The 250,334-nt window shown below is 47.3% G+C and overlaps 10 protein-coding genes, 1 long non-coding RNA gene and 1 other non-coding gene across 27 annotated transcripts; 6 read left to right on the forward strand and 6 right to left on the reverse strand.

Moving 5' to 3' along the window:
- Positions 1-9,395: 9,395 nt before the first annotated feature.
- On the forward strand, positions 9,396-33,306 carry Slc25a44 (solute carrier family 25 member 44). Of its 4 annotated transcripts, none has more exons than XM_069990157.1 (5): positions 9,396-9,411; positions 11,763-11,905; positions 16,890-17,527; positions 27,953-28,029; positions 30,078-33,306. In XM_069990157.1, exons 3-5 carry the CDS (start codon positions 16,903-16,905, stop codon positions 30,267-30,269), a joined length of 894 nt encoding a protein of 297 aa, XP_069846258.1. In that variant the 5' UTR covers positions 9,396-9,411; positions 11,763-11,905; positions 16,890-16,902; the 3' UTR covers positions 30,270-33,306. The 4 variants fall into 4 exon arrangements, with proteins under 4 accessions (XP_069846258.1, XP_069846259.1, XP_069846262.1 ...); XM_069990158.1 differs by having other exon boundaries at positions 9,397-9,411; positions 16,890-17,352; positions 27,907-28,029; XM_069990160.1 differs by lacking the exon at positions 9,396-9,411 and adding an exon at positions 15,850-15,915 and having other exon boundaries at positions 11,823-11,905; positions 27,902-28,029.
- Positions 33,307-33,404: 98 nt separating this feature from the next.
- On the forward strand, positions 33,405-51,437 carry Pmf1 (polyamine modulated factor 1). Its single transcript, XM_069990164.1, has 5 exons — positions 33,405-33,659; positions 43,822-43,927; positions 46,996-47,096; positions 48,845-49,040; positions 50,944-51,437. Exons 1-5 carry the CDS (start codon positions 33,511-33,513, stop codon positions 50,995-50,997), a joined length of 606 nt encoding a protein of 201 aa, XP_069846265.1. The 5' UTR covers positions 33,405-33,510; the 3' UTR covers positions 50,998-51,437.
- Positions 51,438-51,532: 95 nt separating this feature from the next.
- On the forward strand, positions 51,533-53,543 carry Bglap (bone gamma-carboxyglutamate protein). The gene is made up of 4 exons (XM_069990165.1): positions 51,533-52,740; positions 52,955-52,987; positions 53,124-53,193; positions 53,395-53,543. The coding sequence occupies exons 1-4, from the start codon at positions 52,677-52,679 to the stop codon at positions 53,522-53,524; spliced, it is 297 nt and encodes a 98-aa protein (XP_069846266.1). The 5' UTR covers positions 51,533-52,676; the 3' UTR covers positions 53,525-53,543.
- Positions 53,544-53,706: 163 nt separating this feature from the next.
- On the reverse strand, positions 53,707-58,025 carry Paqr6 (progestin and adipoQ receptor family member 6). 2 transcript variants are annotated; one of them, XM_069990163.1, is made up of 8 exons: positions 57,907-58,025; positions 56,722-56,806; positions 56,227-56,354; positions 55,922-56,127; positions 55,680-55,806; positions 55,289-55,385; positions 54,967-55,117; positions 53,707-54,639 (listed from the first exon to the last, which is right to left on the reverse strand). In XM_069990163.1, exons 2-8 carry the CDS (start codon positions 56,800-56,802, stop codon positions 54,365-54,367), a joined length of 1,065 nt encoding a protein of 354 aa, XP_069846264.1. In that variant the 5' UTR covers positions 56,803-56,806; positions 57,907-58,025; the 3' UTR covers positions 53,707-54,364. The 2 variants fall into 2 exon arrangements, with proteins under 2 accessions (XP_069846264.1, XP_069846263.1); XM_069990162.1 differs by lacking the exon at positions 57,907-58,025 and adding an exon at positions 57,282-57,587.
- A 3,805-nt stretch (positions 58,026-61,830) lies between these two features.
- On the reverse strand, positions 61,831-99,807 carry Smg5 (SMG5 nonsense mediated mRNA decay factor). 2 transcript variants are annotated; one of them, XM_069990167.1, is made up of 22 exons: positions 99,580-99,807; positions 93,036-93,134; positions 91,993-92,116; positions 91,460-91,616; positions 89,336-89,425; positions 87,310-87,399; positions 86,635-86,713; positions 81,526-81,651; positions 81,354-81,422; positions 80,504-80,712; positions 79,820-79,957; positions 79,065-79,667; positions 76,245-76,420; positions 74,900-74,975; positions 74,061-74,236; positions 72,184-72,342; positions 66,431-66,490; positions 65,844-66,003; positions 65,107-65,197; positions 64,156-64,230; positions 63,416-63,554; positions 61,831-63,249 (listed from the first exon to the last, which is right to left on the reverse strand). In XM_069990167.1, the coding sequence occupies exons 1-22, from the start codon at positions 99,651-99,653 to the stop codon at positions 63,166-63,168; spliced, it is 3,054 nt and encodes a 1,017-aa protein (XP_069846268.1). In that variant the 5' UTR covers positions 99,654-99,807; the 3' UTR covers positions 61,831-63,165. The 2 variants fall into 2 exon arrangements, with proteins under 2 accessions (XP_069846268.1, XP_069846267.1); XM_069990166.1 differs by having other exon boundaries at positions 76,245-76,444; positions 99,580-99,772.
- Positions 99,808-102,080: 2,273 nt separating this feature from the next.
- Tmem79 (transmembrane protein 79) lies at positions 102,081-108,327 on the forward strand. 5 transcript variants are annotated; one of them, XM_069990175.1, is made up of 5 exons: positions 102,086-102,175; positions 102,935-103,737; positions 103,987-104,200; positions 107,096-107,328; positions 107,737-108,327. In XM_069990175.1, the coding sequence occupies exons 2-4, from the start codon at positions 102,978-102,980 to the stop codon at positions 107,307-107,309; spliced, it is 1,188 nt and encodes a 395-aa protein (XP_069846276.1). In that variant the 5' UTR covers positions 102,086-102,175; positions 102,935-102,977; the 3' UTR covers positions 107,310-107,328; positions 107,737-108,327. The 5 variants fall into 5 exon arrangements, with proteins under 5 accessions (XP_069846273.1, XP_069846276.1, XP_069846271.1 ...); XM_069990172.1 differs by having other exon boundaries at positions 102,081-102,168; positions 107,096-108,327; XM_069990170.1 differs by having other exon boundaries at positions 107,096-108,327.
- Positions 108,328-108,582: 255 nt separating this feature from the next.
- Glmp (glycosylated lysosomal membrane protein) lies at positions 108,583-111,771 on the reverse strand. The gene is made up of 6 exons (XM_069990169.1): positions 111,633-111,771; positions 110,853-111,110; positions 110,221-110,421; positions 109,895-110,113; positions 109,198-109,457; positions 108,583-109,097 (listed from the first exon to the last, which is right to left on the reverse strand). Exons 1-6 carry the CDS (start codon positions 111,750-111,752, stop codon positions 108,932-108,934), a joined length of 1,224 nt encoding a protein of 407 aa, XP_069846270.1. The 5' UTR covers positions 111,753-111,771; the 3' UTR covers positions 108,583-108,931.
- Positions 111,772-117,975: 6,204 nt separating this feature from the next.
- Cct3 (chaperonin containing TCP1 subunit 3) lies at positions 117,976-137,997 on the reverse strand. The gene is made up of 14 exons (XM_069990176.1): positions 137,885-137,997; positions 135,775-135,836; positions 132,724-132,774; positions 132,552-132,614; positions 131,240-131,336; positions 128,783-128,900; positions 125,140-125,326; positions 124,293-124,442; positions 122,417-122,549; positions 122,176-122,257; positions 120,499-120,679; positions 119,427-119,672; positions 119,086-119,217; positions 117,976-118,310 (listed from the first exon to the last, which is right to left on the reverse strand). Exons 1-14 carry the CDS (start codon positions 137,913-137,915, stop codon positions 118,206-118,208), a joined length of 1,638 nt encoding a protein of 545 aa, XP_069846277.1. The 5' UTR covers positions 137,916-137,997; the 3' UTR covers positions 117,976-118,205.
- Positions 118,441-118,567, reverse strand: LOC138805442 (small nucleolar RNA SNORA40). The gene has a single exon (XR_011365538.1). It is a non-coding gene; the product is annotated as a small nucleolar RNA SNORA40 (small nucleolar RNA).
- Positions 137,998-138,245: 248 nt separating the features above from the next.
- On the forward strand, positions 138,246-150,761 carry Tsacc (TSSK6 activating cochaperone). 4 transcript variants are annotated; one of them, XM_069990181.1, is made up of 4 exons: positions 138,246-138,348; positions 140,489-140,547; positions 147,227-147,349; positions 150,044-150,761. In XM_069990181.1, the coding sequence occupies exons 2-4, from the start codon at positions 140,511-140,513 to the stop codon at positions 150,259-150,261; spliced, it is 378 nt and encodes a 125-aa protein (XP_069846282.1). In that variant the 5' UTR covers positions 138,246-138,348; positions 140,489-140,510; the 3' UTR covers positions 150,262-150,761. The 4 variants fall into 4 exon arrangements, with proteins under 4 accessions (XP_069846282.1, XP_069846281.1, XP_069846283.1 ...); XM_069990180.1 differs by lacking the exon at positions 138,246-138,348 and adding an exon at positions 138,363-138,510; XM_069990182.1 differs by lacking the exon at positions 138,246-138,348 and adding an exon at positions 138,490-138,563.
- A 13,758-nt stretch (positions 150,762-164,519) lies between these two features.
- On the forward strand, positions 164,520-177,373 carry Rhbg (Rh family B glycoprotein). Of its 2 annotated transcripts, none has more exons than XM_069990177.1 (10): positions 164,520-164,773; positions 169,680-169,866; positions 171,064-171,214; positions 171,333-171,480; positions 172,735-172,901; positions 173,179-173,316; positions 173,433-173,566; positions 174,105-174,226; positions 175,149-175,222; positions 175,410-177,373. In XM_069990177.1, exons 1-10 carry the CDS (start codon positions 164,587-164,589, stop codon positions 175,476-175,478), a joined length of 1,377 nt encoding a protein of 458 aa, XP_069846278.1. In that variant the 5' UTR covers positions 164,520-164,586; the 3' UTR covers positions 175,479-177,373. The 2 variants fall into 2 exon arrangements, with proteins under 2 accessions (XP_069846278.1, XP_069846280.1); XM_069990179.1 differs by having other exon boundaries at positions 164,659-164,783.
- A 13,646-nt stretch (positions 177,374-191,019) lies between these two features.
- On the reverse strand, positions 191,020-217,326 carry LOC138805413 (uncharacterized). Of its 3 annotated transcripts, XR_011365534.1 has the most exons (7): positions 217,199-217,326; positions 214,538-214,608; positions 202,159-202,266; positions 198,251-198,461; positions 195,175-195,365; positions 191,781-191,957; positions 191,020-191,459 (listed from the first exon to the last, which is right to left on the reverse strand). It is a non-coding gene; the product is annotated as an uncharacterized lncRNA (long non-coding RNA). The 3 variants fall into 3 exon arrangements; XR_011365532.1 differs by lacking the exon at positions 198,251-198,461 and having other exon boundaries at positions 191,032-191,459; positions 217,199-217,301; XR_011365533.1 differs by lacking the exons at positions 198,251-198,461; positions 214,538-214,608; positions 217,199-217,326 and adding an exon at positions 209,260-209,489 and having other exon boundaries at positions 191,037-191,459.
- Between the last annotated feature and the right edge of the window lie 33,008 nt (positions 217,327-250,334).

Raw genomic sequence — 250,334 nt, forward strand, 5'->3', positions numbered from 1 at the left:
AGTCTCTTAGTAATTGAAAGACAGTAACAGGAAGTTCTTTCTCCTAAGTAGTTATCTCAGCAATTGCCATACATTCTTTCTGTTCTAGCCGCACCTACAGCTTCTTGTAAATCTCTTACAAACAAGTCCTTCTGCTGAAGTGACGTCGTGAAACTCCCAATACTTTTATATTTACTTATGACTTTGAGAAACGTGAGATATATATAACCAGATAGACCTGTATTTGCCATTTTGTATTAGACCAGTATTTACCATTTTGTACTTTCTTAAACTTGCCTTTCTGCTTCTGTACACATGCTTGCTAAACCTTGAAGAGTACAGCTGCAATTCTACCCGCCCTTGAGCCCCTGACACTCCTGGATCTGGAGCTAAAATTAACGACCCTCTGGCAGGGAGTACCTGACAAAGTACCTGACACATACCAGACCACTTTCTCCGGGCCTAGGATCTGAGATAGTGGCTGCTTGACAACGACTTCACCCCCGGGTCAGGGTCAGAGATAGTGGCCATCTGGCAACCACTTCTCCTAAATTACCCTAGAAGTACTGTCTAATTAGTTAAGAGTACAATAGGTCGCTAAGCTGACCAATTATTTGCCCCAGAACTTTTCCCACTGTATACTGTGCCAATCATCAGCTAGAATTATGAATTAGATTTCCCGCGTGGTGTTGCCAATACATATTGAGGCCTTACCCCTACCAAAGTACATATAAAAAGAGCTGTAACCCTGTGCTGGGGGCCACTCTCTGCACTTGGACATCAGTGCACAGAGGGGTCCGTGCTCAAGCTCGTGAATAAACGACTCATTGCCCCTTGCATTGATCTTTAGTTTCTGGTGGTCTTTTTAGGTGCTTCAAGTCTCTGGGCATTACACGGGCCCATCTAGTGGGCAAGCAAGGAAACTTGTCCTGCCCATCATTTTCAGCCCATTCCCCAGAGGAGAAGGAATCAGGAGCCCAGAGGAAGTGCCCTTCAGTGGAGGCTGGTCCCCTGGCTGTGTTGGGCCAGCGGCCAATAGCGAGACAAGAAACATATCAAGCAGCTCCCGTGCAAAGCACCACAACTAACAAACACAGAAAAGCACCACACTCGAGTGCAGAGGGTGTGGGACAGAGATATTTGCCCACCTGCTGTAACACCGCAGTATCGTTCCTGGCCCATGTCCACCCCAAATGGACCCACTTCCCCCTCATAGTTCTTTCCTTCTGGGTGGTAGAGTTTGCTCTGCGCTTGGGGGGGCATCATGCTCTCTAGGTAGGAAATGAATACGCTCAGGTCAGCGTGGCTGGGTGTTGTGTAGGTCAGGGCTGTGTGGACGGTCGAGTGAGTTTCAGGTCAGCAGACTACCTCTACAGCCTGGTGGAGCTACCTCATGGGAGAAGAGGCCTGAAGAGCCAAGGGGAGGTTTGGTGTCCCTATGGCGGTAACACTTCACCGAGGTGCTGGCATCGCTCCACCGGTCACCCTAGCTGCTCAGGAGGCTGAGACTCGAGCATTGTGGATGGAAGCCGGCAGCCCGCGAGCAGGAAATTTCAGGCTGAAAGGGTCCGTGTTATATTAACCAGCAAAGCCCAGACTGGTGGCTTGGCTCAAGTGGTAGAGCACAAGTCCAGCAGGAGCTACCGAGGTCCTGAGTTGAAGCCCTGGCACCGGCGCAAAGGACAGAACACACAACCCACCCACAACACAACCACGGCAACAGCAAAGCTTTGCGTGCAGTGATATGGGCCCCTAAGGACCCCTACATATGTGGCAACATCAGGTAGCAGCTAGCTCAGCCCCGTGAAGCCCTCACCCCCACTTCCTTTGCCAGAGCCACCCTCACACCAGCTCCTGTCCCCACAGTTCCCAGCCCGCATGTCGGCTCTACCATACTCACAGGTTGGCACGGGACAGCCCCACAAATGGACAGTGCCATCTTTCCCGAAGGTCCGCGGAAGCGCTGCCAGGAAGCATGTGTTGGCCACTGGCTCCTCTTTTGCCCAGAACCTCCACGGATACCCGGCCTGGGAGGAATCCTGTTGTCTTCCCAAATCACTGTGACGTGCCTCCTGTCAGCTCCCTACGTCACTGGCTGGCAGCCCTTCTCTTTGCCTTTACTCACGTCTCTGTTTCTCATACCCTGTGATACAATGCAGGGCTGTACCAACACCACTGGCTTTATCCTGCAGGTGTGTCCAGAGGCTCCACGTGTGTCTTAGCTGGCACCCGGGCTCGGTCCCCTGGCTAGCGAGTGCCTTCCTTTGCTTGCCACAGTGGCCCAGGACCCAGGATGGATATCCCAGGCCTTGGATATGAAGCGTCCACCAGTAATGCAAAAGACATAGAGGCCTTTGAGAGCAAGGGGTCCCTGTTGGTTTCACCCGCAGGTCCTTTGGTTTCCTGGGTTTGGTTTGGTAAAGCAGCGTTTGCAGAGTAAAGGAGGATGAGCAACCAGATTGTTGTACCCTCGATTTCATGGCAGTGTGGCTCCCAACAAACAAGAGGCTGGAATCCCAAAACCTCTCTTCAGACATGAGATATGGCTGATGTTTGGCTGGTTGGCTGGCTGGCTGGGATGAATGGAAACATGGATGGCTGGCTGGCTGGCTGGCTGGCTGGGTGGATGGATGGATGGATGGATGGATGGATGGATGGATGGTTGGATGGATGGGTGGCTGGCTGCAAGCAAGGGAAAGCTTAGTATGTAGACAAGAATAACTTAAGGGGAGAGACGGGGGAGGGAGAGAGACAGAGACAGAGACAAATGGCACTGGCAGGACAGAGCAAGTGACGGGCAGATATATGGGTGTCTTTGTGGGTGGATGTTGGACCGGAGGAGGTGTGTAGCGCTTACAGGCTAAGCAGAGGGAACAAAGTCCCACAGAGTGTCCCATGTCAGGGCTGGAGCCGGGGTCGGGGCCTTGGGGAGAAGCAGAGGGAAAGGAAAGCTTTGGAAATCTAGGGGCAGCGCACCCCCTCCAGCCAGAGAGGTAAAGTGTGTCCCTGAAATGGCATGAGAAGCCCAGCTGGCCAGGCTAGGCCAGGCCCACAGAGAAGGGTGAGAACCCCCAACCAATCCCTGCCCAGGGGTCTGGAACCTGACAGGGGGAATGGAGGCCATCAATCCTAAAGCAAGAGCCTGGGCTGCGTGCGCGATGCAGCCCCCTGAGCCCTGTGGCTCTGGCTGCAGGGCAGGAGGTGTGGAGCGTGGACCAACCAAAAGGTCCGGAGCCAGGGATGAGGAGAAGTGGGGAGGGGGCAGCCGAACTAGTCCTCCAAAGCAGCCCTGTCGACACGACTCTGGAAGTCGTGTTCTTGTCTGTGGCGCCCTTGGAAGTGAGCGCCAATCAAGTGGAATTTGGCCCTTCCCATGCAGGGCTTGCATTCAGGAGCTGGCTGGCAGGTGTCTATTTGAGAAGCACCATGATGAGCGTTGGTTGGTTTTGTGCAAAAGTGTGTTGTGGCCCCGTGCACGGTCGGTGGAGGCAGGGCAGAGAAAGGAGGCAAAGGAGAGGCAGGAGTGTGGCAGCCAGGGTCTTTGTAGCCTTGGCCGGCGGGCCAGTCAGGAGGGTGAGGAAGGCAACTCCAGAGTCGGGAGGGAGGGGGTGGGGTGGGCTGGGGAGGGGTACAGGGATGGAAGGTGGAGGTCCCCGGGCCTGATGAGTTTGGGGGGGCCCCAGAGCCCAGGGGCTGGGCCAGGGCTGGGAAGAGCAGAGAATGGGTGAGCTAGGAGGCGGCTGCGGGCAGCAGGTAGGTGTCGGTGGCGGTGTGTGGCGTGAGGGGGCGGTGTGGCGCCGGGTGTGCGGGCAGCGCGGCGGGGTGGGCGGCCCGCTGTGCCGTCGGCCGCCAGGCCGGCAGTGCCCGCAAGGCCGCGGGCGGGTGGTGCGGCTGGAGGTGGTGCGGCTGGAGGCGGCTGTGGGTTTGCGTGTGAGCGGCGGGCGTGAGGGAGCGTGCGTGTGTGCGGGGTGGTGCGGCGTGGCGGGGGTGCGTGGCGGGGCGGGGCGTGGCGGGGCGGGGCGGCGGTGGCGGCTGGGGCGTGGGAGGGGTGTTGGGTCGGGCGTGCGAGTGTCGGGTGAGCGGCTGGCGCCTCCTGGCGGCGAGGGTCGGGTGGGCGCGGCCAGCGGAGGGTGTGAGTGTGTGTTGGTGGTGGGGAGGGGGCAAGAGTGGTGTGAGGGTGGGATTGGAGCGCGCGCAGGCGCAGTGGGAGGCGCAGGCGGGGCGGCGAGCGAGCGCCGGGCGGGCGGAGTGCGCGTCAGCAGGCTCAAGGAGGCGTTTGTCGGCGGCGGCAGTCGCCGGCCGTGGTGGCGCACGCCGGTAATCAACGAGGAGGATGAGGCAGGAGGATCACGAGTTCGAGACCAGCCTGGGCTACACCTTTTCGCACCTCACCTCACGCTTGCCCTTTCCAACCCTTGCTTTTGCCGCTACCTACCCTCCTCTCCCACCTCCTGCACCACAAACACAAACACAAACACACAACACACAACACACAACACGCGCCACGCACACAAACACCCTCTCCTCTCTGCTCCACACACCGCCACACTACCCGCCAGCCTGCCTGCCTACTTCTCTTCATGCTACACACACACACACACACACACACACACACCCCATCCCAATGATTTACTCCCTTTCTACTCACTTTCTTCACATGCCGGAGACTTTACCATTGCTTCATGAAAAACACAAGTCCACACCACCAGCTTGGACACTCACACAACAGTCTTTTGTCCCTGCAGTTTTCCTCACACACCTCTTCCTCCACTCCTCTTGCTTGACCTGTTGCTACTCTCAGTTATACAGACTCACTACCTTGCTGTCTGTCTGTCTGTCTGTCTGTCTGTCTGTCTGTCTGTGTCTGTCTGTCTGTCTGTCTTTCTGTGTCTGTCTTCCACGCCACCTGCCTGCCTGCCTGCCTGCCTGCCTGCCTGCCTATGGGTCCATCTGATTGTTCCCTCAGTGCATTGTTTCCTTAGGAGTTTCGTTTTCCTTCTTTTAGAGACAGTGTCTCTCTGGTGGAGGGGGTGCCAGAGTCTCCCCCGTGTACTTGAGGTACTTCTTTGCCCACTGTAGATCGCAGCACTGCTGTGTTGGGTTCCGAATGTCCCGGTGTCTCCTTCTGAAACCTTCTGAAGGCCCGTACGGCCGTCTGGTGCAACCCTAGGCTCATGCCACACGCCTAAGTTTCCCTGTTGTTCTGGCCGGCACTTGGCCTTGGCTGCTGTGTCCCCAGCAGGCATCCCGAGGGCTCATCCCACGGGTGACACTGCTTTTTGCCTTGTTGGCCTTGGCACGCTGCAAAACCCGACACCTTGCCTTACCACTGACACCTGACCCTGAGTCCCCTCCAAATTCCCGGCCTTCTTTCCTGATCTCCCCAACTCTCCTCCCACCCCCCTCGGTCCCCATGGCCGGTGACCATTTCACTTACCGTCTTGTCATCGAGGGACAACATCATGCTCCATTTGCCCTAAACATCTGGCTTAGCTACCTTGGCTCCTAGGATCAGGCGGCCCCCAGAAGCTCTGCAGGTGCCAAGACCTCTGGGACACCCATGTGCCCAGGTGCCCAGATCCCAGGCAAGAGATGGAAGTGAGGTACATTGCTTACAACTGCTTGTTTTGCCTCATCTGAAGCAGCTTTCTGGCTGTTGGTGACTGGCTGGTGCTCCAGGGTACCGCCCAGGACCTGGCTGCTTGCATTCAGCTGGGGTGCACCATGCCTCCCGGGGAAGGAGACAGGAGGCACTCAGCGCAAACCCTCACTGAACCCAAGGCTATGTGGTTTCTAGGTGCTAGCATCTGTCTGTCTGACCATCTGTCCTTCTGTCCATCCACCCCTTCGTCTTTCCTTCAGTCTGTCTGTCCATCCGTCTCTGTCTGTCTTGTGTGTGCCTCTCAGGAGAGAGTATGCTCCCTAGAAGCGATCGCAGAATCTATTTGGGTTCACCGATGTGGATGTGTCCTCAGCACTTACCTACCCACACCTGGCCCATGCAAGAGGCTCAGCAAAATCTGCTGAGCTAATGAGTGAAGTTCCCTATGGAGCTTGGTGCTGCCATCTTCCAGGAGCATGAAGGCAGTACCCAGTCTGCACTGGGTCCCAAGGGTGACGTGGAGGATTCCCGGGTGCTAGATGTGCATGGGACTTCAGAGAAGGAGCCACACAGAGCAAGATGTGCCACGCCCCTAAGAACCTCACAGTTACAGCCTGGTCAATCTCTAGTAGCGACCTCATGGACATGGCTGGGGTGTGTGTGTGTGTGTGTGTGTGTGTGTGTGTGTGTGTGTGTGTGTGTGTGTGAAGGAGAGAGAGACAGAAAGACAGAGAGAGAGGACTGACACTCTCTCCTAGAAGTGATGCCTTACTGGGTTTGGAGGCATGGAGGCTTCACCCAATGCAGAGCAGGTGGTGGGGATGGGGGAGGGGTTGGAGCAAGGGTCAATGGTCCTGGAGGATCAGGGCTTGACTTGGGGAAAAATATCCAGCTGTGCAGCTTGTGTCTGCCAGGGGAAGGACTGAAGGAAGCTGGGCTCTGGAGCCAGAGCGCAGGTAGGTAGCCAGGGGCCCGTCTTGTGGGCAAGCAAGGGAGCTTGTCCTGCCCATTCTTTTCAGCCCATTCCCCACAGGAGAAGGAATCAGGAGCCGAGAGGAAGTGCCCTTCAGTGGAGGCTGGTCCCCTGGCTGTGTTGGGCCAGCGGCCAATAGCGAGACAAGAAACACATCAAGCAGCTCCCGTGCAAAGCACCACAACTAACAAACACAGAAAAGCACCACACTCGAGTGCAGAGGGTGTGGGACAGAGATATTTGCCCACCTGCTGTAACACCGCAGTATCGTTCCTGGCCCATGTCCACCCCAAATGGACCCACTTCCCCCTCATAGTTCTTTCCTTCTGGGTGGTAGAGTTTGCTCTGCGCTTGGGGGGGCATCATGCTCTCTAGGTAGGAAATGAATACGCTCAGGTCAGCGTGGCTGGGTGTTGTGTAGGTCGGGGCTGTGTGGACGGTCGAGTGAGTTTCAGGTCAGCAGACTACCTCTACAGCCTGGTGGAGCTACCTCATGGGAGAAGAGGCCTGAAGAGCCAAGGGGAGGTTTGGTGTCCCTATGGCGGTAACACTTCACCGAGGTGCTGGCATCGCTCCACCGGTCACCCTAGCTGCTCAGGAGGCTGAGACTCGAGCATTGTGGATGGAAGCCGGCAGCCCGCGAGCAGGAAATTTCAGGCTGAAAGGGTCCGTGTTATATTAACCAGCAAAGCCCAGACTGGTGGCTTGGCTCAAGTGGTAGAGCACAAGTCCAGCAGGAGCTACCGAGGTCCTGAGTTGAAGCCCTGGCACCGGCGCAAAGGACAGAACACACAACCCACCCACAACACAACCACGGCAACAGCAAAGCTTTGCGTGCAGTGATATGGGCCCCTAAGGACCCCTACGTATGTGGCAACATCAGGTAGCAGCTAGCTCAGCCCCGTGAAGCCCTCGCCCCCACTTCCTTTGCCAGAGCCACCCTCACACCAGCTCCTGTCCCCACAGTTCCCAGCCCGCATGTCGGCTCTACCATACTCACAGGTTGGCACGGGACAGCCCCACAAATGGACAGTGCCATCTTTCCCGAAGGTCCGCGGAAGCGCTGCCAGGAAGCATGTGTTGGCCACTGGCTCCTCTTTTGCCCAGAACCTCCACGGATACCCGGCCTGGGAGGAATCCTGTTGTCTTCCCAAATCACTGTGACGTGCCTCCTGTCAGCTCCCTACGTCACTGGCTGGCAGCCCTTCTCTTTGCCTTTACTCACGTCTCTGTTTCTCATACCCTGTGATACAATGCAGGGCTGTACCAACACCACTGGCTTTATCCTGCAGGTGTGTCCAGAGGCTCCACGTGTGTCTTAGCTGGCACCCGGGCTCGGTCCCCTGGCTAGCGAGTGCCTTCCTTTGCTTGCCACAGTGGCCCAGGACCCAGGATGGATATCCCAGGCCTTGGATATGAAGCGTCCACCAGTAATGCAAAAGACATAGAGGCCTTTGAGAGCAAGGGGTCCCTGTTGGTTTCACCCGCAGGTCCTTTGGTTTCCTGGGTTTGGTTTGGTAAAGCAGCGTTTGCAGAGTAAAGGAGGATGAGCAACCAGATTGTTGTACCCTCGATTTCATGGCAGTGTGGCTCCCAACAAACAAGAGGCTGGAATCCCAAAACCTCTCTTCAGACATGAGATATGGCTGATGTTTGGCTGGTTGGCTGGCTGGCTGGGATGAATGGAAACATGGCTGGCTGGCTGGCTGGCTGGCTGGCTGGCTGGGTGGATGGATGGATGGATGGATGGATGGATGGATGGATGGTTGGATGGATGGGTGGCTGGCTGCAAGCAAGGGAAAGCTTAGTATGTAGACAAGAATAACTTAAGGGGAGAGACGGGGGAGGGAGAGAGACAGAGACAGAGACAAATGGCACTGGCAGGACAGAGCAAGTGACGGGCAGATATATGGGTGTCTTTGTGGGTGGATGTTGGACCGGAGGAGGTGTGTAGCGCTTACAGGCTAAGCAGAGGGAACAAAGTCCCACAGAGTGTCCCATGTCAGGGCTGGAGCCGGGGTCGGGGCCTTGGGGAGAAGCAGAGGGAAAGGAAAGCTTTGGAAATCTAGGGGCAGCGCACCCCCTCCAGCCAGAGAGGTAAAGTGTGTCCCTGAAATGGCATGAGAAGCCCAGCTGGCCAGGCTAGGCCAGGCCCACAGAGAAGGGTGAGAACCCCCAACCAATCCCTGCCCAGGGGTCTGGAACCTGACAGGGGGAATGGAGGCCATCAATCCTAAAGCAAGAGCCTGGGCTGCGTGCGCGATGCAGCCCCCTGAGCCCTGTGGCTCTGGCTGCAGGGCAGGAGGTGTGGAGCGTGGACCAACCAAAAGGTCCGGAGCCAGGGATGAGGAGAAGTGGGGAGGGGGCAGCCGAACTAGTCCTCCAAAGCAGCCCTGTCGACACGACTCTGGAAGTCGTGTTCTTGTCTGTGGCGCCCTTGGAAGTGAGCGCCAATCAAGTGGAATTTGGCCCTTCCCATGCAGGGCTTGCATTCAGGAGCTGGCTGGCAGGTGTCTATTTGAGAAGCACCATGATGAGCGTTGGTTGGTTTTGTGCAAAAGTGTGTTGTGGCCCCGTGCACGGTCGGTGGAGGCAGGGCAGAGAAAGGAGGCAAAGGAGAGGCAGGAGTGTGGCAGCCAGGGTCTTTGTAGCCTTGGCCGGCGGGCCAGTCAGGAGGGTGAGGAAGGCAACTCCAGAGTCGGGAGGGAGGGGGTGGGGTGGGCTGGGGAGGGGTACAGGGATGGAAGGTGGAGGTCCCCGGGCCTGATGAGTTTGGGGGGGCCCCAGAGCCCAGGGGCTGGGCCAGGGCTGGGAAGAGCAGAGAATGGGTGAGCTAGGAGGCGGCTGCGGGCAGCAGGTAGGTGTCGGTAGCGGTGTGTGGCGTGAGGGGGCGGTGTGGCGCCGGGTGTGCGGGCAGCGCGGCGGGGTGGGCGGCCCGCTGTGCCGTCGGCCGCCAGGCCGGCAGTGCCCGCAAGGCCGCGGGCGGGTGGTGCGGCTGGAGGTGGTGCGGCTGGAGGCGGCTGTGGGTTTGCGTGTGAGCGGCGGGCGTGAGGGAGCGTGCGTGTGTGCGGGGTGGTGCGGCGTGGCGGGGGTGCGGGGCGGGGCGGGGCGGCGGTGGCGGCTGGGGCGTGGGAGGGGTGTTGGGTCGGGCGTGCGAGTGTCGGGTGAGCGGCTGGCGCCTCCTGGCGGCGAGGGTCGGGTGGGCGCGGCCAGCGGAGGGTGTGAGTGTGTGTTGGTGGTGGGGAGGGGGCAAGAGTGGTGTGAGGGTGGGATTGGAGCGCGCGCAGGCGCAGTGGGAGGCGCAGGCGGGGCGGCGAGCGAGCGCCGGGCGGGCGGAGTGCGCGTCAGCAGGCTCAAGGAGGCGTTTGTCGGCGGCGGCAGTCGCCGGCCGTGGTGGCGCACGCCGGTAATCAACGAGGAGGATGAGGCAGGAGGATCACGAGTTCGAGACCAGCCTGGGCTACACCTTTTCGCACCTCACCTCACGCTTGCCCTTTCCAACCCTTGCTTTTGCCGCTACCTACCCTCCTCTCCCACCTCCTGCACCACAAACACAAACACAAACACACAACACACAACACACAACACACAACACGCGCCACGCACACAAACACCCTCTCCTCTCTGCTCCACACACCGCCACACTACCCGCCAGCCTGCCTGCCTACTTCTCTTCATGCTACACACACACACACACACACACACACACACCCCATCCCAATGATTTACTCCCTTTCTACTCACTTTCTTCACATTCCAGAGACTTTACCATTGCTTCATGAAAAAAAAATTATCACAAAGCCAACAAACTACTACTTTGACAGAAAAGATGCCTTTCTCGCAGTGTGCACGAAGTTGCTTTGGATACAATGTGGTTTATATTTCTTCAGAATGATAAATATGTGATAGGTTTCACTTTCTTTAAACTTTTGTCTTCAGTATCACATTGCATTGCACATCATTAATACGTAGAATTAGTATCTGTTAATAAAAATTTAAAACCATAATAAGTTACATACTGGTGTGGGCATGGTGACTCATACCTGTAATTCTGCACTGTTGTGGCTGAGGCAGATTTGTGAATTAGAGGTCAGCCTAGGGCACATAGTAAGGCCTGATTTCAGGAATCGCAATGTTAAATGTAAGGGGAATATGAGGAGAAGAGACTGGAAATATAAAGTAATAATTTAAATTCTTTATATAGGTAAGACCTGTTTCAGAGCTGGATGAGAACCTTTGATATCTTTTTTTCTCCACTTCCAGAATGTCTTATTCTAAAGCTGTTAAACTTAAGTCTTTACTGGTGTTCTTTGACCTCTGTTTGTCTTTATGCATTTTTTTTCCCCATCATGTGGCTTGAACTCAGGACATGGGTGCTGTCCCTTTCATCCTCATGGCTAGTGCTCTATCACTTTGAGTCACAGCTCCACTTCCGGTTTTTTGGTGGTTAATCCAAGATAAAAGTCTCAGGGGGACTTTTCAGCCCCAATTGGCTTTGAACTGTGATCCTCAAATCTCAGCCTTCTGTGTTGCTAGGATTACAGGTGTGAGTGTCCTGTGCCCAGTGCCTGGCTAATTGTGTGTTTTTACACATACAAACACAAATATTAAAGGTTTTCTTTCTTTTCTTGGGGCGAGGGGCGAGTATTCAGCCCTAATAATTAGATCTGAGGCTGCGCTCCGGTGACTTAAACCTGTAACTGAGGAGGCTCAGCTCTGAGGATCCTTTCTGAAAGCCAACTGAGGCAGGAAAATCTAGGAGATTCATTCTGGTCAACCACCAAAAAGCTGGCAGTGGAGCTTGGTCGTAGTGGTAGGACGCTATCCCTGAGCAAAGAAAAGGTCAAAGACAGTGCCCCGAGGTCAAAGACCACTACGAAAAATAAAGATTGGCTCTTAGCACAAATATTCAAACACAAGGTCACCTATTAAAAACCGGAGTTTCACGTTACTTCAAAAAGTGCTCAGTAAATCCGTGTCCACAAATTAGAAACAGCTCAGAAGCTCACGCATGCTCCCCAGAGAGTGAGGCTTAAGAAGGCGTGGCTACTGCCCCAATCCAAGATGGCCATCCGCTCCGCCTATCATCGCTTCAATAACGGGGAAGGCTGAACGACTCAGAACACCATTGGTTGAATTACTCCAAGCCAATTCTCACCCCTTGAGGGGCGGGAATGACAGCAGCGTCCTATTTTCCGGTTCCGGCAGCTCTGGCATCTCTGGCGAGATGGAGGAAGATGCGACCCGAAGCCGGCTGTCGCCTGGAATGGAGGGTGTACCAGGAGCTGCGGCCTAGAAGTTTCGGCTCGGAGTTCTCCTCGGACTCAGTGGAACCTCCTGGGTCTGAGAAGGTAAGGAAACTATAGCTGTGTCATATTAGCCAAGGGTATTTGAAGCTTGTAATGCTTCTCAACACTCGGACTTGTCAAGGAGGCAGCGGACGTCTGCGGGGTTGCAGTGCCTGTAGTTTTGGAAATGAAGGACAGGTCTGGCAAGACCATCTTTTCCTGGCAGAGGAGCATGAGATTTGCTGACAGCGACAGAAGCACAGTTAGGGGCTTCTTCGAGGACCCAGAGGAATCCTCGGGGTGCCAGATTGGAGCTACATAAAGGAGGGTGTCACGTGGAGAGGATTGTGATGTGTCTGTGATGAGAGATCACGTGGATACCTGTGGAAAACCAGGGAAAGCTGGGTGGGAATCTCACCATATTGGAGGGAGATTAAAGGAAGGGTCGGAGACATCACTGGGCCTAGCTTAGGGCACTGTATACACAGTAGGACAGTTGGGCAAACATGCATATATATTCCTGTTCATATGGATTAAGCTCCTAGGATGCAGAGCCTTGATCCGGATGAGGTAAGGAGGATAGAATAGAGGATACTGTTATTCCCTCTTCTATCTGAGAAGTAGGGACCCGTGAATGTCTCTTCAGGAGTTGGATATGGTGATTTGATTTGGTAGGAGTGTTTGAAGAGGGGGGCCGCGCGGAGAGAATGTTCATCATTGTGCCCAGTTCTAGTGACAAGAGAGTATGCAGTTAGGCAACTCCTGATCTAGTCAGAATGGTCCTGGAGTTCTAGAATAGTTATAAAGTTATAATACAGATAATCCTTATAATTAAAGCAGTGCTTTTTTCATATGCATATAAATCACCTAGAGATCTTGTTAAATTGTCAACTCTTATTAACAAGGTCTAAAGTGCAGCCTGAAATTCTATTTTCCTTCCTTCCTTCCTTCCTTCCTTCCTTCCTTCTTTCAGTAGTAGGCTCCACCTCTGACATTTCATTTGAAAAATTCAGGATAATATGCTTTTGGGGCCTCTGTTCAGTCTTCACAGGAAGCACTTAAGCATTTGTGCCTAAGCAGCATAAAAAGTGGGAGAAGCTGGGCGCCAGTGGCTCACGCCTGTAATCCTAGCTACTCAGGAGGCTGAGATCTGAGGATCACTCTTCAAAGCCAGCCCAGGCAGGAAAATTTGTGAGACTCTCATCCCCAATTAACCACCAGAAAACTGGAAGTGGTGCTGTGGCTCAAGTGGTAGAGTAAAAAGTGGGAGAAAATCTAGAATTGTAGCTGTGAATTGTAGCCTGAAAAAGGCCCCAGAAAGAGGGAGAAGTGAATGCTGAAGGAAGTTTGCACACACTTTTCTAGATAGAGGACTTTCTAGAGGGTTAAACAAGATGAACTGGTTTCAATATTTCAGGAGGAAGTTTGGAAGCTATATGACAACAAAACAGGTTGAGATCCCACTTTATGAAAGCAACCTCCCCCTTTCAAAGGAACAGAGGAGTAGGTTCTACAACCTTTTACCCTTCTCACTAGTGGCTTTTTTTTTCTTTTTGGTTGGTCGTGGGGCTTGAACTCTGGGCCTGGATACTGTCCCTGAGCTCTTCAGCTCAAGGCTAGTGCTCTACCACTTGAACCATAGCTCTACTTCCAGTTTTCTGGTGGTTAATTGGAGATAATAGTCTCATGGACTTTCCTGCCTGGGCTGGCTTTGAATCACGATCCTCAGAGTAGCTAGGATTACAGCCACTAGCACTCGGCTTAATGGCTTATTGTTTTTGTTTGTTTGTTTGGTGTTTTTATTTTTATTTTTGTCAATCCTGGGGCTGAACTCATGGCCTGGGCACTGTTCCTGAGCCTGTCTTTGCTCAAGGTTAGCTTGAACTACAGCGCCACCTCTAGCTCTTTCTGTTTATGTGGTACTTTGGAATTGAACCTAGGGCTTCATGCATGCTAGGCAAACACTCTACCACTAAGCCACATTCCCAGGCGAGTGACATATTTTTGGAGATGTGACCTTTAATGGTTTCTTCTGGTATCCTAACAAGAGGAGTTATCTATTTTACAGAATCCTTGCTACCTTTTGGTAATTTTAAATATAGACTGGCACATGTGAGAGATGGAGACAGGTGCAGAAAGAGACCAATGAGTTTTTCATTAGGAGATGCTGTTTCAGCCTGAAAAGCTGAGAAGATACCCATGAAAACCATGACCTAATTGGGCATTGGTAGCTCATGTCTGTAAATTATAGTTACTCAGGAAGCTGAGAGCTGAGGATTGTGGTTCAGAGCCAGTCCCAGCAGGAAAGTCTCCAGTTAACCATCAAAAAGGACAGAAATGAAGTTGTAGCTTGGTTGGTATAACACTATCCTTGAGCACAAAAGTTCAGGGACAGTGCCCAGGCCCTGAGTTCAAGCTGTAGGACTGGCACATGGACCCCTCCCCCACCCGCACATACACACAATGACCTACCTAGAACAGAATCCTATGTGGCTATGCCCTTCTGCCCTGAATTGCATGCAGTTCACACATGCCCAGCTGGAATCCTGCCTGCTTGAGCCTCACTGAATTTGTCCTGTGGTGACAACATGCCAACCCAGCCACTCAGAGTCACTCCACAAGCACATTGGTGTAGCATAGGCAACACTTTACTTTCTTTGAAATAAGGCTGAGGGAAGTCCAAGGGCATCTGCATGGCTAGCAGCTATGCTTAACCCCTGGGTGACATACAATTAGGAAAGTTATGAAAGCCTTCCACTGGTAGGAATGGCTTGGTTTCCAGTTTAACAAAATAATTTGTATTGGACTCTTCAACTCCCATAGGGCAGAAGGCATGACTGAGTGGAAAAGATTTGGCTTCGATCTGGCCTCTGCCACTGACCAGCTGCATGATTTTGGAGCTGTAACATTTAACCTATCTGGCCTCATTTATCAGAAGTGTTTATGCTCAGGTTAAGTTATAAGGATTGCATGAGGCAGTGGGTATTAGGTAAGCCTATATATCCTCACTTCTCAGTAGTGTTGGAAATATGACTTTGATACTCTGATTCTAAACACCTTGTGGGGAGGAGGGACAGTGACCACCTCCTTTTGAAGGGTTCAGAGAAGATTGCCCTACTGGTCTTTCTGGGTATCTCGTGCTGAGGCTGGGAGCCGCTTTTGCCCACAGCAATGACATATCCATGTTCCAGAAGTTCTCTTGCCTGTCAACTCTACCTCCTGCTCATTTTCCACAGTCTAGATTTTCCATTCTAGCAAACCCAGTTGACTGTTTTCTCATTTCTAAGCCACTTTTCTCTGCTTTTCATTGTTTGCATGTATTCCTCCTCCATTCAAATTGCTTTGTCCTCCAAGGTTGCATGTATAATTAATTCCATGTGCCTGCCCCATCCATAACTCAGCTGTTAAGTATTTAGTTTGTACTACGGGCAGTCTACCACTTCAGCCACACCTCTACTTCTGGCTTTTTTTGTTGTTATTGTTGGTGTGGGGCCTGAACTCTGGGCCTGGGCGCTGTCCCTCAGCTCTTCAGCTCAAGGCCAGTGCTCTACCACTTGAGCCACAGTACCACTTCCTGGGCAGTCTATACTTTAATGAAATTGATACAGACCAACTTAGGGATTCCTGTCCAAAAAGCCAACTTTCATTCCCTACTGACTTTCTCAGTAAACCAAGAACAGTTACCTTGTAACAAAGGCTATATGAACTTAAATTGGGACCTGGGGTTGAGGAAAGTAGTTGGGGATAGACTATAATCAGACATATGCTAAAAGATTTGCCACAGAAATTGCTTTTGTATAGAGTTGTCCCTGTGATGGGACCATGTCCTTTAAAAGCCCTAAGGCGTTTTTCTCAAAGCCTGGAACCCTGCCTTCCTTCTCTCTTTCCCTGTCGGTTAAAGTTTCCAATATCCCACAGAACAAGGGGAGGCTACACTGGAGCACACAGCATTACCACCAAGTGTATGTCTAACGTGATATCTTATCATTTCACATTTCTTAACTTAGGAGCTCCTGTGTTGTAGCTCAGCCTGACTTGAACTTGCCATCCTCCTGCCTCAGCTATGAATAAAGGTGTGTGCCAATTCTAGGCAATGGATAAACATAACATGTGTAATACATTAACATTAATTTTCCCTTTTTTCTTTCCCCCTGTATATTTCAAATCTGTTTCCCAGAGAGATCCCTTGTATCCTTGAACAGGGCAGGATGTGTCTTCTGTATCACTTTTCACCTTCATTCTCAAGGACTGAGCTCGTAGTTGTTTGCTTAGAGTTGAGAGCCTTGGGTCAGACATGTGATCCACCCTATAGCAAATTTTCCAGACTCTTCAGGGAAACTCTCAGGTGGATCTTTTCACTTTCTACAGTGAATTATCTAATAACCAAAGAGGACTCTGATCTTTGTCCTGTTCCTGACTTTACCACTGCTTTCACTGGAGGATGGTGGGGGTGGCGGTGGCAATTGGAGGAGTGCCTTGTACTCCTCCCCACGTCTCGAATGCAGATTGGAGAGAATGTACAGTGCAATGAGTGTGGGTTGGGAGCTCGGAGTAGCATTGGAAACCATACGTAAAATAAAATGCCTCGGGTAATAAATAATAGTAAAGGGGCCCTGCTGAAGACAAAAGCCCAAAAGTTGTGCCCCCTCTGGAACCTAAGAGCATCAGAACTACAGCCCTCCCTTTCAGCCCACTTATGGTGGTACATCCTTCTAGGTAGTTAATTTGCTTATAGTATCCTGAGCTCTGCCTTGATAAGCCAGATAAGGAGAGTGAACCCTTCTGGCCAAGCAGAGACAGAGTTCAGGATCCTGTAAGCTAGGGTTGGGAGCTCAGATGAACGGAGTCACCAAAGTTACTGTGTGAGGAATGATTTCTGGAGGAGTGGATCTGAATAGGCAAAGACACAGAATAGGGCAGAAGGGTTCTTGATCTGTGATGGACAGAGCCAGGCTAACTCAGAAAGGATCTTCAGGCCTAGTCAGGACACAAAGATACAAAGTTCTTACCTTCTTCCTCACATCCCTCCACTCTGCTCAAATCCCAGGTCTTCAGGCACAATGGAGGACAAGCGCAACATCCAAATCATTGAGTGGGAACATCTGGACAAGAAGAAGTTCTATGTGTTTGGTGTGGCAATGACAATGATGATCCGTGTTAGTGTGTACCCATTCACCCTCATTCGCACCCGGCTGCAGGTTCAGAAGGGCAAGAGCCTCTACCATGGGACCTTTGATGCCTTCATCAAGATCCTTCGTGCAGATGGCGTGACAGGCCTATATCGGGGGTTCCTGGTCAATACCTTCACACTTATCTCCGGCCAATGTTATGTTACTACCTATGAGCTCACTCGAAAATTTGTGTCTGACTATAGCCAGAGCAACACAGTCAAATCACTCGTGGCTGGTGGCTCAGCTTCCTTGGTGGCCCAGAGCATCACCGTGCCCATTGATGTAGTCTCCCAGCACCTGATGATGCAGCGCAAGGGTGAAAAACTAGGCCGCTTCCAGGTGCGTGGGAACCCAAAGGGACAAGGGGTTATTGCTTTTGGCCAAACTAAAGACATCATCAGGCAGATCCTGCGGGCTGATGGGCTTCGAGGCTTCTACCGAGGCTATGTGGCATCACTGCTTACCTATATCCCAAACAGTGCCGTCTGGTGGCCCTTTTATCACTTCTATGCAGGTAAGCAGGAGCATCAGCAGCAGTACTGAGGTTGCTGAAATACTGGTGCTCTGGGCATGTTGGAATGGAAGTGAGATTTAATGGGGGAATGGACCACTCAGTAAACATTGAATTCAAAGGAGAATAAGACATGGTTCTTGCCTTTGAGAAGCTTATTATATAGTGAGGAGGATCAGAACAGTGAGTAGGTAAATACAGGAAAAGGGTATACTATATATGCACTGGAATCAATGTGCTTTAGCAGGATATTGGTAGAGAATAAGAAAGTAAGGGAGACTCTAAGGAATGGAATATTTAGGGCTTTAAGATAAAATTGATGAATAATAGTGAACGTTTAAAAAGTTTTTATTGTTATTATAAAGGTAATATAGCCAGATGCTGGTGGCTTACACCTATAATCCTAGCTACTTAGCAAGCTGAGCTCTGAGTATCACTGTTTAAAGCCATCCTGGGCAGGAAAATCTGTGAGACTCTTATCTCCAATTAACCGCCAGAAAACTGGAAGTGGCACTGTGGCTTAAGTGGTAGAGCACTAGCCTTGAGCTGAAGAGCTGAGGGACAGCGCCCAGGCCCAGAGTTAAAGCACCACAACCAACCAAAAATTAAAATAAAAAATAAAGGTTATTTACAGCTGGGTTGCAGTTAGGTAAGTCAGCAAAAAAGTATATTTCTTTTTTGCCAGTCCTGGGGCTTGAACTCAGGGCCTAGGCGCTGTTCCCTGAGCTGCTTTAGCTCAAGGCTAGCACTCTACCACTTGAGCCATAGAGCCCCTTCCAGCTTTTTCTGCTGCTGTGGTACTAAGGAATTGAGCCCAGGGCTTCATTCATGCTAGGCAAGCCCTGTACCACTGAACCTAATTCCCAGTCCACTAAAGAATATATTTCTTTTTTTTTTTTCTTTTTTTTTTTTTGTCGGTCATGGGGCTTGAACTCTGGGCCTGGGCGCTGTCCCTCAGCTCTTCAGCTCAAGGCAAGCGCTCTACCACTTGAGCCACAGTGCCACTTCCGGCTTTTTTCATTTTGCTTATGTGGTGCTGAGGAATCGAACCCAGGGCCTCAGGCATGCAAGCCAAGCGCTCTACCACTGAGCCATCTTCCCAGCCCAAGAATATATTTCTTAAAAAAAAAAAAAAGAATATATTTCTTTTTGGACACTGTCACCTCTTCCCTCACTCTCTCACAGCTTTTCCAGTGATCTTTTTTTTTTTTTTTTTGTCAGTTATGGGACTTGAACTCTGGGCCTGAGTGCTGTCCCTGCACTCTTCAGCTCAAGGCGAGCGTTCTACCACTTGAGCTACAGCGCCACTTCTGGTTTTCTAGTGGTTTATTGGAGGTAAGAGTTTCATGGACTTTCCTGCCCAGGCTGGCTTTGAACCATGATCCTCAGATCTCAGCCTCCTGAGTAGCTAGGATTACAGGCGTGAGCCACCGGTGCCCAGCTTCTAGTGAGCTTTTTTGAGTTAGCTATTTTTCATTAGCATTGTTAAACTCAAATTGTGAATTAGTTGGGTGCTATTGGCTCACACCTGTAATCCAGGAGGCTTAAGATCTGAGGAATGTAGTTTGAAACCAGCCTGAGCAGGAAAGTCTGTAAGACTCTTACCTCCAATTAACTACTCAGAAAAAGGCAGAAGTGGTACTGTGGCTCAAGTGGTAGATTGTGAGACTTGAGCACAAATTGGCTCAGGGATAACACTCAGGCTTAGAGTTCAAGCCTCAAGACCAGTTTAAAAAAAAAAATGTGGGCCGAGTATGGGTGGCTCACACCTGTGATCCTCGCTACTCAGGAGGCTGAGATCTGAGGATCATGGTTCAAAGCCAGCCCAGCAGGAAAGTCCATGAGACTCTTATCTCCCATAAACCACTAGAAAACCAGAAGTGGCACTGTAGCTCAAGTGGTAGAGCACTAGCCTTGAGCTGAAGAGCTGAGGGACAGCGCCCAGGCCCAGAGTTCAAGGCCCATGACTGACCAAAAAAAAAATCTCAGGGACAGCACCACGGCCCTCAGTTCAGGCCCAAGGACTGGTAAAAAATAAGCTAGAACATCCTCATTCCTATAATGTAGCTTTGTTGATTAGATATTCTACTCCTTTAATATTTTCCAAAATGAGATCACTAGGTCAAAAGCAATCTTTTTTTTTCCCCCTTCTCTCCTTCCTTTCCTTCCTATCTCCCTCCCTCCCTTCCTTCAGTTTGAACTCAGAGTCTGGATGCTATCCCCCTCACTTTCACTCAGGGATAGCATTTGAACCACACCTTCACTTCTGACTTTTTGGTGGTTAATTTGAGATAAGAGTCTCATGGATATTCGTACCCCGGCTGGCTTGGAACACTGTCTCAGCTTCCTAAGTGGCTAGGATTATAGGCATGAGCTACTAGTACACAGCAAAAGATAATACTCTTTTTTTTGGGGGGGGTGAGGGGGCGGAGGTCAGTCATGGGCCTTGAACTCTAGGCCTGGGCGCTTTCCCTGATCTCTTCAGCTCAAGGCTACCACTTGAGCCACAGTGCCACTTCTGTTTTTCTGGTGGTTAATTGGAGGTAAGAGTCTCATGGCCTTTCCTGCATGGGCTGGCTTTAAACCTTGATCCTCAGATCTCAGCCTCCTGAATAGCTAGGATAATAGGTGTGAGCCACCGGCACTCAGCATATTTTTGATGAAATTCAATATGTAGCCCAGACCGGCATCAAATTAGGATTTTCTTGCTTCAGCCTCCCCAATGCTGGGATTATAGGTATGTACTTGCCATACCAAGCTTATATCTATATTTCTATGGTGTGTGTGTTGGTAGTGGAGCTTGCTTTTTTTTTTTTTTTTCTTTTTTGCCTGGGCACTGTCCTTCAGCTCTTCAGCTCAAGGCTAGCGCTCTACCACTTGAATCACAGCGCTACTTCCGGCTTTTTCTGTTTATATGGTGCTAAGAAATCGAACCCAGGGCCTCATGCATGCAAGGCAAGCACTCTACCACTGAGCCACCTTCCCAGCCCTGCTACTGGAGCTTGAACTCAGAGCCTTAAACTTTCTCTCAGCTTGTTTGCTTAACACTGGCATTCTACCACTTGAGTCACACTTTCAATATGGCATTTTGATGGTTAATTGGATATAGAGTCTTGAGGAGTTTTCTGCCCAGGCAGGCTTTGAACCATGGTCCTCTAGATTTCAGTCTTCTAAGTAATAAAAATTACATACATACTTGAGCCATCAGTACTTGGTTTGCATCTGAGATTTTATTTATTTATTTTGTCTTGTCGGTTGTGGGGCTTGAACTCTGGGCTTGGGCACTGTCCCTGCGCTCTTCAGCTCAAGGCGAGCACTTTACCACTGGAGCCACAGCACCACTTCCGGTTTTCTAATGGTTTATTGGAGATAAGAGTCTCACGAACTTTCCTGCTCAGACTGGATTTGAACCATGGTCCTCACATCTCAGCCTCCTGAGTAGCTAGGATTACAGGGGTGAGCCACCGGCACCCAGCTTTGCATCTGAGATTTTTATGCAGTTAAGTATTCATCCCAAGCTGGTTCCTCTGACTTACTTTCATCTGTCAGTGTAGTCTTATTTTTCTGCAGATTGCTAAGATTGAAGCTCTAGGAACTGTTCTTCCTTATCCCATAGCTAGTCCTAGGGATTAGCTTCTCCATTAGCTTCTCCATTCCTATTGCCTTTTCTGAAAATCATGTTTATATCACCATCCTCCTGACCTTTGCACCAGCTTTCTAGCTATCCTAAGTTCTCTTCTTCTCCATGTATTTCATATGTCCCTAGTAGATTGATCTTTTGTGTTTGTGCTGGTCCTAGGGCTTGAATTCAGGGTCTGGGCACTGTCTTTGAGTTTTTGTACTCAAGATAGTGCTCCACCACTTCAGCCACAGCTCCACTTCTGGCTTTTTTGGTGGTTAACTGGAGATGAGAGTCTCACAGACTTTACTGCCTGGCCTGGCTTTGGACCCTGATCCTCAGATCTTAGCCTCCTGAATAAACTAGAATTATAGACATGAGCTACCAGTGCCTGGCTGTATCACTCTTTTAAACCTGAATTTGTGTATATAGTTCAGTAGTAGAGCTCGTCCGGGATATCTTTTCTCCTATTCTTTTTTTTTTTTGGGGGGGGGGTCGGTCGTGGGGCCTGAACTCTGGGCCTGGGTACTGTCCCTCAGCTCTTCAGCTCAAGGCCAGTGCTCTATCACTTGAGCCACAGCGCGACTTCCGGCTTTTTTCTTATGTAGTGCTGAGGAATTGAACCCAGGGCCTCATGCATGCAAGGCAAGCGCTCTACCACTGAGCCACCTTCCCAGCCCCTCTCCTATTCTTTGTGTGGCTGGTTCCTTTCATGTCTCAAGCTTCTTCTATTCATTATCACCTTTATAAAAATAATTCCTTTGCCCTATTAGAAAGCATGTTTTCTCTGCTTTCTATTTTTGTACCTTGTCTTAATTTACAATTATTTTTACCTCCAACTCAGGGCTTGTGTGCTGTCCCTGAGCTCTTTTTTTTTCTGTCATGGGGCCTGAACTCTGGGCCTGGGCACCGTCTCTCAGCTCTTCAGCTCAAGGCTAAGGCTAGCATTCTACCACTTGAGCCACATCGCCACTTTCGGATTTTTCTGCTTATGTGGTGCTAAGGCATCAAACCCAGGGCCTCATGCATGCGAAGCAAGCACTGTACCACTGAGCCACCTTCCCATCCCCCCCCTCTTTTTTTTTTGCCAGTCCTGGGACTTGAACTCAGGGCCTAGGTGCTGTTCTTGAGCTTCTCTTGCTCATGGCTAGCACTCTACCACTTGAACACAACGCCACTTCTGGCCTTTTATGTTAATGTGGTACTGAGGAATCAAACCCAGGGCTTCATACATCAAGGCAAGCACTCTACCACTAAGCCACCTTCCCAGGCCCTTCCGGCTTTTTAGACTGCATGCCTAATGAAGCATTTCTGTTTTTTTAATTAATTAATTAAAAAAATTTTTGAAGCCCGGCGCTGGTGGCTCACGCCTGTAATCCTAGCTACTCAGGAGGCTGAGATCTGAGGATCGTGGTTCAAAGCCAGCCCAGGCAGGAGAGACCATGAGACTCCTATCTCCAATAAATCACCAGAAAACCGGAAGTGGCGCTGTAGCTCAAGTGGTAGAGCGCTCACCTTGAGCTGAAGAGCTGAGGGACAGCGCCCAGGCCCAGAGTTCAAGCCCCATGACCGACAAAAAAAAAAAAAAAAAAAATTTTTTTGAAGTGCTGGGGTTCAAACACAGTGTCTTGGATAGGCAAGCACTCTTCCAGTGAGCTATATCCCCAGATCATTTTTGTTGATTTTGAGACAGGATCTAAAAAATATACCCCATCTTGCCATAAACCTGGTGATCGATCTTCCTTCCTCCACCTCTGGAGTACTGGGATTATAGGTGTGTACCACCATGCCCTGCTTGTTTCTTAGTTTTGTTGTCTTTTTTCTTCTTTTTCTTTTTTTTTTCTTTCTTTCTTTTTTTTTTTTTTTTTTTGGTAGTGAGGCTTAGGACATGGAGTTCCATCCCTGAGTTTTTTTCCCCCTCCAAGTTAGTACTCTACCACTTTGAGCCACAGCACCATTCCCAGTTTTCTGAGAGTTAGTTGGAGAGAAGTCTCACAGATTTTTCTGCCCCAGCTGGCTTCAAACCATGATCTTCAGATCTCAGCATCCTGAATAGCTAGAATTACAGGCATGAGCCACCAGGCTCCCACTGTTTCTCAGGGTTTTTTGTTGTTGTTTTATTTTGTTTTTGTTTTTGTTTTGTTTTTTGGTTGTGGGGCTTGAACTCTAGGCCTGGGCTCTGTCCCTCAGCTCTTCAGCTCAACGCTAGCATTCTACCACTTCAGCCACAGTGCCATTTCCTGGTTTTCTGGTGGTTTCTTGGAGATTAGAGTTTCAGGGCTTTCCTGCCCCGGCTGGCTTTGAACCATGATCCTCAGATCTCAGCCTCTTGAGTAGCTAGGATTTCAGGCGTGAGCTTTGTTTCTCAGTTTTTTTTTTTTTTGGGGGGGGGTCCAGTTGTGGGGCCTGAACTCTGGGCCTGGGTGCTGTCCCTCAGCTCTTCAGCTCAAGGCTAGCGCTCTACCACTTGAGCCACAGCACCACTTCTGGCTTTTTTCTTTTTGCTTATGTGGTGCTGAGGAATCAAACCCAGGGCTTCATGCATGCAAGGCAAGCTCTCTACCACTGAGCCACCTTCCCAGCCCCCTTGTTTCTCAGTTTTATGAATAGTATTTATCACACTGCTTAGCATCTAGTAAATATTGTCAGTATTCGTACAAAGTCAGAAGGGACTTAAACTAAGTTGGCATGGGTTTATCTTTTGCCTTGTAGATAATAGGTACTCAGTAAACATTTGTTGAATGAGTAATAAAGGAAAGACATGGACTGTTTTTCCTACCATTTTGACAGTGCCTTACTATGTAGCCCAGACTGGGCTCAAATTGTCATCATGCCTAAAGCTCCCAAGTGCTAAGATTACAGATAATGAATTACCGTACCTGACAAGACTTACCCTTGCCTTTGTGTTTTCATCTTTTCTGTAAGCCAAAGAAAAGTGATGCTGTGTATAATTAGGATCTGAATAAGGCAAGTGCACACCAGTCCAAGGAGGCAGCAATGCTAGTCCTGATGTGCATTCTAATGATTATAAAATGTTTTCTTAGTAGGAGAAACAAGATACCAAGGAGCCCAGCCACTAGTTCACTTTGTTTCTGTTTGCACGCTGACTGAGGAGGAAAGCTGTTAGAAACTGGAGGAGAGGTGACTCTACTAGAGCTGAAGTAATTCTTCTTTGCCAGCTGGAACTTTGAAGCCTGATTTCTCCCTGCCAACCCACTCCCCTACTTCAAACAATCACCACAATTAGGCACATGAGACAAAAAATTGTTGAAGGAATGGTGACTGGTTATAGAGAAAACTGAGAGGGAATCTTTGAAATTATGAGTCTTTTTTTTGTTTTCTTCCAGTACTGGGGTTTGAAAAGCCTCTACCTTGCTGGTCAGGCATGGCTACCACTTAGGCCACTCTTCTAATCCCAAAATCAGTTTTATATCCCATTTTACTCAAAGTCAAGCCTAAATCCTTATAATGTTCTCAGGCCCTCAATGGCTTACCTTTTGGATCTCATTTAGCATTATTGTTCTGCTCCAAAGTACTGGATTTGCTGTGTCTAGAACACTTGAAGTATGCTCAAGTATCCTCAGGACCTTTGTATGGGACCCTGTACTTGGAAAGTTCTTTCCACAGATCTATAGGACTTAGACTTCTACCTTCAGGTCTTTGCCTAAACCTGACTTCCTTGGAAAGGACTTCCATGACTACCTTGTAGTCTCACTGTGGGATTACTTTCCATTTTACTTTTATTAGCATACATTAATTTATACAAGGCAAGTTTCGTTATTACATTTCCACACATGTATACAGTGTATTCTAATCAATCTTATCCCTTCTTACTCTCCCTTACCCCACTCCTCTTCTTAAAACAATTTCAACAGGTTTCATTGTTTCATTTTCTTTTCTTTTTTTCTTCCTTTTTTTTTTTTTTTGGTCAGTTGTGGGGCTTCTAGGCTTTGGCACAGTCCGTGAGCTTTGCAGCTCAAGGCGAGCGCTCTACCACTGAAGCCACAGTGCCACTTGAGGTTTTTTCTTGTGGTTAATTGAAGATGACTCTCATGGACTTTCTTTGCCTGGGCTGGCTTTGAACCATGGTCCCCAGGTCTCAGCCTCCTGAGTAGCTAGGATTATAGGCGTGAGCCACTGGCACCTGGCTCATTGTTTCATTTTCATACATGCAATAAACTACATCTGGCATATTCATCCTCATTCATCCTCTACATTAGCCACCCTGCTCCACCTACTCAATAGATCTGGTTTGCTTTTCTGTCATTTATTTAAGTGTGTAAAGCACCCAGTGATTTCACTGTGGTATTTCAGATGTGTATGTGCAGAATGATCCTTTTCTATTGCTTCATCACCAAGACTTTCAACCTTAAAACGAGTTTTTTTTTTTTATAACAACATTCACATATTGCCAGGCACTGGTAGCTCATGCCTATAATCCTAACTACTCAGTAGTCTGAGATCACTCAAGGCTGGTGCTCTACTACTTGACCCACACTTCTGCTTTTGGCTTTTGGCTTGTTAATTGGAGATGATTCTTGTCCAGGCTGGCTTCTAACTGAGATCTTCATCTCTTATAGACATGAGCTACTGGTACTTGACAATCTCAAGACTTTTTTTTTTTGGTCGGTCGTGGGGCCTGAACTTCTGGGCCTGGGCACTGTCCCTGAGCTCTTCAGCTCAAGGCTAGCGCCCTATCTCTTGAGCCACAGTGCCACTGCCAGCTTTTTCTGCTTATGTGGTGCTAAGGAATTGAACCAGGGCCTCATGCATACAAGGCAAGCACTCCTCCACTAAGCCATCTTCTCAGCCCCTCTCAAGACTTTTATCTCCAATTAGCCACCAAAATATCAGAAATAGAAGTGTGGCTCAAGGGGCTGGGAAGGTGGCTAAGTGGTAGAGCACTTGCCTTGCATGCTCGAGGCCCTGGGTTCAATTCCTTAGCACCACATAAGAAAAAAGCCAGAAGTGGCGCGGTGGCTCAAGTGGTAGAGTGCTAGCCTTGAGCTGAAGAGCTGAGGGACAGCGCCCAGGCCCAGAGTTCAGGCCCACGACCGGACTCCAAAAAAAAAAAAAAAAGTGTGGCTCAAATAATAAAACATTAGTCATTAGGGCATTGGTGGCTCTTACCTCCAATCCTAGCTAAGATCTGATGGTCATGGTTCAGAGTCAATCAGGCCAGGAAAGTCTGTGAGACTTTTTTTTTTTTTTTTTTGCCAGTCATGGGGCCTGAACTCTGGGCCTGGGCGCTGTCCCTCAGCTCTTCAGCTCAAGGCTAGCGCTCTACCACTTGAGCCACAGCGCCACTTCTGGCTTTTTCTGCTTATGTGGTGCTGAGGAATCGAACCCAGGGGCTCATGCATGCCAGGCAAGCACTCTACCACTGAGCCACCCTCCCAGCCCCCGTGAGACTCTTCTCCAATTACCCACTAGAAAACTGGAAGTGGAGCTATGGCTCAAAGTGGTACAGTACTAGCCTTGAACAAAATCTCAGAGACAACATTCATGCTGAGTTCAAGTCCTATGACTGACCAAAAAAAAAACAAAAACAAAAAACAGTATGTTCACAAATAAAATTAAATTAAATTAAAAAAAAAAAGAATAGGAAATCAAAAAAAAAATTAGCCATGATCAAAAACATCAAGTGAAAGCTGGGCACCAGTGGCTCATGTCTGTAATCCTAGCTGCTCAGGAGGCTGAGATCTGAGGATCACAGTTCAAAGCCAGCCCAGACAAGGTAAGTCCATGAGACTTATGGTAATGCACTTGCCTTGAGCTGAAGAGCTGAGGGACAGCGCCCAGGCCCAGAGTTCAGGCCCTATGACCAGACCCAAATAAATAAATAAATAAATAAACATATATATATATATATATATATATATATATATATATATATATATATATATATATATATATATATATATATATATATATATAAATTCACAAGATAGGCAAAAGTAGATAAAGGATCTTTATCCATCATAGTCACCCAGTTCTCTTACACAGAGACCATCAGTGTCATGGTTTTAATGGTCTTACCAGAATTATACAGCTTTGCTTTCTCTCTCTCTCTCTCTCTCTCTCTCTCTCTTTCTCTCTCTCTCTGCCCCTCTCTCCCTTTCTCTCCCCTTCTGTCCCCCTCCCTCCCTCCCTCCCTCTCTCTCTCTCTCTCTCTCTTTCTCCCTCTCTTTTCCTGTCAATCATGGGGCTTGAACTGAGGGCCTGGGTACTGTCCCTGAGCTTTTTTTTTGTCAGTTGTGGGGCTGGAACTTGGCCTGAGCTTTTACTTTGAGCCACAGCTCCACTTTCAGTTTTCTGGTGGTTAACTGGAGATAAGAGTCTCATGGACTTTACTGTGTTGGCTGGTTTTGAGCCTCAGTCCTCAAGAGCTCAACCTCCTTAGTAGCTGGTATTATACACTTGAGCTACCAGCTCCCAACAGGAATGATTTTCTATCTATTAGATCAAAGAAGTTTGCAAACAAAAAGGATTTAGAATTCCTTTCTCCAGAGGAATCTTGTCTTGTTTAAGTAACCAAGAAATCATCAAGATGACTTCTAAAAAGGGCCTGAGATGTATAATGTGAATTTTTGTTGGATGCAGGTGGAAGCAGAGAAGAGAAAGGTGTAAAGTTCCAAGGTAGTGAAGGACCAAGGGCTTGTCATGTTGCAAAGGCTGATGGGTAGAAGCAACCGGCATAGTGAGGGCAGATGGGTGATTCCTCATGTCTTGAGGCATTATCTTTCCCTGGATTCCAGAGCAGCTCTCGTACCTGTGTCCTAAGGAGTGCCCTCACATTGTCTTTCAAGCCGTCTCAGGGCCCATGGCTGCAGCCACTGCCTCCATCATCACCAATCCCATGGATGTCATCCGAACTCGTGTGCAGGTAATACTGGCCTCCTCCTCCACTAGATTTCATGATGTTTAGGCCCATATTCTGTGCTCTTTGGCCCAGCCTAATCATCCAAATCCTTCCTGTGTTTACCATTCATAGAAACTAGCTGAGCACTTAGAATCTCCTTAAGATTGCTTCTCTTACTCTGTCTGCTACCTTGCATGCCTATACCTATTGTATGCCCAGGCTCTAAGAATTCATACTAGTTTCCTCCAGCCTTTAGCTGGAATCCTGTTCTATAGTCTATTAACATAGGCTGGAAACCACCCTTTCCTCACTTTGCAGGTTTTTAATTATTAGTACTTTTTTTTTTTCAGGTACAAGTATGGCTACTGCTGCCTACTTTTTTTTTTAGTTGTTTAATTTTATTTATTATTATTATAAAGGTGATGTACAGAAGCATTATAATTACATGAGTCAGGTAATGAGTATATTCCTTTCATACAGTGTCTTCCCTTCCCTCATTCCCTCAATCCCTCTCTACTATCTCTACTCATGAGTTGTATAGTTCATTTTCATCACAGTGTTCAGTGTATTAGAAGTATTAATTGTAAGTAAGTTCATAAGCCTCTGGTTTTTCCACCAGGCTATGGGCTTTCTACAGAGAATAAGGATGAGTGTTCTTGATAGGTTTTACAGGTGGTACTGTGTGTACTCAACAGATGGGTTGATAAAACTCTTGGTGGTGCTGGCTTGAAATTATAGTCTGTCAGTCCATAGAATCTTTGTAATTGTGTATAGTAGACAAAGGGTATAAAGGTTTAGGTGGAGAGCAAGAGAGATTTTGATGTCTGACTTGGGTAACTTAGAAAAAGTAGATCAAGAAAGATGTCTGGACCCAGTGCAGGTGGCTCACACCTCTAATCCTAGCTACTCAGGCTGAGAGCTGAGGATATTGGTTTAAAGCCAACCTGAGCAGGAAAGTCTGTGAGTCTCTTGTTTCCAGTTAACCACCAGAAAACCAGAAGTGGCACTGTGGCTCAAGTGGTAGAGCGCTTGCCTTGCGCTTACCTGGGACAGTGCCCAGGCCCAGAGTTCAAGACCCAGGACTAGCAAAAAAGAAAAAGAATGATGTCTGGGAGGGTGGGGTCATTGCATTATGATGAAAAGAAGGGAGAAGACAAAAAACCTTTAACATAGGGCTGGAAAGGTGGCTCAGTGGTAAAGTGCTTGTCCGGCATGCATGAAGCCTTGGGTTTGATTCCTCAGCACCACATAAGCAGAAAAAGCAGGAAGTGGCACTGTGGCTCAAGTGGTAGAGCGCTACCCTTGAGCTGAAGAGCTCAGGGACAGCACCTAGACCCAGAGTTCAGACCAATAAATAAATAACATAGTCTAGGGCTGGGAATGTGGCTCAGTGGTCGAGTGTACCTAGCATGCATGAAATCCTGGGTTTGATATCTCAGTACCACATAAACAGAAAAGGCTGGAAGTGGCACTGTGGCTCTAGTGATAGCGTGTTAGCCTTGAGAAAAAGAAACTCAGGGACAGGGCCTAGGCCCTGAGTTCAAGTCCCCAGGATTGGCCAAAAAACAAAAAAACAAAAAAATCACAGTCTGATAGAACTGCAGAAGACTTTAGAGGGGATTGAATCTGGCCTTCCTGAGATCAGAGAGAAACACCAAAGTCCTGAGACTTACAACTTGTAATATGTCTAACAATATTAGCCGCTAGCAGTTAAAAACATCTACTGTCTGCCAGGTGCTGTTGTGGGCATTTCTAAGTATTATTTTCTTTGCTTAGAACAATCTCATGGCATAGCTTAGGTACTATTAGCACTGTTTTTTATTTGATGAAACTGAGGTGGAAAAAAGTAAATTACCTAGGGTTATGCTGTTAGCAAGCTGGGCAGCAGACTTTAAACCTAGCCGGTCTGGCAACAGAGAGAGTATTTACTGAGTCACTGTGCATCTCTTTGAAGTAGGTCTAACCCTTCTGATTCCCAAGTCTATTTCTCCCCCACTTGAGCCTAAAGTAGCAGACATTAAGCAGAAATGTTATAACTGAAAACTGGCCCTTCACTGTGTTGACTCTTACAGGTTGAAGGCAAAAGCTCTATCATCTTGACCTTCAGACAGCTGATGGCCGAAGAGGGGCCTTGGGGCCTCATGAAAGGTCTTTCAGCACGAATCATCTCAGCCACCCCCTCCACCATCGTCATTGTTGTGGGCTACGAGAGCCTCAAGAAACTCAGCCTCCGACCGGAGTTGGTGGACTCAAGACACTGGTAGCCAGTGGTGGGCAGAGAAGCCTGCTGTTTCCCACACTAATCTGGGCCAGGACAGAGCAGGAAAGATAGTGCCATCTCTTTAATGCTCCCACCACATGCCCAGCCCTGCCCTGGGATAGGTGGCCTGTCTGGAACAGGGCAGAGCTGTTGGACTGCTCTTGCTAGAAAGGAACCATGCCTGGCTCACTTGCCCTCACTATTTTTGTTTTTCCTGCTGAACTGCGCTTCTTCACTCACCCCTGTACTCAATTGTGGCCTGAAGACCCCACCCCATCCTTACCCCTACCCTGCAGGCCCATCTGGTTTCCTTTTCCATCTCTCCCTGAGGCTCCAGGAAGAGCTGTACATAGAGAGTTTGTTTCCCACCACTGACTCTTCCTAGTCAGCTTTCAGCCCCCACTAAGCTCTGCTTCATCAGGTATACTTGCTTATTTTAATTTGGAACTGAGCTGCCCTCTGGACTACTAGTACCACTTTTCCTTGCTTCTTGGGGGCAAGTTGCCTGGCACTTTTGTGCAGGGGATAGGAGCAGCAATGTTCCTGGCTCTGCAGAGCCCTCTTCCTTTCTTTGGAGGAATAACTAGGATAGGAAGAAATGTTAATACTTTGTTTTATGTGTGCATTTCTTCTGTGAACCAGGCTACTGTCTTAATCCTCCTAAACACCAATCCTGCTGTCAGAGCCCACCCCTTCCAGATAAGTGGGAAAATGTGTGTTGCTTCTTCCTCAATCCCAGTTCTTTATATGTTCAGCATCCCTTCAGTGCTCCACCAGTCCTGGAAACCTTCAGGCAATATGAACTATTGTCTTTCCTAGTCCCAGATGGCTACCATGGAAGGCACAGTTCTAAGATCAAGCTGTATGAGGTACACTGGACTTTGCACACCACCCTGAAAAGTGAGGTTGAGAGTATTTGGTTTGGAAAGTGACAAGGAGTTGTATGTTCCCTACCATCTCTCCTCAAGCCAGCTGAGCCAGGACCAGGAGAGGGCAGTAGAGGTTCCCAGCCCTAGGCAGCCATGACAAACATACATACCCCAGTCACTCAGACTCAACAGCAACAGATTTTTGTCTTACAATGTGAATCTCTGAGATACCAAATGTTTTTCTTCTCTCTGGATGTGAAGAGTCGTCTCAGTCATGGTACCTTATGCTCGCAAGACAATAAAGAACAGTTTGGGAAGTCACCCAATCCAGGACCACTGCATTTACCAGCCTGATACTGCCGAGATTACCTGTTGAAGCACTCTCCTTTGGAATTAAGAGATAGTGCTCCTTCTCTGTTTGGTTCTTCCCCACCTCAGACTCCATCAAGCCTGTGCTGTAGAGCTGCAGCTAATGCAATGAAAAGGGGGAAGTCAAACCCCACCTTTCTACTAGATGTAGCCTGGGTGGTACATTAAAACTTTTATGCTCTTTTTATTTTTTTTTTTTCCCCAGTCGTGGGGCCTGAACTCTGGGCCTGGGTGCTATCCCTCAGCTCTTCAGCTGAAGGCTAGTGCCCTACCACTTGAGCCACAGCACCACTTCCTACATTAAACCTTTTAAATGATCCTACCCCATAGGAAAAGTCATGGTGCCAATTTGAAAGGTGCTAGCTAGCTACCAGGCCATGAGGCCATGATATAATAGGCTGCTCCATATTTTTCCATCCTGGCCAGATCAGAATCTGGAGAGTATATTTCTCTACATGTAAGAATTCTTTAAGTATCTTTTTTTTTTTTTTTTTTTAATTTTCCATGTTCTTCCTACACTTTGTCAAGAGAGTCCTCCAATTGTGGCCCCAGAAGATTGAGTCCACTAGTCATTCTGAATTTTCCCTGTCCCTCATCTACCTCTTTACTATAAGAACCACCAATACAATGGAAGCAAGGGCTCCTCTCTCAAGTTTCTGTTAATGAGATTTTATTGCTCCACTGGAATTTGAACTAAGGACTTTGTGCTTGATAGGCTGGCACTCATTTGAACCGCACATCCAGCCCTACTTTCTACTGATTTGGACATAGAATCTAGTGAACATCTGTGCCCTAGCTGGCCTTGAACCTTGATTCTAGATCTAAGCCTCCTGAGTAGGATTACAGCTGAGAACCATGGGCATGAGCTACCAGCACCTGGCTAGACTTTTTTTTTTTTTTTGCATATGTGGCTATATTAGAGTTTGAACCTTGCATCTTACACTTGTTAGGTAAGTGCTTTATTACTAGGGCCAACCTGTAGCAAGAACATTGAAAATTGGTTTTCCCAGCTCCACGCCTACTCTCTCTAGAAACTTACCTTAAAATCTTTCCCTACTGTGACATGTAGAGTTTGAGCAGGAGTTAGTCATGCCCTTATATATCTCTCCCTCCTAGATCCTATCCTTCATTTTCTTTTTTTTTTTTTTTTTTTTTTTTTTTTTGTCGGTCGTGGGGCTTGAACTCTGGGCCTGAGCGCTGTCCCTCAGCTCTTCAGCTCAAGGCGAGCGCTCTACCACTTGAGCTACAACGCCACTTCCGGTTTTCTGGTGGTTTATTGGAGATAGGAGTCTCACGGTCTCTCCTGCCCGGGCTGGCTTTGAACCGCGATCCTCAGATCTCAGCCTCCTGAGTAGCTAGGATTACAGGCGTGAGCCACCAGCGCCCGGCTCTTCATTTTCTTTTAGAGGATTTCAATCTTTATTCTCTCTCACCCTCTTCCTCTCTTCTCCCTCCCCACTCTCTTCTCCCATCTCCAGTTTGTATGATGTAAATAGAAACTAAATTCCCTACTTTGTCTTGTTTAGGGACAGGGAATTGGTTTTAAACAGTTCTTGGTGAGAATGGGACGATGGGCCACTTATGTTTTCTCAAAACTGGAGACCAAAGCAGCTGAAAGTATTGGTGAATACATCACATCAGGTGACTGGGCCATACAGGAAATATGACTAGAGTATTGAGGGACAGGGGAATGGAAATCAAACTCAACATTTGGTCAAGTGATAAATGTGAATATTACCGAATATTCACTGTTGCACTGTATTAAGTCTGAAGTGTAATTAAAAGTTTTTATGGAGTCCCTGAGCTTCAGTTTGTGCACATTTTTCCAAGCGGCTAACGCGGAGCCTCTCATCTTCCCCGGACCCAGCCGCACTGCCTGCCTCCTTCCGGCACAGAGACAGACGTTCTACTGGCCCCAATCACGAGCGCGAAATTTAGGATCGGCCAATCAAGGGATCAGGTGGGCGGAACAGGCAGATCAGTTCGATTTGGCGGTTCGACTTCAACATGGCTGAAGCGAGCAACGCCGATCCGACAACGGGAGTGGAGGAAAGGTCTGAGGAATCACCTCCAGAATCCGGCACACCCATTTCGAGGGTAAAACTCCTCGATACCATGGTGGATACCTTTCTCCAAAAGCTGGTCGCCACCGGGAGGTAAGGTAGGGGACAACGAGGGTGAGAAAGAAGAGACGCTTTGTTCCCAGCGAAATCCAAGCGAGGCACTGGGGGCGGGCCTGTGGGGGCGGGGCGGGGCCGCCGCCCAGTTCCCGGCAGCCTCGGCGGGCGATCCCGAACCTACCTAAAGCCGGCAACGGGTTTACTGGCCGCGGGCCCTGGACGGCCAGTCACTCCTTCCGCCCGGAAGCCTCGCTTTCACCGTAACTTCTAGCCGTGGAAATACAGCCACTGCACTTCGAGAGAATTTGGAGGGGGGGAGGGCAGTTAGAGCTTTTAATTCTACTTTTATTTTGTTTTGTTATGAGACACTGGTATCACCACTGATACCATCCGGATTTAAAACTGTCTCTTTCTGCCGGGCGCTGGTGGCTCACGCCTGTAATCCTCGCTCTCCAGGAGGCTGAGATCGCGGTTCGAAGCCAGGCCAGGCAAAAAGCCCGTAAGGGTTCTTTACGTCCAATAAACTCACAAAAGTTGGCGGGAAATGGAGCGCTTATCTTTGAGCCAGAGAAGCTCAGGACAGCACCGAGGCCCCAGGCCCAGCAAAAAATATATATAATAAAGTAAAGGAATAAAACCATCTCCTCAGTTCTTCTTTAGCCAAATGGCAGCAATAGTACTTTTCCTATATGGCCATTTTGAGAATTAACTGAACTAAATATATAGTAAGGCCCCCAGCACAGTACTCATCCATAGAAAACTATATTAGCTATGATGGGAATAATACCAGCATTGGAAGACTCTGAAAACTAAATGTATTATCCTAAAAAACATTTTGCCACTCTTAACATATTCTTGTTTGTTTGTTTTGTCGGTCGTGGGGCTTGAACTCTGGGCCTGGGCTCTGTCTCTGCGGCTCTTCAGCTCAAGGCTAGCGCTCCACCACTTGAGCTACAGCGCCACTTCCGGTTTTCTGTTTCACAGAGTTTCCTGCCTGGGCTGGCTTTGAACCACGATCCTCAGATCTCAGCCTCCTGAATAGCTAGGATTACAGGAGTGAGTCACTGGCACCCAGTTTAACATATTCTTTATGAATGATATACTCGGACTTGAACTCAGGGCTAGGCATTATCAGCTTTTTTACTCAAGGCTGATGTTCCACCATTTGAGCCACAGCTCCACTCTGGCTTTTTGGTGGTTAATTGGAGATAAGGGTCTCACAGACTTACCTGACTGGGCTGGCTTTAAACTTCGGTCCTCAGATCTCAGCCTTCTGAATAGCTAATATTACAGATATGAGCCACTATGGCCTAGATAGTAATTATTTTTCTGGACCACTTATGACATATCATTACATGTCCAGGTATTGTCCTTCTTTGTTTATTTTTCCATACTTATTCTTGCCTTCCTCTCCTCTTAAAAAACTATATGTGCCGGGTGCTAGTGGCTCACACCTGTAATCCTAGCTACTCAGGAGGTTGAGATCTGAGGATCACGGTTCAAAGCCAACCCGGGCAGGAAAGTCATGAGACTCTTATCTCCAATAAACCACTAGAAAACCAGAAGTGGTGATATGGCTCAAGCGGTTGAATGCTCGCCTTGAGCTGAAATGCTGAGGGATAGTGCCCAAACCCATAGTTCAAGCCTCACGACCAAACAAACAAAAAAAACCCTATATGTCCTCCATTTATTGATGATATGTAGATTTATTGACCATTGACTGTCCCAGGCTCTCTTCTAATTGCTAGTTGTACACCCATGAAAAAGTTCTTGCCTTCATGGAGTTCTAGACATTCTAGTGCTATTAATAAAAATCATTAATAAAAAAAAACCCAGCACAAGGCCCTGGGTTCGGTCTTCAGCCCCGGAAAAAAAAAAAATGGGGCTGGGAAGGTGGCTCAGTGGTAGAGCGCTTGCCTTGCATACCTGAGGCCCTGGGTTCGATTCCTCAGCACCACATAAGCAAATAGAAAAAAGCCGGAAGTGGCGCTATGGCTCAAGTGGTAGAGCACTAGCCTTGAGCTGAAGAGCTGAGGGTCAGTGCCCAGGCCCAGAGTTCAGGCCCCACGACCAGACCCAAAAAAATAAAAAATAAAAAAAAATCAAAATCAGCTGAGAACCACTGGCTACTCAGGAATCTGAGACCTGAAGTATCTTGAGTCAAAGCCAGTCTGGGGAGAAAAATCCAGGCTCCATCTCTAAATAATCAGCAAAAAGTAGGGTTTGAAGTGTTGTTCAAGTGGTAGAACACCAGCCTAGCAAGCATGAGCCTCTTAAGTCAAACCCCAGTATCTCCAAAAGGAGGAAAAAAGGTTGAAAAACACTATAAAATTTCCTCCTTAATCTTCTAGTTGGCTTGCTTTTTCCCTTCTTCCCTTTCCTTCTTCCTTCCCTCCTTCCCTTCCTTCCTTTTCTTCCTTCTTTCCCATTAGGGTTTCACTAATAGTGTTCCCATTTTACCATTTATTTTTATTTTAAATCTTTGGATTAAGGTTTAAGGTAGTAGTCTAATGCCAGTCTTAATTTTTCTAGTTTTGTTCAGCTAGACCATCAACTAAATGCTTATTCCTTGCTTGATGTCACCTCTTTCCATAGGACAAGGGCCTTGGCTACTGCCTTTGGGTCTCTCTGTGCCTCTGCATATGGCTTCCTAAAACTAGGCTTGTAGGAAATCTTACATTTGTTTATTGTGAATCTTCCTTTTTGTCTTCTTTTTAAAATTGGGCCAGTTATTTCAGGGTCTTAACTTTTCCTCTTAAACCTTTTTATTTTTTGTTTCCTTAAAACATTCAGCTGTAGGGGCTGGGAAGGTGGCTTAGTTGTAGAGTGCTTGCCTTGCGTATATGAGGTCCTGGGTTCAATTCCTCAGCACCACATAAGCAGAAAAAGCTGGAAGTGGTGCTGTGGCTTAAGTGGTAGAGCGCTAGCCTTGAGCTGAAGAGCTGAGGGACAGTGCCCAGGCCCAGAGTTCAAACCCACAACTGACCAAAAAAAAAAAAAAAAAAGCTGTGATTTAGGCTAGGACAGTATATAGATCAATGGTGTCTTCTATAGTGACATCACCCACCCACAGAAGTGATAGGATCTCTCCACGTAGGTGGTCTTTATATTTTTCAGTCATCTTAAAGAGGTAGTCTTTGTAAGGGACAGTACCCAGGCCGAGTTCAAGCACCACGACCCAAAAAAAGAAAGCCTTCCTCAAAGGCTTTGAACCTAGAATCCAGGATCCAGCCAAATTGGTGTTCAGCTTTTTTGTTTGTTTTTGTTGGTAGTGGTGCTTGAACTCTGGGCCTAAGCACTGTCCCTCAGCCCTTCAGCTCAAGGCGAGAACTCTGCCACTTGAGCCACAGCGCCACTTCTGGTTTTCTAGTGGTAAATTGGGGATAAGTGTCTCATGGGCTTTCCTGCCCAGGCTGATTTTGAACCTCGATTCTCAGATCTCAGCCTGCCTCCTAAGGAGCTAGGATTACAGACACAGCCACCGGCACCCGGCTCCTATACATTATTAGGTCACTACCAGTTCTTCATAGCTTTAGCTGCTATTGTGAAATTTCTCTTTATTTTTTAAGTTAGTGACTGGTCATTTAGAAAAAACAAAGATTTTTGTAAAATAAGTTTGTATCCAGCCTTCTCAGCCCCTTCTCCTTATCAGGAAGGATGTGCTAGCTGCTTGTGCCCTCTGGTGGACAATTTGTGGAACAGATGTTGATTTAGGCATCAGTTACTGACCTTCAGTAAAGAAGGCAAACCAAGGGCTGGGAAGGTGGCTCAGTGGTAAAGTGCTTGCCTTGCATGCTTGAGGCTCTGGGTTCAACTCCTCAGCACCCATAAGCAAAAAAAAAAAAAAAAAAAAATGTCGGAAGTGGTGCTGTGGCTCAAGTGGTAGAGTGCTGAGGGGCAGCACCCAGGCTCAGAGTTCAGGCCCATGACTGGACCCAAAATAAAAAAAAAAGCAAACTGAGGTTCCCTTAGCACTCTACATGTCTAAACATGAATTTACTTGTGAGCATCTTTGTTTCCATGGTGTCCTGGACAGTTTATGGGCATATATAAACCAGGATATTGACAAATAACCAAATCTTGATATGTACTTAAAAGAATTTCAGTTAAATTTTGTTTGTTAGGTCAGTCAGTCGTGGGGCTTGAACTCTGGGCCTGGTTGCTGTCCCTCAGGTCTTCAGCTCAAGGTGAGCTCTCCAGCACTTGAGCCACAGCACCACTTCCAGTTTTCTGGTGGTTAATTGGAGGTAACAGTCTCATGGACTTTCCTTCCCCGGCTGGCTTTGAACCTCGATCCTCAGATCTTAGCCTCCTGAGTAGCTAAGATTACAGATGTAAACCACCAGCACCCTGCCTCAGTTAAATTTTTTTTTGGGGGGGCCCCCGGTCTTGGGCCTGAACTCTGGGCCTGGGCGCTGTCCCTCAGCTCTTCAGATCAAGGCTAGCGCTCTACCACTTGAGCCACTTCCGGCTTTTTTCTTTTTGCTTATGTGGTGCTGAGGAATCGAACCCAGGGCCTCAGGCATGCAAGGCAAGCGCTCTACCACTGAGCCACCTTCCCAGCCTGTCAGTTAAATTTTTTAAAGGTGAAACTTACAACTCAACTTATATATAAGTAGTTTTGTTGTTTTTGTTTTGGTGCTAGGGATTGACCCAGGACCTCCTGCATGCTAAAGCACATGTTCTAACACTGGACCCTATAGTAAGGGGTTTTGGGGATTTTTTTTTGTTCTTTGTTTTTTCTCAGTAGACAGATTCTGTTTTTTAATTGTTTTAAGGGTGATATACAGAGGGGGTTACAGTTACACAGGTCAAGTAAAGTGTACATTTCTTTCTTTTTTTATTTTTTAGCCAGTCTTAAGGCTTGAATTAAGGCATGGGCTCAGTCTCTGAGCCTCTTTGTGCTCAAGACTAGTGCTCTACCACTTGAGCCACAGCACTACTTCTGGCTTTTTCTGAGTAGGTTATTGGAGATAAGAGTCTCAGGAACTCCCCTATGACCCAGCAATCCCACTTTTGGTCATTTGCCTGAATGATCACAAACAAGACCATACTAAAGCTACCACCACAACTATGTTTATTGGAGCATTATTTATCATAGCTAAGATATGGAACCAACTCACATGCCTCTCAGTAGAAGAATGGATCAAGAAAATGTGGTATATCAGACCGGCACCCATGGCTCACGCCTGTAATACTAGCTACTCGAGAAGCTAAGATCTGAGGATCATGGTTCAAAGCCAGCCCAGGCAGGAAAGTCGTGAGACTCTTATCTCCAATAAATCACTAGAAAACTGGAAGTGGCGCTGTGGCTCAAGCAGTAGAATTCTCGCCTTGAGCTGAAGAGCTTAGGGACAGTGCCCATGCCCAGAGTTCAAGCCCCACAACCCACAAAAAAAAAAAAAAAATGTGGTATATAGTGGAATTCTGTGCCTCCATCAGAAAGAATGACATTGCCCATTTGTTAGGAAATGGAAAGACTTGGAAAAAATTATAGTAAGTGAAGTAAGCCAGGCCCAAAGAAACATAGGTTCCATGGTTTCCCTTATTTGTAATAACTAGTGTATGTCTGAGACAAGCAGAAATGGTCAGATAAGTTGATATTAGGCGAAATGAACCCCAAGATAAGATTCAAATGGTTTTTCTTTCTTGCTGTTGTTTCTAACATTTATAAGATGATTTCTTTGTTGCTTTGTATGTCCCTCCCCCTCGGTATAACCCCTGTTTTCACTGTATTTGGTGTTGGTATAATTTGGAGAGGGGAAGGGAAAAAACAAATTGTTTAAATAAGGATACAGGTGGATCCATTGCAACAATGAGATGTACAAGACGTTATGTTGAAAAACAAACATTACAACTTTAGTGGGGTGGGGGGATGGTAAAGGGAAACAAAGGAGGAGGCAACAATGCTTGATAAGAAATGTACTCATGGGCCAGGTGCTGGTGGCTCACGCCTGTAATCCTAGCTACTCAGGAGGCTGAGATCTGAGGATCACGGTTCAAAGCCAGCCCGGGCAGGAGAGACCGTGAGACTCCTATCTCCAATAAACACCAGAAAACCGGAAGTGGCGCTGTAGCTCAAGTGGTAGAGCGCTAGCCTTGAGCTGAAGAGCTGAGGGACAGCGCCCAGGCCCAGAGTTCAAGCCCCACGACCGACCAAAAAAAAAAAAAGAAAAGAAATGTACTCATAGGGCTGGGAAGGTGGCTCAGTGGTAGAGTGCTTGCCTTGCATGCATGAGGCCCTGGGTTCGATTCCTCAGTACCACATAAGCAAAAAGAAAAAAGCCGGAAGTGGCGCTGTGGCTCAAGTGGTAGAGCGCTAGCTTTGAGCTGAAGAGCTGAGGGACAGTGCCCAGGCCCAGAGTTCAGGCCCCATGACCGTACCCAAAACAAAAAAAAAAAGAAGAAGAAATGTACTCATTACCTTGCTCATGTAATTGTAACCCATCTGTACAGTATTTTCACAATTTAAAAAGAAAAGAAAAGAGTCTTTCCTGCCCAGGCTGGCTTTGAACTCTGATCCTCAGATATCAGCCCCTTGAGTTGCTAGGATTACAGGTGTGAGCCAAGAGTACCTACCTTCCTTCCTTCCTTTCCTTCCTTTCTTTCTTTGCCAGTCCTAGGCAGCTTTAACTCAGGGTCTGGGCACTGTCCCTGAGCTTTTGCTCAAGGCTAGCACTCTACCACCTGAGCCACAGTGCCACTTCTGGCTTCTTCTGTTTATGTAACACTGAGGAATTGAACCCAGGGCTTCATGCATGCTAGGCAAGCACTCTACCTCTAAGCTACATTCACAGTCCAAGAGTATATCTTTTTGGACCTTAATTGTCACCTTAATTTGTGTGTGTGTGTGGACCTTGAACATGTTATATAGCCCAAGCTGTCCTCCTGTCTTTATGCCTTAGCTTCTGAGGGTTGGCATTCCCATAGTGCATTTTTATTGCAGTGAGTGAAATGATTTTCCAGTGAGTTCAAAAACAATGAACGGTTCTGTGACTCACACCTATAATCCTAGCTATTCAGGAGGCTGAGATCTGAGGATCACATTTCAAATCTAGCCCAGGAAGGAAAATCTGTGAGACTCTTACCTCCAGTTAACCACCAGAAAACCAGAAGTGACACTGTGGCTCAAGTGAGCTCAAGAGCACTTACCTTAAGCTGAAGAGCTCAGGGACAGTGCCCAGGTTCAGAGTTCAAACCCCACAACCGTCAAAAAACAAAAAAAATCAAGGGTTGGGTGCCATCTGCTCACACTACTACTACTACTCAGAAGGCTGAGTTCTGAGGAGAAGCCAGCCTACATTCCAAATTAACTAGCAAAAAGTTAGAAGTGATGTCAAGTGCTGGTGGCTCACACCTGTAATCTAGCTACTCAGGAAACTGAAATCTAAGGATCATGGTTCAAAGCCAGCCCAGGCAGGAAAGACTGTGAGTCTCTTATCTCCAATTAACCACCAAAAAGTCAGAAATGGAGATTTGGCTCTAGTAGAAGAATGCTAGTTTTGAGCAAAAAAGCTCAGGGACAGCCCCAGGCCTGGGAGTTCAAGCCCTAGGACTGATACTCCCTCCCCCCCCAAAAAAATTGAAGGTTACTCAGATAATACATAATGTTTCAAAGAAACTTAAACTTGAGTGTGGTCACTCAAGCCTGTAATCTTAGTTGCTTAGGAAGTAGAGATGGAGAGAATATGGTTCAAAAACAGCCTAGGCATAAAAGTTCATGAAACTCTACCTCAACCAATGGCTGGGCAGGATGGCACTTGTTAGCCCAGCAACAAGGGAAAGTACAAATAATGAATCATAGTCCAGACTAACCTGGGCATAAAGTAAGACTCTGTCTTGAAAATAAACACCCTAAAAGGGACTGGAACTGTGGCTCAAGTGATTGGACACCAGTCATAAATGAAAATACTGAGTGAGAATGAGTTCAACTCCTGGTGCTGGCACAGAAAAAAAAGGAGGGGAAAAGTTTAAGAGAAAATAATGAAGCCAGGCACTGGTAGCTCCCACCTGGAATCTTAGCTACTCAGGAGGCTGAGATCCAAGGATCAAGGTTCAAAGCCTATACAAGCAGGAGAGTCCAGGAGACTCTTATCTCCAATTAACTACCAGAAAACAAAGTGAAGCTGTGGCTCAAAGTTGTGGAGTGTTACCTTTGAGCCAAAGAGCTCAGGAACAGTACCCAGGCCCTGAGTTCAAGCCTCACAACTGACCCAAAAAAAGGGACTACAATCAGTTAATATTGTTACATGGTGGTTTTAGTTTTAAAATTTGGTGATATGACCCTGTCTGTGTGTGTGTGCACGCATGCACACACACATTCTATAACAGTGGGGGCTTGAACTGAGGGTCTCGATCTCTCAACATTTTCACTCACTGCTAGTGCTCTGTCACTTGAGCCACATCTTCTCTTCTGGCTTTTTGCTAGTTAATTGGTGATAGGAATCCCAGATCTGTCTGCCTCAGCTGGCTTTAAACCATGATTCTCAGATCTCAGCCTACAGACATGAGCCACCAATGCCAGCTTTTTTTTTTTTTTTTAACTTAATACATAGCTGGCCACCTGTGTATTTCAGAAGGTCAAAGCCAAGAACCTGTTTCATCATGGGGTGAAGGAGAGCACAGGGAACAGAGGCCATAAGGGAATCCCTGGAGGAGGACTGTGCTGTCCAATCCTGGCCCTGGGGCCTAAGGTCTAGGGTGGGAGAAGTAGCTCATAGTGGGGCAGGCCTAGAGTCAGGTCTCACTTCAGTCTAAGGGGGTTCCCTGTCTAAGAGACAGTGTCTGTGTACTTTTACCACTACCCTGGGTGTCCCAGAGAGTCCAGTGACATTGCAGAAGTCCACAAGGATATTGCAGCTTTCATGGGAAAAAAGCATTTTGTACTTGGGGGATAAATGGTTATGAATGTTTTCGAAACATATTACTTTCCTGCTTCTCCCTGAATGTATTTTTCAGGAAGTCTACAGGACATTCAAACTATTCCCAAGTCTGCTTTGGCTGACAAGGAAGGAATCACTTTGGACCCCAGTCTAGCTGACTAACTTCTTTGCTTAAATCACATGGTCCTATTCAATATCTATTCCCATCTTATTTATTTGGATGAATGTGCCTGTTTCTGAGCCCTTCACTATCACTGAATTCTCAAATTAAGGGACAACCCACAAGAGTTCATAGATAACAGTGGTAGGGCAGTCAGTTTCTCCCCAGTAGGCTAGAAGAACAGGATTTCTGGTGTCTGAGCCACAATTATCCAGTTTCAATTTCGGCCAGGGCAGGCATCATATGTCCCTGCACATTCCTCCCTGTAGCCACAGACTGTGTGGCCTGTGGAACCAGCAGCAAAATAACATATCTGGGACTGCTAAAGGTTGAAATGATGCCCAGAACTGTCCTTTGTATTGGTCTTTGGTTACTTGGAACTTGCTTCATGATGGAGGTCATGAGAGGTCACCAAGGCTACCCCTGCTCCCCAACTTAAGATGAACCTTTTGCTACCCTTCATTAGCCCATAACACTGAGCCTTCAAACCACTGTACATTGGCTATTGCCATGTTCATGTGAACTTCGGTGTTTGCCACTTCGAGTTTTCTGAATGGTTTATTGGAGATAAAAGTCTCATGGACTTTCCTGCCTGGCTGACTTTGAACCACGATCCTCAGATCTCAGCCTCCTTAATAGCTACGATTATAGACATGAGCCATCAACACCTGGCTTCACTTTCCCACTTTTAAAGAAACCTCTGAACTTAAAAGGGCTCTGCTGCTGGACACCACTGATTCACTCCTGTAATCCTAGCTACTCAGGAGGCCGAGATCTGGGGACCATGGTTTGAAGCCAGCCCAGGCAGGAAAGTCCATGAGACTCTTATCTCAGAAGTGGTGCTGTGGTCAACGTGGTAGAGTGCTAGTCTTGAGCGAAAAACGTCAGGGACAAGTACCTAGGCCCTACACTCTAGCCCTATGATTAGAAAAAGAAAAGAAAAAGCTCTGCTGAGAGTAATGGAGAAGGTAATGGGCACTGGTGGTGAGGTGAACCATCCTGTGGCACTAGAGGTGGAAAATTTGCATCCATTTCATTAGCCAGGACCACAAAGTAGACAAAGCTTGAATCCTGTGCTAAGAAGCATAGGAGCCCAGTAGCCTGACAGCTGCTGTATGCTTGGCCCTCCCCACATCTGCCTCCTCCTTCCCTCCAGCTACCAGAGGTTCACTGACTGTTACAAACACTTCTACCAGTTGCAGCCTGAGATGACACAGCGAATCTATGACAAGTTTATAACTCAATTGCAGACATCTATCCGGGTGAGTTGCAAGAAGCCTTAAAGATACCATTGGCTTAGGTTTTATCCCTAGATTGTCAGTACCCTAAAGGTGGTGACTCAACTCTCTTGTCTTTTCAGCACCTAGGACTGTCCTGTATGCCCCGCAGGCTGCAGCATCAGTCACCCCTCCCTTCCAAGTAACATGGGTATCTTGAGTGACCCCTGCTCTCATCATTGTATATTGTAATTATATGTTAATATGTTGTCTGCCCAATAGACTGTATAAGGAAGAGCTCAGTAAGGGAAAGCTAAGGTCTTATTCATCTTTATATATCATACTCCTAGGACAATGCCTAGTATAGACAAGCCTTTTTTTTTTTTTTTTTTTTTTGTCAGTCCTGGGGCTTGAACTCTGGGTCTGTGCACTGTCCCTGAGTTCTTCAGCTGACGGTGAGCACTCTACCGCTTGAGCCACAGCGCCACTTCTGGTTTTCTGATGGCTAATTGGAGATAAGAGTCTTATGGACTTACCTGCCAGGGCTGGCTTTGAACTGTGATCCTCAGATCTCAGCCTCCTGAGTAGCTAGGATTATAGGCATTAGCCACTGGCACCCAGCTAGACTAGCCATTTAGTAAGTCGAATAAACTATGGATATAAAGGACATATGCTGGGCACTGATAGCTCATGTCTGTAATCCTAGATACTCAGTAAGCTAAGATCTGAAGATCAAGGTTCAAAGCCAGCCCAGGCAGGAAAGTCACTGAGACTCTTATTTCCAGTTAGCTACCAAAAAAGCCAGAAACAGAGCCATGGCTCAAATGGTGGAGCACTAGCCTTGAGCAAAAACTCTCAGGTACTATGCAACTTGTGGGCAGGGACAGGAGGGAGTAACTGGGAACACAAAGGAAGGGGTGACATTGTCCAAAAGAAATGTGCTCACTTACCTAACTTACAAAACACCTTAATAACAATCAAATTATATATATATATATATATATATATATATATATATATTTTTTTTTTTTTTTTTTTTTTTTTTTTTTTCGGGTCCGGTCGTGGGGCCTGAACTCTGGGCCTGGGCACTGTCCCTCAGCTCTTCAGCTCAAGGCTAGCACTCTACCACTTGAGCCACAGTGCCACTTCCAGCTTTTTTCTTTTTGCTTATGTGGTGCTGAGGAATCGAACCCAGGGCCTCATGCATGCAAGGCAAGTGCTCTACCACTGAGCCACCCTCCTAGCCCCTCAAATTATATTTTTAAAAAAGGCTAGGGGACAGTGCTGAGGCCCTGAATTCAGGCCCCAGGACTAGGACAAAAACAAAGAACATGAGGTTTAGGAATGTAGCTCAGTGGTACAGAGCTAGAGAGCAAGAAAAAAAAAAAAAAAAGCTAAATGCTAATGGCCTGTGTAATCCTAGCTACTCAGGAGGCTGAAAATCATGGTTTGAAGCTAACCCCAGACAGGAAAGTCTATAAGACTCATTACCCATCAAAAAGTTAGAAGTGGGGGCTGGGAAGGTGGCTCAGTGGTAGAGCCCTTGCCTTGTATGCCTGAGGCCTTGGGTTCGATTCCTCAGCACCACATAAGCAAAAAGAAAAAAGCCGGAAGTGGCACTGGCTCAAGTGGTAGAGTGCTAGCCTTGAGCTGAAGAGCTGAGGGACAGCGCCCAGGCCCAGAGTTCAGGCCCCACAACCAGACCCCCCCCCCAAAAAAAAAAAAAAAGTTAGAAGTGAAGTTGTGGCTCAAGTGGTATACTGTCAGCCGTTAGCAGAAGAGCTAAGGGATAGACCTTAACAACACCTTAATAATAACAATAAAATTATATATATTTTTAAAGACTCAGGGACAGAGCCTAGGCCCCAGGTTCAAAGCCCAAGACTGGCACAAAAAGAGAGTCAGACCCCTATGCTGTCAGTTCAGGATAGTCTTATCAATATGCAGAATTAGCAAAGGGTAATATAGTGCAGATAAGAAAATCAAGAGGTATGTTGAAAGTCAAGAGGAACAGCTTCTAGAATTAATGGGAGGGCTGGGAAGGTGGCTCAGTGGTAAAGTGCTTGCCTTGCATGCATGAGGCCCTGGGTTTGATTCCTCAGCACCACATAAGCAGAAAAGGCCAGAAGTGGTGCTGTGGCTCAAGTGGTAGAGCACTTGCCTTGAGCTGAAGAGCTGAGGGACAGTGCCCAGGCCCAGAGTCAGGCCCCATGACCGGCAAAAAAAAAAAAAAAGAAAAGAAAAAATAGATAATGGGCTGGCAGTGAAGCTGGCTCTTTTTAAATGTTTCCTGTTTTATATTTTCTTTTTTCTTCTAATTTATTTTTGTTTTAGAGGTGATATACAGCAGGGTTACCTTTACATAGGTCAGGTAATAAGTACATTTCCTTTCACATAGTGTCATCTGTTCCCTCATTCTCTCCCATTCCCTCCCTCCCATCTCTACCCACACGTTGCATGGTTCACTTTCATCAATGTCTGTTGCAGAACATGAGCTCCACTGCTGCACTTTTTCACCCATTTTCCCTTGAGTTCTGTACCCTCCTCCTCCAGCCCTCCAGAAGTACACTTTCATACATCAGACATAAAGAAGACAGAATCATCAAAAAATTAAAATTTAATAAAAGAGAGCTCTTTTGTTTCCATACCATAGTTATATATTTTTATATAAATATATATTTTATATAAATACATATTACTTGAATATAAGTTTTATATACTTACATATTATATAACTATATTTTATTTTAACATATTTATATATTTCTATTTTATCTAAACATGTATATTTTATATAAATATGAAGATGCACATAGGCATTATACCTCTGTTTCTCTCCTGAGTATCCTCTTTAGGTCTCACTGTATGTGAGTATTTAGAATCCTGTATTATAATTGATCATATCCCAGTGTATTTTAGATCTAATTTCTGTATATCAGAGTATTTTATTTTCTTAATTATAAAAGCTACACATTTCAGAAAAGTAGGGATGATTTGGAACGTATAAAGACAAAATAGAAGTTAGCCAAAATCTTACCAAATTGCTATTATCAGTTTAGCAAATTTCTACTGTGATCTAGTATTATTACAGCTCTTTCCTCCTTTCTCTTCAGGAGGAAATCTCAGAAATCAAAGAGGAAGGGAACCTAGAAGCTGTCTTGAATTCACTGGACAAAATTGTGGAAGAAGGCAAAGACCACAAGGGACCAGCCTGGTAAGATAGGGATGGGAAGTTGCAGGATAACAAAGAGACAGTGCCTCAGCTTCTTGGAGACTTAGTCTGATTGACTTAAGAGATACTAGCTTTTTGCTCCTGAAAAAGAATGCTTTGAGCCAGGTATGTGGTAGCGTACACCTGTAATCCCTCTACTTAAGAGGCTGAGGCAGACCTTCTTTCAGAGGAAAAGAGAAGCTGGTGCTGGTGGCTTATACCTGTAATCCTAGCTACTCAGGAGGCTAAGATCTGAGGATTGTGGTTCAAAGCCAGCCTAAGCAGGAAAGTCCATGAGACTCTTACCTCCAATTAATCATAGAAAAAGTTGGAAGTGTTGCTGTGGCTCAAAATTGTAGAGCGCTAGCCTTGAGCTAAAAAGCTCAGGGCAGGCCCTGAGTTCAAGCCCCAAAGCCAACAACAAAAAAAGGGTCCTGGGGCTTGAACTCAACTCCTGGGTGCCATACCTGCACTTCTTTGTGCTCAAGACTAGTACTCTGGCTGGGAAGGTAGCTCAGTGGTGCTTGCCTTACATGCATGAGGTCCTGGGTTTGATTCCTCAGCACCACATAAGCAGAAAAAGCCAGAAGTGGCGCTGTGGCTCAAGTGGTAGAGCGCTAGCCTTGAGCTGAAGAGCTGAGGGACAGTGCCCAGGCCCAGAGTTCAGGCCTCACGACCGACCAAAAAAAAAAAAATTTTTTACAACTGAAAAAGAATTTTTACAAAATGGTGGCATCGGTCTGGGAAGGTGGCTCCATGGAAGCATGCTTGCCTCACATGCATGAGACCCTGGGTTCAATTCCTCAGCACCACATAAGCAGAAAAAGCTGGAAGTGGTGCTATGGCTCAAGTGGTTGAACACTAGCCTTGAGCTGAAGAGCTGAGGGACAGCGCCCAAGCCCAGAGTTCAAGCCCCAAAACAACAAAAAAAAAAAAGAAAAGAAAACAGTGGCATCTACTCCCTGTATAAATCTTACCTTCTTGGACCCATCTTTCCTTACCTTCTCATATCTACCAACACTTCTTGGGGCCTCCCAGGGTCCAGGCTCTGTCAGGAGCTACCCCATCTTGGTAGGTTCATCCTGCCTCACCCCAACCTACTACCTGCTCAGATGGAGTTATGGGCTCAAATGGTAGAGATCTAGCTTTGAGCAAAAAAGCTCAGTGACAGGCCTTGAGTTGAAGCCCTAGGATCCACGTACACACACAAAAAAGATATTACTACCTCTATCCTGTGATCCTGTGAGGGAGAAATGGGTATAGAAGGCTAGAGCCTCGTCTGTTGTGTTAGCCTCCATGCTCCACTCATCCCTCTGGGGTCCAGTCTTCTATCCTGCGATCACTACCAGCCAGCTAGGCTTCCCACTGAAATGTCAGCTCTAGAGTGCATCTCATTCATCTCAGTACTTCAACAGTACTGAGCAGGCTTTGACAGCCCAAGATGAGACTGGAGGTAGTAATGATTGAGTTTGGAAGCAGAGTCCTCCACGTGTATCCCTCCTTTTCTTTCTTTCTTTTTTTTTTCCAGTCCCAGGGCTTGAACTCGGGGCCTGGCCACTGTCCCTGAGCCTCTCTGTGCTCAGGGCTAGCACTCTACTACTTGAGCCACAGTGCCACTTCTGGCTTTTTCTGTTTCTGTGGTACTGAGAATCGAATCCAGGGCTTCATGCATGCTAGGCAAGCATTCTACCACTAAGCCATATTCCCAGCCCTGTATCCCTTCCTTTCTGTCTCCATGTGCCCACCCCAAGGCGCCCCAGTGGGATCCCAGAGAAAGACTTGTGCAGTGTCATGGCACCCTACTTCCTGCAACAACGGGACACCCTTCAGCGCCAGGTGCAGAAGCAGAAAGCCAAGAACAAGGAGTTGGCAGACACTGTCCTGGCTGGTCGCAGGCAGGTAGAAGAGCTACAGCAGCTGGTTGAAGCCCGGCAACAGGCCTGGCAGGTGAGTATCAAGCCATGTTTACTTTCCTTTTGGTTTCTGATAAGCTCTAGAGATCCCCAAATTTGTAGCTCCTCCTCTGCCAACATAAGGGATTCTGAGAGGAGTAGGAGGGCGGCCCACAGTAACAGTCACGTATCACCTCTGTTGTAAGAAGCTCCTTGCCAGCCTTGACCTAAGCAGTCAGGCTGCCTGGATTCCCCCCACCAGCCTGCTCTTGCTGAAGTCCATGTAGCACATGTTCTCTGCTGCAGTCTCTGAGGTCCAGGGAGGACAAGGGGTTTTGTCCCAGGTAATGGCTTCTCCATCTCCTCTTCATCCAGTGGTGCTCCAAGTAAACATGGCCAGAACTTTTTTTTTTTTTTTTTTGGTCGGGGGGTCCGGTCATGGGGTCTGAACTCTGGGCCTGGGCACTGTCCCTCAGCTCTTCAGCTCAAGGCTCTACCACTTGAGCCACAGGACCACTTCCAGCTTTTTTCTTTTTGCTTATATGGTGCTGAGGAATCGAACCCAGAGCCTCAGGCATGCAAGGCAAGCGCTCTACCACTGAGCCACCTTCCGAGCCTGATGGCCAGGACTTTTAAAACTCACACATTAGAATGATTTCTGAAGCCTTCTGTACATCCAGAACATCCTCCAGCAGCAAATGTGTTTGGGGTTTTTTTGTTTTGTTTTGCCAGTCCTGGGCTTTGAACTCAGGGCCTGGGCACTGTCCCTGAGCCTCTCTATGCTCAAGGCTAGCTCTATTCTACTCTACTACTTGAGCCACAGCGCCACTTCCGGCTTTTTCTGTTTATGTGGTACTGAGGAACCTAACCCAGGGCTTCATGCATGCTAGGCAAGCGCTCTACCACTAAGCCACCTTCCCAGCCCAAGTGTGTTCTTTTTTTTTTTTTTTTTTTTGTCGGTCGTGGGGCTTGAACTCTGGGCCTGGGCGCTGTCCCTCAGCTCTTTAGCTCAAGGCAAGTGCTCTACCACTTGAGCTACAGCGCCACTTCCGGTTTTCTGGTGGTTTATTGGAGATAGGAGTCTCACGGTCTCTCCTGCCCGGGCTGGCTTTGAACCGCGATCCTCAGATCTCAGCCTCCTGTGTAGCTAGGATTACAGGCGTGAGCCACCAGCGCCCGGCCCAAGTGTGTTCTTTTAGGCCAACTTAATTTCTGAATATGACCTCAAGTGAGGGATGAAAAGCAAGGGTTTGATCGCATGAAGGACAGGTAGCACCTGTGGCTGGGGTGACAAGATGGCTTATTGACCCAAGTACAATTCCAAGAGGAGCTTCAGGAAGGATCCAGTGGTAACACTACTGCTGAATCCATCGAGATGGACTAACCTGCAGCCACTCTTTGGGGCAGACCTGCCTGTTCTCCCCAAATTCATGCTTTACAGATTCTTCCTGGTCTCTCTTCACAAGACCAGTTAGTAGTTCACACTCGTAATCCCAGCTACTCAGGAAGCTGAGAACTGAAGATTGCAGTTCCAAGCCAGCCCAGGGAGGAAATCCTAGAAACTCTGATCTCCAATTAACCACCACAAAGCTAGAAGTGGAGCTATGGCTCAAGTGATAGACCACTAACCTTGGTGGAAAAGGCTAAGGGACAGTGTCTAGGCCCTGAGTTCCAGGTTTATTACTGGCATATATACAAAAAAGCCCTGCTGAGGAATCTGGATGTGGGGCCACTTTGCAAGCTCTTGTTGAAAATGGTCTCTGCTCTGGAGAGCCCATCCCAGGTGACCATGGTACCCCAGCTGCTGTGTATATGTGCTAAATGGCAGAGAGTCCCCATGTGCCTCTGTCTTGACACCTACCCTGCTAAACCCGTGACATGAGCTTAGATGGAATTAGGCACTGAGGAGACAAAGTTAGTTTCCTCATGCTCTATCTATTCTCTCTCATTGGTTTCAGGCCCTACACAGAGAACAGAGGGAGCTGCTGGATATACTGAAGGAGCCTGAGTGAGGAGGAGACAGGCAAACCCCAGAGTAGAGGGCAGTCAAGGTCAAGGGCCTGTGGTCAGCATTCTGGGCCTGGGCAGGCTGCCTTTTGAGAACAGCTGAAATGGTGCCAGTCCCCAGGCAGCAATGGAGGACAAGGCTGGAGCAGGCCCCCCAACTGCCGCTAAACCTATGGGGCTCCCAGGAGTCACACACTCAACTACCTTAAGATTCCTCCTATTTTCTTCCACATGGAAGCCTGTAGCCAGCTCTCCCTGGGGATGGGGTGGGATACCAAGCCTCTTCTCTAGTTTGGCCAGCACTCCCCCCCCCACACACACACACACCATCCCTGGATCTGGCCTAGAGAATGTGTTTTCACTGATTGTCCCCTTACTGGCCAGCCCAAGGGCCATGCCATGTTCTCCCCACATCTGTAAATAAACTTCTTCCTCTACCCTATAATTTGTGAGGATGCTTCCTCGCCGGGCTTCCTGTGCCAAGACCACTCCTGGGCTCCCTAGCTCTTGGCCAAGGTCAAGGCCTTAGCTTCAGTGCCCTGGGAACCTCTAGGCTGGAGTAGGCTAGGGCCTAGGATTGTATCTGATCATGAGCCCAGCTTACCTTTTTCTCTGAGGAACAGCTGCATTTAGGCAGATACTTCCCTCCTGCCAGCCCTCCCCATCCAGTGCTTTATCTATCAGGTTGGGCAGACTGAGTCCTGATGGGTGGGTTGGTAGGTGAGCAAAGACACAGGCCAAACAAAGAGGGGCCAGGACCCTCTCTTCTCACTAGTCTGAGACAGTGGCAGCTCTTGAGTAGGATGGATGTTTTAGGTCACAATGTTCTGTCAGAAGACAGGCCTTCCTATCAACTTTGGAATGGGAATAGGGGGCCAATCCCTCCAACGGCTGTTAATGAGGGAGGCTGTACTGGCTAGCGGATTGCTGGATAACCTAAAAGTGACTCCATCTCCCTGCTCCCTGAAGGCCTTACCCCTGTACACTGACACTTGTCACCTAGCCTGCCCCAGAGATGGAGAGGTTGTCCTCATACACCCAGTCTCACATTTGTGGGCTTTGGTTCTTGGTCCTGTGCTGCCCTGACCTCTTCTCCAGTCCTGATGTATAGGACTTATACAGGAAGTGGCCCCACACCAGCCTGCCTTTTAACAGATTGCAGGGTGAATGAGGGCATTGCCTGCCTGGCCTGGTACTCCCTTCCTGGGGTTTGGCTCCTGCCCTGGGGCAGACAGTGCAAATCATAGGCTACGACAACTGGAGCCTAGCTCTGCTGAACCTATTTTAGACCTCTGAGCCCCCTTCCTCCCCCTTGGCTCCCCCTAGGGCCAAGCCAGTGCTTTATACTGAGATTGCTGGTCTTTAAGAAAAGAGTAGGGGCAAGAGGGTGTGGAGCAGTCCCCAGGGAAGGGATAGGAGTGACATCATAATCTGGCACCCTCTTTCTCACCCATCATCCATTAATCTCGAGGCCCTGCCCTGGCAGCCACAGCCCCCAACCACAACATCCTTTGGGTTTGGCCTATAGGGCCAAGACACATGACCCCCAATTAGCCCTGGCAGTGTCCCCTGCCCTGCCTGCACCACGGGGGCACAGCCCAGTGGGTATATAAAGTGCTGGTAGCTGCAAGGGGCAGTCAGCTGAATCCTGAGCACTAACGTTGCCGAAGTGCTGACAGACACCATGAGAACCCTCACTCTCCTCACCCTGCTGATCTTGGCTGCATTCTGTCTCACTGGCTGGGCAGGTGAGTATTGGCACCCTGATCCAGACTGCCCTTGGGCTATAAGGGAGAAGCACCATGGTCCTACTTCTCAGCCTTCTGTATTCTAGCTACCTTCTTATAAGCTCTGGCAATTTGTGTAGGGAAAGGAAGGCAGAGCAAATTTCCAGAAAAGTGGGGGCAGGAAGTTGAGGCCCTAGGAAAGGGCAGGTGCAAACCAGTTCCTTTTTCTTTGCAGATGGGAAGCCCAGTGGTGCAGAGTCTGGCAAAGGTACAGGTACAGGGGGCTAGGCCTGACCCGTGTCAACCTCCCTTATCCTCCTTTCCTCAACCCCATTTTCCACTTCTACTACCTTCTATCTGGCCATTAGAAAGAGCCAGCTGATCCCTGCCCCTCTGCTCCACAGCCTTCAAATCCAAGAAGGAAGGCAGCGAGCTGATGAAGAGACCCCGGCGCTACGTGGACCAGGGGCAGGGGTAAGCTGAAAGAAGGTCCTAGGCCCCAGCCCTCTGTTTCTAGAATGTCAGGGGAAAGTTGCAGTAGGGTGGCCTCCCTTGGCTGCTAGGGGTTATGGGGCAGGACAGTCCTCCCTAGTAGAGGCTCTGTAGCCCCAAGTGCAACGGGAAGAGGGGGAGGGCCCTTTGCATGGTGGTAATGCCACTTTGGGGTCTTTTCAGAGCCCCAGCCCCCTACCCAGATCCCCTGGAGCCCAAGAGGGAGGTATGTGAATTGAACCCCAACTGCGATGAACTGGCTGACCAAATCGGCTTCCAAGATGCCTATCAACGCTTCTATGGCCCGGTCTAGGGCATGGGCTGTAGGTGGTTAGTGCAGCCTGGCTCCTCTCTGGGACCCTTCCCTCCTCATTCCCAGTCTGCCCTGCACGTGTGAACATCCCAGCTGCTTCAAAATAAAGTCCAGAGGGTCTGAGTCTGTCCAGTTCGTGGAGTGTGAAGGGAGGGCTTGGCATTGGAAAGGATTCAGCTCCAGTTCCAGAAACTGCTTCCCAAAGTCAATTGACTTATTTATTGTATCTGTTTTGTTCCACCAAACATGGGTGATGGCCTTCTAAAGTGTAATCAGGGTTCCTCCTATCTTAGGACTCCCAACTTCAATCTACTCCCAAACAGACCAGCCCTCCAAAAGCCTGGACACCTGGCACACAGTTGTGACTAGGACAAACTCATCTCTAGCAAAGAGCACATTGGGTGGTGGGTAGGGGCAAGGGTGTGCTGTCCCCCAGTCCCTCCATCTCCCTTCCTGCCCCCTACCCCCCCACACCAGATTAAGAAGCATTCAGGGTGGCTTGGGTTAGTTGTGTCAGTTCTCCCTGGGCTGAACATACTTCAAGAGCACCAGAAGCAGGGCAAGAGGAAAAAGCCCCAGTACCTCCCTTCCTACAGCCCCAGCCTGAAAATAGTCTCCCCTCGCAGACCCTCAACACTTCCTCCACTCCATCAGAAGCCCCTTGGGTCCCTCTCCATCTCTACCAGTCCTTCGGCCTCCCTCTTCTCTGCCCTCTCTCCTTTGCCTCTCCTCATCGATTCTTGGCTCTGAGATGTCCCCAACTCAGGCCCAGCTCTGGATACCTTTACAGTACTGGGACCAGGCCTCTGCATCCCTCTAGGCTAGGGTCAGAGATGCACTTTACTGTTGTTTAGCTTGGGATCCCACATCCAGCGGGCTACCCTGCAGCAGGGGGCAGGTACTAGGGGCCTGAAGCAAGGTGGCTGTGAAGGCAGCAATGATGAGCAGGTTTCCAGTTACTGCCACACCCAGTGTGGCTACTGTGCCCTCCAGGCCTAGTGGAGGCTCCTGTGAGGCCAGCCAGGCTCGGCGAGATCCCATATCAGCAAGCACCGCCTCCAGCTGGAAGTGGGTGCCCAGTACTGCACAGATGTGGAAGAGCTGGTGGCTGTGGCCTAGAAGGAACATGGGACAGAGTAAGGTCCATTCTCAAGGCTGTCCTTACCCTGTGTCCCAGAGCAAGCCACCATCCTCTGCCTGCCACTCCACTATACCATGGGGAGGGAAAAACAAAAACAAAAAACAACCCTGATTCCCAAGCTGAATTGAATAAAGCATCTGCTGCTTGTTGAAGTCAGAGGCAGGCCCATCAGAGGAAAAATGTTAGGAAAGGGAGGGGATCCTTCCTCAGGCTGGAATACCCATTTACTACTCAGCCCCTTCTCTGTGCTCCTGGGTTACCACCTCACTTTTCCAGGCCAGGCTAGGCTCAGTGCACTCACCTATGTAGTCAAAGCGTCCAGGTGCCAGCCGCTCAGGCAGGCGTGAGGCAAAGAGGAAGCCAGTGAGCAGTGCGCAGAGGAGGTGGTAGCTGTGGCTGGTGCTCAGTGTCTCCTGCCCACAGCTGCGGGCCCTGCCCCAGCACAATCCGAGCTGCCAAGGGAAAGCAGGGCTGATAGTATGGAATATGGGACCAGAAATGCTACGTCAGGGATCTCGGGATTGGAAGTGAGATTAGGCTGAAGGCAGAGTACCAGTCTGAACGGGCACTGTGACAGTTTAAACAGGAGGCAGGGCTTCAATTGAGGTCCTGGGCACTCTTACCCTGTAGAAGAGTGGGAGGTTGTCAAACAGGAAGGGGTAGGCGAACGCGGCTGTGCGGAGGGCCTTACTAAGCCCAGGGCTCTCCATCTCCGGGAAACTGAGCAAGGAGAAAGGGCGATCTGGTCTCCACCCCTGCCAGGGTATGAGTCAAGAGAGGGGAGGGCATCTTGGACTGAAATGGGTGTGAATGAAACTTGGCGACTAAGCCCTTGGGTCACATGATTCCTCAATAAATGGTCACATCTTTGAAATGGGCGGACAGCTGCCTCTCGGGAGATAATGGTAATAGCAAGTTCTTCACTAGCATTGCTCAAGGGCAGTGGAGCTGTCCCCTTGGGTCCCTCTGCCTGGAGTTCCCCGCCCCGCGCACGCGCGCGTTTTGAACACCTACCGCGAGTAGCAGGAGAGGCTGGTGCAGAGGAAGGAGTTGAGCGCCGCGGCGGGCACAAAGAGCTGGTGCAGGCGGCTGTGCAGCCAGGAGGCCGGCATGGAGTAAGCGGCGTAGGGGAAGGCGCAGCCTGCGGTGAGGCGGGCAGCAGCTGAGGCCTGGGCGCACCCCGCCCTCCGGCACCGCCCCGCCCTCCGCCCGCCGCCCGCCGCCCGCGCCCGCCTCCCCGCCGCTGTCCGGCTCACCCAGGCTGTAGAGGCTGAGCGCGCCATAGTCCAGAAAGTAGCAGATGTGTCGCGCGCGGGGCGACATGGAGCTGAAGGTGTGCGCGCAGCATGACGCGAAGGGGTAGAGGCAGGCAGGCAGCAGGAAGACCAGCAGCGGCCAGTGGTACGGCTCCGCGCAGAAGCCCGGGATCCCTGCCAACGCCAGGAGCCGCCACAGGAAGTACCTGCCGCGGGCATGTGCTCAGGCCGCCACCCCGCACCCCGAGGGCAGGCAGGGCCGGGCCTGGCCGAACCCCTAGGCGCCGGAGGCCGCGGCTTCTCACCAGGTGGGCAGGAAGTGAGTCCAGATGTTGACTGTCTCGTTGGTCATCTGGAAGATGCTGAGGACACAGTCCAAGGCTGAGCTGGTAGGGCGACGGTAGCCAGACATTATGCCATCTTCCCAGAACACCTGGGAAAGTAGCAGTGGCAGGGAGAAACAGGGGGTGTTACTGGGCCCCTACAGGGCTGAAGGTACGATGAGGCGCACGCTGGCCCCAAGCCACACAAAACCCAATTTCTCTCTAACCACAGGTCCTAATGCCCACAGAGCATATAAGAAGAAGAAGAGTCAAGGGACAAGATAGGATTGAGGAGGGCACACAGGGAGGAGGACTCTGGTTGAAGGCAGAAATGACAGTTTGTGTCTCAGAGAACAGAGGAAGTCTCCCATGGAGGAAGAGTTATCTTGCAGGAGGGGCTCCCCAATAGTTAAAGGAGAAGAACTTCTGCCCCCATCTGTGCCCTGGGGGTAGGAGTTGGCCCCTTAAGGCCCTCACCCGGGGGACTTGGTGGACTTGAAGGAGTTGCGGCAGCTTGAGACTAAGCATGGCGGCCCAGACCCGGCAACACCTCCACATTGACCTGAAGGCAGAGTAGGGAAGGATAAAAGACTCCCCACCCCCACGACATAAACCCTTCCCTACCCAGGTTTAGACTGGCCTTGATCACTGAGCTCAAGAGGACTGCATTCAAACCAGGGGATGCTGATCCTGCTTCCCAGGCCAGCATATCAGCAACCCCCAACCCCATCCCATCCTCTGGTCGTTTGGTTCCCCACTGAGGAGGCTCTCAGCCTCAGTCTGGTTTGGGGCCAGGGGTCTCAGCCCCTAGAGCCAGTCTTCCTTCTTTGGCCTCAGGAAGAACCCTGACTCCTGTAGTTCCCTGTGCTGAGCACAGAAAACCCATGCCCTGGGGCAAGATTCCTGAAGAAGCAGGATGTCTGCCAGTAGGACAAGGAATTGGGGTGGGGCATCTGGTTTTTCTCAGGGAATCATACTTGTGCCCTTGGTGCGCTGAGTCCCTATCCCACCTGAGTCCCCTGACCCTCAGCCCAGACCTGTGCGTGCTGCCTCCGGGTGGCCTTCACTCGGCTGCCCCGCCCGCTTCTCTGGCTGCTTCTCCCAGCACATTCCTTGGCACCAGTAGAGGGGCTGGGCCATCAGGGACGGCACTGCCCAAGAGGAGGGACAACAGGACACTCCCCCGACCTTCCCTAGGCCAAAACTTTCCAGCAACTCCATGGTTGGCCCTGCCTCCTTCCTGTTGTCAGTCAGGCTTATGGTCCATGTGTCTGGGCAGCTCATACTCTGGACCTCACACTGCTTGTGGGTTCCTAGATTCTCCGCCACTGAGCTCAGTGCTCAGGACCCTGCTAGGAACAAGATAAACCTCGTCTCTACCTTGTATCCCTAGAGGACAGACAAGCTTCCCAGAGAATCCCTTAACCCTCCCACAATGGGTGGGTAGATCTGGCCTGAGCACTCTGCCAAATTGTGGGAGGGTTGGGAGGCAGCTAGAGGATGCTGGAGTTCATCTCCCCTCAGGATCCCTACACTCAACAGTAGGGTTTGGAAACTCCTAAAGTGCAATGAGATGTGTGCAGTTGTCATAGAAACAAGGAGCTGAAGCAGCTACTTCAGTTTCCCCAAAAGAGGTGTCAGACCCTTAGTGAGCTTCCTTACCCAGTGTGCAATAGGTCTCCCAAGGTGGGTCAGCAGATGCGGTCCTTGGCTCTTGGCAGCCAGGCTGACAGGGAAAAGAGTGGCTGGGGAGGCGGGCCAGGCCTGGGCAGGGAGTAGGGACAAAAAGGAGCCAGGGAACAATCCTAGCTTTGTCCAGCCTCCAGGGAGCAGCACAGGGTGGCCCAGCCCTATTAGCAGTCAGCTCACTCAGCCTGCACACAGCCAGCCCCTCCCACTTGTCCCAACCTCACTGTGCTTAGACTGCCTAGAATAGGGTCGCGGGTCAAACCAGGATGCAGCTCTGGCTCTACAGTGCCTAATCCCCTCAGAGCTGTGCACTCAACCACTCAATTTCAGGTTTTCCTAGGAGTTCAGGCTGTTTTATCTTCATCTTTTTTCCTTTGTGCCAGTCCTGGGGTTTGAACTCAGGGACTAGGCACTGTCCCTGAGCTGCTTTTGCTCAAGGATAGCACTCTACCACTTGAACCACAGCACCATTCTGGCCTTTTCTGTATATGTGGTACTGAGGAATCGAACCCAGGGCTTCATGCATGCTAGGCTACTACTAAACCACATTCTCAGCCCCACAAATCTTGATACATATTCAAAACTATGTCACCCTGCTCTGCTTAGGCAGGACCAAATTATCATTGGTAAATGCCAGCTCATCCAGAAACTGTAGAAGGCTGACCTACCCTCAGACATTAACTTGAAGAAAAACCCTTGTGAAAGGACCAGTACTTCTAGGTATTCTTACACAAGACCAAAGGATACTCTTTTTGTTGTTGTTTGTCATGGGGCTTGAACTTTGGGCCTGGGTGCTGTCCCTGCACTCTTCAGCTCAAGGTGAGCGCTCGACCACTTGAGCCATAGAGCAACTTCAGGTTTTCTAGTGGTTTATTGGAGGTAAGAGTCTCACGGAGTTTCCTGCCCTGGCTGGCTTTGAACCGCAATCCTCAGATCTCAGCTTCCTGAGTAGCTAGGATTACAAGCATTAGCCACTGGCACCCAGCAGATTTTTTTTGGGGGGGTCCAGTCATGGGGCCTGGGCCTGGGCGCTGTCCCTCAGCTCTTCAGCTCAAGGCTAACGCTCTACCACTTGAGCCACAGCGCCACTTCCGGCTTTTTTCTTTTTGCTTATGTGGTGCTGAGGAATCGAACCCAGGGCCTCATGCATGCAAGGCAAGCGCTCTACCACTGAGCCACCTTCCCAGCCCCCTTTTTTTTTTTTTGGTCAGTTGTGGGGCCTGAACTCTGGGCCAGGGTACTGTCCCTCAGCTCTTCAGCTCAAGGCTAGCCCTCTACCACTTGCGCCACAACACCACTTCCAACCTTTTCTGCTTCTGCAGTGCTGAGGAATCAAACCAGGGCCTCGTGCACGCAAGACAAGCACTCTACCACTGAGCCACCTTCCCAGCCCAGGAGGATACTCTTAACAAAGGAACAGAAAGGCACAATGCCTTTGTGTCTAGATCATTAAAAAAATATTTATCAAAATGAACTCCAGGAAATGGAAACTAAGTTTTTTCTTTGGCTATTTTAGTAGTTGTTCTGTTTATGTCTTTGGGAGTATAAGGAAAAGCACAGAAATGGAGGGACAAGGAAATTGAAATTGAACTATACATCTGGGTTGCTTCCCTATCTTGGCTATTATGAGTAGTGTGGCAATGAACATGCGTATGCAGGTGTTCTTACCATATCCTGAGGAGTGGTATAGCAAGGTTGCAGGGAAGGCCCATGTTTACTTTTTTTTTTTTTTTTTTTGTCGGTCATGGGGCTTGAACTCTGGGCCTGAGCGCTGTCCCTCAGCTCTTCAGCTCAAGGCAAGCGCTCTACCACTTGAGCTACAGCACCACTTCCGGTTTTCTGGTGGTTTATTGGAGATAGGAGTCTCACGGTCTCTCCTGCCCGGGCTGGCTTTGAACCGCGATCCTCAGATCTCAGCCTCCTGAGTAGCTAGGATTACAGGCGTGAGCCACCAGCGCCCGGCCCATGTTTACTTTTTTAAGGAACCTCCAGACTGCTTTCCAGAGTGGTTGTACTGGTCTACATTCAGTAGGGCTTTTTCGCCCCACAGAGTTGTTCAAAATTCTGGCCAATCTAACTACAGTAAGATATCTCAGGGTGGTTTTGATTTGCATTTCCTTTATGGCCAGCAATGATAAAGCATTTCATGTGTTTCTTTGCCATTACCTCTTCTTCTGAGAAGTCTCTTCTTGGCTCCCTTGGCCATTTAGTAATTGGCATTGTTTGGGAGGGGTTTCTTGAGCTCCTTGTATATACTGGATATTAGGCCTTTATCTTTTCTCAACTGGTTGGCTAATTTAGTAATTATGTCCCTAGCTGTGCAGAAACAATGTAGTTCCACTTGTCTCTCTCCTATCTGTTGTGTCCCTGGGACTCTATTCAGGAGGATCCTGCCTATACCTAGAAGTTCTAATGTCTCCCCTCTCTCTTGCAGTAGTTTCAGAGTTTCGGGTCTGATGTTGAGGTCTTTCCTCCACTTTGAATTAATATTAGTGCATTGTGACAAGCCAGGGATCCACTTTTAGTTTTCTGCATATGGCTGTCTAGTTTTCCCAACACCAATTGTTGAAAAAGCTCGGTTTTTTGTTTTTGTTTTTTTTCCATTTTAGCTCCTTTGTTACCTATCAAATTAAGTATGTGGTATTTCTAGGTCTTCCAATCTGTTTCACAGATCTTCAGGTCTATTTTTGTGCCAATACCATGCTATTTTTGTTATTATGGCTCTGTAGTAGTTTGAAATCTGGTGGTATGATACCACACGTATTGCTTTTGCCTAGAATTGCTATGGTTATTCTAGGTCTTTTGTTGCTCCATATGAATTTCTAGATTTTTTTTTCTATCTCAGTAAAGAACATCATTGGATTTTGATGAGGATTGCATTGAATTTGTATATCATTTTTGGCAGTACGGCCATGTTCACAATATTGATTCTACCAATCCATGAACAGGGAAGTTCTTTCCATTCCCTTTAATTCACAGTCTTGAGGACAAGGGACAAACTATCTCCAAACCACACTGTTTTATAAACTATTTCGGGTCACCACCCTTGGGAAGGCACCATGGCAGGTCTGATGTTGACACAGGGTTGCATAATACAATTTAACCCTGTCTCAAAAGGAACAAGGGATGTTGGTCAGGATACTTAACTGGCATGTGCAAGGTGTTGTGTTCAAGCCCCAGTAATGGAGGAAGAGGGGGGAAAAAGAACCATTTCTCCCTTATAAAATAAATAAAAATTGCGCCAGGTGCCCGTTCCTCGTGCCTAGCTACTCAGGAGGCTGAGATCTGATGATTGCAATTACTGGTCAGCCAGGGCAGGAAAGTCTATGTATGAGACTCTTATCTCCAATTAACGACCAGAAAACTGGAAGTGGCGCTGTGGCTCAAAGTGGTAGAGCACTATCCTTGAGCTGAAGAGCTCAGGTATAGCATCCAGGCAGAGCTTAAGCCCCATGACTGACAAAAAAACAAAAACAAAAACAAAAAACAAAAAACAAAAAAAAACCCTGCAAAATCAGCCGGGCACTGGTGGCTCACGCCTGCAATCCTAGCTACTAGGAGGCTGAGATCTGAGGATCACCATTCAAAGCCAGCCCGGGCAGGAAAGTCCGTGAGACTCCTATCCCCAACTAACCACCAGAAAATCACTGTGGCTCAAGCGGTAGAGTACTCCCCTTGAGCTGAAGAGCTGAGGGGGCAGTGCCCAAGCCCAGAGTTCAAGCCTCAAGACCGAGCAAAAAAAAAAAAAAAAAAAAAGGAATTGCAAAATCATCTCCAGGGCTTTCACTCCCATTGTCCATTTGTGCCATCCAGTCCACTTCAAAGTGGCCTTTTGGAAGTGCCCTTCAGCAGCCTCTACATCCCAGCAAGGCTCCTGCAGAGAGTACAGCAGACAAATGAGCTTGGGGGTCTTTATTAAGTGATGCTTGCGTCTCAGTCTCTGCCAAGAATTGGGGGTGGGGTGACCCCACTGCCCTCATGTTTTCCCAAAACATGCTGTCTTCAAAGAGGGAGGCAGGAAGTCTGCTTCTCCAAGCATAGCCCTAGAAGTGAGGCCAGCATTGGAGTGGGGAGGGCAGAATGGAGATCCATCCCCCAGTCCCACCATGCTTCCAGCTTGAGAGGAAAGGCTAAGGCAGCCCTGGCCAAAGCCTCCCCCACAGCCCTGCTCTCAGAGCACCCGTTCCCTGCCCTGAGCTATTCATGATCTCTGCTCCTACTTCTTCACAACACTCCCAAAGCCAGCTCTTGCTCAGCCCTACCAGGCCTCCAGACCTGGAGACAGACAAAAGGAGAGAAAGTCCATCAGGACAGAGAACCTGACCCAGCAGCTTTCTAGAGCATCTCCTTCCTGCCTCCAACAGAACATTGGCCCTTTATCTTCAGTATTCCTTAGATAGTGAGGGAGGTGGCTTCACTTCTCACTGGCACCCCATCTCAGCACAGCAGCTAAGAGCACAAAGCACAACTGTAGGGCTGGCAGCCCAAGGTACCCATGGTAGCACACAGGCCAGCCTGCCTGTGACCCTGAGTGGGGCCTACTCCCTGCCTTGAAAGCTGTATAGAGGCAGGCTGAAAGCAGAAGTGTGGCATCTGGGTGTGTGGCCCCCGTGGCAGGAGAGAACACAAACCCTGCCTTGCTTTGAGTGCAGGCCATTCCAGGTTCTGCTTTCTTAAGAGCCTCCTCAGCTGGCTCCAGAGTTGCCCTCCCCCCCAAAAGAAAGATGAGAGGAAGGGTGGTCCTTGAGAAGGGGAAGCATCTGCAGAGAACCACTAGGACACCTGGTATTGCCCAATTGCGCCAGGACCTGGAAGGTCCAAACTCCTGGCCCCAACTACCCTGCATGTTAGGTGAGGACAAGGGCCCCTTCTGCTGTCTTTGCCCCTCAGGGGTCCAGGAACTGAGCCAATGAAATGCAGATACCCATGCCTGTCACCTGTCCTTGGGGGACAGCAGCAGGGCTGAGGTGGGAAGGTTGGCTAGGGACCCACAAACCTCTTCTTCTCCAAGCATTTCCCTCACTTTCCTGACATTTTCTTGGCAACAGGGGGACCCCACCCTCCCAGCTGAATCCTGGGCCCTCCCTGCAGCCTCGGTGCAGCTAGGCTTCCTTCCTGTGTGCGTGCGAGTCTTCGTGTGGTGGGGTGACTGACTACAGGTGGTGGTCCTGGCTGCCAGGGAGAGCAGGAGAGATCTGGAGTCAGCCCCACTACAGGGCTTTGGGGTCAGTCTCAACCAATCTCCTTCCACTGCTTGTAGAAATCCAGAACATTCTTGACGTCTACACTGGCATGGGCAGCGGCCTGCAGGGCTGCCTGTGCAATGAGAGAAGGAAAGATGGGAAGAACTGTGAACTGAACTGTGAACAGGTTACTGGGATCATAGAAGGGAAAAGGCAGCTAGTCTGGAGTGTTTGAGAATGGATTTCTCTGGCACCCCTTCTCTACAGTCCACCCTGTCCCTATTTCACCCATGACCCACCTGCATAGGCCCAGACAGTGCACTGGGGTTGTCCAATAGAAGGCCTGTGATGATGGTCACCATGCCACTTGGGTCCTCCTCTCCTGTCCCCTGTGCCAGAGTTAGCTGTTTGCAGCTATCCAGGATCTTATAGAGTGTCCTAGGGCAGGGGAGAAGACCTAGTATTAGCACAACCTGAAAATGAGGATCTCCAGGGAAAGGGGGCAGCTGGGGACACCTGGAAGAACAACAAAAGACAGCTGATGGTAATGGGTCCTGGAAGACGGGCCTAGAGGATGTACTAGGGGAAGCAGGCAAAGATGCATCCACGCCAGGTGCCAGTAGCTCACACCCGTAATTCTAGCTATTCAGGAGGCTAAGATCTGAGGATCACAGTCCAAAGCCACCACAGGCAGGAAAGTCTGTGAGACTCCTATCTCTAAATAATAGAAAACTGGAAGTGGTGCTGTGGCTCAGAGTAGCAGAGCACTAGCCTTGAGCAAAAAAGCTCAAGGACAGTGCCCAGGCCCTGAGTTCAAGCCCCATGAGCAACAACAACAACAAAAGAGATGGGTCCACTGAGTGAGAATGCCAAGCCCAAGCACCTTGGTTTCAAAGGCTGACCAGCTGACCCCACCAGCAGAGGCAGAGGACTCTAAGGCTGGGTCAGCTAGACCTGTCCTGCTCCTGGGGAAGTTCTGGAGTTGCTAGCAATGCCATCTTCTGATAGCAGCTCTGGGATAAAGGGTTGAAAGTTTTACCAGGCATCTGTATCCTGCCTCTTCAGCTTATGCCGTTCAAAGCTCTTTCCCATCTCTTTCTGGCAGCGAATGTACCTGCAAAGGAGCCACAGAATGAAGCAGAGATAGGGGCAGGGGACAGGAAGGCACCTTAAACAAAGCAGGCTATTGTGGCTCTGGGCACCTGGTTTTGCAGGAAAGGGTTATTTGGAGCCATTTTGAAAGTGGCTTCCTGGACACAGCCCAGTTCACTGTCCTCTTCCGATAAAATGGATTGTCTGGTTCCTCCCAGGGGAAGGTCTGGGAGAGCAGAAGCAGCAGATGCTTTTCTAGTCAGGGCTTCTGAAGGCAATGTCCAAACAAGCCAGCCTTGTATAGTTTCCAGGCCAGGCAGGTCTGCCAACGGGGAGGACACTCTTTTCCTATCCCTTATACTCCCTGCTGAGTTTTTCTTCAGTCCCAAAGACCAGAAGGCTAGACCTGAGTGAGCACCTGCAACTGCTGCCATCTTCTCCTCCCTCAATTGCTCCACCTGGCCACTCCCTAGCTCAGTGAGGAGGAAGGAAGCCCCAGATAAAGGTAGGAACTCCCACCCTAGGTGATCCTGGTCCTAACCCTAGTTCAGCAGAGCTCCAGCAAAGAAGCCCACAGCTTAGAGTCAGGGTGGAGGCCACGCCTTTCTCCCAGTAGATACTGTATCTGTCAACAGGCTTATCCTAGAAGAAAAAGCACACAGCAACTCAGTGCTACCCACCAAGCTCTTGGTTGCTCTGATCAGTTCTAGTTCAGTAACCAAGATTTTGACTTCTAATTATGTCTTTGGTAGCCCTTCTCAGGTAGTAGCAATGAGCAAACTAGGGAGGGATTAAGGTGTGTCTAACCTACAGAAAATAAATAGCTCATTAGTCCTAAGCATATGTTGTCCAGATGACAGACACAAGATCCACACAGGTCCAGTATGCCTGCACTCACCTGTTTCCTTTCTTAAACTCTGCTTCCAGGTACCGGATCCCATCCCGTGCCCCTGGGTGTTCCTTTTTCAGTAAATCCAGGCCATCAATCACTGGTGGACAGGGTAGGGTGAGGAAGGACAAAACACTGGGCTCAGATTGCCAACATGGGCTCTGCAAGAAGTTCTGAACTCACAATGGTATGCACCACCTAAGGAACTTAAAAGGCTCTCTAACTTCTTTGAAATAAGATCCCTCTGACAGCAGTTTTGTTAAGTGCTTTACATTTTTGTATCCATTTCTCTACACTGTCTTGTAAGGCAGGGTTTATTGCAAACTGTTACCCCCCTCCCCACCCCCATTTCTTTCTTCTTTTTTTTTGTTGGTCATGGGGCTTGAACTGTGGGCCTGGGCGCTGTCCCTCAGCTCTTCAGCTCAAGGGGTAAGCACTCTATGGATGAGCCACAGTGCCAATTCCAGTTTTCTGATGGTTTTTTGGAGATAAGAGTCTCACTGACTTTCCTGCCTGGTCTGGCTTTGAACTAGGATCCTCAGATCTCAGCCTCCTGAGTAGCTAGGATTACAGGCGTGAGCCACCAGCACCCGGCTTTGTTACCCCCCATTTCACAAATGAAATGACTGGGGCTCAGAGGTAAAAGAACTTGACCAAGGTCACTATATAAACTGGCCCCAAAATAAGGGTTTCTCAATCCCTTCAAATACATTCTATCTGTCCCCCTACCTCCTCAATATACTTACCTGTCCTTGGGATGATGACAATGAAGCGACCACTCGAGGCCAGCTGGCGGATGACAGGGAGATGGTGGCAGAGGGCTGGGGTGTCAGGGACGAGGTAGGGAGACATAGCTGACTGGGCCTTTGGTTGCTGCAGGCTTCCCTCCAGCTGGGAGACCTCGAGCTGGTAAGAGAAGGAGGTGGAGTTGCATAGGACCCTGCAGCCTGAGTGGAAGGAGAGAGCAATAGAAACCAGGCAGCCAGTAGCAAAGTGGCTATTATAGGGCACCTCCTATTGCTGGAGACAGGAAAATATTTGTACCAATAACCTGGCTGGGGAAAGGGAGGATGACAAACAGAAATAAAGTTTAAGGGAAAAATTGAAAAAAAAAAAAGGAAAGAGACAGAAGAGGCAGAAAGAGGGCACAGGCACAGTAGAGAGAGGCTGGGCAGTAGAGACACTAATCTGGAGATCAGGAAGATGATAGAAAGAAGCAGAGAGATACAGTGGCAGAAAGTATGAATTTTCAGTTAAAGTCACATCTGATAGTGACTTTAAACAAAAGCGTTCTAGAACAAGAGCAGGAAGGAGTATTTGGCCAAATTCCTACCTGCAGTCGTAACTGAGCCATGTCTCTCATGAGTCTATTTCGTCGAGCTTCCTCTTGTGCCTACAAGGAAAGTGAGGTTTTGAGGAAGAACGGGACATCCCCCTCCACAGATCACTCCGTTACAAGAGGGCAGGGAAGCATGTAGAAGGAAACCTCCTCTGCTGCATTCTTTTTGTGTGTGTGTGTGTGAGTCTGGAGCTTGAACTCTGAGCCTGGGCGCTGTCTCTCAGCTCTTCAGCTCAAGGCAAGCGCTCTACCACTTAAGCCACAGAACCACTTCTGGTTTTCTGGTGGTTAATTGGAGATAAGAGTCTCATGGACTTTCCTTTTCTTGCCCAGATTGGCTTTGAACTGTGATCCTCAGATCTCAGCCGCCTGAGTAGCTAGGACAACAGACATGACCTACCAGAGCCCGGCTTCTGGTGCATCTGACAACTCTTGTAGCCAGCCACTGTAGGCCATGCCATGTAGCCCTGAGAGGAGAGCAGACAGGTGAGCATTGTCACCAGGCAAGATACCACCTGGTTGTGTACCAACATCTGATCTCTGTTCCTCTGTTCTTCCTGGCTGGGTCTCCTCTCTAATGTCTTCCAATATACAGGCTCAGCCCAGACCTGCTCAGCCTCATATATCCACTTGCTCCCTCCCACTTACTTCTCCCTTCAGTATGGCCTCACTGGGTAGTGAACCTCCATATGCTTGAGTCATAAAGCTTACAACTATGTTTGCTTCCCTCTCAGCACAGAAGTTATTAGTCTGATCAGGTCCTATCAAGTAAACCCCTTGATCAGCACCCAATCCTTCTATCTCCCTCTACTTGCATAAGAATTCAAGTCTCGGGCACTGGGAAGGTGGCTCAGTAGTAGAGTGCTTGCCTTCCATTCATGAGGCCCTGGGTTTGATTCCTCAACACCACATAAGCAGAAAAAGCCAAAAGTGGTGCTGTGGCTCAAGTGGAAGGGCACTAGCCTTGAGCTGAAGAGCTGAGGGACAGTGCCCAGGCCCAGAGTTCACACCCCAGGACCAACCAAAAAAAAAAAAAAAATTCAATGGCTGGGGAGGTGGCTCAGTGTTAAGAGCGCTTGCCTTGCATGCCTAAGGCCCTGGGTTTGATTCCTCAGTACCACATAAGAAAAAAGAAAAAAGCCAGAAGTGGCACTGTGGTTCAAGTGGTAGAGTGCTAGCCTTGAGCTGAAGAGCTGAGGGACAGCGCCCAGGCCCAGAGTTCAGGCCCCACTACTGGACCCCCCCCCAAAAAAAAACAAAAACAAAAACAAAAAAATTCAAGTCTCAGCTAACATCTCTTTCCTTGGCCATTCCAACACCCTCCTTACTGTCAATCCCTTTTCTCCGACAGCAAGCACAGCAACCTTTCAAAACCATCTGATTCCCATCAGCCCTGCCTAAAAACCTTCTTTATGAATTTTTTTCTATTCTGGATAAAGTCAAAATTCCTTAATATGCTCTGAACATAGAGAAGGTTGGTGTCTTGGCTCCTGGTAAGCCAAGTGCTTAGATCTTATTTTAATCACAATGCCACACAAAATAAACCCAAATTGAAGTTAACTACAAAATAGAACTGCCTTCAAAAGGATCAAAGTTGTTTAAAACAAGGAAAAACTGAGGAATTGTCACAGATTAGAGGATTTAGATAAAACAACTATAATGTGGAAATCTACACAAAACTGGGAGGGAAAACTAGTAAAACATTCATGAAAGCTGGGCAATGGTGGCTCACGCCTGTAATCCTAGCTATTCAAGAGGCTGAGATCTGAGGATTGCCGTTCAAAGCCAGCTCGGGTAGGAAAGTCCGTGAGACTCTTATCTCCAATAGACCACTAGAAAACCAGAAGTGGAACTGTGGCTCAAGCGGTAGAGTGCTTACCTTGAGCTGAAGAGCGTAGGAACAGCGCCCAAGCCCAGAGTTCAAGCCCCACAACCAACAACAACAACAAAAAAAATTAATTAAGTATATGTTATAATAGTATTCCCCGGGCTGAGAAGATGGCTCAGTGGTAGAGCGCTTGCCTTGCATGCCTGAGGCACTGGGTTCGATTCCTCAGCACCATATAAGCAAAAAGAAAAAAGCCAGAAGTGGTGCTGTGGCTCAAGTGGTAGAGCGCTAGCCTTGAGCTGAAGAGGGACAGTGCGCAGGCCCAGAGTTCAGGCCCCATGACCGGACCCCCTCAAAAAAAAATAGTATTCCCATTTCAATTCATCTTCCAATTCATTCCTATGGCTATACTAGATCCAGTTCCATCCTTGCACACTCCTGCACAATAAAGAATTGTTCTGCTCAAAATGCCAATAATGTCCATCTGGCAAGTACTGGTAGAGGAAGAAAGAACAAAAGCAGACCACAGCAGAAAGGCCACTTCTTCACAAGCCAGTTGGCAAACTAGAATGAAGGGAAGCAATGTGGACAAGCTTTCCCTCTTGTCACTACAAAAACCAAGCCTGTGAGACTTACTTCTATGCTAAAATTGTCATGTTCCATCTGGGAGTGTGGGTCAAATGATATAACTGATGGTCTAATAGCACAAATCCCTGAGTCCAAACCCCAGAACTACTGCCAACAGGAAAGAAGGGTGAGGGGAGGAAGACAGAAAAGGAAAAAGAAAGGGAAAGAAACACCATGCTCCAGAAGGGAAATAGGGCTACTTGTATAGTTCCCCCAAAGAGAATCACACCAATCAAAGGCTCTGATATACTAGTCCAACAGCTTAGACAGATGTGGGTCTGGTATGGCCTCAAAAGAGAAAATCTAAGCCAGGCGCAAATGGCTTGCACCTGTAATCCTAGCTACCCAGGAGGCTGAGATCTGAGGATCACCATTCAAAGCCAGCCTGGGGAGGAAAGTCCATCTTATCTCCAATTAACCACCAGAAAACCAGAAGTGGTGCTGTTGCTCAAATGGTAGAGTGCTCACCTTGAGCTGAAGAGCTGAGGGACAGCATCCAGGCCCAGAGTTCAAGCCCCACAACCAACAACAACAACAAAAAAAAAAAAAAAAAGAGAGAGAGAGAGAGAGAGAGAACCTACCTCCAGAGAGTGCATTTAGAGAAGGGATTCCCTAAACCATGTAGTCACTAAAACCCAAGAGCAGGTGCAGTGGTTCTTGGTATCCACTGATCTGCAGAGAACATATTTCTAAAGCAGTGTAACAGCCAGAAGAACTCAGGTCTAGCAGTTGGACCATGACAGCCTATGTCTATAAATCAAGAGTTTGATGCCAATCCTATCTCAAAACAACAATAAAACAGCTGGGTGCCAGTGATGTAAATGCAGTTATTGTATTCAATGTATACTATGTAAAAAATTAACTATGTAACTTGTGAGTATGAGCAGGAGGGGGAAAATGAAGGAGAACAAAGGGAAGGGGGACACTGTCCAAGAAGCTTTGTAGTCATAACTGGAGTTATGAACTTTTCTTTGTTCAAGTCTAGCACTCTACCACTTGAGCCACAGTGCCACTTCTGGCTTTTTCTGAGTAGTTTCTTAAAGATAAGAATCTCTGAGCTGGGGGGCTGGGAAGGTGGTTCAGTGGTACAGTGCTTGCCTTGCATGCATGAGGCCCTGGGTTTGATTCCTCAGCACCACATAAGCAAAAAGTAAAAAGCCGGAAGTGGCACTGTGGCTCAAGTGGTAGAGGGCTAACGTTGAGCTAAAGAGCTGAGGGACAGCGCCCAGGCCCAGAGTTCAGGCCCACAACAGACAAAAAAAAAAAAAGAACCTCTGAGCTGGGAAAGTGTCTTAGTGGTAGAGTGCTTGCCTAGCATTCATGAAAACCATGGGTTCAATTGCTCAGTACCACATAAACAGAAAAAGCCGGAAATGGTGTTGTGGCTCAAGTGATAGAGTGCTAGTATTGAGCAAAAGAAGCTCAGGGGTAGTGCCCAGGCCCTAAGTCCAAGCCCTATGACTGGCAAAAAAAAAAAAAAAAAAAAAAAGAGACAGAAAGAGAGACACAGAGAGAGAGAGAGAAAGAAAAAAAGAAAGAGAGAGAGAGAAAGAGAAAGAGAAAGAAAAAGAAAAAGAATCTCACGGACTTTCCTGGCTTTACCATGATCCTCAGATCTCAGCATCCTGAGTATCTAGATTACACGCATGAGCCACTGGCACCCAGCTTATTTTTTCCCTAATATACAAAATAAGGATGCAAAGCAACCAGTCACCTAGCCACTGCAAGGGTTAAGTAAGATCCTGTGCAAAACAGACTGTGTACCCAGAAAGCTTCTAGTGAATGACAAAGAGGGGGCAACGTGACAATGAAAACACTCCTGCTACTGGAGGAAACAGTGACTTAGGCAGAGCAGGAGGCAGCAGAACCTGTGTCCAGTGCAACCTGTGGTGTCCATTCCCCACAGGAGAGGGGCTTGTAGATACTGCTCCCTCCCTAGCCTCCAGTTTATAAGAGCTTTCAGCTAAAGGAAATGCCTGCAAAAACATTTTTTGAAGCTGTGTAACTTCCCCATAACTATTTTTATAACCCCCTGTGTCTCCCCCTATGGAACAGCAATAAAAGGCTTAACACAAAAGGTTTGTTTATGAGACAGCAAGGAAGGGAGTTTCTGGGGAGCAGAGGCCCCTTCCCAGTCTGGTAGAAACATTAACAGGAAAAAGGCACAGAGGGCTGGGAAGCTGCTGGCCCAGAGATGGGGAAAGGAAGAACAAAGGGGAGGAGATTGGGGAAGAAACCTTGGGGCTGGCTGAGAACAGGAGCTGTACTCTTTGTGTCAATCACCAACATCCCAAATGTACTAGTGCCAGTCAGCTCAAGAAGGACAACATGCCCAGCACTGTGCACACTCCAGTGTGAAAATCTGATTGTTGCTCACCAAGTAATGGCTCTACAAGAGAAAGAACTGTCTTGTCCACTGCTGTAACACAGTGCCTAGAATACTGACAAGTTTGGCATCAAGCAAGCTTTGAATTAGCCCTTGTAGAAAAAGAAGGTACACAGGCTACTTCCTATTCTCTGGGGCCCCTGTGAGATGGAATCCAACCTGGGACATGATCCTATGTAGTGCCTAATACCGAACATCTTCTCTTCCCCTCCCTTCCTACTTTTGACCCCTTTTAAACAGACAGAAGGAAAGACACATACTCTCCCAAGGAATATGTCAAGTGGCTTATATGCACTCTCATTTACTCATCACAAAAATCCCACAAAATTGATTCTAATTATTCCCACATAACCAATAAGGATTCTAGCTTACTAAGATTTACTGAATTGAAGGAAAAATAAAAAAGATTCAGTACTTGCTCAAATTGCAGACTAGAAAGTGATGGAGAGCTGGTATCTCAAACCTGTAACTCTAGCTACTCAGAAGGCTGGGATTTGAGGATCTCAGTGCTCAGGTCCTGAGTTCAAGCCCTAGGACTGGCGCACATGCGCGCAAACACACATATACACACACATACATACACACTCACAGATGTAATTCAGTGGCAAAGCACTTGCCTAAAAGTCCAATGTCCTGGGTTCCATTCACAGTACAAAAAAAAAAAAAAACAGTTAAAAACACAAAGTGACTGAGATAGACCTCAAACCCAAGTTAGGTCCTGAACCCTGCTGCCTCTGCGCTCTCTGTCTGCCAGCTCCATCCTTTAGACCTGGGGGAGAGCTCCTTCAGGAAGTCCTGCTCCCCAAACTTGTTCCACAGTCCTTATTTGAGGACCTGAGAATCTCACTGTGGTTTCCAGGAAACCTAATGGGAGGAGAGCTGCCAGAGGGAGAAGTTCTGACTCACCATGCGGAACTGGGCCTGGGCCTGTTGCAGAAGACTCTCTTGTTCAGACTGGGCAATGCTGACAAAGATGCCAACCTCTGGGTTGAACTGCAGGATACTGCCTTGTAGGCGGGCAACGAAGTGACCAAAGCTGCGGATGCAGCAGATTCGTACCACGGCCTGTGAAAAGGTACAGGAACCTAGCCAGTATGAAAGCAGTACCCTTTTGGCCCTGCCCCACCCCGACTCCTGAACATTACCTTCTTGCCTCCCCTTCTTTCCTACCTCCCTGCTGGCCTAGCCAGTTGGCAGCAAGGGCTCTTTGGAAATGCCTGAGGTCTATAGAGTGGGAAAGAGCACTGAAATGCACACCCTCTGCCAAGGAGTAAGCCAGCAGGTCAAGGAGACTGCTAGAGGATCACACTGAACAAAGAGCAAAGGGCAATGGGCCAGAAGTAAGGAAACCTGAGTTCCAAAACTATCTTTCTGTCTCAGTTCCTCACACATAAAATGAGGGGAACTATACTATATAAAAATTTCTCAACTAGCTGGGCGCTGGTGGCTCACGCCTGTAATCCTAGCTACTCAGGAGGCTGAGATCTGAGGATCGCGGTTCAAAGCCAGCCCGGCAGGAGAGACCGTGAGACTCCTATCTCCAATAAAACCACCAGAAAGCTGGAAGTGGCACTGTAGCTCAAGTGGTAGAGCGCTCACTTTGAGCTGAAGAGCTGAGGGACAGTGCCCAGGCCCAGAGTTCAAGCCCCACGGCCGACCAAAAAAAAAAAAAAAAAAAAAAAATTCTCAACTATTGTTTAGAAAGAAAAAAAATCCTCTTCTTTCTCATAAAACTCTAACTGGGAGCCAATGAAGGCTGAGATCTAGGGATAATGGTACGAAGTCAGCCTGGGCAGTGAAGTCCATAAGGCTCTTATCTGTAATAAACTACCAAAACAGCTGGAAGGGCTGGGAATATGGTTTCGTGGTAGAGTGCTTGCCTAGCATGCATGAGGCCCTGGGTTTGATTCCTCAGTACCACATAAACAAAAAAAGCCAGAAGTGGCACTGTGGCTCAGTGGTAGAGTACTAGCCTTGAGCAAAAGAAGTTCAGAGACAGTGCCCAGGCCCTGAGTTCAAGCCCTATGACTGGGAAAACAAAAACAAAAAACAGCTGGAAGTAGATCTGTGGCTCAAGTGGTAGAGTACTAGCCTTAAGCACAAAAGCTCAGGGGCAGCGCCCAAGCCCTGAATTCAAGCCCCAGGACCAGAAAAAATAAAAATCTTACCTAGAACTTTAAAATACAAAACAGAGGAAGTGGCGCTGTGGCTCAAGTGGTAGAGTACTAGCCTTGAACTGAAAAGCTGAGGGACAGTGCCCAGGCCCAGAGTTCTCAAGATCCACAATAAATAAATAAATAAATAAATTACAAAACAGATTATAATTAAGCTGCTCTGGCTAAAAAAGAGGCAGCCAGAGGACCAAAGAGAATGGGTGGTCTTTCTGCTTAGCTTCCCTCTGCTGCCCCCAGATGGCCTATGTGATGACAAATATAAGAGTGAAAGTTGCCGGACTAAGTGGCCAGCACATCCCTTCTAGCTCTAACTTTCTATTGTTGTTCGATGTTCAGTTTAGAAGGTTGACCTAGAAAGCTGATAAAAATTTCTAAGCCTAATAATTGACTTTTTCTGTCCTCTGGAGAAACAAAATGGTTCTATAATAGGAGAAACTACCCACAAACCATCTTTGAAGGATGCCTGGTAAGACAAGGAAAGAAAAGAGCCACAGCTGGCAGCCCTGAGGATTCTCCCTGCCTTCATGGGAGGGGGGTTCTTGTCCAGAGCTCTGTTCTGTTGCTGTATGTGTCTAACACAGAACTTGTAGCATAAAAAGAAATCTTCACCTCCTCTAAGGTGCTGAGCAGGGGTCGATCCGTGTCAAAGTTAAAGCGTCTGTGAGCAGCCCGGAGAGGAGGCAGGTTGCGAAGTGCCATGTCCTCTGGGAGCAGGAGGCTAGCAGGAAGTTCAGGCAGTTCACAACTTTCAAGAAGATCTTGGGCCTCCTGACACAAGACCAGGCCTGAGCAGAGAGAGGACATATCAGATCTGCCATGGAGAACTCCCAGTAAAGAGGACATAAGCTTTCTCACTGGGAATTACCAGACTGATCAAACAGGACACAACCTCAGTATGGGTGAGGGAAAAATGGACTGAGGGAAGGGGAGACAGATACAAGGCCAGTCATGTAGAACTCTTTATAAGCTGGAAGGTCAGAGGAACAAAACAGAAGGATGGAAGAATGACAGCTCAAACTAAATGGAAATGAGAGAAGGGGCTCTAAGAAACGAACATCTCTTGCTGAGTCTCAGGTGTTAAGAGGAGGTGAATTTTCCATTTGGAAGACAGCAGTGGGGGATGAGCTCTGGAGGTCAATGTCAACTCTGTGCTTACAAGCAGAAAAGTAACAGCAGTGACAGGTCTGGCTCCTAGGCTCCTCTCACTCAGCTCTTGCCCACCCTACTCCTTCCCCAGGGAGCATACAACCCCGCAGACTGGGTGCTTGCCTACAATAAGGCAGTGTTGGGGTGGAAACTGGAGAAGCCGAGACCACACAATGAGTTCTGTGTGCTAAGGAGTTGGATCACAAGTCCCATTAACCTCCTTATCCCAAGGCTGGGTTACAGGCATGGTGGAGCCAATGAGGGAGAGGGGAAGGAAAAGGCAGGGCCAGGGCCCCACTCACCAGACTCCTGAAGTTCACCAGCAGCTGGCAATAGATTCAGCAAGACAGACAGGCGATTCCACAAACTTTGAGAGCTCTGCGAAGAGAGGGAAGAATAGGCCTTCAGCCAGGGACAGTAATGGAAACAGCAGTGAGCAAGACAAGCAGTTGGAGGACCTGGGACTGTGTTTAGTGGTCTGTAGGGACTTGATAAGAAAATAACAAAAGAGGTGCTAGAAATGTGGCTTAGTGGTAGAGTGCTTGCCTAGCATGCATGAAGCCCTGGGTTCGATTCCTCAGTACCACATAAATAGAAAAGTCTGGAAGTGGGGCTGGGGCTCAAATGGTAGAGTGCTAGCCTTGAGCAAAAGAAGCTCAAGGACAGTGCCTAAGCCCTGAGTTCAAGCCCCAGAACTGGCAAAAAAAAAAAAAAACAAGAGAGAGAGAGAGATGAAGGAGCTTATGAAATATTTGAAAACTGAGGGCTAGATCTATGAGGATGAAAAAAGGGGACCATGGAGCCTTGCTGAAGCTTTTCACCAGTTGACCACTTCACAAAGAGAAGACAGGGATATTCCAGGAAGAGCTTACAAGACCTGGATAGTAGAGAGAACTGAGGTGTCTTCTTTTTGTCTAGTAGAAACTTTACTTTCAGCTCTGTATGTGCCATCCTGGGACAGCTCTCCAGATGTAACCCACACCTCCTCTAATGACTAATGACTGAGTAACCAGCAGTCTTCAGACAGAGTAACACACCCAAGGATGTGTCTGGCCCTGACCCAAACTCTCATCTAGCAAAAGGAGTGACCCATATGGAAAAAGGTCTCTCACAGCAGGACAAGTGAGAAGAAAGCAGCAGTCTCTCAATATAAGCTTCTGGGAATGAGGGGCTCAAGTCTGAGTCTGAATCTGAGGAGGAAAAACAGGTGGTGGCCATGACCCCAGCCATCATGGTGAAAAGCCTAACACCAATGGCTCCTGTTATATGAATCTCCCTGAACTGCTGCTCCTGCCTAGAACCTCAAACTTTGCCCCAAGTCTTCATCTCTTCTCTTGTTCTCCTCTACTTGGTGTCTTTCCCTGTCTGGATCCTTTAGTATTTACTGAATTTGGCCCTTGAACATAACCTTGTCATCATTATCATCATGGCCAGACATTGAGAATTTAAAGTAGAATAAGCAGCTCTCTTATGTTCTGGCCATGGGCTCTTAGGTCAAGGAATGCCTACACCTTCCCTGTAAAATGTATCAGAGCACAGCCCAGGTAAATGCTTGACACCATCTGATGGGCTACCAAGCCCCCTCCTAGCTTATCTCCTCCTCTAACACCCTGTGACCTAAAAAAGGCAGAAGGTAAAAGTAAATACCTGTGCACACACGACAATGAGGTCAGGGTTAGTCCTCAGCCAGTCCAGGAAGACTTTCACAGCAGGAAGCAGACCCTCAGCCATCAGGACCTGCAGTTTCTCCTGGAGACTGCGTTCATTGCGACATGAGCGTCCACTGGACTCACTCCCTTCTGACTCAGAGCCCTCCTCAGAGGCTGGGGTGGAGATAGGAGAGAGAACTAGGGTAAAAAAAAAAAAAAAAAGTTCTTGGCAACAGGTCTGAGCATTGCAGTATACTCCCACTCCACTCATTCTTCTGAGAATTCTGATATGAGAGGTGAGAAATACATTTTCAGATCCCTGCCAATTAACTGTTCCACACCTACTAATTTGTTCCCTTTAAAGAAAGGGCCTGGTGCCCTTTAGTGATTATCTCAGACTCAAGCTAATTAGTGAGGTTGGTCTACAGCTATTCACTTGATCAATATTTGTTTGTTTTTGTCAATCCTGAGACTTGAACTGAGGGCCGAGGCACTGTCCCTGTGTCTCTCTGTGCTCAAGACTAGCAGCTGGGTGCCGGTGGCTCATGCTTGTAATCCTAGTTACTCTGGAAGCTGAGATCTGAGGATCACAGTTCAAAGCCAGCCCAGGCAAGAAAGTCTGTGAGACTCTGATCTCCAATAAGAACCACTAGTAAACCAGAAGTGACGCTGTGGCTCAAGCAGTAGAGTGCTCACCTTGAGCTGAAGAGCTGAGGGATGGCGCCCAAGCCCAGAGTTCAAGCCCCACGACCCACCAAAAAAAAGACTAGCACTCTACAACTTGAGCCACAGTGCCACTTTGACCAGTGTTTATGAAGTACCTATTCTGTGCTAGAAGGCATGGTGATCAAAAGCAAGAGGGCTAGGGTCAAAACAATTTATCTTAACTTCTAGTCCTTCTACTTTGTTAGTCAGAACACTGGGCAGGTCATCTCACCTTTCTCAAAAACAACTTCAGCATTTCTTTCACCTTTACAAAATTCTTAAGTCTCACTCCTTGTTCTAGGCAATCTGTTAGGTACTGCTGACACAGTAATAAATAAGATTCTGAGCCAGGTGCTGGTGGCTCATGCCTGTAATCCTAGCTACTCAGGAGGCTGAGATCTGAAGATCAAGGTTGGAAGCCAGCCCAGGCAGAAAAGTCCGTGAGACCATTACCTCCAATATACTACTCAGAAAAAGTTGGAAGTGGTGCTGTGGATCAAGTGGTAGAATGTTAGCCTTGAGCACAGAGAGGCTCAGAGACAGAGCCCAGGCCCTGAGTTCAAGCCCCAGGACCAGCAAAAAATAAAAGAATATACACACACACACACACACACTTTTTTTTTTTGGGGGGGGGGGTTGGTCGTGTATCTTGAATTCTAGGCCTGGGCACAGTTCCTGAGCTCTTTAGCTCAAGGCTAGCACTCTACAACTTAAGCACAGCGCCACTTCCGGTTTTCTGGTGGTTAATTGGAGATAAAGAGTCTCATGGACTTTCCTACCAGGGCTGGCTTTGAACCATGATCCTCAGATCTCAGCCTCCTGAGCAGCTAGGATTATGGGCATGAGCCACCAGCACCTGGCTAAAATAAAAAAATTTTCAGGTAAAAGGATTGAGGATTTGTTTGCCTGGGTGGCTTCAAATCTCATGTCTCAGATTTTGATTTTTTTTTTTTTTTTTTGGTCAGTTGTGGGACTTGAACTAGGGGCCTGGACACTGTCCCTGAGCTCTTCAGCTCAAGGCAAGCACTCTACCACTTGAGCCACAGTACCACTTCCAGTTTTCTGGTGGTTTAATTGGAGATAAGAGTTTCATGGTGCTGGCAGCTCATGCCTATAATCCAAGCCACTCAGGAGGCTGAGATCTGAGGATCACGGTTCAAAACCAGTCAGCCCAGGCAGGAAACTCTGTGAGACTCTTATCTCCAAATAACCATCAGAAAACCGGAAGTGGCACTGTGGCTCAAGTGGTAGAGCGTTTGCCTTGAGCTGAAGAGAGCAAGGGCAGTACCCAAGCCCAGAGTTCAAGCCCCACGACCAACAAAAAACTTAATTAGAAAAAATAAAATAAAGTTGAAAATAAAACAAGGCATAGAGGGGCTGGGAAGATGGCTCAGTGGTAGAGCGTTTGCCTTGCATGCCTGAGGCCCTGGGTTCGATTCCTCAGCACCACATAAGCAAAAAGAAAAAAGCCGGAAGTGGCACTGTGGCTCAAGTGGTAGAGCGCTAGCCTTGAGCTGAAGAGCTGAGGGATAGCGCCCAGGCCCAGAGTTCAAGCCCACGACCAGACCCAAAAAAAAAAAAACAAGGCATAGAAGCATTCAGCCTAGTGTCTGGCACAAAGTAGGCTCAATAAATGCTTGCTGTTGCTACTTCTACAAAGAAGATTCTCAGGAAAGCAGTCTCACTGATCTATCACCCAGAGAGGGGCAGGTATCTAGCTTCCAAAAGCCTTGGAGGGTCCAGATAGCATGGAGGAAAGGTTCAACTCTGAGGGGAAGATTCCCAAAAGCCTTGGAGGGTCCAGATAGCATGGAGGAAAGGTTCAACTCTGAGGGGAAGATTCCCAAACCTAGAGGGAAACATGGGCTGGGAGAAGAATAAGACAAGGAAATGCACTGAATGCTGGAAATGAGGAAGTAGACACTGAGGGGGTAAAAAAAAAAAAAAAAAAAAAAAAAAACCTCTCAGGCTACACTACAGGCAGCGGACCAAAGATAAAGCCTTAAGAATACAAATGAGAGGTTACTCCCACAGAGAAGTGGCTTCTCCCAAGTAAGGCCTATAGAATGGAAGGTGTGGGACAGAGCAAGAGGGTACAGAGAAACCCAGGTACCTGGTTCTGAGGGTTTGTCCACATCTCCATTGACACAGGGTCTACAGCCAGACAAGTTGTGAGGTTCGGAAGCAGTGGGCTGGAGGAGCAGGTTGCTAAAGGTAGGAGCCAGTCGGAAGCAGCGCTTGGTCTGGAACATCTGAGTGGACATGGCTTGCAAATTGCTGGCAATGCTAGCTTCACTGGGACCCAGAGGTCCATTGAGGGAATCAGAAGCCTCCGATCTGGCCCGAGGGGGCTCAATGGCTGGGGACTGTGTCCCGTCCTCATCTTCCATATCTTCCAGGTCTGATCGAGACTCCTGGCTGTTCATTTCTGAGTCTGTCTCTGCATCAAAAGCTGTGCCCCTCCCTTCCAGACTCTTGTCAGAGCCACTATCTGAGCCCTCACTGGCCCTGGCTGAGTCATGGCTTGAGTCCGATTCAAAGCCTTCACTCAGGTCACTGTCATCACCAGCTTTGGGTGCGTGGTGACGGCGGCGACGGAGGCAGGAGAGTCGAGAAAACTTACGGCTCTTTCGGCCCTCACCCACTTGGGCTGTGGGAGGAGGCTCTGGATCCAGTTCCTCCTCTTTGTCCCCTGGTTCCTTGGAGTCTGGTTCATCTGTGGATGGGAAGTGGTCATGTAGAGTCAAGGAAAAAAATTGGGGCCTGAAAATTCTTGTTACACTATCTCACCACCAAAACTGAATTCCCTTCCTTATTCCTCATGCCCCAGGCCAACTTTTTCAGTCAGGACTTTTCCTGCTGTCTTACCTGTGCCATCATTCTGGAATGCTGGGACAGGGTTCTCTCCTTCTTCTAGCTCAGCTTGCAGCCGTATGTTGACATGATTGACAAGATGGGAGAAAAGGGCCAAGGTGAAAGCAATGGCTGCACTGTACTGTTTGGATCCTGAAGCCAGGAAAGCAAACATTAGGGGGTCCAGGGCTTTGATGAGGGCCATCAATCCCACATCTCTGAATTAAACAATTCATCCTGTGTACCCTTCACGAAAGAATACCTCTTGTTCTGGGTCTCCTTACCTGGCTTTGAGGCTTTTCCTGATAAACCAAGAGTCTTCATATTCAGCCCTGCCACTCCCTCCCTTCCATATTGCTCTACATAGACCTTTGCCAAAAAGGTTTCTAGAGACATCAATGCCCTGGACAGCAAGGTCTGAATTCTGTGTAGGTCATAAACAAAGTATGCTGACGTGAAACTTGGCCAAGTGTGTGAAAATCTATGATAGAGTAGGGAAGAATGGAAGGAAATACATGGCTCCCTTTGTTCCTTCACAGGAGGTCTTATAGAGTGGGTCTCTTGACTCTTACTTTCCAAAGACAGGTGGTGATACAAGCAGTGAAAGAATTGCTTGTGAAGAGAAATTCATGAATAAACAGCTGTGGGAAAGTACAGTGAAGACCCCAGTGAGGAAGAAAGGGACATAGGGAAAGTTACCTGTTCTCTTTAAGCTGTGTACACCCATAAGGCAAATGATGACCATCTGAAAGATGAGCAGGTCAGGAAGGAAAGCATATCCACTCTCATACTCCTCTTCATCCTCACTGGCCAGGCTGAGGTTGGGTGAAGAGGGCAGGTAGAAGAGACAGAGATTGAAGTCTTCCAGGACAGACTGGCAAAGTGAGGTCAGCTCTGAGTCTATGGAGCTATGGAAGAAAAAAAATAACAGCAAAGATCAGTGGCAGAGTTGAAAGAGATAAAGAATAGGCAATACAACATTCAGAGAAAAGGCTGGGATCCAGCTGAGTGGGAATGTACTTTCCTGGCAGGCACAAAGTCCCAAGTACCCTATGGGGGCATGGGCATGGGGGAGACTAAGGGATTAGGCAGAGTAGACTTCAGAATGGGATGGGGACAGTGCTAATACTGATTTCAAAAGAAGACAATGAAGATGCAGCTCAGTGGAAGGATATTGTCTAACATGTGCAAGGCTCTGCAAGCATTTCAGAAAAAAACAAACAAACATAAAGCACAAACAATAACATGGGAAGGGTGTGGGAGAGTTTCCTATTCAGTTACTCCTTCAACACCTATTAGCACTCACTATGTCTGAGTATGAACCACTAGGGGGTTAGGGCAAAACAGCAAGGAGTGTCAACATAAAACTAACTGTTCTCTAAGGGCTAGAGAATTTCTACTGGAGGTCAGAATTCAAAAGCCCATGAAAAGCAACGATCATGGCTAGGGCTCACTGGACAAAGTTCCTACTCTTGCTCTTTAGTTTTATGCTGATACTGGAGCTTCAACTAAGGGCCTTGAGCGCTTGCCTTGTCACACCTCCACTTACCTACTTTTGGGCTGCAAGAGGCTCTGCAGGTACATAAAGTTCACCAGCAACCTTTTAATGTCTTTACATCTGAAATGAGAGGAGTCCAGAGTACACAATGAATGGCTCCACAGTCCCTGTGGTCCTACTACAGTAGTTACAGAAAGCCCCTCCTCACCATAGGCTCCCTTACCGCTTTTTGCTGGGAGACAGTTTCCGAGTCTCACACTTCTTCAGCTGGTGGTACATTTTGGCTGCCTTATCATAGAGCCGCTTGAGGTTCCCATAAGCTCCCTCAAAGGACACTTCTGACTGGATGCTAAAGGAGATACAGGGGTTAGCTATTAAGTCTAGGCAAGTGGAAGGGCACTAGCCTTGAGCTGAAGAGCTGAGGGACAGTGCTCAGACCCAGAGTTCAGGCCCCATGACTGACAGGAAAAAAAAATGTGGAAAAAGAAAAGAATATAGAAAAATACATTGGGGCTGGAATGTAGCTTAGTGGCAGAACATATACTTAAGACCCTGGGCTCAATTCCCAGAAAAAATAAACAAGGGTGACACTGATCAACGTGCACTATACTCATAAATTGATATTTTGAATTGAAAACTCTTGTATACTAATTTTTTTTTTTTCTTTTGGTGCTGATCCTGGAGCTTGATAATTCAAGGCCTGAACCCTGGCCTTGAGCTTTTATGCTGAAAGCTAGCACTCTACCACTTTAGCCACAGCTCTACTTCTGGCTTTTTTTTTTTTTTTCAGGTCGTGGGGCTTGAACTCTGGGCTTGAACTCTATCCCTCAGCTCTTCAGCTCAAGGTGAGCACTCTACTTCTTGAGCCAAATTCCACTTTCGGTTTTTTTCCTAGTGGTTTATTGGAGATAAGAGTCTCACTGACTTTCCAGACTAGGCTCTGGGCTGGCTTCAGATGCTCAAATCTCAGCCTCCTGAGTAGCTAGGATTACAGGCATAAGTTACCAATGTCCAGGAAGAAAAAATTTTTTTTATTTAGAAAAACCCATAAAATGCACTAAATACAAAAGGCCTGAGTGCATTCTTTTTTTTTTTTCTTTTGGGGGGGGGGTCCGGTTGTAGGGCCTGAACTCTGGGCCTGGGCGCTGTCCCTCAGCTCTTCAGCTCAAGGCTAGCACTCTACCACTTGAGCCACAGCACCTCTTCCAGCTTTTTTCTTTTTGCTTATGTGGTGCTCAGGAATCGAACCCAGGGCCTCAGGCATGCAAGGCAAGCGCTCTACCACTGAGCCACTTTCCCAGCCCCTGAGTGCATTCCTAAGTGGTAAAGTACCTACTTAGTAAATGTGAGACCCTGTACTCAATCCCATTATGACATAAAACTAAAGTAAATAACACAAACACACCCCAAGAAATATATTTCTGTGGTAACTACAAAGTAGTCACAAATTCTTTGACAATCTTTCTACTGAAACCTAGGATCTGAACCTTTCCCTCCTTAAATCCTGTGGCAAGGAAGAAGAGTTATACAACAGCTTTGAGAAACAAAGTATTATAGGACTGGAGGCAAAAGCCCTATGAAACTTGCAGATCCTTCTTCCAGTTCTCTTAGGTCACTGTTCAGTACTTGTAACCTTGAGCCATTGTATAAGAAGTCCATCTAGCCGGGCGCTGGTGGCTCACGCCTGTAATCCTAGCTACTCAGGAGGCTGAGATCTGAGGATCGCGGTTCAAAGCCAGCCCGGGCAGGAGAGACCGTGAGACTCCTATCTCCAATAAACCACCAGAAAACCGGAAGTGGTGCTGTAGCTCAAGTGGTAGAGCCCTGGCCTTGAGCTGAAGAGCTGAGGGACAGCGCCCAGGCCCAGAGTTCAAGCCCCACGACCGACAAAAAAAAAAAAAAAGAAGTCCATCTACAGCTAGGTACTGGTGGCTTACACCTGTAATCCGCTACTCAGGAATCTGAGATCTGAGAATCACGGTTCAAAGCCAGCCCAGGCAAGAAAGTCTGTGAGGCTCTTATCTCCAATTAACCACCAAAAAGACAGAAGTGGAGCTGTGGCTTAAGTGGTAGAATGGTAGCCTTGAACAAAAAAGCTCAGAAACTGAGCCCAGGCCCTGAGATCAAGCCTCAGGACTGGCATTCAAAAAAAAAAAAAAAAAAAAAAAAAAAAGTCGGGCTGGGAATGTGGCTTAGTGGTAGAGTGCTTCCCTAGCATGCATGAAGGCCTGGGTTCGATTCCTCAGTAGCACATAAACAGAAAAAGATGGGAGGTGGCACTGTGGTTCAAGTGGTAGAGTGTTAGCCTTGAGCAAAAGAAGCTCAGAGTAGATTATATAGAGTAGTTGGACTAGACCTCCAGATAAGGTGAATTCCAGTGACTAAGCCTAGACAATACCAATGAAAGGAGAGAATTCCCCTATTGAGCCCTGCCCAAGTACCTAACTCATAAACAGTGAGACAGAATTGTTTAGAATATTAAGGTAGGTTTATTGGGTACCTCCCACACTTGGACTTGCTTGCTCTATTTTAAAAGTGACTCATTCTAAAGCAAACTTAATGAGTGTAATAAAGGAATAGAAACAAATGACGGTCTATTATCAAAATTGAGTTTGCACTGATGTAGAAGAGGAGGAAATGCACTTAACAGTTAATATTTCATAAATACAGGCAACAGGTTTCCATGACCAAGTGAACCAAGGACCACAGCACATAGAATTATAAAGCAGAATGAAATAGTTTGTTGCTTTATATATACATCAATGTTTGGCCATTTTATTATCTGAATACACTTCTGTATTTGACCACTTAAGCTATGAACACCTCTACTGAGGCCTAGCTCATTCAATAACTTACTTTGGGAATGATTTGGCTTTATTATTTATTTATTTATTGTGCCAATCCTAAGGCTTGAACTCAGGGACTAGGTGTTGTCCCTGAACATTTTTACTCAAGGCTAGTGCTCTACCATTTGAACCACAGCTACACTTCTAGCTTTTTGGTTAATTGGAGATAAATCTCACAGACTTTCCTACCAGGGTTACCTTTAAACCTTGACCCTAAGATCTCAGCCACCTAAGTAGCTAGGATTACAGGCATGAGCCATCAGTATCAAGCTTGATTTAACTCCTTGAGTACTTTCACCTTGGTAGATGGCAACAATGAGGTTTCTTCACTACAATTTCATCAGTGACATTCTGACTTAACCTTAAGTCTCTTGTACCCTTAGTTCTGTGACTCAGTACACTAAGCCTCAGTAACTTTGGGTGCCCTAATTTTTTTTTTTGTCTAAGACCAGGATTGAACTTGGTATATGATCATTGGCTGGTGCTTTACCACCTGAGCCCTCCCACTTTTTTTTATTCTAAGAGTTAAAGGTCAGAAGCAGAGTTAAAGGGGAAGCACTGATACACCCTGATGCTAAGCTAGTTCCTCCATGCTGTGTCATCACAAACACTGAGGCTCATATCTGGAAGTGTGAATCAAGTGGTAGAACACCAATCTAACAAGCATAAGACGGAGTTCAAACCCTAGTACTGCCAAAAAAAAAAAAAAATTGAAACTCTAGAACTCTGAAGTTTTTTTCATAGGCCACTTTCATAACATTCTATTACTGTATCAAATGTATTCCTTCTTCAGGACAATAGCTAACCTGTATTTAATATATGATAGCATATTTGCTGAAATGTCAATAAATCCACCTGGCTCTGTGAAAGGCAGCAGGACTCTGTTAAGAGTCTTGGACAGCCATTAGAAATGACAAAATAATGGCATTTGCAGGGAAATGGATGGAGCTAGAAGGAATCATGTTGAGCGAGGTAAGCAAAGAATGAAGAGACAAACAGTACACGGTCTCCCTGATAAGTGGATGATAAATCCAAAATGTTAGGTGATATGACAAAACTAACAGGACTTAAGAAACAAAGAACTCCCACTCATCTGGTTGAACCACTACCAAATATCCCCATGCTGCTGATCACATATATGGTATATAACATGTGAGCACCGTTATATATTACAGACTGTGATAGACAATTTGCTCCAGGAAAGTTAGAATGAACTTGTGACTTTAAATGAGCATCATTATTCCACAATACTGTGAATAATCACTTAATCACAATCAAAAAAAAAAAAAGAACCTTGGGGAAGGGAGGGAGGGAGGGGATGGTAGGGGGAAAACAATGGAGGGGGTAACAATGTTCAAGAGGAAATGTACTCATTACCTCATTCATGTAACTGTAACCCTCTGTATAATATCTTTACAATAAAAAAATTAAAAAAAAAAAAAAGCAATGTACTCATTATCTTGCCCATGTAATTGTAACTCCTCTGTACAGTATTTTCACAATAAAAAAAATGTAAAAAAAAAAAAAAAAAAAGACGCAGGTGGCTCACACCTGTAATCTTAGCTACTCAGGAGGCTGAGATCTGAGGATCGTGGTTCAAAGCCAGCCTGGGCAGGAAAGTACATGAGACTGTTATCTCTAAAAAACCACTAGAGGGCTGGAAAGTTGGCTCAGTGGTAGAGCGCTGCTTGCCTTGTATGCCTGAGGCCCTGGGTTCGATTCCTCAGCACCTCATAAGCAAAAAAGAAAAAAAACCCGGAAGTGGCGCTGTGACTCAAGTGGTAGAGCACTAGCCTTGAGCTAAAAGAGCTGAGGGAGGGGCTGGGAAGGTGGCTCAGTGGTAGAGCACTTGCCTTGCATGCTCGAGGCCCTGGGTTCGATTCCTTAGCACCACATAAGCAAAAAGAAAAAAGCCGGAAGTGCCGCTGTGGTTTAAGTGGTAGAGCGCTAGCCTTGAGCTGAAGAGCTGAGGGACAGTGCCCAGGCCCAGAGTTCAGGCCCCACTACCGGACCCCCCCAAAAAAGAGCTGAGGGACAGCACCCAGGCCCAGAGTTCAGGCTCCACGACCAGACCCCCCCAAAAAAACCACTAGAAAACCAGAAGTGGCACTGTGGTTCAAGTGGTAGAGCGCTCACCTTGAGCTGAAGAGCGCAGGGACAGCTCCCAAGCCTAAAGTTCAAGCCCCACGACACACACACACACACACACACACACACACACACACACACACACACACACACACACACACACACACACACACACACACACACACACACACACACACACACACACACACACACACACACACACACACACACACACACACACACACACACACACACACACACACACACACACACACACACACACCCCCCCCCCCTAGCATTTCCCTATCTATCTTAGCCAGGAGCTCGAGAAAGAGAAGACAGAAAAAGAAGCAGGGACCATGTAGCATGAAAACGGGAGAGAACTGGCAATTACTCACCATCGCAGGTAGCAATACATGGCTTCCACATTATAATACTTGCTGCCTGCAAGGGTACCCAGTTGGTTGAAGGGCATTCCTATAGAGAAAAAAAATAATCAATTTTAAGGCTATAATTTTTAGTTAAAGCTCTCAGGCCCAACCAATGTTAACCATTAGACAACTTATGAGACAAGAGCTGGGCCTGGAAGTGATACTGGTATCTCAGGTGATATGTATCTTAATATTGTTCCTTCAGGGTTACTAATCTCTCTTCATCTACCAGCCTATTCTTGCTTGGTTTGCCAAAGTTTACCTAAACTGATGGAACATACTCCTTCAGCTTCCAGCTTTTCCCAAGAGCATGCTGAACTCGCTCAGCTCCATTTTTTTGGTTTTTTTTTAACCTCTTTGCATGTATGTATATCTTTCCCTGTAATAGAATCATATTCCTTCTCTCACTGCACCTCCTGTGGGGAGAGTTGATGTATTCTTTCAAAAGACTTTGTGGATAAGGGGGACAGAGCTACCTTCTGAGTGTGTACTTCTAGAGAATATATATGATACATGCAATATAAGAGAGCTTAGGGTGGCAAGGATCAAAAGGAAGTAAGCGAGTGGCCTTCAATTTTACTAGTATTGTCTTCTTACTCGAAATTGCTATTGGTTCTGAAGCTCCAGTAAGGGTTTACTTACCAATCTGGGGAGCTACTGAAAGGGCTTGGTAGTAAAATCTCTCAGCTAGAAGCTCAGTGTCTACACCAGCCAATTCATTCTGATAGCGTGCTATAGGAAGAGAAAGAAAAAGGAAAACACGATTTCAGAATTTAGAAAACCCTCCTGAGAAGAAGGGACATAAGGGAGGGGGCAGTTTGTGGGATCTCTGGTATAGTCCTATGTGACTATGGGAAAACGGCTCAGCTCTTTTTTTGTAAGTACCAGAGCTTGAACTTAGGACTTTATATTCTTGTTTGGCTTCTGTACTCATGGCTGGCATTCTATCACTTGAGCCATACTCCAGCCCAGCTTTTTTGCTTTTTAGAGTTTCACAGAGTTATCTTCTCTAGCTAGCTCTGAACTAAGGTCCATCAGCACTTGACTAACTCTTCTTTATTATTTCTTCTCAAGGGGAGCTGCAGCATATATAATGGCTTGAAAATACCTCTGACATTTTGGGAATACAACTGAACAATTCTAAGACATTGCTAAGGATATACTGATGCACTAAAATGCAATAGTTGGCCACTCTGCACTCAAGGACCATGAGACCAGGAATGGGCTTAGGGCAAGGATAAAAGGAACCTCAGGTCAATAAAAGATACAACAGCAGCCTAATGAGGCAGGAATGTATGAAAACTGCAGACCACTTTTTGTATGTGCTTTTATGGGGGCTTGAACTCAGGGCTCAGGTACTGTCCCTTTGTTTTTTGCTCAAGGCTGGTGCTCTATCACCTGCGTCACATCTCCATTTCTGGCTTTTTGGTGGTTAACTGGAGATAAGAGTCTCACAGAACTTTTCTGACCAGGCCAGCTTCAAACTGTGATCCTCAGATCTCAGTCTTCTTAGTAGCTAGGATTATAGGTATGAGCCACAAGCACCCAGCACAAGACAATCTTTCTTTTTTTTTTGGTCAGTCGTGGGGCTTGAACTCTGGCACCTGGGCACTATCTCTTAGCTCTTCAGCTCAAGGAGAGAGCTCTATCACTTGAACCACAATGCCACTTCCGATTTTCTGGTGGTTAATTGGAGATAAGAGTCTCACAGAAGCCGGGCGCCAGTAGCTCACGCCTGTAATCCTAGCTACTCAGGAGGCTGAGATCTGAGGATCACAGTTCAAAGCCAGTCCAGGCAGAAAAGTCCGTGAGACTCTGATCTCCAATAAACCACTAGAAAACCGGAAGCGGTATTGTGGCTCAAGCAGTAGCGTGTTCACCTTGAGCTGAAGAACGCAGAGACAGCACCCAAGCCCAGAGTTCAAGCCCCACAACTGACAAAAAAAAAAAAAAAGAGTCTCACAGACTTTCCTGCCCAGGTTGGCTTTGAACCATAATGCTCAGATCTCAGCTTCCTGAGTAGCTAGGATTACAGGCTCAAGCCACCAGCACCCAGCTAACTTTACCACTCTTAGAAACATTTGTCAGGTACATAAGGGCTCACTGAGCTTTATGCTAAAGTTGCTAGGAGCCTGTAAGGATAAAAGCAAGCCTTCAGCTTCCTAACAACTACTGAAAACAGTGACCATCCTGATGACCTTGAAGCTGAAAGGCCTTTTCCCATACTCAATGATCCTCTCTGATTTATGGGAGGATGGTAAAAGAGGATCACTGTAAGCAAACTGATGAGAAAGCCAACAGAGGAAATACTGTTTTTCTTGCTCTCTAATCACATATAAGGTGGTAACAACAAGCCGGGCGCTGGTGGCTCACGCCTGTAATCCTAGCTACACAGGAGGCTGAGATCTGAGGATCAAGGTTCAAAGCCAGCCCGGGCAGGAAAGACCGTGAGACTCCTATCTCCAATAAACCACCAGAAAACCGGAAGTGGCGCTGTAGCTCAAGTGGTAGAGCGCTCGCCTTGAGCTGAAGAGCTGAGGGACAGCGCCCAGGCCCGGAGTTCAAGTCCCACGACCGACAAAAAAAAAAAAGGTGGTAACAACAATAGAAGCAAATAGTGCCTTTCCTGTGGCCTAGAACAGTAAAAATTAAAAGGGCAGATTCTTACACAAATCCCCCAGGTACACCAGACATCTGTGGCATGCCATCTGTGCCCAATCCATTTCCTTTCCTGAGGCAGATACTGGCTTCTTACATCCTAAAAGAGAGAGAGATTGATTTATGAACCCTTTCCTCTGGCCCTATTTAGGCAGAAATACTCTCACAAATGAAAAAAGAAGATAGAGATTCTAGGTAAGCCTTGAACATCTTCCAGGACAGAGAAGATACTTATCTAGAATGATGCTAGACAAATTCTCCTGGGTCTGGAAGGAACTGAAAGGAGGACTAGGCCCCTCAACTCCGAATAACACCTTAGGGGAAGTTCATCTGAAAGGTCGACTTAGAAAGGCTAACAGAAAGAATGAAGAGATGGGGCTCAGGTGTCAGGAATGTTGAAAATCCATTGTATAGGAGGTATCTACATAAAAGGAAAAGGTTTAGTAAAGCTGAGAAGCTAACTTGCTCAAAGAATGAAATGTGAAACAGGCAAATGCTCCTAGCTTCTATCTAGTGAAGGCCCACGGAGGAAAAGGCAGTCACTGGAGAGTCTTCAGCAGAGACAATTATCTTGTCTTGCCTAAGGACAGGTGATGGCCCAAATTAAATATGTCTGGTTTCTCATCTCTTCCCTCACCCAAGTAGCCTTATAATTTTAGGTCAAAGACCTCAAGCAGTTTTCCAACATACCAGGTACTAGTTTAAATGTCTAGAACATTAACTTACTCTCTTTAGCAACTCTGAAGTAGTTACTATTTACAAAGGTACAGAGCTGGTAAGTGGCAGAGTCAGAATTCAAAAATCAGTCTGGCTCCAGAGACCATCCAATCACCTGGGATGACAGCCTCTCCTGAGTATGGAGCTTCCATTCTGAAAAACTCTTCCTAATGTTCATATTGACACTTCCAGATCAGCTGAATGAAAAAAAAATTTTGGTCACAGGATTTGAACTCAGGGCCTGGGTGCTGTGCCTAAACTTTTCTGCTCAAAGATAGCACTATACTACTGGAGCCACAGCTCTACTTCAGGGTTTTTTGTTGTTGTTGCTGTTCAGTTTAATTAATTGGAGGTAAGGGCCTTATGGACCTTTGCACCCAGGCTAACCTGGAACTGTGATCCTTGGATTCAGCTTCATAAGAGCTAGAATTACAAGTGTAAAGTAAGCCCCAGCAAGATAAAGATCTTAAAGAAAGCCTAGGATTGTGGACTGATATGGAGCAGGGGGAAGAGAGAGAAAGATCTAGAGTAGGGCTGGCACTGGAAATGGAATTACAAACATTTTTCTTCAACCAGTTGAGTTTACTAGTGCACTATCTCTTTGGACTTTATAGAGATTGTTTCTCAATGTTTGAAACAAGTGTTGAAATCTTTAGATATGTTGGGAAATTATGGATTATATTCCAAGAAGAGTGAAATCAGTCAGGTAGAATATTAGCAGCTATAATTTTACTTCTTTTGTAATTGGCTTTTTTTTTAGTCCAACCAACTTTTTTTGTCCATCGTTAGGCTTGAACTCTGGGCATGGATCCTATTCGTGAGCTCTTTATGCTCAAGGCTAGTGCTCTACCACTCTGAGCCACAGCTCTACTTTTGGTTTTCTGGTGGTTAACTGGAGATGAGTCTCATGGACTTTCCTGCCTGGGCTGGTTTTGAACCACGATCCTCAAATCTCAGCCTTCTGAGTAGCTAGGATTACAGATATGAGCCCAAATGTCCAGCTAGTTCAACCAACGTCATAGAGCTATGGAGCTCTTTTCCCCAACTCCCCTTGCTTTTGGTGTCCTTTTCTCCCACCATAGCCATGCCCTTAACCCTGAGTTCAAGCCCTAGAACACACACACACACACACACACACACACACACACACACACACACACACACACACACACACACACACACACACACACACACACACACACACACACACACACACACACACACACACACACACACTTTATTTTAACTCATATATTTGTCTGGATGAATTTAAGTTTCATAAAGCATATGTAGGTATTGCAACTACTTGTTATGGCTGGCTGTGTCACAAGGTACACAAATCTTGAGAACAAGGCCAGCAGAAGAAATGAAATGAAAATTCTACTCCTCAAGATCATCTGTTTTAGGTTTTGCTTACCTATGAGGGGATCAGTGACATGGGTCCAGTCAATGCAGCACTGCAGTTCAAGCTGATAGTGGGACTGGATATAAAGAAGGAGATGCTGGTAAAAGCCAATACCAGCGACCAGGTGTGTCCTGTAAGCACATTCCAATGTGCTCCTGCTGTGGATGTGCTAGATTGGGAAAGGAAAAGAATTGGCTAAGCAATAAACTCAGAGTACCATTCCCCACTCCTCAACTATTCATCCTATTAGGAAAATAAAACTTTTGTCTTGGCTCTGGAACCTCAAACACATCTTCCTTCACTCAGAAATCACCCCTGCCCTCTTAGATCTACCTCTGTGGTCTCCCCCATATGGTATCAGACTTCCTTCCTTCTCTAATCTAAATTATGCCTATCTCCTTTTGGCCATCTTTTCTTTGGTTCTTCTATCTCAATCATACTCTGGGCAGATTCCTCTGGACAGAAGGCTGAAGCAGTATGATAACTTGTTCTTATAGCCTTATCTTCCTCTTTTTAGACAAGTTTCTTCCAGGACCTCTCCTTACCTTTTTATTAGTCTTGATAAGTTGAATAACTTCATAGTATACCTTTCTCCACAGTAGTTCTTCAGCCTTCCTTCCATAGTCTACTGGATGCAGGAACATGAGCTTGACACAGAGCTCACGCAGCCTGAAAGAGTAGTAAAAAAAATCTAAGAGGCTGTCATTCTTTGGTGAGGAACACAAGAACACAAGAAGAAGGCAAGGAGACATGGGCCATTATCTCCGACTGATAAATCTATATGCCTCCCAAGATCCCAAGACATATCCAAAGTCAATAGAATGTGGGACAACAGAAGTCTAGGAAGATAAAGGGAGACCCAAATACAAAAACAAAAGGAATCTTTGGGGTTTTTTTGTGCCAGTTCTGGGGCTTGAACTCAAGGCCTGGGCACTATCCCTGAGCTTCTTTTGCTCAAGGCTAGCACTCTGCCACTTGAGCCACAGCAGCACTTCTGGCCTTTTCTGTTTATGTGGTACTGAGGAATGGAGCCTAGAGCTTCAATGCATGCTAGGCAAGCACTCTACCACTAAGCCACCTTCCCAGCCCACAGAAAGAATTTAAACAATCCGGGTGCCAGTGGCTCAGAGGCTGAGATCTAAGGATCACGGTTCAAAGCCAGCCCAGGCAGGAAAGACCATGAGACTCCTATCTCAAATAAACCACCAGAAAACCAGAAGTGGCGCTGTAGCTCAAGTGGTAGAACACTTGCCTTGAGCTAATGAGCTGAGGGACAGCGCCCAGGCCCAGAGTTCAAGCCCCATTACTGACAAAAAAAAAAAAAAAAAAGAATTTAAACAATCTGCATTTTCCACGTTGCAGTGCCTTTGCTCTTTTTCTCTGACTTTTTACTCCATTTTTGTCTTCAAAGACAACTCCTTCAACTCAAATGTCCTTCTTCCAGTCTAACAGAAGACCAAAGACTCACAGTCCATTATCATACCATGAAGTCAGGAGGGTAAAAGACAATGTGTGTTTTTATCTAGCAGGGTTTCTGTAAAGATGGACAAGGTAAAAGTAAGGATCTCAGGTTTAGTCTCCAGCTTACTTGTTCCTCAGGCTAATGTTCTCTGGTTTGAACACTTCTTGATAAGCAGTTTTGTTGCAAAGGATGAGATCAAGTCGATGCACAGCCTCCACCACAGCCCTGCAGAAAAACACAGGCAAAGAGCCCCTGAGCCATGTACACCATGTACACGGATCACCCCAGATGCTGGGATGCTGATTTTAAAGGAAGCACTCAAGAATTACAGGTGGAGCTGGTGCTGGTGGCTCACACCTGTAATCCTAGCTACTCAGGAGGCTGAGATCTGAGGATCGCAGTTCAAAGCCAGCCCAGGCAGGAAAGTCTGTGAGACTCTTATCTCCAATAAACCACTAGAAAACTGGAAGTGGCGCTGTAGCTCAAGTGGTAGAGTGCTTGCCTTGAGCTGAAGAGCTGAGGGACAGCACCCAAGCCCAGCGTTCAAGCCCCACAACTGACACAGAAAGACACAGACACAGACACACAGACACACACACACAAAAGAATTACAGGTGGAAGGCACAGATGGCTCATATCTGTAATCCTAGCTACTCAAGAGGCTGAGATCTGAGAATTACAGTTGGAAGACAGCCCAAGCAGAAAAGTCCCCCTGAGACTCTTATCTCCAATTAACCACTCAAAAACTGGAAGTGAAGCTGGGCGACTGTGACTCACGCCTGCAATCCTACTCAGGAGGATGAGCTCTGAGGATCACCAATCAAAGTCAGCCTGGGCAGGAAAGTCCATGAGACTCTTATCTCCAATTAACCACCAGAAAACCAGAAGGGGTACTGTGGCTCAAGTGGTAAAGTGCTCGCCTAAGAGACAGTGCCCAGGCCCAAAGGGGGAGGGGGGAAAAGAAAGAAAGAAAAAAAAGTCAAATGTCAAGGTAGGGAAAACTATTTAACATGAAAGATAAACTCTCCTAATAGAAACTGCTCAAAGTGTGATGCCAAGCAGAAAATCTAGGGTTTGAACTCTTGCTGTGTATTTGGGCATATAACCTAATCTTTTTTCTTTTTTGTGTGCCAGTCCTAGACTTAACTCAGGACCTAGGAGCTGACCTTGAGCTTTTGTGCTCATGGCTAGTGCTCTACCACTTGACCCACAACTTCATTTGTGGTGTTTTTGGTGATTAATTGGAGATAAGAATCTCACAGACTTTCTTGCCTAGGCTGGCTTTGAACTGTGATCCTCAGATCTCAGCCTAAATAGCTAGGATTACAGGTATGAGCCACCAACATCCAACTATATAACCCAATCTTTTATTTTTTATTTATTTTTTTTTTTTGGATCCAGTCGTGGGGCCTGAACTCTGGGACTGGGCGCTGTCCCTCAGCTCTTCAGCTCAAGGCTAGCGCTCTACCACTTGAGCCAGAGCGCCACTTCCAGCTTTTTTCTTTTTGCTTATGTGGTGCTGAGGAATCGAACCCAGGGTCTCAGGCATGCAAGGCAAGCACTCTACCACTGCGCCACCTTCCCAGCCCCATAACTCAATCTTTTAAAGGTTACTATATATCAATAAAAACAGACCTAATAGGGGCTGGGAAGGTGGCTCAGTGCTTGCCCTGCATGCACGAGGCCCTGGGATTGATTCCTCAGCACCACATAAGCAGAAAAAGCCAGAAGTGGCATTGTTGCTCAAGTGGTAGAGCACTAGCCTTGAGCTGAAGAGCTGAGGGACAGCACCCAGGCTCAGAGTTCAGGGCACACAATCAGCAAAAGAACAAACAAACAAAAAAAACAGACCTATTAATAGCAGCTACTCAAAAGACTATCGTAAGAATCAAATGCAATAATTTATCTACAATTAATGTAATGGTGAAATGAGTGATTATTATGAAAGGGCTTATTAAATTTATATTTAACATAAAAGAAAAGTATTTATTTTTAAAGTCACGGACTTGAACTCTGGGCCTGAGCGCTGTTCCTGAGCTCTTTAGCGCAAGGCAAGCACTTTATCACTTTGAATCACAGGGCTACTTAGGGAGTTAATTGGAGGTAAGAGTCTCACAGTCTTTCCTGCCCAGGCTGGCTTTGAACTGCAATCCTCAGATCTCAGACTCCTGAGTAGCTAGGAGTAGCCACCACTGGCACCTGGCTAATTTTTTTTTTTTTCGGTGCCAGTCTTGGGGCTTGAAGTCAGGGCCTGGGCACTGTCACTGAGATTTTTTGCTCAAGGCTAGTGCTCTACCACTTGCCCCAAAGCTCCACTTCCAGTATTTTGGTGGCTAATTGGAGATAAGAGTCTCAAGGAGTTTCCCATCCTGGCTGGATTTGAATGGTGATCCTCAGTTCTCAGTCTTTTTTTTTTTTTTTTGGGTCCAGTCGTGGGGCCTGAACTCTGGGCCTGGGCGCTGTCCCTCAGCTCTTCAGCTCAAGGCTAGTGCTCTACCACTTGAGCCACAGCACCACTTCCGGCTTTTTTCTTTTTGCTTATGGGGTGCTGAGGAATCAAACCCAGGGCCTCATGCATGCAAGGCAAGCGCTCTACCACTGAGCCACCTTCCCAGCCCAGTTCTCAGTCTTGAGAGTAAATGGGATTACAGGTATAAGGCATGGTTGCTAGCTCCCCGTTCCCCTCCACCCTCTCAAGAGAGAGAATCTTGCTGTGTTGCTCAGGCTGGTCTTGAACTCAAGAAATTCTCCTGCGGGTGGGGAGGGGGGGAGTATGGGAAGGGATGGAAAGGGGAAACAAAGAGGCAACAATGCTTGACAAGAAATGTACTTGTTGGGCTGGGAAGGTGGCTCAGTGGTAGAGCGCTTGCCTTGCATGCTCGAGGCCCTGGGTTCGATTCCTCTGCACCACATAAGCAAAAAGAAAAAAGCCGGAAGTGACGCTGTGGCTTAAAGTGGTAGAGCACTAGCCTTGAGCTGAAGAGCTGAGGGATAGCGCCCAGGCCCAGAGTTCAGGCCCCACGACCAGACCCCCCCCTCCAAAAAAAGAAATTCTCCTGCGGGGGGGGGGGGGGGGGGGAGTATGGGAAGGGATGGGAAGGAGAAACAAAGAGGCAACAATGCTTGACAAGAAATGTACTTGTTGGGCTGGGAAGGTGGCTCAGTGGTAGAGCGCTTGCCTTGCATGCCTGAGACCCTGGGTTCGATTCCTCAGCACCACATAATCAAAAAAAGCTGGGAGTGGTGCTGTGGCTCAAGTGGTAGAGCGCTAGCCTTGAGCTGAAGAGCTCAGGGATAGCACCCAGGCCCAGAGTTCAAGCCCAAACAGCCAAAAAGAAAAAGAAAAAAAAGAAAAAAGAAAAATCAAGAGATTCTCCTGTCTCAGCTCCCAAGTAACTATAGGCATATGCCACCATGCCTAACTAATAGATCTTTTTTGTTTTGGGTTGTTTTTTTTTTTTTTTGGGTCCAGTCGTGGGGCCTGAACTCTGGGCCTGGACGCTGTCCCTCAGCTCTTCAGCTCAAGGCTAGCGCTCTACCACTTGAGCCACAGTGCCACTTCCAGCTTTTTCTTTTTGCTTATGTGGTGCTGAGGAATCGAACCCAGGGCCTCATGCATGCAAGGCAAGCACTCTACCACTGAGCCACCTTCCCAGCCCTGTTTTGGGGTTTTTTGTTTGTTTTACCAGTCCTAGGGTCTGAACTCAGGGCCTAGGCACTGTCTCTGAGCTTCTTTTGTTCAAGGCTAGCACTCTACCACCTGACATTCAGCAATACTTCCAGCTTCTTCTGTTTATGTGGTACTGAGGAATCGAATCCAGGGCTTCATACATGCTAGGCAAACACGCTACCACATTCCCAGCCCACAGATAGGTCTTTTAAACTTCAGGACCACAGACAGAACAAGAGCAGAGTAGAGGACAGGGCTGGATATGTAGATCAAATGGTAGATCATTTACCTAGCATGCCAAGAACCCCTGGGTTCAATCCCCGGTACTAATTGGAAAACAAATAAATAAATAAAAGGTATGTGTTGTTTGGTTTTTGTTGCTGTGGACTAAATCGGACGGAACCTTTACTAACTATATCCCCAATCTAAGTGTACACATTTTTAAACAGTCTCTCCCAATCTTAAATAGGTTAATAATCACTACTCTGGAAAATTCTAATAATAAACACTTAAATTTGAGCCTTGCATGTATGAGGCCCTGGGTTCGATTCCTCAGCACCACATAAGCAAAAAAGAAAAAAACTGGAAGTGGCACTGTGGCTCAAGTGGTAGAGCGCTAGCCTTGAGCTGAAGAGCTGAGGGACAGCGTCCAGGCCCAGAGTTCAGGCCCCACGACCAGACCAAAAAAAGAAAAGAAAAAAAAAAATTACAAAACAAAAAACAGCTGGGCACTGGTGGCTCACGCCTGTAATCCTAGCTACTCAGGAGGCTGAGATCTGAGGATGGAGGTTCAAAGCCAGCCCGGGCAGGAGAGACCATGAGACTCCTATCTCCAATAAACCACCAGAAAACCGGAAGTGGCGCTGTAGCTCAAGTGGTAGAGTGCTCGCCTTGAGCTGAAAAGCTGAGGGACAGCGCCCAGGCCCAGAGTTCAAGCCCCACCACTGACCAAAAAAAAAAAAAAAACAAAAAACAAAAAACTGGGCACTGGTAGCTCACACCTATAATCCTAGCTTCTCAAGAGGATGAGATCTGATGATCTTCAAATTTCAAAGTTAGCCCAGGCAGGAAAGTCAGGAAAGTCCATGAGACTTTCATTAGCCATCAAAAAGCAAAAAGTGGGGCTGGGAATGTGGCTTAATGGTAGAGTGCTTGCCTAGCATGATGAAGCTCTGGGTTCGATTCCTCAGTACCACATAAGCAGAAAAAGCCAGAAGTGGCACTGTGGCTCAAGTGGGAGAGCACAGAGAGGCTTAGGGACAGTGCCCAGGCCCTGAGTTCAAGCCCCAGGATAGGCCCTCCCCCAAAAACAAACAAAAAAAAAAAACACCAAAAAAAAAAAAAGAAAAATGTACAGTTTGGCTCAAGTAGTAAAACACCAGTCTTGAGCAAAAAAGCTAAGGGACAGTGCTCAGGCCCTGAGTTTAAGCCCAGTACTGGCACCAAAAAAAGCTGTCTCAAATGTACTCTGCTCAAAGCCAATAACACATAATTAGATAACATACATACACATGTAAGCCACACATGCTTAAGTCTGTCAGTACTGTCAGGGTACGGTTTGAGAAACAACTAGATCTGAGAATTCTTAAGGCTGGAGACAAGTGAGGGACATTGCACACTGCCCAAACTGTCTAATAACGGGCAGTATTAACACTCAAAACAGCATAACAAGGCATATATGCCACCCCTAGCCAACTCCTCATCAGACTAGGGACTGGTTAGGGGAGCCCACTGTGGGAGTCCAGGCACTTCTGGAATCACTTTTCTATTTTTGGAGCAGCTTACACTTCCCTTTGCCTTCTGGTTTGCAAGGCCAAAGCAGCTGGATGCCTACTCAGGAAGAAGACAAGTATGCTCTTGACTTTCACTGCCTAGTGGCATCCAAGGGAAGGAGGGAAGTCTTATCAGATAAATAACTGTGCAACAGAGTCTAAGATCTCAAACCTCACTTGCTACTAGAAGTCAGAAAACCTGGCTTGGTCTCTATGCGTCATCCTATTATGTTTTGGTTTGTGGACCCATGTTCTTACTGACCTACACACACACAAAATCCTCCAGCCAAGGTGGTAAGAGCTTATATAGGAAAGAGCCAAAAGGCTGAAGAGATGACTTGAAGACTATGGTTGGCACTGTGGAAATAAAAAACCAGGAATGGAAGTTTTCTAGCAAGAGGCTGACTATAGTAACGAGCCTGGGAGGAGAGGACAACTCAGGAGTCACCAGGTGCCCTGAAAAGGGCACCCTCAGTGCATTCTGGACCCAAAGCCCAGTTGTTTCTCAAACCCGACCTTGACAGTACTGATGGATCTGCATGTGCGGTTTACATGTGTAATATGGAATCTGCCTCTATGTATTACTGGCTTTTAAAAGAGTACAGTTGAGACATCTGTGTACAACTGAGGCTTTAACTCTGGGCCTGAGCACGGTCCCTGGACTCACTGTCCAGTTCATGGCCCCAAACCAACATTACCGTTTTTCCAGCCTCTTTTTCTCTTATCAAACTCCCCAAAATTGGAGCCTTAAGGGACTTCAATGTGCATCCAATCCAAATCCTTCCTTTTAGGGAAAAGGAAACTGAGACCCAAGGTCACACAGTCAGAGAGAGGCAAAGCAAGGACTTGAAACTGGCTCTGTGGCCACCAGGGTTCCAAACACCATTCCCTTCCGGGTGTTCTCCATTGGTGACCTCCCACCACCACTCCAGACCCTAATTTCCACCTCATCACCCCAACTCCGCAAGCTCCGAGCCCATCCGAAGCTCACTGCCAAGGGTATTTCTCCACGTGCTTTCTTCCAAACCTCTCACCCACTTATTTCCTCCTTTCAGCTCCATCCCAGGTGATGAGATTCCCCTCTTCCCCACGTTCTATGCCCAGTCCAAAACTGCCCCCTCGCCCCCTCCTCCGTCCGGCCCCCGGGGCCCGCCTGCCCGGGAGGCCCCGCCCCTCGCCGTCTCCCCACTTCCCTCCGCAGCTGCACTCACGCCCCGGCCCCTCTCACCGGTAAAGCCGCTTAGTGTGGAGGACCTTTGCTTCGGGCTCGCTGCTCTCCCCTGCAGGGGGACCTTGGCTCATGGTGCCCGGGTCCAGGGGCAACTCCTGGTCACAGGCCCCCGTCACCCACCACTCCCTCCTCCACTGCCGTCGCCGGCCGCAGGCGCCACTGCCGCCGGCCCTGCAAGGCCGCCATTGCTGTGAGGCGGCTCTTGCGGCAGCCCCGCCTCCGCCTGCGAAAGTCTCGCGATAACAGCTACACTGGAGCGGGCTATTGGAGGGCTACCTACCAAATCTCGCGAAAAGCGTTTTCCCTCCCGGGAAGTTGCCAGAACTAAGTCTGGGCAGTCCGGCCTCCTTCCGGCTTCTCCAAACTCTGGAGAAAAACTTTATTGACAAATGTACCAGAGAAGGAACAGTGGCTAGCAGGTGGGCTCACAGCCAGGATCCTGACTTCGGTGTGCCCTACAGCGGTTATTTAGTCCATCCTGAAGTGCACCCTTGGTGTCCTTTAACACCTCTTCCCCCTACTCCCCACTCCCCAATTTGAGCCAAGCCTCTTTCAGATTACTGGTTAGAATGATTCTAGTTACCCTATTCCAATAATTTAATTCAAGAAAAAGATGTGAGGCTGGGGATGTGGCTCAGTGGTAGAGTGCTTGCCTAGCATGCATGAAGTCCCAGGTTTGATTATGCAGTACCACATAAACAGAAAAAGCCGGAAATAGCGCTGTGGCTAAAGTGGCAGTGCTATCCTTGAGCAAAAGCAGCTCAGGGACAGTTCCTAGGCCCTGAGTGAAGCCCCAGGACTGGCAGAAGAAGAAGAAAAAAAAGGATGTGTATATGAAAGTTTTCCTTAAAAAGAGCTAAACATCGGGGCTGGGAAGGTGGCTCAGTGGTAGAGTGCTTGCCTTGCATGCATGAGGCCCTGGGTTCGATTCCTCAGCACCACATAAGCAGAAAAAGCCGGAAGTGGCTCTGTGGCTCAAGTGGTAGTCTTGAGCTGAAGAGCTGAGGGACAGTGCCAGGCCCAGAGATCAGGCCCCACGACCGGCAAAATAAAAATAAATAAATAAATAAAAGAGCCAAACATCGCATAGGACTAAGGCTCTGGAAGGTATAGCACTTATATCAAACATGTCCAGTGTGTAGATCCATCTCTCACCAGACCAGCAAACATTCCCTAAACACCTACTTGAGTTCTAGCCACAGTAGAGGGGTCTGGGAATCAATGAGCAAGCTGTCCCTGCCCTTAAAGCTAAAATTACTTCAGGGTAAAGTCTCTAGACTAGAAGCCACTCCCTTATATTTCTGCCCCTTTAACCCTTCATTAGAAAGATTACTTCTGGGAGGTAGGATTGTAGCTCAGAAAGATTACTTCTGGGAGATATGAGTTATGAACTGCCTGCCTACCAAGCTTGAGGCTCTGAAGCCCAAAGAATAAACCACAGTACAGCCCTACCAAAAAAAAAAAAAAAAATCAGGGGGAAAGTGAGGGATGTAACTCAGTGGAAGTGTTTCTCACTCAGGACCTCATTCTCATATTTAGGTTTTTCCACTCAGGGTTGGCATGAGCAGTACCTTCAATTTTGTTTTTTTGTTGTTTTTTTTTTGCTGGTTAATTGGAAGTAAGAGTCTCTGATTTGTCTGCCAAGGCTGCTCCATTCTCCTGAGTAGCTAGAATTACTGGCTAGAGCCACAGAAACTAGGTTTCAGTTGCTTTCTTAACCTTAAAGCTAAGCTATAAAGAAACGTTTTGAAGTTGTTTTGGGAAGGGAAAGTGGTAGAGGGGTTAGATTAATTGAAATGCATTGTAAACATGTGGAAATTTAACAGTAACAATGGAATTCTCCTCACCCCACCTCTGTATAACTAATGCAAGCTAATTTAAAATAAAACAACAACAAAAGGCAAGGTGTTTGAGGACCTGTGTACATAGTATAATCTTTCTGTTCCTGAAATGGCAAAAAAAAAAAAAAAAGTACCTACCCACTGACTTTTCACTTGCAGTTCCTCCAACTGGAACACTAATTCTATTAGGTGTTGGTTCAAATGTCACTTTTATTAAAGAGGATTTTCCTACAGAAATTATTGTATTGCTGTAATTGTATTATTTATTATCTGTTACCTCAATAGAACAAAAGCTCAAAAGAGTAGAGACCTTGATTGTCATTTTATTTTCTTTTGTCTTGCCCAAAATAGTGGGTAGCTTAATAATAAATGTTCAATAAACGCTTACTGTTTTTCTAGGTATCCCAAACAATTCCAAATGCCCTTTGGTATACACATAAACCCATTTTTCTCCCTCTACTTCCTTGAGTTTGGAACTCTTAAATATCCAGGTACCTAAAATACAAACTTATCTCTATGCCCCACTGCAACTTAATTTAGAGAGGATAACTTCCTCCTCAGAAGCTTTTTCTTTTGGCAGATCAGCAAGGCAGGGCCTGCCCCTTTAATCTGGGCGCCACCTGTTCTGGTCAAACAGGTTTGGAGACTTGAGTAAGGCCAAAGAGACAGGAATACTTGTAGAGCCAGCAGGGAGCTGGGCAGTTCTCTTCTGGCTGTTGGGACCTACCATCTCTCTTCTTTCCAGGTGAAAAGTAAGAGGCTTTCATGAGTCCAAATGGCTTGGGTAGGAGATACCTTGAGGTAAGAGAGGGGAAGCAGTGAAATAAAAGGTGACAGGGAGAGAAGGCTTGGGAAACAGCCATATTAGACCTAACTCAGAATGGACAGACTCATGTTCTGGGAGATGGATGAGGTAGTTAGTGAGAATTTCAAAGCTGACCAAGCAGATAGATTAGATTAGAGAGGAAAGAACTCAGTGTCCTGCAACAGCCAACTCCTTGGAACAGATTTATTGGCAAGTCATTGCTATCATTTGCTAGGAACCAAGCAGGGAGATACAGAGAGAAGGGGAGAAGGGACAGTAGATGGGTAACTTCTCCCTCTACAGGAAAATCTCCGGTGAAAAGGGAGTTCTAGACAAAACTGGAGATACTTCCTCTTCATTCCATTCCTGCACTAAGCTGGACCATAAATCCAGGGCTTTTGGTGGAGGGAGTGGAAGGCATGGGTTGGGCTGAGGATACAGCTGCCAGGATCTGTGCCCCCCTGACTCACAGTTGTCCTGCGAGATGGCATTTGATGTTGAAAGGTGCCTCCATTTCAGCTGCTCACTGTCTCGCTCCTCCTTCTCTTTCAACACTGTCTTCCTCTTCACTTTGTTCTCTCCAAGGTGTCAGAAGGGCACGAAGCTCATGAGGTCAGCGGCCCTAAAGAGTTCCAGTTCTGAAGGACTGTTGTAAGTAAAAGCCAAAAGATGGGCTTCTGACAGACCTTTCCTCTGCTCCCTCCAGGATGACGTGACCTTATGGTAGACACCAGAACTGAGGCCCCAGGATGACAGAACCTGAAACTCTGGCCCTACTGGAAGTGAAGGGGTCTGAGGCCCCGGAGAAGAATTCACCTCAGGCTTTGGTTTCTAATAGCCAGAAGCCAGAGGGGGAAGATAAGGATGAGTCTCTTGGAATTGAATCCCTCACAGTGGGTTCTTCAGTTGGATTGCCCATGGCCAGAGAGGGGACTGAGGATGGTCTAGACAGTACAGTAAGTGAAGCTGCTACTTTGCCTTGGGGGACTGACCCCCCTCCCAGTGCCCTGTTCCCAGATCCACCAGGCTGGCGGCAGCACATTGAGCCAGAGCCCCTTGAATCAGAACCACCTAGTAAGTCAGAAGAGTTATCCAAAGATGATGCCAACCTTCTGCCTGAGAAGGTGGCCCGGGCCTTTGTGCCTATTGACCTACAGTGCATTGAGCAGCATCCGCAGGAAGATCTCATTTTGCGCTGTGAGGTGGGCCAGGGTGATCATCAGAACTTCCTGTCCACCAGAGCTACCCACCCTGAGCCCCTAGAGCGCAAGTGGTCTGAGGCAGTTGTGAGGCCACCTGGCAGGTCCTGTGGAGGCTGTGGAAGCTGTGGAGGCCGTGAGAGTCTGAGAGCTGTGGCTTCAGTGGTGGCTGCCCTCATCCTCTTCCCCTGCCTATTGTATGGAGCATATGCCTTCCTGCCCTTCGACGCTCCACGGCTGCCCACCATGAGTTCCCGCCTGGTCTACACACTGCGCTGTGGAGTCTTTGCCACTTTCCCCATTGTGCTAGGTGAGTCTGGGCCCTGTGAAAAAAAGGGGGGATTGGGGATATGGATATGGCCTGCCTGGCAGGACAAGGAAAGTTCTGTTTCCTTAGTCTGAACCCCTTAGGGCCTCCCATACTTGTCACTCTGTATGCCTTTCTCTTCTACACATTGTGTAGAGCCCATGCCCCTTCTCCCTTCACTGTGAACTCTTCCTACTATGGCTCCCTCCTCCTGCCTGTTCTGACCCTATGTGCTTCCCAATCCCACCCCAGGGCTCCTGGTCTATGGGCTGAGCCTGTTCTGCTTTTCTGCTCTGCGGCCCTTTGGAGAGCCAAGGAGGGAAGTAGAGATCCACCGGCAGTATGTGGCCCAGTCAGTCCAGCTCTTCATCCTCTACTTCTTCAACCTGGCTGTGCTTTCTACCTACCTGCCCCAGGATACCCTCAAGCTGCTCCCTCTGCTCACTGGTCTTTTTGCCATCTCCCGGTGAGTAGGGGCTGAAGGGAGGGGGAGCAACGGGAGAAGTGATGGAGGTGATAGTGCTAGAGGACCCAGCCATCTGAGTGTCACTCTTGCACCTGACTTTACCGGATAGCAAGTAATCAAGCTCCTATTTTACTATGGCAAGTTATTTCAGAGACATATATGCCAACATAGATCTAGAAAGCTTTCAAAAGCCATTTAGTTACTTTGGTGCTGGGGATTGAATCTGAGGGCTCATGAGCTTTATCACTAAGCTCTAAGGTATTTTTCATATGAATTTCTGCTCACCAAAGGGAAGATGCCTTTTTTTTTTTTTTTTTTTTTTTTTTGCTGGTCCTGGGGCTTGAACTCAGGGCTTGGGCTTTGTCCCTGAGCTTCTCTGTGCTCAAGGCTAGCATTCTACCACTTCCGGTTTTTATGTGTTACTGAGGAATTGAACCCAGGGCTTCATGCATGCTAGGCAAGCACTCTACCACATTCCCAGCCCCAGAAGATGACTTTTAATTTCTGAACCCAAGTATAGGTCTCTTTTTATATTTTTACTCTGTTGTCTTCAATGCAGGATTGTATATAGCCTTAAATGCTAAAATATTCTTCCTAGTGAGTTAAAATTAGTCTTCTTGTCACTTCTGATTGTAGTCTAGTGGTCAGCTCTCCCTCTTGACCATCATGCAGACATACATATTCTCAGTAGATTTTCTCAAGATAATTATGACTCTGTTCCTATAACTGAATCACCTTCATCTGACTCAGGAATACCGAGCTGAGATAGAAGTTGGCTTAAGGGCTGTGATTGTAGCTTAGTGGTAGAATGTTTGCTTAGCATGCATGAAGCCCTGGGTTTGAGTCCTCGGAACCAGATAAACAGAAAAAGCCGGAAGTGGCAATGTGGCTAGAGTGCTAGCCTTGAGCAAAAGAGACTCAGGGACAGTGCCCAGACCTTGAATTCAAGCCCAAGGACTGGCAAAAAAAAGAAGTTGGCTTAAGCAATAAGAATCATCAGGGAGTTAAAGTGAAACTTTGCATTTGTCTATTCCATGTCCCAGTTTACAAAGGGAATTACAACAGCCTGAGGGACATGAGTTGCTCAGATCTGTCAGCAGCAATGGCAGGACTAGAATCCAGACCCACTCCGTCTCCTAACTAGGGTCCTTTCTTCTTTACCATGGGCAAGTTTTCTATTCATATGGTATCTTGGTTTCATCATCTATAAATGGAATTGTTGTGAATAAAAGAGTTGATTCACATAAAGGTGCTTAAACAATCTGGTACTTGGTTAAGTGCTCCCTACATGTGAAGTCAACATATGCTGCTTCCTCCAGCAGTAGAAGCATTATCTCTGTGTGTGTCTGTGTGTGTGTGTGTGTCTGTGTGTGTGTGTGTGTGTGTATGTGCATACTGGTACTGTGGCTTGAACTCAGGGCCTTACACTCTCATTTGGCTTTCTCTAGTCAAGGCTAGAGTTGTACCCTTTGTGTCATAGCTCCACTTCCAACTTTAGTTAATTGGAAGTCTCTTAGATCTGTCTGACTCCAGGCTGTCTTCAAATCTCAATCCTGATTTCAGTCTCCTGAGTAGCCAGTATTACAAGTGTGAGCCACCAGTGCCTTTCAAAAAAACTTTTTGAGCTGGGTGCTAGTGGCTCACGCCTATAATCCTAGCTACTCAGGAGGCTGAGATCTGAGGATTGTGGTTCAAAGCCAGCCTGGGCAGGAAAATCCATGAGATTTATTTCCAATAAACCACCAGAAAACCGAAAGTGGTGCTGTGGCTCAAGCGGTAGAGTGCTTGCCTTGAGCTGAAGAGCTGAGGGACAGCACCCAAGCCCAGAGTTCAAGCCCCATGACCAAAAACAAAACAAAACAAAAAACCCTTTTTGGGGACTGGGAATGTGGCTTAGTAGTAGAGTGCTTGCCTAGCATGCATAAAGCCCTGATTTGATTCCTCAGTACATGAACAGAAAAAGCTACAAGTGGTGCTGTGGCTCAAGTGGCAGCGCACTAGCCTTGAGCACAGAGCAGCTCAGGGACAGCACCCAAGCCCTGAATTCAAGCCCCAGAACCAGGAAAAAAAAAATTGGTGCCGGGCACTGGTGGCTTACACCTGTAATCCTAGCTTTCAGGAGGCTGAGATCTGAGGATTTCAGTTCAAAGCTGGCCCAAGCAGGAAAGTTCTGAGACTCTTATCTCCAACTAGCCACCAGAAAAGTGGAAGTGGAGCTGTGGCTCGAAGTGGTAGAGTGCTAGCCATAAGCAAAAGAGCTTGGGGACAGGGCCCAGGCCCTGAGCTCAAGCCCCATAACTGACCACCCCCCCAAAAAAAAATGTGTTGGTACTAGAGCTTGAACTTAGGGCCTGAGTGCTATCCCTTAGCTTTTTCCAATCAAAAGTGGAACTCTAGTACTGGAATCACAGCTCCCCTTCTGGCTTTTTGTTGGTTAATTGGAAATACAAGTCTCACAGTCTTTCTTGTTTGGGCTTGCTTTGAACCATAATCTTCGGATCTCAGACTCCTGGGTAGCTAGGATTACAGGCATGAGCCACTAGCAACCATTTTTTTTTTCTTTTCTTCTTTTGCCAGGCCTTGGGCTTGAACTCTAGGTCTGGGCACTGTCACTGAGCCTCTCTGTGCTCAAAGCTAGCACTCTACCACTTGAGCCATAGTGCCATTTCCTGCTTTCTCTATTTATGTGGTACTGAGGAATCGAACTCACGGCCTCATGCATACTAGGCAAGCTCTCTACCATTAAGCCACATTCCCAGCCCACTTTTGTTGTTTTTAAAAGTACCAATCACACACACTAACTCCCAATTGCCTTCTTCACTCTCTATAACTTTCAGTTTTTGCCAACTAGCTGGTCCCTGGAAAGTAGCTTAACTTTTGCCATGCCCTCTGCAGGCTGATATACTGGTTAACCTTTGCTGTGGGACGCTCCTTCCGAGGCTTTGGCTATGGTTTGACATTCCTGCCCCTGCTGGCCATGCTGGTGTGGAACTTCTACTACATGTTCGTGGTGGAACCTGAGCGCATGCTCACTGCTTCTGAGAGTCGCCTGGACTACCCTGACCATGCCCGATCTGCCTCTGACTACAGGCCCCGTTCCTGGGGCTGATCCATGGGATGCCAGCAAGGTGGGCCACCACACTCCTCTGAACCAGCAGCAGACCTGGGCTTTGCCCCATCCCTAGAACTTCAGTAGGGGGAACTCTGTTCCTCATAGGAGTTCTGCCTGGACTGACCTTTGCTCTTCATTTATCCATAGCTGCCCTTTACTTTTTTTTTGTTTTTTTTTGAGTCAGTTGTGGGACATGAACTGTAGGCCTGGGCGCTGTCCCTCAGCTCTTCAGCTCAAGGCTAGTGCTCTACCACTTGAGCCACAGCACCACTTCTTGCTTTTTCTGCTTATGTGGTGCTGACGAATCGAACCCAGGGCCTCATGCGTGCTAGGCAAACACTCTACCACTGAGCCACCTTCCCAACCCCTGCCCTTTACTATGGAAGCCTGGGATAGTCCTAGAGGGGATTTTTTTTTTTTTCAGGGAAAGAGGTGGACAGCCATGCCCCTTAAGGATGTTGAGGACAAGGACCAAGACTAGTAGGAAAGGAATAGTTCCTCTCTGAGCAGCCTCCACAACTGCTACTAGGACCCACCAATGCTGGACTCTGCCCTGCTCCACAGCTTTCAGTGAGTAGGGGACAGAACCACAGCTAAACCTAGAAGGTCTCAAATCAGAACTCAAGGTAATTGGAAAACTTGCCCATGCCAAAGGACAAAGAATGGCATTGGATCACTTATGGATTTTCATGCTTGAACCTTCCTAGCTAGGTTCAAGACTCTACCACAGGCCTTAAGGACCTTTAGCATCAGTCAAGACTATTAATGCTGCTACCCCAACCAAGGATGATGCTTCCTCCCTTCCAACTTATGTAGGTCTCTGACATCTTATCTCCAAAATTCTCAGAACTCATACTTCCCATGGGAGAAGAGTAGATAGGGAGACCTGTCTCCCAAGAAGGTTTTGTGCAGTATTTGTCTGGGGACGGTTGGAAAGGTGTAGTGGCTAATGTTAGCCCAGTATGAGTGTGAATATGTGTGCGTGCATGTCAAACAATAAATTACTACCATAGTCTTTGTTGGTTCTTTCTTCTTGTTTACCCATACTCCAGTCTCATGTTTGTGTCTGTATGATTCAGACTATACCAATTACCTCCTAGTTTCACATGGCAGAGGGTGGCTAGAAGGAGCCTTGGTTCAATGGGGAGAGAGAACTAGCCTGGTAAGGACATGGACCTCAAACAAATTTGCCTTCCAACCCTATGTCAGGCTTCCCATTCCCTAGAACCAGCCCCAACCCAACCATTCACATTTTAAGGACACTGAAATCTTATAGGAATAAAAATGTCTATTTAATGCCTTCTAGGGAAACCACCCAATCACTCATTGAAACCTTCAAGGCTCATCCAAGAGATATAGGGGATGGGGAAAATGACACAAGGAGTCAGCACCAACAAAATCTTGCCTTTAGTAATAAGTGTGGCCTTGCCTCCTCATCCTAGGTATGAAGGAAGTCCCACCTGGGAGCACCCAGGAAGTTGAGGCTGGTTTTTGAGGTTCTGTAGAAAAGCATGATGGGAGAGGGGAAGGGCCAGTTGGAATACTGAACTTCCAACCTCCAGCAGATTGAGGCACAGCAAGGCAAGTCCAATAATGCCTTCCCTCTAACATAGTAGATCTCAGTTTATAGCTTGGTACTCTGAGTACTGCTTATGGCGTAGCAGTAGAATCAGGCCTCCTCCCAGCAACATGAGCCCTGGTGCACCCAGGGCCACTGCCATGATTCCCAGGACTAGCGGAGACAAGGCATCCAGTGGAGGGGATCCTATACCCAGAAGCATCGACCTAGAGCAAGAAGGTTGAGAGAGATGTAAACAGGTTTAGGAGGGAAGACTGGGAGGCTCAGCCCCCTTCCATTTTGGCCTCTATAAGTCCTGGCTCTTACCAGCTGAGGTAGTATTGGTCCCAGTAACCAGGGCCTCTAGAAGTCCCAAATGTCAGATTGAAAGCACAAAAGCTGTTCTGAGATCCACCAAAGAAGGCTTGGACAATGGGTGACTTTGGGAGAGAGTATTCTGAGGTGGGGTGAAGAGGGGAAGCATGGCAGGATAGAGCTGATTCTCGGTTTCCCTGCTTCTGGGAGAAAGCCACTGGTCTCCACTGCATGAAGCCAGATGGGAGGGAGCCCCACAGCAACTGGTCCAACTGAGGAGAAAGGCAAATGAGGTAAGGTGAGGGGTATCAACCTGTGCCCAACCTTTCTATTCCCCCATCTCTTCCTGACTCATCTGTGACTAGCAGTACAGGCAGTATGTATGCTAAGAGCATGGTTCTATAACTATTTATACCAGGGCTCAATCTCTTGTGTGTCTAGAAGCTCGTAGGCACTCAACTCCTTCACATCAGGGCCCAGTGGAGATCCCAACCAGCAAAGCATGAGTTATATCGCACTGCCTTTTATCTTTTTCTCTTAAGTGCAGAGGAGGTAGGAGTTGGGATGGGAATGGATGGATTTGTTACACAGTGCCTCAACTTGAAGGAGAGAGATCTGTTGCTGAAATGATAAATAGCTGAATAATTTTCTGAGGTCCCAATAGGCTCCCACCTACATTCCCATCTATCTACTCCCTTAGAACTCTGACCTGGAAGACAGAAGGTGTATATTCGTCATCAATGGAATGCTGCTCCTGCATTGAGGGGCAGTCAGGGCCCTGCCCCAAAGTGGCTACCTCTAGCCCAAACAGTGAGTGGTTTCCTCGGGGAAAAGCCCCAACCAGGGCCACTTCTAGCTGGCAGGTTTCTGCTGTGTGCAGAAGGCGTGGGGGTTGGGCAGGTCGACCAGATCTGGAAAATGCCTGAACCTAAGAAGAAAAGGTGAAGAAGAAAACTGAATACCTACGCTTGAAGGCTACTCTCATAATTAACTCCCACCTTCATAAACCAGCCTTTTGAGTTCCCTCACTCCTACCTTGAAAGTCAAGCTGCCATTGGCAAAAGCCCTGGTTGGGTCATGCGTAGGGAAGCCTCGAAATGTGGCACTCAGGGTGGCAGGATCCAGTGAATCAGTGATGTTGTTCCAGGAGAACTCAGCCAGGGAATATGGAGGATATGGTTTTCCTGGGAGCTGTGCTGCTGCCTCAGACATGTTGGTGCTGTCAAACTCAAGCAGCTGGTGATGGGTTGGGTAAAACTGGGTTTGCCTTAAGTCTTTCCTGAATCACTCCTCCCATGCATCCACCCCATTAGGCGATTTGTCTTTCTCAATACTTTCTTTTACACACACACACACACACACACACACACACACACACACACACACACACACACACACACAGCCCCTCCCACTACACACCCATTCTTCTTTTTTGTTGTTGTTGGTTGTGGGGCCTGAACTCTGGCCTGGGCGCTGTCCCTCAGCTCTTCAGCTCAAGGCTAGCGCTCTACCACTGGAGCCACAGCACCACTTCCAGCTTTTACCGCTTATGTGGTGCTGAGGAATCAAACCCAGGGCCTCATGCATGCAAGGCAATCACTCTACCACTGAGCCACCTTCCCAGCCCCCCACCCATTCTTCTTGATCGAGTCTCCCAACTTCCTCACCCTGGTGAAGATAAGGGCAGAAGAAAACTGAATGCTGTCCTTTGGAAGTACCATCAGACCCCCATCAGGATTAGGGGATAGCAGGCAGGTCCAGTTGACTTTCAGGACACTATGGGGAGTGTTGGTGGCCACCAACACCACTGATGGAGGACCCAGGCTGCTCCACACATAGTGCAGGGTGGAATTGGTGCCCACTGCCCGGATATGAAGCAGGTTCTGGGGGAGGTCTGGCCAGCCAGGGATAACCTCCAGAGATACCTGGAACATGGAATAGTAGAGTAGAGAGGGGACAGGATTGGAGAAGGACAGGAAAAGAAGCTTGAGGGCTGGGAAAGGGGTTTGGGCAATGCCAGGGAAGGTGTAAGATCTTCGGGGCCCAGGAATAAGAAATGTGAGTGCTACCTAAAGGGACCTTGGAGTATGCAGAAGGAAGATGGAGAAAAGGATTTTTTTTTTCCGGGGGCAGGGAGGATGTAAGACTATCCTCTGATCCTGATGTGAAGAGCATAGGACTGAGAAGGAAAAAAATAAAAATCCCAACCCTTGCATGAAGCTGAACTTGGGTCATCCAGGGTCCAGACTTCATTAGAACATAAGCCATCATACCTGCTTCTCTCTACAATCCTTTTCTATCACGCATGCTGCCCACTAGACTCCCCCTAAATTGGTGGAACATTTCTTTGCAAGCACCCTCCACACCCACCCCTCAGTTGTCCGAGATTCCAGTCATTCTAGAAAGGTAGCATCTCCCGAAACCTCTATTGCTCCTACAGCCCTCACCTGGCGAGTCTCCTCCCCTAGCAGGCCAAATGGGGCTGCAGACAGAAGCAGACTTAAAAAGAGCACAGGGCTGGGGGCAAAATGCCCCCAACCCAGGCAGGGCTCCGTACAGCCCCACATGCGGCAAGTTTTGCAGGCGGAAGAGATACCAGTCACATGACTCTAGTTCAGCTGATCCCTTTAGAGGGTGGGGCCACCATACCAGTTCTTAAAGAGACCGCCTCCCTCACCCAGATTTCAGCATGAGTTGGACAAAAGTGATAACCAAAGGTTGCCAATCCACAATTGGATTGGCAAACAAAGCATTCCAAACTAGATCTACAGGCATATTCTCCCTCCTCTCCTACCCATACAGTGCCACCAGTGTACCAGTGTATGCTGGTCCTAGAGCTTGAACTCAGGGACTGGGAACTGTAGCTGAATCTTTTTTTTTTTTTTTTGCCAGTTGTGGGGCTTGAAATCAGGGTCTGGGCACTGTCCCTGAGCTTTTTTGCTAAGTCTAGCACTCTACCACTTGAGTCACTGGACCACTTCTGGCTTTTTATGTGGTACTGAGAAATCAAACCCAGGGCTTCATGCATGTTGGCAATCACTCTACCACCGAGTCACATTTCTAGCCCCCCTTTTATTTATTTATTTATTTTATCCTCTAGGCGAGCCCATTAACACTTGAGCCACAGATCCACTTACGGTTTCTGGGTGGTTAATTGTAGATAAAAGTCTCACAGACTTTTCTGCCCAGGCTGGTTTTGAAGTGTGAGCCTCAGTTCTCAGCCACCTGAGTAGCTAGGATTACAGATGCAACCCAACACTGCCTATCTGGTGTCTTGATTTAAAAATCCAAACACAATGTGAATAATATAACTTAGTGGAATTTTAGAACACGAATGTGAATTTAGAAAGTGAATAATACAACTTTGTGGAATACTAGATCCACATTAACGAATGTTTTCAGGTAAGATGGCAGACTCTAGGGCTCTTTTTGACAATTCAATATTTACTGTCAGGATAATAGTCAGGAAGGCAAGATTTTCATCCTGGAAGAGCCTATAATTTTGTTGTGAAGAAGGTGCCTAAGAAACTAATATTTGCTAAAAGAGGCAATCACACCTGGCTGAATGCACTTTTTTGGCCAGTCCTGGTGCTTGAACTCAGGGCCTGGGTACTGTCCCTGAGCTTCTTTTGCTCAAGGCTAGCATTCTATCACTTGAGCCACAGCGCCATTTCCAGGTTTTTGTTTATGTGGTACTGAGGAATTGAACCCCGGGCTTCATGCATGCTAGGTAGGCAAGCACTCTACCACTAAGCCACATTTCCAGCCAGCCCTGAATGCACTTTTTTTTTTTGTCAGTGGTGGGGCTTGAACTCAGTCTGGGTGTTGTTCCTCAGCTCTTCAGCTCAAGGTGAGAGCTCTACCACTTAAACCACAGTGCCACTTCCGATTTGCTGATGGTTAATTGGAGATGAGTCATGGAATTTCCTGCCTGGGCTACATTTGAAACGCGACCCTCAGATCTCGGCTTCCTGAATAGCTAGGATTACAGGTGTGAGCCACAGGCACCTGGCTTGCACTTTTTTTTGTTGGTGTTGTTGCTTAATTTCTTTTTTAGTGGTGTTGGGATTTGAACTGGGTTGACTGTTTCCAATTATAGCTAGCCCTCTAGGCTTAAGCCACACCTTCCATTTCCAGCCTTTTTTTTTTTTTTTTTGGTTAGTCATGTGGCCTGAACTCTGTTCCTCAGCTCTTTAACTCTTCAGCTAGAACTCTACCATTTGAGCCACAGTGCCACTTCTGGCTTTTTCTGCTTGTGGTACTGAGGAATTGAACCCAAGGCCTCATGCATGCAAGGCAAGCACTCTTACCACTGAGCCAGCTTCCCAGGCCCCTCCTCCCCTTTTTAACCTAATTATTTCAAGATCAGACCAGGATGATCAGATCTCAGCCACCTGAATAGCTAAAAAATAGCTAGGATGATAGGTGTGAGCCACTGGTATGAATTAAGAAAACAGTCAGTTTTTTTTTCCTGCTACTCCATTACTTGCTGGTGCCAGTACTAGAGCTTGAACTTGGGGCACTGTCCGTTAGCTTTTTTACTCAAGGCTGGCACTCTACTCTGCTTTTTGGTGGTTAATTTGAGATGAATCTCATGGAATTTTCTGCCTGGTTGGCTTCAAGCCAAGATCTTCAAATCTAAGTCTCTGGAGTAGCTTGGGTTACAGGTGTGAGCTACCAGCACCCAGCTAAGTTTTTTCTTGCTTTGCCATGTGTATATGTCCAAGTGCTGGGGCTTGAACTCAGGATTTGGGCATCTGAGCTTTATTTGCTCAAGGCTAGCATTCTACTACTTGATCAAAACACCACTTCCGGCTTTTTCTGAAGTTTATTGGAGATAATAGGCTGGCTTTGAACTGCAATCCTCAGATCTTAGCCTTCAGAATAGCTTGGGTTAAGGTGTTGAGTCACTAGCACCAGACCTTTTTGTTACTTTTGAGACTGTAATCCATAGAGCCTACGCTGGCCTCAAATTTTAAAACCTCCCTAGAATATGGTATATAACATATGAGCACCGTTATATATTACAGACTGTGATAGACAATTTGCTCCAGGAAAGTTAGAATGAACTTGTGACTTTAAATGAGCATCATTATTCCACAATACTGTGAATTTCCGGAAATTAAGTAATCACTTAATCACGATCAAAAAAAAAAAAAAAAAAAAAGAACCTTGGGGAAGGGAGGGAGGGAGGGGATGGTAGGGGGAAAACAATGGAGGGGGTAACAATGTTCAAGAGGAAGTGGAAGTGTACTCATTACCTCACTCATGTAGCTGTAACCCTCTGTATAGTATCTCTACAATAAAAAAAATTAAAAAAAAAAAAAAAAAAAAAAGAAAAAAAAAAAAAAACCTCCCTAGAGCTGAGATCATGGGCATTTCACAAACAATCTAAACATTGTCCTCCTATGTTGGGAGCCAACAGTAAAGCTCCACAGTAAAGATCATCTTGACCCTTGTGCTTGCTTGAAGGCACATACAGGAAATTGGCTTGGGCTGGAAGGTGGCTTAGTGGTAGAGCGCTTGCCTCGCATGCCTGAGGCCCTGGGTTTGATTCCTTAGCACCACATAAGCAAAAGGAAAAAAGCTGGAAGTGGCGTTGTGGCTCCAGTGGTAGAGCGCTCGCCTTGAGCTGAAGAGCTGAGGGACAGTGCCCAGGCCCAGAGTTCAGGCCCCATGACCGAAAAAAAAAGTAAAAAAATAAAATAAAAAAATAAAGAAACTGGCTTACTTGATAAATACCAGGTGCCCAGGATTGTTTTGCTGTATCTAGTCTGTTTTACATTTGACTAGTTGACCTTGTTTTTATTGTACTGTTTTTACTAAGCCTAAACATTCATTGTTTTTTTGGACTACTACCTTATGCTACTTCTTCACTTCTAACAGGAAAAGTTAAAAATAAACGGTGCTGCAGTCTTGAGCTGCAGACCTCCCGACCCCATCCTTTGTCTTGGGTCTTTTTTTTTTTTCTCATCAGGATTCCCTTTCGTTGCTGGCAGGCTCCAGCACTCCTATGCTTTTTTTTTTTCCTGCCAGTACTGGACCTCATGCTTCCTTACTTAGCTGCTGATCCACCATTTGAGCCACACTTCTAGTTCCAGGTTTAAGTCTTTTGGCCAACCCAGGCTGACTAAACCAAAACTCTCAGATTTAAGACTCCAGAGTAGCTAGGATTAAGATGTAAGTTCCCCAGTGCTTTTTAAAAGTATAAACTCTGAGGCATGGTAAGCCAAATCTTAGCTGAACAGAGAATTTTTAGTAGCATTGAGGAAGTTAAGCCCTTCATCCCACTCAAAGACACAGGTTATAACAATTATTTATTTGCCAGTCCTGGGCTTGAACTCAGGGCCTGGGCACTGTCCCTGAGCTTGTTTTGTTAATGGCTAGAAGCATACTACTTGAACCACAGCACTACTTCAGGCTTTTTCTGTTTATGTGGTACTGAGGAATCAAACTCAGGCCTTCATGCATGATAGGCAAGCACTCTACCACTAAGCCACATTCTCAGACGTATAGCACTTTTTTTTTTGGCATGAGGCCTGAACTCTGGGCCTGGGTGCTGTCCCTAAGCTCTTCAGCTCAAGGGGAGTGCTCTACCATTTGAGTCACATTGCCACTTTTGGCTTTTTCTGTTTATGTGGTGCTGTGGAATTGAACCTAGTGCCTCATGCATGCAAGACAAACACTCTACCACTGAGACACCTTCCCAGTCCCTCCCTGAGCCTTTTCTGCTTAGGGCTAGTGCTCCACTCCACTTCTGGCCCTTTTTTTGGGGGGGGGTGGGGGGGATGGGATCTGATCATGGAACCTGAACTCTGGGCCTGGGCCCTGTCTCTTAGCTCTTCAGCTCAAGGGGAGTGCTCTACCATGTGAGCCACAGCGCCACTTCTGGTTTTCTTTTTGCTTATGTGGTGCTGAGGAATTGAACCCAGGGCCTCATGCATGCAAGGCAAGCGCTCTACCACTGGGTCACCTTCCCTGCCCTGGCCTTTTTGTTTTTTTTTTTGTCAGTTGTGAGGCTTGAATTCAGCCTGGGCACTGTCCCTCAGCTCTTCAGCTCAAGGCTAGTGCTTAGTACTTGAGCCACAGCACCACCAGTTTTCTGGTTTACTGGAGGTAAATCTCAGACTTTCCTGCCTGGGCTGGCTTTGAGCCATGATCCTCAGATCTCAGCCTCCTGAATAGCTATGGTTATAGGCCACCAACACCCAGCTCACTTCTGGCTTTTTGGTGGTTTACTAGAGATAAAAGTTGCTGGCCTGGTTTTGAACTGCAATCCTCAGATCTTGCCTCCTAAGTAGTGAGGAATACAGGCCTGAGCCACGGGTACCCAGCTGTGTGTGCACTTATGCTAAAGCTCAAACACAGAGCCTGAGCGCTGTCCCTTAACTTTTTTGCTCAAGGTTATCATTCGAGTCGTAGCTCCACTGGCTTTTTGGTGGTTAAATGGATAGGAGTCTGAAGGGTTTTCCTGCCTTGGTTGGCTTTGAACCTAGTATTAACAATTACAGGCATGAGGGGCTGGGAAGGTGCCTCAGTGGTAGAGCGCTTGCCTTGCATGCATGAGGCCCTGGGTTCGATTCCCTAGCACCACATAAGCAAAAGGAAAAAAAGATGGAAGTGACGCTGTGGCTCAAGTGGTAGAGCGTTAGCCTTGAGCTGAAGAGCTGAGGGACAGCGCCCAGGCCCAGAGGTCAGACCCCACGAACGGACCACCCCCCCAAAAAAAACAAAAACAAAAACAATTACAGGCATGAGCCATTGGCACCCAGCTTAAAGCTGAGGTCTTTAGACTAAACTAAACAGGACGTTCCAGGCTGGTTAATAGCAGAAAGGGTAACCAGGTATCAGATATTCACAAGTTTCTTTCTACTCTATGCTACAGCTAAGACTGGATAGCCAGCATAACTTTTAGTTAAGAATGGTTACATTCAAGTTCTAGGTCTGCCACTTAGTAGTTTTATGACCCATGAAAAGTTACTTTTAGACAGTCTTTTACAAAAGTAGTATATTACCTATCTTATCGTCACTGGAAGGATGTTAGAAAATATAAGATGTGGGCTGGGAAGGTGGCTCAGTGGTAGAGCGCTTGCCTTGCATGCCTGAGGCCCTGGGTTCGATTCCTCAGCACCACATAAGCAAAAAGAAAAAAGCCAGAAGTGGCGCTGTGGCTCAAGTGGTAGAGCGCTAGCCTTGAGCTGAAGAGCTGAGGGACAGAGCCCAGGCCCAGAGTTCAGGCCCCACGACTGGACCAAAAAAAAAAAAAAAAAAAGAAAGTATAAGATGTCTGGAACATGTACTAGTTAAATAACATGTACACTATTGTACCACCAAGTAGTCAACTTAATATAACAAGTTTGGGAGATTAGTAAGGCTCAATGTATGAATGAATCATTGAGGATAAAGGGAAAAGTGGCAAGCCTTGTTGACAAAAGGACAAGGAAGAAATCAAATAAATGTCAATTCCATCACAGGCTATTATTCATAAACTCCCCCCATGATAAAAAAGAAGTTTCATACATGTCCCCAAGGACAAATGCCAGAGCCTTTGCCTGGAGTTGGGTGTGGCTCTATACACAACCAGAACACCTTGGTTTAGGCAGGTTCCTCTTGTTCTTTGGGTGGTAGGTACAAAGGAGTGCTGTTTCTTCCTTCAACAGTCCTTCAAGAAGGCAAAAAGATTTAATGGCCTCATTCCTGTATTCCCTTGCTCCCCAGTAAGGTGTTCTATCTTCTCCCACTTTGACAGGAGGTAGAGATATGACCCAAGGTTGAAAAACACATAACACCTTTCTCAAATGACTTAGATTTAATCATCGGAAGCAAACTATTTAAGCTTACAATAGAGAAGAATTACATGTCAGTGCCTTTTGCAAACTGAGCTGGGACAGAAAAGGGATTTGGGGCTGTTTCTCAACCTGATCCCTTTCAAACAAAGACATCCACAGTGTTCCTGGCAAACTGGCTCAGGAAAGGGGGAGACTGCTGTTTCTGTGCATTGAAGTCGCCTTGTCCACCACTCACTCCTGGCCAGCATCAGGAGCCCCACCTTGCCTGCTCTGGTCATCACCTTTCTTTTTGTGACCTGAGACGATGTCATCAATCCGAAGCAGTAGAACTGCCGTCTAGAAGAAAAACCAGTCCCGAAGAGGTCAGTAGAGAATGGAAAGGCTTTTTAAAAAAATTTTACATCAACTTTATTCTCATAGCAATCTGTGTGAGTTAAAACCTCACATTGACAACTGCTGTAGGAATCATATTCCTTCTTACATGTACCAAAATCTCATATCAGCAATGAGTTCTGGGTTGCAGAAGAGGATTTACTGGTTGCACCTGTCTGTAAGGCCTTGTTACAAATTAAACAAAGACACACACAAGTGCTCCTTTAAAAAAGATTTATCTTCTAGCTCCTTCCACTGAATTACCATTTTATCTGAGATTTACCTTTTCAGTCTTGAATGTAAAATGAATGCAGTTCCTAAGCAAAAGATGTAGTTCTGCTGTGTAAACTAAAGATTAAGTAGAGAAATAGAATGAATTCCTTAGAAGATCCTTGGAGGAGGGGCTGGGAAGGTGGCTCAGTGGTAGAGTGCTTGCCTTGCATGCCTGAGGCCCTGGGTTCGATTCCCCAGCACCACATAAGCAAAAAGAAAAAAGCCGGAAGTGGCCCTGTGGCTCAAGTGGTAGAGCGCTAGCCTTGAGCTGAAGAGCTGAGGGACAGTGCCCAGGCTCAGAGTTCAGGCCCCACGACTGGACCCCCCCGCCAAAAAAAAAAAAAAAAAAGATCTTTGGAGAAATAAACTGTCTTCTGTGAACTTTCCTTCAAGACTAAATCAAACATAACGGCTTTTAGGTTTATCTGGAAACAAATAACATACACACTTGTTATACATATCTCACCTCCACTGCTGTTTTATATGTTTGCAGCTTTACAGCCAACGGCTCCCAAATGCCCAGTTCCTTCATGTCCACCAATGTACCTGTCTCACCATTTACACCCCAGGTCTCACAGTTCTCCTGTGTATGTTTAGCCTACATTTAAAACAAAATTAGGAGAAAATTTCAGCAACAAGTTGGCAGAAAGCATTAGGTAAAAAACTGAGCAATAAGGAAAAATGTTACAAAGGACAGTAAAAATCAAAGAAGGCATATTTGAATAAACAAATTGTAAAAACAAGTTGGACATATAAAACTATCTCCTCAGGAAATTTTCCTTAACTCACTAATAAAAGAGAACTCACCCGAAGGGAGGTAAGTAGACGAATGGTACTGGCTCCACAGTTCTGGATCAGGGTACGAGGAATGACCTCCAAAGCCTGGGCAACAGCCCTGTATGGCCACTGTTCCACACCAGTCATGGCCTTGGATTTTTCTGTTAAGGCATGGGCCACGGCCATCTCAGAGGCTCCACCTCCAGGTACCAGTTGAGGGTCAAGGAGAACATTGCGGCACACTTGCATGGCATCCTGGAGGTTTCGTTCCACTTCCTTGGAGAAGCAGATAGTAATGATCACTTGTCAAGCCAGCCTGATGACTCAGAGAAAACAAGGATTTCCTGACTGCCAATGTTAGTAAGCCACATCAGAGAAAATATCCTTGAAACTTCAGTAACTGAGATGTTACAGGGAACAATATGTAACTCACAATTGTAAGGGACCAGGGTACATTGTCTGGAAGAGGATTGGTGATGGGCACCTAAACCATGTTAGGTGTTTATTATATTAAACATGATTTCATTCCTACTTATCTGTGACCTTTAGGAAATTACATGATGTAGTCTCAATTGTTTTACTATTTACTAGCTAAAATTTATTAGCTAAAATCTCTTTTAAAGTTGATGTACCAAAGCTAGGGACTAGAAGTATCCTTCTAGTGGTTAGAATGCCAGCTGAATATGCAAACTGAGCAAGTGTGAGTCCAAAGCTTAAATCCCAGTATTAGCTTCCAGTTTACCAAAATCAATGCAGGATGATTTTAGACCCTTTAAGAACTCTCAAAAAAGGAAGGGCTGGGAATATGGCTTGGCAGTAGAGTGCTTATCTAACATGAATCAAGCCATGGGTTTGATTCCTCAGTACCACATAAACAGAAAAAGCCAGAAGGATCGTGCTTCAAAGCTAGCCCAGGAAAGAAAGTCCATGAGACTCTTATTACCAATAAACCACCAGCAAACCAGAAGTGGTGCTGGGGCTCAAGTGGTAGAGCACTTGTCTTGAGCTGAAGAGCTCAGGGACACAGTTCAAGCCCCACAAATGAAAAAACAAAACAAAACAACAACAACAACAAAAACCCACTCTTTTAAGGCTGACTCACCGAGAGAATATCTTTGCTGGCACCCCTGAGTAGAATGGTGCAGGCTTTGGGGTCTTTGCATTCCGTGATGAATGTGAAGTACTCATCTCCAATTTTCTTAATTTCTAACAAGCCTGCTCCTGTTCCAACATCATCTTCTCTCAGTTCTTCAGGTCGGCTGACTATCCGGGCCCCACAGGCTCTATTGGGTGGAGGAGGTAGGGAAAACCAGATGACTGCAAAAATACTTTTTTACCCACTTCCCTAGGATAGTGTGTGGCTGGGAATTAATTAGTCATCCCCAAATGCCCAAATGGGCCTCAAGGCCAATAAGGCATTAAAAAAAAAAAAAAAAAAAAAAAGATACCAAGGCCAAGCAAGCAAGAGCTGAATAAGGAAATACATATTTGACTCTTTTTTTTTTTTCCTTTGGGTGCCAGGGTTTGAATTCAGAGCCTGGTTGCTGTCCCTAAGTTTTTTTGCTCAAGGATAGCAGTACTCTACCACTTAAGCTCCACTTCTAGTGGTTAATTGGAAGTAAAGAGTTTCACAAACTTTCCTGCCCTGGATGGCTTTGGCACCTGGCTCTCTTAACTTTTAGCTGGTTGTTGACCATGCACCCCATACTTTTGGCCTGTCCCAATACAGTATTAAATGTTACAGAGCCAATGAACAATGGAGCGACCAAAATTGAGTCAAAACAAAACCTTTTCGGGGCTGGGAAGGTGGCTCTGTGGTAGAGCGCTTGCCTTGCATGCTCAAGGCCCTGGGTTCGATTCCTCAGCACCACATAAGAAAAAAAAGCCGGAAGTGGCGCTGTGGCTCAAGTGGTAGAGTGCTAGCCTTGAGCTGAAGAGCTGAGGGACAGCGCCCAGGCCCAGAGTTCAGGCTCCACGACCGGACCCCCCCCCCAAAAAAAACAACACCTTTTCAAAGTTGGACCTTTAACACAGTAGGATATTTATCATTTTAAATAAATTAGCATTAAAAATGGACACTGAGCTGGGTGCTGGCGGCTCAAGCCTATAATCCTAGCTACTAAGGAGGCTGAAATCTGAGGATTGTGGTTCAAAGCCAAGGCTGGGCAGGAAAGTCCATGAGACTCTTTCCTTTTTTTTTTTTCTTGCTGGTCATGGGGCCTGGTGCTGTCCCTCAGCTCTTCAGCTCAAGGCTAGCACTCTACCACTTGAGCCACAGCACCAGTTCCGGCTTTTTTCTTTTTGCTTATGTGGTGCTGAGGAATCGAACCCAGGGCCTCATGCATGCAAGGCAAGCACTCTACCACTGAGCCACCTTCCCAGCCTCTCCATGAGACTTTTATCTCCAATAAACCACCAGAAAACTGAAAGTGGCACTGTGGCATATGTGATAAGAGTGCCAGCCTTGAGCTGAAGAGCTGAGGGACAGACCCAACCCAAGTTCAACCCCCATGACCAAAAAAAGAACAGTAATCTTTAACAAGTGGCATTTAGAAATTTAATAGACACCTACCAAGGTAGTGATTACAGATGTCTTACATACTAGCTGCTCACTAATGGTTAAGGGGTGATAGTTGGATTAGAAAGCTTCTGAAGATGGCAGACAGCTACACTTAGGTTTTTCTATGTGTTAGTATACACTATTGTTTTTTCAAGTAAAAACTGTATTATATAGCTACAAAAAAAAAGAAACAAAGGGTAACTTTTGACTACTACTCACCTAGCAATGCGATTATTGTCTGTTTTCCGGACTCTACGGATGGCTGTGATATTGGCCCGCATGAGGTAGTGCTGTGCTAAATCTGAAATTCAAGAATAGAGATGTCAAGCTGGATGTCAACTCCTGGGTTTTGAACTCAAAATGCTTTCAATATTACACTTATTAGGTTTATGTGAACATGAGTGAGGAACAGAAGCATCCATTCTCTTCCAATAGGCTAGAAAAATGAATGGAGCCTAACCTGAGATACCCTTTTCTGTGATGACCACATCAGGCTTCATTTGGATAATGTCATCACAGAGCTGTTGAATGTACTCTTCTTCCATCTGAAGGATTCGGGTGAAGTCTTCCTCTCGGGTAATCTCAATGTCAGTCTATATGATGAAGAGGAGGCACAGATTTTTTTAAAAAACAATAGGTTGGGCTAAGGCACAGTGGTTCAAGCTTGTCATCATAGCAAAGATCAGTAGAATCATGGTATAAGGACGATGTAAGCAAGTTGAAAGCCCAGTTCAATCAATAAAAGTTGCAGTAGGTGTAACTCAGATATCTTAAAATCTGAGATACTTAAGAGGTTAAGATTGGGAAAATCATGGTTCCAGGCCAGCCCAAACAGAAAAGTTTGCAAGACTGTATCTCAACCAAAAAGCTGGGCATGGAGGAGGTATGTGCCTACCATCCAATTAATGGGAAGAATCACAGTATAGGCCCACTAGGACATAAGCATGAAATAATTTAAAAGGCTGGATAAAGCACCGACCTAAGGCCCTGAGTTCAAACCTCAGTACTGAGAGGAAAAAAAAAAAAAAAAGAAAAAGGCCTGGGCTGGTGAAACTTAAGCGTGAGCCCAACTATGCTTTCTCTACATACTCCTCACAGATCCCTTAAAACATGAGTTAGAATGTTAAATTATGTCCCTACATCTGTAAGCCAATTTAACTCTAGTTTACCATTCAGTTTGACTATTTAATTTCAGTTTGACTCCTCTGAACTGTCTGACCATCAAGGTTCAATCAATGCTACCTATATTCTGCCAGTATGCATGGTTAATACAGGTCACAACTATTCACAATAATTAAGCTGATTCTTGTTTTCAATCCTTATTAAGATCCAGTGGCTTTGTTCTACAGCTTTGTAGGCTTCCTGCTCTCTGTAATTCACCTTTAGTACTTCAAAGTTAAATTAACTTCTCTTTTATGTCCTTTAGATGTATTAGGAAAGGTGCCATGAAAAATATAAAATGGAAAACAACTAGGAGACAGTGGCTTATGCCTTTAATTCTAGCTACTCAGGAGGCTGAGATCTGAGGATCACAGTTTAAAGCCAACCCAGGCAGAAAAGTCCCCTTGACACTTATCTCCAATTAACCACTCAAAAACAGGAAGTGGTGCTAGGGCTCAAGTGGTACAGGGTCCAGGGCCTAAGTTAAGCCCACAACCCACAATAAACAAATTTAAATGAAAATGAAAGCCAAACAAGTTGGTTTAAGTCTTGATTTGGGCTGGTTTCTTAAGTAAATAAACCAACTGGCTATACTCTTTCGCTCATACTGGCATTCTACCACTTGAGATAAGGCTCCACTTTCAGCCTTTTTCTGGTTAACTGGAGACAGGAATCTCTCAGATTTGTCTGCTTGAGCTGACCTCAAACCATAATTCTCCAGGCCTCAGCCTAAGCTAATATTATAGCCACGAGCCACTGGTATCCCCAGCTTAACAGGTTAATTGAATCTCAAAGCCAATGAAAGGAGGGTACCAAAACAAGATACCAAATCAAGCAGAGAGAAAGATGAATACTTATTTGGCTTTTCTTCTCAAGATGAAGGTCTCATTATGATGGTTTTAAATTGTTATAATGTGTCAGTAGACTAAGTACCTAAGACTTCTGGCACGTGACCCCACACCTGGCTATTTGATTCAATTTTAACAAATGCAGAACTAATTTTCTTCCCTCTTGACCCCCAGCACTCTTGAGCGTCAGACTCATCTGTAAAACATTACCAGTACTTTTCAAGAAATGTTAAGTCAGTGGTATTTATGTAAATAACACTAATTTTCATCTCTTTTGTCCTTGTCAATATCAGATTCCACTTTAAGGAACAGGGATAGAAATCTTACCTGGCTTTCTCCTTTCTTGTACTCCAAAGAAGAATCCAGCAGCACAATACGAGGGTTCTTGATATAGCGCCTCATTCGTGGATGGGTCACATCCTTGTTAATCATGACTCCTCGTAAGACACAAGAGTCTTCAATGATGCCCCCAGGTATCTGAACAAAAAAAAAGACCCACTTTAATCTACAACCAAGACGAGAAAACAGACTATGGGCACTTATTTCATGAATTCAAAACTACTTATTGCCAGTACTACAAAAAGCAAAACAAAATTACGTTAAGTTTCTACAGTGGCTTCTTTCATTAAACTCAAAAGTAATTGCTAATACTTTGTTCCTCAATGTAATCTTGGGTCATGACAATCTGAGGGTCAGCTGAAGCCCACAGAAATCCAGTTATCTTTAAAAAAAATTTAAGGGCTGAGAAGGTAGCTCAGTGGTAGAATGCTTGTCTTCCATGTATGAGGCCCTGGGTTCGATTCCTCAGCACAACATAAACAGAAAAAGCCGGAAATGGCGCTGTGGCTCAAGTGGTAGAATGCTAGCCTTGAGTAAAACAAACTCAAGGACAGAGCCCAAGCCTTGAGATCAAGCCCAAGGAATGACAAACAAAACAAAACAAAACAAAACAAAACAACACAAAAAACTCAGACTTCCCTGCTTGTGCTAGCTTCAAATCATGATCCTCAGATCTCAGTAGCCTGAGGAGCTAGGATTACAGCTGTGAGCCACCAGTGCCCAGCTTTTCCTAGTTCTTATTAAAGACACCTTGCCCGACATTAATTCCTTCACAAATGCAATAATTCACACCAGAAAATAATTCATTCTAAAAGTACGTATTAGACCAACTTACCTTTTCCACTCTTGCGTATTTCTTGATGTCAATCTCCTTCCGGCCATTTTCCTCAAACTGTACAGTCTTGACAGCATCCAAGGCAATGTTGCAAGCCAAAGAAGACCACCGACTGATTACTTTAGTAGTAATTGAACTATTGATGATGTTCAGCATCATCTCACGGTTATTAACATCAACAGGGGTGCTGGAGAAAAGAAAGCCGGGTAATATATTCAGCTGGCAACTTAAGACATTTAACCAAGTCTCTTCTATAATATTCTGTTCTAACAATGGTCTAAGAGGCAAATGAGTGTTCCTTTGTGGGATACTAAAAGGGACATCAAGAGGTAAATCCTGTCTCTTTTCTTTTCAGAAAGATACAAAGTTTACAGCAAAAATAATTTGTTTCTTACCTTCTGCTTCAACCAAATAAGCTCTTTGTGCACTATAAAACTACTCAGAACACAGCTCTATAACTGGTTTTGTGTGTGTCTGTGCACGTGTGCATGCCAGGTCCTGAACTTAGGGCTTTTGTGCTCAAGGCTAGTACTCTACCACTTTGTGCCAGAGCACTATTTTTGGTTTTACAGAGATAAGAATCGCACAGATTTTCCTGCCTGGGCTAGCTTTAACTACGATCCTCAAACCTCAGCCTCTTGAGTAATCCTAGCTACTCAGGAGGCTAAGACCTAAGGACTTAGTGGTTTGAAGCCAGGCTGGACAAATAAACCCGAGACACTTTATCTATCTTTATCTTCACTGCCAGCAAAAATCTGGATGTAGAAATGTGGCTCAGGTGGGAGAGGGCAGGCCTTGAGCCAAAAATCCAAGCAAGAGTATGAGATTGAGTTGCCGGGTGCTGGTGGCTCATGCCTGTAATCCTAGCTACTCAGAAGGCTGAGATCTGAGGATCGAGGTTCAAAGCCAGCCCAGGCAGGAGAGACCGTGAGACTCCTATCTCCAATAAACCACCAGAAAACCAGAAGTGGCACTGTAGCTCAAGTGGTAGAGTGCTCGCCTTGAGCTGAAGAGCTGAGGGACAGTGCCCAGGCCCAGAGTTCAAGCCCCACGGCCGACCAAAAAAAAAAAAAAAAAAAAAAAAAAAAAAGAGTATGAGATTGAGTTCAAGCCCAAGTATCAACACACACACACACACACACACACACACACACACACACACACACACACACACACACACACACACACACACACACACACACACGTGCGCGCGCGCGCACACACATAGAGTATTTTTAGTAGGCAGTCATTGCTTGTTTCAGTCAGTTGTGGTAGTGCACGCATGAAATTCCAGAAGGAAAAAGGAAGAGACAGGAGACAGGAAGATCCTAAGTTCTAGACCTGGACAGTTATCAAGTCTATCTTAAAAACAAAGTTTAAGCCAGACGCCAGTGGCTCATGCCTGTAATCCTAGCTACTCAGGAGGCTGAGATCTGAGCATCACGGTTCAAAGCCAGCCCCGACAGGTAAGTCCGTGAAACTCCTATCTCCAATAAACCACTAGAAAACCAGAAGTGGCGCTGTAGCTCAAGTGGTAGAGCACTAGCCTTGAGCTGAAGAGCTGAGGGACAGCACTCAGGCCCAGAGTTCAAGCCCCATGACGGAACAAAAAACAAAACAAAAAACAAAGATAAAGGCTAAGGTAAGTGCCTGGCTCAAGTGTTGTAGTATGAATTCCAATCCTATAACTGCCATCAGGATAGAGTATAGCTCAAGTGGTAGAGAGCTTGTATATGAGACCCTAGATTCAGCCGCTTATTAATGAAAAGTTTTCTAACAAGCTCCACATATTCATTACACACCTGCTTAACAGTAGGTAGTACGAAGTTCACTAAATTACTTATGTACCCAATGACTCAATCATATAAAGAGCAAAACAACACAGTAAGGTGCTATTGAGGTTAATGTTTTGAACTCAAGACCTCATGCTTGCTTGGCTTGCTTTGCTGGCACTCTACTACTTGATCTATGCCGCTAGTCCTATCCTGGCTTTTGCTGGTTATTATAGAGATGGAAGATTTGTAGACTTTACATCTATCCTCAAGATCTCAACTTCCTAAATAGGATTATATTATTTCTTTCATTTATTTTATGTGGTACTGAGGAATCAACCAAGGGCTTCATGCATGCTAGGCAAGCACCACTAAGCCATACTCCCTTGTCCCAGGACTTACTTTTTAAATGACAAAAAAATTAACTTCTAATACTGTTTTTCATGATTCTATATAGTGTATCACAATTAAACTTCTGTGAAGTCATGCATTTTTACATACCCTTCATTAGCCTATTGACATTAAACAAATATACACCAAAATCAAGTTCTCCAAGCACTAAATCCAAACATTTTCAGTCTTGGTGCTTTTCATGAATGGAAATGAAATGCTGAAAACCTGAAGTGGTGCTGTGGCTCAAGTGGCAAGAGTGCTAGTCTTGAGCCAAAAAGATCAGGGACAGTGCCCAGGCCCTAAGTTCAAGCCCCATGACCTACAAAAAAAACAAAAACAAAAAACAAACCAAGTAGTATGCACCTAAAAATACATTTTGAAGAATTATAGGTCATTTTATATTTCTCTACTTAGAATCCTTCTCTACCATTTGAGCCACAGCACCACTTCCAGTTTCCTAGTGGTTAACTAGGGCTAAGAGTCTTCCTGCCTGGGCTGGCTTTGAATGGTGATCCTCAGATCTCAGCCTCCTGAGTAGCTAGGATTACAGGCGTGAGCCATCGGTGCCCAGCTCCAGTCCTCCATTTCTAAATGCTGTTTTGTTTTTCGGTGCCAGTCCTCGGGGCTGAACTGAGGATCTGGGCTACATCCCTGACCTTCTTTATGACCAAGGCTAGCGCTTTACCACTTGAGTCACAGCTCCTACTTCTGGCTTTTATGGTAGTTAATTGTGGAGATAAAAGTCTGACCTTCTCGCCCAGGCTGGCTTTGAACTTAGATCTCAGATCTCAACCTCCTCTAAGCAGCTAGAATTACACACTCTAAAACTTTTATTTCCCTTCTCATTTTGCTTTCATTTCTCACAAAATGGTACTGGAGTCTAAAACCACATGTGAGAGACATACTTGGCTTTTCTTTTCTTTTCTTTTTTGGGTGGGGGAGTCAGTCATGGGGCTTGAACTCAGCCTGGGCACCGTCCCTCAGCTCTTCAGCTCAAAGCAAAGGCTCTACCACTTGAGCTACAACATCACTTCTGGTTTTCTGGTGATTAATTGGAGAGAGATAAAGAGTCATGGACTTTCCTGCCCAGGCTGGCTTTGAGCCATAATCCTCAGATCTCTGCCTGAGTAGCTAGGATTACCGGTGTGAGCCACTGGTGCCTGGCTTGTCTTTTCTTTCTTACCTAAGAAGCGATCAGGGGGCTGGGAAGGTGGCTCAGTGGTAGAGCGCTTGCCTTGCATGCCTGAGGCCCTGGGTTCGATTCCTCAGCACCACATAAGCAAAAAACAAAAAAAGCCGGAAGTGGTGCTGTGGCTCAAGTGGTAGAGCGCTAGCCTTGAGCTGAAAAGCTGAGGGACAGCGCCCAGGCCCAGAGTTCAGGCCCCACGACCGTACCCCCCCCCCCAAAAAAAAGAAGAGATCAGTTAGCTTTCTAGGTCTCCCATGTCCACTACTATCCATATCTGACCATCCCATACCTGATTTTCTTTAGAGTGCTGATCATATCATCCAGTGCCATGCGGTAAGCACTGATTACCACTGTTGGGTGCATCTGCTGCTCTAGGAAATGCTCAGCCACAGACAACATTTCTCCCGCTGGAAAAAAATAAAGATGCCATGGTAATATTTTAAAAAGTAGTAGGATATCAAGGCAATTTCATTATACTTCTAAAAAAAAAAATCTCTTTGAACAAACATACCCTTCCTGATTTATCATTTAGCTTCTAGTAGTATTCTGAATTTTGTAATTGGTACACACCAATTCTTAAAGAAAACATTTAGCTGGATGAAGGTAGTACACACTTGTAATCCTATTGTAATCTTAGCAACTAAAAAAGTCTGAGATCGCCGGGCGCTGGTGGCTCACGCCTGTAATCCTAGCTATTCAGGAGGCTGAGATCTGAGGATCGCGGTTCAAAGCCAGCCCGGGCAAGAAAGACCGTGAGACTCCTATCTCCAATAAAACCACCAGAAAACCGGAAGTGGTGCTGTAGTTCAAGTGGTAGAGCGCTCACCTTGAGCTGAAGAGCTGAGGGACAGCGCCCAGGCCCAGAGTTCAAGCCCCACGACCGACCAAAAAAAAAAAAAAAAAAAAAAGTCTGAGATCTGTGAGACCACAGTTCAAAGCTAACCTGGGCAGTGAGTCTTTAAGACTTTTATTTCCAATTAGAAACAAACAAACAAACAAAAAAAGCCAAAAGTGTAGTTGTGGCTCAAGTCCATAATCCCAGCTACTTAGGAGGCTGAGATCTGAGGATTGCTGTTCAAAGCCAGACTGGCAGGAAAGTCCATGAGACTCTAATTACCACCAGAGGGCTGGGAATGTGGCTCAGTGGTAGAGCGCTTGCCTTGCATGCCTGAGGCCCTGGGTTCGATTCCTCAGCACCACATAAGCAAAAAGAAAAAAGCCGGAAGTGGCACTGTGGCAAGCGGTAGAGCGCTAGCCTTGAGCTAAAGAGCTGAGGGACAGCGCCCAGGCCCAGAGTTCAGGCCCTACGACCGAACCGGACCCCCCCCCCCCAAAAAAAAAAAAAATCTCTACCACCAGAAAACTGGAAGTAGCACTGTGGCTCAAGTAGTAGAGTGCTCGCCTTGAGCTGAAGAGCTCAGAGACAGCGCCCAGGCCCAGAGTTCAAGCCTCACGACTGACAAAAAAATAAAAAAATAAAAAAAGAAAGCAAAAAGAATGACTGACTTATGCCTAGGTACTCAGGAGGTTAAGATCTCAGGATCCCAGTTCTGAGCCAGCTATGACAGACAAATCAAAAAGAGACTATCTCTCCATATGCCTAGGTACTCAGGAGGTTAAGGTCTCAGGATCCCAGTTCTGAGCCAGCTATGACAGACAAATCAAGAAGAGACTATCTCTCCACTTAACCAGCAAAAAGCTGAAGTCAAGAAAGAAACCAACAGAAACAGATTATATATGTTTTCACTCACAAGTGGAAGGCAGACCTACTATGGACACGTTCATATGCGTGAACACCTGTACACAAAATTACATATTATATATAATCAACACAGAAAATGAATCTAAGAGATGCACCCCATAAGCAGAAAAAGCCAGAAGTGGCGCTGTGGCTCAAGTGGTAGAGGGATAACCTTGAGCTGAAGAGCTGAGGGACAGCGCCCAGGCCCAGAGTTCAAGCCACAACCACCCCCCAAAAAAAGACAGCTGAGCAAGGTTGAGACATGGTTCAAACCCTAGTACTGGCAAAAAAAAGTTGTTTTTTTTTTTTTTTTAAAAGGATGGGGAGTAATTTTGAAATACAACTATATGCAAACAGCAAAAAGAATCTTAGTTTAATCCCTAAAAAATTTAAGATATCATGGATTTTTCTCAAAAATATTTTGTAAATTGCTTATATTACCTGCTTAGATGCTATTTCCTCCCCCCCTTTTTTTTGCAATATCAAGCTTTTCAGATCCAGCTCCCCCCCTCCCCCCCCCCCCCCCCCCCCCCGGTCGTGGGGCCTGAACTCTGGGCCTGGGCGCTGTCCCTAAGCTCTTCAGCTCAAGGCTAGCGCTCTATCACTTGAGCCACAGCGCCACTTCAGGCTTTTTTCTTTTTGCTTATGTGGTGCTGAGGAATCGAACCCAGGGCCTCGAGCATGCAAGGCAAGCGCTCTACCACTGAGCCACCTTCCCAGCCCCAAGATCCAGCTTTTTTTTAGTTAATTGGAGATAAGAGTTTCAGATACCAGGAGGGTATGGCTCAAGCCTATAGTATAGTTAGGAGGCTGAGATCTGAAGATCATAAGACTCTTCAATTAACCAAGCAAAAAAAGCTGGAGGTGGAGCTGTGGCTCAGGTATAGAGCACTGCCTTGAGCCAGAAGAGATCAGGGAAAATGCCCAAACACAGCTCAAATGCCAAAACCTAACAAACACAAAACTGACATTGTAATTTCCCTTTTTAGCTTTCTATTCTCTTACCAAGAATAATTACTGAGGTGGTCCCATCTCCTACTTCTTCATCCTGAGTCCGGCTAATTTCAATCATGGATTTGGCTGCTGGATGCTGGACTTGAATCTGAAGAAAAAAATGCAGATTATCAAGAACCAGAGACCTCTTAAACAAACCTGCTTGGCCATAACTCTTGAGTTCGTGTTTCTACACAAACTTCCTTCTTACTGCTTTACTATACCTTAAAAAATGTAAAATGACTCCCAGAGATAAAAGCTATTGTGAAAATTTAACTATTAGTTTTTTTGACTATGTGTCCTGGGACTTGAATTCAGGGCTGGGGTGCTATTTTATCACTGGAACCACGCCTTCACTTCTAGTTTGTTTGGTAGTTTAACTGGAGATAAGAGTCTCTTAGAACGTGTGTGCTGGCTTCACACTAGATCTCAGCCTCCAGAGTAGCCTATTAGAACTTCTTGAGGACAGAAAATCTAATGTCTAGCTTATTTATTGCAAATACCACATTGCAATTGAATTGTGTCCACTGAGAAGACATGCTGAGTCCTAACTCTAGTAACCTGTGAATTTGACTTATTTAGAAACAGGATCTTTGTAGATGTACTCAAGATAAAAGTCATATAGATTTAGGGTCAGATCCCCAATCTATATTATCCTTGTAAAAAGACACTAAAGATTAAGTCAAATGAAGAATAAGACACAGACCACGAGTTTAACAAAAGCGAAGGAAACTAGAAATGATCACAAGCTAGAATGTACCTAGATTTCAGACATAGTCTCAATTTTCTTCCTCCTTCCTTTCAGAGGTGTTGATTAAACCTAGGGCCTTGCACTTGCTAAACACTGAAACTATAGATCCAGTCCTGAGTTTTTTGTTGTTGTTTTGCCAAGGCTGCTTGAAACTTGCCACACAGCCCAGGCTAGACCTGAGCTTGTGATCCTCTTGATTTAGCTCCTCCTTGCCTCAGAGTACTGAGTTTACTGATATGTACTATTACATCTGGCTAGTTTCTATTGTTTTAAAGTCAATCAGTCTATAGTGTTTTGTTTAATAGCTCTAAGAAACCGTCATTACCTACCTACATATCCATATGTTTTTTGTGTTTATGTGCACTAGTGATCAAACCTAGGACCTTAAACATGCTGTATCCCTACCCCTTGTTTTCTTATTATGTAGCCTAAGCTGTGACCTTAAACTCACAATCTTCCTGTCTCTGCACTGCTGGGATTACAGGCATGGGATACCATATCTAGCTTACCAACTTGAATCTTAATGGATCCTTTTTACAAAGCTGCCAGAAAGCAAATGAAAACAAAACATACCTCTCGAAGGATGGCATTGCCATCATTGGTCATCACGATGCCTCCCATTGGGTCTAAAAGCATCTAAGACAAACCAAAATTAAGCGTTTTAGATGACAAAGAAAAAAAAAAGAAAGAAAGAAAAAAAGAAAAAAAAATCTGTAGCGTTTAAGTTTTAATTAGATAACTCTACCTTCATCATAGATTTAGGTCCTAAACATGTTCGGATGATATCTGCAATTGTCTAATAGAAAGGAAACATAAGATATATAAACACAAATGAGATAACAGTATGAATGCATTGGAATACAATATACACAGACAGTGTTAACAATAATGCCTCTGAAGAGTAGGGTTGGCAAGATGGACACTGGTGGCTCATGCCTGTAATCCCAGCTACTCAGGAGGCTGAGATCTGAGGATAACAGTTCGAAAACAGCCTGGGCAGGAAACTTCTAGAGACTCTTATCTCTAATAAACTATACGAGTACTGTGGCTCATGTGGTAGAAAGCTTGTCTTGAGCAAAAAGCAGCTCAGGGAAAGCTCACAGGCTAGTTCAAGCCCCAGGATGGGCCAAAAATTCCATGAGACTCTTATTTCCAATTAACCACTAGGAAACTGTGGTGCTGTGGCTCAACAGCACCCAGGCACAGAGTTCAAGCCCCACAACCCGACAGAAAATAAAAAAGTAGGGCTGGTAATTTTTCAGATGTATCAATAAGTATATTTTCTGGAAGTAGTGCTGTGGCTCAAGTAGTAGAGCACTTGCCTTGAGCTAAAAGAGCTGAGGGACAGTGCCCAGGCCCAGAGTAGAAGTTCCATGACCGGCCAAAAAAAAAGAAAAAAGTATTTTCTTTTTTTTCATCAGTCTGGGGCTTGAACTCTGGATTTGAGTGCTGTCCCTGCACTCTTCAGCTCAAGGTGAGCCCACTACCACTTGAGCCACAGCGCTACTTCTGGTTTTATGGTGGTTAATTGGAAATAAGAGTCTAATGGACTTTCCTGCCCAGGCTGGCTTTGAATGGTGATCCTCAAATCTCAGCCTCCTGAGTAGTTTAGGATTACAGGCATGAGCCACCAGTACCTGGCTAATAAATGTTAAGAAAGAAAGAAAGAAAGAAAGAAAGAAAGAAAGAAAGAAAGAGAGAGAAAGAGAGAAAGGAAGGAAGGAAAAAAAGAAATTAGAAAGAAAGAAGGAAAGAAAGGGCATCCCAAAGTGATAATTCCCTTAACAGGCCAAACTTTGTGGTCCAAGTGGGACTTTGAGCCACTTTATTACTAGTCCATTGAAGATATTTAGTGAATACTTTTTATCTACAGTAGGCACTAGAAATATAAATCAATGTAGCTCTTCCCTCAAGCAGGGGACAAAAACAAATAGAATACTTTTTTAAAATACAGTAACAAAACTGTACCCAGTAAGAGATTATTAGGCTTAATACCTTTATTTATTGCCAGTCCTGGGCTTTAACTGTCTGGGCACTGTCCCTGTCCCTGAAGCTTTTTGCTCATAACTAGCCCAGGAAGGAAAGTCCATGAGAAACTTTTTTGGTCCATCGTGGGGCTTGAACTCTGGGCCTGAGTGCTCAACCACTTGAGCCACAGCACCACTTCTGGTTTCCTGAGTTGTTTATTGGAGATAAAGAGTCTCACGAGTTTCTTGCCCAGGCTGGCTTTGAATGGTGATGCTCAGATCTCAGCCTCCTGAGTAGCTAGAATTACAGGCGTGAGCCACCAGTGCCCAGCCCATGAGACTAGCCCAGGCCTAGAGTTCAAGCCCCACAACTGACCAAAAAACAAAACAAAACACCCCCCAACTAGTCCTCTATTTCTGGCTTTTTTCGGTGCTTAATTAAGAATCATATGGACTTTCTGCCCAGGCTGGCTCTGAACCTCTATTATTATTAGCTAGGATTATACACTTGAGATATCAGCACCCAATCCTTTTTTTACTCTGTGCCAACACATGGCTTGAACTCAGGGTCTCGCAATCTTGCTTGGTTTTTTCACTCAAGGCTGGCCCTCTGCCACCAGAACCAAACATAATTCCAGTTTTTTGCTGGAGATAAAAACCTCATGGCCGGGGCTGGGAAGGTGGCTCAGTGGTAGAGTGCTTGCCTTGCATGCATGAGGCCCTGGGTCGATTCCTCAGCACCACATAAGCAAAAAGAAAAAAGCCGGGGGGCTGGGAAGTTGGCTCAGTGGTAGAGCGCTTGCCTTGCATGCCTGAGGCCCTGGGTTCGATTCCTCAGCACCACATAAGCAAAAAGAAAAAAGCCGGAAGTGGCGCTGTGGCTCAAGTGGTAGAGCACTGGCCTTGAGCTGAAGAGCTGAGGGACAGTGCTCAGGCCCAGAGTTCAGGCCCCACAACCGGAACAAAAAAAAAAGAAAAAAGCCGGAAGTGGCGCTGTGGCTCAAGTGGTAGAGCACTGGCCTTGAGCTGAAGAGCTGAGGGACAGTGCTCAGGCCCAGAGTTCAGGCCCCACAACCGGAACAAAAAAAAAAGAAAAAAGCCGGAAGTGGCACTGTGGCTCAAGTGGTAGAGCGCTAGCCTTGAGCTGAAGAGCTGAGGGACAGCGCCCAGGCCCAGAGTTCAGGCCCCATGACCGGAACCCCCCCCCCCCCCAAAAAAAATCTCACGGCCCGGGTGCCAGTGGCTCACGTAATCCTAGTTATCTAGGAGGCTGAGATCTGAGGATCATGGTTCAAAGCCAGCCCAGGCAAGGAAAGTCCGTGAGACTCTTATCTTCAATAAATCACTAGAAAACCGCAAGTGGCACTGTGGCTCAAGCAGTAGAGCACTTGCCTTGAGCTGAAGAACTGAGGGACAGCACACAAGCCCAGAGTTCAAGCCCCCTGACTGACAAAAAAAAAAAAAAAAATCTCATGGACCTTTTTGCCTGCACTGGCTTTGAACAATGATCCTAAGATCTTAGCATCCTAAGTAGCTAGGATTACCAGGGTGAGCCACTAGTGCCCAACTTAGGCTTAACTCCCTTAGGCATCCTTCCCTTTACCTCTGACACTTGTCTTAAAATAAGAGAAGTCAACCTTTTGTCTGCTTAACTATATTGTAAAGCCTTGATACATAGAAAACTCACTACTATGAACAGATACAGAGATATGAGAACACAGTTGGAGGCATACTCAGAAAAAAGATATGCCTCCTAACTGGAAGTGGCTCAGTGTTAAAATACTTGCTTAGCATGCACAACAGCACTGTGTGGGAGAGGGATATGCTACCTTTGCAGCATTTATATTTCCAGACTGAACTTTTCTTCCAGATTCACGCTTTGTATTCTGGCCTGAAACAGATAAAAACATAAGTCAACAGCCAAGGTTTGTCCATGGTACACAAGCTACATAATACTCAGTTTTTGCAAATAAAAACACACAGGTGTTGGGTGACTGTGGCTGATGCCTGTAATAGCTGCTGAGACAGGGTTACTCTACATAGCTCAGGCTGGCCTTGAACTTAAAAGATCCTCCTGCCCCCTCCAGCCACTGTGTGTACAATCCTTTGGCAGTTTTCCCACACCCTTAAGTCTCCTAAACTTCTAGCAGGGGCGTTCTGTAATGCAGTTTTTAAAAATTCTTAACCATGGGCTGAGAAGTTGGCTCAGTGGTAGATTGCTTGCCTTGCATGCATGAGGCCCTGGGTTTGATTCCTCAGCACCACATAAGCAGAAAAAGCCGGAAGCGGCACTGTGGTTCAAGTGGTAGGGTGCTAGCCTTGAACTGAAGAGTTGAGGGACGGCGCCCAGGCCCAGAATTCAAGCTCCATGACTGGGAAAAAAAAAAATCTGGGCCAACATTCAGGGATCCATAACCTGAGACCCAAGAATGTGCCTTAGCACGAAAGTGTACTCCTCAAAAATGAGTTTTTTGTGTGTATTTCTGGAAAAAGAATCCATAGCTATCATTAGAGTCTCAAAGGACTAGTGATGAGGATCATGCAGTTAGTGAAAGCTTAATTTCAACTGCATGCTGTGGAATGAGAATACACTCTCCTAAAGTGTTCTGGTTAGCAAAACAAATTATTAGTCACCCCATGTTTGGACGTCTTAAGAATGCCTTGTGGGAGCTGGGAAGGTGGCTTACTGGTAGAGTGCTTGCCTTGCATGCATTAGGCCCTGGGTTCAATTCCTTGGCACCACATAAGCAAAAAAAGCTGGAAGTGGTGTTGTGGCTCAAGTGGTAGAGCGCTAGCCTTGAGCTGAAGAGCTGAGGGACAGCGCCCAGGCCCAGAGTTCAGGCCCCACAACTAACAACAACAACAACAGAACGCCTTGTAATCCATCAGTAAAAGTTAGTATAGAATTTAATTGCTAGACCTATACACATCTGGAAATAGATTTTATAAATGCAATATACCCCCAGCTCTCTTTTCACTAGCCAGTAGTCTGACAAGATTACCCTTCTCCCATTATACATTTCCTTACAGTTTAAATCATTAAGTCTCCCACCCCATTTCCAAAAATCTAACACGCGTTTCAGGTAGTGGCAGCCATAAAATCTTCATTGAACTATACTCCAATAGAAAGAATACATGCTCCCACCCCAAGGTTAAACGATCTTTTCCCAGACATAGTTAAAATAAAGTATTGACCAACATTGTGTTATACAAAGGATACTAAGAAGGGGGTAATGGCTAGTACACAAGTTATAAAGGAAACACAATGGAGGTAGTGCTCAGTACCCAGAGAAATGAGGGATACTTCTAAAGGGAAAACGAAACCATCAGAGAAATTTGGGGAAACTCAATTCGTTAGTGGGAAAGATTACATCCCAGACTAGTGAGGCAAACAAAGTTGCTTCAGAAAGACTGTTAAAGACAGAAAAGAAACGAAAAGGCAGAAGATGCCACTTACAATTTGACAGAGCCCTGTTTTTAAGCGGCTTACCTACCTACACAAATTCTACGAGAAATACTATTAACCTTGTAACACTAGCAGGAAAACACTCAGTTTTGCCTTCAGTCATACTGCTAGTAATGGGTTGAGACGAGGATGTAAAGGTAGGCCTAACTTTAAGACCCATTATTCACTGGGCGACACGCTGGGGATCATGCTGGAAAGGCTGCAGGGGCGTGGAAGGGGGTGGCCGCGGAGGGAAAGAGCTGCCCGAGACACGCACGTGGAAAGACAAGAGACTCGGCCAGGGGAAAGTCAGTTTGCACAGTGAGGCGAACATAGCTAAAGAAAAAAGAAGGCGGAAGGACTTCCAAAAACGAGAGGGGAACTGAAAGGCTTCGTTGGCCAGGTCATGGCGGGACGGACTGGGGCAACACTCTAAAGTGTGGAAAGAGGAGGAGAAAGAAAAAGAGTCCCTTCCCTGTTCCCCTAAAACTTACTGAGTACGAGAACGGGACGGTGGCCCATCATGGCGGCGCGATGCAAAGCCGGGTACTCAGACCCGGGAGAACCCGCAGAACCTTCTGGAGAGAGAGAAAGAGAGAGAACCAGGGAGAAGCACAGAAAACGCTGCCTCCTCAGAGTTGACACCTTAACCCGCTACTCTTCGAGTTGCCACCAATCACCTCACTTACTTTTTTGACTGACACTAAAACAGACCAATAGACGTATTAGCTCCGCCTCCAACGCGAGAACAGCAGTGCAAGCTAGATAGAGAAAGCACGATGATGGAAATGAGAAGGCACAGGCGCTTGCGCAATGGGGTGGCCGCTCCCGGCCGCGTGCTGAGTGAACGTCAGCGCAAGCGCAGAGACTGAAGCCGTTAGCCATCATGTGATGCGCATGCGTATCAACTATTGGGCGGGTATTGGGGCTAAGGCTTTGGATCAACGCCGCTGTTAAGGTCAGGAAACTGGAAGTTGTTCGTTGGCTTCTGTTGATCCGTGAAGGTCGAGAGCGGCATGACAGTTTCTAGTGTTTTATACCAGCCATAGCAACGGGGAGGAATAGACAGGGACGGGACTGAAATGGCAGTTGAAGGAAGACCTGGCCGGTTGGAAGCAGGGTGAAGTGTTGTCCCGTGGAGCCGGGTTGGGCGGCGACGATCCTTTTCCCTAGGCACGCTGGGAGTTGTGGTTTGTCGCCTCTCATTCGGTGCTGTGTGTGGATTTTTGCCCTTCTTAGGCAAACGCTTTCTTAGACTGTGAACGGTGTTGGAGTTGCGTGTTGAGTTACGTGTTCCTCGAGTGACCACATCGACACATTTTTCTCAAAAGTATTTCAAAGTAGTGCTTTGAGATATTCTTTTCCCACATCCAGTTACCCCTCTCCCACCCTTATTCTCCCCAGGTCTGTTAAAGAACTTGGGGGAGACAAATATTCATTACCACACTGAATAGGAAAAAAGGGTAACACTGCAAAAAAAAAAAAATCAGAGGGGCTGGGAATGTGGCCTAGTGGTAGAGTGCATTACTAGCATGCATGAAGCCCTGGGTTCAATTCCTCAGTGCCACATAAGCAGAACAGACCAGAAGTGGCGCTGTGGCTCAAGTGGTAGAGCGCTACCCTTGAACACAGAGAGGCTGAGGGACAGTGGTCAAACCCCAGGACTATTAAAAAAATCAGAGAATATGGAAGCTAATTACCTGTTTGTAAGAGACTTTTTTCCTTTTCTCGTGTGTGTGTGTGTGTGTGTGTGTGTGTGTGTGTGTGTGTGTACCGCGGGTACTGGGGATTGAAACTCAGGGTCTCATCCTCTTGGCTGGTGCTTTACTACTTGGGCCACACCTCCACTCCGAATTTCTTTTAATTTAATTACTTTTGCTAGTTAATTGGAAATCTCTGCTTCCTGAGTAGCTAGGATTACAGGCAAGTTATGAGGCTTTTTTTTCTTCTTCTTCAGTTGTGGGGCTTGAATTCAGGGCCTGGGCATTGCCCTTGAGCTTTTTTTTTTTTTTGGTCTGGTCGTGGGGCCTGAACTTTGGGCCTGGGCTCTGTCCCTCAGCTCTTCAGCTCAAGGCCAGCACTGTACCACTTGAGCCACAGCGCCACTTCCAGCTTTTTTTTTTTCTTTTTCTTTTTCTGCTTATGTGGTGCTGAGGAATCCAGGGCCTCATGCATGCAAGGCAAGCGCTCTACCACTGAGCCACCTTACTAGCCCTGCCCTTGAGCTTTTGTGCTCTACCACTTTAGCTCTCTACCACTTTGAGCTATAGCTCCACTTCTGGTTTTATAGTGGTTAATTGGAGATAAGAATCTCATGAATTTTCCTGCCTGGGCTGGCTTTGAACTGGATCCTCTCAGATCTCACCCTCTTGAGTAGCTAGGATTACAAGCATGAGCCACCAGAGCCAGGCTTTGTAAGACCCTCCCCCCCCCCTCCAGCTTATTGAGTAGCTTATTGGAGATAAAAGTCTCATGGACTTTCCTGCCCAGGTTAGCTTCCAACTGCAATCCTCAGACCTCTGCCTCCTGAGTAGCTAGGATTATAGGCGTGAGCCACCTGCGACCAGTTAGTAAGATACTCTTTTTTTTTTTTTTTTTTTTTTTTTGTCGGTCGTGGGGCTTGAACTCTGGGCCTGGGCACTGTCCCTCAGCTCTTCAGCTCAAGGCCAGCGCTCTACCACTTGAGCTACAGCGCCACTTCTGGTTTTCTGGTGGTTTATTGGAGATAGGAGTCTCACGGTCTTTCCTGCCCGGGCTGGCTTTGAACCGCAATCCTCAGATCTTAGCCTCCTGAGTAGCTAGGATTACAGGCGTGAGCCACCAGCGCCCGGCTAGTAAGATACTCTTAAGGTTTGGATTTTGTCTGTTTTGTACAGAGGAAAAGGAAGCAATAATAGTAACGACTTCCAGCGAAAGGAATGTGAGAGAATGAGCAATTCAATAAGCCACATTTGCCATGGAACAGAATACTCCTTAACATTTCTTCCTTCCCAAATTGGAATAGCTCAGTTGGATCTGCCTGAGATAATTTATGGAATTGGCAGTGGTAAAAATAAGCTTGGGTTATTTGATTATGTGATGCTATGATTCTTTCCCAGGCACCACACCTTTTGGTGTTCGATGGAGCAGCACACTAGTCATCCCACTAACAGAAAAGGTGTGTGTTGGAGGCCCTACTTCCCTCCCCCTCAAAGCCAGAGGTCTAATTGCCCTGCATTTGGGGATACTAGTTTTATGTGTGTCTTTTTCTTTTTTTTGGGGGGGGGCGGGAAAGTGAGGGAGGGAGGGTCGTGAAGCTTGAACTCAGGGCCTGGGGACTGTCCCTGAGCTCTTTTTGCTCAAGGCTAGCCCTCTACCACTTCAAGCCACAGTGCCACTTCCTATGTGCTTGGGGATGATGGAGTGGATATATTGGATAATGTTTATGATGTGGAAGATTGGGTTGTACATGACAATGATGAGATGGCTCTAGTTCGGGAAGATTCGGTAGGTGTTGGGGCAATGTATAGTTATGGAAGTTTTGTGGGTGGTTAATTAGAGATAAGAGTTTCCTGGAAGCCGGGTGCCACTGGCTCATGCCTGTAATCCTAGCTATTCAGGAGGCTGAAATCTAAGGATCAAAGCCAGTAAATGCTGAAAAGTCACCATGAGATTCTTATCTCCAATTAACCACTAGAAGACTGGAAGTTGGGCTGGGAAGTTGGCTCAGTGATAGAGCACTTGCCTTGCATGCCTGAGGCCCTGGGTTCGATTCCTCAGCACCACATAAGCAAAAAGAAAAAAGCCGGAAGTGGTGCTGTGGCTCAAGTGGTAGAGCGCTAGCCTTGAGCTGAAGAGCTGAGGGACAGCGCTCAGGCCCAGAGTTCAGGCCCCACGACCAGACCCAAAAAAAAAAAAAAAAAAGACTGGAAGTGGCGGTGTAGCTCAAAGTGGTAGATCACTAGCCTTAAGCAAAGAAGCTCAGGGTCAACGTCCAGGTTGAGGCCCTAAGTTCAAGCCCCATAACTAACAACAATAATAATAATAAAAAAGGGTTTCACTCCTGTCTGGGCTGGCTTTAGATGGCAATCTTCAGATCTCAGCCTCCTGAGTAGCTAGGATTACAGGTGTGAGCCACTGACACCCGGCTTGTCATTGTTTTTTTTTTTTTTTTTTTTTTTTTTAAATCTCCTGTTAACTGTTTAATTGGAAAGTACTTTTGCCCAGCATCAGTAGCTCATGCCTGTAGTAATCCTAGGTACTCAGGAGGCTGAGATCTGAGGATCACGATCAAAGCCAGCCTGGGCAGGAAAGTCTGTGAGACTCTTATCTCCAATAAACCACCAGAAAACCAGAAGTGGCACTGTGGTGCAAGTGGTAGAGCACCAGCCTTGAGCTGAAGAGCTCCCAGGCCCAGAGTTCAAGTCCTATAACCAGCCAAAAAAAAAAAAAGAAGTACTTGTGTTTTGTGTATTCCTCACTAAAAGGATTATTACTGTATTTCCTATACCAAGAACTGGGCCTGATAAATAGATGCTTAGTCATTATTGAATTAATGTATTCTTCCTTTCTGTTAGGCTTCTTAATACTTAGAACAAGACTTTGTATTGCAGGGATCTCACTAAATGCAGCAAACAGGTCCTCAGTTTGAATGGGAAAAACCCACTGGTGGTCAGGGAAGTACATGAATCCTGAACCTATCCATTTAATTGTGGGTGGTAGATATTTTTTAATCTATGAGACTGACTACTATGCCTTAGCTGGGACATTTAAGTTAACTAGCTCTTTTTACAATTACAAAAGTGGTAAAGGCATGGCTGTGGAGTCTCCAGGCCCAAGATTAATTCCAGCACTGCCACATGCTAGTTGTCCAGTCCTGAGCTAACTTTCAACTTAAGTTTTCTCAATAAGATGTTCATAATGGGGCTGGGAATGTGGCTTAGTGGTAGAGTGCTTTCCTAGCATGCATGAGGCCCTGGGTTTGATTCCTCAGTATCACATAAACAGAAAAAGCCAGAAGTAGCACTGTGACTAAAGTGGACAGTTCCTAGGCCCTGAGTTCTTGCCTCAGAACTGGCAAAACTAAATAAAATAAAATGTTGATAATATTACCTATTTCATTGGGTCATTGTAAAAAAAAATACATCCTAGGGTCATGGTAAAAAATATATCAAATGTCAGGTGCCAGTGGCTCATGCCTGTAATCTTATCTACTCAGGAGGCTGAGATCTAAGGATCAAGGTTCAAAGCCAGGCCAGGTAGGAAAGTCTGTGTCTGTTATCTCCAGTAAACCACCAGAAAACCAAAGTAGTGCTGTGGCTCAAGTGGTTAAAGAGATATATATATATATATATATATATATATACATACATACATACATATATATATGTATATATATGTATATATATATATACATACATATATATATGTATATATATATATATCAAAGAATGTATGTATATAAAACACCTTTACTATTTTTCTGTTTTGTCTCCTTGTGTTGCTCCCTGATCTTATTCTCTAACACATTTCCATTTTCATAGGTTCAATGATTCACCAACAGAAAGCACTTATCACTTAGTGTGAGCACATATTTCTTTTACTATCCTATTTCTTCTGGGACACTTTGAATAAATGAAAATTTTCATATATAAGACATTCTTCATATAATCTGCTTGTCACACCTCTGCCCCAAGAATGTTTTTTCATGATGAGACCCCTTTTCATCCTTCAGATCCTAGTTGAGATACTTCTTAGGACAAATTCCCCAACTCCATGGTCTCTGAGGAGCTCTCACAGAACTTATGGGTAGAATAATGTGCATGCTTTATCACTTAATTACTCTCTACAATGCAAAATTGTTCTAGGAAAGTATCAATCACATCTATAGCCTACTGTGTTATCCTGATACATTTTAGGCACTTAGCTATCTCTTATATGAGATATGATTGAATGATTTCTGTTTTATTCCCCCTTTTCTCTTTTTAAGTGCTGTTGAACCCAGGGCCTTGTACATGTTATGCAAGTGCTCCATCACTGAGCAGCACCCTAGTCCTGTTTTTTGTTTATTGTGTTTTTTTGTTTTTTTTTTTTTTGGATGGACATGGGGCTTAAACTCTGGGCCTTGATGCTGTCCCTGAGCTTTGTAGCTCAAGACTAGTGTTTTACCACTTGAGCCACAGCACCGCTGGTGGTTGATTGGAGAAAAGAGTCTTATGGACGTTCCTGCCCAGACTAGCTTTGAACCTTGATCCTCAGATCTCAGCTTCCTGAGTAGCTAGGTATGAGTAGGTATGAGTAGCTAGGAGTAGTAGGTATGAGCCACTGGAACCTGGCACCAGCACCCAGAACCCTAGTTCTGTTTTTTATTGTTTTTTTTTTCTTCCTTGGTGATCTAAGTTATTGACTCCCCAGTGACACAAGTACTTTCATTGTTTCCAAGTCCCAACAGTTCTATTTTTCCATGCATTATTCTTCCACCTACTTCACCACTTCCTTTTCCTTTCATCTCTGACTCCTGAGGAAGAATTACTCAATTATCCAGTTTTCTTTCTCTTTTTTAAAAATTTTGCCATGGAGAGCTAATTTATTTTTATTTATTTAATAAAAATGATTTTCTTGTACATTGAAGACAATGTATTTGCTCACTTTTCTTTCCTGTATGTATATGCCCCCATCTCCTTGTCTCTCCCCACTAATTTATTTTTATAGCTGCTTCATCTTTTTATGGCTGGCCTGGATATTTTGCCTTTCATCTAATCTTAGTTCCATATCTTATTTTTATTTGGATTTTCTACTTCCTCTTCAAAATTTCATATATCTAAAATGTGATTATGGTACTATAATAGCAGCTTAACTTAAACTTGCATAAAAAGAATAATTTAGGGACTTCTGCAATTGGGAGGGACACGTGGTAGCTCACATAATAGGAGGAAGGGCTGCAAAAACTAGGGCATTAGAACTGGGGGTTCCATGCTTATTGGTATCTCTTTTCCTTTCGCTCTCTTTCTCTCTTTCCTCTGCCTCTTTCTTTGTGCCAATACTGGGGATTGAACTTAGGAATTAGTTCTCTTACTTGGCTTTTTCCTCTCAAGGCTGGCGCTCATCTTGCTTTTATACATTTCTCATGGCATGCTGACCACAATAGCTTTCATTTGGCTCAGCTTTGCATCTTCCCAGGATAGCAAATCAGAAGAAAGGAAAGCTTTGATACAGGGTCTGTATGTTGATGTCAGGGTATTACTGTGAACCACTCTACCTCATGTACATACCAGTTGCTTGTCACAGCTGCCTTAGAGGATCAAGATGCCAGTATTAGCTTCTGTTGGCTCACATGCCTGTTCTTGTTGGAGAGAAGGGCTTAAGTGCAGTCCCAGTCTGGCCTGGGTCTGAGGAAGGATTGCTCAGTAGAAAAAAGTAATATGTCCATGATAGGGCTCACAGTCTCTTACAAGAGAGCCTACACCACAGATTTGCTACTATCAAAGCATCCTTCTTTTCAGTCTCTCCCCACTTCTGATCCTAGCCAGTTTCCATGACTCCTTGACAATCCAGCCATATTCTTTTCTTTGCCTTTGTTCATGATATCCTTTATTCTCCCACTTGAAATTTCCTTTCCATTCATCCCAAGCCAGGTATGAGAGCATACCTGCAGTTTTAGTATTTGGGAGGTTGAGGCAGGAAGATCCAAAGTTTGAGGCTGTCTCAACATAGCAAGACCTTGTCTCAAAGGGAAAAAAAAGTTCTTGGGTGGAAACTGTAGCTTAGTGGTAGAGTGCTTACCTAGCATTCATGAGGCACAATTAAAAAAATTTTGGGGGGTCCGGTTGTGGGGCCTGAACTCTGGGCCTGGGTGCTATCCCTCAGCTCTTCAGCTCAAGGCTAGCACTCTACCACTTGAGCCATAGCACCACTTCTGGCTTTTTTCTTTTTGCTTATGTGGTGCTGAGGAATCAAACTCAGGGCCTCAGGCATGCAAGGCAAGCGCTCTACCACTGAGCCACCTTCCCAGCCCCAAGCCCCAATTTTTTTAGGTACAATAATAAATGTCCTCCACTTGTACTGAGCCTTCTCTGATTCATATTAATCTCTTTTCTTTTTGAAACATTTATTTTTGCATTTAATTGCATACTAAGGCTGGGTATAAGTGGCTCAGGCCTGTAATCTCAGCAATTCAGGAGGCTGAGATCTGAGGATCATGGTTTGAAGCCAGCCCAGGCAGTAAAGTCTATGAGATGTGTACCTCCAGTTAGCCAGCAAAAAGCCCGGAGTGGAGCTGTGGCTCAAATGGTAGAGTGTCAACCTTAATGGAAAAAGGTAAGAGATAGTATCCAGGTTCTAAGTGCAAGCTCCAGTACGGCACACACACACACACACACACACACACACACACACACACACACAAAGTATGCTCAGTAAAACTAAAGATCAGAGGCCCTTTTTTCCCCACATAGGATCTCCCTAAGTAGAAAACAAGCACCTAGAAACCATGATGTGTATGCACTTGCATCTAGTACATTAATGAATATATAGTATATAACAATAAGGATTTAAAAATGTCTGTATAACTAATGTATGCTAACAAGATAAATGTAAGTAAATTAGATCTTAAGCTTATCCCACTCTTGCTTGGTTTTCTTTTTATTGTTGGTCATGGGACTTCAACTCAGGGGCTAGGCTCTGTCCCTGAGCCTCTCTGTGCTCAATGCTAGTGCTCTTCCACTTGAGCCACAGCACCACTTCTGGTTTTTGAGTAGTTAATTGGAGATAAGAGTCTCTCAGAGATTTTTCTGCCCTGGCCGGCTTCAAAGCACAATCCTCAGATCTCAGCCCCATGAGTAAGTAGCTAGGATTACAGGTGTGAGCCACTGGCACCTGTTTCTTGCTTGGTTTTCTTTAATCCCACTTTTTTCTTTTTCTTTTCTCTATATCTTTCTGATATGTAAGATATTTAGGGTATGACCTATCAGCTAGTTTCATCTTAATTTGAAAAGCTGTTCTAATTGGTATAGTGGCACACACCTGTCATTCCAGGACTTAGGAAGCTGAAGCAGGAGGATCACAAATTTGAGGCCAGCCTGGGCTACACAGTGAAACCCTAGCTCAAAAATGGAGAAGGACAAACATAGTAGCTCATGCCTGTAATCCCAGACATTCAGGAGGCAAGGATTTAGGAGTCTCATGGTTTGAGGCCAGTCCATGTAAAAAGTTAGCAAGATCCATGTCAAGCACTAAGCCAGGTGTGGTGGTCACATCTGTAATCTCAAACTACACAAGAGATATAGATAGGAAGTCTGAGGCAAGTCTTGGGGGAATAATCTGAGATCCTGTCTGAAAAATAAGTAAAGCATGGCAATGTCCAAGTAGTAAAGTGTCTGCCTAGCAAGCTCAAGTTCCTAAATTCCAAAGCCCTAAGTTCCAAAGTTCTCTGAGTTCAAACCTCAGTACCTAAGGGGTGGTTCACAGCTGTAATTCCAGCTATTCAGGAGGCCCAGATGGGAGGGTCTGAAGTTTGAAGTCAGCCAGGACAAAGTAACTAGACTTTATCTCAAAGTACAAACAAAAGGGGTGGGGGTATGGCTCAAATGGTAGAGCATGTACCTAGCATATTTGAGTCCTTGGGTTCAATTGAAAATCTATTGGCCAGAATAAAACATGCTTGTAGTCTTGTGATCATACTATTCAGGAGACTAGCATGGGAGGATCACAAATTGGAAGCCATCCTGGACTATATAACAAGACCCTATCTGGATTTGGGGGAGAGGAGAGAAAAAAAGAAGCAGCAGGAAAGGGAAAAAAGAAAGACATCTCTTGCTGGAATAAGCTTTGATTTAGTATAACATCTGATTTTGTTCTAGCCAATGAAGAAAATAATAATGTGCCTTTTTGTGGAGCAAAACTTTCTCCCAGTCTCATTGATGTTCAAGCAACTTCTCTACCAGCCACTTTTCTGAACCTCCAGACAACAAAGCTGCCGTCAGGTAAAGATGTAGGGAGGTTTGCCAGTAGACTCAGCAGGGAGAAGAAGTTGGAGGAGGTGGGCTAACCTTTTCCCAGCTAGTGCCAACTGTGTGTGCAGGCTCACCTGGAGTTTTCATAATTGCTTGTTTCCACTTCATTGTAATTTGTTGATTATTCAGTTGATTTTATTTTCATCCCAGTTCTACCAAATTGTGTCATTTCTTTGTTAGAATAGACAGGAATAAAATAAAATGAAAATCTCAATGCTTGCTAGTCATGTTAGTTAAAAGAGGCCAGGGAAGAAAATGGTTAACTAGAAGCTCAATATTGGTTTCTTTGACCTACTATTATTCATCCTCCCCCTGGGGAAGGCAGTGCATATTTGAAATATCTATGGGGAGCCCAGCCTTAGGCACTCATAACTCTTGGTTTTAAGGACCTCAGAAGAAGTCAAGACCAAAGAAGTATGCAGACCTATAATTGCAAAAGTTAACTACATTATTGTAGTTGAAAACACATGCTGCTGTACTCTTCAGTTCACTGCTAATGAGGTACCATGTCAGGTATGAGAAGGAGGCTGAGGTGTCTGAGCTCTTAGAAGGAAAGTTAAAGCTGGGTGCTGGTGGCTTACACCAATAATCCTAGCTAGTCAGGAGGCTGAGATCTCAGAATCACAGTTCTATACCAGCCTGGGAAGGCAAGTCTGTGAGACTCTTATCTCCACTTAACCACCAGAAAACCAAAAAAGTGGCACTGTGGCTCAAAGTGGCCCTTGAGCAAAAAAACTCAGGGCTAGCTCCTAAGTCCTGAGTTCAAGCCCCATGACTGACAGAAAAAGAAGGAAAATCAGGCCTCACAGGCAACACTGGATGAATACTTATGATGTGCAGGTGTTCTTGATGCTGAGGACACAGCAATGGACAAATCATACAATGTCCTTGCCTTCCTGAAGCTTTATGTAGTAGAAGAGGGACCTAGACAAAGATTAAGTAATTACAATATGGCCAGGAATATTATGGGAAAAATAAATCCTTAAGGAAAGGGGAATGTGTTCCAGTGACTGGTTTCAAATTAAAACAGAAACCCTGGAGCTGGGATGTGGCCCAGTGGTAGAGCGCTTGCCTTGCATACATGAGCCCTGGGTTCGAATCCTCAGCACCACATAAGTAGAAAAAGCTGGAAGTGGTGTTGTGGCTCAAGTGGTAGAGCTCTCCCCTTGAGTTGAATAGTTGAGGGACAGCACCCAGGCCCAGAGTTCAGGCCCCACAAATGACCAAAAAAAGTAATAAAAATAAAAATAAATAGATAAGGGGCTGGGAAGGTGGCTCAGTGGTAGAGCGCTTGCCTTGCATGCATGAGGCCCTGGGTTCGATTCCCCAGCACCACATAAGCAAAAAGAAAAAAAGCCGGAAGTGGCGCTGTGGCTCAAGTGGTAGAGCGCTAGCCTTGAGCTGAAGAGCTGAGGGACAGCGCCCAGGCCCAGAGTTCAGGCCCCACGACTGAACCCCCCCCCCCAAAAAAATAGATAAAACAGAAACTCTTTGGTTTCTGAAAAAAAAAAAAAAAGGAAAAGAGGCTCTTTTGGGGGAAGGGCACCAGCAGAAAGAGGGAAGACAGAGAGGGTGAATGAGAATGAATTGGTGGAAGTAGTTTACCTGTATATATGAAAATAGAACAATGAAGCCTGGGTTGAAATTGCTTTAGAATAAGGAAGAGTGATAGAAGAGGCTAGTTTGATTGGGATGAACTATACTCACGTATGAAAATGTCATAGTGAAGCTTCAATTCCTTTTTTTTTTGGGTCCGGTCGTGGGGCCTGAACTCTGGGCCTGGGCGCTGTCCCTCAGCTCTTCAGCTCAAGGCTAGCGCTCTACCACTTGAGCCACAGCACCACTTCCAGCTTTTTTCTTTTTGCTTATGTGGTGCTGAGGAATCGAACCCAAGGCCTCAGGCATGCAAGGCAAGCTCTCTACCACTGAGCCAACTTCCCAGCCCCTCTTTTTTTTTTTTTTTTTTGTCAGTCCTGGGGCTTGAACTCTGGGCCTGGGCGCTGCCCCTGAGCTCTTCAGCCCAACGCAAGTGCTCTACCACTTCATCCACAGCAACACTTCCAGTTTTCTGGTGGTTTATTGTAGATAAGAATCTCATGGACTTTCCTGCCCTGGCTGGCTTTGAATGGTGATCCTCACATCTCAGCCTCCTGAGTAGGTAGGATTACAGGCATGAACCCCGGTGCCTGCCTGAAGCTCCATTTCTTTTACAAATAATGTCTGCTAATTAAAAAAAAAAATCATAAAACAGCTGGGCGCCAGAGGCTCATGTCTGTAATCCTAGCTACTCAGGAGTCTGAGATCTGAGGATCATGGTTCAAAGCCAGCCTGGGCAGGAAAGTTTGTGAGACTCTTATCTCCAATTAACCACCAGAAAATCGTAAGTGGTGCTATGGCTCAAGTAGTAGAGTGCTCGCCTTGAGCTGAAGAGCTGAGGGACAGCGCCCAGGCCTAGAATTCAAACCTCATGACTGACAAGAAAAAAAAATCATAAAACAAACAAAAACCAGAATATAGCCAGGTAAGCTTCATTGAGAAGGTGACAGCTGAGCAAAAGTGTGATTTGTATTGTGCCCATGAAGATTAGATAGAGAACCTTATCAGAGCCCTCCCAAAAATTTCTTTCCTTTTTGTCCCTTTGTACATTTATTATTCTACTTTCAGGAGTTGAGGCTAAACCCAAGGAATGCCTAGGACTCCTAGACTGTATGTATGTCAACCTCCAGCTTCAGACTCAGCTTGCTGAACAACAGATGACCATTTTGGAAAACTTACAAGCATCTGTGTCACAACAAACTCCTGGGAAGGAAGGCAAGGACTCATCTGTCCCAGCCTTAGCTCCTAAACAGCTGTTAAATCACCCGCCCCAATTCCATAAATGAATTGCAGAAAAAATGTACTGTGCATGTTTTTTCCCTCTCTCTTTCCAAAAGCCTCTGGTAGAATTTATGTCTGCATTCTTCTCTCTCTCTCTCTCTCTCTCTCTCTCTCTCTCTCTCTCTCTCTCTCTCTCTCGTCTCTCTCTCTCTTTCTCTCTCTCTCTCTCTGTGTATGTGTCTCTGTGTATAAGGGTGTGTTTATATATTTTGAGAGTTGAACCCAGGGCTTTTATGCTAAGTATTATGCTCTACAATTGAGCTATGCTCTCTGAGGCCCTAGACACAAATATTCTACAAATGATTAATTCACAAGTTCAAAATAAATGTTAATTGACTATGCTGAAAATGAACTATGCAACTTGTGGTTGGGGATAGGAGGGAAAATCTGGGAGAGAGCAAGGGAAGGGGTGACATTGTCCAAAAAGAAATGTACTCTTTACCTAACGCATATAATTTGTAACCCCTCTATACATCGCCTTTATAATAACAATAAAAAATTTAAAAATGGCAATGAGTACTAATCATTGTGTAAGGCACTGGGGGATACATATATACTAGGAGATAGTTGGGGGGTTATTTACTGCCTAATGAGGTGGTAAAGATAGATAATTAATTACAAAACTGAAGAGGGATGGAGGTTAAAAGATAACATTGGATGTTACTCAGGAAAGAGCACAAAAGCTCAGGATAGTGCCCAGGTTCAGCATTCATGTCCGGACTGGCAAAAGGAAAAGAAATAAGGACAAACGTCCTCACCCCCTGAATATAGAGTGTGAAGTAGAATGTAGAGAAACTCAGAGCAGACAATTCAACTTTCCACATGGGATTATTCAGATAAAGACTGTTAAAAGCCAATGGCAGTTGTCTGGTAGGGCTGAGGTATACCTAAGAGAGTAAAAATAGTAAAAATACTATGGGAGGCTGGTAAGTGGCTCAGTGGTAGAGTGCTTGCTTTGCATGCATGAGGCTCTGGGTTCAATTTCTCAGTATCACATAAGCAGAAAAAAAGCTGTAAGTGCACTGTGGCTCAAGTGGTAGAGCACTAACCTTGAGCTGAAGAGCTGAGGGACAGTCTCAGGCCCAGAGTTCAGGCCCATGACAGACAAAAAAAATAGTATGGGAGATATTTTAGTATGGAAGGAGAATGGAAATGTGCAGAAAGTGGTACTAGCAATCTGATGTGAAACTACTATGGTCTGGATAAAGGGTTTAGAATATGAATCAGGATTGATAAAGAAGGGTCTTAGGGCATAGGCACTGGAGGTTCACGCCTGTAATCCTAGCTACTCTGGAAGCTGAGATCTGAGGGTCACAGTTTAAAGCCAGTCTGATCAGGAAAGTCCATGAGACTTTCATAAGGAAGATGCAGTGTTTAAGTTTTCTTTTTCTTTTTCTTTTTTTTTTGTCAGTCGTGGGGCTTGAACTCTGGGCCTGGGCGCTGTCCCTCAGCTCTTCAGCTCAAGGTGAGTGCTCTACTACTTGAGTTACAGCACCACTTCCGGTTTTCTGGTGGTTTATTGGAGATAGGAGTCTCACGGTGTCTCCTGCCCGGGCTGGCTTTGAACTGCGAACCTCAGATCTCAGCCTCCTGAGTAGGATTACAGGCGTGAGCCACCAGCGCCCGGCTTAAGTTTTCTTAATGTACAAGTTACACCTGGGTGTCAGTGACTCATGCCTGTAATCTTAGCTACTCAGGAGGCTGAAATCTAAGGAAAGTTGTAAGACACTTATCTCCAATAAACTACTCAGAAAAAGCCGGAAGTGGTGCTTTGGCTGAAGTGGTAGAGTGCTAGCCTTGAGCACAAAGAGGTTCAGGGACAGCGCCCAGGCGAATTCTAGTCCCAGGACTGTCAAAAAAAAAAAAAGGGTCTTACAGAATTTTCTCTCTCTCTCTCTCTCTTTCTCTCTTTCTACACACACACCACACACACACACACACACACACACACACACACACACACACTTTTTTTTTTTTTTTTTGCCAGTCCTAGGGCTTGAACTCTGGGCCTGGGCACTGTCTCTGAGCTTCTTTTACTCAAGACTAGTGCTCTACCGCTTTGAGCTACAGCACTACTTCTGGCTTTTTCTGAGTAGATAAATGTCTCATGGACTTTCTTGCTTGGTCTGTCTTTGTACCATGATCTTCATACCTCAGACTCCTGAGCAGCTAGGATTATAGGCATGAGCCAATGGCGCCCTGGCTAGTTCTAAATTTTTATACAGGGATTTGAGCTATACAAAAGTTTGCAGTTAACAAAATTTGGCAAATGGTGCACTTAAAATTGGTGTATTGGGCTGGGAATGTGGCTCAGTGGTAGAGTGCTTGCCTAGCATGATGCACGAAGCCCTGGTTTCAATTCCTTAATACCACATAAGCAGAAAGAGCAGGAAGTGGTGCTGTGGCTCAAATGGTAGAGTGCTAGCTTTTTTTTTTTTTGGGTCCAGTCGTGGGGCCTGAACTCTGGGCCTGGATGCTGTCCCTCAGCTCTTCAGCTCAAGGCTAGTGCTCTACCACTTGAGCCACAGCGCCACTTCCAGCTTTTTTCTTTTTGCTTATGTGGTGCTGAGGAATCGAACCCAGGGCCTCAGGCATGCAAGGCAAGTGCTCTATCACTGAGCCACCTTCCCAGCCCCTAGAGTGCTAGCTTTGAGCAAAAGAAACTCAGGGACTGTGCCTAGGCCCTGAGTTCAAGTCCCAGGCCTGGCAAAAAAGAATAAATAAAATAAAATTGGTATATTTCTTTCTTTTTTTTTTTTTTTTTTTTTCCATCGGTCATGGGGCCTGAACTCTGCGCCTAGGTGCTGTCCCTCAGCTCTTCAGCTCAAGGCTAGCGCTTACCACTTGAGCCATAGAACCACTTCTGGCTTTTTCTGCTTATGTGCTGCTGGGGAATTGAACACAGGGCCTCATACATGCAAGGCAGGCACTCTACCACTGAGCCACCTTCCTAGCCCCCAAATTAGTATATTTCTTTGAGTGTAACTTTTTGTTTTTGTCGGGCATGGGGCTTGACCTCTGGGCCTGGGCACTGTCCCTGAGCTCTTTAGCTCAAGTCGAGCATTCTACCACTGAGCCACAGGGCCACTTTTGGTATTCTGGTGGTTTATTGGAGATAAGAGTCTCGCAGATTTTCCTGCCTGGGCTGGCTTTGAATGGTGATCCTCAGATCTCAGCCTCCTGAGTAGCTAGGATTATAGGCTTGAGCCACCAGTGCCTAGCTTCCTGAGCTTTTTTTTTTTTTTTTTTTTTTTTTTGGTCATAGGGCTTGAACCCTGGGCCTGAGTGCTGTCCCTCAGCTCTTCAGCTCAAGGTTAGCGCTCTACCACTTGAGCTACAGCATCACTTCTAGCTTCTGGTGGTTTATTGGAGATAAGAGTTTCACGGACTTCCCTGCCCAGGCTGGCTTTGAACTGTGATCCTCAGATCTCAGCTTCCTGAGTAGTTAGGATTACAGGTGGTGGCTCCTGAGCTATTTTAGTCACTTGAACACAGCTCTACCTGCAGTTTTTTTTTTTGGTAATTATTTCAAGAGTCTCACAGATTTTCCTGCCCAGGCTAGCTTTGAACCACAATCCTCAGATCTTAGCCTCCTGAGTGGTAGTGGCCATGAACCATCAGTGCCCAGCAGTAGTTATATTTTAAGACAGATTAAAAAAAAAATAGTACAGGGGCTGGGAAGGTGGCTCAGTGGTAGAGTGCTTGCCTTGCATGCAGGAAGCCCTGGGTTCGATTCCTCAGCACCACATAAACAAAAAGAAAAAAGCCGGAAGTGGCGCTGTGGCTCAAGTGGTAGAGTGCTAGTCTTGAGCTGAAGAGCTGAGGGACAGTGCCCAGGCCCAGAGTTCAGTTCCCATGACCAGACCCCCCCCCCAAAAAAAAAAAACACACACACAGAGTTCCAAGCCTTGCCTGGCACTGGTGGCTCCCGCTTATAATCCTAGCTTACTCAGGAGGCTGAGATCTGAGGACTGAGGTTTTAAGCTAACCCAGATAGGAAAGTCTGTGAGACTTTTATTTCCAATTAACCACCAGAAAATCAGAAGTGAAGCCTGTGGCTTCACTTTTTTGCTCTACCAAAAGAGTAAAAGAGTTCAGGGAGCCGGGCTCTGGTGGCTCACGCCTGTAATCCTAGCTACTCAGGAGCCTGAGATCTGAGGATCGAGGTTCAAAGCCAGCCCGGGCAGGAAAGACCGTGAGACTCCTATCTCCAATAAACCGCCAGAAAACCAGAAGTGGCGCTGTAGCTCAAGTGGTAGAGCGCTCGCCTTGAGCTGAAGAGCTGAAGGACAGCGCCCAGGCCCAGAGTTCAAGCCCCAGGACCGACAAAAAAAAAGAGTTCAGGGACACTTTGGGGAGTGTTACTACCATGTAGGAACCCATGGTTGAAAAGTGGCTCTGGAGAGATGATTTTAGGTCCTTTCCTAAAGGACCTAAGGATTTGTCTGTCAGGAGTCATTCACCTCCAGCCTTATTTCAGGAGGTCCAGCTCCTCCAGGAAAGCATTCGTGGCACCTGAAGAAGGCCTTGGTTGAAGGTATGGGGATGAAGCGGAGCAGTATGTTGCCACCAGGTGGCAGGCTGCCTCAGAGTAACTGGGCCTAGCAGAGAAAGCAGGAAGAAGAGGAACTCAGTAGGGAGGGCAGGTAAGAATCTCCAGGGTGGAGGGCTGGATAAGATGGCCAACAAGGGGCTGGGAAGGTGGCTCAGTGGTAGAGCACTTGCCTTGCATGCATGAGGCCCTGGGTTCGATTCCTCAGCACCACATAAGCAAAAAGAAAAAAGCTGGAAGTGGTGCTGTGGCTCAAGTGGTAGAGCGCTAGCCTTGAGCTGAAGAGCTGAGGGACAGCACCCAGGCCCAGAGTTCAGGCCCCAGGACCGGGCCCCCCCCCCCCAAAAAAAAAAAAAAGATGGCCAACAAGTGGTGACTACTTCATATAGGAGTAGTCAAGATTGAACACCCCACCTCAGGACGAGTGAATCTGCTGTCCCCTCTGCCTGGTACCTTCTTCCCTAGGAATCTGTAAAACCCTTCTACCTCTTCCTGTCTCTCCTAAGGTTTTCCTTTAATACAATCTAATAGTCACTCTATCTTCTGGTCCAGCTTTGGCTCCTTCAAACCTCTTACACCTTACGTATCTATTTATGTGCTTGTTATGTATCTTCCCACTAGAGTATGGACTCTGTGAGGGCAAGGACAGTGTGGACTGTGCACAGCTGTGTCTTCAGGGCCTGTTTGACGTTGCACATTTGGCTCAATAAATAGCTATGAAGTGAACTGCTGAATGGTTATGACTTTGCTAAAACACACTAAGAGCCACAGATTTACCAGGCACTGTTAATTTGTGCCTGTATTCCTCAATACTTGGGATGCTGAGATCTGGGAATCACAGTTAGAAGCCAGCCTGGACAGGAAAGTCTGAGAGACTCTTATCTCCAATTAACCACCAAAAAAACTGAAAGTGTAACTGTGCCTCAACTGGTAGATTGATAGCCTTGAGAAAAATAGTTCATGGACAAATCCTAGGGTATACCCCAAAACAGTGAGAGAAGGAGGGAGGAGAGAGAGAGACAAAGAGAGAGACAGAGACAGAGACAGAGAAAGAGAGTGAGAGAGAGAGATCGAGATCATATCCCACCACATCTTGGGATCTCAGCTGACAGGCAGAGCTGCAGAAGGAAAATCCCAAAGCAGGCAGCTCACATTCCCAAATGTACATTAGAGAGGCTGAATTCTGATTCTTTCTTCAGCAGCCACAGACTGCTGAGAGCCAGCAGCCAGATCTTAAGGGATCATCTTACCATCTTCATCCTAGCTCCTTCTGGATCTGGGCAAAGATTTATAACCTTCACAAGTTCTCTGTCCCTGGCCTTATACAAAAACATTTGTACCCAATTTTTTCTATTCCAGAAAAGAGTGGTTTGTGTGAAAAAGTGCCAGTCACATTTGGGGAAGGCAGGGAGGAAAAGATGATGCTGGCCTAGAACAGCAAGTAAGAGTCTAAGCTCAGGATGCCTGGGCACAGCAGTGCCTGGCATAGGGAAGGGTGGAGATGGGAGACAACTATTCTGGGGTCAAGTGTAGTTTTGGTGGATTTGGTTGTGGCCATATCCATGGGAGAACTAGAGAAAGGAAATGGGCTGTGCCTTCACAAGCCCTGTTCCTCCCTTTCCCAGACCTTTGAGCATGCTAGGCAAGTGCTCTACCACTGAGCTACATACCCTGTCCTTTGTTTTTTGAGACATGGTCTCCCTAGGAACCCCAGGCTGGTCCAGAATTCATGATTGTCCTGCCTTAGCCTTTGAGTTCTTAGATGATAGGCACAATCTTTGAGTGTAGTCACATCCATACAGCCTGTTCTAGAAGTAAGCCCACTGCCCCCTGGTGTTCCCTCTTCTCTGATGTGTTCCAGTCAGGTGTATGCTTGCTTCTTTCTTTCTTTCTTTCTTTCTTTCTTCCTTCCTTCCTTCCTTCCTTCCTTCCTTCCTTCCCTCCTTCTTTCCTTCCCTCCTTCCTTCCTTCCTTCCTTCCTTCCTTCCTTCCTTCCTTCCTTCCTTGTCAGTCATGGGGCTTAAACTCTGGGCTTGGGCGCTGTCTCTCAGCTTTTCAGTTTAGAGCTAGTGCTCTACCACTTGAGCCACAGCGCCACTTCTGGTTTTCTGGTGGTTTATTGGAGATAAGAGTCTCATGGACTTTTCTGCCAGGGCTGGCTTTGAATGGCAATACTCAGATCTCAGCCTCCTGAGTAGCTAGGATTACAGGTGTGAGCCACCGGCACCTGGTATGTATTACTGTTTTTCTATGTTCAAAACTAAGAACTGTGGTCCAGTTGTCTTATGTTTCAGGATGTTAACACAGTACTAAGGACACTGGGAGGATGAATAAAGGGAAATAGCCAAAACATTTATTTACATCTTTTCTCCCTAAAAGCAGCAATAGCTATGTCTTACCACACATCTTATGCTTCTTGGACACTGACTCACACAAGTCCTGTGAGGTTATTATTATTATTATTACTTACATATAACAGGTGAGAAAACAGGTCTGAGCCAGGTTATGAAACTCATCCAAATTCTCTTTTGGACAGAGCTGGGTCTCATCATTCTATGTCCCTGTCATTGTATGCCATGTTTTTACCTTCAATAGAAGGTATTCTTTGCCTTTCTAAGCTATCCTGCTCAAGAATTAACTATAGATCCTCCAAAAGAAGGCAAGATATTTATCGCTGGGACAGGATACAGATGGACCTCAGAAACTGAGTATACAGGCTGGGAAGGTGGCTCAGTGGTAAAGCGCTTGTCTTGCATGCATGAGGCCCTGGGTTCAATTCCTCAGCACCACATAAGAAAAAAAGAAAAAAGCCAGAAGTGGTGCTGTGGCTCAAGTCGTAGAGCACTAGCCTTGAGCTGAAGAGCTGAGGGACAGCGCCCAGGCCCAGAGTTCAGACCCCACGACCGGACCCAAAAAGAAAAAAAAAAAAAAAAGAAACTGAATATACATCTTATCTAGCTTGACATCCTAAAAAAGGGTGTGGTTGTGTCCTATGTAGTGATGACAGTGTGGAGGACATTAATTCCAGAATTTAGCACCCAGCACATAGCAGGAATGCAAAGCTTACAAAAACTGAGTGTAATTGCCTTCTGACAACCTTGTTCTCCAAGATACCATCACTTTTCTTTTACAGATAAAGAAAGCTTAACAACATAAGTCATCTGATTTGGACACATTTTTAAATGAAGGCTAATAGGGTAACCCTCTGGAGAAAAAAGGCTGTATTTAATTATTATGTGCCATGTTGTTGTAGTAGTAGTAGTAGTAGTTGTTGTTGTTACTTGGCCAGTCCTAGGGATTGAACTCAGGGCCTGGGCACTGTCCCTGAGCTTCTTTTGCTCAAGGCTAGATTCTACCACTTGAGCCATAGACAACTTCTGGCTTTTTTCTGCATGGTTTATTAGAGACAAGAACCTTATGGATTTTTCTGCCCAGGTTGGCTTTGAACCATTATCCCTCCATCTCAGCTTCCTCAGTAGCTAGGATTACAGGCATGAGCTACTAGAGTCCTCTCATGTATTGAAGTGTAATCATATTTGTGTAGTGCAGCAGAGGTGGTCATCTTCAGAGGAGGTTGAGGTCTGGGGCTTGTTCACCTCCACTTTGAGGAGCTCGCTAGTATATCTTCTTTTCTTTTCTTTTTTTGGGTGGTCCGGTCATGGGGTCTGAACTCTGGGCCTGGGCGCTGTCCCTCAGCTCTTCAGCTCAAGGCTAGCGCTCTACCACTTGAGCCACAGTACCACTTCCGGCTTTTTTTCTTTTTGCTTATGTGGTGCTGAGGAATCGAACCCAGGGCCTCATGCATGCAAGGCAAGCGCTCTACCACTGAGCTACCTTCCCAGCCCTATCTTCTTTTCTATTTTCATGTCAGAGTGTTAGACAACTCCTTCCTTCCTCTAGTTGTGAAATTAGACTGGGTCTCAACGTAAGTATCACTTCTAGGAAGTCTTTCCTGACCATCCCCATCCTGGATTAGGACCCATTCCAGATTATCCCCCCCCCCCCCCCCCCCGGGGCCTATTTCCACCATTATAGCCTTCTGTAGAATGATCTCTTCTGTGGGTATGATCCTTTCCTTTTTATTTTGGAGGTGCTAGGGCTTGAACTCAGGACCTTATACTTCCTAGGCAGGCACTCTAAGCCATTGAGCCACACCCCTAGTCTGTTATGGTTTGCCTACTCATTTACATATCTCCAAGTGCAGCTCTGGCCCAAGGCAGGCACTACATCTTGATCACCAGTACTTAGCACAGGGGCTGGCACATGCTGGTGTTCAAATGAAGAAAGGTTCTGCCTTTCCCCAAATCTCCAGTTTAAGATTGATTGGTGACTAGGGCTTTGTTAGATGATACTTCCCAAGGTATCTGTTAAGGTCCCTGCTGCCCACAGGAAAATGCATTGGGACTCTATCTTCTCCCTCATCTGTTCCTTTCCTTGGAGACACCATATACCTTGGTATGTTGAAGCCAGTGACCCATTTGCCTACCCTGCTTATATAACCAGAACAATAATAATCACCACATCTGTTAAATGCTTGCAAAAGATGCTAGTAATCTGCATAATTAATTTGGAATCCCCATAGGAAATATTATTACTCCCAAAGATAAGAAAACTGAGCTTTAAGGAGGGCTAAGTAACTTGCCCAATGTCATACAGTAAAGAAGTGAAGCTAGGTGTTAATGGCTGATGCTTATAATCTTAACTCCTGAGGCTGAGATCTGAGGATTGTAGTTTGAAGCTAGCTGCAGCAGGAAAGTCTGTGACGCTCTTACCTGCAATTAACTATCACAAAAAGCTGAAATGGGAGTGTGGCTCAAGTAGCAGAGTACTAGCCTTGAGTAAAAAAGCTAAGGTTGTGCCCAAGCCCGGAGTTCAAGCCCCAGGATCAGCACACAGAATAAGTGATGAAGGAAGAAGGAAGGAAGGAAGAGAGAAGTATGTGTGCTTTGCTGGTTTGCAGTTGTTTTTTCTTTTCATAAAGGGCAAGGATGGCTCCGTGAAACTAAAGGAACTAAATGGCTTTGGGGATTCTTGAGCCAAGAGATCAGGCAGGAGGAAGGTGATGACTCTGGTTGAGAGCAGTTCCAAACAACCTCCAGTTACTCAGTAACCTAATACTTGATCCTTTAGGACAATCTGGCCAAGCTGGGCAAGGTAGGCAGCAGACACTGGTTCCCTTAGCCACCATGTAGGCACTTGGCTGGTCACTACTGGAAACTGGAGACAAAAAGTCAAAGACTGGGCAAAGTTCAAACCAGGCTGGAGGGAAGCTGGTGATGCAGTCAGGGGCCTGGCCCTATGTAGGCCTGAAATTGAATGAGGAGTGAGAAGTGAACCTCTCCCCATTTCTTTTTTCTTTTTCTTTTTCTTTTTTGTGGGTCTTGGGGCTTGAACTCTGGCCTGGGCACTGTCCCTCAGCTCTTCAATTCAAGGCGAGCACTCTACCACTTAAGCCACAGCACCACTTGCGGTTTTCTGGTGGTTAATTGGAGATGAGTCTCACGGAGTTTCTTGCCAGGGCTGGCTTTGAACTGCAATCCTCAGATCTCAGCCTCCTGAGTAGCTAGGAGTACAGGCGTGAGCCACCGCCATCCAATCCTCTCCCCATTTCATAGGGCAATAAGAGGCAGGAGGGAGGCCCAATAGCCTGATAACAGTTGATGACTCAAAAGAAAGCCATGGGGCCTCTGCTAGAAAAGTAGAATCAAGTCTCAATAATGCCTTTTTAATTGTATCCTTAGTCTTTTTTTGTTTTTTTTGGTCCAGTCATGGGGCCTGAACTCTGGGCCTGGGCACTGTCCCTCAGCTTTTCAGCTCAAGGCTACCACTCTACCACTTGAGCCACAGCGCCACTTCCGGCTTTTTTTCTTTTTGCTTATGTGGTGCTGGGGAATTGAACCCAGGGCCTCATGCATGCAAGGCAAGCGCTCTACCACTGAGCCACCTTCCCAGCCCCTAATTGTATCCTTAGTATTATAGACATAGGACAGTACTATATCATCCTCTGTGAATATAAAATACCTTGTACCTGTTTTATGATATGCAGTAGTAACTGTGCTTTATCAGAGCTGTTTTTAATGATGTTACTCAAGAATGTTTTCTTTCCAGATAATGATTGAGAAGCTAAAAAAAAAGATCGGGCTGGGAAGGTGGCTCAGTAGTAGAGTGCTTGCCTTGCATGCATGAGGCCCTGGGTTCAATTCCTCAGCACCACATAAGCAGAAAAAGCTGAAAGTGGTGTTGTGGCTCAAGTGGTAGAGTGCTAGCCTTGAGCTGAAGGGCTGAGGAACAGCGCCCAGGCCCAGAGTTCAGGCCCCACAACTGACAAAAAAAATAAAAGGTAAAAAATAAAAATAAAATGGTGCCAAGTACCACAACAGTAACAGAACTTTACATTTTTCTGGTTTGGGTGTTTTGTTTTGTTTTGGTGGTTGTGGGGCTTGAACTCTCTTCAGCTCAAGGCTAGCACTCTACCACTTGAACTTCAGAGCCACTTCCAGCCTTTTCTGTGTATGCGGTATTGAGGAATTGAACCCAGGGCTTCATGCATGCTAGGCAAATACTTTACCACTAAGCCACATTCCTAGCTCTTGACTGGAGCTCAGGATGGCAGCCCCAGAAACAGGTACAGGGTTAGCATTAAAGGAATGTTTGAACAGAGAGGAGAGGAACAATCAGAGATCCAGAGGAGTTCAAGGAGACAACAGATCAGGATGGCTAGAATGAGGCAGTGCCTTGCTCTTTTTTTTTTTTTTTTTGCTGGTCGTGGGGCCTGAACTCTGGGCCTGGGCGCTGTCCCTCAGCTCTTCAGCTCAAGGCGAGTGCTCTACCACTTGAGCCACAGCGCCACTTCCAGTTTTTGAGTGGTTTATTGGAGATAAGAGTCTCACAGACCTTCCTGCCCAGGCTGGCTTTGAACCGCAATCCTCAGATCTCAGCCTGCTGAGTAGCTAGGATTACACGCGTGAGCCACCAGCTAGCTACCAACTAGCTCCCTACTCCTTGTTCTGCAGGCTTTGAAGGCTTCTTCTCTCCCAGGGCCTGTCTAGATTATTCTGGGACAGTCCAGAGCAACTCCATCTCAGAAACAAGGCCCAAGAAGTATCTCTGGGGCAGAGGTTTGGGTCTAGAAGGATGCACAATTATTATCATAGGACTGCTGACCAGACATCTCCCTTACCTGGAAGGGGCCAGAAATCAGCCTTCCTGCTGAGCAAGTAGTGAGAGGCTCTGAACAGGGGCTTTGAGGGCCAGCTGGAAGCTATGCTACCAGAGGTTGAACTTTGCTCCCACATGTGCCCTACCTGGGTACTTAAGGGAGGAAAACTGGACATATAGAATCTAACTGTCTTCCATAGTCCAGGAGATGCTGGAGGTTCAAGTCCCTGAGGGGAAGAAGAAGGAGAGTAACTGAGAAAGGGCAAAGGGAAAAAAGAAGAGGTTCAGGAACACCATGTGCTGTTGTAGTCTCTGCCTCTTATAACTGTCAGGTGTCAGAACCAGTAGTACTAGGGCCTCCTACCTCCTTCCAGAACTTCTGTGGCCCAACACCCACTGGGTAGAAGCCATGTCTCTCAACACGGCCTTCAAGGCCTTTCCAGACTCTTCCACCCAGCCTCAGTTTCTGAACACACCAGCCTCTTATATGGCCAGACTGCTGTCTGTGCTGCTTCCACTTCCTGAAATGTCCCCTTGTCCTTTTCCCTTTGCCCAGTTCCTAGGTGATTCCAGACTGCCTCCCAGAGAAGATTCTCCATGTCCATTCCCAGTCTGCCTTCACCTTATGGGTTCTGAAGCCCCTCCTCCTGAGCCCCCATAGCACCTGTGTATCTCAGGATCACAGACTTACTACCCTAGTGATAGTCAAATTCCCTTCTCAGGATCTGAAGGAAAAATGTAACCTAGGCAGAAAGTAACCCCAAAAGCCCATGAGGACAGAAGTCAAGTAGAAGAAAAGATTTATTGCCAGCAGAGTTGACAAGGGCAAGTTCTCATGAAGAAAGGGAGAAAATGGAGCTGTCTTGCTCCTTGGAGACCCCTTTTATATGGTCGGGGGCTAGAAGTGAGAGAGTGCTTCACCTACTGCGCAGGCGCTGCCATGGAATGGATGAGGACAAGGGTGGAGATTAGGTCTGTGAGGTGGGTGTTTTCTTACAGGATCTGTCCAACAATAGCCTATTGGGGGGAAGGGAGCGTGGAAATCATCCGTTCACCTATATAGTCTGGCTCACAGTAAGTGTTCCATACAAGTCTGACACCCCATTATGTGCCTGCTAGGACTCCAGTGGATGTAGATCTTGAGAGAAGAGACTCCTTCCATCCAGCCTGTGAAATACCGTGAAATGTGAAATCAGGAACAGAACAAGGCTGGAAATGTGGCTTAGTGGTAGAGTGCTTGGCCGAGCATTCATGAAGCTTTGGGTTCCATTCCTCAGTACCACATACTTAGAAAAAGCCAGAAGTGGTGCTGTGGCTCAAGTGATAGAGCACTAGCCTTGAGCAAGAGAGCTCAGGAACAGTGCCCAAGCCCTGAGTTCAAGCCCCAGAACCAGCACAAAAGAAAAAAAGGAAAAGAAACAGAATTATTGATTATTAAAAATAGGGCCAAATATTAAAGGCAGAACCCCTCTGTAGAGAGAAACTCCAAGTCAAAAATCCATTAGTCAGCTTAAGCCTTTTCCATACTTGCTAAAAAGCAAAAGAACACTCTCCCTCTTTCAAGTTTCCCAGGCTGACAACTTTGCAGTTTATCACAAACTTTTCTGAAGGCCACCGAAGACTCTGAGGTTTATCACCAGCTGTACTGAATTGCTGTATTAGCTAAAAACTTTCCCCAACACAAGGTTATGTTTTGGTTTTTGTAATTGTCTTGCTGACCAGCTGAAGACTATGTTTTACTTTTACTTCCACAGTTCAAGATTATGTTTTGCTTCTGCTTCTGCAGCCCAAGGTTATGTTTTGCTTCTGTAAATTTGCTTGCTTGCTTTGACAACACCTCTCCAGCATGTGGTTTTTCCTTTAAAAGACCCTCATGGGAAAAAGAACTCACCGAATCCTACTACCCAAATAGTGGGGTGTAGTCAACGTGCGGTTAATAAAGACTCCTTGGCCTGTTGGCCTTAGTTCCAGATTTTGTTTTGTTTTGTTTTTTTTGGGTCCAGTCGTGGGGCCTGAACTCTGGGCCTGGGCGCTGTCCCTCAGCAATTCAGCTCAAAGCTAGCGCTCTACCACTTGAGCCACAGCGCCATTTCTGGCTTTTTTCTTTTTGCTTATGTGGTGCTGAGGAATCGAATCCAGGGCCTCAATGCATGCAAGGCAAGTGCTCTACCACTGAGCCACCTTCCCAGCCCCTTAGTTCCAGATTTGGGATTCTTCAATACCAAATACGAGGGGAGCAGGTCCTCTCTCTCTACCCACCACCAGGTCCTGCAGCTGGGCCCTAGCAGAACAAAATGCACCTTTTCAGGGTCACTTTCAAGGACTTCACCCAACCAGGACAGAGCTCAGGGAGCTGGGGTCAACTAGCGCCCAAGACACCGGGGTAGGAAGACCAACCGCGCCCAGTCCCCGCTCACCTCACGACGCCCAGTCTAGCGCCCCCTCCTTCCCTACAACACAAGGCTACAGCGGCGAGGGCGTGGCCTAGCGAGGGCGTGGCCTCATCTGGGCGGTTCTTCGTCGGGCGAAACTTGTCTGGCATGCCGGACCTGGGAGTGTCAAGTTGGTCCCGAGCGCCAGGAGCCCCAGCCAGAGCCTGCACCTACACAGCCCCGGTCCCATGGCCGAGTCTCCCCGCCGCGCCGCGGGCCGGCGACTGCAACTGCCCCTGCTCTGCCTCCTCTTCCAGGGTATCACCGCCATCCTCTTTGCCATCTTTGTCCGCTACAACCACGAAACCGACGCTGCCGCCTGGCACCTGGGCAACCGCAGTAACTCGGACAATGAGTTTTACTTTCGCTACCCAAGTGAGTGCGGGTGAGGACGCGTGGGGCGCAAAGCCTCCAAGCCCCAGGTGTTTGGGAGGGGGCTTTTAGGTGCTCTGATCTGCCCCTATGTGGGCACCTCTCCTTGAAATGGGAATCCTTGGACTTAGAGTTGCATTCTTCTTTTATAGTAGGCCACCATCCAAGTACCCTGCTGAGGAAGGCCCAGCCATGATCTCATTTAGCGTGTAAGAGACAAAGGTGGGGCTATGGGGAATTAAGTGGTTGACTTAGGATCAAGTGGGATTTGGGTATGGTGGTAGGATTTGAATTCAGATCTAAAGCCCCATTTTAGCCACACTCCTGTCCTTCCTTCTATTTGGGCATATTGGATTTTGCTAGGCTATTCCTTGAACCACAGGTTGCTTTCCTGTTGACAAAATTCAGAAGGAGAATGGGGGTGTGGCTTGAGTGGTAGAGTACCAATCTTGAGTGAAGAAGCTAATGGACAGTGTTCAGTCCTTGAGTTCCAGCCCCAGTACATACACACACAGAGATTCAGGAAGAGGAGGTTAATATTTCTATGGAGATACAGCTTCTTCAAGAATTTTTGGGGGAGGCTACTTTGTAACTCATGCCCTAGTCAGCCAAACCTCAAAACTATAGACATAATACTCTTCATCATAAATACTGAGCAGATCTCCAAACCTCAGTTTTTTCCATCTGAGCAATAGGGAAAAAAGATGCCTTAGTTTAAAGGATATTCATTCAAGCAAGACCTAAGATGTGAGAGTCTCCTATAAAACTTCCCAAGCTATTATTATATTACTTTCTATATGCAGAGCTGGTGACACTGGCCACACCTCACCTTATCCCAGCCACAGCAAAATGAAGCTAAGAAGATTGGGATATACTGGGTGGGCTGGTTACTCTCTGTCTTAGGCATTAGGCACTAGACCCACTAGACCTAGCCAGAAGAGGCTATGCTTCATTCCTTCTCACATTTCATCCCCAGCCCTGGCTAGGCAAAATGAGCAGGTTGTAAGCTAGGATCAAAATCAGAGCCGCAAAGCTGGGATGCTGACTCTTGGGTCATGTGTTTGTCCAGAGAGCTAGGGAATTCAGAAGGAAGAGTCCAGAGGCTAGAAAAGGAAGGTCTTGCTAGGCACTGGTGGCTCACACCTGTAATCCTAGCTACTCAGGAGGCTGAGGTCTGAGGATCATGGTTCAAAACCAGCCTGGACAGGAAATTCTGTGAGACTCTTATCTCCAGTAAACTACCAGAAAACCAGAAGTGGTACTGTGGCTCAAGTGGTAGAGTGCTACCCTTGAGCTGAAGAGCTGAGGAGAGCACCCAGGTCCAGAGTTCAAGTTCCACAACCAACAACAACAACAAAAAAAAAAAAAAAAAAAAGAAGAAGAAGAAGAAGAAAGAAAGAAAGAAAAGGAAGGTCTTCTGCCCATGAATCTGACTTTGCTATCTTCCTTGGCCCCCAACTCCACCCCCTGGCTTGCTTTTTCTGTGGTCTTCACTCAGGACCTCAAAACCCTGCCTGCCTGTTACAAAGCCTCCTGGAGTCCAACCTCTAGCCCTTCAGCAGTGCTAGATCTCAGACACACAGTGCAGTAAGAAGGACATAGCTGTATTTGTGTTCTTTCTCTGCTCTAGGTTCCTGTCCCTGTGGACTTTGACCCTGTGGTGAGGAAAGGTTGGGCAGGAGAGAGGTGTAAGGTCTCTAGTGCTGGGAGCTTTGATGAACCCGGTCCTCACCTCTCCTTGTGTCCAAGGGAAAGGTTCAGGGCCAGAGGAAGGTGCAGCCACCATCCTTTGATTCGGGAGATGAAAGGAAATTGTGCAGTTGTTGGTGAGCTCCGGGACTGGCCAGTGTCAAGGGCATGGCCACTCTGAAGGGCTGTGTTTTCTGTGCAGGAAAAATCATCAGGGCGTCTGATCCACCTCTTTCAAATGTTGGGGAGGGTTTCAGAAACATGTGACCTGCCCAAAGTCATACCATAAATTAAAAAAGGGATGAACTGGGGCTGGGAAGGTGGCTCAGTGGTAGAGTGCTTGCTTTGCATGCCTGAGGCCCTGGGTTCAATTCCTCAGCACCACATAAGCAAAAAAGAAAAAAGCTGGAAGTGGCACTGTGGCTCAAGTGGTAGAGCGCTAGCCTTGAGCTGAAGAGCTGAGGGACAGCGCCCAGGCCCAGAGTTCAGGCCCCACGACTGGACCCCCCCCCCCCAAAAAAAAAGGAATGAACTAGTAGCTGGTTTATTTTATTTTTTGCTAGTACTAGGGCTTGAACTCAGGGCCTGGACACACACTCCTTTAGCTTTTCCACTCAAGGAGAGAGCTCTACTTCTTTTTGGGTTTTTGTTGTTGTTGGTCATGGGGCTTGTACTCAGGGCCTGAGTGCTGTCCCTGAACTCATTTTTTGTTGTTGTTTAAGGCTAACACTCTACCACTTTGAGCCACAGTGCCTCTTCCAGTTTTCTGGTGGTTAATTGGAGATAAGAGTCTCACAGACTTTCCTGCCTGGGCTGGCTTTGAACTGCAATCCTCAGATCTCAGCTTCCTGAGTAGCTAGGATTACAGGTATGAGCCATTAGCACCAGCTACACTTCTGGCTTTTTGATGGTTAATTGAAGATAAGAGTCTCATAGACTTTTCTGCTGTGAAAGACTTCAAACCTCCATCCTCAGATCTCAGCCTCCTGCATAGCTAGGATATCAGATGTTAGTCACTGAGCACCTGGCTAAGTAAAGAGTTTTTATCTACTCCAATCAAATTGGGGGGATGTAAAGGGGCAGGATGTAGGCTCATGCTCCCGAAGGGTGGGGAGGATCATCCTAGCCATCATCCCATCTCTCATTGTATTAGCCCTTTACCCATCAGAGCCCAAGGAGACTCTTGGTATGAAATGTTCCCCAGGGAGAGAAACCACTTGATGCTTAGACTCCAGTTGAATGGCCAGATATTGAGTTTTGACTCCAAACAAACCTGGGTAAGGAGATATAAACACTATCACTATTTAAAACAAGTTCCAGAACAGTTTGTGCATGTAATGGGCTTGGAGCACCATGACCCAGCCCCCTTTGGTATCTTACTGTCCTTGGGCACAGAAAGGCAAGGTCTCTTTACTCATTATTCAGGAGAAAAGAAGTCAGGAAGAGAGACCTGAACAATGGTCTGGAGAAGCACTGCAGGGGTTACTTAGTGAGGCCAGAGGCTTTTAGGCCCTGGGTCCTTGGCTGCTGGTAACTGCTGGCCTCTAATTCCAACACACAATCTTCCGCTTGAAAACTCAGTTCCTATCTATCTTTCTGTATGGCACCAAAAAAGCAAAGAACTTTGCTCCTCACAAAGTTATTGATTGAATTGTTTGATAATTTCCTGATGCCTTTTCAGATTAAACAAAAAAAGCTGAGCACTAGTGGCTTATGCCTGTAACCCTAGCCACCCAGAAAGCTGAACTCTGCAGAGCCCAGTTCAAAGCCAGCCAGGCAGAGACTTCTGTTTCCAATTAATCAGTAAAAATCTGGAAATACAGTTATTGCTCAAGTGGTAGAGCCCCCCCCACTTCAGCGAAAAAACCAAGGGAGAGTGTAAGGCTCTGAGTTCAAGCCCCAATGGTCTCTCTCACACACACACACACACACACACACACACACTTCATTTTTTTTTTCCCCCTTTGGAATCTGTTTTTGTTTTTTGCTGGTCATGGGGCCTGAAGTCTGGGCCTGGGCACTGTCCTTGGCTCAAAACTAGTGCTCTACCACTTGAGCCACAGCGCAACTTCCAGCTTTTTCTGCTTATGTGGTGCTGAGGAATTGAACCCAGGGCCTCATGCATGCAAGGCAAGCACTATACCACTGAGCCACCTTCCCAGCCCTAGAATCTGTTTCTTTCTACAAGAGATTTGAGGTCATTTACAACAACAAAAAAAAACTGGGCTGGGAAGGTGGCTCAGTGGCAGAGCGCTTGCCTTGCATGCCTGAGGCCCTGGGTTCAATTCCTCAGCACCACATAAGCAAAAAGAAAAATACCGGAAGTGGTGCTGTGGCTCAAGTGGTAGAGGGCTAGCCTTGAGCTGAAGAGCTGAGGGATAGCGCCCAGGCCCAGAGATCAGACCCCACTACCGGACCAAAAAAAAAAAAAACTATGGGCAGGTTGAATATACCTTACCTAAATTTTTTTGAATATACCTTATTTTGAAATTCAAGTGTTTTAGATTTTGAAATACTTGCATAAACATAATGAAGTATCTTGGGGCTAGGGCTCCAGTCTACACAAGAAATTTAATATGTCTCATATGCACCTTATACAAATAGCCTGAAGGTAATTTTCTACAATATTTTCAGTATTATTGCACTTTTCAGCCCATTAAATAAGGTTATGTATGAAATTTTCCACTTGGGACAACAAGTTGGTGCTCAGTATAGTTTTAAATTTTGTAGCATTTCGTGTTTAAAATTTTTAGATTAGGTATGCATATCCCATAGAAGCAAGAAAAACAAAAATAGAACAGAACATTTGACATAACAAATGCTATAAAGGCCTACACTGTTTCAGTTGACCTGTCAGTTCAGCACTGAGCTTTCCAGGCAGCAAGAAAAGAGGGAAATAAACTGTCCTGGGTTGGAAATGAGGCTCAGTTGGTAGAGCGCTAGCTAATGAGTGAAAGCATCAGGTACCAAGTTCAATGAACAAATTATTAGAGTAGAAGGTTCTAGTCCCTTGCTCTGACCAGAGGACAGCAGGGGTAGTCTGGTCCCCACTGCTCCAAGCTGGTCAGCTCTGCTCAGGTGGCTCAAGCTTGGGAGGCCCTGCCATGCCTGGGGAGTTTTTATAGGTAGCCCTGGCTGGTACAGCCAGAGCATAGGCACAGGTTTATGAACCGTGGCCAGAGCAACTCCAATGCCTCCACATGCCCCTTGCCTGCTGCAGGTTTCCAGGATGTGCATGTCATGATCTTCGTGGGCTTCGGCTTCCTCATGGTCTTCCTGCAGCGCTATGGCTTCAGCAGCGTGGGATTCACCTTCCTCCTGGCCGCCTTTGCCCTGCAGTGGTCCACACTGGTGCAGGGGTTCTTCCACTCCTTCCACCATGGTCACATCTATGTGGGTGTGGAGAGGTGAGCAGCAGCAGGCCTCTGGCTCCCTTCACTGTCCTTCCTACTGGTGTGCTTCCTGATCCCTGGTCTCTCTCTCTCTCCCCCCCCATCTCCCTCCCTTTCCCCTTCCTCCCTCTCTCCTCCCTCCCTCTTTCTTCTGTCTGTCTGTCTGTCTGTCTGTCTCTCTCTCTTTTCTCTCTCTCCCTCCCACTTACCTCCCTCCCTCCCTCTCTCTTCTCTGTCTGTGTCTGTCTGTCTGTCTGTCTGTCTGTCTGTCTGTCTGTCTGTCTGTCTGTCTGTCTGTCTGTCTGTCTCTCTGTCTCTCTGTCTCTCTCTCTCTCTGCCAGTCCTGGGGCTTGAATTCAGGACCAAGGTGCTGTCCCTGACCTTTTGTGCTCAAGGCTAGTACTCTGCCATGTTGAACCACAGAGCCATTTCCAGCTTTTTGGTAGTTAATTGGAAACAAGAGTCTCACAGATTTTCCTGCCTGGGCTGGCTTTGAACCTCGATTCTTAGATCTCAGCCTCTGGAGTAACTAGGATTACAGACATGAGTCATTGACTCCTGTTTGTTTATTTCGGCTGGGATGGAGACTGAGGCTTGAACTCAAGACCTGAGCACTATCTCTGAGTTTTTATCGCTTTCTGCTCAAGGCTAGTGCACTACCACTTGAGCCACAGCTCTACTTCCAGATTTTTAATTGGAGATAAGAGTCTTGTGGCTTTGTCTGCCTGGGCTGGCTTTGAACCAGGATCCCCAGGTCTCAGCTTCCTAAGTAGGATTACAGTCGCTTGCACCCATCTTTGACCCCTGTTTTTGACTCATCAATTGATCTGTTCAGTGCCCTTCCTGCCCGTTCTGATTTCTTCCAATCTCAGCCCACACATTGTGTCCCACTGCTCCACTCTTTTAGGGCCCATATTTCCCAAGAGCTTCAAGGCTAGCTGGCATAGTAGAAAAGGGCAAGGCTAGATGAACTCTTGGCTCACATTCTGGTTCATCCACTTAGTGTGAGTTTTGTCAGCCATGTCACTGAGCTTCTCTCAGACTTCTCTCAGGAAGGGTAGAATAACTCCTTGTGGCTCCCAGGGGAGAGCTCCCCCTCTCCCTTGCCCTCTTCACCTTCCCCTGCCTGTGTTGTGCTGTCCCTGTGTCATGCCTGGCAGAGGCCCAGGAGCAATTTCCCTGTCTCTCTCCTCCCATTTTGTGCCACTACAGCATGATCAACGCTGACTTCTGTGCCGGGGCGGTGCTCATCTCCTTCGGGGCCGTTCTGGGCAAGACCGGGCCTGTCCAGCTGCTGCTCATGGCTCTACTGGAGGTGGTGATGTTTGGCGTCAATGAGTTTGTGCTCCTCAGCCTGCTGGGGGTGAGTCTGGACTGGCATTCTGTGAGGGCATGGGTGGTCAAGACTGGGATTTTAAACTTAGTGCAGGTGTTTGGGTGAGGGCCAGGGCTGTCTGTCCATCTCAGCTCTACCTCTGCAGGTGAGAGATGCTGGGGGCTCCATGACCATCCACACATTTGGTGCCTACTTCGGGCTGGTCTTTTCACGGGTCCTTTACAGGCCCCAACTGGAGAAGAGCAAGCATCGCCAGGGCTCTGTTTACCATTCGGACCTCTTTGCCATGATTGGTAAGGCCTGCTGAGGTGGGGTGCCATAGGATGACTGGTTTCAGATGCCTGGGGTGTGGGCCGGTGGGGACTATCTACAGTCAAGGTTCCTGGGGTGGACCGCAGGACCACAGGGTTCTGGCTGGGAATTCCCTTCGTACCTGGATTCTGTATGGAAAGCCTTGAGGTGTGAGCTCATCGTTCTTACAAGTTTTGTAACACGTTCTTTGGTTTCAGCCCTGGGGCACTCACATCCACCCATCCACACCCAGAGACTTTTCCAAATCCATTTCCCTCCTGCTTAAAACCTTTTCAGAGCTGGGCACTGGTGGCTCATACCTGTAATCCTAGCTACTCAGGAGGCTGAGACCTGAGGATCATGGTTCAAAGCCAGCCCAGACAGGAAAATCTGTGAGACGGTAATCTCTAATTAGCCACCTCCACAACAGAAGTGGAACTGAGGCTCAAAGTGGTAGAGCAATAGCCTTGATCAGAAAAGCTCAGGGACAGTGCCCTGGCCCTGAGTTCAAGCCCCACAACTGACAAAAAAAACAAGACAAAAAAAAAAAAAAAACCACTTTCCAATATTCCAGCTGACTGTTGATGGCTTCTGTCTGTAATCTTAGCAACTCAGGAGACTGAAATCTAAGAATCACAGTTCATCCAGGTTAGGCAGTAAAGTCATTGAGACTCTTATTTCTGATTAATCACCAAAATTAGGGTTGTGGCTTAAATGGTAGAGCACCAGCTGGGCGCTGGTGGCTCACACCTGTAATCCTTACAATTTAAGAGGTCGAGATCTGAGGATCACACTTCAAAGCAAGCCTGGGCAGGAAAATCTGTGAGCCTCTCATCTCCAATTAACCACCCAAAAGCCAGAAATGGAGATATTGCTCTAGTAGAAGAATGCTAGTCTTGAGCAAAAAAGCTCAAAGATAGCCCCCAGTCCTAGGAGTTCAAGCCCACAACCGACAAAAAAAAAAAGCAGAGCACCAACCTTAATCAAAAAAGCTAAGAGACAGCAGGTCTTCCCTGAGTTCAAGCCCCATGTACACACACACACACACACACACACACACACACACACACACACACACACACACACACACACACACACACACACACACAGCATCACTTCCTTTAACCCTCACTTTATGAAATAATACTATTATCAGTTTCACATGTGGATGAGGAAACTGAGGCTGCAGAGAGCAGGTGACTTTGTCTGAAACTTGTGGGTGAGCCACTTGCTTTCTCTCATGGGCTACCATTTAGGGACTATCTTCCTATGGATCTTCTGGCCTAGCTTCAACTCTGCACCCACATCACTGGGGGATGTGCAGCATCGGACAGCCCTCAACACATACTACTCCCTGACTGCAAGCACTCTCAGCACCTTTGCCCTTTCAGCCCTTGTCAGCGGTGATGGGCGACTTGACATGGTATGAAGAGGAGGTCTTGAAGAAGCAGAGGGACAGCCTGGTAGGGGGTAGAGAGGTCTGAGATGGTTCAGGGAAGTCTCCAAGGAAACAAGCACAAGGGGTTCTATTTGTCCTGGTAGTGGTGGGGAGAGTGGGAAGAGAGCAGGAGAGCTAGAGGTTAGATGGCAGATGGACTTCTTCCACAAGCAGTAGGTGCCACTATAAGAGCTGGGGTTGGGTTGAAGGTGGTGTGGTGATTGAAAGGCCTCTAAAACTTTGCCCTTTCCTTCTCCCCTAGGTCCACATCCAAAATGCAGCACTGGCTGGAGGGGTTGTGGTGGGGACATCTGGGGAAATGATGCTGACACCTTTTGGGGCTCTTACTGCTGGCTTCTTGGCTGGAACCATCTCCACACTGGGGTACAAGTTCTTAACGGTACAGTAACATCTCAGAGCTCTGGGTAGAACATGGAGTCACTTCTACCTCCTCAGCAGGTTTAGGGTGGGTGTGGGAGGGAACACGTGAGCCTGATTACCCACCCTGTCCTCCAGCCCATCCTAGAGTCAAAATTCAAAGTTGAAGACACTTGTGGTGTCCACAACCTCCACGGTATGCCAGGGGTCTTGGGAGCATTTCTGGGAGTCCTTGTGGCTGGACTGGCCACCCATGAAGCTTATGGAGATGGGTGAGTTTCTCCTTACCCACATAAGTTATTCCATTGGAATGATCTCCCTTCCTCTCCTCTTTGTGGGCCAATAATGACAAAAACTCAGCATGTGTTTTGATTCATTCATTCATTCATTCATCTACTCATCTACCATACTGTGGGAGTCTGGAGTTTTTTCACCATATAAGGAAACTGGAAAGAATGGGACCAACCTGGGGACTGCTCTCCTGATCATTGAGCAAATGATTTTGGGATCTATATTTGCACATTCTAGGCCTCAGAGGAAAGAGTAGGCAAAAGTGAACCTCAAATTGGGTCTTGAAAAATGTGTGGGATCTGCTGACATATGAGCAGGATGGCATTCCAGTCTATGGCCTGGTTTCAGCAAAGGCCCGGGGATGACTCCATCTGGCAGGCTCCAGGATCCCTGGAAGCCATTTTGGCTGCTTCCTGTCCTTTGTATGAATGTTGATATATAACTAGCCTTGGATCCACACTCCATCTGTGCCTTCCTACATCCCTACCCTTGGTTCTCCATAACTTGTTCTTCCTGCAGCCTGGAGAATGTGTTTCCACTCATAGCTAAGGGCCAGCGCAGTGCCAAATCTCAAGCCGTGTACCAGCTTTTTGGGCTGTCTGTCACATTGGTGTTTGCCTTTGTGGGCGGAAGTCTTGGAGGTGAGTGGTCTTGGTTGAGGGTGGCAGGCTGGTAGAAGGTTCTAAATGGAGAGAAGAGAGAGAAGGAGTCCTCTGGAAGAAGGGCCTTGGAATCCTCTACCCCAACATTGATTCATTTATCACAGATATGTATTGAGGTCCTAACTTGTGCCAGGTAATGAGCTGAATCAAGTTGAGGGGCACTAAGTGAGGGGGATCTCCCTGGGTGGAAGGGATCTCCTTTGGATGAGAGGGTACAAGTGGATGCTTGCTCCTTCCTGGTTGCTAAGTGGAAGTGGTTGGTCCCTTTTCCTTGGGTTTCGTTCACATGTGCTGTTTCCTCTGACCACTAGAGGGCAGCCCTTCCCCAGCTGCGGTATATCATCTCAGGCCCCATCATCTGTGAGGGAAGGAGGCCTGATTCAGGCGATAGTACAAACCCTTCCACAAAGGCCGACTGACCACTGACACTGGGTCAGGTTGTCCTTGGTGTCTTAAAAAAAATCCTGACTCAGAATACCCACTGTCCTCTCACCCATCTCATCCTCTAAGGTTCAGTTCCTTCATTTAATAACTTATGTATACAGTAAACATTTTCTGGGCCCTTCTAAGTGGGAAACTACAGAAAGCTGATGAGCTATGGTTCATAACAAGACTTGGCCTATTATTGACTGTGCAAGTTACTTAACTTCTTTGAGCCTTGGTTTTTTCATTGGTAACACAGGGCACATTGTAGGGTTGCTGCAATTTCTCTGGAAGGTATTGTTAAGCCCTAGGCATAGGGCCTAGACAGAGTAGATGCTCAGCAAATGTAGCTCTTGTTTGCCTGCTGCAGGGCATGTTGCCCTTATGCCTCTGGTCCCTCTGTGCCTTGTGGCATTGGGTAGTGACTTCCCCCTGGGGTAGATGGTAGAAAAGTCTCACGTATGCCTCTCATTGCCAGGGTTCCTGCTGAGGTTTCCATATCTGGACTCCCCATCAGATTCTCAGTGCTACGAGGACCAGATTTACTGGGAGGTGAGACACAGCTAGAAAACTTGTACCTATGAGGTCTTCATGCCCTTTGATCCTACCTTGCCTTACTTCCTGTGATCTAATCTGCCTCCTTTCCTTTCTTTCCTGCTCTTTTCCATGGCAAACATCTCTGAACTGTGAACTTGAGCTCTTTGGAGCTATCCCCCTCCCCTGTTCCCTTCCCTTCCAGGTGCCTGGACAGCATGAGCCAGAAGCTCAGACACCACTGAATATGGAAGAATCGGACACTCGGGCCTGACTGCTGCCAGTTCTGGTGTTTTATCCCTTTAGAAGATGAGGATGGCTCCTGCTGGGAAATCCTTTTCAGCTCCTGCTGCAGAGAAGTCCTGAGCCAAAAGATCTTCCTGCCTTTAGGCTGACTCCATAAGGGACAGGTTGAAAGGGCAGGTCTATAATCGTGGGGACAAAGAAAGAGTCTCATATCTGCCAATCCCTGCAGCCCTACCAGCCTGGGCCTTGGGTAAAAGTGGCTGAATGAGGTCTCAAATGATTCTGATCTACTGGGCCAGTGTCACAGAGTCACAGTGAAGCTGGAGGCAGAGGATGATAAACACTATGATCAAGGACTCTGACTCCTGTTTGGGTCTGATGAAGGCCTTAATGGGTCTGCAGACTACCCTGCAGGATGCCATGACCTACAGGTGGGTGCCCCACCTGGGCTTGTCCTTGCCAGGGATGGAGAGCCCATTCTTTTCCAAGATCCTGTGTCTGTTTCAGCATACTTCGAACTGCCCCAAAATTCTCCCCTGTCCCCAACTGCTATCATTTGAATCCTAAAGTCTGACAGCCTCTGAATAGGAAGAGGTCCCCATAGAGCCCAAGAGAGACATAAAAAGCTGTCTTCTACCAACCCCTAGAAGCTGGAAGCAGCCATCATCTCATAGCCATATCCTGCAGAAATAAGTGCCTTTCATGGCTTCGGGCTGTGGTAGAGGATGAGGAAGGCAGCCCCAGATCTTCTATTGTCTTAAAGTCATTTTACCACAAGAGGGCACTCCAGACCCAGGAGAAGATGCTACCTCTGTGTCATCCATGGTCCTCTACCAAGAGTGGAAGTCCTTCTTTCAGCCTAACCCTCTTCCTGTCTACTTCAGTTCTGCTTCTCAGACATCCACACCACCCACCTTTTTTGAGCTAAATACTAAATTCCTACCAAGGGCTTCAGATCTCATCCCACGGAGAGTCCGACATTCCAGTAGGCCTGAGCCCGAGCCCGAACCCCTCCCACACTGAAGGACTAGACCCCCTCTGCCCTCTCTTGCCCTTCCCTCAGGTTTCTGGCAGGATTGAATATGACTGGAAATACCTCTTTCTCCAAACCAAGACCCTTCAGCTCTAGAAACCCTTAGGAGGAGTTGTCAATCCTGGAGGCTCACCCTGGGACCAGGATCTTACCCTCTCCTTCCTCAGTGCAGCTGGAGGAACTGAGCTTGGCACAAACCAGAAGAGGAGGAGAGTGGTTCAGGGATAAGCTCCTCCATGGACCGTCCTTTTGCATGTATCCCAACTAAGGCTCCTTCCCTTAGTTCCCTCCTTCCTCCACAGCAATCGAACCTCTTGCTGGTGGGGTTAGCTATGTTGAGAGGAAATACCAGGAAGGCTGAAGGCTGAGATTGCAGAAAGCCCCCCCCCCCCCATCACTGCCAGGGCCTGCTGAGGGAGCCTGGCAGAACTGAGGCTCCATTCCCCATTTCACCCTGAGCATCTCCCCGGCTGAAGTCCCAGAGCTCCGACAGAGATCCAAAAAAAGGGTGATTTGAGTATTGAATAAGACACTCTCTTGACTAGCCCTCTTTGAGTAGAGAAAGCTATGAATATTCATTTATTTATGATACCAACATTTTACAGCCTGACTCTCCCTCAACTGATACTTTCTCCTTGATTTCTCTTTTCTTCTAGACTTAAAAAAAAAAAAAAAAGGTCACATCCAACCCAGAATGGTTCATGCTGGGGAAAATCACTCATCACAATCTAGGGAGACTTCCTGGAGAAGGGACAATAGGATCCTCTTTGGGAGAGGGCAATTTCCCAGCCATCTTCCAAAGATAAGACTATTATAGAAGTCACTATGGGTTCTTGTATGGTCTGCCACCCTTTGGCTCTCCCCTACCTTTTCCCAGTGCCTAAAGACCATCCCCTCCACCACCACCCTCTCCCCAAAAAAGGGAGGACAGGATCCAATGAAGGCCAGGTGAGGTGGCCTTAAGTGTCCTGTAGCCAAGTAGTTCTAAGCTTCATTGCTTCCCTCTATGATCCAGGCAATGACACCGAGCTCTACCACAAGCTTGTGCAGCCATCATTTTGTTCAGGCGACTCTACCCAGAGTTCAATGCTCTTAAACCACATCGTTGGGCTCTTTACTGTTTTCTTCTCTCATTTGGCCTCAAATGCAGGGCCTTATTGTGAGTCTCTGTAGATTGTTCCATTTCATCCATTTGAGCCATTATTTGAAGTCTGGGTATGGGGGTCATCCCAATCACAGAATTCCCTCTGGGAGTTCCAAAGGCAAGAGAGACAGGTATCCTAGGACCCCCGTTGGTGAACAAGCTAGACTCCCTCCCCCACGCCCCTTGCCTATAGCCCCCTGCTCCAGCATTGCTGCTCCCCTGCCACGGTGGCCCATCCATTCAGACTGGGTCAACAGGATGACAATGACAGGTCAAGGGGCTGCTGGGGACCCGGCCAAAGGGGCTCCTTCCTCACCCCTTCAGGACAATGAGGTCTCTACCACGCAGGGACAGCCCCTCTGATCACCACCATTATGACTCTCAATGCAGGACAATCGGACACTTGCCCGCTCATGAACTCTGTCCAGCCCCTGTGCCTGAGCTCTGGGGATAGTGATGGACGAGGACACTTGCTTGCCTCCAAGGGCCTGGCAATGGGGGAGACGGGTGGTGCTGAGGTGGAAGGCTTGAAGACCAGGGGGGCTCTCATTGCTTGGCAAGTTGTATATGGAGAACAATGGGGAGTTCCTGCCCTAGGACACCCGGGCCGCGGGTGCCGGGGCGCCTGTGTAGCCAAGAGCCACTCTGACCTCTGGAGGACCCGACAGCTCGGAGTGTCGCGCCGCCTGGGAAAGGCCTGGGATCCCCCCCCATTGGGATTCACATCACGGGCCTTGGCAGCGCCCCCCCACCCCCTCCAGGAGGAATTAGACACGGCGTGGGTGTCCAAAGTACGGGGCGGTGGCGGTGCGCGGGCAAACTCGGCCGTCCTGTCCCTCCTCCTCACCCCGGTATTTCTCTCCCACCGTGGGGATGTCCCCACCCGCCGCCTCCCGGCGGTGCGCGCCCTCCTCCTTTGTCTGGCCTGCCGGCCGCTCCCAGCCGGTCAGCCGCGCGCCCGGGCCCGTGCGCCCTCCGCCGCCGCCGCCGCCGCCGCCGCCGGGAACAATGCGGGCCAATGTCTCCGCGCCGCTATGCAAATGTCTAACGGCCTGTGAGAATCCCCCTCCGTCGCCGCCTCGGCTTCCACCTCCTGAAAGGGGCTGGCGGCCCGGCCGGGCGGGGGGAGGCGACCACTGCATAGGGATGAGCTGTCGTCCCGAGGCCCGGGACAGAGCGCCATTGTCTGTGCCGCGCCGCCGCCGCCGCCGTCTGATCGCCCGTGGAATCCGCCAGCCTGCGCAGCGCGGGAGGAGGAGGGTGGCGGCCCGCACAGGCCCTGGGGCCATGAGCAGAGGTGGTCATCTGTCCCCAAGGAGCCTCGACTTTAGGGTTTGGCCGTGGTGTGCACGGCCCCCCATTCTAGCCTTCCTACACACTCTCTTAGTGGCCTTCTCTCCAGCCTCCTCTTCTTTTTTAAATATCGTATTGACTCAATGGATTCTAGTAGATGTGTCTCTAGGATCAATTCCCTTACAGAAGGGAATTACTCATAGTCCCACCAAAGCAGTGTACATTACTGGGTAAAGATCCAAGGGGTCCTGTCTGATCTGTGAATCCCAGGTCTTCCTTCTTGCCGCCTTCTACCAGTTAAGGAGCCTTATTTTTCCTTGGGGGAGGGGTGCAGGGGAGGGAGGTCAGCTATGGTAGAACTAAAATAAGCCTCTCCAATGATATGGAAATAGAAGGAAGTATAGTCCCTCTGATGGCACCCAACACTGTGTGCTGTGGTCCAGCACTAGAGGAAAATCCTTGGACAGTGGCAAGAGAGCTTAATGCTAAGAGCACAATCCATTCCTGCAAGGATCTTGGCCTCTGTACTTGGGCCTTTCCAGGCTGAGCTCCAGCAAATGGCCTTGAGGCTCCACAGGGCACAGAACCTGAGCCCAGCAGTTCATGGGTCCTTAAAGCAGTGAAGCTTCTCAGGATTTGTAATGATTTTCAGGGCAAAATCAGTCAGAACAACAACAAAAGGAGAACCCGCACAGGAATTCCAGAGTTTTGGTTCCCAGGGAGACTGGATTAAGAGGAGAAGGTGCTGGTAGGGTAGGTGGTCTTCCTGGGGTCAGGAATCAGGCTGGCTTCTGAGTCATTTTTCTTCATGCTTTGGTCCAGTCTTTCATGTGTACCTCCTTCTTCTTGCCTCTGTAAAGATCCAGGTACAACATATACGTTGGCCTCATTCTAAGGTGGAGGCAGCCACAAGGCGGATAACATTTTGGAAGCTATTAGATATGAGGGAAGTTGGGGATAGGGATCAGGGCTAGGAGCCAAGGCATTTCATGTTGCCAAGGAAACAGAATTTTATCTCCTACCCCTTTGACAATTGGCCCTTCTTCAGCTCTTCACCTGACTACTCCTTTGGCCAAGTCTCTGGTCCAATCCAGAACAACTCCAGAGCATTCTGACCTAGTCTTCTCAGCGTCTAGGTATTCTTACAGAGACCCCAAGCATCACTTTTTTTAAAATATGAACTTAAATGCCGGTGGCTCATGCCTGTAATCCTAGATACTCAGGAGGTTGAGGTCTGAGGATCCCAGTCCCAAGCAAGCCTGGACAGATAAATCTGAGACTCTGGTCTCCAACGAATCAGCATAAAACTGAAAGTCATGTGGCTCAAGTGGTAGAGTGTCAGCCTTGAGCAGAAAAGCTAGGGGAGACCACGAGACTCTGATTTCAAGCCCCAGTACTGGCAAAAAAAAAAAAAAAAAAAAAAAGCAGCTGAACCAGTTCCGGGCCTGCCTGAGTCCACAGTGTACCCTCTCTTTCATGCCCTACTTTCCCAAAGCATTTGCAGATGGTAAACCTTACTTTGGGCAGTCACGGAAGAGGGTGGATGAGAGCTTCTTGCCCTGTGGTGGCTCTCTCCTGTTGGCCTACATTTCCAGGGCTCTCTGGGCCCACTTTGGGCTGGTCTTTGAGCCCCTAGGAAGACCCAAGCAGGCCCCCTTGGCTCTGGGGCTGAGGGAGGAAGTGGGCTTTGTTGTATGGGCATTTGGCATCATCTGGACTCTTAAGCTTGCTTTTCCCACCCTGCTCCTCTTGGCAGGAGAGCCCTCAGCTGGAGAAGCCCCCTCCCCCCCACCTGCCCAGTGTCCCCTCCTTCCCAGCTTAGCACCATCCATCTCCGTCTCCCCAGAGCAAGGAATGTAGCTTCAGGACACTGTGGGGCTTGTTCCCAATCCCCTTCTAGCTCATTTCACTCGGCTTTTACAGACTTGCCTCCATCCCATGGCTGCTGTCTGGGTTCTGACTCTAAAGGTTCAGACAGAGGCCCCCTCCTTCTGCATTTCCTTACGCTTCATTTTGTCCCAACATCACTGAGGAGATTGCATTGTGGGGGGGAACGGATTGAGGAACCCTGGTGTGGGAGCAGGGGGGGGGACGGGAGGGAGGACAGGGTCTCTCCTTATCCCCATCTCTCCAGTCCCTCAGGCGGGCTGCAGTTCACTGGACCCAGCACTATCCATAGTGTGGGTCTTATTACCCAAGCTGCAAGCCACCCATCAGCTCTCCCGCCCTTCCTGTCCACACCCCACAAGCTTCGATTATTGGTGGAATTAGCACCAGGCTTCTTGTTGGCAGTTACTAATTAAGATCATTAATATATGTGATTATTAATGCTGTACCAGGAGGCAGCAGCCAGCATCCATCACCAGCACCACTGGCAAGGTGTTGGAGGGGCAGTGTTTCTGACTGCCTCCATCTTAGGAAAGACCCCCTCCATTTTTCTGTCTTCCTGTCAGCTTCAGGTTCTTTCAGGTGAAGGCTTAGAGGTAGATTAGCTGGACTCTTCAAAAAAAATGGAGGGGCAACCTATACTCCAGAGACCGCCCCCCCCCAACAACTGGAACCAGGGAGGCCAGTGTGTGTGCATGAGACAGTGTACATCTGCCCAGACATGGCAGGGGAGGAGGGCAGGGTTCAGTATGAGGAGATGCAAGGAAGAGCTTGGGTGTGCACCCTGATGTAACCCCCTGCATTTGGCAACCTTAACCATCCACAGTCTCCATGTACCCACTGTCCTTCCTGTTGTATTTTCCCCTTGGACTAATGGACCCTCAGTGAGACAATCTGTAGTGGGAAGGGGACTTGGAGACACATCTGACTGAAACAATAACCTGACAATCACTGAGTATCCGCCCACTGTGTATCAGGGGGAAGGGAGACTCATAAATGTACTAGAATCATCTCTTCGAGGGAACTGGTCCTGCGCTCTTCAGACTGGATGGGCTCTGTTTTCTCTGCACATCTCCTCTGTACCTCCACTTACTTGTCACCACCTTTCATCTTGGGTTGTGATGAACTGTACATTTCTCAGCACACCCCACCAGACTGTGGTCTGATACAGGAGCAGGGGCTGCATGTGTCACTTACTGCAACAGGCTGCAACAACCTTTGCTGCCTGCCTTCTGGTGACTCTTCTGTCTAGGGCGTTACCCTGATATCTAGCCTCAGGCTTACCCCCACAGAAGGGATGACAAAGAGCCTTCTGGCCCACTTTGCCTCAGCTGAATGGGTATAGGAGAACCTGCTTACTCTCAGGTAGGACCTGGAAGAGGTGCGTGAGAGCTGCAGGCAGGGATGAGGAAGTATTGAGGGAAGTATTAGGGCTTTCCCTTACAACCTGCCAGGACTTCACATCTCTTCAGGCACCCATTTCTGGGACAGCCTGGGACAGAGCTTGGGAAAGGAGCCTGCCCTCACACCTGCTTTTCTCCCATTCTTTTCCTCCTAATGGAGTCCAAGACCAAGTTACTATCTTGACTTTTTTTTTCTGCAGCATTTGAAAAGAGGATCCACCAAGACTTTAGTCTCCCCCAACCCAGGGAAAAAGAAAAGAAATCCTGAAAACAAAACCTCTACAACAACCTTAAAGTAGGAGAGATCTGTTGGAAGGCTCTTAATCCCTTAATCCCTCTCAGATGGGCCTTGAGACGCTAATGATTTTCCTAATTATTCCCTCCCATTTTCCCACCGCTCTATAAGGACTTTGGAGAGGAGCAAAATTCCAAGTGAGCCAGTGTGGGTTGAATGGCAGGCCCACCGCCCCCCAAATCAGCCCAGAGTTCAGGCGACTGGAGAGGTGGGGGGAAGGGCCAGGAGTGCTGCAGCTGGGGGGCTCAGCTTCCTAACACTTACACCCGGGTGCAAGTTAGGCCTGGGACAATGGGGCGGTCAGGAGCTGCCTGAGAGGGCCAGGTGTGAGGTTTGGGTCCCCTCAGTGTGAATGGCCCATTATCCTGCCTAGAGGATGGGAGTTAAGGGTCTCTTTGAGTCCCCAGGGTGATTATCACCCTGGGAGGGAGGTGGAGATGGTGATGAGGGTCTTTAAAGGGGGCTAAGAACAGTTGGCCATTCAGGCCTTCTGCCCTTTCCTTGTATCCAATAGTCGAGGATCCAGTGGCCATCCATGGGGAGCTGGGGTGAAGGGAGAGCCAGCACAAAAACCAAACTCTGGGCTCAGGCTCACTTCCTAAATCTTCAGTATGGCTTGCCGAATTTTCAGGGGTGCCATTTTCAGGCAAACATACCCAGATCAGCTTCCTAGTCACGTCTAATCTTGGGTACCCCGGGACATTATCTCCCTTCTCCAAAGAGAAGGGGCCAAACCTGTTTGAGAGGACCTTTGCCTTTGATCTTGTGGCCTTGCTCCCCTTGAATAGAACATTCTTTCTACTACCAACAGCTCCATTTCACAGATGAGAAACTGAACAGTTAAGCTACTGTAAATTTCCACACCCAGGTAGGGGCAGAGCAGAAATGGGAGCCTGATCCTCCAAACACAGGCACAAAGCACAGAAGTGGCTCTCTTACCTCCTTTGCTTTTCATTCAAATTACACCCTCCATGAAAGGGATTTGCTTCAAAATAAGTGGGGAGAGTAGGTGGGGTGCCAATAAAGCAAGATTGGCAGTTGTGGAAGCTAGAAGGCAGTATAGGTTCTTTATATTATTCTGTTTACTTTGTAAATAAAAATTTCTGCAAGAAAAAAGTTGAACAAAATCCAGTCTTCCCTAAGTAGCTCATTTTAAATTGCAGTAGCTCACCACCACAGTCCCTGCCTTCCTTTCCCCATGAATTCTTTTTTTTTTTATACCTCCAGATCATTCACCACCATCTGACATATCAGGCTCCCTCACTAGGTCAGAGGTCATGGCATGAGCTGGTGCAGAAAGAGCCCAGTGCACTAAGTATAAATTAGTGAAGGCCTGGTGTCTAAAGGCTCTTGGTGGAGCCTCGGTGAGGGTAAGGGACAGACCTTCCTAGCCTGTGGGTCCTTCAGCACCTGGAGCCACAGCTGGAGGGGCCTTCCCAGCACTCTCTAGCCTGAGCTAAGCCCCTAAGTGTCCCATAATGCAGCATTCACTTCTCACTTTGTTGGGCCCATCCCCAGCCGCTGTGTCCTTTTGTCAGAAAGGCCTGGGAGTGTGAGGGGGCCTCATTATTCCCAGCCAGAGCAATAATAAGAAGTCCCTTTCCTGGACTAGCACATTTTGCAGGGTCCCTCCCATTTAATAACTATAATAACAGCTACCATTTATGAGTCCTCGCTTCGTGCCCCATGTGGCACCAAGTGCTTTACATACATTACCTCATGTAATTCCCCAGCACGTCTGGGAAGTAACTACTATTCCTATCCCCATTTACCAGATGAAAAAGCAAAGAGGAGGCAGCCAAGGTTCTAGGTCAGCTAGATAGGTAGAGCAAGGACAGGGATGCAATCATGTCTCAGAGGGGACATCTAAGGTTCACTGAGGAGATGAGAGCTGGGCCAATTGTACGAGGCAGGTCAGCAGCTGAGGCGTAGGCTTTCCTGTGGCATGAGCAGAAAAAGGCATAGAGGTAGCCCCCAGTTCTCTAGGCAGGTGTCCCACACCCCCTAGCTACAGTAGGGTGTGACCTTCAGAGTACCCCCTCTTGCCCAGCAGATGCTGATCTGGGGTGCTTCAGCGACTCTTGCCCATGTGCACATAGTTGGTAGGAATCCAGGTGTTCTGCCCATTATGCCAACTGGATGGGGAGGAGGGAAATGGAGAGGGACTAATTCTGAAGGGCTTTGGGAGACATGGGCTAATTGTGGGGCCCAGCAACCACGCTAGGCTGGCCTAAGAGGAAGCTGAAACATGGTGATCCTGAAAGGGTAGAAGAGGGAGAGAAGAGTGTGTAATGCCACTGGTTACTCTCAAATGTGGGGTCTCTGCAGTTCTTGTAGACTCTGGCCTTTGCAGTTGTATACTATCCTTCCTCGTTTTTTTTTTTCTTTTAAACAATAGTTCATATTTTATTTATTTTTGTGCTGGTCTGGGGCTTGAACTCAGGGCCTGGGCACTGTCCCTGAGGTTTTGTGCTCAAGGCTAGTGCTCTACCATTTTGAGCCATAGCTCCTCTTTTGATTTTCTGGTGGTTTGGAGATAAGAGTCTCATGGTCTCTCCTGCCAGGGCTGGCTTCAAAACATGACCCTCAGATTTCAGCCACCTGAGTAGCTAGGATTATAGGCATGAGCTAGGCTTTAGTTAATACTTTAAATTGAATTTGGGGCTGGGGTTACAACTCAGTGGTAGAATATTTTGCTCAGTTTGCTCAAGGTTATGAGGCTCATCCCCAGGACCAAAATAAGTAAATACATTTATTTCTGAACAGATAATCTTTTCACGTGGAACAAAACTTTCAAGGCACAGGCAAATATACTACAGAATAGTCTCCCTCCTACCTGGGTCTCCACTACTTAGTTTCTATCTTAGAGACAGCCCATGTTCCTGGTTTCTTACTCATCCTCTCAGAACTCTGCCTCAGGCCCTTTATTTATAGAAGTAAATTCACAGGTTTTACCAAGCCATTCATTTGCATCCTGAACATTTGGTGAGCATCCTCTCTGCCTGGATGGCCAGATAACTCACTGACCCCCAGTTCTCAGGGAGCCTAGGGATTGGAGGGGAGAGGAAGATTCGGAGGGTCATGTAAATGGACTTATAATTCAGCCATTGAGCAGAGGGGTGGCTCTGTGTGTGTGTGTGTGTGTGTGTGTGTGTGTGTGTGTGCGCGCGTGCGTGCACGCACGTGCATGCGTGTGTGCACGCTGAGGCTTGAACTCGGGGTCTGGGCACTGCCCCTGAATATTTTTGCTCTGCCACTTGAGCCACAGCTCCACTTCTAGTCTTTTGGTATCTCCCACTGAGTCATTACAGTGGGTGTGAGGGTTAAATAAACTGATAAAGGCTTAGCACAATGCTGTCACTGAGCACGTTTAATTAATGCTGGCAGTTATAATTATTCCAAGGACACCCCTTTGTCCCCTTACCTAACAATCCCCTGTCTCAATATCCCCTCTCTGTGGGGATCTAAACACCATCTTTAGGCATTCCTGGCCCCTAAATTCTTCTTCTCAGGTCTCCCATAAATCCATTAGGCTTGGATCTTCATCTTGATTTCTCTTCTTGGATGGGGGGTGGCCAGAATATGTGAACTGGTGTGCTCTACATGAAGAGAAATACTCCTCCTCATGGCCTCACTTCAATTGTCAACCCTCCCAGCCTCTTCTCACTCACCTCCCCTGAAAACAAAAACTACTCATTATAGCCCCAAAGGCAGACCACAGTGAAAACTCTGGCTAAAGGCAGCAATTAGATCTTTAGCACCAGCCCCAACCCACCTGCTCTGAGCCCCTCAAATGCGTTTTAATTATAATCTTTTAATCTCCCTCAGATGGCAGGGCTGGCTCTAGGGCTTTTGCCCTGCCCAGCCCCTTTCCCTCCCTTTCTTCCCCCAATTAAGGGGTCCTTTCCTCTCACAGAAAGAGAAGGGGCTCTGCTTGAGAGAAGCAAGACCCTGTGTTCTGTTTTCCTTGTCTAAGGGAGTGGCCTCAGGTGGCTGTGGTGATCGACCTGGAAGTTTCTCCACAGGTGGAGCTGGGATCCTCAGAGCCCTGGCCTTGGCACAGTTGCCAGGATACCTGAAGATTTTTTTTTTTGTCTTTCCCCTTGGTCTTCTCTTGTCCTGGTTTCTCAGAGTTCTCTGGAACCATTCCTCCTGACCCTTTCACAATGATTTCTATGTTCTTGTCAACCCATCCACTCTGTGTGGACCAGTTGCCTCGTTGGCATCTCCTTCCAGGATCCATGGAGTTCTGCAGGTGGAACCGAGGCCATAGCCCTGATGAGATGCCTCCTGGTGGCAGACCTCTTTCGATCTCCCACTGACCTCAGCAAAGCCTTGTCCTCCCAGTCCTCATGTCCACTCAAGGCCCAGGAACCCTAGGCCACTTATTGGCTTGCAAAACATCATCCAGTCTCTATTCCTGGAGCTAGCTGCAAGCAGGACAGAGGCAGGGGGAGGGACAAGATGACCCAGCATGTGGCCCTGTCTGAGGCTGAGCATGGATGAAGCTCTTTCCTGGGAAAGTTCTGTCACTAATTGACTTGCAAATACCTTGTTTGTCCCCAGATTCATAATTAGTGCTGAGGGTTTCTAGGGCCCCATCCTGGAGGGGCTTTTTTGGGGGCCAGCCTGTTCTTCCCCCTCCAAGGTCGGTGAGGCTGGGGGTGGGCAGAGCTGGGCATCGATGCCCAGCTGCCGTCCAGCGTTCCCACGGCTCTGGTGCCAGCGCATGAATGGTGAGGTGTGGGGGGCACAGAGGGTTGGGGCTCCCCACCATCCTCCAGCCGGGACTGGGGCCAAAGCCCTGAGGCTCCAGGAAATGACAGAGCTGGGGAGCAGGCTGTGGCAGCAGGGCCAGTGGGGGCTAGCTGGCACCCCCAGGAAGGAATGTCCAGCCGGCCGGGGGCTGGCATGGGCCAAGCCTTCGGCATGATGAATGGACCAACAAGGGGCCTCTCTTCCCCACGGCCTCCCCACAAAGGCCTTGGCTGCACCAGTGAATGTGGGGGGCTGAGGGCCACCGGAGGAAGACGGGAAGCTGTTGTCAAAGCCCCCTCCCATCTTTACTCTCTGTGTTCCTAGGAAGGGGCCTTGGGCTGGGGGCCCAGGGCCTGAGTTCAGGCCAGGCTTGGATTTGGATCAGCTAAGTGAAGATGCAGTTTTCCCAGCCTCTCTAGGGCTCAGTTTCCCCTACTAGATTATTCCTGGCTTCCTTCCCAGCCCTGGTGTCCCCCCTCTTGGTTTCTGCTAACCCAGCCTCCCAATGACAGTTTTTGGCTCCACCTGATTTCCCTGTGGGCTCTACCAGGCCTGCCCCAGGGACAGCCCTTCAGCTCCCCTGGCTCAGTTAGCTTGCCCAGAAGCCGTAGGAAGTGGCCTTCCATAGAGTCAGACAGGCCAGACCCCTGCCACTTGCACGCTGTGTGGCCCAGAGGAGGCTCAGCCTCCCCAGGCCTTGTTTGCAAAATGCTTCTCATCACTCAGATCCAAATGGCACTGTAAAAAGAGGCCCTCTTTGAGGCCCAAAGAGAAATGGGCTGCTCAATGAGCTTTCTTCCCTTCCCTCTTCTCCAGCCTCCTCAGACTTGCCATTGTGTCTGTTTCCTGGTGCCAGCACGTGAATGGTGATATGTGGGGGGCCCAGGAGGGTTGGGGCTCCCTGCCATCCTCCAGTTGGGACCAGCGCCAAAGCTCTGAGGCTTTTTCCTGAGTCTGAGAAGTTCTTTGGGGCACACTCCCATTGGTTTTTTTTGTTGTTTGTTTGTTTTGTTATTTTGTTTTGTTTTGGACTGGCCTTTCCCAACAGTATCTCCATATTCCCTATCCCATATACAGTTTATTTCCCCAAAGTGGTCATTTTTCTTTGGTTAGTCCATCCTGAAGTCTAATCTTCCATTGAGGGTTTCCACTCCCCCCCAGTCCTGGCCTCTTCCCAGGCTACCCTGCAGCTGGAGGGAACAGGAGGGGGTGGGCTCTATGGTAACCCTGAGAAGAGAATGCCCTCTCTCCTCATCTGCATACAGACAGGCTCATTTGCATACAGACAAGCCTCATCTGCATAGACTCAGTGGGACTCTGAGAGCACATTCCAAAGTGGCCGCCTAGTTCCTAGTGCTTCCCACCCCAGTCCTGGCATGCCTGTCCAGGGAGGGACCCTTCCTTACCTCCCCTCTCCCTACCCCTTCTGCTCCTGTCTGGGTCTGGGTCTGTCGCTGCCTGTTGTGGCCCTTATACTGTGCTTTGAGGGCCCCTTCTCTCCACCTCCTCTTGCCTGCCCCAGCTCCTTCCTCTGGAGCCTCCCTTGTAAGCTGGGGGCTACTAACAGAGGTGAGAGTCGGTCCAGTGACTGGCTGTCACTCTTGCCCAGACACTCCCACACTCAGAGGGTAAGGGGGCCATGAAGATTGATGCTTCCGTTCTGCATGCAAACAAAAGCAGGGGGAGGAGTGGACAGCTTTCTCCATGCTGACTGACCCCAAACCAGATCCTGTCTTTATTCACCCTGCCTCTCCAGGGACCCACCAAGGGGTCACAGTGGGTCCTGGCAAAGTCAGGGTAGGCGAGACTATGCCCTAAAGTGAAGGAATGGAACCTGAGGAGCGTGTTTCAGTGAGCCTGGGCTTAAGTTGTGATGAATGAACAGGCTCCTCCCAGTAGCACCCACAACTCTAGTAGCCCTCCCAGTCCCTGTCCTTACAGTAGGGTGGGTAACCAGGAAACTTCTGGGCAAATAAGAGAGATAAAATCATTTTCCTAACAGGCTTCCACAATACTGAGGACCTGGACTTAGTCCTTACCCACTGTAGCCTTTGTTTCCCCTGTAAAATGAAGAATTTGGGCTGGGAAGGTGACTCAGTGGTAGAGTGCTTGCCTTGTATGCCTGAGGCCCTGGGTTCGATTCCTCAATACCACATAAGCAAAAAAAAAAAAAAAAAAGAATTTGGCAAGGCCAGGTCATATGTGCTAGGACTGGGATTGAACTCAGGGCCTGGGTGCTGTCCCTTACCTCTATCACTCACCGCTAGTGCTTTATCACTTGAGCGACAGCTCCATTTCTGGCTTTTTGCTGTTTGATTGGATTTAAGAGTCCCATGGCCTTTCCTGCTTAGGAAACTGAGACCTTCAGATCTCAGCCTTCTGAGTAGCTGGGGTTATAGGTGGTAGCCTCTGGTGCTGGCCAGGTCACTCTTAATTAATGTGAGCCTTTTGTTTTGAAATAGTGTCCAGTTGCTAATCTGAGGGCAGCTTGCCCTCAGGCTAGAAGTCTTGGACTAAGGGGCTAAAGTGCTTCATCCTAGTTGAAATAGAAGGAGGGAGTATGTTCATATTGGTTTTTTTTTTTTTTGGGGGGGGGGTCCGGTCGTGTGGCCTGAACTCTGGGCCTGGGCGCTGTCCCTCAGCTCTTCAGCTCAAGGCTAGCGCTCTACCATTTGAGCCACAGCGCCACTTCCGGCTTTTTTTCTTTTTGCTTATGTGGTACTGAGGAATTGAACCCAGGGCCTCATGCATGCAAGGCAAGCACTCTACCACTGAGCCACCTTCCCAGCCCCTGTTTGTATTGTTTATATGTGTACAGAGCCCTCTTGAAAGAACTCAGGAATGAAGGGGAGTAGGGGAGTGTTTGCCTCTTGGGAGAGGAGGCTAGGGACAGGGACAGAAAGGAGTTTTTTTGTGTGTTTGTTTTTGTTTTTGTTTTATACAGTTCTGGGGTTTGATTGCTAGGTAGGTGCTCTACCAGTTGAACTCCCCTTCCTCAGCTCTGGTAAGGAGACATACTTTCCTTTTTGTTCTATTAGAATTGTGCTATATGTATTATAAGCATCTTTATTTTGAGAAATTTCAGTATTCAAACTGTAGTTTCATGGAGGGATTGTGGTTACACTGAAGAGAACTTCCTGGAGGATGAGTGAGAACTTAAAAGATGCTGTCCGTCTGGTCCCTGCTGACATTGTCCACAGTAGTCTCTCTAGAAGGTGGAAAGGGACCTATCTTTTGGGGAAGCATGTTGGATACAGTGTGTTGTGGGGGAAACTGGTGTCAAGAGCACAGTCCAGAAGCTGTGACTTTCTCCATCTTCCTCCCATTCTTTCCCAGGTCTTGTCATTGCTGAGAATTCTACCTGCTATCTAACCTGAGTACCTCTTGCTGGTAATAATCATTCCCTTCTATTTCCACTGAGTGTAGACAGAGAGGATGCAGGAGTGGATGGGCCTGTGAGATAGTGCTCTTTCTATAGCCTGTTTGGCCCACAAAGTCATTTCTGAGGAAAGAGGCAGGGCCATTCAGCAGCCTCTTGCATAGGCTTCATGGAGCAGCCACTCTCTCCTGGTCCTGGAGATGGTGCTTCCTAAGGCTGGAAGTGTGGGCTCCTTGCTCTAAGTTAGAATCTACCCAATCATGGAGAAGTTCTTAGTAACCTCACCATGGCAGAGAGAGGTGGGAGGAGTCACCTTCTTTACCCATCACCAATGTAGCCCAGCAGCTGCGGTTCTAGCCTTAGGGTTCCCCCCCACCTTATGTTGTAAGTTTACTTCTGAAGCATTGGTCTTTGTTAGAGGGAGCCAGCATCACCCTCTCTCATTCAGCCCCACCCCTCCAGCTCTGGCCAGTACATCTACCACCACTATTACTGTTATAAGCAAAATCTTTATTACACATGAGATGGCACTTCTGCCTCAAAGGACATAGGAGTCCTGGCTGAGATGACACAGGATAAATCGGACAGGCCAGGATAGACTGCTTGTGAGCACAGGAGCAATGGGGCAAACAAAGTTGTATCCTAGATGCTCCTGGTGGACTAGGCTGCCCAGACTGGAGGCTGGGGGCTCCTCACTTATGTTCTGCCTTTGGCAACTTTATCTGGCTAGAGCTGAGCTTCATCTTTTAGCCAGTCCAGAAAGACTTCTCAGAGAGAATCTCAGCCAGTTGAGTGAAATGACCACTTCTTTTCTCATCTGAAAAGAAAGAAAGAAAAAAAGAAAACAAAACTATGAAGACTGAACAAAAAGAAATTCTTTGGCTCTTTAGATGGAGATCTTAGGAAAAGACAGAGGACAAACTTCCTCCATCTGGAAAGTAAAGCACAGGGACAGGCCTGAGGCAATGGAGCCAACTTGACTGTGGCTAGAGCCTACGCATCCTCCCCAGGACAAGGAGATTGGGGATATCCAGAGCAGAAGTTTAGACCCCCCCCAAATTCCAGAAATTAGGCAGAGAGACCAGGGAACTTGGTCTTGGAAGGTAGGAGGTATGCTCCTGTTGGGCTAGAAACCAACCTGGGAGGATTTTGATGAGTTCCTCAACGCTGATGGCCTCTTCCCCTGTTATGCCTTCAACCTACAAGGATCATTTTAACATCTTGCAGACTTGGCCCCTGCACTGACAACAGGCAGAGAATTGGTTTACCCATCGGATCCTCTTTTCTGTCTCTCCACTTGGGTGCTAGAAGGGCTCTGCAGGTAAGGGAAGGAACATAGGCTTTGTCACCAAAGAAGCCCCACTTGAAGCCCTGCCCAATTTATTAGTCCTGTGACGCTGAGAAAGCCACGTATTCTTCCTAAGTCTTTGATTCTTCTTTTGGGAAGGTGGCATGCTTCCAAGATTATTTCAAGGTATGGAAAATTAACTGAGATGAAGGCTAAACAGGTTTCTAGAACCAAGAGAGTACCAAGGCAGGCCAGATTCCTCTATGGAGTGAATTTGTGCCTAGAAAAGCCACATGGGATTAGTCTAGCACGGCATCACTTTCCTGTCCATCCAGAAGTAGAGCCAGCAGGTTTGAAAGCTCCTAGAATTTATTTTACCCCCACTTCTCCAGGAGCCTTAACATTTGAGAAAGGAATTCCAGAAAGAGCAGCCACACCCCTGTGCTACCCAACTCCTTCTATGTAGACTCTCCTCAGCCTTTCCAGATTCAGCTCCTCTTCTTCCATCTCCTCCTACCTCTGTCCTAACCTTGACCTTGACAGTATAGAGGAGTCAGGATGGCTCCTCCCATTTTGTTGGGAGACCCCAAAAAGATAAAGACTGCCTTCCCCAAACCCAGGTTCCTTAAGGTCTGGCTCCCAAGTCCCTGGGTGGGCCAGTAGCTCTGGAGTACCTCTCTAAGTCCCTTAGCCTCTCCTCTTTCACATTCCCCTCCCATTCCTGTTCTAGCTCTTCAGTTCTCCTGAAAGCCTTATTCCCCAAACTGACTAGATTTGGGGTGGCGGGGAGAGACAACAGAGGAGACTGGTGATTGTCAGGGCCTGGGAAGGGTGATGGATTTGGCTCAGGGCAGGACAGAGCCAGCCCTTGGATGGGGGAGGAAGAGTCCAGATGGATCAGCCTCCGCCTACCCTCCCAGCCCAGACACAGCAAAGCCAGGATCTCCTAGCAACCGTACAGTAGCAGGGGGCTGGGAAGAGGGGTGGTGGCTGGGAAAGTTGGGCGGGGAAACAATGATATCATAAATTATCCCAGCCCCTCCCTTCCTACCCTGTTTCTCAGCAGAGAATGGCCTTTCTCTCTCCACCTGCTCCTCATTCAAGACCCTTCAGCCATGCTGGCCCTGCTCAAAGCCCCTTATAGATGCCTTTCCAGGTAAAGGTAATCATTCTTGCCTTCTGGTTTCACTCCAGAAGGAAGGAACTCTTATCATCCCATCAGCATCTCTCAGGGACTTGTTGGTGAGAGGAGAGAGGCTGTCTTCCAAGAAATCCTCCTTTTCCACCCATTTTTGTTTGGTGCTGATAGGAGCAAGGGGAGAGAGGATTTCAAAACATTGCAGGGGTGGGGGGTGGCGGAGAACTGGCTCTTCTTAACAAAAGGTTTGAGTGGGAGCTCTCAAGTCTCTAAGGGACACTGACACTTCTTACCAAGCTAGCTAAAGTCTAATTCCCTTTCCCAGGAGCTGGGTCCAGCAATCTATAAAGTGACAAAGGAAGGTGGCAGTTCCTTTCTTACTCCTAACTCAGCCAAATCAAACCAATGGTCAAAGAACTGGTGCTACAATATAGCGCTTGGCTAGACATTGAGAACCATCAAGACAGGAATAAGATCATGGAACTTCCCAGCTGGAGAGAGGGAAAGTCTGTCATAGAAGCAAAAAACTCAATTGGAATCTCTTGAATTCTATCTCATTGATTTTTTTTTTTTTTGCCAGTCCTAGGGCTTGAACTCAGAACCTGGGCACTGTCTCTGAGTTGTTGTTGTTGTTGTTGTTATTGTTGTTGTTTTGTTATGGGGCTTGAACTCTGGGCCTGGGTGCTGTCCCTGAGCTCTTCAGCTCATGGCTAGTGCTCTACCACTTGAGCCACAGTGCCACTTCCAGTTTTTCTGATGGTTAATTGGAGATAAGAGTCTCACAGAATTTTTGCCTAGGCTGGCTTTGAACCAAGATCCTCAGATCTCAGCCTTCTGAGTAGCTAGGATTATAGGCGTGAGCTCAGTGCCCGGTCCTGAGCTTGTTTTTGCTCAAGGCTAGCACTTTACCACTGGAGCCATAGCACCACTTCTGGCTTTTTCTGTTTATGTGGTACTGAGGAATCAAACCCAGGGTTTCATGCATGCTAGGCAAGCACTCTACCACTAAACCACCTTCCCTGGCCCTCTCATTAATTCTTTCTTAGATTCATTGAATGACATGTAAGGAGTGTCTAGTTCAGGGCCTGACAACATAGAGCTTAAAGACATAGTAGCCTCCTGAGCAGCTAGAATTACAAGTGTGAACCACCAGTACCCGGCTCCATTTAATTTTTTTAAATTAAAAAAGCCCCCCTCTTTTTATCGGCGGGGGAGGCGCTGGTGGCTCACACTTGTAATCCTAGCTGCTCAGGAGGCTGGGATCTGAGGATCATAATTTGAAGCCAGCCTATGCAAGAACATGAGACTCTTATCTCCAATTAACTTGCCCCCAAAAAACCCAGAAGTAGAGCTATGGTTCAAAATGGTAGAGCATAGGCTTGAGCACAAAAGCTCAGGGACAGCACCCAGGCTCTAGTTCAAGCCCCAGGACTGACACACACACAAAAAAACCCAATGTTTTTGTTCTACTTCACTCCCTTTTTTTTTTTTCCAGTGCTGAGGATTGAACCTAGGGCCTTATACGTGCTAGGTATTATTGAGTTATATTCTTAGCTCTGGTCATTAAAAAAATTCATATGTTAATATAAATTTTTATTGGATGACTATCAGGAGAAAAGGACAAATCCTTCAAGACTTATCCTCTATCCTCCAGGAAGCCCATGGGAAAATCCAGATAGACAGTAGAGCCCTGAGTACAAGATGGCAGCCAATTGTCATGGCAACAGCAGAAGGAGTCTAGTTGGCTGTAGGGGCGGTGCTGGGAGGCCAGCTGGTGCCAGATGGACAAACCCAGCAGAAGGCAGCCTAGCTGAGTGAAGCTCATGCCCCATGCCCAGGGCTCTCCTTCCATATGCCAGCCTCAACCTGGTCCTCCCCTCCAGGTCTAAAGGCTCCATTGCTGTCTGTGGGGGATGATGCCAAAGCCATTCTTCCTCCTGACTCTTGCTTGTTCGACAAGGAATGACTGCTTAGAGACAAAAAAACCCTCCTGATCAGTGTCTCTCTGGTTAAAATTAGATCTGAACTTAGCTTACTCCTAACAATTCTGAGGAGACATAGACTTGGGACTACAGAGGGTCCTAGGTGGCAGGGGTTTACACGTACCACTTGTATATGTTCACATAGCAGGGCTGCCATAATATCTGTTTTGTGCTTTCTCTGGAGAGAGTGAGGGCAGTAGCTGCAGGGAAGGAGCAGGGCGGCTATGGGCAATCTAGGGAGATGGGGCTCCTTCTGCTCCTCTTGTCTCTTGAAATTGCTGTATTATATTCACATACGGCCAGTGGATGTTCTTCCTAGAAAAGATGAAAGAAGCTTCGATAAATGGAATCTACTGCTTAACTGGTTAAAAAAAAATAGATCCCTCCCAAACTAGTATCAGCAAGACAGTCACCTGCTAGAGACCTGAGGATACACAGCCCAGCCATACTTCCCAAACAGGCTTTCATTAAAGCTTGCACCTAGAGTGTCTCTACTATTCCCTCATTTGCAGTCCATGGCCCATACTTCCTCAAAGCATTCCTGATTGTCTCAACCAACCTCCAATGGGGCCTCTAACCAAATCCATTACCATTTAGTATTTAACACTGGAAATCTGTACACAAAACATTCATTCAGACCAACCCATTTGATCTTCAGGATAGCTATGGGCAGGAAGTTAGGGTCCAAAGCATTCATGACTTGCCTAAGGTCACTTGTACATGAAGGAAACCAGAATTTGTATCCTGACCAGGTTCCCAAATCTCCTTTTCTTATCTTTCCTTGGCCTAGCAACTTTGTGAGCAAGCTGAAGGCTGAGTCTGTATTTGAAATCATTCTACAGCTTCAACTGCCCCAACTCCAGATAGTTATTAGAAGGGCAAGGGAAGTGGCTAATAAAAGCTCGGTGGTATGGGAGATGGTCTCTTGTCTCTGCTAATTAACAAGAAGGGGCATTGGGACCAAGCTAGGAGAGAACAAGAAAGACAAGAATGGGTTTGGAGACTATATTGCCCTTGGGACTCCTTTTTGGCTCTGGTTAGTCTGGTCTTTTTATCTTCCCAAAACCACCTTCTCTGAGTGGGGAGTTAGAAGGGGGACTCTGGTAGTTCTTCAGCCAGGAAGATGAAAGGAGGCTCTATTGAGGTCAGGACCAAAGGGGGCTAGAGAGAGCATGTGTGGTTTAAGGAAGGAAGAGCTGCAGAGGCCAGGCAGGATCAGAAGACACAGCTGGGGAGAATGGAGAGTAGAAAGGAATAGGACCCGACTAGATAGAGGACAGGAGCCTGTCCTGGGAACGGCTTTACATGACCTCACGATGTGATCCTGGACAAGCCTCACTTCTCTTCCTGCTCAGATCTACTTAGCCTGAGGCCACCCTTCAACATTCCCCTCCTTCATCCTCACACCACTCCACCCCACTAAGGAGCCTTCAGGAGCTAAGTCCCCTCACCTGACAAGGCCACTTCCATGGCCATTCACAGAGAGGCCTTTGTGCAGAGGCTGGCTGGCGGGAGACTGGATGGTAGCTGGCATTCCCCACTTGCATTCCAGCCAGTGGCCAGCAATAACCTTCCCACCTCCTTTGTTCTCTATAGCTTCTCACACCCTTTCTTTGAAAGAACCCCCTCACAGATATGGCCCTGATACCTCACTTCATTTAGGAAGTTCCTACGACAGCATTTCTTCTGCTTTACTCTAGTCCCCTTGGCCTAGTTGGTAGTCTTTGATCTATTAAACCTTTTAACTTCTTTTCTTTTCTTTTTTTTTGTCAGTTGTGGGGCTTGAACTCAGGGCCTGGGTACTGTCCCTGAGCTTTTTTTGCTCAAGTTACTGTTCTACCACTTTGAGTGCCACTTCTAGTTTTCTGGTGGTTAATTAGAGATAAAGGTCTCACAGACCTTCCTGTCCAGGCTAACTTTGAACCATAATCCTCAAATCTCACCTCCTGAGTAGCAAGGATTACAGACTTGAGCCACCAGCACCCAGATTATTTTCAAAGCAAGAGGGCTAGCCAGGTGGTGGTGTCTCATGCTATAATCCTAGCTGCCCAGAAGGCTGAAGTCTGAGGATCCCAGTTTTAAATCAACCCAAGCAGGAAAGTTCATAAGACTCATCTCCAATTAACCACCAAAAAGCCAGAAGCTCAAGTGATAGACCTCTAGCCTTGAGCAAAAAAGTTCAGGGACAGTTCTCAGGCCCTGAGTTCAAGCCCCAGTACTGGAACCAGAGAGAGACGGGGGGAGGGGGGTGTTACACACTGACAGGTTCACTGATTGGCCCAGAAAGTGAGAGCCAATGTCTCTGCTAGTACCCCAGGCCCATCTTTTGCCCTGAGACTCATTGTATCAGGAACCTTTAACCTCAGCTTCATATCTCTCCAAGATCCCACAAGCCTAGTAGTCTGCCTCCTCCTACTGTAATTATGTGTTCGTGTGTGTGTGTGTGTGTGTGTGTGTGTGTGAGAGAGAGAGAGAGAGAGAGAGAGAGAGAGAGAGAGAGAGAGAGAGAGAGAGAGAGAGAGAGAGAAAGAGCAGGCGCTAGAGATAGGGGAGATGGAGGAAGAAGGAACTGGAAAGATTCTGGGAGAGAGAGACATCCTGGCTCCCAGGCCTTTCGTATATCCCTTGGTTTAGTTAGAAACAGGTGAAAGCTAGTGAAATGTTGGGTTGGATACTAGGCTCACTAGGCAGCCAAATGCAGGAGCCCAGTCCCTCCTAGGAATTGTTCTGTGTTGCTTCCCAGCCATTCCCTAAATCTAGCAACTGAGATTGTCAGCTAACTTCTTTAGTAACATTAAATTCAGCCTCCCTAGTATAGCACATAACATTTTTTTTTTTTTTGTCCCTGTGGGACCTGAACTCTGGGCCTGGGCGCTGTCCCTCAGCTCTTTAACTCAAGACTAGCACTCTACCACTTGAGCCACAGTGCCACTTCCAGCTTTTTCTGCTTATGTGGTGCTGAGGAATCGAACCCAGGGCCTCATGCATGCAACGCAAGCACTCTACCACTAAGCCACCTTCCCAGCCCCGCGATAACACTCTTAATAGTGGAATGTCTGCTTCCTTTTTCACCTCCAGCACAGACGTCCTTCGAAGGACAGGCTAGTCCTCAAACACACAATCCTACTTCCTACCTTCTTGTGGTTTTCTGTGCACCACTCACCTCCTCAAACTCCTTAGGCTGACAAACTCCTGCATACCTTTTTGTTGTTGTTGTTGTTTTTGTCGGTTGTGGGGCTTGAACTCTGGGCTTGAGCGCTGTCCCTCAGCTCTTCAGCTCAAGGTGAGCGGTAGAGCACCGCTTGAGCCACAGCGCCACTTCCAGTTTTCTAGTGGTTTATTGGAGGTAAGAGTCTCACAGCCTTTCTTGCCCAGGCTAGCTTTGAACCGCGATCCTCAAATCTCAGCCTCCTGAGTAGTTAGGATTATAGTTTAGGATTATAGGCATGAGCCACCTGCGTCCAGCCTCTGCATACTTTATCATTTATCTTCTGATACCCTTCAGGAAGCCATTTTCAGCAACCCTAAGGTGGCCCACAGAGAAGCTCAACACTTCTCCCATCCAACACTAGCTCTCTAACACTGTTGAACTGCAGGGCAACACTTGGCACATGTCTTTCTAGACTTCTATGTCCTCAGAGCAGCTTTAGATTCCACCCTCCCCTTCACTTAGCTCCTGGGCACATAGGAGGCAGTTGATAAATGCCTGCTGAATGAGCTAACAAGAGGCAGGAGTAAGGGAAAGTATGAAAAGTAAGAAGGAGAAAGAAAAGTAAGAAGGAGAAAGAAAAGTATGGCTAAGCTGGGCACTGGTGGCTCACGCCTATAATCCTAGCTACTCAGGAGAGGCTGAGCTCTCAGGACTGCGGTTCAAAGCCAGCCTGGACAGGAAAAGCTGTGAAACTTTTATTTCCAATAAACCACCAGAAAACCAGAAGTGGCACTGTGACTCAAGTGGTAGAGCTCTAGCCTTGAGCTGACGACCTGAGAGACAGTGTTCAGGCCCAGAGTTTATGTCACACAACGGACCAAAAAAAAAAAAAAAAGTATGCTACATGATGGGTCACAAAAGAGGAAGTAACAGGTTTTGGTGGAACTGATGGATATGGGGCAAATCCGGGATACAGCTCAAGATATGAGGCTAAGGACCTAGGAGTTTCACAGTGCCATTGATGGAGGTCATTAAGCAGTGGCATGGGTATGACGTATGTATAAAGCTCCTGACCCCTCTTCTGAGTTTTGTCACTACAGAAGCTATAAACACAAGTATCTTCCAAGTACTTATTGCAGTTGGAGCCTGGGCACATGACCAGTATAGTCTCTGATCTGGGAGCAAACGGCAGGACCCTAGATAATAGGTAGGCTGTGAGTCTGGAGTTTGGGATAGATCAAGATTAAGAAAATAAATGAAAGTCAGGTGCTGGTGGCTCACACCTGTAATCCTAGCTACCCAGGATACTGAGATCTGAGGATTGTGGTTCAAAACCTGAGTAGGGAAAACTATGAAACTCGTATTTCCAATTAACTACCAAAAAAGCTGGGAGTAGAGCTATGGCTTAAGTGCTAGAGTGCTAGCCTTGAGCACAAAAGCTCAAGGACCCTGAGTTCAAGCCCTAGGACCAGCCCTAGGACTGGTTAAAGGAACAAAAGTGAGAGGGACAAGGGAAAAGAGAAGGATCCTGACAGTGGAACCCTGGGAAACTTTTCTGCTTGGATTAACCACAGAATTGAATGAATGGAACCTTTGAACATCAGCATGAAATTCTCCACAGAAGTCATGGAGGACCCATCTTGAGAAAGGGCAACAAGGCCCAATTGAGGAGGCTGTAAGGGGCTCAGTTTCACTGGAATTTTAAAGATGGAAGCAGAACTGCTAGGCTAAGGAGAGAATATGGTGCATCACCACCAATGGTATTTCCATGCTGATTTCTCAGTACTTTTGGCATTGCCCACCATCCTCTGAGTCCTCTGACACCTACACCAAGTTTTGAGACCTCCTTACCATGCTTCCTGGTCTCTTCTCCCCTCCTCCTCTCATTCTCTCTTCCCAATTCCACTAGTAGGAAGATTTAACACTATTCTGGCCAGCCAGGAAATGTTGATTGTGTGGGTCAGTCTCCTCCATGGCTACCACTCAGGGATGGCTTTCAGCCCATGCCTGTCACAGGCAACCATTTTACCAGTACCAGCTACCTAACATGGCGGTCTTCTCTCCCTCTGCTTCCGTTCCCACAGCCTTGTTTCCTACCCCTGCTTCTTTCTTTCTGAAGCCTCAGTCCAACAAGGTGGGGGGCCAGGCTGGGGAGCCAAGGCCGGAGGAAGCAAAACAAAAAAAGGACAGAAAAGCCGGCCCCTTGGCATCTCTCTTTGGCATCTGAGTCCAGCCCAGGGAGCGAGGGCAGAAAGGAAGAAAGAAAGTAGTGTGAATTTTTATTTCTATCCTCTTCCTGCCACCTCCCTCAGCCCTTCCCCCCACACTTTGATGAAAACAAAATCTCTCCCCTTTTCTCTCTTCTCCAACCCAGCCCCCCTCTTTTTTCCTGGCTTCTACCATGAGCCTCCTGGAATGCAAATGAACTGTATTATGCAAATGTATGCAAATAAGGCTTAACGAGCGGAAGGAGGGGGCAGAATGCTTAATGAGTAATTGAGTAATGGCAGTGGGTACAGATGGAGGGTGTCAGGAATGACCCCCTCTTCTTCTCTGTTCTCACAGACGGGAGATTTGCTAGAGGTAACTAGATGTCTCTCACTTTTGGGAAAATGTAGAAGGTCATGGCCCATGACATTGCTTCAGTGAAGAAGGCCTAAGATGGCCTTGGCTATAGGGTAAGGGGCAGGAGAGCTTGGGAAGAGAGAAGGGTAAGTGCGAGGAACAGATACTCACAACCTTGCCCAGATCCTAGATGCACCAGCCTCCCTGCCTATATGGCACACAATGCCAGAACCTTCAATTCTGGATGCTGGACAGAGGGTGATGCTTAATGCATGCTATGGCTTGTGCATCAAAAAGAAGGATTCCCAAGGGAAGATTCCCAGCCAGACCCAGGTTCTTTCTGGAGGTAAGGGTAAAAGCTGTCTCTTTTTTGTGCTTTGCAGGGTGGGGGTTGGGGTGGTTGCCATGGCAACATAGCATAGAACACCCACCTCCCCAGCATTCAGCCCCAGAGGACTTAGGAGTTGGGGGGTGGATAATGGATTGACACCCCCTGATGCCCCCACCACCTGGCACTGCCAGCCGGAGATGGCGGCATCAAATCTGAGAGAATAGCCCCTTTGTTTCTAGGCTCACGGTGTTGGGAGAGCAGGCATGGGCACACAGAAGGGCCTTTCCCAGGCCCTGTTCCAGTTTGCATGACTCCTGCTGGCCTCTAGAGATTCCTGTGGCTGGCCATCCACTGGCCTCTGTGTCCTGGCAGATGGTAGTCCCTTTGCCTTGCTTGCATGGCTTGCCAGCTACTGCTAGGTAAACCTTCCCTGAAGCCTTTCCTCCAGCCTCCCCACCCCCAGACCATTCCATCTCTTCCTGACTCTCGTGGGCACCACATATGCCCAGACATGCAGTCCATCTTTTCTTTTTAAAATGAGGGCAATCCATATAAAACTTCCCCTGCCATCATTAGGCAAGAAGACCCTTAAAAAAGGTATCAGACACATAGAAAGGGCAAGGCTGAATTCAGGAGCCTAGAGCTTCACATTTTACTAACCAGTTGGGTGACCTGGGTTACATTTTCCCCCTTGGGTTCTGTAAGAGGACAACAGGCTGATTATAGCTAAGGTTCATTTTAGCTGTAGCTGATCTGTACCTTTCATGTCTTACATGACCTTAAGTTGAATTCTTCCTGAGATATAACCTTCATCCTATTATTATGATAGGAGCAGCCTGTCATTCAGACTCCTTGCATGAAGACAAACCTAATGTCCTGGAGACAGGAATGCCAATTTCCCTCTGCCTTGGCTTCTCCTGAGACTCCAAAGCTAACTGCAAACAAGCTCTTCAGATTTGAAATCTAGAGTGTTTGAGATCTGATGGTACATACAGGAGGACCCCTCCTCACCCTCCTAGAGGGGGCCTGCATAGAGGGGGCCTGCACTGAAGATCACTCACCGCCCGAGAGCTGTCCGTGGTGCTGGATGCGGCCGTTTCTGTCTCCTCTCCATATGGAAGAAAGAGGGCGGGAGGGTGGTGGAGCACCCACCCGCCCCACATGTGAAACTGAAGGGAAGAGAAGAAGCAGAAACATTTGGGTCCAGTAAGGAAATGAGAAATGTAGTTGAAGAAAGTCTCCTCCCTGGAAACCTCCAAACCGCCAACACTACTTTGGGGGAAGGAGAGCAAAGAGCCAATGAATCCCAGAGCCTCTTCCATAGCTACTGACTGAAGTGCTTCAGAACTAGCTCAGTCTTACTCTGGATCTTATTGAGAAATCCACAGGGAAATGGAATCAGTGTTTTTTGTCTTTAAGAGCTCAGGCTGAGGTGCCAGTGTGCAGACCATCCTAAATACTATGTTGACTGGAAGGAATTTAGTTATAAAGATGAGAAAGGGATACAATCTGCTTTGCCTGATAGCACTGTAGATATCAGACACTTGGGAGGAAAGAGCAGATCAAAATGTGTGTGTGTGTGAGTGTACATGCATGTGAGCATGCATGTGTCCTGGCACAGAGAATAGTTTGTATCAGAGGTTGGTGTGTGTGTGTGTGTGTGTGTGTGTGTGTGTGTGTGTGTGTGTGTGTGTGCGTGCATGCACACACACATGAGAGAGAGAGAAGGAGAGACAGACAGAGAGAGAGAGAGAGAGAGAGAGAGAGAGAGAGAGAGAGAGAGAGAGAGATTGTATAGGCAATTGAACTCAGGGCCTGGACGCTGTCTCTGAGATTTTTTTTTTCTCTCTCAAAGGTGGTACTCTACCACTTCAGCCACAGCTCCACTTCCTGTACCAGGGGTTCTTAACCCATCTGCATATTAAATGAGAGTGATACCTAGATTTTATTCCCTTTGATACTCTTCATCTTGTCTGTACCCAGACATCAATATTCAGGAAAAAACAATTCCAAGCTCTCCAGGTATCTTTACTGCATGATTCAGTTGAGAATCACTGGCTTTCAGTTGAGAATCATTGGCTTAGAAGGAAGCAGATAAGAAAAGATGCAGGGGTGAAGCCTGATCACTGGAGGAAAAGGCAACCTTAGAGAAGAAGAGAATGAAGATGGAGGAGAAAGACAAGCACATAACTCCCCTTCCTGAGGGCTTATGGATGATCCCTGGGCCTAGCCTGGGGACCCACTCAGGTGTCTTGGTGCTGTGAAAGCTCAAACCACCCTCAAGGCAATGAGATGTGCAGAGACAGAGAATGGGTGCAATAACCTGAGGGCATGCTGCTCCCCTTCACCCAGAGGGTCCCCAGGGAGGCGGCTGTGGAAGGTAAACAGCAACAATGGTTCCTTTCAGTGTCCAGACTCCAACCCTTCAGTCCAATTAGCAGACACAGCAAACAGCAATTCAGCTGCCTTCAGCCGCTGTCATAACAAACTCAGAGCTGCCTTAATGGGGGGATTAGGGCAGAAGGAGGGGGGTGTCACTCCAACCCTGGCAGAGCCTGTGTAGCAAGAAAGGGGTTCCCCCTTTTCTCTTACCACTCTCCCAGCTAAATCTACACCAACCAAGCTTTCCTTCCAAAACTCTGTTCCTCATTCTCTTCAAAGGGCCAGGAATGTTTTATGTCTTTGTCTCCACCCTCCCTCCAGTGAATTTAAAGCATTAACCTAAACCCCTTATCTTTTAGAAGAGTTGGCACATTCTGCCTCTGGACAAGATAGTGTTATAACCCCAGACTTCTTGTATGTATGTGGGTGGGTGGGTGTGCATGTGCACATATGTATTAACAATTCTGTGATCTAGAAGTTGTAATGGCATAAACGTGGAACTACCATTTATGCATGCTATATTTCTTAATCTGCATATCATCTTACCAGTCATAAATGTTCTTACCAATAAGTGTAAGTCACTGTAAGGAGAAAGAGCATAGTGAAAGCTGGGCATGGTGGTATATGCCTGTAATTCCACCTATTTGGGAGACCGAGTCAGAAAGTATCTCAAGCTCAAGGCCAGTCTGAGAAAAGTTAGTGAGACATTGTCTCAAAAACATAAAACACTTCAAAGCCAGCCTAGGCAGGAAAGTCCGAGACTCTTATCTATGATAAACCACCAGAAAACCGGAACTGGCACTGTGGCTCGAGTGGTTGAGCGCTTGTCTTGAGCTGAAGAGCTGAGGGACAGCGCCCAGGCCCAGAGTTCAAGCCATGAATGATAAAAAAAAAAAAAAGAAAGAAAAGAAAAGAAAAAAAGAAAAAAACCACATATTCACACACAGACCCCCCCCTTCAAAAAAACCCCCACAAAACACAAACCAAAAAGGTTGAGGGTATGGTTCAAAAGATAAAGTGTTTGCCTAGCATGAGTTCAATCTCCAGTACTGCAAAAAATAAAAATAAATTAAAATAAAACAATGACCAAAACTCCCACAGTAGTCATTCTTGCCATATGGCCCCCAGCCTCTTCTCCCAACAGGCTTCCCCCAAGGCTGAGCTTCTGAACTTCTAAAGTTCTTCCTGACTTCTACCACTTCCTTTTCAGGTCCCCTCCAACTCCCAGAAGTGGAAAAGTCACTGCCTTTATATGTTTTGAGATCCTTAGTCACAAACATGCCAGACAGCTGTCCCTTTTACATTCTGAAGTCAACAACATGCTATCAAGTCATCTTTCCAAACTACAGCCTACAACCCTTCTGCAGTCTAAGCAATACCCTTCCTCATAGGTATCATCATATATGGTAAAAACTTCTTCATTTGATGCATGTAACAACCTAAATAGCTCAGGGGCACAATGTATGCTTCACATAGGTGAAGCCCTGAGTTCCATCCCTAGCACCACAAAACAAAACCACAAAAATCTCATAAAAGGACAAGACAACACCTAAACAAAGACCTGGGTCCAGATGCTTTGCTCTTCTATTCTGCTCTCTAGAATTTACTCATTGAGATTCTTTCTTCCTTCCTTTCCTTTCTTTCTTCCTTTTCTTTCTTTAATAGCACAAGATTTGAATTCAGAGCTTTAGGAGCTCCAGCCCAGATCAATATAATTCTTATGATTTGAAAGATTTTCAACAAGACCTTTTGATGCCTAGCACTAAGGAGAAAAAAAAATGGTCCCAGGGTGAAGGTATGACTCAAAACTTTAGTCAAATATTGAGGGGAAATTTGTCTTTAGCTGCCTGAACTGAGAATTCAGTAGCAGGGTATTAGGATGAGGAGCTAAAGAGGAAAAAAATGGATCCAGAGCCCAGTTTTGTTTTCAGTAAATTAGATAGCTACCATAAGACCAGAAGAATAGAAATGGAAGTTCTTAGATATAGTCAGAGGTGTGTTGATAGAAGAGAGGAAGCTTCCTAGCTGGTAGCTGCTGAGGCCCTTTTGAACTCCTATGGATTCAGCCTCCTCATACACTCATTCCACCAGTTCCCCTACTAGGTCTTTACCTGGAGGAGGAATCAGTGGTATCCCATATATCTACCTTTGGTAAACCCCCCCCCCGCCCCCGCCCCAATCCCAGAGTGTCTGTACACAGCTGGGAATTCTTAATCTCCCAAATGAGCTTCCTGTGAATCATAGAGCATACATGCAACCCCACTAGTTCACACAGCACTCAGTTCCCTCTCTCTCTCTCTCTCTCTCTCTCTCTTTCTCTCTCTCTCTCTTTCTCTCTCTCTCTCTCTCTCTCTCTCTCTCTCTCTCTCTCTCTCTCTCTCTCTCTCTCTCTCTCTCACACACACACACACACACACACACACACAGCTCACAGCTCACAGTCACACATCACTATCCTAGCAACCCCACCCATCCACCCAAACCATACGGTCATATACATGGACATAAATGTTCCATGTATATCCTTCCTGGCTTCTATTCCTCCTTGTTTTATAGGGTGTAAATCCTCATCCTGCCAGCTCCCTTAGGTCGTCCCTCTATTCTCTTGGTAATTCTGCTGTCAAGTGTGCTTATGGGAGACAACAAAAATATAAATTCATTATAGCTAATAAAATAGATTCTGAGACTCATATGGATCCCATATCCACATTTCCAATAGGTTAACATGAAAGGGAAAACAAACAACATCAAAAAATTATTTTTCTCCTCCCACCCCAAGCTCCAAAACCTGCTCTCAACGAGGTGTTTCCTCTCTGAGGGTCTTCATTCTCCTTTCCCTGATACCTAGTCCCTCCTCAGCTCATCCCCGTCCTTTTCCCTACAGCACCCTCTCCAGCTCTTCCCACAAACAAATTCACCAAGAAGAGCTTTGAATTTGATGTCATTGAGGATTGTTAGTAACTCATTTGGGTCTGTGGTTCTTCATCTGTGAAATGGGCTAATAAAACCTACCTCTTATTATTGGAAGATTAAAAAAAGGTAGTGGGGGCTTGCAGGCAGAGTGTAGGGTTAGAGATTATTAGCTCTTCCTAATCCAGTCTCTCCCACCTCTCCTCTAGAAACCCCAAATTCCCAACAGAAAAGTGAGAGGCCACTAATTTCTCCACCTTCTAAATTCTCTGAAGGAGACATATGTACTCCAGGCTCCCTGAAGTCCAATTTTTTTTTTTAGTTTGAATTCTCCAATATTTCTCCCACATAATATATAATTGAATCATTATCTTCTAGCTATAAAATCAGGTCCTGGGAGAAAATTTTAAATTTATGCCAGAAACGAGAGTCTGTACAAGGACATTTTGCTCAATTCTCCTTCCCCTTATTACTTCTTATTGCCTTGTGTCCTGGAATGCAGGACCCTGGGGTGAGGAGCACTAACCAGCGAGGACGGATAACTTCTGGCTCTGGCCACATTTTTATTTTGCAAAGTGATCATATACCATCCTCTTCTCAGCTGAACCCAAACACTCTTTTGCTTAAAATATTTAGGTCAGGCCAGAAAAAATGGATTCTTTTAGGAAAGGCCCTGATTAATCTCGCTAATTCTTTGCTTTCTCTGGGCAGCATAGATACTAAGCTACAAATTCCTTTGTGTTTGAGCTCCTCAGAGCTCCTTGAGGCCATTTGTTCTTGGACATGATTTCTAAAAGCAAAGCTGAATGGGAAGAGAGGGTGTCCTAAAAGACCCACACTCAACCCCTTTGGTCATGAACGACAAAGAAGCATGAGAATCTTTTTCAGATGTCACTGGGGTCCTGAGTCTGAAGGAGGAAACAGTATGGAAATGGAACAGAGAGATTCTGCCCTCTGTTACCCCACAACTCAGACCGGGCAAAAAGCTCTGGGGACATTCTGTGTCCTAAGTGTTTTGTTTGTTTTTCTTTGTTGTTGTCGTTTTTCCTGGGTTTTGGTGGTTGCTTTTTTAATGTGGATTTTTTTTTTTTAACGCAAACTCCTTCTCCTCTCATCCTGTCCATGGCTTTAAGCCCTACTCTCGCCTCATTTCCACTTCACCGTGTTCTCACCTCCCAAACAAGCTAGATTACCCCTCTGTGGCTTCTAGGACCCCACCTAAGCCAACACCAGCATCCTCCGGTGACCTCCCACCAAACTTCCCTCCAGTTGTCTGTGTGGAGAGCCTTAGGGGGGAACTGCTCAGTCTAGCTCCTGCCCAGCGCGACCCTCCAACTACATTTCAGCATCTCTCCCTTGAAGCGGGTTGCAGGCCAGTGAGTCAGAATGCCCCAAGAAGCAAGCGCGCGGCACCGCCGGAGGGGACGGAAAAACAGCTTCTTCCCGACAAAGTGGCTCAAGTGAAGCGAAGCGGGACGGTGACTCCTACCTGCGTGGACCTGGCTCGGGGAGGGAGGAGGCTGCCACCACCCGCGTGGTCTCAGGGCGGCGGGTCCTCTCGCAGCCTCCCAGGGTCGAGCAGTGCTCCTGGCCTTAGATCCCGCAACGCGACGGCCACGACGACGACGATCACCACCCCCACCCCCCTGGCTCGGTGCGGGCCTCTTTTCCCGGGGTCCCTCTGCGCAGTGTATGGGGTTATTTTTACTTTCGGTTATCTAGCTTTATGAAGACTCCACACCACTCATACAGCTAGATAACCAAAGATAACAACCAACCCCGCCTCCTGGCCGCCGCCGCCGCCGCCGCCGCCTCTTCCACGCAGCCTCCCGGCTGCCGCTGCCACCGCTTCCAGCGCCTCCGCGGCCTCCAGTCGCCCGCTGGTGAGAATTGGAGGCGGAGAGAGAAATGGAGTCCCAGACCAAGAAATAAATAAATAAAAGACTCAGACAGTGATACAGACACGGCAGAGAGCGAGCAAGGCGGGAAAAGAAGGTAACGGCCTAAGGGATTTGAGGTCCTGGAATCGACACCTCCCTCCCGTTCCCCCCCCCCATGCCCCATCTCCCTCCCCCCCCCACTTCCCACCCAGTTCCTCAGTCTGGGAGAAGGGCGTTCGGGCTTTTCGTGCCACCCGGGAAGACCGCAGGGACCCAGGCAGAGGCCTTCCAAACTCGCCCGGGTCCCCGCTGGCCCCCTCTGGAAGGTGGCGGCCGTGCGATCGCCAGCGCCTGAGCCTTCAGCGGAGCGGAGCCTCCGCGTGGGGTGCTAGGGGAGCCGCAGAGCCAGCCCCGCCAAGTCTCCAGTTGGCCAGGGCCGTGGAAGCGGAGTGGAGCCCGTAGAGGGACAAGAGCTGAGTCCAACCTGCCGACTGAAAGGAGGGGCAGGCCGCGAAGCTCTGGGGACCCCCCTCCAGGCACAGGGAAACCCCGCGACCCAAAGACGAAAAAAAAAAAAAAACACCCAGTGGGCGTGGGAAAAGGAGACTCAGAGACTCCCAGGCGAGTCTCCCAAGGAGAGAAAGAAAGGGCAAAGACCCCACCCGGGAAGAGATCTGGGAGTTGGGGGGTAGGAAAGCCGAGGGCAGGGGCAGGTGAGCGGAGCCTTAGGACCTGTAGGACCCCAGAGAAATGGCTTTGTACAAAGAGACACAGAAGTCATCCAGGGTTGTGAAAATGGCCGGGGGTCTGAGGCAAGCCATGCCCTTAGGGCTGAGAGGGGGTGAGACCGGGAACAGGAATTGACAAGAAGGGAGTCGAGGGAGCCGGGTAGAGGATGTGGGGGTCCGCTGGGCCTTCGTGACGAACACGCCTCACGCTGTATTGGAGGCACTCTCCCACCTCATGCCCCACACCGGCCAGACCACTTACATCCAGCCCACGGTACCCTCAAGGTGCTGTTCTGCGCAGTCCTCCTGGCAGGTTCCCACCCATCGAGCGCTGTGGACCTGTCTCTCGTGCCGGGACTCCGCTGCTGCTGGAGGTTTGGACTCGGTTCCGCTCCTAGCCTCCTCCGAGCTAGGAGGAGCGATGTGGAGCCGGGTCTCACCTCCCCAGATCCCTCCTCAGCCTCTGCGGCGGCTCTGGCCCGGGCGCACTCCGGCTCCGGACTTTTCATTCATCCTTTCACACTCCCTCCCCAGGCCAGCTTCTGATTGGTTCTGCCTAAATCTGACGTCAGCGCTTCTTTCCCTGCCAGCCCCGCCCCTCCTCCTTTCCCCAGACTCAATTGGGGCGCCCCTCCCGCACCGGGAACTGTGGAGGCGGGGTGGGGGGGGCCGGGGAGTGGCGAGGAGGCGCGGGGAGGGACGGACTCGAGGCTGTGCCGCGGGGAACAGGACTAAAAACTGGTCTGTGTGCCGATTCTCCATACCTCAGCGCTTCCCCTATTCCTGAGACCTGAGACCTGCCTACGATTTGAGGCCTGGTCTAATTTATTGCCGTGTACAGTTTTGATCTCCAATCTCATGCTTTTGTAGGTCCTACATTAAAAAGAAATTTTGGGGGGCCTTAGGTATGTGTTTACCAGGAGCAGGGTGCAAAGATATAAAAAAGACTAGGTGAAATCCCTGGAAAAGAGAGAGACAGAGACAGAGACAGAGACAGAGAGACCAGAAGACTAAAGACTTTACCCTTTTCTCCCTCCTCCTCCCATCAGAATATTCTTTGTGTTCCTTGAGTTCTGATCCTTCTCAAACCAAAGGTTGTAACCCGTTTGATTTTCAATTCAGAACAAGAGGGACAGTCTGAAGTTTGAGATAGAGGAGTCTGAGAAAAATTCAACTTCCTTTTTAGTTACAGAAGGGAACTAGCTCTCATCCCTGTCCGCAGCACAGATGTTTCAGGTAGGGGAAGGATCAGCCCAGGCCAGACTCTTACACTTGGCTCAGCCATAGAGGGCCTCTATAGGCCTTCTCTCCTTTATAGTACCCAACCCTGGGCCTTTAGCCTCAAGCCCTGAACACCCTACCCCTCCACATTCCAGCTCTGGAGCTTGAGAGGGAAGATCTCTCTCTAGCAAGAAGGATTCTTTCTGACCTTACAAATCTCACTATCTATACATTCCTGGATCATCCTCCCCATCTACAGTTAGAGAAGCCAAAATCAAGTTCTGGATATGGCTGAATATGGATTCTGTTTATCTGGAAGAGCCCTCAGAGCAAACCATAGGCCCCTCGGAGCTGCTGTGCCTGACAGAGAGCTGTGTGAATTCCCAGCTGAGCCTCCACATGGTCACCCTCCTCGAGGTCTTTCCCTAGTCAGAGTCATGGTGACTGTATGACTGAGGTAGTTGGAAGCTTGTTGGTCAGATTAACATTGGCTAACTCTTATGAACAGGGATCCTTGAACACTAAGTCATTGGGAGTGTATTCCAAGGGACCACCCTTTGAATACCAAGCTTGCCCAGATTTTTCTTAATCTGCTGTTCTACAGACAAAAACAAAATGAATATTGTTGTCTTAGCTAGATACAAGCCAGTGGCTAGTGGGTTTTACTCTCTTCAAAGACCCAGAGAATTGTCTGCACAACTACAGCCACTCCTGGCAGTACAACTGTAGGATGGGAGGTCATTTCAAATGAGATAAAGCACAGGGACTGTGTGTTTCCCTGGCAGAATAGTAGCATGAAGCTGAAGTGAATGACCTGATTTCCCCAGGCCTCAGGGCATTTTAAGGGCAGGGCAAGTCTGCTGTTCTTCTGGGCTTTTTGCATAGAATTTTCCCTCTATCAGTCTCCACAATATCCAAGGAAGAGTTTTTCTAGAAGCTTCCACAATATCACTGCACTGACCCAGAACTGGGATCCCACTAGGCAATAGTGAGCTGGGAAGGAAAGTGTCCATTCCCTTTCTTCTTTCCTTCTGCCCCTCCCCCTAGGTGTGCTCACATCGTAGAATGGAAGGGCTAAAGGAACTTCAGGGTTCCTGGGACTCTACTATAGTTGTAGAAAAAGGGAACTCTTTCCCAGATATTCCCACAGACTGACTTAACAGTGTGCTGCTAATTATATCCCCTAAATGCATCCCCATGGGATCTATGCCAAGGACCCCTTAAAGATTTCTCATCTCCATCCTCTTATAAGGAGCTTCAGACATTGCAGCCAATCCTAAATAGAGCCTACAGCTCCCCTGATACACTACCAACATCTCCCACAAGCCAATCTTGGTCATTCTCACCATAGATATAACCTGCTTTCAATCAATAGAAAGTGTATTCCTTTTCTAATCAACTTCCCTATTACTTTCACTAAAGATAAAATTAATAAAAAAATTGAATCAACTTCAAGAAAGAAATGGGTATATTTGGCTGACTTCTGAGAATTTTATGTCAAATTTTCCCCAAATAGCTGAGCAAGAACCTCCTTTTTCTTAGTTTGGCTCCTAATTCCATAAAGGTTGTTTAGTTCAGCCTAACAAGGTTCCAAAGTTGCCCTGGCAGGGCTGGGAAGGTGGCTCAGTGGTAGAGTGTTTGCTTTGCATACATGGGGCCCTGGGTTCAATTCTTCTGCACCACATAAGCAGAAAAGGCCAGAAGTAGCACTGTGGCTCAAGTGGTAGAGCACTAGCCTTGAGCCTAAGAGCTGAGGGACAGTGCCCAGGCCCAGAGTTCAGGCCCCGCCTCACACACACACACACACACACACACACACACACACACACACACACACACACACACACACACACACACACACAAAGTTGTCCTGGCAGGTTCTACATGAACATGAACACCTTTGCTCAGATTCTTTTTTTTTTCCAGTCCTGGGGCTTGAACTCAGGGACTGGGCACTGTTCCTGAACTTCTTTTGCTCAAGGCTGTAGCACTCTACCACTTGAGCCACAATGCCACTTCCAGATTTTTCTGTGTATGTGGTACTGAGGAATCAAACCCAGGGTCTCCATGCATGCTAGGCAAGCACTCTACCTCTAAGCCACATTCCCAGCCCACACTACTCAGATTCTTGATGAAGTACATTTTTGTTTGACTTTGGATGTTCTGGACGGCTCTGTCTCCCACTGCTTCTGCTTATGGATGCAGGTCAGTGTGGGCATCTGTTTTTATTCTAGTAAGAACAGAATGCTATACCAGGAGAGAAGCGGAAAACCCTCCACCATATTACTTCCTGGCATTGGTCTGTATACTGAGCCTTGTTAGTCTAGTTGCCAGAACTAATTCAGGAGTGATAGTCTCTGAAGGGCAGAGATGATTTTTGATATATTCTTTGTCCGGGAGAAAACAAAGTAGGTGAAGTTTGGGCAGAGTGTGCCTAAAGTGAGGGCCCAGTAGGTGATAAATGATTACAGGTATGTAAGGGTCTGTATGTCTGCAAGTCTGGGTTTGCCATTGTATGACTATGGGCCTTATAGTGGAAAATGAGGGAGTGGATTAGTTTTACTTTCTGTGGGATCTGCATATAGGAGCAGGGAGAGGAAGGGGCACGGTGTCCTTTGTGCTATGTATTTGTGAGTATTCCACAGTTGCTTTAACCAGGGGAGACCCTTCTATTAATTGGATATACCAGGCTTGTAGAAGGTAACAGTTGAAGCAAAATAGGAAATAGCAAAAACTCTTTGGGGTTTTCCCATCAATCTAAGGCTCCCTAGAAAGGCCTTAGCTGGAGCAGAATCCTCTATATTCAGCACATACCACAGTAGCTGTCTGATGGTCTGTGGACCCCACCTTGAGCCCTTTCAAAGAAATTCTGGCAGACTCAGGGAAAGCATTCAGATCCCTATGCTGATGTGAGTCTGTGTCTCAGCTCAGAAGCCTGCATTCTTTTGGGGTGCTGGAGATCAAACCTATACTAGGGGTCTCACACATGCTATAGAAGTGCTCTACCACTGAGCTACACTCTAAAGAAAGCTGAAGCCTGCTCTTTTTGCTAGTATCTATCCCCACTCCATCTCCACAGTTGTCCATCTATTGTCTGTGTGCCTGAAGAGGCCCATGTAGAAAAAAACATGGCCTGAATTATGCTGTCTGGATGTAGCTTTTGGACAGATCTTTAAATTTTGGGTATCCACATAAATTTTGGCAGTTAAATAATCTTTGGAAATATTCAAGTAATTAAATTAAAGTGTGTATTTTTCTTTGTTTACCATATTAGTTTGTTTTGAAGATACAGATGAAAGGGTGGACTCAAAAATTCATTTCTGTCTTAGAACATTATCTGTCATGAACATTATCATATATTCCTTTGCTTGTAGAATATCTGTTTGATCTGTAGGATTCTGACAATAAAAGTTTTATACACACACACACACACACACACACATATATATATATATATATAAATGTATGTATCTCACCCATATGCATAGATGAAATCATCAGATCAGAAAGCATAATCTAGAGGATTTGTACCCTGGAAATATGATTTTCTTCTCCACAGAGTATTTTTTTTCTCTCGTGGAGGGCCAGCCTGGAAAGTCCTCAGGCTTGTCTAACTACTGCCTTCCCAGCTGCTCCCAGTTCTGTTCCTGAACCCACACATGTTCACTTGCCTGAAAGCCCTGGGATGTTAGGGAGGTGAGAACAAAGTGGCAGAAAGGGTAAGTGTTGGCTGATTCATCCAGATGTAACCCTTTTACAAGACTCTCAGCCATCCGCAAATAGCCTCCTTAAGAGCATAGGCATGAATGTGCAAGGATGTTTGCACACACACCAATACACACAAACTTATTAACTTAGAAAAATATAATGATAAATCCACTGATACACCCAGCAGTAGTGCCTCTCAATGCTTGTGGGTACACATCTTGGTACACATACCTATTCACTGCTCCTTAGACTCCCCAAGGCCTTATTCATCTGAATCCATACTCCTTTCTCATCTCTGTCTTCCACATGGGTAGCTCTGTTCCCCTTCCCAAGCAACCAACCCCACCTAAAGTCAATTGGCCTCCTGTTCTTTCCTTCTCCATCATAGAATTAGACAGAGGGTGGCCTTTTGTTCCCAGGCTAACTTGCTCCATTTCTATTCCCATTAACTATATAGGCCTTACTACAGAGGGGACCAAAATTAGAGGCTAGAAGCTGGATGAGGCAGAGAGTAGGGTAGGGAGAAAGATAAAACCAAGATATTGCAAGGCCAGCTTTCCCTTTCCTCCCCCACCCACATTATCACCCAAAACAAAGAAGAAAATAAATACCTTAAAAGCCAAATGTGGCCATCAACGATGACACCAGAAAGAAAGGTGACTGCTTCTTGGATGCCCAGCGCCTGTGGAAAAGGAGAACACAAAGGTTAAAGTCTTTTGGGTGGCTCCAATTCTCTTTTCCTAACAGCCCCCAGTTTCCCTATAATCTCTCTTACTGCTATCCCCTCAGTAGCCAGGCAGTCTAAATTCCCTTCAATTGCCAGGGCTCAAGTTGTACAGGGGAATCCTCAAAAGAAAAAGGTCTGGAGAGGCTGACCAGGGTCCCTGGCCAGGCATTCTCCAGCTCATCTCCACTGAATGACTCTACCTTTACCTTATCCTTGCTATCTCTGACCTTCACCCCAAACCTGTAGGTTCAGAGGCTTGAACAAAGAACCTGTAGAGATCTCTGACTTCAGTCTAAAAACTAATCTCCTACGAGATGGACATTATCTCTTTGCAGAATCCTACTACCTACTGTCTACTCTTAGGATAGAATGAAGGATGTAGGGTCAGAGATACATTTTTGCCTGTCTAAATGTATAAACTATAATCTGTAAAGTCCTATGTACATTTATGATATTTTCAATCAAGGATCTTCACTCCTATTTCCTGTGTGAGAAGCAGGAAATGTTTTCTCACCTTTTTTTCCCCCCTATGTCTCCCTCTTTTATCCTGGTTTTACTAAAATAAATCCTTAACTTTAAAAAAGAAAGATATTCTCAGTCATATTATCTGTGTAGCTTTCTCCACCTATCTTGGTCATTACTTACCAACCTGTCACCTAGCCATGTATATCTCTCAGGATCTGTAAAGACATGATGTGACTATCGATTTTTTCTCCTCACAAACACAAAGGTATGAATACAAAATAGTTGACTATTTTAATGTTGGCTATGAAACTTCAGTCCATAGTCCCCAGTATTTTGCTTTTGGGTTAAACTGAAGTTTAGAAGAATAACATGTATGACATATGTGACCAGCTCCTAAAACACTAGAGGGGTAGATTAATGTGTGTGTAAGTGTGTGTGTGTGTGTTTATGTGTTGGGGTAAGCTGGTGTATTTTTCTATCTCAAAGTCAATTCCACTAATCCTCCACCTCAAATTAGGAAGATCAGCTAAACACAGAGGAAACCAGGGGGAAAATGGGGGAGTTGGGGAACAGGAATAAAGCCTTAAATTCAAGCCTGACTTCCAAGAGGGATATTTTCTAATAGTCTCCTCCTCACTTCCCACCTCAACTCCGATCTCAGCTCTTCCAGGCCACCTATGTCATAAAACCCTATCTCAGTCTGAAAATGTTAGCTTCCTATAAAGAGGAACCACCCCACCCCATGCGTGCAATTTTGCTGATATGCCAGAAAACAGGCATAAGACAAGGTGGGGAACCCCTGGCTCCTTCTTCCACTTAACTCAGTAGGATTTCTGGGATCCCCATGGCTGGTGCACATCTCCTCACTGATCTCTGCCCTGCCACCATCACTTGGTACACACAATATCCTGGGGAAAAGGTGGGGTGTGTGTGTGTGTGTGTGTGTGTGTGTGTGTGTGTGTGTGTGTGTGTGTGTGTGTGTGTGTGTGTGTAGTCTCAGCCTCTCCCAGCAATCTGGCCTCTGGGGAGTCAGGAATGATCTGCTCTGTTTCAACCTCCCACTGCTTCCCCCCCACACACACAATGATCCCAGCCTGGGTCCCAAAAGCACCGTGTGGGGTGTGGGTTGGGGCAGAAGACTATCTCCTCTTTCTATGCCCTGGATCTACCTTAAAAGACAAAATACCCCTACTGGGTTGCTCTACAGAGGACTGGAGTAGGGGATGATCCCCATTCTGGACCCCAAGCATCTGCCACAATACTTACCTTTCCTTAAAGCTTCCCTGAACCCCTTTGCTACCTGCCAGTTCGCAGGAACAGTGTGAGGAGAGGGGGACAAAATCAATCTAAATACTATAAAGTGTTTTGGGGTCTTTCCCGATTCTGATCTCCTCCTTCCAGGAAATGTGGCTCCATTCTCCTCACCCTCCCAAAGTCCCTCAGACTTTTTCTTGCCCTAAAACCTGCAGTCTCTAGGGTAGCAGAAGGGAATAAGAGGGTCAGAGAATAAGAAGGTCAGGAGTCCAAATTCAGAACCAATTTTTTTCCCCTCTTCCCTCCCATCCTCACTAAGAATTTCCTTCCTGCTGCTTGCTCCTCTGGTAAGAGCATTAAGATGTTGGCCATGTCTGGTGGAGAGAAGGGAGGGGCGGATTAATAGGATCAGTAGCACCGTGACCCTAACCCCCCCCCAATCCCATTGACAAACTTAGTGAGCTGTCTCTCTGTTGGCAGGAGCTGGGGAAGGAGGGGGACCGAGGCCTCAGGGCAGAGCCCCTGCCTCCAGCTTCTACTATAGATTCCCTGGAAGCCAGAATGAAACCCCCCTGGAAGGCTGGTCTGGTTGGCAGATAGGCGGTGGACCAACTCCACCTCCACACATACCTCCTTCCTTTCTGAGGAACCGCTAAATCTTTCTCAGCCTTTTCTTTCTGTGATTATTACACCAGCCACCATTAACTAGTAGGCAAAGTAGGAGGAAGGTTAGGGTGCCCTGACTCATTTTAGAAGCTCTCTTCCCACCCTTTGCCCAGATGTTTGATAGGATCAGGACCCTCCCCATATCCAAGTGACTACTTACCCAGCTTCTGTGAAGAGGAGAGGCTGTGCGGGTGGCCCCTGCGGCTGGACTGCCTGTCTCCCCCCTGCTCCTAGCCTCTTGTGGAGCGGAGGATGCGGCTCTGGTGACGTAGCATCTGCCTATCCATTCAGGAATTTTGCTTGCCTCTCTCTTTCTTTCTCTTGCTGCTCCCTAGAAAGGCGGCAAAAAGGGGGTGCTGACCCTATCTGGAGACACCACTACCACCAAAATAACAGCCCACTCAGATGAGGAGCCCCCACCTTCCTTCTCACGCCTGTATAGGAAGGGGTCTTTGTCATCTCCCCTCTGTTCCCATGTCCTCTACTGCCTTTGCTAACCTGAACAGGAAGAGGACACTATTGTTTCTCCAGGCCACCCTAGTCCCCTAAGGAAACAGGAAAAAGGGAATGACAGAAGTACCCCTGTCCCAACACCCCTTCCAGTTTAATTCACTTTTGAACTTGAGGTGATTGACTGGTGTGTGTGTGTGTGTGTGTGTGTGTGTGTGTGTGTGTGTGTGTGTGTGTGTGTGTGTGTGTGTCTAGGGTAGAGAGTTGATGGGAGTCCTAAACAGAGGTCCAGTTTCCATCTAAAGGTTGGAGTGTTCAGTCCCCTTCTTTCAAGCCTCCTTCTCAACCCACTAACCCCTGTCAGCTGAGCAAATTGCAAATCCAGGTTCTTAGTTGTGAAGGAAAAAGTGACAATTGGAAGATGAAGGCTGGGAGCTGGACGGAGGGAGGATGGTCAGTACTTGGAAGTCTAGACAGAGAGGAGGGGTGCGACCACAGACTCAAAGTGAGAGATAAATTACCCTGGTCTTCAAGGAGAGAGAGATTTGGGGGTTGGTTTCCAGGGCTGGGGTCCCGATATTTGGTGAAAGCTGGGGCCCAGAATGATACAATGGTCGGGGCTCTTTTCTCTCTTTCACCCCACCCTCAGCCCCTCCCTTTTTCTCCCTCCCACTCTTCCTGGCCTGCATGGGAACTCGGTCTGAGCTCAACGTGACAGACAGCAGGCCTGCATGCTAATGAAGTTTGTCTCAAGTTCATTGTCAAAGCCCCCTGTTCCCCATAGCCCCCTCCCCTTTTCTCTCATACACAAATCTCCCTCCAACTTTTGTCCCACAGACCTGGAGGCCACTTGAGTCTCGGGCCAGCTCCCCTCTCCCACCCTCCCCCACTGCTTTCAATCTCCCTTCTCCTCACTACCCCCCTCAACTGGGGGTGGGGTAGGGGGCTCTCTTCTCCCGGGTGCCTTCCAGCTACCTCCTGACCAAGGCTTTCCTAAGATCCGAATGAGAGATTCTGAGGGCTGAGGGCTAAATCTACAGACCTGGTCCTTCTTTCCCCATGGGATAAGGCACTAGACTCCCCCACTCAAAGTTCTCTACCCCCTAATTCCCAGCCTTGTTCCTGGCCCAGTCCCCCCATTCCAGCCCAGCTTCCCCTCCCCCATTCCTTCCATTATGATTATTTTCTCTCCCCTTGATTACATCTGCTTCACTAGCTCAGAAATAAAGATCCTTTGAGACTAATTTTGCAGTCCCCCCCCCAACTACCCACCCCTTCCCTCCCCCTTCCCTCTAGACCGGGGCTCCTGTTAGCTCCTTTCTCACCGGCTGGAAGACATTGAGTTCCTTGTCTAGGGAGCTGGGGGGTTGAAGGGAGGGGGTGCCAGTGGAATGGGGGGGGGTCTCTCCAACTCTGGGACGTGTCCAGCAATCCAAACCTGTCCTTCTTTTGTTCCTACAAATCTCTTCATACTGTCACCACCCTCTGGAGTCTGCCTTTCTCCCAGTAACCAGGGGATAGAAGAGGAAGGGGAGGAGGACCCTGAACTCACCCCACCCCTCAATTCCAGGGAAAGGAGGGAGGAGGAGAAAAGGGGGGAATTTAAATCCCCCCCTCATTAGCCAGAAAGGAAGCGAAAGGGGATAATTATAATTAAAAGCAGACAGCTGTGGATTGCATCTTTTATGTTCCTCCAAGCCTCCTCCCCATTTCTGCTACCATCACCCAAAAATCTGCACACCCCCTGTGAATCTCACCCCTGGTTCCTGAGGGAATTGGGGGTGTGCTAGGAGAGTCAGGCAGATTTGGGCAAGGGCAAATGTTCCTCCTCCTCTCTCTTGACAACACCTTCTGAAACAACTCAATAGGCCAAGGATGTGGGAGCTTCCCTTCCTCTGTTTTCCAAACTATGGATGCAACTGTGGAAGGTGGAAGCAATGAGGTGATAATAAGTGACTCAATAATTTGGGGGAATCATTGATTCTCTTAAAAATTGCCATAACTTCCAAAATACAAGAATGAAATGGAAGTAGAATGGTTTCTCATTTTGCCTCCCTTGGAATTGCCTCAAACACAGGAGGGCCAGCTGAACATCCAAAGAGCTGAGCTCCTGCTAACAAAGAGAAGCTCACAGACTTGAGTACACATAAATGCACACGTATACATACATATGCTTGCTAATCTGGGGGGTGGTGTTGCTAGAAGTATCTCTGCTATCCTATGTATTTATAGAACTTGATCATAGGCCAGAACAGCAGGGTAATTATAGCATTATTAGCATATATGTAAATCAGGTAACCTATATACGCTGAATGGAGGCAGATTATTATTTATTTCTCTCCCCCTTTCTCCTTTCCTGGTATCAGCTCTGGCTCCTCAGGAGCTGCACACCAGCAATTATCTGACATTATAAGAGGGGGTTGTAGCCCTGAAGGAGGGGGCTGAAGGGAGTAGGATAGGGAACACACACACACACACACACACACACACACACACACACACACACACACAAACCTATGGGCGGATGGTGGCAGGGTTTTATCTCATTTTACTCAATGTTATTCTGGGAAAGTGGGGAGGGGCTCAGTGAGAAGCCTTTGAATTAACAAAGAGGGAGGGGGTGTTATGAAGAGACAGAGACCTGAAAACAGAGACAGATGAAGCCAGAAAAGCTGTGAAGCAAAGATAGAGATGTAGAAAGACAGGGTTGAGGTTTTGGTTTGGCTCCCAGGGTGCGGTGGAGCCTGAGATAGAGTCCCAGATTCACACACAAGGAGGCACAAAGAATTTAGATCTGAGAAGGGAACAAGGAACTGTTTATCTGGAGGCAGAGGCTGGGTTGTCTACATTCCCTGGACTTGGGGGCCAACATGGGGACCTCCCCACCCACTGAGGATCTGGAGGCTCAGGCTGAATCTTAATCCAGAGTTCATCTAATGTTATCAAACCCTTTTCCTCCCATCACCTAGTAAATAGTCAGGAGACCCCAAGTAGTGACTTTTGGTGTATTCATTAGTTCCAACTAACATCTGAGCACAAATCAAATGGACCAAGGTTTGACTTTCCCACCAGACATGAGCTGACAGCTTCCCTCTGGGTTTGGTGCTGTCTTTAGCTCTACACGGTGATCCTCCAGTCATTCCTGGGGTGTCTCAGTCTCTAAGGACTCACACCAAGGCCACCCTTTTCCTACCTCATCTTACTTGAACATTATACCAGATCAAGTTGAAAAGCTGGAACCTTTATAGCTTTTATTGGTTTTCCTTTCTATCATTCCTAGGACTTGCTCTCCTGAATTGGATTCGTCTTCCTCTGCCTCACACTAACTGGAATTCTGCTGGACCTTAGTGACCATAGAATGGCGATAGGACTCTGGAGGAGCCTCATTTGCACTCCTGTCCACTCAGCTCAGAAGAGGGCTTCCACTCCCAAGTGTTTGAAAAGAGTATTTCTGTTTGATCCCAAAGTCCTTTTTTTTTTTTTTTTATGTCTTTAGAGGTACACGCCTCTGTGTTTCAAATGTCTCTAAGTCCTGTGTATAAGGTGGCTAGCCAGCCATCACTGCTTCAAAGAAATCCTTGCCCACCTAAAGTAAACTCTAGACTGGGGAAAGGGAGGATCATACTCAGGGTCCAAAAGCCCTGAATATTAGAATGAGGAAGAAATGTCACTTGTCATTTAGACAAGAATGAAGATAGAGACAAATATCCAAAGAGGCAGAAACCAAACAATCAAAAGGAAACAAAACCTTAGTGTTTTTATTTAAAAAATGAAAATTTGCTGTCTTACATATATGGGAACCAGTAAAAATGGATAGGTTTTATTACCAATGATCTCTGTATCTGGGACATTTGTATTTGCTCCTGGGTCCAGCTGGTTCTCAGGCTTTGTGGCTATGTTGTACCAGGTTGTGAAAGAGCTGAGGTAAACAAACTGAGCAGGGAGAATTTGAGACTTGGAGAAGCTGAAAGAAGACAAGTAATCTGCCAAAGTAAGAGAAAGGGACTGAGAGACACCAGATAGCCAATGAAGGAGAGGGCAGACACAGACTGACACAATCCTAGGGTGCCAATCTTTTGTCTTTGTGGCTTAGAGCCACATTAGAGATATGGGATATGGTCTTCACTCCTGTCTATTTCTCCCAAGACTCAGCCCAGAAATTAGACCAATTCACCAGGCACAGTTCTCTCCGTGTGTAATAATAGGGGTCGTTTAGACAATGGATAGTCTTGAATGTCTACCTGAAGCCTGGACTAGCCAGCACTTCTTTGATCTAAACACTCTGAATTGTGTAGCTCTCCTGAGCAACAATTAAGCTCCAAACCTACAAGGCTCCATATGTAAGCATAAATATCTCAGCTCATCCTTCTAACTAGATCTATCTCCCTGGCAATTCAGTTGGACACTTTTGACTGTGCTTTGCTGTTTCTTGCCTGGCTTGGTTGTCAGAATGCCTCAGTGTGTGGAGCAGGTACATTTGTACCTCTTAACAGATCATGGATTTTTTTTTTGTTTAACCAAAACATGATCTTTGTGTACCACTAACTGCCTCCAGACAGGCCTTGTCATTAGCCAGGCATATCTGGTCGCCACATTCTACAGAGAGTACCTTCTAGGCTTTGTGGAAATACAGCTCAAACAACCTCCTCCTCCAGGATCCTTCCCTAAAGCAGCCAAGATCTCTTCCTTAATTTGGTGGCTTGATTATATATCAGGTATACATGGTTCTCTTAGGGTCTCACCACAGAACTCCCTTTGTCCTGGAATGGGAACCAGACCCTTGGCATAGAGGTAAAGGCTAGCTTGCCAACTTAATTACAATATCCACAATTCGGAAGGAGAATTTTTTATATGCATTTTGGTGTACATTGGTACCTTATTTGCAAACCACATACATTTCCCCTGCTTGTTTTTACATAAAGAAGTCTCTGCATGGGCGGCTGGCCAAACAGCAGCACTTCTTGTGACACACATGTATGAATCCACACTGGCCCACATCTCTGCCTGCTTCTTGCTTGTAACTAACTCCCTGCTATTTCTTGGTACACTCTGCTCCTTTAGACTTCTCTAGATCTGATATTCTTTTTTTTTTTTTCTTTGTGGGCTTAGGCTCTTGGATTTTGGCTGCATCCCTGAGCTAAAGGAGCAGCCAGTGTTGGAGCCCCTACAATCTCAGTCCTGGATGGGGTAACTGAGTTTGGGTGGGTATATATGGGTGCTAAGTTACTGCAGTGTCTGGGAGAACAAAAAGGCAGGGTTCCCTTCTCATTGCTGAGTTCTTTGCAGAGACACTATGAGGTGTTGTCAGAGCTGAAATCTGGCTAGGTGGCCGTGTCTCTACCATGGCTATCTGCAGAGTTCAGTCGTGTGTGCTGGTTGGTATAGATGGCCACTACATTCTGGGTGTGTAGTTTTGGACTTCTTCTGGTCTCAGTGTGTTGGTTGGTGCAGTGTGTTACAAACTCTCTTGAGCTGGCTGTGAGATCTGGGGTAACGGGTGGGGAGGGAGGGGGGTTCTGATCCGCAGACTCTGAGACCCCCCGTGTGTATCTCGGCCAGCCCCAGGACCAAGGCAGAGCCAGCCCACGGCAGGCCAGGCGTCCTAGCTCAGTCCCGGGAGCTCTCGCTGGCGGCATCGGCTGGGCTGGGCTCCCGCTTTCTACAAAGTCCGGGCTCGGCAGAGGTCGGGGCGCAGACAGGCTGGGCAGTTGGAGCGTGGGTCCGCGGGGTGGAAGGGCGAGGGGAGTGGGGAGCCCTCGACCTCGCATTTTCAGGCCACCCCATCATCAAGGACAACGCCCTCCGCCAGCGCCCCACGGGTTCTCGGCGGGTACCTGGAGAAGAAATGAAAGCAAAAGAGCGGGGTGCCAAGTGGACAGAAAAAGAAGATCGGAAACAAATGGGAAAGAATAACAAAATCCACTTGGAAAGAAAGAAAACGTTGAAAGCCATAACAGTAAAGGAAGTTTAAAAAAAAAAAAAGAAACATACCAAAGACATGAAGGGTTTTAAACTAGATGATGGGGGTGGAGGACGCAAGGAGATAAATGGGAAAGGGCGCTCGGAGGCCCCGAGGGGAAAGGACCCGGGACTGGGGGATCGGGAGCCCCCAGCGGGGCGCGGGCTAGGGCAGCCGATTCCCAGCGAGCATTCGGGGCCTTCCGAGCTCCCCGGACCCGGCTCGGACGAAGAGTCCTGGCCGGATGGTGTAGGAGCGGGTCACCCGAAGGCTGGACGACACCGAGGGCCACCTTTAGCCCTCATTTCCGCTGCCAAACCTACTGGGTATGGGGGTGGGGGGGTCGAGGATGGTGCTTCAGCCCGCCCCGCCGCCAGCTTTTAGGTTCGAATTCTCGGACGCTAGGCCGGGGTCGCTGTGCCCAGCCGAACCGGATCCGCCGCGAGGAATCGAGAGCACGAGGGACTCTGCAGACGGAGCCCCGAACTCCACCACCGCGCGCGCACGAGGGAGCCTAGCCGGGCGGGCAGGGAACCGCACCTCCCGGCGCACAAGCTCCACGTGGCCCGTGCCAGCGGTGGTGGTGCAGGGCCAAGACTGAATCATTAATAACCTGGGTAAGCTGGGCGAGAGGAAAGCCTGGCCAGCCGGGAGAAGGAAAAGATGGGTGCACAGGAGGGTGGTTTTTTGGGGGGGGGGAATCTGTAAGAAAAGAAAGAAGGAACTAAGAGTAAGGCAGGCAGGAGAGGAAGAGAGGCCAGGCCGGAGAGGAAAAATGGGTAGACATAGAGAGGAGATGCAGAGGGTGTGGAGAAAGCCCGGCTCCCGTGCGGGTTTGGCCTGAGGCTCAGACATCTCCCCCCACCCCGGTAGCAGCTGAGAGCGCTCCAGCGCCGCTTGGGATCTTTCCCCAAGCTGCCCAATTCGGTCCCAGATACTCCATTCCCAATGGGGCTTGGATCCCCAGGTTTAGGGACGTGAGGACCACAGACCTGGCTGGTGGCTTTCTGAGTCAAGCAAAGGCGGGTGGAGGGACTGTGGGGGAAGGGGAAACGGCAACATTATGGGGCGCAGAGAAAATGGCCTTGGAGAAAGGAGGACCCCCTAAGCTGATCTCCAAATCCTGGCACGGAGCTGCTTCTGCGATCGCGTCTAAGCAAGAGGCTGGCCCCGTCCATCTTAATAAGCCGGGAAATCAAACCAGGTTTCATTTTACGCTCCTAAAACCTAAACAAATGTCTGCCCCCCAACCTCCATTATCCCTTCTCTTCCGAACACTGGTGAGTAAAAGGGATGCTGGGGCTCGCTCTGTGGGTCTTCTTAAAAGGAGGATTTAGAGCCCCCCCCAAATCTGGAGTCCCCAAAGTCCAACAAGTAGAAAAATAACCAGAGCTAAGAACGAATACATGGGACTCAAGTCAGTTCAGAAAAGACCAACCTCTAGTTAGTGAATCAGTCAACCTCTTCTCAGAACATTTTGGATCTCATCAGTACAACCCACTACTAGTTTGTGTCTAGGTGTGGACCAACCTGAAAGAAAGCCACCAGCTTTTTTGGAGGGGTGGGGGAGCAGAAAGGAGAAACCTGGGAGAACCTAGAGCCGGAGGGCTCCTATGCAGAGGTGAATAACCAGTGCTTTTGCCAGAAAAGCAGCACAAAAGACAAGACAGCTTGTGACGTGTGCAGGTGTTGGAAAGGGCACTCTGAGGCGGCAATCCCAGATTCTATGCCTGTTATCTAAACTCTCTGGACCTCGTTCTGAATAGGTAATGGAAGAAAGCTACTTTCCTGGATGATGGTTAAAAACTCAGTAAATTAACCCCCTGTACCTGCTCACTTGGCCCTTCAAAGACCCTCATGAATGCCATGCCGTATGGATTTTCCTGTTTGGGGTGGGGGCTGTGTGGGCAGTGGCTTGCTGCCTTTCTATTCTTGTCTTCCTGGTAGGATCAGTTTCTGAATCCTATCTTAGCTTCAGATTATCTAGCCAATAAATAAATACATGTATAACATAGTGCTGCATTTAAAAATGCTATGGAAATAAAACATCCTTCATTGCATTAAAATAGCCCAAAATAAAATACTGTATGAGTCAGAGTCCTCCTGGTGCTTGTCTTTTATAGTTAAAGTGAATCCAATAAAAATATCAGTGTGACTGACTTCCTTCCCTCTTTTTTCTTTCTTTCTTTTCTTTTTTCTTCTCTTCCTTTTCTTCTTCTTTCTTTCTTTCTTTCTTTCTTTCTTTCTTTCTTTCTTTCTTTCTTTCTTTCTTTCTTTCTTTCTTTCTTTCTTTTTGGTCAATGCTAGGAATTGATTCCAAGGGCTTTGCACCATTGAGTCACCCCAATCTTCAAAGTGTTGAAATTTCTACTTGGAATTGAATACTTTGTTCTGCCTTCCGGTCTGTCCCTGCCTCACTGTCCTCATATGTGGATTTATTTTCAGAGAATTTTGAGAAGCTGAATGGAAAAAAAAAAACACATTTTGATTGAGCTTTGGTTTTAAATACCCCCAAATTAGATTTAATTTGGGATATTTAAATTTAATACAGTGTCCATCAGATGCCTGCTCAAGAACGGCTGTAACAATAAAGTTTGGGAAATTATTCCAAAGCTAAGATGAGTAAACAAACTGCAAAGTGAAGAAAAAATTTAGGCTTGTATTTGTCAAGCTAAAAAGGTTTAAATAGAACAGTGCTGAGTGGAAAGTTGCATGAGATAAAAGAAGACTGTCCTACTAATGTAGATGGGAACACAAGAAGTAGACATAAAGCACTTATAGAAGAGAGTGGGAGAGAGAAAACAAGGAAAGATGTACATATCTGTGTGTAGTTGTGTCTGTGTATGTTCACATGCTCATCAGGATGCAATAGACATGAGGAAGATGGCAGATTCGAAAAGGGAAAGAAGCTGTGGAAGTTATGTTTCAGACCTAACTCTGTTCTTTACTAAATTTCCGATCTGAACTAAATCTACCTTGGGCAAATCACTGAGCCGTTCTTACAAGCTTTCCAGTGCCCTCCTCACTTAGTTGTTACCAGACCCCAATGAAATTTCTGCACCTCCAAGTTAAAAATGGCCACATGCTGTATGGAACGTGCTGCATATAACTTGAAGGAGCCGACTTGCATCACCATATCCCAATCACACCATTTCTTTGACTGATGGCTCTCCCTGGAACCTCAGCTCAGCAGCTCACAACCTGCAGGTGGAAGGCTTGTGCTCTGGGGAGCAGGGAATGGGGAAGAGAGCTGAGCTGGGATACAGTGGGAGTATAGCGATTCCTCAGGGCCTAATGTGCTCTTCCACATTTCTTCCATCACCTCAATTCCTTGTCCCAGTAGCAATTTACCTCCTACCTCTCCCCCCAGGCTCTTCCCCCCCCCCATGTCCTGGAAGTGTGTGGAGGGTGGAGGAAGGAGGTTGTCTGGGTCAGGCAGTGGATAGACACTGCATTGAAGGGGACAGAATTTGGCTTCTAAGAATTTTTTCTGGCTTTCCTGGGCAAGATGCTCAGCATCCAGGAATGGGAAAGGCTAACTGCAGGGAGACGGAAGGTAGTGAAGAAACAGGGGCATATCCAGAGGAGGGGGGAAGGGAAAAGAGGAAAATGAGGCCCTGCCTGGGAGAATTCTTATTTCTGTGCTCTCTCAAGAGGAGACAAGAGGAGAGGGGCTTGTGTCGCACAGCTAACGAACCTCTTCCCAAATTCTCTGTGTGGGGGGATTCAGCTACTCCCAGAGGGGAGTCCTTTCTAACAAGGTGCCCCCGGGCCCTGCCCCTCCCTCCCCAGGAGCTGAAGCTCGCAAAGGTTGGTGGAATATAATGGATCATTTTCCAATTTACCAGGGTCTTAGAGATTACGCCGCTAATCCCATCAAAGACCATCTGCTTACATTGTCCCTCCTGAGCCAAAATAAATAGATCCTTTACTCTCTCCACTTCACCTCCTCTGGGGCATTGTAGTGGGAGAAAGTTGGACAAGGCCCATCCCATTTCCCCCTCCCTCCTGCTGCGGGCTGGACAGAAGAGGAGAAAACAAACTTAGCTTGTCTGAGGTGTGAAAGGTCTCTTCTTTTCCTGACCTACATTCTTCTCAGGAGCCTGCGACGATGGGAATCAGGGAGAGGGGCGGGCCCGGGGCTCTGGGGGTCTCTCAGGATCAGCCCCCTGTGGAGGTTGGTGTGGGGGGGGGGATACAGGCTGTTCTATGCTCCAAGGTCCCGGCTGTCTCTGCCCTGAGGCCACCTTAGCCTCAGTCCGTGTTTGGTTTCTTTCTAGTCTTTCTGAGTTCCTCCCACCTGTGTCTGTTGGGAAATAACTAACTTTCCTCCTTCTTTTGGCAGGACTGTGGGGTAAAGGACATGAAAATCCACATAAACATTCATTTGATTTCATCTAAAAGTCATTTATCTGTGGGGTTTTTTGTTTTCCACACTTGCTCTCTTGTTTGCTATTGCTCCTGGCAGAATGGGGCTTGGGAAATGAGAAGGGAGGCTTGGGGTGCCATCCAGCCAAGGTCTCTGGGGAAGTTGATGGCTGAAACCGGGAGGATGGATGCGCAACCAGGCTTTGGGAATGAGAACATTCACAAGATACATTAAAAGGCAAATGGAATGCAATGTGCAACAGTGTGAGGGAGGGAGGAAGGCCTCATCAGAGAAAGCAGAATTGGAACAAAGACTTAGAGGAAGTAAGAGAATTGTCCCTTAGGGAATGGGAGAGACGAAGTTCCACACACAAAGAATAGAATCTCTTCATTTTCTTCTATCTTGACTGCCTGTATCTCGTCTTCCCATTCAGCCATCCTTGTCTGCTGCTTCCTAACCAGCTCAAAAATCTTACCCTTACTCCTTACAGGACAATATACAAAAGTCAGTCACACCCCAGCTCTGGCCAAATGATTGCCTGTTTGGGGGTGACTCTCTGGTTGCAGGGGCAAAAGATGGGTAAAACAAGGACAGAAACAGCTAGAGCACCTGGGTAAGATCTCAATGGGAACAGATTCCAGCATCTGCTCAGAACTGTGAGGCGCTGGGGAAGGCTCCTTCCTCCTGGGAGGCTGTGCCAACCTCACTGGACTGCTGAAAATACCAATGAGACACATGCAGTCCCAGGCGGCTGCAGGAAGCATGACGCGAGGCAGAGCAAGGAACAAGCCTGCAATCTTGGAGAGTTTGGAAGGGTTTGCTCAAAGAGCTTTAACAGGGATAGGTAAAGCATTGCATTTAGAGACAAAATGTGAATTTTCTAGTGACCAGATTTTCTCATTGGAGAAAATGATATCAATTTGCTCATTTGATAATTTACTGAATACCTTTCCATACAAAACTCTAAGGGACCAAAAAAAGAGGGGGAACAAGACATGTGTCCTGACTGAAGAGGGAAAACAAGGACCCAAATCTTTGCTTAGAAAGTATAGGTAGAATCTATTTAGAGAGCCAGGTCTTGTGGCACAGGCCTATAATATCAGCCTTGAGTGGGGAATTAAAGGAGGAAGATCTCAAGTTTGAGGCCAACCTGGGCTACACAGTGAGATTCTCAAAAAGAGAGGGAGAAAGAAAGGAAGGAAAAAGAAGAGAGAAATGTATGTGTGAGAGAGAGTGAGAAAGAAAAAAAAAGAAATTCTATGGAGAAAGGAAAGGAGATCAGGTTCAATGGGAGCAATAAGAAATTAGGCAGAAAAGGTTTCCTGCAGGAAGGGGCACAAATGGGGACAGGTCTTTGAAGGAAAGGTGGGAGCCGAGCATGGGCGCTGGGGGACACAGCAGAAAATGAGAGCATGCTTGATAATGGAGATTCACAGGAGGTTGATCAGACATCTAGTGGCCAGAAGCTCATGCATATCCATGTGATGTGAGTGGAAGGAAGAATCACATCCAGACCAAGGAAGGTGACAAGTGTTCCTGAGCTTCAGACCACTGCCTGCCCCTGAAGTGAGAGGCTGACAAACAAGAGAGAGCTAAGAAGCGCTCCAGCCAAACCCATGAGGTGTTCTGCCATATATGACAGATGTGGGGGCCATGACACGTCACTCTACCTTTTACATCTTTGTTTTCTATATCAGTAAATGAAGATGATGTCTACTGCACAAGGTTTATAGTGACACTTACATGAGACACATGAAAAATCCTACTAAAGCCTGGCTCATAGGCAAAATACTTCAAAGATTATATCCCATGCTCATTCTCTGTCTCTGTCTCTGTCTCTGTCTGTCTCTGTCTCTGTCTCTGTCTCTCTGTCTTTCTCAGCAGTACTGAGGTTTGAACTCAGGGCCTTACACTTACTAGGTATGTGCTCTACCATTGTGCCATATCCCCAGCTTTCATGTATTCTTGTTTTGTTTTTAGCCAGTTTCCTTTTTGGCTCAGGCCAGAATTGGACCTTGATCCTTTTACAGTAGCTGGGATTACAGATGGAGAAAAACATACTTGGATTACTAATTGAGATGACAGTCCCACTTTTTGCTTGAGCTAACCTTGAACCAGGATCCTTCTATCCTCCTGAGCAAGGCATGAATGAATCTCTTTTTTTGGTTTGTTTCTTTGTCATAGGGCTTGAACCCAGGGCCTGGGCACTGTACCTAAGCTCTTTTGCTCAAGGTAGTGCTCTACCACTTAAGCCACAGCACCTCTTCCAGTTTTCTGGTGGTTAATTGAAGAGTCTCGTGGAATTTCCTGCTAGAGCTGGCTTTAAACTGAAATCTTCAGATCACAACTTTCTGAGTAGCTAGGATTATAGGCATGAGCCACTGGTGCCTGGCTATGAATGATTCTTTAAAAAGAGTATATCACAGGGCTGGAAAGGTGGCTCAGTGATAGAAGGCTTGCCTCATATGCATAAGGCCCTGGGTCCGATTCCTCAGCATCACATAAACAGAAAAAGCTGGAAATGATGCTGTGGCTCAACTGGTAGAGTGCTAACCTTGAGCTGAAGAGCCCAGAGTTCAAGTGTCACAACTGACAAAAAAAAAAAAAAAAAAAAAAAGTATGGGGCTGGGAAGGTGGCTCAGTCGCAGAGCGCTTGCCTTGCATGCCTGAGGCCCTGGGTTCGATTCCTCAGCGCCACATAAGCAAAAAGAAAAAAGCCGGAAGTGGCGCTGTGGCTCAAGTGGTAGAGCGCTAGCCTTAAGCTGAAGAGCTGAGGGACACCGCCCAGGCCCAGAGTTCCGGCCCCACGACCGGACCCCCAAAAAAAAAAGTATATCACATGTTGAATTTAAACCCCTTTGATAATAATATAAAAAAGAGGATGATAATATCAAAAGATAATAATTTGATAATAATATTAAAAAGGAGAATGTCTTAGTAAGTAAATAACTTGAAAAAAATGGCTCCTAGAGTTCTGATATCTGCCTTTAAATATTGTGTAGGCCATCTATTTTCAATAGGATAGATTTACTTGATAATGCAGAAGATTCTGTGACTAGGAGTGAGACGGAGGCAGATTAGGGCCAGGTATTAAGAAAAATATGCAAACCACCAGAAAAGACCAAATATAATGTTTGATCACAAATGGCCACCCATTGAAGATAAAGAAGGAATTTCTGTTTGGGAAAGCAGTTTAAAAAACAAAAACAATAAACATACGTTTCATTGGATGTTCCAGGAAGTCAGGAATTACTCGGTTATTTGACTCATTTGGTTCATTTCTCTACCAAGTGACCAGAAGAGGGCTGAGCATATAGCAGGCATTTGATACAGATTTATATGATAGATAGATGGAGACAAAGAGCCCATGAGTGTCAAAGTTCTCCTAAACTGTAAAATACCACAGTTGGTTCTAAGAAGCAGCAATCATTACTGGTATTTGCTGAGTGCTTTCCATGCAGCAAGTGTGACATCTAGTAAGAACAGCAGCACAGTGCCCACTGCTTCTTGTCCTCCAGCATGGGAAGGAGTGAGGTCTTCAGAAAGCAAGTAAGACCCAGAATTGTAACCTGGGAGAGAGGACAGGATGGGATGGTGGCTGGGGTTCTGCTGTACCGATGGAGGCTGGGAGGGCATTCCTGGGCTTCCTATCCATAGACAGCTGCTAAAATGGAACATTGAACAGAGCAACAGTCGCAATGGATATGGTCCAGGAAGGGAGCTACAACCCCAGGGAGAGTGGAGAGATCTTTCTCCCAGTGCTGTTAGGACAGAAGGCTTGTTCTGAGCCAAGTGGCATGACCAACTCCCTATAGCTGCTCCCACAGTGATAAGCTGGGCTTCTTGGCTGAGAAGGGATTTATTCAAAAGTCTGTCTTTTAGCAGAGCCTACTTTTTAATGAATGATGGAAGGATGTGTTGGAGAGTTCCCTTAGTGACATGGAGTTCTACCTCATTGGAAAGACTATGGCCTTTCACTTTATGAAGAAATCAGGGGAGTAGCTCTGAGGTGCCCTGAGGCAGGAATATTTCTCCAGGATACAATAGTGTCGAAGGGGGGGGGGGTGGTGAAGGGGGGGAGTCGGTTGCCTTCTCTTACCCTGATCATCTAAATTGGAGACCCCATCTACTACCTCCTATTTCAGGTTTCTTATGCAGTGCCCTAGTTTTTCCCTTCCTAATATCCTTTTTTTTGTGGGTTGTGGGGGCTGAACTCTGGGCCTGGGCGCTGACCCTCAGCTCTTCAGCTCAAGGCGAGCGCTCTACCACTTGAGCCACAGCACCACCTCCAGCTTTTTCTGCTTACGTGGTGCTGAGGAATTGAACCCAGGGCCTCATGCATGCAAGGCAAGCGCTCTACCACTGAGCCACCTTCCCAGCCCCCTAATATCCTTTTGCATAGGCGAAAGTTTCCAATTTCAGCAGTACTCTAACAAGAAACCCTCGGCAATAGGTGTGTTGCTTCCCCGGGTTGTCCTCTTCCATGTCTGATGAGGTCTTTTTATCTTTGTAGAAGAACCAAAGTGGGAACAGCAGAGGTGCTCAAGGTCCAAGGAATGCTGGATGTCACCCCTTAAGGGCAGCCCCTCCAGGAGCAGGGGGAAAAAGAAAAAAAGAAAAAGGAAAAGGAAAAAAAGGGCCCTGGTCTTTTGGTTTCTTGCCTTCTGCTGCCACCTAGTGTCTCAAACTTTAAAATTTGTACCGGGGAAGAATGATTCATTCATTCATTTACTCATTCAGATTCCTTCCTTCCTTCCTTCCTTCCTTCCTTCCTTCCTTCCTTCCTTCCTTCCTTCCTTCCTTCCTTCCTTCCTTCCTTCATATTTTTATGTTGCTGGAGATTATTTGTTTTTATTCACTGACTTATCAATCTTTCAGCAACAATATTTTTTTCTAATGGCAGGTGCTGGTGCCTGTAATCCTAGCTACTCAGGAGGCTGAGATCTGAGAATCAAGGTTCAAAACCAGCATGGGCTGACTAGGCAGTCTCATGTCCAATTAACAACCCAAAACCAGAAGTGGAGGGCTGGGAAGTTGGCTCAGTGGTAGAGTGCTTGTCTTGCCCTGGGTTCGATTCCTCAGTACCATATAAGCAGAAAAAAAGCCAGAAGTGGCATTGTGGCTCAAGTGGTAAGGGGCTAGCTTTGAGCTGAAGAGCTAAGGGACAATGCCCAAGCTGAGTTCAGCCCTCACAACCGACAAACAACAACAACAACAAAAGCCAGAAGTGGAGCTGTGGGAGAGCACTAGCATTGAGCAGAATAGCTCAGGAACAGTGCCTAGACCCTGAGTTCAAGCGCCATGACCAATAAAAATTAAAATTAAAATTAAAAATCCAGAAGTAGAAGTGTGGTTCAAGTGTAGAGGACTATTTTTGAGCCCAAAAGCAAGAGGTCTGAGAATGTGGCTTAGAGTGCTTGCCTAGAATGCATGAGGCCCTGGGTTTGATTCCTTATCACCTCATACACAGAAAAAGCTGGAAGTGGCATTGTGGCTCAAGTGATAGAGTGCTACGGACAAGCAAAAGAAGCTCAGGGAAGCCGGGTGCTGATGGCTCACGCCTGTAATCCTAGCTACTCAGGAGACTGAGATCTGAGGATAAGCCAGCCCAGGCAGGAAAGTCCGAGAGACTCTTATCTCCAATAAGCCACTTGAAAACCGGAAGTGGCGCTGTGGCTCAAGCGGTAGAGCGCTCGCCTTGAGCAAGCAGGGACAGTGCCCAAGCCCAGAGTTCAAGCCCCACGACCAACAACAACGACAACAACAACAACAAAAAGAAGCTCAGGAACAGTGCTCAAGGCCTGAGTTCAAGCCCCACGATGCACAAAAAAAAAAAAGCCAAGTAAGTGGGATCCGAGTGCACGCATGCTCTCTCTCTCTCTCTCTCTCTAATACACATACATCCATATATACTATTGCTATTGCGTTGCCCTCCTCAGCCTTTGCTGTCCTCTTTGTGGAAGAGGCTCCAGCCTTTCTCCTCTCAGCATTCCAGGTGAATTTAATTACAACTCTGTAGTTACAGTTCACACTCATTCCCTATTGTTGATAGACAGACTGAGGTGTTCTGAAATCTCTTCCTATTCCCTCAGTGTGTCTCCAGCCCGGGTGTGGGTTGATGGGCGTAGAGAGTGCCCACAAGAAAACAGCGGGAGGCAGGACACTGTGTGACTTTATAGCTCACAACATGTCAGGATATTTCATTCCTGAGACTCACAGGTGGCTATTAATCCTCGCCCCACCCCCACCCCCTCTTTGCAGGTGAGGAAACTGAGGCTAAAGAAAGACAGACAATTGATGGACATGGATTCATAGACAGAGCAGGAGCGTTATGGGGAGGAGTCGCTGACTTCTTGCTGCTCTTGGGGTTTGTTGTTTGGAAGCAGGCTGTCTGACTGGAGACTAGACGCTTAGAACTAGAGAGTTCTAGTGGTGTCAACACAAAACAGCACATTGCCAGCAGGTCTTTCCAGATAGAGAGATGGAGCCAGAGTCTGGCTTTTTCCTGCCAGAGAGCTGGGCCTCCTCCTGTGGCACAAATGCACCTCCTGGTGGCCAGGCCAAGCTACAGTAACCTTCCTTACTGAGCATAGGGAAAGGTAGGTGAGAGGGACTGGGCAGGCTGAGAAAGTCTAGAAAGTAGTGTCACTTAACCTACACTGGTGTTGATTACAGATGAAACTCAATTTGAACGTATTCATTCCTGCTATTACTATAGTTCCTAACAAATATGCTTTTAATCGTTACCAGGCACTGGAGCCTTACTTGCATTGTATGTAATCCTCACAACTTTGTGAAGTCTAGTTAAAGACTCAGAGCTTGAGCAATGTGCCCTGGGTCACACAAGCAGTGAGTGGTAGGGCCTAGGCTTGAGTCTAGACCACTTGGAATTAAGCCCAGGACACTATTTGCTTCTACTGAGCACTGCTGTCTGTTTATGTCTGAATCCAATGCAGGGGGGAGTGGGGGGGGAACCCAGTTTCTTGGTTCTTAGGGGTATTTCTGCTCACATCTAGGTAGAGCTCTCTAGAAGGCAGGCATCTATGCAATTTGGATCTGGAATTTAATAGAGACTACAAATTATCAGTGGAAGGGAGAAAACCAAAGGCCCAGAAGTAGGTGAGAAAATCCAGAGAGAATAAAGGGAGAAAGAGAAAGGAGCTGAAGTTGAGTTGCAGAAACAAGAACAGCTGGAGAGCATGGGGGCTCACCAGCACCCTCATCCAGACAGCGGCCCCCCAAAGACCCCTGAACTTGTCTCCTGCTACCATCACCTCTCACACTGATCTTTGTGTCACTTGCAGTGGCTTCTCTTTCTTGCATGGGATAATCGGATACTTCTGTTCTCTATCTTCTCCTATGCATTTCTCCCTGAAAACTTACCATTTCTACATAGATTACTTCCAACTCAGAATCTTAAAAATCATTGAGTATAGGCGGGTGCCGGTGACTCATGCCTGTAATCCTAGCTACTCAAGAGGATCTGAGGATTGCAGTTCAAAGCCAGCCCAGGCAGGAAAGTCCATGAGACTCTTATCTCTAATAAACCACTAAAAAACCGGAAGTGGTGCTGTGGCTCAAGCGGTAAAGCGCTAGCCTTGAGCTGAAGAGCCACAAGGACAGTGCCCAAGCCCAGAGTTCAAGCCCCAGGACCGACCAAAAAAAAAAAAATGTCATTGAATATTGGGGATTAGAAGAGAATTTAGAGATCAGATAGTTTCTCAATCTATAGAACATTGCTAGATAACAGAATCCTGTAATTCAAAAGAACTCTATAAATAAATGTATTTAACTGATACATAAGAAAACTGAAGTTTCATCTTGGCTGGATGCAATGGCTCCTATTTGAATTAGAGATTGGGAGCACTGCAATTCTAGGCCACTCTGTACAAAAAGTTAAGAAGACCTCATCTCAACAAACAAGCCTGGCCTTGTGGCCTGGGCCTATGATCCCAGCTACTCAGAAAGTCATAGCTGGTATGAGGTTAGCTCTAGGCTAAATAAACAAATAAAGCAAAAAGCAAAAAGCGACACCACCTGAAAAATAACTATAGAAGCAAAGAAAGCTGGGGGGCATGGATTAAGGGGTAAAGCATTTCCCTGTCAAGTACGAGGCTGTGAATTTACACACACACACACACACACACACACACACACACACACACACACAGAGGTTTCAAAAAGATTAATATTTTCCACTCTGGTGCAATATACATCTACTGAGCTTTTACTTTATATAGGGTACTGTAGGAGGAAAGACAATTATTTTCTCTTTTCTTTTTTTTTTTTTTCTTCTTTTTTGTCAGTTGTAGGGCCTGAACTCTGGGCCTGGGCGCTGTCCCTCAGCTCTTCAGCTCAAGGGTAGTGCTCTCTGCCACTTGAGCCACAGCGCCACTTCCAGCTTTTTCTGTTTGTGTGGTGCTGAGGAATCAAACCCAGGGCCCCATGCATGCCAGGCAGGCACTCTACCACTGAGCCACCTTCCCAGCCCTCTTTTTCTTTTCTTTTTTTTTTCTTGCCAGTCCTGGGGCTTGAACTCAGAGCCTGGGCATTGTCCCTGAGCTTCTTTTGTTCAAGGCTAGTGATCTACTACTTGAGTCACAGTGCCATTTCCAGCATTTTCTATTTATGTGGTACTGAGGAATTGAACACAGGGCTTCATGCATGTTAGGCAAGCACTCTACCACTAAGCCACATTCCTAGCCCAATTTTTTTCTTTTCTTTTTCCTCCTCCTCCTCCTCCTCCTCCTCCTTCTCCTCCTCCTCCTCTTCCTCCTCCACCTCCTTCTCCTCCTCTTCTTCCTCCTCCTCCTCCTCCTCCTCCTCCTCCTCCTCCTCCTCTTCTTCTTCTTCTTCTTCTTCTTCTTCTTCTTCTTCTTCTTCTTCTTCTTCTTCTTCTTCTTCTTCTTCTTCTTCTTCTTCTTCTTCTTCTTCTTCTTCTTCTTCTTTTCTCCTTCTCCTTCTCCTTCTCCTTCTTCTCCTTCTCCTTCTCCTTCTCCTTCCTCTTCCTCTTCCTCTGCTTCTTTTTTAACATGGACTCTCACTATATTGTCAAGCTAATCCCAAACAGTTGGGTTCAAGTGATCTTCCTATCTCAGCCTTCTGCATGAGCTGTGACTATAATTTCCTGGCTAGGCACTCACTTCTAGCAGAGAAGACAGTATTGCCAACAGAGTAAAATGTGGTCACCCATGAAATGAACATAATACTATGGAATAATAGAGGGAAGGTGCAAGGTTACAATATTGGATGTAGGGTCTTAATAAGGGGATGGCCACCTTTTCCTTTATAGTTCTTGTGTGTACATGATTTCAGAAAAAGATCCTGTCCAAGGAAACACTGTTAACTAAAGGAAAGGTGGGGCTGAGAATGTAGTTAGTGGTAGAGTGGGTTCAATCTCCACCTCTGCCAAAAATTTTTTTAAATTTTTTTTTTGGGTCCGATTGTGGGCCTGAACTCTGGGCCTGGGCGCTGTCCCTCAGCTCTTCAGCTCAAGGCTAGTGCTCTACCACTTGAGCCACAGAGCCACATCTGTCTTTTTTCTTTATGCTTATGTGGGTGCTGAGGAATCGAACCCAGGGTGGCAGGCATGCAAGGCAAGCGCTCTACCACTGAGCCACCTTCCCAGCCCCTCTGCCAAAATTTAAAGAAAGAGAATGAAAAGGAGAAAAAGGAGGAGGAGGAGGAGGGGGTGATGGTGGAGAAGAGCACCAGTGGCTCATGCCTGTAATCAATCCTAGATACTTGGGAGGCAGGGATTGGGGGGGTAGGAGGTAGAGACTTCACAATTCAAGACCAGCCAGAGACTCCATCTCAACCAATGGCTAGGTGCAGTGGCTCACACCTGTTATTTTTTTTGTTTTTGTTTTTTTTTTTGTCGGTCGTGGGGCTTGAACTCTGGGCCTGGGCGCTGTCCCTCAGCTCTTCAGCTCAAGGCGAGCGCTCTATCACTTGAGCTACAGCGCCACTTCCGGTTTTCTGGTGGTTTATTGGAGATAGGAGTCTCACGGTCTCTCCTGCCTGGGCTGGCTTTGAACCATGATCCTCAGATCTCAGCCTCCTGAGTAGCTAGGATTACAGGCGTGAGCCACCAGCGCCCGGCTTCACACCTGTTATTCCAGCTACCCGGGAGTCACAAGTAGGAGGACTGATGCCCAGGCTGCCCCATGGATAAGGCAAGACTCTATCTTGAAAATAGGCTGGGAAGGTGGCTCAGTGATAGAGTGCCTGTCTTGCATGCATGAGGCCCTGAGTTCGATTCCTCAGCACCATATAAGCAGAAAAAGTGAGAAGTGGTGCCATTGCTCAAGTGGTAGGGCACTAGCCTTGAACTTAAGAGCTGAGGGACAGCACCTAGGCCCAGAGTTCAGGCCCCATGGCCAACCAAAAAAAAAAAAAAAAAAAAGAAAAAGAAAAAGAAAAGAAACAATAACCAATAGAAAAGGGGCCACAAAGGGTCAGTTCAGCCTCCTCTTAAGAGGAATTTATGTGCAGCATTTAAATTACTATGTTTCTTTGTTAGACCATATCCCATAAACACCTTTGGAATCAATGAAAAAAAAGAAAAAGAAAAAGGGGCCAGAAGCCGGGAACTTTTCAAGTTTTGCATCTTGCTTTGTTTTACTTATCATATAAGCATTCTTCTAGTTAGGGTGGATCAAATCAATAATATACACAAACATAACACAACTCATACCTACTAATGAATCCTGTGAATTTGTTCTTGATAATGCTGGGGGTTTTTTGTTTTGTTTTTGTTTTTGTTTTAACCAAGACTTGCTTTCACAATCACTTCTACTACTCTACTGGAGAGCCTTGTTATTTATTTATTTATTTATTTATGTTGATTGTAGGGCTTGAACTCAGGGCCTGGTTGCTGTCCCTGAGCACTTTCATTCAAGGCTAGGGTTCTGCCACTTTGAGCCACAGCACCATTTGCAGTTTTCTGGTAGTTCAATGGAGATAAGAGTCTCGTGGACTTTCCTGACTGAGCTGGCTTTGAACTCTCATCCTCAGATCTCAGCCTCCTGAGTAGCTAAGATTATAGGCCTGAGCCACCAGCAGCCAGCTTGAGCCTTATTATTTTAATCTTGTTTTTGCCTCTTTCTTTCTTTCTTTCTTTCTTTCTTTCTTTCTTTCTTTCTTTCTTTTTCTTTCTCTCTCTCTCTTTCTTTCATTCCCTCCCTCCCTCCCTTCCTCCTTCCCTCCCTCCCTCGTTCCCTCCCACCCTCCCTCCCTCCTTCCCTTCCTCCCTTCCTTCCTTCCTTCCTTCCTTCCTTCCTTCCTTCCTTCTTTCTTTTCTTTCTTTCTTTTTGCCAGTCCTGAGGCTTGAACTCAGGGTCTGGGCACTGTTCCTGAGCTTCTTTTGTTCAAGGCTAGTACCCGGCTGGGAATGTGGCCTAGTGGTAGAGCACTCTCCTAGTATGCATGAGGCCCTGGGTTTGATTCCTGTGGCTCAAATGGTAGAACACTAGCCTTGAGTAGAAGAAGCTCAGGGACAGCGCCCTGAGTTCAAGCCCCAGAACTGGCACATACACACACACACACACACACACACACGCACGCACACACACACACACACACACACACACACACACACACACACACACACACACAAAGCCTTTTCTATTACTTGAGCCATAGTGCTACTTCCAGCTTTTTCTGTGGCACTGAGGAATCGAACCCAGGGCTTCATCTAAGTTAGGCAAGCCCCCTATCACTAAGCCTCATTCCAAGCCCCTTGTCTTCTGCTTCTTATAAACTTTTAATGAATATTTTTTTCTTTGGTCCGGTCATGGGGCCTGAACTCTGGGCCTGGGCGCTGTCCCTCAGCTCTTCAGCTCCAGGCTAGCGCTCTACCACTTGAGCCACAGCGCCACTTCTGGCTTTTTTCTTTTTGCTTATGCGGTGCTGAGGAATCGAACCCAGGGCCTCATGCATGCAAAGCAAGCACTCTACCACTGAGCCACCTTCCCAGCCCTGTTTCTTATAAACTTAAAAAGCATGTACACTGAAAAGAACCTGAGATTAGCTATATCCACCCTTTACCCAGACAATCACTTCAGTAGTGCTCCTGCCCTTGATGATGGTCAGACAGCAGCTGGCTGTACAAGGTGCTACTGGAGGCAGCTGTTTTCCCTAAGAGACACTCGAGTAGTGAGAAATTCCAGTCACTCACCCATTAATATGTCTTCTTTCTGTGTTTTCTGTGCCAGACACAGAGTTTGGCACAGGAGAAATTTATCTGTGTAGGGTCCCTATTAGCCTGAAGTGACTCTCAGTGGAGTTTCTTCATTTCCAACCAGGAGCTCAAAGGTAGAATGATGCCAGGCGCCGGTGACTCACGCCTGTAATCCTAGCTACTCAGGAGGCTGAGATCTGATGATTGCGGTTCAAAGCCAGCCCGGGCAAAAAAGTCCGTGAGACTCTTATATTTCCAATTAACCACCAGAAAACTGGAAGTGGCACTGTGGCTCAAGTGGTAGAGAACTTGCCTTGAGCTGAAGAGCGCGGGGACAGTGCCCAAGCCCAGAGTTCAAGCCCCACGACCGACAAGAAAAAAAAAAAGGTAGAATGATTGTCTGGCACTTGAAATGCCGTAGGTTTCATCTGAACACTTATACAGACAAAAAATGCTACTCTGATATGTTAACCTGGAAATAATATTTATCTCAAAGATTTTTGTTGCACCATCTGGTCTTTCTTCAGACGGCATACATCATTTTTTGAGCTACTGGGTTTTGAACTCAGTGCCTTACATTTGCTAGGCAGGTACTCTACCACTTTAGCCACTTCCAACCCTTTGTGCTTCATTTTTTCCAATAGGTCTGTATGCAATACTAGTGGAGAGTAGGAATCTAAGAATCTGCCAAGACGACAGAGGGCGCTATCGCCTCCTCAATCTGAGGTGGGGGGGGGAGCTGGGCAGGTTTACGCATGCGCACATTCTCTTCCACCCTCAGGAGACAGCCAAAATAGGTCTGAAGAACTGGGGTTCCCCCTCCCCCGCCCCCGGCCCGAGCCAAATATTTTGTGTACGCATGCGTCCTCTCTAGGCTGCAGTTGGCTGGTGGCACCATCAGGTACTGGGAGAGCCAATGGAGTGAGCGTGGGCATCCGCCTCCCGCCCGGCAGCAGAGGTTCCCGGACTGTCTTTGGGTCCTTTGTGTATGGACGCAGGGGTGGCGGCCCTTGTGTTGGTCTCAAGCGTCAGTTTAGGAATGAATGTCGGCTGCCTTATCTTTTTTGGCGGATTGTGACTGGGAGGGGAAGAGGGACCAGGCGACTCTGTAAAGGCGATGGGCTGGCGACCTGAGCCGTGTCCGAAAGACTAGCAGCTTGCGTGTCCTTTCTTGTTGCCTGAGGCATTTTGGCAGGCCTTTCCAGTCTTGATTGGTAGCCTTTCCACTGCCTTCCACCCTTTCGCCTTAGATGGAGATTTTCTTTCCTGCCCGGAACCTGATCACTCGATCACCCCGCCCAGCCTTGGCTGGTAGGGCAGGGACTGCGGGTAGAGGCCGGGGAGCCCGGGGCGGGGCCTGGGGCGCGAGCCCCGCTCCGTGACCTCCTCCTGCGCGCACCCTCCCGTCCCCTCCCCCTCGGGTGGCGTCGTCATCAGCTTTTATTGGGCACACGGTGGCTGCTGCGCTGTAAATAGGATTGTGGGCGGCCACCTTCCAAGGTGGGGACCGCATTTTTATTACGAGAGGCCTTTAGAGGTGTACATTCTTGGAAGCAAATACTAAGCAAGGGTGGGGGCTGGTGGGGGGGGGTAAATCCAGCTGGTGGCACTAAATCCTGGCTCCCTCCCCTACCCCTCCTCAAGACTGATCTCAACTTGACCTGGTAAAAAAGTGCGCTAGGCCTGGAGGAGAGAACCCCATAGCAGGCTGGCTGGGTGAGCTACCAGCGCCATCTTTAGGACTCTCGATTTACCAGCTGTGAAACAGGGCAGGGAATACATGTGTTCCTTGGCCGGGCAGTGGCCCACAATGATTTAATACTGCAAACATATAAGCAGGGATTATTGGCTCCAGTAGGAGCCACTTTGGAGCCTGGGGTGGGGTCGCCCTGTGTCCCTTCCACATCCGCTGTTCCTGAAACAAGTTTCCACAATCACAAGGCTGGAAAAGTTACTCAGCCCATGGGACTGAAGGGTGAGTCAGAAGAGCATAATCTACGGAGAACTGGCCGGGCTTCCTTGGCTGGGACACTCAGATACCGCCCTTTGCTTCTGGCTTCCTCACAACCTTTTCTTTAGAGGGTAGGAGCCAGTAGGTGCTGATTCTTCTGCGCACTGGTATCCGAACCTGGAAAACTAGTCCTATTCAGTGTGGCACTCCTTCAGGAACTGGTCCTACAGCTGTAAGGTAGTGGAGAAGTTGCAGATTTTCCACACCTTTGAGTATATTGAATTATTTTTGGTAGTGCTGGGGTTTTAATTCTGGGACTTGCACAGGCTAGGCAATCATTCTGCCATTTCCCCCATGCTTCTTCCAAGCCTTTTTTTTTTCTTTATTTTTAGGATAGGTCTTGGTTCTTTTTGCTAGCTGCCAAGATGGAGCTGGGATTACAGGCCTGTGCTACCACATTGTTCCACCTCCGAGTATACATTAAACAAGAAAATCCTTGAATTGGACAACCTCACATGCATTATCTAATTTTAGCTTCCCTAAACATGTATGTTAAGCACTGAGCCAGGCACACATTGATGAGGATGAATCAGCCCTTCAGTCCAGCTGTAGAAAGTAGATATTATTATCTACATTTCCAAGTAGAATGAAATTAGGTGCATTATAGTGAGGTGGGGACCTGGATGGGAATAAAATCAGGATAGATTTCTGGGAGGGAAAATGGGAGTGAAACCTTAAATGATAAGAAAGATTTCAAAGAAAGAAGGCAAAGAAGAAGCCGGGCTCATGCCTGTAATCTTAGCTACCCAGGAGGCTGAGATCTGAGGATCATGGTTCAAGGCCAGCCCTGGCAGGAAAGTCCTTGAGACTTTTTTTTGTTGGTCATGGGGCCTGAACTCTGAGCCAGGGCGCTGCTCCTTAGCTTTTCAGCTCAAAGCTAGCACTCTACCACTTGAGCCACAATGCCACTTCTGGATTTTTCTGCTTATATGGTACTGAGGAATTGAACCCAGGGCCTCATGCATGCAAAGGCAAACACTCTGCCTTGAGCCACCTTCCCAGCTCTCCTTGAGACTCTTATCTCCAATAAACCACTAGAAAACTGTAAGTGGCTGGGTATCGGTGGGTCACACCTGTAATCCTAGCTACTCAGGAGGCTGAGATCTGAGGGTTGTGTTTGAAGTCAGCCTGGGCAGGCAAATCTATGAAACTCATCTCTAATTAACCTTTAAAAAGCCAGAGGTGAAGCTGTAGCTTAAGTAGTAGAGTGCTAGCTTTGAGCATTCAAGGACCTCAGACCTTAAGTTCAAGGCCCAGGACAAGCAAAAAAGACAGAATTGTTGTAGATTTTTGTTTTGTTTTGCCCTCATAGATCTCTTGTAAGCTAAATAAGTTCATCGGGGGTGTGTGTGTGTGTGTGTGTGTGTGTGTGTGTGTGTGTGTGTGTGTGTGTGTGTGTGTGTGTGTGTGTGTGTGTGTGTGTGTGTTGCTAGGGCTTGAGGAACTTGGTTCTGTTGAGCAAGTGCTCTTGTTATAGCCTCTGCCCTTATTTCTCTATCAGACAAATAAAAGTATTTATCTCCAAATTATCTACTAAATTCAAACTCTTCTCTTCACCCCCTTTCTGTACTTGCCTTCCTCAGGTTTAGGCTTTCCTTATTTCAACTTCTACAGAATCCTAACTGGCCCCCAACCTATATTCCCTCCAAAAACATTTTAGTCAGAAGGAGCCTTTACAAAGCAGGACCGTATTTATTTTTGCTAAATACTTAACTTTTCATTTGGTTGTAGTTGCTGAGACAGGGTTACCCTACACTGCCAGGCTGGCCTTGAACTTAAAAGATCCTCCTGCCCTCAGGCCACTGTGTGTACAATCCTTTGGCAGTTTTCCCACACCCTTAGTCTCCTAAACATCTAGCTGGAGCTTTCTGTAATGCAGTTTTTAAAAATTCTTAACTAGGGGCTGGGAAGGTGGCTCAGTGGTAGAGCGCTCGCCTTGCATGCATGAGGCCCTGGGTTCAATTCCTCAGCACCACATAAACAGAAAAAGCTGGAAGTGGCGCTGTGGCTCAAGTGGTAGAGCACTAGCCTTGAGCTGAAGAGCTGAGGGACAGTGCCCAGGCCCAGAGTTCAGGCCCCATGGCCGACAAGAAAAAAAAAAAGAAAAAGAAAAAAAAGCTAATTAGTTAATTTTGTGCCATCCTGGGGTTTGAACTCGGGACCTGAGCCTTGTCCCTGAGCTTGCTTTTTTTTTTCCTCATCTCAAGGCTAGCAGTCTATCACTTGAGCTACAGCTCCACTTTCAGCTTTTTGGTGGTTAATTGGGAGATAAGAGTATCAAGAGTATCATGGACTTTTCTGCCTGGGCTGGCTCTGAGTCAGGCTCCTCAGATTTCAGCTTTCTGCACAGCTAGGATTACAGGCATGAGCCACTGCCATGCTGGCACCTGGATGTAACGCAAATCTTTATGGGATTTTTTTCCCCCCACACTAGCATTGAACCCAGGGCCTCAAGCATGCTAGGCAAGTGCTCTCTATCACTTTAACTCTGTTCCCTGAAATGTAAATCTAGCCAATTTCTTTCTCTGTTTAAAATTTTTTGATGACTAAGCAGAACAGAGTTCAAGTCTTGACAATCAAGGCCCTTTATAATGACACCTCTGCCCAACTCTATGCTATTTCTTTGATCAAGTATTTGATTTTCTAAATACCCATTCTCTCTTTATACTTTTACATGCCCAAGAAAGTCTTACATGTTTTCAAAATCCAATTCATACACTTCCTCTAAGAAGCCTCCCTGATTTTACTAGTTTGGATTAGGGTACTGCCTCCACTCATTTCAAAAGTCTACTTACTGCTGGTTCAATTGTTTCTATCTCTACAGCAGATCAGGTCTCGCTTGCTCCTCTCTATTCTTCAGCATCTACCTAGAGCCCAACGGATGCACAGAGAATAGCATGGACTAAGCCTGAAAAGGGTTTGTGTCGGCTCTTTGAAGGCCTCAGGAGCCAGGCCAAGGATTTTGCATTTCATATTGTGGTCAGTGGAAAACTATGGGATGTTATATGTTATATTCTCATTTCTGGGCCAATATGAGAACATGGATTGGAGAAAAGTAGGAACAAGCAATGGTTAGCTCTGTTGTACAGAAACACAGGCTTAGAGTGAGAGTCAATACCCATGGCCACATAGCCAGCAAGTTTCAGAATCAGGAATTAGACACTTTCTGGACTATGCCAAACCCAGAATTCTTCATAGCGCACTTCAAGGGTTGCACAGTAGAGAGGGCTACAAGATTGCCCATGAGTGGGTAGATAGGCTAGATCACATTTCAGCCACAATACTAAAATTTCTGGGGTTTTTTTTTTTCAGTCATGAGCTTGAACTCAGGGCCTGGGCACAGTCCCTGATCTCTATTACTGAAGGCTGGTGCTCAACCACTTTGAGCCACAATGACACTTCTGGTTTTCTGGGGTTAGTTGGAGATAACAGACTCATGGACTGCCTTTCCTAGGCTGGCTTGGAACCTCAATCCTTAGATCTCAGCCTCCTGAATAGCTAGGATTACAGGTGTGAGCCACCAGAGCCCAGCTTCTCTGTGGCCTAATAAATACTTTTCTTTTTTGTGTGGGTCATGGGGCTTGAACTCTGGGCCTGGGCGCTGTCCCTTAGCTCTTTAGCTCAAGGCTAGCACTTGACCACTTGAGCCACAGCACCACTTCCAGCCTTTTCTGCTTATGTGGTGTTGAGGAATCGAATCCACGGCCTTATGTAGGCAAAGCAAGCACTCTACCACTGAGCCACCTTCCCAGCTCTATAAACAGACTTTTCTATTCACTTGAGTCCCTTGGCATTGGACAACACCTTAAGGCAGCTTAGCCATCTTGGCTGCTTTGATCTCATGACATTCTACATTGACATATTCTTACCCAATTACAACAGAACAAGCCCTTGGACAATGGAGTACCAGCTGCATTTCAGAAGAGACATATTACATTATAGCCCAATAGCCAGAACTACTCCAAGGACTCCATGTGATGACATAGAGACTAGAGAACACCAGGAAGGGAAAAGGACAGGAAATAATTTTGGGCAAGAATAAGGCTTACCACATGGGGTGATGCTTGTAAGGAAGGAAGGGCATCAGACAATCTTGAGGCACAGAAATGTACTGAACAGAAATATTTACAGAGGATCCAGCTGTTCTGGTCACATCAGAGAAAGATCCTCCCTCCCAAGGTAACAGGTGAGCTGGAGATTACATCTTACCTGTAGGTTTTTTACCTATAGCAACATCTGGGGAAGTGTAAGGGCAGAAAAGATGCCCCCACTCAAATGGCAGTTGGCAGGAGGCCCCCATGCCTTGAAAGTGGGCCTCTCCACAGGGCATGGTGTCTGGCTCCCCCCAGGACAAATGATGAGCAAAAAGTAGACGCTGACTAAGCATTAGAAGCTACAAGCCAACTCTTCCACCTTTTTCACTGGTCACACCATGAATTCACAGTGGGAAGGGACTATACAAGGGAATAAACACCAGGAAGGGATTGTCTGAAGCCATTCTGGAGGACAGTATCTTGTTCTTCTTCTTTTTTTTTTTTTTTGGTCACTTATGGGGCTTGAACTCAGGGCCTGGCTGGGCAGTGTCCCTGAGTGATTTTGCTTAAGGCTACGACTCTGCCAGTTTTTAGCCACAGCTCCACTTAGAGTTTTTTTGTTTTTGTCAGTCGTGGGGCCTGAAGTCTGGGCCTGGGCACTGTCCCTCAGCTCTTCAGCTCAAGGCTAGTGCTCTACCACTTGCACCACTTCCGGCTTTTTCTGCTTATGTGGTGCTGAGGAATCGAACCCAGGGCCTCATGCATGCAAGGTAAACACTCTACCACTGAGCCACCTTCCCAACCCTTTACATTTTTTTTTTTATTTTGTAGGTCATGGGGCTTGAACTCTTAGGACTTTTTGAGTAGTTAATTGGAGATAAGCGTCTCATGGGGACTTTTCTGCCCAGGCTGGCTGGCTTCAAATCACAATCCTCAAATCTCTGCCTCCTGAGTAACTAGGATTACAGGTGTGAGCCACTGGCACCCAGCTCTTATTCTGTTCACTGTCCCTCTATCCCTGCTTGCTGAAGTCTGCAATAACCTTGTGAAGGAGGTAGGATCAGCAGATGATATTTTGTAGATAAGAAGATCCGAGGGCCGGGCGCTGGTGGCTCATGCCTGTAATCCTAGCTACTAAGGAGGCTGAGATCTGAGGATCGCGGTTCAAAGCCAGCCCGGGCAGGAGAGACCTTGAGCTGAAGAGCTGAGGGACAGCGCCCAGGCCCAGAGTTCAAGCCCCACGACCGACAAAAAAAAAAAAAAAAAGAAGATCCGAGGATCGAAGACATTCTGTGGCTTGTCTGACTCTACTGTTACAACTCCATGTTCAGCAACAATAGCTAAACATGCAGTGTGAATTTTAGACATTTGTAGACCTCTCCTGGCTACTAAATCCCTCACTATAGGCCAGGTTTAGAGGAGTGGCCAAACCCTGCCAATAGTGAACCACTTCCTCTAGTCCTCACTTCTAGTCCTTGGCCCAACTGTACTGTGGGGATTCAATTTAGGGCATCACATCCACAAGGTACTCATCATCTGAGCTACCTCCAGCTCCTCCTTTACACCTTGTTTTCCTCTGTTGATGTTAGTCATGGGGCTTGAACTTGGGGCCTGGGTGCTGTCCCTAGGGTCTTTTTTCCTCAAGGCTAGAGCACTACTACTTTAAACCACAGCGCCACTTCTGGTCTTCTGGTGGTTAACTGGAAGTAAGAGTCTCATGGACTTTCCTGCCCAAGCTGGCTTTGAGCCACAGTCCTCAGATCTCAGCCTCCTGAGTAGCTAGGATTATAGCTAGCGTTGGTTATTTTTTTTTTAATTTTTTTGGTTGGTCTTGGGGCTTGAACTCTGGGCCTGGGCACTGTCCTTCAGCTCTTCAGCTCAAGGCTGCGCTCTACCACTTGAGCCACAGCACCACTTCCGGCTTTTTCTGTTTATGTGGTGCTGAGGAATTGAACCCAGGGCCTCTTGCATGCAAGGCAAGCACTCTACCACTGAGCCACCTTCCCAGCCTGGGTTGGTTATTTTGAAGGCAGGTTCTTGCCTTATGCCCAGGCTAGCCTGGAATGCAATCCTACTCATGCTTCTTTGTCATTGGGTGTCACAAGTATGCACCATTGCACCCAGGTGCTGAATGACGTGGAGTCTCACAAACTTTTATGCCCAGTGTGGCCTCAAACCTAGATCCCCTGATCTCTTTCCAATGTGCTAGAGATTTTTTTGGGGGGAGGGGGGTCCGGTCGTGGGGCCTGAACTCAGGGCCTGGGTGCTGTCCCTCAGCTCTTCAGCTCAAGGCTAGCCCTTTACCACTTGAGCCACAGTGCCACTTCCGGCTTTTTTGTTTTTGCTTATGTAGTGCTGAGGAATCGAACCCAGAGCCTCAGGCATGCAAGGCAAGCGCTCTACCACTGAGCCACCTTCCCAGCCCTGTGCTAGAGATTATATGCTTGAGCCACTGCCCCACCTCTCCTGGGGTATCTAACTGGACATCAGGTTAACCCTAGGGCTGTCTCTTTCTGGAAGAAATTCAGACACTTGAGGAACTGGTAGCACCTTCCCTCACAGATGACCAAACAAGTCTACTAACCTTCCCAGCTGAGGGGAAGCGCTGGCCTCTCCCCATGCCAGAGCCACCCCAGGCCTGCCTTCCCCTCCTTTGTTACCCCCCAAAAAAGCAAAACCCAAGCCAAAGTATCAGAAACGTGTATTCTTTTTTTTTTTTAATAGTAAACCTCTTTACAACAAATATAGTGAAAGAGTTTTCAAACAAAACTCATAAGAATCTCAAGGACTTTGTCTTCTTATTGTGTAGAATACTAAGAAAGCATCACCATACAGCACGAAAAGAAATATTGAAAACAAATCAACAGCCACACACTTGGACTCGCCCTGCCCAGGACCCAGGAGCCCTAGGAGTGTGGGTGATTGTCGGGTTTGGGAGTGGGTCACCTCTGTGGCTGTCCCACCCCTCCCTCCCTCCCTTTTCCTCCCCCCTCCCCCCCTGGGACTTGAATGGGGGTAGAACAGAGAATCCAGATTCTCCAAGGAACATCCCCCCACCCCCCCTTCCCCATACAAATCCCAGTCCTTCTATTCACTGCTTAGGGGTGGGGAGAGGCAGAGAGGAGAACAAGGAGTTCCCAGGCTCCATGTCTCCAGGCCTCCATGACAGCTCCCATCCCTCTACCCCCTTCCCCGGGGGATTCCAAGGAGTAAGTTAAAAATATATAGATATAGATATTTCTAGATACACTTTTACATCATTTCTGTCTCTCCAAACAAATAAATAATCAGCAAGAGAAGGTGCATTACTTCCTTCCTGTCCAAGATGGGGAGGGTTGGGTGGGGGCCAAGGGTCAGTCTCGCTGCATTGAATGGGGGGGGGCAGGAAATGGTGTGTGTTCCATTGAGGTGTGTGGGGGTCCTCTTGCCCACTGTCCCTGAAAGCTGTGGGAAACTTGGGGAGGGGTGGGGAATTGAACGACTCCAGTGATTACTTTGGCAAATGCCCAGTTTTTTTTAGAGAGTGGGTGGGGGCAAATTTGGCTTGTGAGAGGAAGAAGAAATAAGTCTCCACTTGAGATTTGGGTTCTCAGGGACCCATCCATCTGGCCAGCCAGTAAGTAACCTCTACCCCTAAGAAAAACCTTGGGATACTAAATTGCAAAAATGTCACATATTCATTCACAGACCAACCCCTCTTGTCAGGGATAGAGAAGGGGATGGGGACACACACACACACACACACACACACACACACACACACACACACACACACACACACACACACACACACACACACACACACACACACACACACACACACACACACACACACACACACACACACGGTCTGTCTTCATGAGGCAGAGGGAGAAACTGGTAACTGGTGAATATTGAAACAAGAACTACAGGGGTCCTTAGCCTACCCCCACTGCGTTTAGTGGTGGCCAAGCTCAGCCTAGAAAAGTGTACAGAGTGATGGTGGGAATAGCCTAAGAGGCCAGTCATTTGATGTTTATTGAGCACCTATCATTTAACCATTCACTCATTCAGCATTTATTGAACACCTACTATGTACCAGGCACTAGGCAAAGCTCTGAAGAGCACATGTGCACAGAACTACACCCTAGCTTCTTTCAAAGCCCTGATCAGTATTTTTCCCCCTTCAGTGCTGAGGATGAAATCCAGGACCTCATGCATGCTAGGAAGTGCTCCACCACTGAGCTATACCCTTAGTCCCATCAGTTCTTGAACTCCATCTAAGAACTGTAGGGAGAGGTGGGCCAAAGTCC

The sequence above is a fragment of the Dipodomys merriami genome, unplaced genomic scaffold, assembly GCF_024711535.1.
Source record: "Dipodomys merriami isolate MVZ:Mamm:240054 unplaced genomic scaffold, mDipMer1.0.p SCAF_392, whole genome shotgun sequence".
In the NCBI taxonomy this organism is placed as follows: domain Eukaryota; kingdom Metazoa; phylum Chordata; class Mammalia; order Rodentia; family Heteromyidae; genus Dipodomys; species Dipodomys merriami.

What these genes read in the sequence shown, in the direction of transcription:
- Smg5 (XM_069990166.1), bottom strand. Translation starts at nt 99,653, where the DNA reads ATGAGCCAAGGTCCCCCTGCAGGGGAGAGCAGCGAGCCCGAAGCAAAG. An exon ending in AACATTAGCCTGAGGAACAA is followed by an intron (nt 92,117 to 93,035) that starts GTAAGCTGGAGA and finishes CTACTCTTTCAG; the next exon opens with GCTGCGTGAGCTCTGTGTCA. An exon ending in GGACAAACCCTCAGAACCAG is followed by an intron (nt 76,445 to 79,064) that starts GTACCTGGGTTT and finishes TTTTTACCCTAG; the next exon opens with TTCTCTCTCCTATCTCCACC.
- Paqr6 (XM_069990163.1), bottom strand. Translation starts at nt 56,802, where the DNA reads ATGTGGAGGTGTTGCCGGGTCTGGGCCGCCATGCTTAGTCTCAAGCTG. An exon ending in ACTCACTTCCTGCCCACCTG is followed by an intron (nt 56,128 to 56,226) that starts GTGAGAAGCCGC and finishes TGCCCGCGGCAG; the next exon opens with GTACTTCCTGTGGCGGCTCC. An exon ending in GCTCAGCCTCTACAGCCTGG is followed by an intron (nt 55,807 to 55,921) that starts GTGAGCCGGACA and finishes GCCTCACCGCAG; the next exon opens with GCTGCGCCTTCCCCTACGCC.
- Rhbg (XM_069990177.1), top strand. Translation starts at nt 164,587, where the DNA reads ATGGCCGAGTCTCCCCGCCGCGCCGCGGGCCGGCGACTGCAACTGCCC. An exon ending in TGCTCCTCAGCCTGCTGGGG is followed by an intron (nt 171,215 to 171,332) that starts GTGAGTCTGGAC and finishes CTACCTCTGCAG; the next exon opens with GTGAGAGATGCTGGGGGCTC. An exon ending in TGTGGGCGGAAGTCTTGGAG is followed by an intron (nt 174,227 to 175,148) that starts GTGAGTGGTCTT and finishes TCTCATTGCCAG; the next exon opens with GGTTCCTGCTGAGGTTTCCA.
- Tmem79 (XM_069990172.1), top strand. Translation starts at nt 102,978, where the DNA reads ATGACAGAACCTGAAACTCTGGCCCTACTGGAAGTGAAGGGGTCTGAG. An exon ending in CACTTTCCCCATTGTGCTAG is followed by an intron (nt 103,738 to 103,986) that starts GTGAGTCTGGGC and finishes ATCCCACCCCAG; the next exon opens with GGCTCCTGGTCTATGGGCTG. An exon ending in GGTCTTTTTGCCATCTCCCG is followed by an intron (nt 104,201 to 107,095) that starts GTGAGTAGGGGC and finishes TGCCCTCTGCAG; the next exon opens with GCTGATATACTGGTTAACCT.
- Glmp (XM_069990169.1), bottom strand. Translation starts at nt 111,752, where the DNA reads ATGTGGGGCTGTACGGAGCCCTGCCTGGGTTGGGGGCATTTTGCCCCC. An exon ending in TAGGGGAGGAGACTCGCCAG is followed by an intron (nt 111,111 to 111,632) that starts GTGAGGGCTGTA and finishes TCCATGTTCCAG; the next exon opens with GTATCTCTGGAGGTTATCCC. An exon ending in ATACACCTTCTGTCTTCCAG is followed by an intron (nt 109,458 to 109,894) that starts GTCAGAGTTCTA and finishes CTTTCTCCTCAG; the next exon opens with TTGGACCAGTTGCTGTGGGG.
- Cct3 (XM_069990176.1), bottom strand. Translation starts at nt 137,915, where the DNA reads ATGATGGGCCACCGTCCCGTTCTCGTACTCA. An exon ending in GAAATATAAATGCTGCAAAG is followed by an intron (nt 132,775 to 135,774) that starts GTAGCATATCCC and finishes CCTTTCTATTAG; the next exon opens with ACAATTGCAGATATCATCCG. An exon ending in GCAATGCCATCCTTCGAGAG is followed by an intron (nt 131,337 to 132,551) that starts GTATGTTTTGTT and finishes TTTTTTCTTCAG; the next exon opens with ATTCAAGTCCAGCATCCAGC.
- Bglap (XM_069990165.1), top strand. Translation starts at nt 52,677, where the DNA reads ATGAGAACCCTCACTCTCCTCACCCTGCTGATCTTGGCTGCATTCTGT. An exon ending in TGGTGCAGAGTCTGGCAAAG is followed by an intron (nt 52,988 to 53,123) that starts GTACAGGTACAG and finishes TCTGCTCCACAG; the next exon opens with CCTTCAAATCCAAGAAGGAA. An exon ending in TACGTGGACCAGGGGCAGGG is followed by an intron (nt 53,194 to 53,394) that starts GTAAGCTGAAAG and finishes GGGTCTTTTCAG; the next exon opens with AGCCCCAGCCCCCTACCCAG.
- Slc25a44 (XM_069990161.1), top strand. Translation starts at nt 16,903, where the DNA reads ATGGAGGACAAGCGCAACATCCAAATCATTGAGTGGGAACATCTGGAC. An exon ending in CTTTTATCACTTCTATGCAG is followed by an intron (nt 17,528 to 27,901) that starts GTAAGCAGGAGC and finishes CCTGGATTCCAG; the next exon opens with AGCAGCTCTCGTACCTGTGT. An exon ending in TCATCCGAACTCGTGTGCAG is followed by an intron (nt 28,030 to 30,077) that starts GTAATACTGGCC and finishes TGACTCTTACAG; the next exon opens with GTTGAAGGCAAAAGCTCTAT.
- Pmf1 (XM_069990164.1), top strand. Translation starts at nt 33,511, where the DNA reads ATGGCTGAAGCGAGCAACGCCGATCCGACAACGGGAGTGGAGGAAAGG. An exon ending in AATTGCAGACATCTATCCGG is followed by an intron (nt 43,928 to 46,995) that starts GTGAGTTGCAAG and finishes CTTTCTCTTCAG; the next exon opens with GAGGAAATCTCAGAAATCAA. An exon ending in CCCGGCAACAGGCCTGGCAG is followed by an intron (nt 49,041 to 50,943) that starts GTGAGTATCAAG and finishes CATTGGTTTCAG; the next exon opens with GCCCTACACAGAGAACAGAG.
- Tsacc (XM_069990180.1), top strand. Translation starts at nt 138,473, where the DNA reads ATGGCAGTTGAAGGAAGACCTGGCCGGTTGGAAGCAGG. An exon ending in TCATCCCACTAACAGAAAAG is followed by an intron (nt 140,548 to 147,226) that starts GTGTGTGTTGGA and finishes ATTTTGTTCTAG; the next exon opens with CCAATGAAGAAAATAATAAT. An exon ending in GACAACAAAGCTGCCGTCAG is followed by an intron (nt 147,350 to 150,043) that starts GTAAAGATGTAG and finishes TTCTACTTTCAG; the next exon opens with GAGTTGAGGCTAAACCCAAG.